This window comes from Dipodomys spectabilis, unplaced genomic scaffold (assembly GCF_019054845.1).
Source record: "Dipodomys spectabilis isolate Male_0828 unplaced genomic scaffold, ASM1905484v1 ptg000095l, whole genome shotgun sequence".
Classification (NCBI taxonomy): Eukaryota; Metazoa; Chordata; class Mammalia; order Rodentia; family Heteromyidae; genus Dipodomys; species Dipodomys spectabilis.
The window spans coordinates 29,688,806-29,977,163 of NW_024870772.1; the positions used below are offsets into that span (position 1 = coordinate 29,688,806).

The 288,358-nt window shown below is 37.9% G+C and overlaps 2 protein-coding genes, 1 non-coding gene and 2 pseudogenes across 9 annotated transcripts; 2 read left to right on the forward strand and 3 right to left on the reverse strand.

The window, feature by feature from the left end:
- Positions 1-28,036: 28,036 nt before the first annotated feature.
- Positions 28,037-38,772, reverse strand: Rnf6 (ring finger protein 6). Of its 3 annotated transcripts, none has more exons than XM_042685499.1 (5): positions 38,480-38,772; positions 37,683-37,765; positions 35,346-35,556; positions 33,788-33,883; positions 28,037-30,816 (listed from the first exon to the last, which is right to left on the reverse strand). In XM_042685499.1, the coding sequence occupies exons 3-5, from the start codon at positions 35,536-35,538 to the stop codon at positions 29,057-29,059; spliced, it is 2,049 nt and encodes a 682-aa protein (XP_042541433.1). In that variant the 5' UTR covers positions 35,539-35,556; positions 37,683-37,765; positions 38,480-38,772; the 3' UTR covers positions 28,037-29,056. The 3 variants fall into 3 exon arrangements, with proteins under 3 accessions (XP_042541433.1, XP_042541435.1, XP_042541434.1); XM_042685501.1 differs by lacking the exon at positions 38,480-38,772 and adding an exon at positions 38,227-38,275; XM_042685500.1 differs by lacking the exon at positions 38,480-38,772 and adding an exon at positions 38,053-38,203.
- A 13,595-nt stretch (positions 38,773-52,367) lies between these two features.
- On the reverse strand, positions 52,368-74,110 carry LOC122112653 (annotated as a pseudogene). Its single transcript, XR_006148247.1, has 2 exons — positions 74,030-74,110; positions 52,368-53,988 (listed from the first exon to the last, which is right to left on the reverse strand). The product of XR_006148247.1 is annotated as a catalase-like (transcript).
- Positions 74,111-74,822: 712 nt separating this feature from the next.
- Cdk8 (cyclin dependent kinase 8) lies at positions 74,823-188,537 on the forward strand. 4 transcript variants are annotated; one of them, XM_042685448.1, is made up of 13 exons: positions 74,823-74,960; positions 121,612-121,687; positions 127,070-127,180; positions 139,749-139,889; positions 169,331-169,388; positions 171,529-171,660; positions 176,812-176,955; positions 179,525-179,594; positions 180,335-180,407; positions 183,254-183,351; positions 184,060-184,138; positions 184,260-184,418; positions 187,247-188,537. In XM_042685448.1, exons 1-13 carry the CDS (start codon positions 74,833-74,835, stop codon positions 187,370-187,372), a joined length of 1,395 nt encoding a protein of 464 aa, XP_042541382.1. In that variant the 5' UTR covers positions 74,823-74,832; the 3' UTR covers positions 187,373-188,537. The 4 variants fall into 4 exon arrangements, with proteins under 4 accessions (XP_042541382.1, XP_042541383.1, XP_042541384.1 ...); XM_042685449.1 differs by having other exon boundaries at positions 184,263-184,418; XM_042685450.1 differs by having other exon boundaries at positions 176,842-176,955.
- On the forward strand, positions 115,653-116,244 carry LOC122112591 (annotated as a pseudogene).
- Positions 157,137-157,271, reverse strand: LOC122112976. Its single transcript, XR_006148346.1, has one exon. It is a non-coding gene; the product is annotated as a small nucleolar RNA SNORA48 (small nucleolar RNA).
- Positions 188,538-288,358: the final 99,821 nt, after the last annotated feature.

The window sequence follows — 288,358 nt, forward strand, 5'->3', positions numbered from 1 at the left end:
TAGCCTTGAGCTGAAGAGCTCAGGGACAGCCCCCAGGCCTAGAGTTCAGCCTCCACGACCAAACAAAAATCTCTGTTTAATAAAAAGTTGCCACCTTGGTAAATTACCTAGGAGGACCTACTGCCTACTTGCCTTAAAAAACAGTGGGGCTCCAGCCTGCAAGAGCCAGTGTACAACCAGAAAGGTAGTGGGAAATTTCACTAAGGTCAGACCTTAGGTTAAGCTTCTTTTACCAGTTTGTGCAGAAATGGCAGGTACCTCAGAAGCAGGTGTGACAATCTACGCGAGCCATCGGGAGACACTGCTGCTGCTGTCCAGCCCATCTCTTCTCATCTGGACATTCTTATTTAAATAAAGTTTAAAAATGGCCTGGCATCATCTGGAGGAGACTACATCATCATCCTGACCACCTCCACCATGGTCAAAGTGGACTGGATTCCTTCTTGCTTGACTCCATCCAACTGCAGCAGATTGCTGGTGAAAGACAGCTCTGGATCTGCCTAACCTAAGACTTTGATTGCAGGACATTCTTTTTGTGGGATATAGATTTGTAAATCATAACCTATCTGACATGGGAAAGAAGTGCAAAGTCCCCTGACTGTATGGGTACCAACTATATGGAGCCAACTTTTAACTGCTGGAGACTCCATAAATTACAGGAGTAAACAGCCTAGGCAATAATTCAGTTCTTTTACAGAGAAATCTTTCATGTACATAAGAAAAAAGGGGGAATGAAGTAAGGAGGTCAGGTCTGGCTGGCGCCATATTGGCCATATGGTGGATGGTAGGGTCTGGCATCTTGTCTTCAAGCTGGGGGAAGGACCCCTTCCCCCACATCACCTGCCTCCCAGGTAATGGGTGTGCCCTGACCCTTGGAGGCAGGGGCAGGCACTTGGCTGGTAGGTTACTGAATCTGTCAGTCCAGTGCCTGGGAATTTCCTAAAGATCTACCCCCTGTGCCAACATATTTTGGCCTGGACCAGCCTAGCCACCAGAACACCATACCACGTGTGTCTCTGTGGTCATGTCCTGTGTCCTGTCTCCTGGCTTGTCTCCAGTCATCATGGCATCCCAATTCAGCTCTCCCTTGGAGCTGAATTGGCTTGTCAGTATTGTTTTTGATATTCCTTTCCTCTTTAGCATGTTTCCTAGCTGTGTTATATGTATCTGTGTGCTGCAGGCCTTTGTAACAACTGGTAGCCTGCAGCCTGTTAACTGTCTAATAAAGACTCCAATGTTCCATATTTTTTAATGTGGCTTCTGGGATTATTTACCTTACAACAGAGTGTCTAGCTAGCAAATTTAAAGCCATGAGTTCAAACTCCAGTACTGTAAAAAGAAAGGAAAGGAAAAGAAAGAAAAAGAAAGGAAAGGATAGGATAGGAAAGGAAAGGAAAACGGGGTGGGAAGGGGAAACAAAGGAGGAGGCAACAATGCTTGATAAGAAATGTACTCATTACCTTGCCCATGTAATTGTAACCCCTCTGTATGGTATTTTCACAACAAAAAAGAAAAGAAACAAAGGAGTAGGAAAGACCATTGAAGCAAAGTCTCTGTTGGGACCTAATGGTGCACCCCAGAAGGACATCACTGAAGGCTGTCTCCCAGCTGCTCAAAAAGGAAGATGAAGACTTCACATAGAGCTCCCCTATGACCCAGCAATCCCACTTTTGGGCATTTACCCAAATGTTTACAAACAAGACCACACTAAAGCTACCAGCACAACTATGTTTATTGCAGCCTTATTTACCATAGCTAAGATATGGAACCAACCCAGATGCCCCTCAGTAGATGAATGGATCAAGAAAATGTGGTATAAAGTTGACATGTCCAAAACGAGCTTTACAACGTCTGTGGGGGGGGGGGGGGGCGGGGAAGGGGAGGTAAGGAGAAGGATTGGGATTGGGGGGGAGGGGGAGGCTGGGAAGGGATGTGAAGGGTAAACCAAAGGAGGAGGCTGCAATGCTTGGTAAGAAATGTACGCATTATCCTGCCCATGTAATTGTAACCCCTCTGTACAGTATGTTCACAAATAAAATTAAATTAAATTTAAAAAAAATAAAAAAATTAAAAAAAATAAAAATAAATTAAAAAAATAAAAAAATAATAATAATAAAAGAAAATGTGGTATATATACACAATGGAATTCTATGCCTCCATCAGAAAGAATGACATTTCCTCATTTGTTAGGAAATGGAAAGGCTTGGAAAAAATTATATTAAATGAAGTAAGCCAAGCCCAAAGAAACAGGTCCCATGATTTCTCTTATTTGCAATATCTAGTGTATGTCTGAGTCAAGCAGAAAAGGTCAGCTAATGTGATGTTAGGAAAAGGAACCCTTAGATATGTATTTAAATGTTTTTTTTCTTTCATGCATTTGTTTCTAACGCATTTATAAGATGATTTCTTTGTTGCTTTGTATGTCCCTCCCCCACAGTATAACCCCTGCTTTCACTATATTTGATGTCGTTATAATTTGTGGAGGAGATGGGGAAAAACAAGTCGTTTAAGGATACAGGTGGACCCGTTGCAACAATAAGAAGTACAAGTTGTCATGTCGAAAACGAACTTTACAACTTTGGTGGGGGGGGGGGGGGAGGATTGGTTGGGGGGGAGGGGGGGTGGCGGGAAGGGGGGCGGCAGGGAAGGGATGTGAAGGGTAAACAAAGGAGGAGGCTGCAATGCTTGATAAGAAATGTACTCATTATCTTGCTCATGTAATTGTAACTCCTCTGTACAATATGTTCACAAAAAAATTAAATTAAATTTTAAAAAAGAAATAAAAACACAATAAGAACTAATGTCCAAAAAAAAGGAGGATGAAGAGCCTGCTTCTATAGTCTGAAGGGGTTGTGGCAAGGTGTCTACATCAATCATAGCAGCCCTCTCATGCACCTGAAAGACTCGTTTTGTATCAATTGTGGCACAGTTTTCTGTTACCAGTGATGACGGTCCCTCATGCAAATAGAGGATTATGCTTGCAACATAGTTGATCCTGGCCAGGTTAGTTAGAGGAAGAAAATGGCTAGTGGGACACAGGTGAACATGGTGAGGAACAATCACCTTTCTTGTTCCCAGCATGCCTCATACAGGTAAGAAAGGTGCAAGGTGGAAGGCAAGCCCTCCCACTTCTGAGGAATCTAATCAGAAAGGAATTTCCTTACATGGGTTCCCAAACAAGGGAACCAATCAGAAATAGCTTTACAAATGGCAAAGCCAAGACAAGCCCTCCCACTTCTGCCCTTAAGCTCCAAGATGGTGGAGGTCCAATCAGAAGGGAGACACAATCAGAAAAGCCTCTGGCAGCATGTGGCCACCACATAACCAATCAAACCAAAGATACACTCGGAGGGCACTGGGGACAGAATATCTTGTGGGGCCTCTCTTTGGAGGGTCTATTCTCACTAACTCTTCTTTCTTCATTATTGCATTTAAATAAGTATATTCTGTTTATTTCAAATGCTTTTTTTTTTGGTTCTTTTTGGCAGAGAAAAAGAACTTCCCCTAGATGGTATCACAACAATCTCAAGTCCTCTGCTGAGCTACAAGCAGCAGGTTCGCCCTCAGGCCTGGGTAGAAATGGGTACAAGATCATCTAGAACCCAGCAAGGTGTGGTGTAAAGAAAAAAAAAAGTGGTGCAAGCGGTTTAATGAAGGTAGGGGCATGTTGGGTTCTGGCATGGGGACAGTCTGGTTGCCTGGCTGATCATCCTTCCCTCAACATAGCATAAACTGACATGTTGAATTGAAATTCTATTGTACTAAAGATAATTTATTTTATTTTATTTTATTTGTGGATACTAAAGATAATTTTTAAAACATATTTTAAAAGGGACAAACAAAAAAAAAATCCAGTCACAGAGACCTTGTGCCATCAAAATGTGTAATGTGATAATGCTGGTTCAAAGTACAAATCTGATTCCAGGCAGAGGTGAGGCACAGCCTACTCACCCATCCATATGGACTGAAACTCTAGCAAATCACATTAAGCAGGAGATCTAGCTGAGGTAGAGCCCCAGGGATAGAGTTTGACTTGATCACCTGTTAGTCCTGGCTGCATACACCAGATGACAGTCTGCAATCAGATGACAGCGCGGTATGTGCTGTTTTGTCCCTCTTTTAAGGCACTTCCATAAATCACTAGGTCTAGTGTGTCTGATAAATTCATGGATCCAGTGTTTCTGATATGATTTGATGAACTCGCTAATATAATTCTTTATTGGTACACATAAGTTATCAATTTGTGCCACAGTGTAGACTCTTCCTGTTTTGGCGCATACATTCAACATTCAACATGGAGTAGCTTAGGTTAAAATGATTGCTTTACAAAATGAGTGGGTCAGGCTAGGCACAGCCTTAAAGCTGCTGTTCTACACATCGTAGAGTAACCCAGAGCAGGCTGAACCCCGTCTTTTCAGCAAGCAAGCAATGGCAACATTTCTAGTATTCTGACAGACCTGGAGTTTTGTACTTGCTTTGAGTAAGACCAGAATGTGTGTGGCTTTGAGTGGCTAAAATTCCAGATGATTAGGTAAATGCCTTCTATAGGAGTTGTTAGTGAGGTGGTCACAGAGGCCAGAGTGTACAAGACAATGAAATCTGGGAGAACTTAACAGGTTGAGGGTCACTCACATGGCAGTTGGACTTTATACATACCAGTATAGCTCCACAGTGTCCTGGGCTCTCCACGCAGTACAGTGACCACAGCTCAGCATCAGGCCCACAGCAGAAACCAAAGAGCAGTCTTCCAAACAGTCTACCAGGGCTTGTGCATGCAACTTCCCCTGAACAAGTGAACACACATCTGTAAGGATCCTAATGCCGGAGACTTTTGATTGGACCTCTTGGGAGCCCTCTGCAGCTGGTCTGTTGTGTTGTTGTTTTCTGCTGCCCAGTTATTGGCTGTAGGATAGCAGAGTTGGTGTGGGGCACTGAAACCCCAGCCCTAGAGATGATGGGGAACTTCAGGGATTCACCCTATCCCTCTTCACCCACAGTCCACCCACCTATACTCTAATACTTCTCTAGATTCTACCAGCATGAATCAGGGACTGCAGCTCTCTCTGTGTTCTCCCTTTTTATGAGATCTCTGGCCCTGGCTGTGATGGGGGCATGTCCAGTCTTTTTATTGGGAAGCTGGTAGAAAATATGTGAAAGAGAAATGGCCTGGAAAATTAAAACAGCACAAGAAGAGGGAAAACATTTGGTGGTCAGGTAAGGATGATGGCCTTGGGAATCATATATCAGATCTAACCAAATATCCCATAGCTAGTGAGACTGTCAATCCACCAGGTATGGTATGCAATATAAATTTCACACCTGCTTTTAGAGATCTTAGATGCATTTCTGACCCTTTGAGTCACATACAACTCATCTGCCTTAACTGATGAGTTGATTAAAAAGACAATTTTCACCAAGTGTGTTGGCTCATACCTGTAATCTCCAAACAGCTTTTGTGAAGCAAAACGGGAAGATTAGAATTTAAAGCCAACCTAAGCTACACAAGGAGTTCAAGGTCCATCCACGTTATAAATTAAGTACATACATACATACATTCCCAAGTTCTTGAAACTTATTCAGTGCCTTTACAGGTGTGCTAATAGTTAAGTCACTTACCTACATACCTAAGGTAAGATGATTTCCAAGAAGTGGCAATGTCAGAATGCAAATAAATCTCTTAGACTCCAGGGACTGTACTGGGATCAAAATGCTAGATTCTTTTCTGAAATGGTTAGGCCCAGTTCTCATATAAGTCATTGTAGAATTAAGCACACCAAACCCAAGGAGTCAATAATACTTGAGTCTCTGAGCTTTAGTGCCCAGATAAGGATGAAATGAGTTTGGGCATGTTAAAGTCCCATCCCTAATCATCAGGATTTCTAAACAATATAACTGGTGGTTTGCAGGCTGCCATCTAGATCATCATAATTGTGTCTTCTGGATATGCATAGATGTGCCAGCCCCAAGGTGACAGGGCCTCATTTTTGCTGATACAAAACTGGATTTTGTGAAGCTAAATTGGATGGCACACACACAGGACAGACAAAATTCCGATGACAGCAAAGCAAGTGACTGTGACATTATCTCCCACAATTCTTCCGCTCCTCCTTTCATCCTTTCTGCAAAATTTCCTGAAAGGGAAAAAATTATCACTACCAGCAGCTTCCCCCACCCAGATGAAAAAAATTAAGACAAATCTTAATTTTCTTTAAGTAGCTAAAAGTTTCTGTAGTGATCCATTCCTTTACAGAACATTAAAATGTGTATACTAAAAACTCATGAATCATGGGATATCTAAGACTCAGCTCATGAAAATTTAATCAGCTGGTTAGAGATTTCAACAATTTAGGACCTGCTCGTCTTAATGAGTAAACTAAATTTTATAATTATTAACCTGCATTCTTTTCCTTACCTCAACTCACTTTTTACATGTAGGCTCAATCTTTTCAGTTTTATGTTACTGGTTTCACAAAAGCCAGAAAAACAGCTTTATAGTAACCAGAATGTTATTTAACTGTATATTGTTTATTTATTGTGAAGAATGGTGAAAAATGGTCAATAATTAGTTTGTATTCCTATATATATACATATATAGATATAGATATGTAGATATAGATATGAAAATTGCCAGCCACTCATGGTTCATGCCTATAATCCTAGATACTCAGGAGTCTGAGATTTGAGATAGTGGTTTTAAGCCAACCAAGACAGAAAAATCCATTAGGCTCTTATCTTCAATAAACTACCAAAAACAGCCATAAGTGGAACTGTGGCTCAAGTGGTAGAACACTAGCCTTGAGGAAAAAAGCTCAGGGACAGTACTAGGCCCTGGGTTCAAGCCCCTTAGGACTAGTACTAAAAATTAATTAATACAATAATTTTATTCACTAGAAAATGGATAGAAATTGAGATAGTGTTAATTAAAATAAGCCAGACTAAGAAAAACAAATATCTCTTGCTCTCCTTATATTCAGAATCTAGTCTTTTAAAATGATCACAGGACAGGTTCTGCTGGAATTGAGTATTAGTAGCACAAAAAGGGAAAGCAAAAGGAGAGGATAAGTGGGGTGAAAATATGGTTGAAGTACTTTATTCACAGTCATGAAACCTCTTAAAATTGCTTTAAAAGTAGGAAAGGAAAGAGAGAGTAATGGGTAAATTTGATCAAAGTAGATTATATACATATAAAAGAATATCAGAACTAAAACCCTTTGTATAACAAATGTACACCAATAAAAATGAAAAATAAAAATGAAAGGATGAAAGACATTCAGGTAAAACATGAAACTTTGAAATAAGCAGAGCAAAACATACACAGGCCTAGGCAATGACTTTCTGAATAGGACTCCAAAATATAAGGTAAATAAGAGCAAAAATAACAAATAGTATTGTACCAAATTAAAAAGTTTCTACATATCCAAAGTCACAATCAACAGAATGAAGACAGAGATCATGTAATCAAAAAAATTATTTGCCAAATATTCTTCCAATAGGAAAAGATAAAAAAAATTAATTGCAACAGCAAATAATATAATCAATAAATATGCAATAGAAGTGAACAGACCTTTTTCAAAGAAAGAAATTCAATTGGCCAGTACAGAAATTTTTTTAAATGTTCATTGCTGGTCACTGGTGGCTCACACTTGTAATCCTAGCTACTCAGGAAGCTAAGATTTGAGGATCAGGGTTCAAAGCTAACTCAGGCAAGAAAGTCATGGGACTTTTATCTCCAATTAACAGCGGGGGGGAAATAAAAAACCAGAGAGCTACACTTGAGGTGTAGCTCAAGTGGTAAAGTGATATTGGAGACAGCTCTCAGGACCTAAGCTTAAGCCCCAGGATCAGCATAAAAAACGAACAAACAAAAAGTTCAATATTCTTTGCCATTGAGGAAATGCAAGTCAAAAGTACACTGAGAGTTCTCTTTACCGCAATAAGAATGGCTATTAAAAAGAAAACAAATAACAAAAACTACTACCAAAGATCTAAGAGAAATGGACTCATTCACTATTTATGGTAATGTAAATTAGTCCATCCACTATTCAAATCAATATGGACATTCCTCAAAAAATTAAAAATATAGAACTTCCACGTGATCCAACTACTCCACCGCTGAGAATCTATCCTAAAGATTTGAAGTCAGCTTTCTATAAAAATACCTGTGTGGGGGCTGGGAAGGTGGCTCAGTGGTAGAGTGCTTGCCTTGCATGCATGAGGCCCTGGGTTCAACTCCTCAGTACCACATAAGCAGAAAAAGCAGGAAGTGGCACTGTGGTGGCTCAAGTGGTAGAGTGCTAGCTTTGAGCTGAAGAGCTGAGGGACAGCGCCCAGGCCCAGAGTTCAAGCCCCACGACCAACAAAAACAAACAAACAAACAAACTGTGTAACCTTGTTTATAATGGTGCCATTAAAATAGTCATATTAGATTTTTCATTTTTATTAAACAAAGGGTTTAAATCATGATATGTCTGCACATGCGTACAACAGATATTGACCAAATGTATTTCCTTCTACCCCCCAACTTACCCCACTTTTTTCTTGTCCTCCCATCTTCAGTTTTAAAGTACTTTTTTTTAAAGGTTTCATTATGTATTTCCATATATGTGTACAAAATACTTCAACAATACTCATACCTTTACCCTTTCTTTTTGACTCCCCCTTAATTCTAGTACCAGCACCAACAGTATTCCTGTCACTCACTTTAAAAGACAAATGGTATTTGTCTTAGTCTGATTCATTTCATTAACATGGTGATCTCTAATTCTGTTTACCTGCAAATGACATAATTTCATTATTTTAATTGCATAATAGTACTCCAATGGGTATATATGCCATATTCACTTTACTCTCTCATTAGTTGATGGGCATCTAGGCTCTTTCTATACTTAGGATAGTGTAAATAGTGCCGTGATAAATATAAGTATGTAGGTATCTACAATGTGTGTAGACTTACATTCTTTTATATTTATGCCCAGAAGAGGTACAGCAATATCATAATGTATTTCTAATCATTAACTATTATACTGATTTTTATAATGGCTATATAATTTACATTTCTACCATTGGTGTATAAGGCTCCCTTTCCCCCAACATTTCACCAACATTTATTGTTTTGCTTGTTGCTAGCCATTCTGCCAGGGATGACACACAATTTAAATGTTGTTTTAACTTACATTTCCCTTAATGCTAGAGAGATTAAAATTTATCTTCATGTATCTGATCATGTGCACTTCTTTTGAAAATTGTTCAACTTATTGGACCACTTACATTGTTTTCTTTTAGTGTTAAATTTTCTGTGTTTGTGAATTGGTCCTATTGCTTGGGCATTGTCCCTGGGCTTTTTGTGCTAGAGGCCAGTGCTCTACTCTTTAACCACAGCTCTACTTCCACATTTTGGGTGGTTACTTTCAGAAAGATTCTCATGGCTTTGTCAGTTTGAGGCTGGCTTTGAACCATGATCCTACTGTGAGCCAATGGCACCCATCCAACTTTTGATGTTTACATATTCTGGATATTAAAGTCTGATGAATAACAGACAAAGATTGTCTCTTAATCTATAGAACTTTTGATTCTGGTCATTTTCTTTGACATGTCAAAGCTTTATAATTTCATGCAATCATATTTTCCAACTATTGATTTTATAAGCAATTGTGGTTCTAGTCAGATCATTGTTACCTATGCCTATATCTTTAAGACCTTTTAGGTGTGCCTCTATTATCTTTGATCAATTTAGAGTTAATTTTTATACAGAGTGGAAACTAGGAGTCTACTTTCATTCATCCGTATGTACATTTTCAGTACAATTTCTTGAAGATGTCTACTATCTGTTGTATGTTTCTGGCCCCTTTCTCAAATACCAGATGGCTTATTTCTGGGTATTCTATTCCATTGGTCTACAGGTCCATTTTTTTTTATACCACTACCACACTGCTTTTGTTGCTGTGGCACTGTAGATTAATTTGAAATCCAGCATTGGGACACTTTGTGTTTCTCTTTTTGCTCAGGATTGCAATGACTGTTCAGTCTTGTGTGAATAATCCAATCTGATTGGTGTCCCAATAGCTATCACCATTGCTAATCAATGACATACTTACTATGTGTGACCAAACACAGACATAACATCAGAGATGGATATTAAATATCTCAGAAAGTCTGTTTATTATACAAGTTTACCCTGCCACCTACTTGAAGGCCTATGCAGACCTAGGCTTTGAAAAATTGAACGAAGGAGGCTAGGAATGTGGCTTAGTGTTAGAGTGCTCTCCTAGAATGCATGAAGCCCTGGGTTCAATTCCTCAATACCACATAAACAGAAAAGGTCAGAAGTGGCACTATGGCTCAAGTGGTAGAGTAAAGCCATGAGCAAAAGAAGCTCAGGGACGGCACCCATACCCTGAGTTCAAACCCCAGGACTGGCGGAAAAAAAAAAAAATTGAACTAGAGACTCAAAAAAATCCTGTTTCCTGACCCAACTGTCGTATGCTTCTTGGTTAATGCTCACATATGTGGTGTGTTATCCTCTTAAGATGAGGCATGCTACTTGGGAATTTAGGGTCCTTGGATATTTGTGTAAAGTGACTTTTTAAACTAAAAAGACTTCACAATCTTTTTTAAGACACATTTCCAGGCAGACAGACAGTTGGTTCCCACCGCTGTTTTTGTATTTATACCAAGCACAGGTGTATATGACTTGTCACTGACAATGGCAGAGCTACCTACTACTGCTGTCAGAGCCATTCGGAACCAGCAGGACTTACTGAACTCATTGGTCAAGGTAGTGAGGAACACAGACTAGCTCTCACTTATCTACTGGCAGAACAGGGTGGCATCTGGGTTACTGCCAACACTTTCTTCTGTGTCTTGGTAAAGATACCAAATATTGAACAGACACAGATGGAAAAGTTCTGGAAATATGTTCCTTGGCTGCTGACAACAAGACAACATAAAAGATTCTTTTTAAACTATCTTCCTTTCCTCTCTCTTTCTCCCTCTTTGACCTATTTAACCACTTCCACCCTGAGTCACTTGCATCTTCAGCCAGGCTTCTGCTTCAGGATGTCTGGCCACACTACTTGCAGTGAGTCTTCCTAAGCTGAGCTTAGGATATGTACTCTGGCAATGGCTCAGTGATGCTGCGCTGACATTGCCAGCCAAGAGGCCACATCAGTCTGAAGAGATAAACTTCCACTTCCAGATTCAGAGAGGTCAGAGGACCTATGGCCTGGACTCGCATTACTAAAGAGGGTATGTGGGTTGGAAGATGGCTGACCTAACTGTTCCCCTTCGTAGTTGCAGTTCTCAGGCTAACTGTAGAATATTCTGAAAATGCAGTTTTCTGAGGTAAGGAGGAACTTTTTGGAACAGCCCAAGCTTTAGCCCCATCTCTCCTAAACCATGATGTCTTACAATATCTGTATTTAGTGACTTCGGAGACCCTCAAGGTGACAATCCAGAGTGAAGTGTTTTCAGAGTCCTTCAAGTGCAGTAGGAGGTGGGAGAATTTATTGTATATACCATAAAATTAAGAAAAATGGGGGAAGAGGTGGGCTGAAGTTGGAGGGGTGAAAATATTGAAAGGGGTAACAGATCAGATTGCACTGTATACAGGAACTGCTTTTTTAAATGGCAAAAAATTCAATACATATCTTATAAAATTAAGAAAAGTGAGGGAGGGTTGAGGTGAAAATGTTGAAAGGGGTAACATTGATCAAGCATTCATAAACTCCTATGTACAACTACTTTAAGATAATAAGAATACTTTAAAAAAGCACACTCCCTTTACCCGTTACCCTTTAAAAAAGCACATTCCCTTTACCCATGCAGCTTTTTTGAGACTTGGGAGACCAGCTCAGCATACATCCTAGGCTTCTGTTGATTCTAACTAAAAGCAATAAATTTTCTTTGCCTCACTTGTTGTACAAGTATTCGGTTTTATTGGACCAGTACTGGGAATGCACATGATTGAAGTATGACTGCTGCAGTAGCTGGGTCTCCCCTGAGCCCCTGCAAAGTGTGGCAGCTGGTGTGTAAAAAGCTTCCAGCCAGATCTCAAAATTTGAGCAGAAAATGGTGAGGTGTTAAGGGATGTTCACCAGAATAAATAACTGATTCCCTGTTTGCCTCCTGCTAGTATATGGGATTTCTGCTTAATATATACAAAGGAATAACTTTGAGCATGTAACAAAAATTCTTCTATTTGCAACAGTCATGGTTGAAGCACATATGCTGTGAAATATGTCAGACACAGACAAGTGATACATGATCCCTCTTTAGGTGGGAAGTAAAAGAATCAAACTCATAAGCAGCAAGTAAAATGGTGGTTGCCAGTTGCTGGAAGGAAGGCGAAATAAAAAGATTTTTCTCCAGGGACATGAAGTTTTAGTTATGCAAATTAATAGGTTCTGGAGATCAAATTTATCGCATAATGATAATAGTTAATAATACTCTATAGTGTTCTTGAAATTTGCTGAAAGTAGATTTGAAGTACACATTTGTTACTCACAATCAGAGTAAGTTACTCCTATGGATGGAATATTTGTATGACCCCTAAAATTTATATGTTGAAATCTTGCTGCCTAATATGATAATATGAAAAGCTGGAGCATTGGTTGCTATTGAGTTATGAATGAGATCAGTGCCCTTTAAAGAGTCCCAAGAGAGAATCCTTACCTCTTCCACCATGTGACAAAACAGTGATAAAGCATCAGTCACGAACCAGAATGTGAGCCTTCTGAAGAGTGTCCTTGAAAATTGGATTTGCTAGAATCTCTGTAGACTTCTCAGTTTCCAGAACTGAAAGAATGTATTTCTGTTGCTTATAAGCTACATTGTTTCAGGTATTTTTGTTATAGCAGTCTCAATTCATTAACTTTAAGATGATGGATATGCAAATAAGCTTGACTGTGTTGAGTATTTCACAATGTATACAATATGAAAACATCAAGTCATATACTTTAATATGTACAATTTTTATTTGTCACCTCAATTTTATTACACTTCAATAAAGATAAGGGAAATTGTGAAAGCAAGTTGGAATCTAAACATTATTGTATTGTAGATAGTATCACTTATCACTACTGTATTTCTTAGTAATTGGTGGTGGTGTATGTTAGAGAGCATATGCTGAACATGTTTTAGAGGAAACCTATTTAAATGAGGTTTCTATAGCTTCTTTCAAAATATCTTGTCCCTATATAAAGATTATTCTTGACCCTGAACTTGATTGGATTGGGAGATACCTAAGAGATTACTGAAGCACATCTCTGGGTATATCTGTTAGAGAATTTCCAGAGAAAATGCACTAAAAATTGAAGTCAGGTTCTGAGTGAGGATACCAACCCATAAGCTATGGTTCTGGGTATGATAAAGTGGGAAGAATGAGAAACCTATTTGGCACAGGCTAGATGCACCCTTTGCTTCCTGGCCACCATGAAGTAAACCATGTCTGTCACATACTTCTATCATCATGATACTCTTCCTACTTTCAGGCCAATTCAATGTATCCAACTGACCTTACACACTTCCTCTCTATGTTTTATATAGAAACATATGAGGATATAAATATGGATATGTAAATATACCAAATGCTTAATAATTGTATTTAGGTAAAAGCTAGATGAGTGTTGGTATATGACTTTCAATTTTCTTGTAGATTCTAAAACAGAATGAGAGAGCAACAGATTCAATCTCCACACCTGCTATTCTGGGCCAAACGATTACCATTTCCCATTTGAGTTACTATAATAACTTCCCAATAGGTATCATTGTTTCTGACCTCACCTCATCCAGCTTATACTTCACACAGACTCAGAATGCTGTTATAAAGTGCACATCAGCTCTGTTTCAGAACCTTGCAGTAGTGTCCTGATTTGCTCCTTTGCATATGCTGTAGGACTCTCTGGCTCTATTACTTCTCTGCCTTTTCTACCTGTTTCTAGTACTTACCTCTGCCTCAGCCAGGAACTAAGGTTAATAAGGCTTTTACTTCAGGTATTTCCACCTCCTGTTCCTCTTTTTAGGAACAGTGTTCCCCCAGATTCTTCCTTGCCCCCTTCAGCTTTTATTTAAGAGAAGCCTTTCCCTAACTATTCTCTAATTTTGAGATTTATATTCTTCTAAATCCTGATATACGTTAGCCATACCAAAAATTTTAACTGTTTTACTTGAATTATCTGTACTACATCCTCCCTTTCTACTGCTTTCAATTGAATAGAGAACAAGGATATTTGTCTGTTTTATTCAGTGCTATAACTTCAGCAGTTCTGATCTGTGCTCCTGTTTAGTTGCTACTTAATAAATATGTATAATAATAAATGTATGAAGGAAAACAGCTGTCCAGTTTGTCTTCTGTCCATAAAGCCTCCTTTATTAAGAGATCCAAGCAAGCCCAAAGAGCTTGTAGTTATACCCTTCTTATCATTCTATATCTCTTCTTCCATCTATGAAAAACACAAAGAAGCAAACAAACAAAAGGACCATCATATATAGACACTATTTTTCTGACACAAAGGCCTTGGTTTTCTGACAGAAAGAGCTTTCACCTCTATTAATACCATTTCAAAAGCATGTAAATGGATTTGTGTTTGAGAAGCAGATGACCCACATAGTGATTTTCCTAACAATCAAATTCTGACTTTCAAGCTGGGTCCAGTAGTCATCCATATACCCATACACTGCAGTATATTAGAGACTTGCTAGCCATGTTCTATATGTCAATAAATACATGTTCATTATTTCAGAGCTCTTATGTCCATGTTATCTAACCTAAAAATGTTCTAAAGTATTTATTTATAGAAGTAACATTCCTGAACTTTCTTAAGCTTTTATATAACAAGTATATAGGTAATATTATATTAAATAAGAAATTCATTTCTCCTAAAGTCAGGAATGAGGTAAGACTCTCCACTCTTCCCACTCTTATTCAATATATTCTAGATTTCCTAGCCAGAGCACTAAGACAAGAGAAACAAATGAGTTTCAAATAGAAAAGGAAGATATCAAATTATTCCTATTTTCAGATGATACATTTAACAGATCCTATACTTAACAGACCCTACAGACTCCACAAAAATAATTGTAAAACTGATAAATATTTTCAACAAACATAAAAGGATATAAAATCAACATTCAAAAAATCAGTAGCTTTCTATGTATCAACTATGAACAGGTTGAAAAAAATAAGTAAAGCAATTCCACTCACAATAACCTCAGAAACAAAAATACCTAGGTATTAACTTTACCAAGGATGTGAAAGACCCCTAGAAGGAAAGACACAAAACCTCAAAGAAAGAAATTGAAGAAGTTACCAGAAGATGGAAGATTTCCCATGTTTATGGATTGACACAATATTGTAAAAATAGTCATACTCCCAACACAGTTTACAGAATAAATGCAATACTTATCGAAGTCCTAATGTCATTCTTCATAGAAATAGAAAACTAAATCCAAAAACTCACATGGAAGCATAAAAGACCCAAATGGCAAAATCAATTCTGATTAAAAAGAGCAACACTAAAAGTATCACAATACCAAATTTGAAATTATATCATGGAGCCATAATCACAAAATCTGCATGCTACTAACATAAAAACAGACTTAAAGGATAATAGAACAAAATAGAAGACTTGGGAATAAAACTATTATATCATCAATGTATCTCAATCAGGACTGTTTTATGCCAAACAAGTAACAGTTCCAGAGGCAGAAAGTGATTGTTGAGGAGAAGAAAGGATTATAGCAGGAAAGAAGGAAGGAAGGAAGACAAGTGAGCATACTCTATTATAGATAGCAGAGCACAAATTTGAGATTCCTGCCAATACCTAAAGGCACTTTTTTGGTTCAAGTCTACATTAAGATATTATCTAATAAAAATGGCTTATTTATGCAAAGAATTGCTTGTACTTTATACCTGAGACAAGCAAATATAGATTAAATGTACTTAGGTGCCTAAAATTGTAGTATTTCTACCCAAATTTTGGTTTCAGTTTCTGAAAGTCAGTTGACTGATAACCATTGTCTCTGCTGTTTACCTATCTATAAACTGCATTCATTCTATAAACTGGATTCATTCACCACTGAGGCCATAAAGAGATGCTACCTATGGAGGTAGATGGTCCTAAATAACAGGATGATAGAAGAGAGACTGATGCTATTGTGCCCCCATTCTGAGGGGGAGCCCTGTTTTCCCATATTTAGCAGTCTGACCAAACCAAAGAGCTTCTGGTTGTAAAGCTGGAGAGGCAGGGTCTATTTCTGGCACTGCCAGGTAACAGGAAAGTTATTTCTCTCTGTACTTAGTTTCTACCAAAATAAACATAATCCTTAAGTCAATCTGTGCTTTAGTTTGCTTAAATTTCTAAGTAAGCCATGAGAATAAAATCTCTTTGGGCAAAATGGAATGTCATAGAAAATTAAGATGATGTGTTCATTACTATTGGCTTATCCTGGGGAGACTATGAAAATCCTCCTTCCCTTCCAGATTGGGGTGGGAAATTATAATAAAATAAACAACAGATGATTTAGGGATTTATATTGCCTTTGAGTATACTGCTCTTCATGTGTCTAGGATCATAAAATTTTATGGCTATGTCAACTGAAAACCTAGAAGAACTATGACTCCACAAGAAGCACCAGAGATAAGATTAGCAGTGACACAAGGTAATTTCTGACTTTATATCTCAAAGCATCACCCCAACATTATATTAAAACCAAAATATAAATTAAAATTTTTAACAATTTCCAGAACTATGGAAAATCTAGAAGAAAGAGTTAATAAGCAATAATAAAAGTAATACGGTCCAGACAGAAAGGACAGTCAGAGAGACTGTCTTACAGTGGTAGATACTGTGAACAAACAGGAACAAAAGTACCTCAAGGCCAAGGCAAATGGCTTACAAATTGGATGTGAGTCAGTGATACAAGTCCTCTTATTAATTTCATTCAGAATTGGATCTAATACTAATAATGTTTTAAGAACCTATTATTACATATGCCAAGGATGTTTAGTGTATGCATGCATTATCTTATTAAAACTATGAGTTTAGGTGTATTGTCACATTTAAAATGAATGTACAAAGCTTCCAAGCCATTATGTGGCAAATGTGAAACTTGAGCTAACATCTTTCACCTACCCTGTGTTCTACTGTAAATTGTCTCAGCATCCTGCTCATAATAGAGCCTGGGCTGAAGTTCCAGGCTTTGATCAAGGGGCTTACAAACCTTTGAAGGACTCAAAAGAGAACGTGAGGCATAGGATAATTTAACCTGGTGAAGAGAAAGCTGAGATGTAATCCACAGCTATGTTAGTTTATCTGATTGAGATCAAGGAATAGAAAAGAGGTACAAGTAATATGGAAGAGCAAAGGAAAAAGAATAAAATTTAAATTGAGATTGTTTCTACAAAGACTGGTAAACATGCGTGCCAGCCATGAAGGCTCATGTACCATTTAAAAGACTCTGCTGTTGGGAATATAAAGAATTGCCAGATCTAATTGTGGCATCTTTGGATCTGCCTTGATGCTCAAGACCAAACATGCTTCTTTGTTCTAGTCAGTGACTGAACATGAAGATACCTTATAGTTGGGGAGCACTCTCTACCCTAGATCTTAGAATTTACTGCGGGCTGAAGCTTTATCTTATCCAAGCCTCTTTTCTTCTCTTTCTCCTTTAGAAGGTGCCAGATCTACAAGTTCATCTGGAGAGTCTTACCTACTTGTGTTCCCTCTACATCTCTCCTTCACATGCCACATTTCCCCAATAAATCCCCCTGTGTGAATTGTTCTGACTTGGGATCTGCTTCTCAGAAACCCAAAGGGACACAATATTGGGTGTATAGTGAAAAAGTAAGTCTTTGGTCTTTACAATCAGGCTTGGCAGTTAACCAAATGAGAGATATTAGTGTCCAAGAAAGTTGTACTTAGAAGACTGTCCATCTTCTCCTGAGCCTCAGTTTCTATGAGTCTGTAGCTAGTGCTTAATTACAACAGGTGGAATGTTCTTTATCTATTTTAGTACTTTAAGTACTAACTGAAACTTGCACTGCTCTGACTTTTGCTGTTAAACTTATTGCAGGTGTAGACATAGCAAATAGAGATAGCACAAGGCAATAGATAAACCTGAACCTACCAAAGCATATTTGGAGTATACCCAGAGAAGGATGAATAAGGATGAATCAGCCCAAGATTTATCAAAGCCCTACAGAGCAAGACAACCCACAGCTCAGAATATTAGTCCTAAATGTTAGAAGTGTTTCCTTTTACCAGGCCTTAAAAGGAAAAAAATAAGACATCTTTTGCAAACAGATGGTAAAGGTCCTCTTCTACTAGGGATACTGTGTAGAAGGAAAACATTGTTAAAGACACTATTAAATACTGTTAAATTACTGTCAGTATCAATGATAAGCCTTTACTCAAAGCACCTCTAATATTGTTTACTTTTTCTTTAAATACATGGAGATATTGGAGATGGGGAGAAGACTTATCTTTAATTGATAACTTTAGACCCTTCTTTAACGTGAAGGACTGCCAGCTAGATAACCAGACTATTTCCATGCTACCACCAGCTACCCTGAAACCAAAGTATAACTCCAGCTCCTGAAGGCACTGCTGCAGCCAACATCTTCCATCAGGCTTGTTTGAACTCAGCACCACAGGTGCTCTCTGAGCTTTTCCCCTCAATGCAGGCATGTCTTGAGCCCCAGCTCCACTTGCAGCTTTTTGCTAGTTAATTGTAGATAAGTGTCTCATGGGTTGCCTGAGCTGGCTTCAAACCTTGATCCTCAGATCTCAACCTCCTGAGTAGCTAGGATGACAGAGTCACCAATGCTTGGCACATCAGATGGTTTGCCATCACAAACCTCCATGCACTCTAGATGAGCCTGAAGCCACTCCCACCTTGGCTAGACAGGGATCCCTTCCCTGGTGACTCTGAAGAACACTTATTACTGATGTAAACACAATTCTTTAGGTTGCATAAAAGGCATTCATTGCTAAAGACAGGGATTGTTGTCATGACTAGTGTCGACAAAATCCTTCCTTTGCATGAAAAGACTTGCATAATTGGTGCCAACACCCTTGTCATACTACCTATCTAGCAATATAAGCAGCTTGTTCAACTCATTTGGAGAATGAGCTATATAAGAAAGCTGTTCAAGGTTCGAAATGCAGCAGTGCTACTCACGAAACACTATGTTGAAAATGAACTGTACAATTTGTGGGTGGGGATGGGAGGGAAAAACTGGGAGAGAGCAAGAGAAAGGGTGACATTATCCAAAAAGAAATGTACTCTTTGCCTGACTTATGTAACTGTAACCCCTCTGCACAGCACCTTTACAATAACAATAAAAATTAAATTTTAATTTTTAATTTTTAAAAAAGATGCTCTAGTATCAGAACAAATTGAAAAAAATAAAAGCTGTTCAGCTCATTTGGCTCAGTGGAGGACCCTTCCAATACTGTCCCCTGATGTTGCAGCAACAGGTCCAATAAAGACTTTTCTCAAATGGTCTTCATTGCCTTTTATATGTGTATGGGTGGGGAGGGAGGAAAAAGATAGCAGAGGGAAGGAGAGATACTGGCAATTGAACACAGGGTCTCATGCATACTAGGCAAGCACACTACCATTTAGCCATGCTCCCCCAGCCCTTCTGTATTTTTAGTTTTTGTTTGTCAGTCCTGGAGCTTGAACTCAGGCCCTAGGGATTGTCCTGGAGCTCTTCTGCTCAAGGCTAGCACTTTACCACTTTGAGCCACAGTTCCACTTCCAGTGTTCTGGGGATTAATTGAAGATAAGAGTGTCACAGACTTTCTTGCCTGGGCTGGCTTTGAACCATGATCCTCAAATCTCAGCCTCTTGAGTGGCTAGGACTACAGGTGTAAGCCACCAGCACCCAGCTATTTTCAGTTTTTCACTAAATGCCCCAACTCAAACTATTCATCTTGTCTTACATCCTTCTCCCAAGTAGCTATGATTGATTATAGGTATGAGACACTACACCCACTCATCTTCCTTTAACTACTTTTGATTTCATTAGTAGAGTAGCTGAGCTGATAACATGAAAGAAGGAAGAACCAGTGGTAGAGGCAAGAGCAGTGGTGACAGAAACATCAGCGACCAACTGGGACCTTCACAGTACCAGGAACAGAGCTTGTCATGGTGGCTAGTTAAGAGTCTGGCAGTGGAAGTGAAAGTAATATGTAGGGGAGGGAAGGAGTTGTCCTAAGAGTGAAATGAACATCAGTGACCAATTGAAGCAAGTAGCAAGAGGAGTGAAAACAACATCAGTACAGACAAGAGGTATTACATTAACTGCTATAATGGGCTATCAACCACACCAAGCCTGCCTCTGAAGCATGCTGCACCAGCTGTCAAAGGCCTCAAGACTTGATCGCTGAAGAACAGAAGCTTCAACACTAGAGGGCGCTGCACGCTCTCATACTCTGCCACTGCTAACTGGAGGAGCTTTTCCTTTTCTACCTCCATTTCTATAGGTAGAGAAGTCCCCACAGAGATGGTCTATCGCATCCTGACAAGATAAGAGCTTTGACATTTATACTTATAGGTAATAAAAGCATTAAAACAATGTGAGGGAAGGGATGGGGTAGGAAGAAAGGGTGAGAATGTTCAAAGGAGTGACATTGATCAAGAAGCACTGTATTTATAAACTTATTTGTTGAATGTCAACTTCTCTATACAACTACTTAAAGATAACTTTAAAAACATAATAAAAATACTTTTAACTTGTGTGCAGAAAGCATCCTGGTTTCCTGTTAAGGTAAAACTATAGATGTGAGCATATTTAGGTGTCTGTTCTGGTTCTTGTTTCTTACAGATCATCTCAGAATTTACATTTATGTATATCCGTTTTGGGAGTTTCAAAGCAGAGCACCAAATACATGAGCACTACTCTAGTTTTTTCTTTTTAAAATATGTATCTTAAGGCTTTATATAAATAAGGTAATCAATCTGCTTCACTCTTTTGTCAGAAAAATAACATGCTACCAACACCCTTTTAATTGGAACACACACACACACACACATCTTTGGATTGGACCTGCATCACCTCAGAGCATAAGGGTGAAATGAGAGAGTTTGCCTTCTGTTAAGGCACTTTCTGATTAGATCCCTCACTTAGGAGCCTGAGCAAGGAAGTTCCCTCACCTTGGACCACTCCTCCTCTCTCATCTTGGAGCATGAGGGCATGCTCCTGGCCTTTCCTAAGAGTATGTCAGTCTTGGAATCCACATAAATCCTGAAGGAAACAAGAAAAGTGATTTGTGCTGTGCCATTGTTTCCTACCATGTTAACCCTTGTCTCAGTCTCCATTTTCTTCCCATACCTTTCTGGCTGGGGTTAGCTGCTATCCTTCTACTATCTATCACAGAGAATGGACTTTTGAAGATTGAAGTCTTTTTGTTTGCTAAAAAATGTCTGCACATAGCTAATGGTGAGACACACTGAATATTAGGCTGACTGGGTTAACCTGCTTGACTAAGGTTACAGAAGTTACCAGGCTCCTCATTCACTTCTGCTCACCCAAGGTGGCAGACAGTCTTGTTGACTGCCCTCTCTCACTGCCTGGGGACTTAGCAGAGGGACAGACAAAAGTAAGGAGAGATATGCATGCCAAAGCTATCATTTGCCAGGCAATGGCCCTGAGGCAGAGATCCCAATGCTAGTGTAGCCACCATAGCAGGTAGCAAAGTGTGTGAATGACAACAGGCCCATTCAAAATTTGACAAAGATAAGCTTCAGAGAATGTAAGTACTTGCCTTCAAGATGAACTTTTGCTTTCCCCTATTAGTGCTGGTACTAAGGCTTGAACTCAGGGCCTTTGTACTCTTGTTCGGCTTTTTTGCTCAAGGCTGGTACGCTTCCACTTGAGACATAGCTCTCCTTCATGCTTTTTGCTGGTTAACTGGTGATATGAATTTTACAAACTTTTCTGTCTGGGCTGGCCTTGAAGCTTGATCCTCAGATTTTAGCTTCCTGCATAGCTAGGATTTGCAGGAATAAGCTACTGGCACCTACTGGCTAAGATAAGCTTTTAAAAATATTTCTTCATAGGTAAGAGGTAGTTAAGGAAAGGTTACAGGCAAGAATAAGGATTAATTCACAGCACTACCACTACCACCACAACAAAGCATGGAAAATATAGTAATATATATCAATTTATCCTTGGTCTGTTAAGTTGCAGGTCTGTTCAGTTTTTGTACTTTTGACTGCACTTGAATATTTTTATAATCTTGGGGATTATGTAAACTTGGTTGCTGTTCTGGGAGCTTGTTCTCCTGTTTCTTTAAAATATAAGCATATTATTTCTATAATAAATGCGTTCTGACTTACAAAATATTTACAGGCAAAGTAGTGAAAACTGTTTCTAAGCTGGGATTTATCTTATTCTGAAACCTCTGGGGATTTTCTTATTAAATATATCTTAAGTGAACTACTCTATCAGCCTTTGGGCTAAGGTGCTGACTTCAAAGAGTTCACAGCTCTTTGGAAAAGATAATAAAGTTGACGTCCACTGTTGGGAATATAGACTCTTTGTAATTTTTTTTTCATGAATCTCTTCCCACTTAAAATACCTTAAAAGTGCTGGAAGCCAGTGGCTCATGCCTATAATGCTAGCCACTTGAGAGCTTGAGATCTAAGGATCAAGATTCAAAGCCAGCTCAGTCAGGAAAGTCTTTTAGGTCCAATTAACCACCAAAAGAACAGAAGTGGTGCTGTGGCTCAAGTAGCAGAGTACCAGTATTCAAAAAAAGCTAAGGGACAGGCCCTAGGTTCAAGCTCCAGTAGTGGTACAAGAAAAGAAAAATATACAAATTATGTTTTATAATTGCACCAGTCTCAAGGCAAACAGAAGCTAGGTGGGATTTATCCTAGTTTTAAAAGAAATTTGAAATACTTTCATGGACTCTCAGTGTATTGTGGACACAATGCATTGTATCTAATGGAGAAGATTTACAGAAATAATATTTGAGGTAACAAAGGACATGCGAGAATTACTAGAAACACAAGAGAGGAAAAGACCATTTAGTGGGAGAACACATGGGTAGAGCCTTGTATTATGAAGGACAAGGTAAAGGCCTCAAGGGGGACCCTAAATAGCAAAAATGAGATTGAAAAAAGGTATTTAGAGGCTAAATAAAATGTGAAGAATCTATTTACTATTCTAAGAACCATGGAAACTTATGGAAACAGCAGATGAGTGACATGTCCAAATGTGCCTATAGAAAGATTGTATTGGAGTCACTGGAGGAAGAATGTGGAACTACTTTAGAGACAGTGGATGGCTGGGGGCATGGTTCAAGTGGTAGATTACCTGCCTAATATGCAGGAAGCCCTGAGTTCAAATTCTTGTACTGCCAAGAAGAGAGAAAGATAAGGTAAGAACTTATATGAGAAAAGTTTTTAAAAAAAATACCAGGCATAGTGGCGCATCCCTATAATCTCAACTACTTTGGGAGTTGAGATTGGGAGAATCATAGTTCAAGGCCAGTCAGAGAAAACATTAGTGAGCTCTGCTTCAATAAAAACAAGTCAGGCGGGGCTGGGAAGATGGCTCAGTGGTAGAGCGCTTGCCTTGCATGCCTGAGGCCCTGGGTTCGATTCCCCAGCACCACATAAGCAAAAAGAAAAAAGCCAGAAGTGGCGCTATGGCTCAGGTGATAGAGCACTAGCCTTGAGCTGAAGAGCTGAGGGACAGCGCCCAGGCCCAGAGTTCAGGCCCCACGACCGGAAAAAAAAAAAAAACAAATCAGGCATAGTTATTCGTGCCTGTAATTCCAGCTAGATAGAAGACATAGGTAGAAGGATCATAGTCCAAGTCCAGCCCAGGAAAAAAGTAGGACCTTTTCCAAAAAGTAACTAAAGCAAAAAAGGGGGGCTGGGAGCAGAGTTTAAGTGTTACAACACTTTCTAGTACCATTTTTTTCCTAAAAATAATTACAAGACACACACCAGGCACACTGGTGGCTCATGCCTATAATCCCAGCTACTCAGGAGACTGAGCTCTGAGGATCACAATTTGAAGCCAGACTTGGCAGGAAAGTCCATGAGACTCCCTTCTCCAATGAACTACCCAAAAGCTACAAGTAAAATAAGGTTCAAATGGCAAAACACTATTCTCCAGCAAAAAAAGCTCAAGGATAGTGCTCAGGCCCTGAGTTCAAGCCCCAGGACTGGCATGAATAAGGATGATGATTATAATACAAGACCCAAACGTAACTTTGAGAAGCTACTGTTTTAAGGACATTGTATTGTCAAAAAAAAGTTTTGTTACAGTCTAGTCAACAACATGGCAACTACTAAAGCAAACACTATGATCAAACTCTTCACTAGCATCCCCTCAAAACTCTGTGCACCACTGCTAACACTAGCACCATAAGTCCTCCCTCGAAGCCAACTAGATAGTCTGGCCAATTTACGTCTAAATAAATGGGTCAACTGAGAATACTTCTGAGATGTTATTGCTCATCCTGCTAGGCTTTCTCAACAATGGATGGTATATAATTGTAACCCCTCTGTACAGTATGTTCACAAATAAAATAAAAAACAATGGATGATATATATTCAGGACCAATATTGAATGTATGGTACTTCATTTCCTCTTTTGGTTGGGTATATTCGTTCCACTTCACTTGATTTGGAAGACAGAAGCTTCTTTTATTATTTATGTCATAAACTTTGGAATGGAGAAGAGTGGATTAATTAATTCAAAGTAATGGTTAAATCTAAACTAAGGATGAAGGAATGGATAGCAACCACAGAAGCCAGAATCACAGAAGCTCAACTGTGCCACTTTGTAAGACCGAAGCTATATGCCCTTTTAGATTCTCAGTGGGAAAGTGTGAATATTAGAAATTGTACAGTTTGGTTAGATAGGGATTAAGTAGAAACACATTAAGAATCAAATATATGAGGAGCAGTTTATATTTACTAAGCAGCCTATAGCTTCTATCTACAAACAATACCAGTTCCTTCTTTTTTTTTTTTTTTTGGTCAGTCATGGAGCTTGAAATCTGGGCCTGAGTGCTGTCCTTCAGCTCTTCAGCTCAATGCTAGTGCTCTATCATTGAGCCACAGGGCCACTTCTGGTTTTCTTGTGATTTCTTGGAAATAAGAGTCTCACAGTCTTTCCTTCCTGGGGGTGGCTTTGAACTACGATCCTCAGGTCTCAGCCTCCTGAGTAGCTACAGTTCCATTTTTTTATGATGATGACAAAAAAAGAGATATAGGGGCTACCTCAGTGTTTAGAGATTCAAATACTCAAAACTTTCTAAAAGTAATTATGTACCCCTAATATCACACACTCAATGAAAGGGACTCTCAAGCTGTCTCTAGATACTAAGTAAACAATGCCTACTGACACCCATCATCATGTCCTTGAAACACAATGTTCTTCTTAATTTTAGACAATCTGGTCTTCTACAAAATTATCTAACACAAAAAGGCAATTCTCTTATTTCCAATATTACCTAAAATTGAGGGAAGCAACTATTGCAAAGGAAATACCTGTTTCTATAAGTTTTCTCCTCCTCTGGCCAAATATTATTCAAATGGAGAGATAAAAGAAGATTAAAAACTCATTGGATGTTCTTGTCCAGAAATAGTTTGCCTGAAAATATACATCTCAGTTTAAGCCTGGTCTTGATACAGTATCTTCAGATGCCCCATTCTATTCTTGGTTCATTTCATAAGACAGAATCAGTAGAAGCCCTTCTCTCTTCTCTATTCATGAAACAGAATTATTTGCATGTAGAAATTGAGTTAATTCTGAAGACAGAACCAAGTTAAATTAGGGAAAGTTTTTTTAAGAGGTCTCACTATATGGCCCAGGCTGGCCTTGAACTTAGAATCTTCCTTCCTCAATCTCCTGAGTGCTAGAATTACAGGTGTGTACCAATATGTCTGACTTTTAAAAAGTTATCTTTTGGAATAAATTAGGCTGAAAATTTCCCAAGTATTCACCAGAAAGCACAAGCTTCAGAGGTGCTGTGATGCAGTCTCTAAATTCATGTCAATTACTATGTTAAGTAACAATAATACTTAAACATCTTATGACATCAAGCAGAGCAGCAAACTGGGTTTTTTGTTTCTTTTATTTTCCATTTCTTTTCTTTACTTGTTCTACTATTTTTCCCAATTGATTGGGCCAAGGGAAAGAAGAACTTCCGGAGGAACATTTCATATGATATATAATACTGCTACATCTATGTATAAAGATAGTAGAAATATATCACCAAATCTGTTAAATAATAGTTGGGGTAAATAGAGCAATAAAGAAAATTATCTAATTAAAATATATGTGTGAGTGAGATCTCAGTGAAACCCTTTGGTTAATACACTCCAGAAAAGAAAGAAGGAAGAAAAGAAGGAAGAAGGAAGAAGGAAGGAGGAAGAAGAGGCAGAAGAGGCAGAGGAGGCAGAGGAGACAGAGGAAAAGGAAGAAGAAGAAGAGGAGGAGGAAGAGGTGGAGGAGGAGGAGGAGGAAGAAGACGAAAAACAGGCTGTTAGGAGGTGGAGTACCAGTGGGGTGGGGGAGGTGAATGGAGAGGGTAAATGAAGATTAATATGGTCCAAATACTTTATATGCAGGTATGAAAATAAAACCACCAGTTGAAAAAGTTTCATGAAGGGAAGTAGTTGAGGCTGATGAGGTACATTGTATCAAACTGCTACAATGAAAGCCTCCCCATAACTAATGTATGGTATTAAAATGTTTAAAGAAAGAAGTGTTGGATTTAAGTCTCATTACACAAGAGACAAATGGTTAACACTGAGATACCTTGTAACTGGGATGTGTCAACAAATCCTCCTCCACTAGGTGGTTCTCTTCTCCTCCCTAAGTATTTTGCTCTCCCTCAGAAAACTAGAGACCAAATAATGTCATAAGGAAAAAAATAAAAGTACACCTTTATTTTTTTTCCTTCTAGTTTTGTTACTAGCATCCTAAAACTAGTAAGGACAATAATAAAACTGAATCAGTTATTTTACTACAATAGTTCCTTTATGTGTTTCTTTACTTTTCAATTTCTCTCCATTCCATGGTATTCTGTATGCTCTATTAGCCCAAATCTTCCTTAAATATGAAAAATCTAAATATTTGCCACTAAAATAATCATAATTTTTCTTTTACCTCAACGTTTGTAAGGTAAAATAAAAGTTCCTCAGTTTGCTAAGTGAAGTCTTTGAATCGGGCCTTAAAAATTAATCTTCTCAGTGTATGCCTCTTAATAACCTATATAAATTAACTCCAAAGTCTTAACTTCCACAAAAATCTTTCACTCCCTAACACTAAATGTACTCCCTAACACTAATTGGAAAGAAAAACTAAATGTGGAGATAGTTCTAAATCTCTCAGTCTGGCCCTGTGGTATTTTCAAGATTTTTCTCAAGCAATACCCTCTCTCCCTCTCCCTCACTCTCTCTCCCCTCTCTGTCTCTCTCTCTCTCTCTCTCACACACACACACAAAACTGTCATATTTTCACTAGCAAACAGGAAAGTAAAAATAATTTTTAATTTCTAAAAGCAAATAATGACTTCTCCATGAAGACAGGGCTTTTATTCATCACCCAAGGAGTCCTCAATATCTGCAGTATTATTTGCTACCTATTAAACAAATATTTTTAATAAAAGAGTATCTTTATTCTAAATAAAAATATTGCTGCTATATTGGTAATACATTATATGGATAATGAAAACCAAGCACAAACATTTTTTGAAATGTTCCATGGTTCCTTCATTTCACTAAATTTTAAGTTTCTTTTGAAATTTAAATGGATAAGGCTTCATGATGCTAAGTTCAAAAGTCATTAGTGATAATTTATCAAGTTCCTATTTTTCCAGATATAACATACAATCTTTGGCCCAGATGGTATAACTTTTCCATAGTCTTAAACATTAAGGCTCATGAAGACCCTTCTTATGAATTTCTTTGTGTTTCACAGGTCTTCAGGAACAAAATTGACTGTTATATTTTGACGGTAAATAAGGCAAAGTGAAGCAAAAGGAAAAAACAAATCACAATAAAATCTTTGTTATAATATTTATTGTTAGAAATGGATCTTTAATGCATACTTTGTGTTTATATAAATTCTACATTCTCTTAAAGCTTTGTCTTTTGTTTTCTTTGGAGTTTTTTTTTCTTTTGGCCTCCAAGTGAACTTAATACATTATCTATGTATTTGGTTCTTTATAGACTTTTTTTAGGTTGAAAAATTCATTTTGAGACACCATGCATATTATATATCTTACTTAATCCAAAGAATTGCTTGCACTTCCAAAAAGTCACAATAAGGCTGAACTTATAACCTTTATGTCCTAAATTTTCCATGTTCCATTTCTGAATAAAGAAATACTTATTCAGTATTATGTATGCTTGCTACCTAAAAACTCAGATTGTCAGAGACGCTTCAGTAAATTATCTCTAGCTTAAGATTATATCTTATTCTACTTTCTCTCAGAAATGACCTTGTCAACATTAAATGCTGTGCCATATGCAGTATTTTCCCAAAAGCTTAAATAAGAATCAAACTTGTACTTTCTAGACTGTATATTTAACCTTAAAATTATATATCTATATATACACATATAGTATGCTGCATGTTAAATTATCACTTCAAGTAACTTGAATATATTTAGCAAACATTCAGCGAAACATTCGTTCAGACTTAGACACCACTAAGCCTATGAAACTTGAAAATTCAAGTAAAGTCTGCAGAAATATTAAGAAAAAGAAGATTGATTTTTGAACTTACAGAATTGTGCAGATACAAAAGTGCTTAGCATGACAAAATTACCAAAATAAAAACATTTTGAAAGTTATTTGGTTCTAGCAATATTAACTACTATGTACTTTTGGATAATCGAACATTTGCATTTTAAATTTTATAGAAATGTTCTCTTTTTAACAAGTTAAAAAGGCACACAAAATATAGATCAAACTATAATGTTATTTTTCATCCTAGTTAACTCATCACAGATAACTCAACAAAAGAATGCTTGAATACTCAGCTGTACTAAAATACAGTATTTGAATAGAGCACATCACTTCATCCATTGTTTGCTACCCCTGATCCTAGAACAGGCTGCCGACAGACTGGACAAGTACAATTCTCTGAGAGCCATCGGTCAATACAGTGGATATGAAATTCATGCATACAAGGTAATTGCCTGAGTTTGTTTCCAGTTACATAGTCACTAATACAAACACTACAGATTTTACCTAATTCACTATCAATACCATTGTGCTCATAGTTCCGAGTTGAAAGATTGTCAATCTGCTCTTTGGTTAAACCACGTATTGGTTCATCATCACCCTCATTTAGTAAAAAGAAGTGAGCAAGGCGAAGAATAGGTAAGGTTCCAGTCTCAACTAAATTGTTTGAATTTTCCAACTGCCTGCTACCTCTGTTGTCACTGTTTCGAGCCAGTGGTTGGGTGGTCTCATTTTCACCTGACATTTCAGTGCTGCCTACTTGGCCTCGCCTATCTCGTGAGGAACCTACACTACGCTGGCTGCTGTCATGACCTGAACCTAAGTTGTTACTCAGTTCTGAGTGCATATCTGGCAAATACTGACCATTTCTCTGAATCTCTGACTCAGACTCAGCCTCCATTAGAGAACTTAGTTCTCCAAACCCAGTCATGATCTGCCTTAAAATTGACCGAAGAGCCACTGAGGATGGCTCAACAAGCTCATTCTCAGAAACCCTCCGAAGGGGCACTGTTATAGTGCTAACATAGGTTCGAATGCCTGACCGTTCCAAACGAGAAATAGTTCGGCGAAAACCTCCACTATTGCTTTCAACAGTGACTGTATTTTCTGCTAGCCCTACTCTAGATCGGGTTCTATTTGCAATACTATCCCGATCTCTATTTTCTCCAGGACGAATCCTTCTCACTTGAAGATCCAGTGTGATTGTTGGATGTCGTCGTATAGCAGCTAATGATCTGCTAGATTCTTCTCCTTCTTCTACTGTTATTCTTGACACAAGTCTTGAATTGGAGAATGGGGCATGTGTAGTACCTTGGCGTCCCCTATCCTGTTCTAAAAAAACCTGAGTTATACGTCTCCTCCTAATAGACCTTCTAATGGTTTGTTGCAAAGGTCTGCTTTCCCTTTGGGAATTGTAATCAACAGTGCCACTCTGCCTATGAATTGGTGAACGGCTTCGACTACTGAAAGTAGACCGTAATCTTATTGGCTCTAATCTTTGGTTTGTATTCCTCACTGTAACATTACTTCTAGCCCCATTTTCCCAAACATGTGCTGCTCCAAATCGCTGCCCCTCCCTCTGCCTGAGTTCACTACCTGATTGGTTTGTGTGAGTACTAAAATTAGTGCTAGGAGAACTAGTTCTAGGAATGTTAACTGCTCCCCCGATGCCATTTCTTGACCTTCCCAGTGTTGAGGATGATCCTTCAACCAAATTCTGCCCTCTTGAACCAAGCCTAGTCCTTGGACGATTAGGACGACTACCACTGGAATTCATTGAGGTTTGGCTTCTTGTTCGCCTAGCCACAGGACTAGTTGATCTTTGTTGCCTATTTCTAGTATGATCTCTGCTAATATCTGACAACGGAATGTCCATGTAATCTTCTCTAGGAACTTCAAATCCTCTATTCTCATGATTTATGTGGATTTCCAAACTAAACCGAAACTCTCCGCTATTTGGGTTTGCTCGACTCACAGCTCTCCAAGTTTGGTTCCCATTTTGTCCACTTCGTGTAGCATTTCCTGTGCGACGAAAGGTGTTCAACCATTCCATCAAAGAATCTTCATTTGAACTTTCACTCAGAATTTCTGAATCTGAAAGGCAAATTAAATCAACTGTAGGTCTATTTCTAAAATCTATCCTTAGATCTTTATTGAACACTTGTAAAACGACAACAACAGAATTTGTATTAAATAATGACTGTGTTTTTAATAAACAAAAAAAAGGTTAAAAGGGCTCAGGGGGATGTGTTTATAATCCTAGCTACCCAAGAGACAAAGCTTGGGAAAATTGCTGTTAGAGGGTAGCCTGGGCAAAGGTTAACAAGACCCTCTCCCTGCCCTCCCATCTTAATCAACAAGCCAGGCATGGTAATTTCCTTCTTGTGGTCCCATCTACTGGGAAGTTCAGGTAAGAAGACTGAGGTCTGAGACTGACCCCAGGACACTATTTAAAACAAAAAAACACTAAAGCAAAAAGGCTAGAGGCCTCAAGCGGAAGAACCCCTATCTAGCAAGCCCAAGGCTACAAATTCAAACCCCAGTAATACAAAAGTGACCAAAAATTGAACTTTCTAAATATATATACATATATAGTATAAACATATGGAATTATAAAACTTTAGATAGTATTTATGCAAAATTGTGGAGAAATCTACTTTCTTGCTTTATATCTGCTTGTTATTAACAAAATATTAAGACAAGTGAGAAATATATCCAATACCAAAATTTTACAATTGTAATTATTTCCCTCACATACTACAATAAAATACAATGGCAAAATTCATATCTGGAATCATTCCTTAGCAATTTTATCTTATATCTCAGGGCCTGCCAAAAACTGTTCATCTAAAGAAACCTAGCTTTATAGATAAAATATTAGAACCATATTAGCTGCCTTTATGTGAACTCAAGAGTTCTAGATGGCTTTATCCTTGTCTTTAAATAAGGGGTAACAATAGTAGCAATTTCATAGGGGCATTGTGAATATAAAATAAGACACTGAATATAAAATGATTAACACCTGACACATAGGTAGGAAGCATTCAATAAATATTCTCAACTTATTTTTTACATTCATTTTGAATGTGAACTTCATTGCTAAATCTCCAGCCTCAAGGTGGGCACCAATGGCTCACACTTGTAATCCTAGCTATCCAGAAGGCTGAGATTTGAGGGTTGAAAGCCACGTTGGGCAGACAAATTCAAAAGACTCATCTCCAATTAAGCAAAAGCTAGAAGTAGAGGTGAGGTTCAAATGGTAGAGCTCCAACCTTGAGCAAATAAAGCTAAGTAAGAGCAAAGGTCCTGAGTTCAAGCCCTAGTACTAGTGTATATACACACATACACACACACACACACACACACTCATAATTCCCAGCTTCTACAACAGTTGCAAGACTAGACTCACAATATTATGAAATAAACCACTTTATTAATCAATGTGTCCCAGATAAATTTTTCATTATGATAGAGCTACTATGCCAAGCTTAAATATTTCATTTGCAACCAGTGAGTTTAAAGTATAAAACTTAATGAAAAATATTTTGAGACAGACTTTGACTTTAAAAATGTGTTCTAATCAGAAGTACATATCAGATAAAATATTTTTTATTTCATTAAGATATTCCAATCTAGCTTTAAACATTTTTTTGTTTTTCTTCATAAATGTTGAAACTTGTTTTTCTTTTAATGTTGACGTTAAAGCTACTAATTCCTGCTGGTGCCAATAAAATAGTGACCTTAGCTAGATTCTAAAGAAAATAAGCTACTTGATGAGTACATTCTACAGTTAAACCTACTTAAAAGACCAACATGAGAGCTTTATAAATACAACTTGCATATCTGAACACAAATTAAAAATGGGTTAATATCTAATTTTCATTTTAGTTTGGAAAAATATGAGTTAAAGGCCAGTAAACATCATTCTTAATGCTACTCCATTAATTGATTAATTAGAATGTAGCGATGACAGTAAATATAGGCAAGTTAGCTCAATTCCCTCCTACTCTTCTTCTATTATAGATTACAAGCATGGCAAATGGACATGAAGACAACCTGGTCTAGGTACCAACAAATACCTAGCTGTGGATGTAACTAAGTATGATCATACAAATGATACTCTGGAACAGAAGTATCCCATAAACTGCTCTGCAATAGGGAAAATGTTCTATTTTTGTGCAGTCCAGTTACAGGTAATGTTAAGAAACTGAATGTAACTGGTATGACTGAGAAACTTCCTTATAAATTAATTAAAAAGTCACATTTGGCTAGTAGCTTCTTCACCAGATGGCTCAATTACAGACTCACTCTGCTAGTTAGGTAGATCCTAGGATTTGAGAAGCAAATTTGTCTGTCTTCCCTGAGCTGTTAGCATAGGAAAAAAACATTCTATTTTACTGAGCTATTGCATTTTGAAAATGTTCTGAATTCACTATAATTAGTATGATCATTTTGACATAATAGGTGAAATTACAAATAAATATATCTGGGATGGAAATAGAACTGATAAAAGGAACACTAAAATTAGGTTTTATTTCTAGCTTTATTGACTTCTATTACATTTTCTTATTTTAATTTTTGCAGAGCTGAGGACTAAACTTAGGGTCAGTGCTCTTCCACTGAGCTAAATTCCCATATTCCCAACCTTAATTCAAATTTTTTATAAAACTTTTTATATTATAGCTATATATTTAGTAAAACATCAAAAAGTCTTTAAAAGAAATAAAAACAGGTGTCCTGATTCAGTCTTTCTGTTTTGTTCTATATACAAATTTTTAGAAAGTAAGCCTAGTTAGAACACTGTAGAAAAGTAGTGTATACATTCTAAGATTAAATAGAACTGCTTATAATAGCTTAATTCTATACTATTTTATGTAATTCAAGCTTCTTGAAGGCAATTGGTGTATATGACGTTTTTTATTCATGTTTTTGTCCTATGCTGCCTATGACACATAAATATTACCTGAAAGCATCAAAACTAAATATACTACACAAAATACAGTATTTTCTTTACTTATCATTGTTCCAATCAAGCTTATTCTTTATGGAAAGGACTCCATAGTACCTCTATTATTTGTCCCATTTCTCAAGTCAGGCTGAGATGCTAGTTGTTCCTTCACTGTATCTAGCCGTTGTTGTAGTTCTTCTGATGTTATTTCTCCTGAAACAATGAAAGGTAGCTCATTTAACAATTTTAAATTACCAAGTTTTATGAGAACTCATGAAGACTAAAACTAATTTTTAGCAAACTATAGAAAACAATGTTATTATTTTCTTATGTTGTGCAAAGTGAACAATTAAAATATGTAACTGACACACATACATCAATTTGGTTGTGTCTCATATGCAATTGTATTAAAATTAAAATATGATTTGAGTAATTGGTAAAACACTGTTACCTCTTACATATAGGACCTATAAACAATAATTATGTGCATTTTTGTCAGGCTTAAAAAGAAATTAGGCTGTATATAATGACTTACACTTGGAATTCCAGATACTTGGGAAACAGAAACCAGGAGGGGTTCATGGTTCAAGGCCAGCCAAGGCAAAAAGTTAGCAAGACCTTCCCACACTCCACAAAAATTAGCCAACTGTGCAAGGTGGCACATGGATGTGTGCATATGTAAGAGGGTCTTGCTAAGACAGCCCAGGGCAAAAATGTTAAAACAAAAGGGCTGGTATATAGTTCAGGTGATAGAACAACTGCCTAGCAAGAATAGAGCTTGTGTTTAAAAAAATGTTTAAAGAGAATAAATAAATAAATAATAAATTAACAAGGGAAGCTGGGCCCCACTGGCTTCTGCCTGTAACCCTAACTACTCAGGAAGCTGAGATTTGAGAATCATGGTTTGAAGGAAGCTAGCCTGGGGAGGAAAGTCTGTAAAATTGTCTCCAATTAACCGTTGAAAAGCTGGAAGTGGAGCTTAAATAAATTTCTAAGAATATTACAGAGCACATTGAACTTTGGGGGCTATTACTTTACAGGTTAATGATTAACACCTCAAATGAGTTAGACTTGAGTTTAAAATATTTTACAAATAATATTTTGTTTAACTTTAGAGAACTGGAGCATTCAGGGTATAACTCAGTAAAAAAAAAAACAAACACTTGCTTGGGGGGGTGGGGAAAGGATGGGATGGGAAGGGGAAACAAAGGAGGAGGCTACAATGCTCAATAAGAAATGTACTCATTATCTTGCCCATGTAATTGTAACCCCTCTGTACAGTATTTTCACAATAAAAAATAAATTAAAAAAAACAAAAACCACTTGCCTAGCATTTCCTAGGTTCAATCCATAACAATGTAAAGCTGAAAGAAGAAGGGGTGAGGAGAGTGGTAGGAGAGAGGCTTGAATATATGTTCAAATACTTAACACTTACACATTAATGTCTTAGTTTGAAATTTGTTAGTTCACATAAACAGTATTCTCCTCATAAAATAGAGAAGTGAGCTAGTGACTTTTCAACTGTTATTTTGTAAAGTTTTTAAATTCACAAAAACAGTACCTATTTTGAGAGAGGAAAGTGGGGGGATGGGTAGTGGGGGAAGGTTGTCCTTACTTGAAATGCCTCTTTCCGATGATGAAAAAAAAGACAGACTGTCTTTCATGCATATCTTACCAGGGGTGCCTAAAAGATTATGGTCTCTCATTAGCCGATAATCTTCATCATTCAGTTCATTAATAAACTGATAATAGGCTTCTTCTCTGTGGAGACGCTCTTGCTGCCATCTTCTCTCATTTTCACGATGATTTTGGTCTTGAGATGAAGTTTCTTCACCACCACCATCAGATCTAGGTCTAGACTGATTCATACTGAGGCTCTGGGATTCCTATTCAAATAAATATCCACACATATACACACATATATGTAAATATGTATATAAGCCAAGGTATTATCATGGACTGCATATGACTTTGCATTTTAAAATTAGTATTTTAAAAATTGTGTGCCTTACTCAAATACTTCATTTGTCAAATCTTGCAGTGGGAGAACTTAAGATAATTTTTAAAAAATACCTTATAAAGGACAGAAAACAAATGGGCCTACTACTTTGCCTTGTGCCTAAAATCATTATTTAGCCAGGCAGAATTCAGCACAAAGGCTTCATATCTGAACCAAAGTGATTATTTCGCCCTCCTTCTTTGATACTCTGGTGAAACTTGTCTAAAAGTCATCACTCAAGTTTCAAATATTTGGGTACTTCATTTTAACACAGCAATCTTAGGCTTGAGTTATTCATGTTCTTAATAAGAAAGGGCCACTTCAGGGATAGGGGTGAGGTATAATTTATATTTATTTCCAGAAATGAAATGCTTCCAAAGTAAAGGTAATAAAGGTAGTATCATCACCACAATCTCACTGCACCTTCTTGAACAAAAAATAATTTACCTATTCTATCTTCTGAACAGACTCAGAGTTGATCTCTCCTTAAATCTCAACAGGAATGTTATGAAATCCTACAGGAAACAACAGGACACCTGCAGCTCTTAAGTTTGTGGGAGTACATCAAAACACTGTGCTTCTCCATATTGTGCTCTTCCCTCAGACTGGAATGGTTAGGTCCAGGGATTTGACTGCCAGTGAAACTTACTGACTTTGCCTAAGCAGATGCTATTTTTGGATTACATTTGAATGTCATTTCCCAAGAAGCTTATTTTCAATTTTTTTGACTGCTTTATTTTGTCAGTCCTGTGGTTTGAACTCAGATTTTCAAATTATAAAGAAAGAGAGAGAGAACCATTTGTCTCATAAGTATTTTAGATTTTTTTTCGGGGAGGGGGAGGAGGTAGGTCATGTCTTGAACTCTGGGCCTGGGTGCCATCCCAGAGCTCTTCAGCTCAAGCACTCTACCACTTGTGCCACAGCACTACTTCCTGTTTTCTAGTGGTTAATTGAAGATAAAAGAGTCTCAGGGACTCTCCTGCCCAGGGTTGGCTTTGAACCATGATCCTCAGATCTCAGCCTCCTGAATGAATAGCTAGGATTACAGGCATGAGCCACCGGCACCAGGCATATTTTAGATTTTTTTTGGGGGGGGTGTCCGGTCGTGGGGCCTGAACTCTGGACCTGGGCGCTGTCCCTCAGCTCTTCAGCTCAAGGATAGCGCTCTACCACTTGAGCCACAGCACCACTTCCGGCTTTTTTCTTTTTGCTTATGTGGTGCTGAGGAATCGAACCCAGGGCTTCATGCATGCAAGGCAAGCGCTCTACCATTGAGTCACCTTCCCAGCCCATATTTTAGAATTTTTTTAAGCACATCAATCTAATAAGTTACTAATATAGGAGTTTATCACACTTACATGAAGGCATTCTTTTAAAATCCAGATGCCCAGATCTCATTCCCAATCCATGGTCAAAATTTCCCAGGGTAGGGTTCAGGTCTCTCATTAATAGCTAATGGATGTATTCTGCTGAGGAAATAAACTATTCTTTGACAATCTTTTGGTGCGCTCACTAAGAGATATGTGTAACAATACAACACCTGAAAGAATGCAGTCTGGAGCACAAATGGCTAGGCTGCCAGGGAAGCAAATGTTGCAACTCTACCTCTGAAAATATGCCAGGTGTTTAATGCAAGCTGCTTTACAGAGAAGTTAGCCTAGGAGTCTAAACTACTGTAGGAGTAGGCAACTATCCAATTTCCGTGTATCTTAAATTACAAATTCAAGGTGTTTTTACTGTGGTTATTACACTGTCACTCTGAGTGAAAGATCGAGTAGCACTGTCCACTAAAATGCAAGTTAACATTATTTTAAACGCAAGATTTCCCATTTCTAGAACTGTCAGGCCCATAAATCAACAAGAGCATTATTTGGCGGTTATAAGATACTAAACAACTTACAAAATTGAAAACTGATATAAAAATCAGGACAGCCTAATACTAGAAAACCTGAAACTTGCTCCTCTGAGATATTATTTTTGTACAATTATCCACAATTAAATCCATGTGAATACCTTATTTTCCTTTCAACATGTCTTTAACATATGAAATCGTATCCATCCTTCAGTTGTTTGTGCCTTTTTTGAGAGCTGCCCATCTGAAGCAATAAAAAGAGAGCTGAATTATTCATGAAGTTGCTTCTTTGAAGGCCAGAGACTCCCAACTCTAATGCAAAGCCAACGAATATTCTCCAGTGGATTTTGTCATATGCTCACCTAGAAAATGTAAAAGAGTCCCCACACAATCCGGTCATGGAAATCACCCCCGCCCTCTCCAAGACCTTCTTTTCTCTTCTCGCACGACAAATTTAGGCCTTGCCTCTACACCGTCACTGCTCCTGGGATCAGGCCTCCTCTCTCAACGGCCTTCCTTCCTACCACATACCCATTCGGATGCTGCCAGGGTTAGGTTGATTCCACTTCGAAAACCCTTACTTTCTTGCCACCTCCGCCCTCCGTCCCGCTACTGGTTCTTTCCCTGGCCGTTGCGAAGGAAGCTCGCGCCTAAAGGACCGTCCCCACTACAACCAACAAACCAGGCTCCCGGGCCCCAACCAACCTCTCCCCCAACCGGGTCTCAAGTAACGCTTCCCAGAGCGACCTAGATTCCCACCGGGAAGCAGGTGACAGACGGTGCTTCCAAGCCAATCCCCAGCTACGGAAACTCATTTAGAGAGAAGTTAACCAATCAGAGAAAAGGTGGGTGGTTTTCCCCCCCAAGGGCGGCCTGCTTTCAGAGGCGTATCCAGGAAGTGGTGGTGGTTAGGACCCCGAGCGACCGGCACTCCCCTCCGCCCCCACCCCCGGCCCACCTCCACTGGAACCGTCCGACACGCCTCCGGCCCGGAAAAATACGAGGAGGCCGTGGGCGGTTGTCCTCTCCGCCCGCCGGAGGCTGTGGTGGGGCGGCCGGACAGGGTGTCCGCCGCGCCTTGAGGGGCCCGTGGTGTCCTTGAAGCGGGCCCTGCTGCAGTGTGGGGTCGCCGAGGGCGAGGGGAAGCTAGGCAGAAGAACGGCAGGTCCCGGACCGTAAGCTCCCTCCACCAGGCCGCGCGGAGGGAGGCCGCTGGGCTGCGGGGTCTGAAGCGCCAGGGTGGTGCGTCTGGAAACTGCCTCCGGCGGGAGCGGACGCCTGCGTTCCGCCCCCCGCCACGCCGCGGTCACGGGGCCCTCCTTTTCAAGTCCAGACCTCCGGGCCACTGATCGCGGGGCGGGCGGGGGCGGGGGCGGGGGGGGGGGGCAGCGCGCCATCTCAGAGACGCTGTGCTTTTTCCATGCTTGCAGAGTGCCAGCACCTGCACCTGTTTTGTGTCTTGGTGCGGTACAACAGTCGGTTCCTGTCTCTTAACTGTCCAGGTGTAGTGTGTTAATCAGCCTGGCCTTTTCGGCTAGCCAAGAGTTGGAAAGTCCAATAAATGGCTTCTAAGTGCTTTTTCTTTTCTTTGGCACGACCACAGTTCCAACTGAGATCACCCAGCGTGCTAAGCACGTCCTCAACCACTTGAGCCACTCTTGTGACTGTTTTGAGATAGTCTTGGTTTATGCCCAGGCTAGCCTGGAATGCGAGCCAATATTTGTATTTTCTAGAATAGCTAGGATGATAGGCACATACCACTGAGGCCAGCCATTATTTGAGATGGAATCCCATGAACTTTGCCTAGGCTGGCCTATTACTGTGATTCCCTGATCTCTGCCTCCCAAGAAGCTAGGATTAAAGGCTTGAGCCATATCTACCTGGCTTGTGGGGTTTGGGAGAAGAACTTTTTCTTTCTTTCTTTCTTTCTCTTTCTTTCTTCCTGTCTGTCTGTCTGTCTTTCTTTCTTTCTTTCTTTCTTTCTTTTTCTTCCTTTCTTTCTTAATTTCTCTTTCTTTCTTTCTCTCTCTTTTCTTCTTTCGCCTCCTTTCTCTCTCGATTTGCTGTTGAGAAAATAGCTTAAAACCCCTAACCATCTGTGGTTTGAGTTGTTTTCTAAGATTCATAGTTAAGTTCTTCACTTGGTCTCAATCGTCATCATCAGGCCCTGTTCTAACATAGATCCATTTCCTGACACTCTCACCATCTAAATGACTTAAGGTGCTCATAGTGATGTTATCACATTCCTTCCTTCTTTCATTGTTGCATTGACTATTTCCATCTTTATGCTGGATGCCTTTATAATAAGATGCACTATTTAGCATGAGTTGCCCTACCAGTATAATAGGGGTAAATCGTCAAATTTTTAATCAGCATATTGATGTCAATAATAAAAAGAAAATATGCATGTAGAGCACACTGCAAGGACTTCAATATTTCTCTGCTGTACATGCTGTGATGATCTTTTGGCACTCTTAAAATATTTGATGTTCCATATCAAGTTATAATAACTGATGCAATCATCAACCTTTTACCAAACTTCCTCTCTCAGGACTCAGCTCAAATCTTATTTTTTTATTTTCAGTACTTGAGTGTGAAATCAATGCTTGCTAGGTAGGCATTCTGCCCCTGAGGTATGAGCTATATTATGGTCCTCCTATTTTTCACTTCCCACAGTAGATAGCATAACAGGCACAAAGTATCACAGCTCTTTCTTGTTGAGACTTCTACTTTGGTTGGCTTGGAACCATGATCTACCAATCTCAGCCTCTCAAGTAGGTAGGACTATTGGTGTGAGCCCCAGGTGCCCAACTTGAAATACCATTTTTAAGGAAATTTTCCTGATACACCCTAGATGCTCACTTTAACCTCATCCAATATCAACACATAAAATGGATGGCCATTCTAAATGCTCCTATAACTCTTGTATAATTCAATTTCCTTGTATAATTCAATTTTTTTTCAGTACTAGGGATCAAACTGAAGGTGTCACTCATTCAAGCACTCTGCTTAGATCATATAAAATTTTTAGCATGAATTCCTCTATTTAATAGAGTGTGACTATGAACTAGAGCCAGTGATAACAGAGATACATGAAATGTCCTACTAAACAACGGCTGTGCCTTACATTTTTTTAGTGCTGGTCCTGGGGCTTTAAACCAGGTCCTGAGTACTGTCCCTGAACTTTTGTGCTCAAGGCTAGCACTCTACCACTTGAGCCACAGCTCTCTGCTTTTTCTGATAACTAATTGGCGGTGAAAGGCTTACAGACTTTCCTGCCCAGGCTAACTTCAAACCCCAATCCTTAGATCTCAGCCTCCTGAGAAGCTGGGATTTGGATTCATGGCCCACAGCACTCACTTAGCTTCTTCTCACAAGGCTAGTACTCTACTACCTGAGCCACAGTTCCACTTCTGACTTTTTGGTAAGTTAATTGGAGAAAAGAGTCTCACAGACTTTCCTGTCTGGGATGATCCGCAGATTTCAGTGTCCTAAGTAGCTAGGCTTACCTTACTTTTTAGTGGAAAAAGATAACCATTAAGCAAGTATTCTTAGTAGTTTTCTGTTCATTTTTCAGTCTTCCCTCACATAGAGCCTAAGCCCCTTAAATGTGAAGAAATAATTATATTCATTTTCTTTAGCCTTAGAACTTATCATGGCACTTGGAACAATGCTATCCTCCCCTTACTGCATGGCTGAGCAGAGAAAATTACAATTCTGTAGCAAACAGGATTAGTACATGTTAGTACTATGATCTTAGATATTGTGAATACAGGTCAGAGAAAAAAGCACGTATTATACATACAAATTCAAGCAGAAATCACTTTAAATATTGATATGTGTTTTAGAAGTAAAAATACTTTTTAAATGTTAAATGGAGAAGAAATGTGTATGTTCGAAGAGTTAAAAATTTAAAAAAACATGATCTTTTTTGTTTGTTTTTTGTAGGATTCAGGTTACTGGAAGCAGAGTTGGGATGAATGTAGGGAAGTAGATGTGATAGCCGGATAAAAGAGATAAATCATTCTGAGTATTTCCAAGTCACATAAAAAGTTAACGTTTCTTGTCTACACAATTTTAGTTTTTTTTGTTTGTTTGTTTTTGCCAACCTGAATTCTGGGCCTGGGTGCTGTCCCTCAGCTCTTCAGCTCCAGGCTAGCGCTCTACCACTGGAGCCACAGCACCACTTCCAGCTTTTTCTGCTTATGTGGTGCTGAGGAATCGAACCCAGGGCCTCATGCATGCAAGGCAAGCACTCTACCACTGAGCCACTTTCCCAGCCCCACAATTTTAGTTTTTAAGTGTCTCCCGTAATACCTTCTTGCTGGAAATTAAGTGCCTTGGTCTGAGGCAGGACTATATGAAATTCTGTGTCAATATATCAGACATTCTTTAAGTCCTTTAGTAGTAGAACTGGCTGAGGAAACGAGGGCCAGAATGGCAACCACATACTTGGAAAGCATGTCAAACCCAGTAATGACGAACTGTTCCTCTTTGCAGGTTAGAAGCTGCCTGATACAACTGATTTGCCACCCAGTGACTGTTTGGCCTTCTTGACAGTCCATTAACTCTCTGCTGTTGATGGGTCAGATGCTGAATAGCAACAGCAATTATAACAGCTTTGGTGTGAATTCAAACTATTGGACCTATGCAGTTTCCACCTCTGCCATGGATACTCTATCCACCAGCCTAATGTGTAAAAATTAGGGTGGCTTTGACAAACAGCCGTTGTCTGCAATGTGCTAACCTAGTCATTCTGCCTACTGATTGGTTAATGTTCTGCTATAATGGAAAGTCTTTGTGCCCTTATCACAGGTAAACCCATCTGCCTATTAGCCAGTCTTCCCCATATCTTTCAAAACTCCTGACCAACAATCTAGGCTAACATTTGTTGTTGTCCATGAATAATCATTTTCCTCTTCCTCCCCCTCCTCCTCCTCCCCTTCCTCCTCCTCCCTTCTTCCTCCTCCTCCTCCTCTTCTTTTCTCCTCCTCCTCCTCTTCCTCCTCCTCCTCCTCCTCCTCCTCCTCCTCCTCCTCCTCCTCCTCCTCCTCCTCCTTCTTCTTCTTCTTCTTTTCCTCTTCCCCCTCCCCTCCTCCTCCTCTTCTTTTTCTTGTCCTGGGGCTTGAACTCAGACCCTGGGCACTGCCCCTGAGCTTCTTTTGCACAAGGCTAGTGGTCTACCACTTGAGCACAGCTCTACTTCCAGAATTTTGGGTAGTTTTGAAGAGTTAAGAGTCTCACAGACTTTCTTGCCCAGGTTGGCTTTGAACTACAATCCTCAGACCACAGCCTCCTGAGTAACTAGGATTATAAGAGTGAGCCATCAGTGCCTGGCCCATGAATTCTTTTAAATGGGCCACTTGTATCTGCAAATGAAGTTGATGACTAAATCCACTGCCTATAGCTCTACAAACTGGGAGGATTACAGTAACATGTATTCTCACTTCGCACTCATCCCAAGCTGAGCTATCCATAACTCAAACATTAATGTTTGTTTCTTAACTCTAAGGCCACATATTTGAGCTGAGGCACTTATGCAGTAATGGTAGGTAGCATGTTACTCTCTGTAGCAGATGATGCATTTGTTCCAGAGCCCTGTGGTCTGTACTGTCCCTCACTAATTAGGGCTTGTCAATGTGATGTAAGTATCCCATTGTTTTTCTAATAACTTGGTATTCATAAAGTCAAAGTGGAAGGACTACTTGTATCCAGAGATCTACTTACTATGGTCCTGGGCTTTACTAAAAGCCAATCACTTTCTAAGTTATTAAAGCCAATAATTTACTAAAAGCCAATCGTTTCCAGTCCTGCCAAGCATTCTCCTTTTCTTCTTAGTGGTAGGAATGCAAGGTAAAAGAAATTGTCTTATACTTTGAAGAGGATGTTTCAGAATTCTTAAGCTCTTAAAAAACCCTTAGAAACTTCATTTATGTGTCAGACTCCTAGGTCTTGGAAGCTTTATTTCCTATTTTCTACAGTATATGAGTACTTGACAACTCTGGGTCTTGGGGTCTAACCAACATGAGCATCAATATAGCATACCAATGAAATATTCTGCTGGACATCCAGGTGATTTGAGGCCCTGTGGATTATTAAGACGGAGGTCAGAATAGTTAACATCATGTATATGCCATTGGGTACAAACTGCTTCTTACTTTCTTCCTGGTGAATATAGAAAGGAACACACCTTAAATCCCACTCCCACAAATGTGTACACCTGCGAAATTTTCAATTTTAACCTATTTTTTCTTTTTAACTTCTTTTGGATATATAACTTACACCCAAATTTGCCTATTTTTTTTTGTCAGTCATGGGACTTGAACTCTGGGCTTGGGCGCTATCCCTCAGCTCTTCAGCTCAAGGCTAGCGCACTACCACTTGAGCCAAGGTGCCACTTCTGGTTTTCTAGTGGTTTATTGGAGGACTTTCCTGACCAGGCTGGCTTTGAACTCTGATCCTCAGATCTCAGCCTCCTGAGTAGCTAGGATTACAGGTGTGAGCCACCGGTTCCCGGCTTGCCTAACTTTTAAGTATATCAATTGTCAGGTTTTTAAAGTGACATATTACCATCAATAAGGACATAGAACAATTTCAGCATCATAGGAAACCTCAAGTCATACTGTTAACCCAATCAGTGCCCTCCAGTATTAAACACTACAATCAGATATCATTATAGCTTATTTTTACATGATTTTGCACATCATAAAAATGTACTGACATAATACATAATGTATTCTTTCATGTCTTGATTCTTCCATTCAACATTATGTCTATTTTATTTTCATTGCTTATTTTTCATTTTGTTTATTGTCATTGTATAGAATTTCATTGTATTCCATAATTGCCAGTTATACTGTCATGGATATTTGGGATGTTTTCTGTTTAGATCTATTGTTGATAAGCTACTATAAATATCTCAAAAAATGTGGGTTAAAGGTAAAAAAAGGAACAAGAGCACATTTGCAAATCAATGGCTATATATATCTACCAAGGATGTATTAATGTGCTCTAATAAAGATACAGAATCAATCAATGCAGCTTCAAGAGACCTAACATTTTGGCTATGTTTGTAGTAGTCATACATCTAAATCCACCTAGATAACTTAAATAGGGTTATAATAAGGACTACTAGGCCTATATTCTTTATGTCTTTGAGAGTGGTATTGATGTTCCACTCTAGCCTGAAATACTGTTCTTGATCTACAATTTTAGTGGAAGAGAAGTTTGAGGACTTGGACTTGGACTTTCACATTGAAATAAACTTTGATCCATTGTCCAATACATCAATGTGATGAGGAATCTTTCAACTGCTAAGTATCTCCATTCTGTGGGGATATAATCATCAGTTGGGTGCACAAACTCAGTGGATTTTCTTTATATGAAGCTGGGCCAGAACTCCAGTTATTACCTGGCTCTTGTTCAGTCTTTGCTCATAAAAATTAAGCTTCACTTTTAATACATTGCTTCTGAATCTGGGAAATGATTCCAGATCTGGAAACTTGACAAGGGGTCATAAATTTCTATTTAGCTTTCTGCTAAATCATGATTTTTAATGGTCAGTTACTCTGCATTTATTTATATATATATTTATATATAAATATAAATATATAGTGCACAGTTCTTTCTGGTTACCCATCTGTCATATTCCTAGAAGCCCTGAATCCTATTAGTCTTCTAACCAAAGGTTGGGCCTCTTAGCTAACATTATGATCTGGCTTCCCATTACAGTAATTAAGTGGTACTAGTAGTTAAGTGCCTCTGATAAATAATTGCTCTCACCTAGATCCTGACATTCTAGAATGCTGTAGTCCCTTTACTACCAGGAAGCTTGGATCTATGACAGCATTTCTGATAATAATCATCTTCGATAATAATCAGCCTTAGCTGTAGAGGACAGCTTCATGGTGTTGCTAGAATCACTTTGACCTATAAATTTCATTCTGCCTTAGTGTGCTTAGGACTTCCTAAGAAATATAATCCCTGGTGTAGTTTCTGGTCATATCTGGAAATCCATTCTGACCTGTGTTTTCCTGAATGTTTTTATTGTTTGTTTTTGTTTTTTGTGCCAGTTCTAGGGCTTGAACCTATGAACTCAGGACCTGAGCACTGTCCCTGTGCTTTTTTAATCAAGGCTAATGTTCTATCAGGTTTTCCACAGCTACGCTTTTTTTTTTACTTTTACTTTTATTTTTATTATCTTTAAGTAGTTGTGCAGAGGAGTTACCACTTAACAAAGCTGTTTATGAATTAAAATACATCTTGATCAACATAATCCTTCAACATTCTTTCCCATCTCTCCACTACTCATCCCTTCCCTCACTCTTCTTAATTTTATAAGATATACACTTCTTGATTTTTGGTGGTTAATTGGAAACAATAGTCTCATGGACTTTCCTACCTGGGCTTTGAACTATGATCCTCAGATCATAGCCTCCTGAGTAGCTAGAATTAAAGACGTGAGCCACTGGCACCCATCTCTTGCTGAGAGTTTTGATCCTGTGTTAGTCTTCTATTTCTGTCACAAAATACCTGAGGTATTCAACTTATAAGAAGGAAAGACTAGTTTTGGCTCACTGTTTTAAATGTTTCATCCATGATAACTTGGACCTGTTTGTTGTCTTTGAGCACAGCATGGTGGGGAACACATGGCCGAGGAAACCGTTGACTTCATGGCAGCTGGAAGGCGAAGAAAGAGAAAGAAAGGAGCCAGGACGGCAATATCCCCTCCATGGCCACACCCCAATGACTGAATAACCTTCTGCTGTGCCTCATCCCCTAAAGATTCCATCACATCTCAATAGTACCTCACAAACGGATGGCTACACTTTTAATACATGTCCCTTGAGGGACATTTAAAATCTAACCTATAACCGATACTTTCCTCTCGGGCTGCCATAGTAATTCTGACTTCATTTAATGTATTTTTTTTTCCAACCTCCATAGCATCCTTTACAGAGGATTAATTCCTGTACTATTAATACACAGATTCATCTGTCAGTTGATCCCTAACCCAGCCTTATGTTCTGCCCACCTTGGTTCAGCGCTGTCATAATTCATTCCTAGACCTTGTCTCTCCTTTTGCTGATGTATGTTATCTAGGTTCAATAATGCATTTGCTTCCACTCAGCATAGCAAGTGCAACTACAACCAAGTCATAGCGAAATGTGACCCCAGTCCTTGTCTGGTATCGTAAATTTGGAAATGGAGGAATGAAAACATTGTCTTACAAAAGTTTTCTTCCGGGGCTGGGAAGGTGGCTCAGCGGTAGAGTGCTTGCCTCGCATGCATGTGGCCCTGGGTTCAAATACTCAGCACCACATAAACAGTAAAAAAAAAAAAGAGGCTGGAAGTGGCACTGTGGCTCAAGTGGTAGCATGCTAGTCTTCAGCTGAAGAGCTCAAGATACCCAGGTCTAGAGTTCAAGTCCTACGACTGACAAAAAAAAAAAAGTTTTCTTCCATCACCTTTATAATAAAAATTGTGTAAAGTTATCTTTATTTGAGACTTTGGCATCCCAAAGTATATTATTCCATTTTTTCTTTAATAAGATAGCTAAAATTCTCTAACTTTATTAATGCGGTTTATTTCTATCACAGACTTAAAGCCCAAGAGTAGATAGCATCCCATTCATTTTATCTCTGGTGAAGGACTAATGGTGACATGCCAACAGAGATGCATGTGGGTGAAAGATATCTGGAAACTGACAGAGATTCAGGGGTCAAGCTCAGGTTTTTATTTTTTAAAAATCACTCAAGAACTCACTTCAGGAAATCATTATTCCTTTCATAAAATAGCACCACCACCACCCACCCATGACGACGACTTTCCAGCTGGCCTCCTCTCTTAAAGGGCTCACCACTTCCCACATTGCCACACTGAAGACAAAGCTTCTAACACCACATAAATCCGAGGAATGAGCCATGTCTGAGAGATAGCACAATGAAAGGAAAGCATTATCTTCTAGCAAGGGAAGAAGACCATTTCTGCAGACCTATTGGCTTAAGGGAACATGTAGGTTCAAAGGCTGCATTTACTGCTACTGCTACCAGGGACCATTGCAATGCCATCATGATCCTCATGTCAGCTCTCCAGAATATGGTCCAACTCTTGTCTCCTGCATTTCTCTGTATACCAACTGTCTTGAGTTAAACTCCCTAGACTCAGAATCTGGTCAGTGATTGGATGACAGGAAAATATTCCAATGTAAAGGAAGGACATGGAAGGGGAAAGATAGAGCAAGAGTTTGGAAAGTCCAGCCTGAGTTTGAGCCTTTTATTTGGAAAATTTTACTCTACCAACCTTGGCCTGATTAATACTTTTGAGAGTCATCATTCTCTTTCAGATGATTCACTGACCTTGGCCTTGGCTGCATTTTCCTTCTGTGTGACTTTTAATGGCTGGCAATAAAATTGCCTTTCTATTTTTTACTTACTTGAGAAGAGGAAAGAAAAAAGAGTCCAAAAACAAACATGACACATATGTCTAAACACATACACACATAAACTCTCCAAATGATTATCATATATTCACAGCCCTACTCCAATATCCTTACTGTCCAATAGCCTAATGGTACTCAATTGTAGGTACACATTATAATTCTAAGCATCTATAAAAAAATATTGATGCATCCAGATTTAATTGGAGGTTTTAAAAAAACAACACTTAGATCATTCTAATGTGCAATTGGGATTAAGAACTATACTACACTAGGCTATGACATTCATATGACAAACCTCTAATACAATTCCTCTAGAAATATTTCCAGGGCCTGCCTCAGTATCTGCAGTAGGCACAAAATAAATACTGAATACATGATTTAAAGAGGTAAACTGACCAGTGTAATTTATCTCTGTTTATGGCAGGATCTGACATTTAGCACTATTAAATCACATAATAGTCAATCCAAGTTAGTTTTCCATTTCAATGATTAAAATTTTCTCCAGAAACATGATGCACAGAGAATCCTGTCTCAACTAGCTTCAGTAATATCACAGAAACTCCTTACCTTCCCTGGCTTTCACTTACCAAAAGTAGTTCTCTCTGTCCTGTGTGCAGTAAGTAGAGGCCAAGAGTTATCAGGTTGTACTCAGACTTACTTTAAAAAAAACAACTGCCTTGGCAAAGGAGTTAACGATTAAAGCATATCCATTGCACTAAAAAAGATGTCACAACAGGGTTGGACAAGTTCACATGAAGGTCAATGTCAGTTGAAATGTTTATAAGTATCTATCACATGGCAGATATCTTAGCTGATTCAGAGAAGCAAGTGGGACATGGCATATCACATGAGCTCAGAAAGTATTATCAATTGTTAGCAGAGTAGTCATGGAGCAAAGGGCAGAGAAGTTCACCAGTGCCACCAGGGCCCAGTCTTAAACATCTGGAAGAGACTAAAGTGAACCGGACTAGGAATAGGAAGAATAGGGTACAAAAACATATAAAGCTAGGGCTGGGAAGGTGGCTCAGTGGTAGAGCGCTTGCCTTGCCCTGGGTTTGATTCCTCAGCACCACATAAGCAAAAAGAAAAAAGCCGGAAGTGGCACTGTGGCTAAAGTGGTAGAATGCTAGCCTTGAGCTGAAGAGCTGAGGAACAGCACCCAGGCCCAGAGTTCAGACCCCACAAACGGACCCCCCAAAAAAACGAAAACAACAACAACAAAAAAAACATAAAGCTGGAAGTACAGAATTGGTAAATGGAAAAATCAAGGAGAAAAGAACAAAAATTATGTTGTACAGTTCAGCCAGTTACATCTAGGGCTGATGACATGGCTCAAGTGGTAGAGCATCTGCCTAGCTCTAAGGTCCTAAATTTAAAACATTATACTGTCAAGAACTGCTATTTGGTGTGTTATTTTTTGTGAATCCTCATCGCTTACTTCAGGAAAAGTGTCACTCATCAAAACTCCTTGGGGAATTATTACCATTATCATTAATATTAGACATAATTTCCTAAAAATTTAGTGTTTAGCACTAAACCCTTTAAGTACAACCTTTTAACCCTTAGAACAACCCTATCATCTTGGAAAATTCCTATTTAGAAAACTAAAGCCAAGTGATCTTGTGTAACTTGCACAGGATTCCACAAGTCAATTGAAAGCCTGATACATTACTCAATTTTGGATTTCAGGGTCAAAGAGCTCTGATCTGTATTTTCTTTCTTCCTATAGAACACTCTAGGTAGATAGTAGACAGATAGACAGATAGACAGATAGATAGATAGATAGACAGATAGATAGATAGATAGATAGATAGATAGATAGATAGATAGATAGATAGATAGATGATAGACTGATTTAATTGCTATAAAATTCAAACATTAAATGTCAAAACATACAAATTGCCAGGTGTGGTGACTTGTACTGTTAATCTTTACTATCCAGGAGGCTGAAACCTTAGTCTAAGGTCAGTCAGGGGTACATAATAAGTTCAAGGCCAGCCTAAGCTACATAGTGAGATGTTGTCTGAAAGAGATACTGACAGAGATAGAGATCTAAGTTTATAATTTCCTTAAAATAAAGCTACTATGCAAAAGTTCTCCATTTACACACAGAGCACTTCATAAATTATTTCTAATAGGAAGTGTTTTTAATTAGAACCAGTCTGTAAACTACTATAGCTTTCTAGGCAAGTACAAATATACAAATTTAATCTGTAGTGTATATAAATTATCAGTTGCCCAAATATAGTTTTTACTTTGAAGAATAAAGCATTAATACTATGAAGAAAGTACTGTGCGGGGGGGGGGGGGGGGGGGGGGGGGGGAGGGGGAGAATGAAGTAGAAGATGGAAAATAAAAGAAAGCAGGAAATAAAAAGAAAGCATTATTATTAAAATATAAAACATGCACACCTGAAATATCATGATAACATTGGTGTAATTACTATAAACTAAGAACTGATGACAGGAAAGAAAAACAGGCTCTGTTGGGTTGTGATATCAATCGAAAGGGTAGGGGGAATGGAGAGGGTAAATGAGGATGAATATGGTGTATGTAATTGTACAGAGGGGTTACAATTACATGGACAAGGTAATGAGTACATTTCTTATTAAGCAGTTGCCTCTTCTTTTGTTTCCCCTTCCTAACCCTTCCCATCTCCCTCCCACTCGCAAACCCCTCCCCCCAGTTTATTTCTACATATGAAATTTGAACAATAAACCCTGGTAAAATTCCTTTGGAAGTATTAAAGAGTTATGCCAAAGTGATCATCTGGTAAGTTTGATCGATACATTGTATACATTTATGGAAACATCACAATAGAAACCCCTTGTATAACTATATGCTAATAAAAATAAACAAAAATAGGTAAATTTTCTGAGAATCAACTGGAAACGGTGATCTGAACTATAAATTGGTTGTATAATCAAGGTCTATAAATTTCTTACTGCAATTAAAAAATCATTTTGTCAAGAAAGAAAAGAGACAGTATATGAATGACAGTTTCATGGTTTTTTCAAACTAGCCTATAGTTTGGTTTATATTTACTTTTTATTTCAATTGAGCCCCTACTGTGCTTTCCTTGTATGTATTTTTTACTCTTCATTTTTTCAGTTTTTCCTTTGTTATTTGCATGACTTTGAGCAAGTTACTAATGCCCTATATGCCTTGGTCTCCTTATCTATAAATTGAGCATAATCATAGTACCTGTGTACCTAATCCTGGGAACAAAATGACATATACATAAAACATTCAATAACTAAAAGCTCTTCCTGTTATTCTCATACTATAATAATTATGTCACAGGTTGGTGCATTCATCTGTTTTGTGTTGTCCAATATAATAGCTGATGATGAGTATTTAAAAGAAAAGTAGTTTGCTGCGTTCACATGTTTGGAGGCTGAATGTTCAATATGGAGTGGCCCACCTTGGCAGGATGTGATGGTTTGGATCTTGAATATCCTCTAGAGAGATATGAGCTAAAGACTTGGTTCTAGGATAGTATTATTGGGAGGCAGAAGATTAAGAGATAAGGCCTTGCAGGTAGTCCTTGGGTCATCGGAGGCATGCCTTCGGAGAAGATTATAAGATCTTCATCCTTTTTAAAATGCTTTTATTTCCTGACTATGTAAAGAGTAGTGTAGTTTGTCACACATACTTGTCATGATGTGCTGCTTTGTCATAGCAAACCAGTCATGGACTAGGGCCTTTAAATCTGAGACTAAATAAAACATGTTCCTTATAAGTCGAATATGTTGTGTACTTTGTTATAGTGATACAAAACTAACACAGAAAAAGAAAAAGAACCAGCCATAAACAGCAGAGTCTACACATATAAGTTGTCCTTGTTTTATAACAATCTGTTCTGAAAAACCAGTACATTCTGCTAGACCAGCAATAATACCATCTGAGAAAGGACAGTGCCTCTAGGACCTAATTACTTGTACCACATTCTACTTCTTAAACTTTCTTCCACTTCAATGTTATCAAATTGGGGACCAACTTCCCAGAACATAAATCTTTCTTTTTTCTTACATACAGATTATTTTATTGTAAAAATGGAGATGGATGCTGTTAGCATAAATGCAATTTCAAATGAGAAAAAAAATCTGATCATTACAAATAGAAATAAACATCAAACTATGTTGGTCTGAGTTTTTTTTTTTCCTGCAGACACTGATGGATACAGTGTTTTTCTTATAAGGACCTTAGAAAAATAAAAATTTTTGAATGGATCATTTTTATCTTTTTATATAATTTTTATATAATAGGCCATGAGGTGATAGGTAGACTTACTGATTTCACCTAGTTTTTTAATCAAATAAAATAATATCTGACTAGGAACTTTCCTACTAGTCATTTTAAATGAATAATCCAACCAACTTCTATGTGCAACTACGTGTTTCAGTTAAATGATCTGTAATCCCTAACCTTTATTTTTCCCCTAGGGAAACAGCATTAAAAGCCATTGCTGCATTATTGCTAGAGAAACCTGGATTATCATTTTAAAGACATTAGCTTTTGGGTGTGCATCTTAACACTGGAGAACCTTCCAACCAGCGGTGATCGGATGACAGGTGAAAGTTGGGCTTTTCCCAGGCAGGGCTCTGCCAGGGAGGAGGCCCAGAGCTCACAGTTAGATTTCTCCTTTGCAGCCAAGTGAGACCCGCCTATGTATAGGTGTGAATGGTGTTCTTAGACTTCTCAGTGTTGTACTTGTCCAAAAGAACCTGGATTCGGGCCCCATAGTCAGGGTGGACATCAGTGAAGTTCTTCACCACTTTCTTCTGGATGAAAAGTTGATGATCAGCAATGTTCTCACACAGGCACTTCCTCTCCTCTTCACTTAGCACTTTTGTATAGAAAGCCCTCACCTGAGTGACATTATCTTCGTTGGCACTGTTGAAGTGCTTCACATCCATAGAGCACTGGGTGTTGTGCTCCAGAACTGAGCACTGCTCCTGAGGAGCGCTGAAGCTGTTGGGGCAGTCATTTGGAGCACTACCCTGATTGTCATACATGCACATGGGGCCATCACGCTGGTAGTTGGTGACTCTAGCACGGTAGGGACAGCTCACAGGTATCTGAAAACAGTTGGGTTCCAGGCGGTGATGTGTCAGGATAGGAAAAAAGGCCACCCTGCAGCATTTTGTCAGGGCTGGGCTCAATTCCAGGTGGCACGTTGCTTGGATCAAATGCTATCTGCTCCACTACAGCAAAGTAATTAACTGGATTTCAGTTTAAGACCAGTTTGCCAACTGGGATAGGAGGGTAGTAATGGTGAGGCCAAATCTTGGTGAGATCAAATGGATTAAATGGAAAAGTTTCTGCCTGCTTAAAGGTCATAACCTGAATGTAGAAAGTCCAGGAGAGATAGTTGCCTTTAGCAATGGCATTGAAAAGATCTCGAAGGCCAGAGTCAGGATCTTCCTGGGAAAGTCTTGCTGCATCTTCAACAGAGAGGTTTTTAATGCCCTGGTCAGTCTTGTAATAGAATTTGCAGTAAATTGCCTCTCCATTGACATTAACCAGCTTGAAAGTATGTGATCCATGTCCATTCATGTGCCGAAGTCCATCTGGAATCCCTTGGTCACTGAACAAGAAAGAAACCTGATGCAAAGACTCAGCGCGTAGGCTCCAGAAATCCCAGACCATGTCAGGATCCTTCAGGTATGTCTGAGGATTTCTCTTCTGGCTATGAATGAAGGATGGAAACAAGATGGCATTCCTGATGAAGAAAATGGGGGTGTTATTTCCAACAAGATCCCAGTTCCCATCATCAGTATAAAACTTCAGTGCAAAGCCACGAGGGTCACAAACTGTCAGCTGAGCCAGACTCTCCAGCAACAGTTGAAAATCGAACAGCAATGGGAGTCTCTTCCCAATATGCTCAAACACCTTGGCCTTGTAGTATCTGGTGATGTCATGTGTGACCTCAAAGTAGCCAAAGGCACCTGCTCCTTTAGCATGCACGACTCTCTCAGGAATTCTGTATCGAAATGCATCATTTCATCAGTAAAAACCACATTCTGAACATAAATCTTTTTTTAATGTTTCTTAAGTCCAATTTTTGGTTGTTTTTGGTTAGGTTTTCTTTTTAAATTTTTAATTGCTATTATAAAAGTAATGTACATAAGGAACATTCAACTTTATAAGTCAGGTAATAAGTACATTTTTTTTGGACAATGATACCCTTCCTTTGCCTAGAAGGCGAATCTTAAGGGGACACACTCAAATATTCACATTATAGCTAATCTAGTGGGTTAACATCTTCCCCCCACCCCCCTACAAAACTTTTGAGGATGATGAGCCTGAAAACTATTTAGGATGTGTTCCTTGGAAAATAAGGGAGTGGTAGGATGGAACAAAGAAGGAAAAGAGCCAAAGCAAGGGTGCATTTTCCAACTTCACTGAGGCTCAGAGGGGAAACAGGAGACAGAGTTGTCCCAATCAGAGGTTAAGAGAGCTAAAGAATATTTTACCTGGACTGGGAAGGTGGCTGAGTGGTAGAGCACTTGCCTCGCATGCATGAGGCCCTGGGTTCCATTCATCAGTACCACATAAGCAAAAAGAAAAAAGCCAGAAGTGGCGTTGTGGTTCAAGTGGTAGAGCGCTAGCCTTGAGCTGAAGAGCTGAGGGACAGCGCCCAGGCCCAGAGTTCAGGCCCCATGACCGGACCCCAAAAAAAAAAAAAAAAAAAAAAATATATATATATATATATATATATATTACCCGTAGTCAAGTCATTTAGTTAAGATGGGACAGGCTTATTTCCCAGGTACTTAATCTCTGAGTGAGTGAGTGTGTGTGTGTGTGTGTGTGTGTGGTGAGTTCCAGAATCTTCAGAGCATTCCCACCAAAAAAAAAAAAAAAAAAGAAATCCAAGGAGGTAAGTCAGAGTACTAATGATGTCTGCTACAGTATTATCATCATCAACAACCATAAAACACACAAGTGGAACATTAGGTCATTAGACATTGGCAATTTATATGGAAAAACAGTTGTAAAATTTAGCTCCTGCCCTCTGTACCTTAGAATCCTACTAAAAAGCCAGGATAAACACACAAATATAAAAGTTGTATGCTAAGTACCAAACAAGTGCAAACAAAGAACATACTATTCATTATTAGGTGATAAAGAAAAGATTCTGCAAATACTGTTGGATTTGAAATCCAGTTGGATTTCAAAGAGTAGGTATAATTTAGAAAGAAGAAAAGAATTGTTGGTGGGGAATGCAATGGAATAATAACTGTTGTAGGGAATGCAATATTTGTTTTACTAAGTCAGATAGGTTCTCAACTCTGAATGCACATTAGACCCATCTGAGGACTTTGGACATCCCACTCCTTACTTCCAACCAGAACTCTTACATTAGGATTGCTGGTTTCAGATCCGACCATTTAACTATTTAATCCATTTTAAGTTAATAATTGTATATAGCATAAAACAAGGGTCCAATTTAATTATTTTTGTATGTGTATATGCAGTTTTCCAAGCACCATTTGTTGAAGAGAATTTCCTTTCCCTTTGTTTTTTTTCTTGGTGCCATTATCAGTTAGTTGACCTATGTGTGGGTTATTTCTGAGCTCTTTATTGTGTTTCATAGGTCTGTGTCTATACCCATCGTGCTAGTACCATACTGATTTTATTTCCAGAGCTTTGCAATATAGCTAATGTCAACTTTATTTTACTGCCTTCAGATTTATTCCTCTTCATTAAGATTTCTTTGGGCCTGCATAAGAACAATACAAACAGTGGTTTATCTTCTGTAATAGCTTATGAACCCAAGTGTCTTCACACAAAGTATCTCAAACACCATAATCAAATATTTATTAGCTTGCCAACCCCTATATCATCACTCAATCATCACCCCATTTTACCAAAACAATGGGAAACTACCAACAGAAAGTGCAAAGGAAATTGAAATCTGAGTAAATCCTGGACCCAGATGTGAACAAAGAAGGACTCAAGTGAGAGTAAAGAAGGAAAAAGTCTTAAGAATGGGTCCACTATGATAAGATTAGTTAATGAAAACAAAGAACAGATGCTTAAAAATTTGGAAGAATTCAAAGAAAATTACAACAAACACCAAGAGAATAGAACAAACCAGGGAAATCAAACAAACGAGATAGAAACAGCTGAATAAAATAAAGAAGGAAATACAGATATGAGAGAAGAATTCAATAAGGAGATGAAAACCTTGGGGAAAAAACAAAGTGAAATCCTGAGAATGAAGAGCTCAATTCCTCAACTAAAAACTCAATTGAAAATCTGGTTAATAGAATGGAAGAAGTTAAAATAAGGCTGCAAAGGTTGAAGATAAAACAGAGGTGTTGAATCAAAGAGCCAAAGATATAGAAAACAAATACGTATACAAAGAACAACAAGTTATTGGGCTCAATAAGAAAGAAAACAAATGAAAAATAAAGGCCCCGGGAACCTATTCAACACAAACAATTGCAGAAATCTTCCTCAAAAAAAAAGAAGAGTCTAATCCATGTGACAGAGGTATACAGAACTCCATATAAGCACATTAAGAATAGAAACAACCCAAGACACATCAATCTGAATAGCAAAGAAAGACTATTGAATGCTGACTAAGAAAGGAAACAAGTAACTTCCAATGTCAAACCCATTAGAATAATTGCAGATTTCTTAACAGAAACTAAAGGCAAGGAAGGCATGTAAAGATTGAATGTCTTTCCAGTGTTTTTTTCAAGACTGAATGTTGATTGAATTTTCATTCAAGCTCTGAATGACAATACTTGCCAGTCTAGACTGCTTTATCCAGCTAACTAGCTAATAAAATTGATGGAGAAATAAAAACCTTCAACAATAAACAAAAGCTAAAGGAATTTATTACTACTAAACAACCACCACAAAAGAGACTTAAGGGAATCCTACCTACAGAGGAAGAAAATTAATAGCAGAAAATGCCAGAAAGAATAAACTCTACTAGAAAAGTAGATCAGCAAAGCAAAAAAAGGGAAAAGACAAGTAACACAAAAACAACACAATGACAGCAAATACGGTACACCTCTAAATATTAATATTGAATATTCATGGTTTTAACTCTTCAATTAAAACATTCAACATAAAAAAACAAGATCTAGGATATGGGGGAGGGGACACAGAAATGGAAGGAAGGAAGGTGAATATGATACTCACTAGGCACTATGTTGAAAATGAACTATACAACTTGCAGGTGGGGATGGAGGGAAAAACAGAGTGACAGAAAGAGTGACATTGTCCAAAGAAAGAAATGTACATTTTACTTGACTTATGTAACCGTAACCCCTTTGTACTTTGTTTTTATAATAACAATAACAAGTTTAATTAAAATAATTTATACAGACTGGGCTCTAGTGGCTCCGTGTCTGTAATCCTAACTACTCAGGAAGCTGAAATCTGAGGATCATGGTTTGAGGCCAGCCCAGGCAGGAAAGTCTGATTATGATTCCCCATAAATTACTCAGAAAAAGTCAGAAGTGGTGCTGTAGCTCAAGTGGGAGAGCACTAGCCTTGAGTAAAGAAGGTCAGGGACAACACTCATGCCCTGAGTTTAAGCCCCAGGACCAGCAAAAACAAAACAACAACAAAACACAACAGTTTATAGAGAAAGAAAAGATCCAACAATTTGTTGTCTAAATGAAATATATTTCACTGACAAGGATGTTCACAGGATTAGGATTAATGAATGGAAAGATCTTTCAAATAAATGGACCCCAAAAGCAGACAAGAATAGCTATACTTACATATGATGAAATAGATGTCATGTTAAAAATCATTCAGAAAAGACAAGGTCATTACATATTTAAAAAAGAAAAAATTACAGTTACTAGCATATATTTATCAAATAGCAATATACTGAATTCATTAAGCAAACACTTCTGGACTTATACCTGCTGATAGACCTTGGCACAATAATACTGAGGGAATTTAACACCCCACTCTGAGCAAAAGATAGATCATTCAAACAAAAATTTAATTTAAAAAAACCCTTTGAATTAAATGGAATCATAGACTGAATGGACTTAATAGACATCTACAACATATTTAACCCAGTGACAGAAAAAAACACATTTTTCTCAGAATCTTAAGGAACTTTCTCCAAAATAAATCACCAGTCTAGGACATACAGCAAATCTAAGCAAATATAGGAAACTTAAATAATTCCTTGTATTCTACAGAGCATAGAGGAATTGAACAAGATCTCACAGCAAAGGATATTTCAGAAAATATTCAAGCACATAGATGGAACAACATGCTGTTGAATGACCTACGGATCATTGAAAAAATAAGGGGAGAAATGAAAAAGTTATGAAAAATGAAATAATGAAAATAAAAATGCATCCTGCCAGAATCTCTGGGAAACAGCAAAGAGAGTATTGAGAGGAAAATTTATAGCCATATGTGCCTATTTCCAAAAATCAGAAAGCACTCAGCCTTCTGATGCAATTAAAACTTCTGGAAAATAAGAGCAAACCCATTGCAAATAGATGGAAATAAATAGCAGAAATTAGGACAGAAATTAATGAATTGGAGGCTTAAATCTATAAAAAAAAAAAAAGTAAAACAAAAGTTGCTTCTTTGAAAAAGTAAATAACATTACTAAACTCTAAGGTAATTTTACAAAAAGAAAAAGGAGACTCAAATCAATAAAATGTAAGATAAAAAGAGGACTACTATGGCATACCAAAGAAATCAAAATGATCAGGACAGAATTTGTTTAAAGGCTACACTCAAATAAGCTAAAAAATTTTAAGTAATGAATACATTTTTTAAACTGAAGGTTATAAGCCATTTAAGCATACCTGTAACAAGGAATGAAATTGAAGAATCAATAAAATGTCTTCTAACAAACAAGTGCCCATGGCTTTATAGAAAATTCTACTAGAACTTCTAAGAAGGACTAATACCAATATTTCTCAAACTCTTCCATGAAATAGAAAAGAAGAAACACAACTGAAGCAAGCATTATACTCAATTCAAACCAGAGATGTAACAATGGAAAAAAGAAGTGATAGATATTAGAGAATTATAGACAAAACATTAACACAGAAGTTCTCAATAAATTCCTGAAACCAAATTCAACACATGTCAAAAAGATCATATACGATGATCAAGTTGCTATCATCTGAGGAATGATGATTCAACATATATAAATCAATTAAGGTATATGATATATCACATAAATAAAACTAAAATAAAAAAATCATGTGATCATCTCATTAAGTGCAGAAAAAAACCTTTGACACACACACATACACATATACATAACACACATATACTATGGAATATTATAGTCATAAAAAATGAAATGCCATTTTTAGGAAAATGAATGTAGTTGAAAGACATCATACTGAGTGAGGTTTAAAAAACAAAATATCATATGTTTTTATTCATATGTAGAAGCTAGATGTAAAAGACATATTAATGAACATGTACATATATATCAATTTGCATATATGTATATACAGATCTGTGCAGACATGTATATATGAATATATGGATATATGGGTAAACATAGAAGATGAATCTAACTAAGGTACTATTTAGAAGATGGGGAATGGGGAAAAGAAAAATAATAGAGGGTGAAAAAATTTTGAAAGGAATACAATTGAAATGCATTGCTTGTAAATATGAAAACTGCACAAAGACACCTGTTGAAATCATTTTGGGTAGGGGAAAAGGAGAAAAGAAAGGCAGGTACAGTGGTTGAGCAGGTGAGATTATTGGGAATATATTGTAAATATGTGCAGAAATATAACAATAAAATTACCCTATACTAATGTGACTTAATAAAAATAATAAATAGATAAATAAAAACAAATAAAAATCTACCTATAAAACGTGTGACTGGAACTTCGATAGAGATTGTATTGTAACTGTGGATCATTTTGGATAGCACAGACATTTTATTCTCCCAATTTAGAAACATACATATGTATGCACTTATTTATGATTTCATTTATATTTTATAGTTTTCAATGATCTTTCACCACTGAGTTTAAATTTATTACTAAGGATTTGATGCTATTATAAATAACATTTTTTTAATGTTGTACTGAGGGCCTTGCACATGCTAGGTAAGCACTCTACCGCCAGAACAATGCCCTTAACCCTTAAAATATTGTTTTAATTTTGTCTTTGTGATAGGATTTCATTAACTTTGCCCAGAATCATCTCAAATTCTCAGTCTTCCTGGCTCTATCATTTGGATAGCTTATTTGTAGGCACCTATCTGGCTTTAAGTGGAATTTTCTTAATTTTCCTTCCAGTTAGTATATAAACACAATTTATTTTATATGACAATTTTGTTGAAAGCAAGAAAATAGAGGGAAAATGTTCCTTGACATTGATCCTGGCACAGATAACAAAACCAAAAATAGATAAATGCAATTTTATTAATCTAAAAACTTCTATGCTGACAAAAGTTAATATCTGAAATATACAGAGAGAATTCCCACAATTCAAATCCAAATCAAGAAAGCAAATAAAAAACCAAATAACTTTTTTAAATGGACAAAAGATCTGAATAGAGTTTTTCGTTGTTGTTGTTTTCTGTGCTTTTTGTTTGTTTGTTTGTTTTTGCAAGAAGACGTAACAGGTGTGTGAAACTTGCTGACCATCACTAATCATCAGGGAAATGCAAATCAAAATCACAGGACAGGCATCAACATGGAAAGCACTGAAGATCAAGAATTGAAGAAGGCTTCAAAGAGCTTCAAGCTAAACTTACTGATACTCAACTAAAGGTAAAGCCTGTAGACATAAAGACTGTCAGCTCATTGGAACAAAAAAGAATGTCCAATATTACATACAGTTATTATGGTTTTGATAGTTGAGACTAACAGGTATTAAAATGTAGGAAGAGTGTTTTTCCTTAAACCTTCCTAGCACGGCCAGCTGTCAGAGAAAAAGAAAATAGCAGAAGGAAAAAAAAATAAAGAATTAGAATAGAAAACAATCCAATCGAGAACAGGGACTTTAAGGAAGACAAGGAGCACGTACAGAAAATGCTGGTGGCAGAAAGGCCATAGTCAGTGTCTGTAAGGAAAATCATCCTTCTGATTGCTCCAGTCCTGGCCCAGATGGAGGAAGTTAGGCAATGTGACAGCCTCCTGCATTTCCCTTTTACCTCCCCTAAAAAGACAAAAAAGAAAAGCAACAACAATAACAAAACAAAAAAATGTTTCCATTTCCTGGAACTAATTTCAATAAACAGTATTTTAAATGTTCAGAGGAGTTATTCCTTTGGGTTCTTCCCCAGAAATATCCTCCTTTAGTCTGACTGTGTGTGAATGCCTAGAGTCCTATATAAAAAGAAGCACTATTTTATTGACTAGGAAGTTGCTTATGAGAAACTGGTTGGGAACGATACTGAGACGTAGAAGAACTCAGTTTATGAAACATTTAGCTACTGGAGCTTATTATTTTTAATCTGGTTCAACATTTCTATTCAAATTACCTTAGAGTATTTTCATAAGTTAGAATTAAATAAATACAGGATCTAGTTTACTAGCCAAAGGAGTGTGAATTTTATGCTGCAGGGTCATTGAAGAGTTTTGAGTAGAGGAATGATGGAAGTAAAACATTTTAAAATTTAAACAGGATGCAGGGTTTCAGAGCAGGAAGGACAATATCTGTTAGAAATTGATCTTAGCTGGGTGGGAGAAGAGCTTTCTAATAGAATAAGTTCCAGAGGTTCTGGGCATGAGATGGCATAGAAACAAATAGCCTGGGGTATCAAATATCAGGTTGCTGCAGAGGTGACCTAACCATGTTTATATGTGATAGGAAGAAAGCTATGTGGCTCCCAGGAGAGACTGTGTTTGCATAAGAGCTAGCCAGAAGACTCCACTTTCTTGATGGTGGACTTGACCAGTACAGTACTACTAGACAGAAAGTGAAACAAACCAAAATAAGTCAGAGAAATTCATGAATTCTTGAAACTATGTCCTTGTAGAATATTTAACCTTTTGTGTAGTGAAATACAGTTTGAATTAAAAATATAGAAAGTAATATAATTATTTTTAAAAAAGATATTTATTAGAGGAATAAAACAAGTCCTGAATATAAAGAGGTAATTTTTTAATATTTGCAAACCATGAGAACAGAATTCATCATTAGCACACTTGAGAGCTCTCATTTGGGGATGTCTTTAACATACATACAATAAGAATGTCTTAGTGAAGAAAAAGAGAAACTATTTTTAATCTATTGCTTGTATTAGTTCAGCAAGCCTTACTTAGGATTTGTTTGATGAATTTGTCTTGCTGTGGATATTAAGGAGATTAAGGAGTGCAGACATTTATACTTTTAATTCTTTTTTGTACATTTTTATTGTAAAAATACTGTACAGAGGGGTTACAATTACATGAGCAAGGTAATGAGTACATTTCCTATCAAGCATTGTTGTCTCCTCCTTTGTTTTTCCCCTTCCATCCCTTCCCTTCCCACCTCCCCAACTCCTCCCTCCCAAACCTGTAGTTGTAAAGTTCCTTTTCAACATAGTGTCTTATACATTTCATTGTTACAATGGGTTAACCTGTATCCCTATTTAAGCATTTTGTTTGTTCCCTTCCCCTCCCCAAATTAGAGAAGTGTATATACAAGATGCAGGGCACCAGAATCAAAAACAGTGAAAACAGGGGTTATACTGTGGGGGAGGAACGTACAAAAAAACAAAAAAATCACATAGTACAAAGAAACATAGGTTCCATGTTATTTGCAATAACTAGTACACGTCTAGGACAAGCAGAAAAGGTCAAAAGCTATGTACATATGACCATATAAGAGGATGTTAAGCGAAATGAACCCCAAAATAGGGACACAATTTTTTTCTTTCTTGCTGTTGTTTCAAATGTATTTATAATGTACTATACTTCTAATTCTTTTGCAAAATATTAAATGGAAAAAATCAAACTGGTGTTATAATGCAAAGGGGAAATCCTGTCCTCATTTCACTTCTTATCCAACTTAAATGTCATGGTCTGTCATTTTTACTACTCTCCTGCCAATAATCCTAACCTCCCTTGCTCTATTTCCCTTTCATCATATCCAGCTGGCAGGGCCTCAGTCCTGGATGAATCCAACATCTGTCCTTTCCCAGCCTCCACCTGGACTGTTGAGCGCTAGTGATGAAAATCACACAACAGGGCAGATGGATATTGACAGAAATGCATGACTGCACCTGCAAATGGGCCCTACACTTTGGCTAGAAGTCTTGAAATGATTTACTGCCAGCTCTCTCTCTCTCATTCCACCCAAGAATTGTCTGAAACCTGTAGTCTTTTCAGATATGACATCATTGTTTTCTCTTCCCATTACTTCCCTTCCTTCACAGCAGGTGAACATTCTAATTTGCAAAGAAAATGATAACTATCTGAAAAAAATGCTTCAGTTTTAATCAGATCTCCAGATTTATGTGTATTGAACCCTGAGCTAGATTGAAAACCATGGCTATGATATCTTGTACTTCTTACTATCAAGAAGTAGTTAGGGGGCTGGAAAGGTGGCTCAGTGGTAGAGCGTTTGCCTTGCATGCGTGAGGCCCTGGGTTCAATTCCTCATCACCACATAAGCAAAAAGAAAAAAAAAGCTGTGGCTCAAGTGGTAGAGCACTAGCCTTGAGCTGAAGAGCTGAGGGACAGCGCCCAGGCCCCACGACTGGAACCCCCCCCCCCCCGCAAAAAAAAAAAAAAAAAGTAGTTACTGGGCTGGAAAGGTGGCTCAGTGATAGAATGCTTGCCTTGCATGCATGAGGCCCTGGGTTCAATTCCTTAGCACCACATAAACAGAAAGCCAATCTTAAACTGAAGTGCTGAGGGACAGCGCCCAGGTCCAGAGTGCAGGCCCCACAACCAATTTAAAAAAGAAAGAAGGAAAGAAAGAAAGTTGCTAATTCCTTGAATCTGAATTGATCTTGTGACTTACTTTAACCAACAGGATGTGGTGGAAGTGATATAAGTCCTATATTCACACCTATATTTCACCTTTGCCCTTTTATGTCATGCTCAGATGATAAGGAAGTGCGTTTGATTGCTGAATGAAGAAAGACCATGTACAAAGAGACACCCAGCTCTAAAGCCACAGACTTGTAAATGAGGTCATTTTAGACCATCTAGCTTTAGTCTAGCCATTTCTCCTATATAGGGTCATGACTAATGTCCAGAGATGCCAGCAGGACCACTTACTGGAATACAACCAACCTATGGAATCATAGGAAAGAATAAATCATTGTTGTTTTATACTTTGGGGTTATATTTTGGGGTCATTTGTATAACAGAAATTGATGTGAAAACAGTTGCTATACTTTTCTTCTTCCTGCTTGTTAAGGTTAGATGAGATGTATCTTCTGTTCAAGTTGAGCCTTCCATTATGCTCTGCAACTCTTTTATTTTGCTATTATTAGAAATATGGGCCTGGTACCAGTGGCTTATACTTGTATTCCTATCTACTCAGGAGGCCAAGATCTGAAGATCAGGGTTTTCTTTGTTGTTGTTGTTTTAAATATACTATGTGAAGTTATTTTTTTCTTGTGTCTTTTACATTTTTTCCCCTATGGTTTATCTCTAGTTGTCACTGTATTTTATTTTGGTACAAATGTATTGTATATACATTTTTCTGAATTAGGGAAGGGAAGGGGAACAACAAAATGGTAAGTCAAGGGACCAAGGGTGAACCAATGCAACAGACATACTCACAAGACAACATGTTGGAAATGAACTGTTTACAGCTTGGGGGAGGGGGTGGGGGGAGAGCATTGGAAGGGAGGGAAAGTGGGAGAATAATGAGGGAGCCAGCCCAAGCAGGAAAATCTGTGAGACTCTCTCTCTCTCTCTCTCTCTCTCTCTCTCACACACACACACACACACACACACACACACACACACAGAGCCATCAGTGAAGCTGTGGCTCAAGTGGCAAAGTGCCAGCCTTGAGCAAAAAGTTCAGGGGCAGTACCCAGGCCCTGAGCTCAAGCCTCAGTATGAGCACAAAAAAAGAAAAGGAAAAAAGAGACTAAATATCTCCCTTATATCTGGTTCCATTTAATTAAGAATAAAGAATCTCCACTTTTCCCTGATTAATATTTCCTTCTACCTCATATCCATCTCCAATGATAGCCTCTTCTTCAATGTTGAAGAATATTTTATAGGCCTTATCTTTCATCTGCCCTTCATAGCTAATGTTGTGAATGAAAACAATTAATAGTAAACATACACAGAACATTTTACCATGTGCTAGGCCTAATTCTCAATAGTTTACATATATTAACTCCCTTAACCTTCTCAATGACCTTATGGGGTATTTACTGATATTACACTTTTATCGATAAGAAAATTGAGTCACAGAAGATAAAGTAGCTTGACCTGTTAAGACAGAGGCATATCTGAATACTGAGGCCATCCATGCAAAATAGGTAGTTCTCTTAATTGCTCTGTTATAGATGGATCTACTCTCCATGTTTCTTACTCTAAACTCACTCTTCAATTGTTGCAGACTTTCTTCAACCTCCTCTTTCCCATCATAACACCAATGCTCTTGACAGTGTTAAACATCATCTATGTATTGATAACTTATGCATTCTTAATGGAGCACAAGTTGATTCTCCAAAAATCTGAAGATATTATGATGATTTGTCACCCTCCAAATTGCTACATAAAAACAGACATACAGATTATCTGTGCTTTAGCACTTCATGATGGTAGAAAATTGGGGAGAAAAAAAGGTAAAAATCTCCCTGAGGAAAAGAACTCTTGTCAGTAATGGAGTTTATACTCACAGTAGGCAGGAGTTCTACCACATGAACAATAATCCCAGCCATTTGTGCCCTTGTTATTTTTCTAATGGAGTCTCACTCTTTGCTCTTACTTGGTTGGACTAGCAATGCCTCCTATATAGTTTGAATGACAAGCATGCATCACTACATGCAGATTTTTATTAATTAAGATGGGGGAGTCTCATGAATTTTTTGCCAGGGATGGCTTCTGAAGTTTGCTATGCCCTGACAATGAAATCTAAGCACAAAGGGTCCTATAGGATATGGACCCAGTCTGCTTGCTTATCTTCTTCTCACATGACAGCTCACCTCTTATTCATAACACTGTTGTTACACAAGTTTGTGTGTGTGTGTGTGTGTGTGTCACACCCTTTCTAGTATTTCATTTTCAGTCAAAGGTTTTTGTATTCACTATGTGTCTGTCTGATCTACTTGGGTCACTCGGTTCTTTCATATTAGCAGGTTTTGTTCCTCAACACTGAAGTTTCAGCTTATACATAATTCTTTAGAAAGCCTTTATCCATCCACCAATCTAAAATAATTATCTACTGATCGCACTTTCTATCACATTGGTTAGTTTTATTTCCTTTATAAAATTTAGAGCTTCTCCCCTTTCCTGAAATCTTCTTTCCTCATCTTTCTGCCAAAGGAGATCCCATATTCTTTTATTTCCTTGTCCCTATAGCTACACTTGGTTGGGACAATCAATATAGATGTGATCCAGTTGGACAATTCTTAGGATTTTCAGAAGTAAAATGAAGAACTGATGTCAATTCTCATATGATAAAATTTCAGCGAAGTTAAGCAGTCCTGTTTCCAGTGGAGGAAATGAATTTACAAGAACCAATGATGCTCACATAAAAATTGAGAGAAAAGTAAATTTTAAAGAAGTGGTTTTGGTTCCACATGTTTCTGAGACCTATAGTCATAGATCATATAGGTTTAAGGTCTTTTACTCTAGATATTCAAAGAGTTCGTTGAGAAACTTTTGACACCAACATTTTCTCTGAAAAATGTAAAAGGTTTGAGTGTTCGTTGAACTTGCCCTTCTTGTGTCTAATTCAGTGCTCACATGTAGATGTACTGTATATGCTTTTTGATGAAAAAGATGCTGAACACGATACCTGCAGAGTGGGAAGTTAGAGATTCTCTATTGAAAGCATGCTTTGATACTAAGTAGGAAAACAGAATTCAGTTATATAAAAACAGGAAGCCAAAAACTATGAGAAGACGTACTTGAGCTTTTACATTAATATTATCATGAAGCACTAAGTCTTGCTGTATATTTACACATTCAGACGCAGGATATAAATTCACACATTAAAGGCAAGAGGTATTTTAAAATTACTATCTTTTTTTGTCTTGTTTGTCTATCTGTCTTTGGAGAGTGATGGAGGCACCGAAATGGTATGACAGAAGGTGAATAAATGCAGTGGTGGTACCCACTAGACAGTATGTTGAAAGTAAATTGAACAACCTATAAGCGAGGACAGGAGGAGGAAACTAGGAAGGGGTGAAAGAAGGGGTGACATTGTCAAAAAGAGATGTACTCATTGGCCTGTCTTATGAAATGGCAACCCTTCTGTACATCACCTTAATAATAACAATAAAAAATAAAAATACTGTCCCTTACTTTTGTTATATGTAAGGTTTATTTCAACCTTTATAGAAATCAATTAATGAAACAAATTCCGATCAAGTATAATTTTGCAAACTATGTGGTTGACACTATAGGTGCTACAAAAATGATCAAGGCAAAGACTCCATCATTAAACTTATTAATAGAATTCTTAAATTCATATACTGAATGACTAAAATATAAGGTAGCTGTGTTGTCTCTTAGCGTCTTATGATTAAAACAGTGATACCAGGGCTGGAGTAGAAGTTGGTCAACAAATTTGCAAGAAGCAGGAAAAGTTCATGATCAAGTTAAACATTTGACCTGTACCATGGATGATGGGAAAATGGCAAAGGTCAGATGATATGAGGAAGCTTTTCCATCCTCAAGAACAAGACAGAAAAAGGAAACTTTTAGATAAGTAGAAAGGCTTCAGTGAGAGGGGGTTGCAGTGAAATAAGTGTATTATTTTCCAAAGATACCTCTAATCATAGAAATTTGTTCTAAGAGACAGAATGATATGTTCATTTTCAGAAAATTTACTTGAAATGACAACAAAATATCCCTTCAGATAGTGCATTAGGCAGTTAAGATATGTAGCTCATTTTGGGGAAGCATGTTAACTCAAAGGATGTGAAGTTTAGAATTCAAGTAAAATCACGTAGTATGTAAAGAAGTCATAAGCATTATTTGGGTATTATTTGGAACATGGAATAGGGAAGTTTATAGTTCTACAATATGGTGAGAAGACATTACAGAGCAAAGAGATAGAAGACACTAGCATGATCTAGGATTGACAATCAAGTTAAAACGACAACTCCATGACTCTAACATGTTCAAAATGAAGTCCCAACTCCATCCCTGAATTTACAAGAAGTCCATTTAAAACATAATTTCTACTCCAGTTTTTAAAATACTAATGTATTTCATAAGCCCATCCTAGATTGTTGCTTTATGTCAGCAGGCCACTATTTTTCATGGATTATTTAGTCTTTGGTTTGCACTTCCTTTTTCCCTCCAAACAAGGACACAAGCTCCAGCAATAAAATCAGGTTAATAGCCTGAGGATCACAGCTGGAAATTCCCATAATGGAAAGGAAACATTTTAAAGTGAGTATTAGATATTACTTCTCCTAAAGCATTTGTTCCCCTGAAAGGGAACTAGAAACTATCCCTTTTTTAAGTACAGATAATACCACCATATTGATCCAACCTGGTGTCTAGACTTTTAATTAGCTTCAGAGAGAAAAGCAGACTTTTCCCTTCCCTAGTTAGGGGCAGTTTTCTTTCCTTCCTATAAGTACTCATAATCAGAAAACTCAGTTGCCTGAGGAAAAATTTATGATTTTATCCACAGAGCAGAATAAGCCTCCCAAACCATCCAATATATTTTTAAGAAAACATTAGATCTTGGGGGGGGGGAGGGGGGGAAGGAGAAGGATTTGGATTGGGGGGGAGGGGGGAGGCTGGGAAGGGATGTGAAGGATAAACCAAAGGAGGAGGCTGCAATGCTTGGTAAGAAATGTATGCATTATCCTGCCCATGTAATTGTAACCCCTCTGTACAGTATGTTCACAAATAAAATAAAATTAAATTAAAAAAAAAGAAAACATTAGATCTTTAGAATTCCAGAATGCTATGTGTAGGTGATATAGTAAGTAGGGCATGGACACCCCTATAGTGCTGGGTCAAGCTGAGTCCCATACTTCTTCACCACACTTAATCTAGGCATTGGAGTGATTTCTAAAGATCTATAAGTAAATACTTGGACAAAAAGATACATCTCTCAACAAATATTGAAAGTTATTTTTTTGTTGTTGTTTTTGTGTCAGTGCTGGGGCTTGAACTTAGGGCCTAGATACTGTCTCTGAACTAACCTTTTGCCCAAGGTTAGTTCTCTGTCACTTGAACCACAGCTCTATTGGAAGCTTTTGGAGGAGCTCACTGAAGACAAAAGTCTTGCAGATTTTCCTGCCTGGGCTGGCTTCAAAATGTGATCTGCAGATCTCAGCCTCCTGAGTAGTTAGTGTTAGTGAAATGAGCTCTGTTCCCATAGTTTAGTCCACTCCTTCCCTTCTTACAGCTTAGCATGCTCCCTTCCTAGACAACATTAGGCCCATCTAAGTAAAGGAAGTAAAATAATCAGCCTCCAGCCCCCTTTACCTTGGGATGGCACTTTTCTGGGGCAGCTACCACCATATAAGACAACAAGAGCCCCTTAGAGTTATCTTCAGGTCTAGGCAGTTGCAGGACTCCTTATCTACTATTTGGACAGCAGCCATAAATCCTAGTCGGCCATGATGAAGCCCCTGGCCCACACATCCACACCAGGGTCTCTGCCTCCTTGCCCTTTCTAGCCCCTCCTAAACCCCCCAGGTTATACAGATCACCTCAGACAATAGCTGGTTCTTCTTCTCAATTCTCTCTTGTGAGAGGGAGTCTTGCTGGGCCCCTTTCCCAGCAATAAACCTTTCTTTGTTCTCTGTACCTGGATGTCTGTGTGGTTCTCTGGTAAAGTCTAATAATCTTTTATTTAAGCTTTCAGTTAGTATTACAGGCATAAGCCACTAGTGTCTGGCTTGAAATAATTTAATTTTAATAACTGGAAGTGGAGATAAGGCTCAAATGGTACGATATCAAACTTAAACAAAAAAGCCAAGGGAGAACATGAGTTCCTGAGTTCAAGCTCCACTACTAGCACAAAATAAATACATACACACACACACACACACACACACACACACACACACACATTTATTTTCAGGAAGTACATATTCTAAATTGATATTTAGAAAAATGTAATTAAATTTGTTTTTATATATGTTTATTTCCCTTCAAAAGCATGTCCCAGTAACCTAACTTGTCCCACTAGGCCCCATCTTTTAAGGGTTCTACTAGTTTCTAATAGTACCTTCAACTGGAGACAAAGCCTTTAACATGGCAGCTTTTGACAGACACTCATACACACACACACACACACACACACACACCATGAGCAATACCAACCTTGCTCATTATACTGAGACATGCTCATTATACTGAGAGAAAACATATTTGTCAGAGATGACCTGTTCCACAGACAACACATGTGACACGAGCTGGATGAAGTTACTTTGATCCCCACTAACTCATACTGTTTTATCACCTGCTCCCTGCTCCTCCTCCCTTCTTCAGACCCAAATACTAGTGGTGAAAGACTTGTGGAGTCTAGGAAGTAGAGAACAAGAAGGTAAGATAAAAGGTAACAGGCAAACATTTTCTTAATAGAGACCCGGAAACACAACAAATCAAAGAAAGACTGGACAAATGGGATTGCATGAAATTGCAGAGCTTCTGCATGGCAAAGGACATAGCTAGCAAGATCAATAGAAAGCCCACGAATTGGGAGAAGATCTTCACTAGCCATACTATGGACAAGGGTCTCATAGCTAAAATATACCTGGAACTCAAAAAATTAAATCCCCCAACAACAAATCCTCAAAGAAACAACTGCCCAATAAATAAGTGGGTTAAAGACTTAAAGAGAAACTTCTCTGAAGAGGAAAGAAGGATGGTCAATAGACACATGAAGAAATGCTCAACCTCCCTAGCCATAAAAGAAATGCAAATCAAAGCAACATTGAGATACCACCTCACACCAGTTAGAATGGCTATAATCAAGAACTCTAACAACAACAGATGCTGGAGGGGATGTGGACAGAAGGGAACCATACTGCATTGTTGGTGGGAGTGTAAACTTGTTCAACCACTTTGGAAAGTAGTATGGAGGTTCCTCAAAAAACTCCACATAGAGCTCCCCTATGACCCAGCAATCCTACTTTTGGGCATTTACCCAAATGATCACAAACAAGATCATATTAAAGCTACCAGCACAACTATGTTTAATGCAGCATTATTTACCATAGCTAAAATATGGAACCAACCCAGATGCCCCTCAATAGATGAATGGATCAAGAAAATGTGGTATATAAACTACCTCCATCAGAAACAATGACATTGCCCCATTTGTTAATAAATGGGAAGACTTGGAAAAAATTATATAAGTGAAGTAAGCCAGGCCCAAAGAAACATAGGTCCCATGGTTTCCCTTATTTTTAGTAATTAGTATATGTCTGTGACAAGCAGAAACGGTCAGATAAGTTGATGTTAGGCGAAATGAACCCCAAGATAAGGACTCAAATGGTTCTTTTTTCTTGCTATTGTTTCTAACATATTTATATGGTGATTTTTTTTGTTGCTTTGTATGTCCCTCCCCCCCACAGTATAACCCCTGCTTTCACTGTATTTGATGTTGGTATCATTTGGGGAGGGAAAGGGAAAAAACAAATTGTTTAAATATGGATACAGGTGGACCCATCGCAACAATGAAAGGTACAAGATGCTATGTCAAAAACCGAACTTTACAATTTTGGCTGGGGGGTGGTAATAATGGGAGGGCACACAGGGATGGTATGGGGAAACAAAGGAGGAGGCAACAATGCTTGATTTAAGAAATGTACTCATTACCTTGCTCATGTAATTATAACCCCTCTGTATGGTATTTTCACAATAAAAAGCTTAATAATAATAATTTTAAAAAGGTAACTGGGAATGAAGGAGGCCTAAATGAGGATGGGGGTGTGTTATTTATTTCTTTGATTTAAAGTGGAATAAATAGGAACACCACTAAAGCTTTCTTTTTTTTTTTTTCTTGGTGGTCATGGGGCTTGAACTCTGGGCCTGAACGCTGTCCCTCAGTTCTTCAGCTCAAGGCTAGCGCTCTACCATTTGAGCTAATGCACCACTTCCAGTTTCCTGAGTGGCTTATTGGAGATAAGAGTCTCATGAACTGCCTGGGCTGGCTTTGAACTGAGATCCTCAGATCTCAGCCTCCTGAGTAGCTAGGCTTACAGGCATGAGCCACTGGCGCCCATTAAGTCTTCCTTTCTTATAGTAACAACTAGTCAGCCTCATCTTGAATCTAGGAGGTGTGTGATTGTTGGAAAAGAACTTTGGAAAGAAGTTTGGGTTGCCACCCCTGTCTACTAGAAAGCTAACATCATTAGACCTCAAGTAGCAAACAAGTTCATTAGCAAAACGAGTACACTTTTACTTAGAGTAGTGCAAACATTAAGGAATTGATCTAGTTGGGAGTTCAATAGATGCAATTGCTCTCAGCCCAGTGCCAGGAACTCATGCCAATACTCCTAGTTATTTAGGAGGCTGAGATCTGAGGATTACAGTTCAAAGCCAGCCCAGGAAGGAGAGTCTCTAAGACTCTTATCTCCAATTAACTTCCAAAAAGCTAGATGTGGAGCTGTGGCTCAAGTGGCAGAGCACTAGCCTTGAGTAAAAAAGCTCAGAGATAACACTAAAGCCCCAAGTTCAAGCTCCAGGACATGGCACAAAAGACAAAAATCACAGTGCATGCACCAAGGAGCTAGTATCCAGCCCAAAAGGTAATTCTTTCACTAAGTAAAGGGAAAGTTTTGTAGTGTATCACCTAATTTACTGAATGTAAACAAATGATATCCCATTTTGTACTTACTCTAATCTAAGGCCTTTCCTAACTTCATTTTACTAAGATAAATTCCTGAGACTTCCAGGATACACAGCTAATAAATAGTAAAGTAGGACTCAGACCAAAGCCTATCTAAACAGTCAGTATACTTAAACACTAAATAAAATTATACTAGGTAGAAACAATATAAATCAGTGAAGTCCCTAGTTTTCTCTAAGGAAATGTACATATAAAACATTTGAGAATTTCATAAATTGGCATCATCATTACCATCATAATTATCATTTTAGTTGTATTATCTCTACATGAATACTTTTGTTGTAATATGTTCATTTATTAATTTCATAAATGTTTAATAAGCATCATAATCAAGTTAGGATCTATCTTGTGAAAGATGAAAACTTGACTTCTATGAGAGTTTATAATGTTTCAAGGGGGAAAATTGAGTACTACAATGTAAGTGTGTGTGTGTGTGTGTGTGTGTGTGTGTGTGTGTGTGTGTGTGTGTGTGTGTGAAGTGTCAGGGGGAGTTTTAAGCAAGAAAGGTCATATTCCCTTTAGAGAACGGGGGAGTTTTGGCAGAACTGGTAATAGATAGAAACCAAAACTTAAAAGTAGACACACGAAAGAGATGAAACATAATAAGACTAGTCTTCCTCCATTAAGGTGTCTTAACTTTATTAATTATTTGCTATGGATTTAGATCCATTACTATAATCTCAGGTAAAAATTAGTATCCTTATAGGCAGAAGTGCAGCAATCTGTATTAAAAATATCCCCTCCACTGAACAAGTAGCTCAAGAGTAATAATGTTTAGGAATGATTCACTTTTACTGTTGTCTGTAATGTATGGGGGTATACTGATATCACTGTACAGACCTTATTAGACTGTGCATGCCAAGAGCACGCCAATGGATATCCCAAGGTCTATTTACAAATACATATACTTTTCCAATAAAAATGCCTTTTAAAATCTGGAGTTTGGAAGTGGCGCAAAATGTGATTCTAATATAAACTCACATGTAAATAGCTTTGATCAAGTGTACACGACCTAAATCAGACTAGCTCGCTACCACAGCCGGGAAGAGAAAAAAAAAAATAATCCCTAAGGATCCGAAACTCAAAGCCACGTGGACTACTAATCCCAAGATGCAACGCTCCACATACCCATCGCGCGGGGTGGAGCGTGGCTAGACGGCAATGGCGAGAGCCGGGCATTCTGGGCATTGTAGTTTGAGGCTCCGTCATCGATGGGGCGGGTTCACGTGGTGTGTTTGGCGGCAGCTTCAGGCAGAGGCTCCCCGGCTGCCTTCGCGCGGCCCTTGGGGTGCGGACGCCAGCGGAGGTGGTCAGCCAGCCACTTTAGGAGCCGGCTTAGAGGGAGGGCCGGAGGCGAGTCCGGGGCTTCGCGACGTTTTTGCGACAGCCGCGGCCGTGTTCCGCGAGTGCCTTCCCTCCTCCTCTCCGTGAGGAGGCACCGGCTGTTGTGCGGCGCTGCCTTTCTGTGGAGTGTATGGGAGAGCGAGCGAGTGAGTGAGTGTGAGCGTGCGTGTGAGGAGTGTGAGGCGAGAGTGAGCCCGCGGGAGGAAGAGAGCCCGCCGGGGCCGCTCCCGCCGCCGTGGGAGCAGGACGCGCGGCCGGAGGGAGCAGTGGAGCCGGCGCCCGGGGAGCCGGCGGGGACCTGGGCCGAGACACCGCTCCCCACCCCCAGCCCTCGCCTCCCGGCTCGCCCGCGCCCGGGGAGCCTCTCCGCGCTCCTCCGGCCGGCATCTGCCCCGCCGCCCCGCTGGATGTCCCCGGCGCTCTCCTGGGGCCTCCTCCCGCGCCTGCCGCCACAGTCGGGCTGGTGCCGCGGCCGGCGGGTGTAGAGCGGGCGGCTTCCCGGGGGCAGCGGCTGCCCGTGCTTCCCCGGTCCCCACCCCGGCCCCCCGGCCCCCCGACCCAGCTCTCCGGCTTCGGAGGCTGTGACAATGGACTATGACTTTAAAGTGAAGCTGAGCAGCGAGCGGGAGCGGGTCGAGGACCTGTTTGAATACGAGGGCTGCAAAGTTGGCCGAGGCACTTACGGTCACGTCTACAAAGCCAAGAGGAAAGATGGGTGAGTGTGTGTGTGTGTCTGGGCCGGGTGTCCGCGCCGAGCGACGCTTCGGCGGGGCAGGTAGCCCGGCCCCTCGGCCGCCCGGCCGCCCGGCAGCCCGGCGCGGAGAGCGCGCCGCGGGGGTGCCGGGCTCCCACTTCCTCCAAGCCCGCGTCGGTCCCCGCCAGCCACCCAGGTTCGGGGAGGAAGTGGTGACCCCGGGACCCAGACCGATCCGAGATCCTGCGCGCTGCGGCTGGCTCTGCAGGGACGGCAGGCAGGCAGATGAACCTCTACGCTTTACCCCTCTGGTCTCCAGATTCGACGTTTCAGTACTGGATTAAAAACAAATTAGCTCTAAAACGCCAGCCCGAGAAGATCTTTGAGTCATTTTATGATAGTAACCTTTCTCGGGGGTCGGTGGCGGGGGGGGGGGGGGGGGGGGATTTCCTTACTCGACTCAGGAGTGACATTCATCAGTCTGGAAGGGAAGCTGAGATCCTTTTCCCTCACCAGTTTTTGATCAGTTTATTATCAAATTAGGATTTTTTTTTTTTGGTCAGGAAAGAAAGAAGCGAGTGAGTGTGGTTCTGGAGAGTTCCTCATAGTCATCATCCGTAACATAAACGTAGCAGTTGCTATTTAGATACCATTAGCTGTGAGTTTTTACATAGAACAATGGGGGTTTGGTGCAGGGTGGGTAGTGAGAACAAGCAAGTGACAAATGGGGGCTATACTGTTCAGACCGTTTCCCCAAAATTTAGTAGCTGCCAATAAACTTTAAATCTTTTTTTTTTGTTAAATATTCTCCCCTAGAAATTAAATCTGACTGGTAATGCTCCCAATTCAGTTTCTTAGCAAGCAGTCAGGTGAAGTGTTCATTTTTCCTTTGTCAGTAGATGAATGTATTGTAATATTGACAAAAGAGAAGGCAATTCTTAGTTGAGGAGGAAATATATTTTATTAACTTCTTGATTTCCTCTTGTCCAAATAGATGTAATCTGTCACCTTTGACTATAAAAATTATTGGAAAGATAAGGTCATAGCTTATTATATAATCTTTGAATTTTATTAGAACCAAAGTAGCTTTACTTGAGTGTTCTGTTCCTTTGGTTGGCTGCTGTTTTGATGTTTAAAATAATTACTGGTTCTTATGCACGTTACATAGGAGAGTATGTTCAGAACTGCATTAGTACTAAAAAAATGAAACCATAGAGCTGAAGTAGGCTCCCTTGTGTGTGTGTGGGTCATATTTATAAATACTTTAGTATTCTGGAAAGGAAGTGTATGTTTATTCAACATTTTTTTCGTAGGCTTACTGAAATATATTTCTAAATGGGCAGTAGGAGAAAATAATATAGAATATTACAGTAGGTTTATGCAGAAGTAAAGCTATACAGATACCAGCAAAAGGTAGGGATTTGAAAACTTGATACTTTGGGTGCGGCATGTATTTAAAAGTACTTTTAGCAGAATGGATAGTCTGGTGACATTTGAGAAATCAGTGTCTGGATTTATTGCTGATTCTGTTGTTTAATTTAACTTCTTATTGAAGTTTTACTCTGTAATGACATGGATTTAAAAATTGTCCCTACTTTAACTTATTATATAGTATTTTTCAAAAGGCTTAAATTTTAGACATATTCACAAAATCTCCTGTGAGATTAGGCCTTTTACTATGTTTGACCAGTCTGTCCTCTGTTTATAAAATTAAGTGACTTTATATTTAATCTCCTTGAAAGAAGCAACTTTTCCTAAACCATCAGTTTAAGCTAATGAAATGTGAATATTTAACTTTTCATGTTTTTGTAATTTACAATGTGTATTCACAAGAGATAGTTTAAAACACATTTTATGTCTTGATTAGGTTTTAATTTAAACAATAATTTCAGAAGTATACAAATTAAAAATAGTTGTATGTATAATGTGTACTTCTTAGTCATTTGTGATGTTGCAAATTAATACTGCATTTTAAAATTTTTATTTGTAATCCTTTGGGCTTATTTTTCCAGGAATCTTTAATGATTCTGTTTATATGATGAACTTTTTTTTGTAATGGCTGAAATGTCAAGAGAGTTTTAACATTACTTAAAACAGTTTATGTATTCCACAGGGAAATATTTTTTAGTTTGGCTTTTTTATAACCTCACTCTGGTAAAATACTGAATTGTGTTTTTGAGGTTCTTTTGGTCTTATGTCAGTGAAATGTAATTTAATGCATTTTAGTCCTGGTAAAATAAAGTTTGTGGCAGTTTAATCTTTTATAATAAGATGACCAAATAATTTGCTTCTCCTATTGATTTACTTTCAAATTAAATTACATATTCTGCAACTGAAATTTCATAAGTACTTTAGGATTTTGGATTTTGACAGTAACACTTTCAAAGAGAATTCTAAAATTTACAGAAGATTAAAATATAAGTAAGTTTTGTTTGGACATGTTTAACTATTAAAATGAGTACATGTAAATGACATCCATTCAGTTGTCTGGTTAGCATACAACATGAATAATTGGCAAAAGACTAGATCAGAGGAATTAGCTTCTTAAATTACTAAGTTTTAGGAAGTAAAGTAGCTTGATAGATCCTTTTTCTTTCACTTAATAAATTAGTACCACTACCCTACTAGTACACAACATTTAGAAAAAGTCAGCACAAGAAGGATGAAATACCTTATTTGAGGCATTATTATTTACATAGAAAAAAAGCTTCTTGTAATTGCATATCTTCAGATTTTAATAGAGTTAAAATAAATGTACAATACATTATGGAATTAATTATTCTCACTGTCACCACAAATGGTGGTCTTTATGTTTCAGTGTAGAAATATATGCAGCGGGCTTTTATTTTCTTAAGTCACCTTACCTCCTTTTTGCAGAATATAGAAAACCAAGTATAAGAAGTATAAGAAGACATAAAATTTATTTTTTAATTCTAGAGTCAGTATAGGCACTGCACATTTGTAAAATTTAAAAAGTCAATTTGCTTTCAACTAATTGTTGCTAATAAAAAAGGTCAGTTTGACTGTGCTATATATATATCATATATAAATACATTAATACATAATAGTATATTTAATAAATACATAATATGTATTCTAGGCTATATATTTATATAATTATATGTTATATACATAAAACCTGTGATACTAGAATTTAGGAAGCTGAGATAGGAATATCAAGAGTTATAGACTGGTCTCAGAAACAAAACCAAACAAAAGAAAATTATAATAGTTTTTCAAAAAAGAAAGAAAATAAATGATTTCTTAATATGTTATATTGTTTGTTCAAAAGACCCAGTGTTATATAGAATGGGATGTGTGTGTGTGTGTGTGTTTGTGTGAGGGTAGAGTGGTGGGGGACTGACAGCAGGAGGTTAGTTAGAAACAGAAAACATTCTTTAGGACATTTTTTGTAGAAAACCCTGAGATAGTTTACAGTGATAATGATAGTAACTACATTATTGAATAGATACTATGTCTATGCAAAACATTTGATGTTTATCATTTATTTAATTCTCACAAGAATAATGAAGTTTTCTTATTTTTGTTTCTAGGCGAGGAAACCGAGGCTTAGAAAGGTTAAGCAGCTTTTTATTGATGGCTATTTGGACCCGTGTCAGTTAGATATTCAGGGCTACCTTGGACGTATTTTACTCTCAAAGCCTGTGCTCTTAACCAACAAACCTATACACATAAAGCATGCAGCTATTATTTTCAGTCACCTGGTGTATTTTTTCTGCCCATTTCTGATTAGCCTTATTTATTTATCTATCTATTTTTTTCTTTATTTTTGGTGTGTTTCAGTCCCGGGACTTGAACTCTGGGCCTGGGCACTGTTCCAGAGCTTTCGTGCTTAAAGGTAGTGTACTCTACCTCTTTGAGCCAGAGGGGCAGATGGCTCACACCTGTAATCCTAGCTGTTCAGGAGGCTGAGATCTGAGGCTTAGGGTTCAAAGCCAGCCCTGGCAAGAAAGTTCATGAGATTCTTTTTTTTTTTTTTAAACAATTTTTTTTTTTATTTTTTTTATTTTTTTTTGGGTCCAGTCGTGGGGCCTGAACTCTGGGCCTGGGCACTGTCCCTCAGCTCTTCAGCTCAAGGCTAGTGCTCTACCAACTTGAGCCACAGCTCCACCTCCGGCTTTTTACTTTTTGTTTTGTTTACTTATGTGTTGCTGAGGAATCGAACCCAGGGCCTCAGGCATGCAAGGCAAGCGCTCTACCACTGAGCCAACTTCCCAGCCCACAGTTCATGAGATTCTTATCTCCAGTTAAGCACCAACAAAACCTGGAAGTGGGGCTGTAGCTCAAGTGGTAGAGTGCTAGCCTTGATCACAAAAGCTCTGGGACAGTGCCTAGACCTTGAGTTCAGGCTCTAGAATTGGCACAACAAAACCAGTGAGTTACATGAACGTTTCTATATGTGTATCTCCAGACATATTTACTTACACATAGATTTGTATGTGTAAGTAAATGTGTATGTTTGTGTGTAGAGAACCTCACAATGAAAGGCATGTTAGACATGCATGTTAGACATGCATGTTAGACAAGGAAGTTATCTAGTTAAAAGACTCACCCCTTTAATCCTGTCTACTTGGGAGGCTGAAATTTGAGGATCAACCCCAGGCAGGAAACTTCTTGAGACTCTTATTTCCAATAGACTACTCAAAAAAGTTGGAAGTGGCACTTGGATCAAGTGGGTGGAATGTTTTTGAGCAAAAGAAGCTCAGGGATAGCACCCAGGCCCAAAGTTCAAGCCCTGGGACTGCCCCATTTCCTCCCTCCCCCCCCCCAAAAAAAAAAAAAAAGAATTCTAAGAGATCTAGATCTGGGTTTCAGTTCAGAGTCTTCTTCCTATTTAGCAGTATGACCTTGGATAAATAACTTGCCTTTATAAACCATGGTTTCTCTATTTTAAGGGCAAAGTTTCACTGGACCATTTTTTAAGAGTCATTCCTATTATGGTTTATATATTACATAAAATGTAATGTATTTGCAAGATTAGGCAACAAAAGTTCTACTTTAGACAGTGATACACATCATCTTCTTTTAGCCTCATGCTTTAACACTGGTTCTTATCAACTGCCAGGAAATTAGGTAACTCCTAAAGCATCATCAGCTACTTAACATTTCTTATACTACCTTGGTATTGGCCTACTATATTAATGTGAACCATTCATTTGGTTCACAGGCTCTTTGGATCCATTCTGCATTGGAGATTTGATTCAATTCTAATTCCTTATAATCACAACTTGCTTAGAATCTTTTATTTTTCCAAAGGAGTAATAGGAGAATAGGAGTAATAGGTGTAAGTCAGAATCCTGCCACCTTTCACCCCTCTGTACTGAACCCTGTATATAAGTTCATTAAAAAAATTCTTGTTTACATAACATGGCAAAGGTAACGTGTAATACATTACTTTCTGTTACTGGACAATTTATAAGTGCAGTAAAGGAGTATTATAACCTTCAGAAGTGTGATGAGAAGGGATAAACACTGAAAGGGATAGGCAGTATTTACTGTACACATCTTAAATGCTTGTATTTGACAATATCTTAGATATTCATTGCATTCAGATTCACTCTTTAGGCCATTTTGAGGTTACAAGCTTAGATCTTTCTCTTTTTTTTTTTTTTTGTAGCAAGACCTGGCAAATGAATTCTTTTGGGATTTGTTCATGTGAGTTATTATTTTTACTGTCTTCCAACATTTGAAAAAATTTATTCAGCAAATACTTATTGGACATTTCTGTGTGCTAAGCACTGTCCAAGGTATTAAGAAGATAAAAATTAATAAGCTATTCTGATATTTAAGAGAAAATATCTACTTGGGAAACAAACTTAAGATTGTTGCAATTCCATGAGCAGTATAGTAATGTAAGATAATATTGGAGTGCAGAGAAGAAAGCATCAGACGCTTTAGGGTTTTGAGGAAAATCCTCTCAAACTTGGTAACATTTGATCTATTTTAGAAAACAGGACTTCTCATCAGAAAAGGATGCCAAGATGAATAAGAAAAAAGAGATGCTTTTTACTGTTTTCTGTAGAACCCAGTGAGTTAAGTGGACTTGAACATTTTCTTCCCATGTCTTTTCTCCTCCCTTATTTTCTCTTGGCATTGTCTTTTGAGCTCTTGCTGCATGTGAGTGATAGTATGTGCATGCACTATAAATGTTCCATAGCACTCACTGGACATGATGAAGTCTGTTGAAACTTAACAATAAGAATACATTTATCAGCGTCTACCACAAACACCTTAAAATTGTGTATATATGTGTGTATGTGCATGCACACTGTGTGCATGTGTCTTTCCATCACACTGATGGAAGTAGATTCTGAAATTCAGAACTCTTCTCATAATAAGTCTGTCATGGCACAACTTTAGATTGTGGCTGTGGATAGCAAGTGATTCTACTTTGGCTGAGCTCACCTCCATATGGAATAGGGAACCCGAATTTCCTATGTTGCTTAAGTGATGATGGTAACAAATTGGAGAGGGAAAGAAGTTTCTACCACAGTTAAAAGTTTAGGAAATAATGGAATTCTCTTTTTTGGAGCTCTGAGTATATGGAGAGATGAGAGTTAGAGACAAGGCTTCTGGAATGTTCTTATTTCATTGAGGAAAATAGAAATAATGAAAAAATGTAATAAATTCTAGATGCTTTACAGACATAGTCACTTTGAAAAAAAATGAATTCAGAAATCTGATTTTCAGACATTTGAAATATGATACATTTGTTAGTTGGGAACTATATATGCCAAATCATTATTGATAAACATTTCTATGGCTGGTATCATTTTTCTTGTGCCTTTTACCACTTAATCCAGTTCTCATTGTTGCTTTACTTGTATTTTTCTGTTCTTTAGCTATGACTAGAAAAAGAATATCCTGTTTTTTCCTCCTTTGGAACAATCTATAGATTTTTTTTCCCTTTACACTTGCTCAGGGAGGCTTTGGTTTCCTCTTGTTACTTAGAAGTCATTGTATCTTTTATCTCCTTACATATCTTTTGTCACTAAAAGGTGGTTTTCCTATTATTCCACCTTAATGTTTGAAGACCTTTTGGTATCATAATTTTTAATATTCTTTTAGTATAATTACCAAAAGTCTAAAAATCAGTCCTGCTATATAGTAAGGTGCCTTTACTGAGCTCAGTGTTCTTCAGATACCTTAAAGTAGAAAATAAGTGCTGAAAGATCCCTTATTAAAACCGAATTATGGATTGGAGGTGCGACTTAGCAGTAGAACACCTGTTTAGCAAGGGTAAGGCCTTTAGATCACAACCCTAGTAATGCCAAAAAAGAAAAAAAGATGAAAATGATTGAGATATGTTATATATTATAAAATATTGTCAACTTAAATATTTAAGTTGCTTTTTAGTATTTTCACAAGGCTGTTTAATGCTGCTTAATTCCATATATTTTCATCATCTCCCAGAAACAAAACAAAACAAACAGGCCCCCCCCCCCACCCCCATGAATACATTTACAGTCACTGTCCAGCCACTAATAACCATTAATTAATTTGCCTGATCTGGACATTTCATATAAATTGTATCATACAATATGTAGCCTTTAAAATTATCTTTAAGTAGTTGTACAAGGAATTGCCATTTAACAATGCAGTTTATGAATACAGTGCATCTTATTGTCACTTTTAATATATATGTAGCCTTTTGTGTTTCTCTTTACGTTAGTGTAATGTTTCCAAGACTTATCTTTTTATTACACTTACCATTATTTCATATACTTTTATGTTGCATTGTATGAATATACAATTTTTTGTTTTGCATGCATCTGTTAGATTTTAGAATTGTTTCTGCCTTTGAGCTATTATGAATAATGCTACAAACACTCATGGATAAGTTACTTCAGATACATGTTTTCAGTTGTCTTGGTTATATACCTGAGAGTGTTATTTCTGTGTCATATCCAAAACACATAGAACCAGTTTTATACTGACTTTATACTGATTGTGGTTTTAGACACAATCTTTTTGTTCTTTGTGAACAATACTTCAGTACCCTTATTCTAGGACAGTGCTCATACCATAAAATTATCTCAGTGATTCTGAAATACAAATTTATATAATTATACCTCCTCTATCAAATCAGACCACTCTGACCACTATCTCAGGCAGCACCTGGTTGGAACGTTTTTTTTCCCTCAGCTGAAATAGCCTCTACTATTTAAATCTCAAATATCCTAACTACTTTGTCTTAACATGCAACTCTTTTTTTTTTTTTTTTTTGGTCGGCCGTGGGGCTTGAACTCTGGGCCTGGGCGCTGTCCTTCAGCTCTTCAGCTCAAGGCAAGCGCTCTACCACTTGAGCTACAGCGCCACTTCCGGTTTTCTGGTGGTTTATTGGAGATAGGAGTCTCAAGGTCTCTCCTGCCTGGGCTGGCTTTGAACCGCGATCCTCAGATCTCAGCCTCCTGAGTAGCTAGGATTACAGGCGTGAGCCACCAGCGCCCGGCTTAACATGCAACTCTTAATATTCCCTTTTAATCATAAGCTCACCAAACATAGTTTGTCCTTCATTGATATATTATCTAATTACCTCCAAGAATATGTGGTTAATGTTTATATGTGTTTTGGGTCTTTCTGGTAAATGTTTATTGGTTAGAGATTATAGATTTCCCTTGGGACAGTGATGGTGCTCCCCTAGTTCCAAATAGTGATAGATATTCATATTTTTTAGAGGTGTATCTAAAAATCATATTTGAAAAGTCTTTCTTCTAATCTTGCTGAAATTAAGAACTTGAGGCATGTTTAAGAGAATAGGAATGAAAACACCAAGGGAAACAAAGTTGGATAGGCTGGTATTATCAGCAAACATTAATTGCTGAGATTAATTTTTAATTTTTTTTTGTTAATTGCTGAGTCCAAGTTTTTGAGACTCGAGTTACTATAAAGTATAATGTATTTTTGAAATATATATATATTTCCTTTTTTATTGTGAAAATACTGTACAGAGGGGTTACAATTACATTTGAAAGATATTTTACAAATAAATCTTAAATTGGAATCAAGCTTGTAATTTTTTTGGCTTGAAATTTTTTAACTTCTGCAAATACTGGAAATAGAAAAATGAATTCTGCAGGATTCACAAATCTTTCAGTTTTCACTAACAGATTTATCAGTGCCTAAGCATTTATAATGTGATGAACATTCACCACAATATATATGCTGAAATAGAAAACAAAGATATAAAAATATTACTTATTAACAGCATTATTACAATGTATTTTCTTTAATATTCCAAACTGTATTTTATCACTTCAAAAGCATCTCCATTATAATGGAAATTACACAACTTTAAAAATCTGGAAAAACTTTTAAGCAATCTGGAAAGCACTTAGCAAAGTTTTAAGTCTACATACTGGATTATACTCCAGTATAAATTTTCACTTTAGGAGAAAGTGACTGTAAACACTTAAACAAAAAAACCATGATACTGATCATCTTTCTTCTGAACTGTAATGTTCCTGCAGTTGGGTCAAGCCTGTATTTCTAAAATTAATGAAAATAGAATCTCTGAACCATATTTGGCATTTAATTTGCTTTAATCTCTTTGGTTTATACGATATAATTGCTTCATATTCGTTATATGAATAAAGGATTGTTTACTACATACTCAGTTACCCATCTTTTAGAGAAGCTTTTTAAAATACATATCTTTATTATAGCTAATGAATTCCAACACCTCATCATCTTATGAAAAGGAATTTTTTTTGTTTCTTTTAGATATTATTAGATTTTATCCTTAAAAATATAAGGAATAAATATATGACAACTATGTTCCAAGAAATTAAAGAACATGAAAATTGTTCCTTGAATGTGTACAGTTTGCAATGACTTTTTTCCATTTTTTTAAAATTATTAATTTTTTTATTGTGAAAATACCCCACAGAAGGGTTACAATTACATGAGCAAGGTAATGAGTACATTTCTTATCAAGCATTGTTGCCTCCTCTTTTGTTTCTCCATACCATCCTACCCTCCCATCCCCCATTCCCATCCTCACTCCCCCCCCCCCCCCGCCCCTCCCCAAAGTTGTAAAGTTCGTTTTTTGACATAGCATCTTGTACCTTTCATTGTTGCAATGGGTTCACCTGTATCCATATTTAAACAATTTGTTTTTTCCCTTCCCCTTCCCAAATGATACCAACATCAAATACAGTGAAAACAGGGGTTATACCGTGGGGGACATACAAAGCAACAACAACAAAAAATCACCTTATAAATATGTCAGAAACAATAAGAAGAAAGAAAAAACATTTGAGTCCTTATCTTGGGGTTTATTTCGCCTAACAACAACTTATCTGACCTTTTCTGCTTGTCTCAGACATATACTAGTTATTGCAAATAAGGGAAACCATGGGGACCTATGTTTCTTTGGGCCTGGCTTACTTCACTTATATAATTTTTTCCGATTTCCTAACAAATGGGGCAATGTCATTCTTTCTGATATATATCTCACATTTTCTTGATCCATTCATCTACTGAGGGGCATCTGGGTTGGTTCCATATTTTAGCTATGGTAAAGAATGCTGCAATAAACATAGTTTGCTAGTAGCTTTAATATGGTCTTGTTTGTGATCATTTGGGTAAATGCCCAAAAGTGGGATTGCTGGGTCATAGGGGAGCTCTATGTGAAGTCTTTTGTGGAACCTTCATACTACTTTCCAAAGTGGTTGAACAAGTTTACACTCCCACCAAGAATGCAGTAGGGTTCCCTTCTATCCACATCCCCTCCAGCCTCTATTGTTGTTAGGGTTCTTGATTATGGCCATTCTAACTGGGGTGAGGTGGTATCTCAGTGTTGTTTTGAGTTGCATGAAAAGGAATTTTTTAAATCACAGTATAGGATCTTCATTGGATCCCATATACCTGAATTTATAGAAAACTAAAAGAATGAAAAGGAAACATGTCAAGCAATGTTATTATTGTTTCTATTAAATAAGGCATATTTTGAGGAAGATATAGAATAAATATTAAAGTATTATTTTTATAATTATAAGGCTTATAATCATATGAAAAATCATATGAAAAATTAAGCTCATACAGAGCTTTATGAAAAGAAAATCCCTTTAAGCAAACTCTCCCGGTGCTTAATCATGTAACTCTTTTTATAAAACTTCAGTTTATTCATAATTTCCAAGAAAATGTCAAGCAAAGAACAATTATACTTCTAATTTGTTTTGTGATGTTGACTTTCTGATTATTCTTTTAAATGTAAAATTATATAATTTAAATATTTGGTTTTTCAATTTGGTTTTAACTCTAGTTCCTTTTGTACATTTGTGTCCTTACAGTTTATTTGATAGCTGTTTACCAGATGTCTGTTATGCTGAGTTTTGTTTATGTGCCACTTGTAGGTGATGCATTGTTGAATAGTCCTTCCTCTGTCTTTTTAGGGCTTACATACTTTCACAGGTGTGTAAATAAATAGGTAATTAGAATATATAGGTGATGTATTGTTGAATAGGCCATCCTCTAGCTCTTAGAGAACTTATACACTTTCACAGGTGTGTCAATAGGTAATTAGAATATAGTAGGATAAAAGTTGCAAAAAGGAAAATTATAGATTATCATGAGATTACCTAATCTCTTGGGGTCTCAAGAATGATATTTCAGTTTTGACTTGAGATATAATTAGAAGTTAATACAAGTGAATGTTCAGTAACTAAGAAGGTATTGCAATTAGGCTACAGAGAAGGCTTCAGCTCTGGCTCCACAATTTATTCCTGCCCTTCCTCCTTCCCTCCCTCCCTCCCTCCCTCCCTCCCTTCCTTCCTTCCTTCCTTTCTTCCTTCCCACTCTTTAAGGCTAACCATTGCCTGTGGTTTCCTGTGTGTTTGCATATAGAAGCATGTATGTACAATGGTAGGTTTTATGATTTACCTTAATATTTTATTCATATGCCTTAATATTTTATACATATGCAAAAATTTAGATACTCTGTTCCTTTTTTCAGTTTGTATGTTTTAGTAGTCCATATGTTAGCACATGCAATTGATTTCATCAGCTCATTATACTGTATTGTGGAGATATTGTTGTATATTGGTCCTTGTTTTTGGTTTCTTATGCTATTAAAGACTGTCCTACATGTCCTTTTCATCTGCCTTTGTGTATAACATCCTCTGAAATGGAGATGGAAGCTTCACAGACTCCCAAGGTTCTCCATGGGAATATTTGTGTTGGGTGAAACATCACTGGCAAGGAGCAAATTTCCATCAAGGAAGAAAGAATTCTTAATATTAACAGGGAGGTTTATTTTTCCTGTATTAAAGTTCTAAAGTCTGATCACTATGCCCAAGTACAAGCTGATATTTCAGTCCCAGCTTAGCACTTAAGACTGGTGAAGTAAAGGTCAACGTCACTGGAGTTTAATGGGCTTAGACTTCAGGCTCTTTGAGGTACTTCCTATGTCTTCAGAAGGTTGTACCAATTTACTCACATCAAAACCTTACAATCAAACTTACCTAGAAAGAAGAAATAGGAATAGATAAAATAATATTAAGTCATGGTGTTATCATTGTGAAATCAGAATTGTTTATAGATGATTCTTTTGCATATTTTTGCATTGCAGGTATCTTGCTTCTCTTGCTTCTCATGGTCCTGAGTATTTTAAATTACAATTGGCCTGGGTACCAGTGGCTCATGCTTGTAATCCCTACTGCTCAGAAGTCTGAGATTTGAGGATCACAGTTTGAAGCCAGCCCAGACAGACAATTCTGTGAGATACTTATCTCCAGTTAACCAGCAAAAAGCCAGGAGTAGAGGTTGACTCATAGAGAGCTAGCCTTGAGTAAAAAAGCTGAGCAAAATTTGAAGGCCCTGAGTTCAAGCCATGATACCAGCAAACACATGTACACATACATACAGAGCCATGTGTGTACACATACAAAGCCACTGGGTATTAAAACTGTAGTCATTTCATTATTTTTACAACTTATCATGTACTTTTACTCCAAATCTCTTATTTACTGTTGCTTGGCTTTGGTGCTCTTATTCTACTCATAACCAATATTCCTCCTGGTTTTTTTTTTTTTGTGTTGTTGTTGTTGTTTATTTTTTTCTTCATCTCTCCCCTTGTGGTCTTGTTTTTGATTCAGACTGATTTTGGTTTTGGCCTTGTTCCTTATCTCCTCAGTTTTATTTACTTCTGGCTTCCTCTTTAGAATAGGAACCTGAGCTCCTCTGCTGCTGGTAGAATTGCTTAACTTTGTGTGCTTAGCAGAGGTAATCATTCCTGGGAGGTAAGGAGATTTATGATTGTCTGTAGTATTTGTGAGTATTCATGATTTCAAAAAATTTTCCAAAAATTTTAAGTACTGCTATGCTAAACAAACTTCTTTCATTATAGAAATAATTGCTGTTCATTAGAAGTTGGAAAGTACTTCTTATAGTTTGGAAGCTGATGAAATACACATTTTTATTTGAAAACCTATTTTAGTTATAAACGAGTTCAGTTCTTCTTGAGAGCTTAAACCAGATATCCTGGAGCATAAGGTCACTATTTTCTTGTTTTAGGTGACTTCTGCATTTCTCTGTGTTTGTGACATGAAGTAGATTTGTTAAGCATTCAAGTAGAAAGCAACATAAGGAAATCTATCAAAGAAACCATACTTCTCATACTTCTTTCATTACTTTTCTTTCCTCTTTTTAGCTGGGATTACTCATTTCTAAAAGGTAAGTCAGCCTGATGAGGTTTTCAGAGTAATAAAAATGCTAATCAGGGGCTTGATGTGTAACTTCAAATTTCCTTGTCATCTGAGTTTGTTGGTAACATTCTCTGAAGTGGAGATGAAGCTTCACAAGTTTACAGATCCTGCATGAGAATATTTGTGGTAGGTGATATCACTAGCAAGGAACAAGTTTCCATCCTGTTGACTTTATCAACAGGTAGCATTAGCCAAGCAAACTTAAGGCTCTGAGTTCAAATCCAAGTACCAGCAAAAACCAACAACAACAAAAAACTAGTCACAAATACTTTTAAAAGTTTTTTTAAAATATCATACATTGTCTTTGCCTGTTTCTATTGTACTTTGTAACTGACACTGAATTTAGTAAGCTTTCTAGTTTTCACATTATAATTACATTTTTCCTTAGTGAAATTCTGTATTATAATTATCTTGAAAAAGTTCTGGAATGTAAAATAACATTTCCATTAGTTGTTTTTTTTTAAGGGATTTGAAAAGGTAGGGGATTAACTGTTATTTCATGGAAAACTATTAGAAATACTTTCCAAGAAATGTGAATTTATTGTTCATAAAGCTTCTGTTAGAGCTTTCTTGATGTATACTTCACACTCTGCAGTTTACCTTGAAAGAATACTGTTTGATTGCTAGAAAGTATTTTGTTTATCAGTAGGTCTCATGTAATATTTAGAACATACTACTAAAATTATTTTTGTTGTTGTTCTTTATCTGAATTGTAGATTTATCTGGTCTTCTTGTATTGCATTTATTAAATATATAAACTGAGTCTACATATATATACATGTATATATATGTATTTAGTTAACTATTTGTTGTGGAATTTGAAAAATCTACAAGTAGATATAATATAGTAAATTCCTGTTAGCCCACGTGTGTCTCACAGTCATACATTTTCTACACTTTCCTTTCTAGGCTATTTAATTTTTAAATCCTCATGAATCCTAACAACATTTAGCCTCTCTGAGCATTTCAGGTTTCTTGTCTGTAAAACTCAATCACAGTTCCTTTCTATAATGTCCTAAGGTGGGGCTGGGAAGGTGGCTCAGTGGTAGAGCGCTTGCCATGCATGCATGAGGCCCTGGGTTTGATTCCTCAGCACCACATAAGCAGAAAAAGCTGGAAGTGGTGCTGTGGCTCAAGTGGTAGGACGCTGGCCTTGAGCTGAAGAGCTGAGGGACAGCACTCAGGCCCAGAGTTCAGGCCCCACAACTGGACCCAAAAAAGCCTAGGTTATAATGTCCTAAGGTTCATATAAAATTCATATAAAATATATTTTCAAATTCTCAGAAGGCCATCTATTGCGTACATGTAATATATTTATTACATTAATTTATTATAGTTATTTAATAAATTTATAATATAAATTATTAAATTAATAAATGATATAGTATATTTATTAATCTTATTCAGTCATTAGTGTACTTATTTCTCCATTAATGAATTGTTAATTCATGCTGTTCAAGAAAGGCTTAAGCTGTTTATTAGTAGATAATTTTCCTAAATATGTTTATAGATGCTAACATATAGTTGTTTCTGTTACAGTGTCAGAAATTTCTTTACTATGGAAAGTCTCTTGTGAAAAGAGTAGGTAGGGGGAACCACAAGTTTTGTGGTTCATGTAATAATTTCATTGTTCTTTTAACTGTAAGCTAAAAACAATTCATTGACAAAATTTAGCAAAAGCAAACCAAATGCTGCTTTCTTTTTCACATACTCAGAAGATTCTTAACTTTCCCTATCACCTTTGTCCTTGACTATGTAGTTTTGTTTGCAAAAATGTTTGAAACTGTCAATAGTAACGACAAGAATAAATATATACTTTAATGAATAAAGCAGTTTTATTCCAGATTTGTATCCCAAACATTAAAATAATGCAGTTATGTGTGGCTAGCTGCAAGCAACTATTTTTCCTATTTATGCTGTGCTGATTCCATTTGGTATTAAAACACTTTCATGTGCTGATTTTTCTTCCCATAATTAACTGTGATGTTATAAGCTACATTAGGATGTAAAAACAGTAGCTCTAAGAGTCTTGCTTATATTTGCACATACAGGTTTAGTAGTAAGTACAGTAAATATTTGCTGATTACAAATGGCCAGATGACCCATTTCAACAATTGAAACTTATTATTGAGACTTGTTGCTTTAGTTTGACTCCATAAAATGTACTTACTGGATATTGATAAAATAGCAAATGTACTCTTCCTATAAAATATAATTATAGTGCTGTTATTTATGACAAATTATTAACATTATTTGAAAACAAGAACTAGGACAAATGAGAGGAAAGCAAAATGATTGAGGTAAAGGGACTGCAGTTTATAAACTAACAGAGTTTGTATTTATTATTTATTTTTGGTTCCGGTCGTGGGGCCTGAACTCTGGGCCTGGGCCTGGGCGCTGTCCCTCAGCTCTTCAGCTCAAGGCTAGCGCTCTACCACTTGAGCCACAGCCCACTTCCGGCTTTTTTCTTTTTGCTTATGTCGTGCTGGGAATCGAACCCAGGGCCTCAGGCATGCAAGGCAAACGCTCTTACCACTGAGCCACCTTCCCAGCCCCGAGAGTTTGTGTTTTTTAGTTTGGGAATTTAAGGCTTACATTTGGAGTATGGAAAACTGTAATCATATAGATTTAAATTAGACTTGCAATAAATCTCAGTTGGGAGATGTTGCTTCTGCTTTTCTTAATCTTAATAAGAAGGTAGGGTACAAGATATCCAGTACTTTATTTTAAACTAACAATTTACATAAAAGGTATGTTCATAAATAAATATTTAGGTATATTCTTAATTACTAAATGGAAATAAGGTATTTTAGGGTTTTATCTTTAATCTTCTAAAGAAGCCTATGGGTGCTTTTTCACTTTGCCCTTAATGTGGAAGAGGGACAAAACTTTGTGACTCAAGATGTAGCTTTATATTTAATAATTAGAAACAAGAAGTCACATGTTAACACTGTAATATATGGAGTAACTTTTTAACAGTTAAAAATCCAAACACTGAATGCAAAGTGGAGATAGTGCTCTTTTGAATGGTTTCTTTCTACAAATGGAATATGTTAAATGAAACATAGATGGTGGTGTTGTAGAAAAATATTGGATGTTTGGACTAAATAATTTTTATGTCCTACCAGTTCTGAGATTTTTCTGATATGACTCCAGGAAATAATTAGCTGTACAGTAGGTAGAAGTGATGCTAGAACCTGGAGATGGTTATTTTAGTTTTTAAATGTTGATGAACCACAAACTTTCTAGCTTCCCTCTGTCGAGATAGAGTATAAAGTACTTTCTTGCCTGGGCTATGATTTTTCCCAATTTCTGCTTCCCATGTTGCTTAGGATACAGGTACACATCACTGAGCCCAGGTATGGGGAAGTAGGTCTTAGGCATCTTCTAAACTTTTCTCTGTGCACTGACCTTGAACTATGATCCCTGTTCTCAGCCCCCTCAAAAAGCTAGGATAACAGGCATATGCTACACACTGTAATACACACATGTATACACACAGTATTTAAAGTTATTTTTTTGTTCGCAAAGAAGCAATGTTAGATTTATTTTTAAAGATTTTTAAAAAAATGAATTTATTTTGAAAAGCATAGATAGAAGTTTATTAATACCCAAAGGCTATAATAAGATAGCAACTCTCACTACTTTTCATCTAGGACTAAATGCAAGAGAGGAGTTGTTAATTATTCCCTTGTTTCTGATTTGAGTAGATGAATTGACAGTGCCATTAACTGTCAGGGTAAGAGTTGGAAGAATGTGATGTTGTATGGAACAATTATCTTAATTTTTTGTCTAATTGAGTTATTTAGGCTTTAAAATATTTTGTCCTCGGGCTGGGAAGGTGGCCCAGTGGTAGAGCACTTGCCTTGCATGCATGAGACCCTGGGTTCGATTCCTAAGCACCACATAAGCAAAAAGAAAAAAGCTGGAAGTGGTGCTGTGGCTCAAGTGGTAGAGCACTAGCCTTGAGCTGAAAAGCTGAAGGACAGTGCCCAGGCCCAAAGTTCAGGCCCCATGACTGGACCCAAAAAAACAGAACAAGAAAAAATATTTTGTCCTCTACTGACATCTTCAAACAAATGTAAGAGTTGACTAGAAGAAGTTTTTATTGACTAGATTTGGGACAATTTGAGCATCAAAAGGAATATAAGAGGTGGGTGCTGGTGGCTCATGCCTTTAATTCTCAGGAAGCTGAGATCTGGGGATCACAGTTCAGAGTCAGCTTGACAGGGGTGTCCGTGCTCTTATCTCCAGCTAACCATCAGAAAACCAGAAGTGGATTGTGACTCCAAGTGGTAGAGCACAAGCCTTGAAGGGAAAGTGTCCATGCTCTGAGTTCAAGTCCCATGATCTACCAAAAGAAAAAGAAGAAGGATTATAATGGCTTGTGATGTAGCTCAGCAGTTTTGTGCTAGCCTAGTAAGCATGAGACACTGAGTTCAAGCTCCAACATGGGAAGAACAAATTGCTGAATCCTGATGGTTCGTAACCTAATATTAGCTACTCAGGAGGCTCAGAGGTGGAGGATTGTGTTTTGAGGCCAGCCTGGACGGAAAAATTTGCTAGACTCCCATCTTGAGTGTCACCAACAAAAAAGCAGGACTGTAAATATGGTTATATTGGTAGAGTGCCAGCCTACCAAGCATGAAGCCCTAAGTTCATACTTCATATTGCCAAAAAAGTTTGTGTGTGTATTTGTACATAAGTATGTATACGTAAATGTCATTTAAACAAATGCATACAGTAAAATAGAAAAAAGTGTGTCTAGGTTGTTTATGAATGCTAGTTGATAAATGTAGAAAGAATGAGAATGCGAAAAACTTTTGTAACTCCCTGTGTAATTCAGGCCAGAATCATCAATAGATATTAAATCCACTGGGCAAAAGATTCTTGACAAATAAAAACATTTATGTGGTATTACATATCACCTCATGAATTGTTTGTTAATTATATAATGTAAGAGGCCACCTAAAAGATGCTTTTGTTGTGCCTCTTTGATCCGAACTATTGGGTTTCAAAATAGTAATCATTTTTAGCTGTAGAAAAGATTCATTGATAAGCATCTCTGTGAAAGGCAAACTATTCCTCAAGCAGGCAGTGCTTTCTTTTTATCATCTTAAACTGGGTAACTTGTTTCTACCCTGTCCCAAGGGTAAAATGATAATTTCTCCAAAGTTGTTCTAGGGACAGATCAAGCTATTGGTCACCCAGGCCACACTGTGACTTTGGACTGTTTTAACTATGCATATCTTTCTCAGCCCAGGCCCCAACTCTCTCTGTTTAACCTGAAGTCAATGATTAGGGTTTATCTTGGAAGATGACTGATAGTGTACTGAAATTCTATCTTCCCATAGCTGCCATGTAATAAATACATTTTCCCTGACCTTCACCATGTCTCTTTCTTTGGTATATAGGGGTGAGTGGCCTGACCTAACTTGGAACTCCTGGACTTTGATCCAGGGGTCTAAAAACCAGGTTTCAAAAGGGAAAACATGTGTGTGTATAATGGAGAGATCCACCTTAACTAAATGATCAATCACAAATAGTTGAATAGGTCATCAGTTTTGTCTTCTAATGTGAAATAGTAAGAACTAAAAATGTCTAGGATTCTTGAAAAAAGAAAAATGCTTTACTTAAATCTAATTATCAAGGAACAATCAGACAAATTTACAATGTGTGCTATTCCTAAAGAAAGTCAATATGATAGTGGAGATAGTGGTGAATTTAATTTAAAAAAAAAAACCTCCAAAACTAAGGCATATTTAGATTGAATGCATAGATCCTGGGTTTAACTATGGAAATATATGAAGACATTTTTGTAGCAGTAGGGGATATTAGAGTATGAGCTGCACATGAGATGAATTTATGAGAATGTTATTTTTTGGAAGAATATGTCAGTGATACTTTGCTTATGCAAATTATTCTCACAAGATGTATACTGAAATATTAGGTGTGAAGTAGTTTATTGTCTACAAATTATTTTCAGGTGGTACCAAAAAAAAGATGTGGTAAAATGTTAACAGTTTAGAATAGATATAAAGTATATAGATGCTTACACATCCTTCAGGTTTTCTTTGTTTGAACATTTCCAAATATTATATATAATTTTTGTCAGTCATGGGCTTGAACTCTGGGCCTGGGCTCTGTCCCTGAGAGCCACAGTACCACTTCCGGTTTTCTAGTGGTTTATTGGAGAGGAGAGTCTCATGGACTTTATTGCCTGTGCTGAACCGTGATCCTGAGATCTCAGCCTCCTGGATAGCTGGGATTATAGGTGTGAACCACCAGTGCCCAGCCAAATATTATATCTTTTGTAACTATGATTTCTTTTTTCATTTTTTTCTTTTGGCAGTACTGGGGTTTGAATATAAGGCCTAATGTTCTTAGAGCTTTCTTGCTTAGGTACTGCTACCACTTGAACCACACCTCTTGTCCAGTTTTTTGCTGGGTAATTGGAGAAGGAGTCTCTTGAACTTTTCTGCCAGGCTGCCTTCAGATTACGATCCCCCAGATATCAACCTCCTAAGTAGTTGGGATTATATATGTGAGCTACTGGCAGCTGGCTGAGAACATGATTTTTAATGACTGCATGGTATAACCATAAGGCTGTATATGATTCATTAAATAAACTTTATGCTGAGAATACTTGAGAATTATTTTATAAATGGTGGCTCAAGACCCTTAAATAAGCTCTCAAATACTCATAAATTCTTTTTGTTGTTGTTGTTGTTATGGGGCTTGAATTTAGGGCCTGGGTATTGTTCCTGAGCTCTTCTGCTCAAGGCTAGCACTCTACTAGTTTGAGTCATAGTGCCACTTTTGGGATTTTCCTTCCTGGACTGGCTTTGAGCTGAGATCCTTAGATCTCAGCGTCCTGAGTAGCAAGGATTATAAGCATAAATTTTTAAGTTGCAAGAAAAGTAACTGGCTGGCTCCTTAGAGCCTTATAGTGTCCATGAAACCTAATCTTCAGTCTCTCCTGAAACTGAACTGATAACAAAGATTTAGATATAATGGGGTAGAAGAACTGGTGATGGTACAGGTCTAGGTTTCACAATATTAAGTAGCTCATTGTGACTCTCATTAAGATAGATGGTAGTATTTCCTATCTATGACTGAAGCTATTTTGGAGATGTATAATTTTACTTTAAGTGTGTTTTTAGTTTTCTTTCACTGATAACTAATGAATTATGGATACCTTTTCATATGATTGATAGTTACATAAATATTTTTAAAAATATTTGAAATACCTATTCAAGTCTTTCTCCTTTTTTTTTACTTGTATTTTCTGATATGTAGAAATTCCTGTTTGTTGAATCCCTTCTCCCCTTTAAAAGTAGTGTTGGGTATTGAACTCAGGACCTCCTGAATACTAGGCATTTCCTCTACCACTGAGCTCTACTTAAAGACACTTTTTTTTAGTTGTGAAAATACTGTACAGAGGGGTTACAATTACATGGGCAAGATAATGAGTACATTTCTTATCAAGCATTGTAGCCTCCTCCTTTGTTTCCCCTTCCCATCCCTTCCCAGCCTCCCCCTACCCCCCACCGAATCCTCCCCCCCACCAAAGTTGTAAAGTTCGTTTTTGACATGACAACTTGTACTTCTCATTGTTGCAACGGGTCCACCTGTATCCTTATTTAAACTACTTGTTTTTCCCTCCACAGATTATATCGACATCAAATACAGTGAAAGCAGGGGTTATACTGTGGGGGAGGGACATACAAAGTAGCAAAGAAATAATCTTATAAATGCGTTAGAAACAAATGCATGAAAGACAAAAAACATTTAAATACATATCTTAGGGTTCATTTTCCTAACATCACCTTATCTGACCTTTTTTTACTTTTTTTTTTTTTCAATTGCAGTTTTCTGTCATTCATTACATGGCTTGTGCTTTTAACCCTTAATTTGTTGTCTGGACAAACAGATTTTTAATTTTACCCCAGTTTTATTTAATACTTCTTTTATGAATAGCATTTTTTCTTTTAAGAAATTGTTACCTACCTCAATACTGTTTTTCACATTTAGACTTATAGTCCATTTGGATTGAGTTTTTTTTTCTCCATAGTGGAGGGATTGAACTCAGGTCATTGTATGTGCTAGACAAGAGCTCTGCCATTGAATTACACCCTAGTTCTGGGATTTATTTCTGCTTATTATTTTAGATAGAGGTCAAACTTCATTGTACTTGAAGTACAACTTGATGTATACCTAAACTCTACAATTCATGGCAAAACAAAGGCAATGTTTTTGAATCTACAATGCTCAGCTTTTAGAGATGTTTAAAATGATTTGATTACATTGAAATTAAATATAGCATATATAATGTTTGATGGATTACATATAATGTTTATACATGAATATACATGCTCACATGTAAGAAGTGCTTAAAAACTGCTTTTTACTGAAGCTCAGTGACTTCTTATTTAGGCCCATGAGTTGACTGGGTGGGAGCTGGATAATGCCTAAGCTTCCCAGTGTCCTCCATTTTTCAACCTTTGCCCTTTGCTTTGAGCTGTGTTCTATTGTAGTTACAGCCCTCTTGGAAGTCTGAAAGTAGACCTGCCCAGACAGCAATAATTCATTGTAACAAGGCCATCTACCAATACTGAATTGGCAGAACATTTCTCAAACCATTTCTGGCCACACCTGTGACTTATTACTGTTTTAATTATGCTTACCTTCTCATCTCTTGCCCCAAGTACTAGACAGGGGATATAAGCATATAGCTCATGTCTATATTCTGAAAATGGCTGAAGATGTACTGAAGTATACCTCCCTGTGGCTGCTAGGTAATAAATCACTTTTTATTTTTCCTTTACCATGTCTCTGTATCTGGTGTATAGGAGTGAGTGGCTGGACTTGATGTGTGCTAAAAGTGCCCCCCCCCCCCCCGTCTTTCTCCCCTCCCTCTCTCTCTTTTTCCCACTATCTTTCCCCTTCCCTCCTTCTTTCCCTCCCTCTTTTTCTCTCTTCCTCTCTTTCCCACCCTCCCTCTCTCCTTTTCCTCCCTCTCCCAAAATACACATACACACACACACACACACACACACACACACACACACACACACACTTATATAAAAGACTTACTGTTATGCCTGGCCATATCATTCAATAGAGTATTAAAAATAAAATTATAACTGCTCAGGATTGTTAAAATATTTTTTATTAAGATTAAGTGATTACATAAATTATTCCACAGTATTGTAGGATAGTGATACTTAAAGTCACAAGCATATTTTAACCTTTACAAGGCAAATTGCCATTATCTTGGTCTATAAAGTTTGTGAATTCTAAAGCTTTGACAGTACAACTATTTCTTCCACGTTCGTGATATGTACATTTCTTTCCTTTTGCTTAGTGTTAGCTGTTCCCTCTTTCCCGCTCCATCCTTCTGTCCCATTGCTGTCCTTGAGTTGCTTGTCATTTTATCAGTGAACTGCTCAGAATTTTTAAAAAGTCAAAACTGTGTTCCAGCTTGAAAAAGTACAGTAGCAGCTATGCTCCAGTGGCTGAAGCCTGTAATCCTAGCTACTAAGGAGGCTGAGATCTGAGGATCATGATTCCAAGCCATTTGGACAAGAAAGTCCATGCACAAGAACTGGAAGTAGAATTGTGCTCAAGTGTTAGAGCTCTAGCTCTGAGCAGTAAAACTCAGGAATGGTGCCCAGGCACTGATTTCAAGTCCCAAGACTGGCATTAAAAAAGAAAAAAGTAAAATATCACTGTAGAGTTTAAAATAATAATTAAAAACTCAGCATTTTTTTGCCTTATACTTGACTAAGGGGAAAACATTTTTAAATCTTAAACATTTTTAATTTTCAGGGTCATCTGTTGGTTCCAAAAAATAGATTATAAAGGATTTAGTTTACACTTTGTATCATACTCATGTGTGCAGGCTTCCTCCCCCCATACTCATAGGATTGATTATCCTGTTGTAGAATTTGATTTCTAGCTCTCCATTTTTGTGGATTGATTAGCTTTCTGAGAAAGAATGTATTACATTTTTTTTCACTTTACATGTTTCAAAAAACTGTTAGTTGAGGTCACAGATTCAATAGACTTATATTGTTTATATAAACAGACAAAAATAAGGAAGAAAAAAGTTGTGGGTAATAGCTATGTACCTTTTAAAAAATCAGTTTGAAAAGTAAAATATATGTGGGTACATGAATGACTGAAACACTGAAGACATTTACTTCTCTGTTGAATCTAAACAGTTGAAGGAAGTTCCTCTTGATTTGTACATTGAGTCACTAGGAACCCAGGTGATTCTACCTAAAGTTTTGTTATCAGAAACAACTACAGCATGGCTTAGGAGCTTTTCAGAAAAAGAAAATTTCAGCCCAGCCCAGCCCTACTGAATCAGAATCTGCATTTAACAAGACTTTGAGTCATTCATGAGTATGTTAAGGACTCTAGAATGTTCCAGTTAGCGCTATGCTGTTTCATCACTTTGTGTTCATAATCTGTAGCCAAGGAAAAAGGAAGGGGGGTGTGAAGATTTCTTTTAAAGGCATAAACTAGAAGGTGTTCGCATCACTTTTTTTTTTTTAATAATTCATTGTTCAGAAGCTTGTCATAAAGTTGCATACATTGAGTTATGAAAGAAGCAGGAAAATGTAGTACATTTGGCCCTCCATGTTTGTTGATTGAATATGTTTGGTAAAAGAAGTGCCCTTGTACTGAACATGTACAGATTTTTTTTTCTTATTCCTTAAAGAATACCGCACAACATCTTTTACAGTATATTGGATATTTCAAATAATCCTGAGATGATTTGATGTATGCAGGAAAATGTGCAAAAGTTTTGTGCAAATATTGTGCCATTTTATATAAAGGGCTTGAACATCTGTGCATTTTGATATCTTTTGGGTCTTGGAACAAAACTCCTGTGGATACTGAAGGGGAATTCTAGTAGGTGATTAGTGCTTAGCTCTACTTGGAGGGGCTCTGTTACTATAAAAGGAAGAGGAAGAGGATGGAAAGAGGAAAACTAGCATTGATGCTGCTTTGGGTGCAATTCTAGGTTGGATCTTTTCACCCCTCTTCATTTTTTCCTTGTGCTTGTATTGGGGCTTGAACTCAGGGCTTGGTGCCTACCTTTAGTTTTTTTTTTTTTTTGCTCAAGGCTGGTACTCTGTCACTTGAGCCATAGCTCCACTTCTGGCTTCTTTTCTTTCTTTTTTTCCTAATTGAAGATAAGAGTCTTACAGACCACTGTATTTAGATATCAGCCTCCTGAATTGCTAGAATCACAGGCCTGAGCCACCCATGGATGCCTGGCAGAAAGGGTTGATTTTTTTTTAAGCCATAGAATATTGAATATATTGTTAGATTGGCTTTTAATTTCAGTGTTGTTGAAAACTCTGATGCCAGGCATATTCCTGATCATATTCCTGCATATTCCTGTTTTTCTTCCTGAAAGCTTGTGATATTTATTTCTGTGCTTGGTATAGTTCACTTAACATAATTTCCTCCAGGTTTATCCATGTTACTATACATGATAAGATTTCTTTTTTTTTGGGGGGGGGGGGGTCCGGTCATGGGGCCTGAACTCTGGGCCTGGGCGCTGTCCCTCAGCTCTTCAGCTCAAGGCTAGCACTCTACCACTTGAGTTACAACACCACGTCCAGCTTTTTTCTTATGTGGTGCTGAGGAATCGAACCCAGGGCCTTGAGCATGCAAGGCAAGTTCTCTACCACTGAGCCACCTTCCCAGCCCCATGATAAGATTTCTTGTGTGTGTGTATTGTCACTCCTGGGGCTTGAACTCAGGCCTAGTTATTGTTTCTGAGCTTTTTTTGCTCAAGGCTAGTGCTCTACCATTTGAACCATAGCTCTACTTCTGTGTTTTTGCTGCTTAATTGGAGATGAGTGACAGACCACCCAGTCTGGCTTTGAGCTTCTATTCTCAACCCTTAGTCTCCTGTGTAGCTGGAATTACAGGTGAATCACTGATGCCAGGCAGGATTTCTTTTCTTTTCTTTTTCTTTTTTTTTTTTAAGGTCAAATCTTGTGTGTGTGTGTGTGTGTGTGTGTGTAATTTGCAAATATGTTTGATCACTTTATCTGTTGGCAGACAATTTGATTCTGTGTCTTGACTGTCACTAAACATGAAGTGCATTTATCTCCGACACACTGGTTTCATTTCCTTTGGATATATGCTTAGTACTGGTATTATTGGATCATATGATGATTCTATTTGTAGTTTTTTGAGGAACATTCGTACCATTTTTCATAATGGCTCTTGTAAATTTCCAGCAACAATGTATGGGTTTCCCTTTCTGCATTCTTAACAGCATTTGTTACTTTTCTCTTTTATATAATAGTGTGACTAGGATGATATCTTAATGTGCTTTAATTTGTACTTTTCTGATGATTAGTGATACTGTATACATTATTAGTATCATTATGAGACATGGTTTCAGTATGAAATCCAGACTGACTTCAAATTGATGGTCCTTCTGCCTCAGCATCTCCAATGCTGGGATTTCGGGTATATGCCACCACACTTGGCAATATGCAGCATTTTTTTAATGTATCAATCATTCACATATAATTTGAGAATGTGTATTTAGGTCATTTGCCTGTGATACAGATGTTTTTTTGGTTTTTGTTTGTTTGTTTTTTGCCAGTCCTGGGGCTTGAACTCAGGGCCTGGGCACTATCCCTGAGCTGCTTTTGCTGAAGGCTAGCACTCTACCACTTGAACCACAGAGCCACTTCTGGCTTTTTCAATTTATGTGGTACTGAGTAATCGAACCCTGGGTTTCATGCATGCTAGGCAAGCACTCTTCCACTAAGCCACATTGCTGTCATCCGACAGAGCTGAGGTATAGTGAAACTTCCCTTTAAGTATAGGAGCTCTTCACTTAGGGTTCTTGACTTTGATCACAGAATAAGAATTTGTGGACACGTCACAATGGCAAGAAAACTTGGCAGAGCTTTATTAAATAAACAAGCAAGGAAACAGACAAACGGGACAAAAAAGCAAACAGAAGGGCAGGGGCACACTCTAGCAGAGAGTGGGTGCTCTCATAGGGACACAAAGACACAGACACAGACAAAGAGACACCAAGAGAGACACACAGCTCCTTGGACTATTGGGTATTTTTAGGGTAAAGGGTAAAGTTATGCAAAGCTAGGTGCTTTGTCTTTGCTTTAACTACATCTGGTGTTATTCTCTGAATTTCCAGGTAAAAATGCATCCTGCCATAAAACAGATACTTATCCTTGAAACAAGGACACATCCTGCCATCTGCATTTTGGGGACATCCTTGTCAGGCAGTTGTGTATCCTTGGGTGAGAAATGCATCCCTCAGGAAAGAATGCATTCAGTTGTTCTTTGAAGCAAAGATAGCATTTCTAAGTTTTTAGATACCATATTTCTGAGTTGCCTGCACCAGGCCTCAGTTTCCATGAGTCATCCTGCTTCTTTTTCCCCAAAATGATTTTTGTTCCCTTAATCTTAAGGGAAGTACTTGAAGGAATATCTCCTGTATTTGCTATTAGCTGACCATACCTCATTTTCCTTAGTCTATCTAGCTCCATTCCCAGTCCCTATATAGTTGTTTTAAATGTTTGCTTCATCTTGGAAGACTGTCTTGTTTCTTGTAAGTTATTTTCCTTGTTGGAAGGTTCCCTTACATGTGATAATTCTCAGAAATTTTATTAATACTTAATAAAACACTAGTGCATTGAGTGATTTAACTTTACTGGCAGATCTTTGCTTATAGGGAGATTAAATAGGAAACTAAGAGTAAATCTCCTAGATAGTAAATCTAAATTCTGTTATCTGTAAATCTTTTCATTTGGGTTTTCACAAAAGATGACCAATACATCTTATGAATAAAGCAAAACCTAGCTTATTGTAGGGGGGCTTTGTGTCTTTACAGAATCGTAGTATTTTCTCAGCGAGAGACAGGCAAAAGAAGGATATTGATGAGGTTTGGGGATTGAATTTAATGTATTTCTTTTCATGTAGTGGCCTGATTGAGATAGGCAGAATCATGATACCAGGGAAAGGCTTTAAATCAGTATAGAATCTTAGATAAGCTTATTTGTATATTGTATTGGTCAGAGGGTGATGAGTAGCCTTTTCCAGGTAGGTACATTTTGGACGTTTCCTGAATCAAATAAGCTTACTTGCAACTTTCTTGGTAGACAAGGGTTCTTGGAATAGTAGTAATGTTAAGCTGAATAGTAAAGCCTAAATGTTAATATAGATATTATATGGTGGCATATGGTTTTGGTTCTCCATCCACTACCCTCTCAAAAATTAGCATCTGGGAATATGACCCAACTAGTTGTTTATCACTGTCAAGTTTCATTATAGATAACAAACCAGGGAAGGGAAAAAGGAGGTGATCATTCCAGCTTGTGTAAGTATCATGGTTTTTTTGCCTTTTGCTACTGGTTAGTTACTGGACTATTTTGGAAAGCAGCTACATAGCAGCATTTGTGCTCTGAGTACACACAGTATATACAAATAACTAAGGATTATGTTTAGAACCTGTACTCTACTTCTAAGCCAGGAGTCACAAAATTAAGCAAAACAACAAGTTTCACCTCTCCCAGAGAGCCAGTAAAATCAAATGTATTGTTATTGGCAAAATTACCCAGTTCTATGGCTTATTTTAGCTTTTGCCTGTAATCTTTAATAAAGATACCTGAAATATATTAGATAGCAGTTTAAAGAGTTTTAAGCACATCTTCCCCTTCCCCTACTATCTAAAGTGGCACATTCTAAACTACTATCTACCTACCAGTCTTACGTAACCTCTTGGATCTTTTTGGATTTGTTTGTATTATCTAGTTTCTTTGCTGTTCTCTAAACTTTAGCACTTAGAATTCTCCTTACTTTCTTGGCCTCTTGTAAAACTGGAAGTGAAGAAGCTTGCTGTGAGAAGAAAGCAATTCAAAGCCCTTTAAGTGGTTAGGAAATTTGATTCTCAAATTGTTTCTGAGCTGGCTGGAAAACTGATGAGTCAGAAAGGTTTCTTGGTGATTTTCAGGAACTGTTCTAAAGGGAGTTGTTGGTTTATCAGGATTAAAAAAGAATCCCCAATCATCTTGCAAGTAGTAGCCAATAGACTTATGCCACAAATGTAATTGCTTTTATGCCACAAATTTAATACTAAGATCCATCTAGTGGTCTGTTAAGAGCAAACACCTGTATTGGGGTTGTCCAAGAGTATTGTAAAATGATGTCTGTCACTTACTAAGAGTCATCTGGTACCAGATAATGAAATTTTAGAATTAGTTATCATTAGATATCTTTAAATCTGAAGTGCATAGGTTTGAATTCAAGTGGTCTGTTTCTGTTGTTTTAGGTCTGAGAAACAGCTTGCAAATATATAACTCTTATTCTCTAGTCCTCTTTTGAGGTCTCTTTTAATGACAAGTTACAAAAGCTAGTTCCTATGAAAGAGCCACATGTATTGTTTCCGGTGAAGATAAGAACCACCTTTGCTATGAATGACATATTTGTCAATTAAAAAAATGCTTAACAATTGAGTCCGGTTACTAGGGAAACATTTATTAATTACAAGGAACTAGTAGAACCAGGAGAGGCTTGAAAACTCCTGAAGGAAAATGTATATGAGGCTGTCAGGTAAGATCATATGTGATTTTAATCAGATATTTAGGCTCATACCACAGAGTGGCCAAAAATGGAAAAAAACCTATAGTATTAAGAAAAGAAGCTTTTGAAGTAACATAGCTAAAAAGATAGCCTTAGGAAAAAAATAGAGAGCTAGGAAAGAGAACAGAAAAAAAAGCAAAGCGTAGTCGTCACTAACCTTGGTTTGCAGTTCTGTAGTTCAAGCTCTGTCTTTCCAAAGACATGCTTCTAGAAAATTCCATAGAATCTTCAGCAGAGATCTCTGGTTGGGACAATCTTTTTTTTTTTTTTTTTTTTTTTTTTTGCTGATCCTGGGTTCTGGGCCTGGGCGCTGTCCCTCAGCTCTTCAGCTCAAGGCCAGCGTCCTACCACTTGAGCCACAGCACCACTTCCAGCTTTTTCTGCTTATGTGGTGCTAAGGAATCAAACCCAGGGCCTCATGCATGCAAGGCAAGCACTCTACCACTGAACCACCTTCCCAGCCCCTGGTTGGGACAATCTTTCTATGATTCAGACCTTTTAAGATGAGAGACATAGGCTCAAAGAATTTCACTGCAAATAGTAAATGGTATGTAAGGCTCGAAGATTGCCTTGGTGTTTTCCAAAATAACAGGACTCAAAGGAGTTAGGATGATCATGAAGACTACTTTTACCTGCTTTTCATGTTATTTATTTGTTTGGATTGCTCTAGACAGAGTGGCTTATAAATAAAATATAAGCTGATTTCTAACATTTTTGAATGCTGTAATTCTGAGATCAGTGTGCGACGTGGTTGAATTCTAGTGAAGTCCTTCTTGGGATTGCAAACTGTTTCATTCTGTATCTTCCCATAGTAGAAAGGCCAAAAGAGCTTGGGGTGGTCTCTTACTCTGGGGTACCTAATTTCATTCATTATTGTTCTTAAGCTCCACAACATATCACATTGAGCATTATGATTTCAGCAGTTCTGTGATTCATACATGATTTGAATGTGTACATCAAGGATCCATGTGTTTAAATTCATTTTCCATTGTGAGGCTTTTCAAAGGTAGAAATTTAGCTAGCTATGATATTTAGAGTTGGGATTTTGGAGGTGGTTAGGATTCTATAAAATTTTAAGGGTAGAACCAGTATGACTTAATACTAATGGCATCATAAAACAGGAAGAGAGACTAGAAGACACACACTGTCTTTTGCTTTGATTCCTTGCACTGCTTTGAGACTGGCAACCAAAAAGACCATCACCACATGTACATCCTTGAACCTCCAGAAGTTTGGACTAAATAAACTTGAACTTCCAGAACTGTGTACTAAATAAAGTTATCTTCTTTACAAAGTTACCCAGCTTCAAGTGTTTTATTTGTAACACAGAACAGACTCTGTGAAACAGGGTATACAGACATTCAGTATAACAACATATATCCTTGCAGACAATATTTAGCCATGTCTGCTCACATTCTGTCAAATCTGTATTTTTTTTTTTTTTGGGTCCGGTCGTGGGGCCTGAACTCTGGGCCTGGGCGCTGTCCCTCAGCTTTTCAGCTCAAGGCTAGCGCTCTACCACTTGAGCCACAATGCCACTATCGGCTTTTTCCTTTTTGCTTATGTGGCGCTGAGGAATCGAACCCAGGGCCTCAGGCATGCAAGGCAAGTGCTCTACCACTGAGCCACCTTCCCAGCCCCAAATCTGTAATTTAAAATAATAATCCCAGGTGTATGGCCTGGCCTACTAGCTCATAAGTTGGGAATGACTGAGCTTATCTTTGACTGTGAGTCATTACCTTAGATCACAGAAGTTCTAAATTCTCTACCATTATTTTTTTTTACTCTACTACTTTCAATAATAGAATTCAGAATTCTTTTTGTTCTTAATTATTGGAAGTGATAGGGATTTAAGTTTCTGAGTAAGCACTAGGACTTTGCAAAGCTCTTAGTAACAGTTTGAGCAAATTGATGTTCCTTGGAATGAGGTTAGTAAATAAAAAATTGAGTACTTCCCCCCCCACCCCCTTTCCGTTTCTCTTTGTGAGAGTCTTGCTATGTTACTGAGACTGGCCTCTTGATCCTCCTGACTCAGCCTCCAACTGATGGGGTTATAGGCATTCTGTGCAACTCCTAGTGAATAAGGTTTTTATTGTTTGAGTTGTTCATTTCCAACGAGGAAAACCTTACGTCTGACTTAAGAATTAGCACACAGCAAACAGAATATGTTCAAAATACACTGCAGGGGAGCAATTGAATGAAAACCATTACGTAGTGTTCAAAGAGATTTGAGGTTTAAGACTCTTGTCTGTGCTCCAATTTTCACTGTCTCAGAAAAGGATTATTCTTGAAATGAGAAATAGATCATCACACCCTAAGCAATTTTAGTTGTTTTTCTATTAGATTAATGTTTATAGACATTACCTACGTTTGTCTTCACCAGAATATGTAATTCATGCAGCTAATTTTTTAGATTTTATTTCAGGACCACTGATGCCACAAAGAGACTATACAGACATAGTTAGTGGCTAACTATGATTATTTACATCCATATTTTTTTTTTTTTTGGTCTGGTCGTGGGGCCTGAACTCTGGGCCTAGGCACTGTCCCTCAGCTCTTCAGCTCAAGGCTAGCGCTCTACCACCTGAACCACAGCGCCACTTCTGGCTTTTTTTTTTTTTTTTTTTACTTTTTGCTTATATGGTGCTGAGGAATCGAACCCAGGGCCTCATGCATGCAAGGCAAGCGTTCTACCACTGAGCCACCTTCCCAGCCCCTACATCCATATTTTTAAGTGCCAAGTACATTAACCTTTTCATCTCTAGCTAACTAATTAACTGGCTAGTGTTGGTGAATGAACTGACTTCATCTGAGTTTAATATATCTCTTGTTGCAAGGGGTCTCATTCTAGGTGTGAGTTGAGACCTATTTGAGCATATCCTGGCTCATATTTTCTGGTTTCATTTTTGAAATATGATATGTTGTTAACAACCAAGAAAATCTGAATTTTCTAGAGAAGTGTGTGGGGCATAGTTTACGAAGATGGGTTTCTACCTTTTCAGGGAATAGAGATGTAACAGGGATGAGCAGAGTTTCAAAGGGCTGTATAGTAAATGTTTTAGAACATGTACTCTACTTGTAGTATATACCTTTTTGTATATATTATATAACTAAAATAGTCCATGTTGTAAATACCTTTCTTTAAAATCACTTTTTAAAAATATTTAAAAAATTAATTTATTGGCAGCCCATGGGTTGAATTTGGATTATATATGAAGTATTCCACCAGTAAGTAGAAATGTTATGGGTAACATAAACATCGTCTTTGCTGATCATGTTTTTTTTCATTGATCAACAAAGATTGTAGCCAGGCGCTGGTGGCTCACACCTGTAATCCTAGCTACTCAGGAGGCTGGTATTTGAGGATTGCGGTTCAAAGCTAGCCTAGGCAGGAATGTCCATGAGACTCTTTTCTTATTTTGGTGGGCCATGGGGCTTGAACTCTGGGCCTGGCACTGTCCCTGAGCTCTTCAGCTCAAGGTGCCACTTCTGGTTTTCTGGAGGTTTATTGGAGATAAAGAGTCTCACACACAACAGAGATTGTACAGCATGAATGAATTAGCAGTTTAAAGAATACCATTAGACCAAGCCAATAGAAACAAGTGACTCTCTTAGAAAACATTAGGTAATCCTTTGTCACTGTGTCAAGAAAGCTATACCAACCTTTTGATGCTTGATTCCCATGAAGTAAAGTCAGAACACCTCGGGCTTGCGCAAATCTCTCATGGATAAATAGTATAAAAATATATGATAATTAGATGAGCTTAGTAAAGAAAGTTGCTGAACTTGCTGAGGCTAAAATTACAAAAAGTGCTGTTTCTTTTAGATTCCTGGGAAAAAGGTTTGGTTGACAACTTGGTTAAATCCTTTAACAATCATTCATTAGTCTGTTCAGAGCAAAAGATATTTAGGATTAACCATGAGTTTCTGTGTAATTTCCAAGATTTTAAATTTTACTTTGGAAGTTTTTTCTTCTTAAAGTTTTTTATTTTATTTTGTTGTAAAAGTGCTGTACAAAGTTACATAAATAAGTTAGTGAGTACATTTCTTGTCGAACACTGTTATCCACTCCTTTGTTTTTCTCCCACTGTCCCTCTCCCCAGAGTTGTAAAGCTCATTTCCAATATAGTGTCTCGTGAATATCATTGTTACATTGGGTGACCCTTTGTTCTGTTTCACCATTTTGTTATTCCCTTTTCTTCTCCAGATCAGATAAACGTATATATAACATGCAGGGTACCAGAATAAAAACTACTAAGGATAAATCAAAGGGAAAAATAAAAAATAAAATTAAAAAAAGAACTTGATACAGTCATTGACGATAACAAGATAAACAACAAAAAGACCTTTCATTTCTGTCTTGGAGTTCATTTCAACTAGCATCATTTTATAGGTCATATATACATATGACCATATAAAGGTGTTGTCTGTTATTGGTCCTGAACAAACCATAAAATAAACCCATAAATTTGGGTTCTTTCCATTGTGCATTTAGTTCTTTCACATATATACTTCTGTGTATAAACATACCCAAACACATATACATATAATTGGCTTTTTTTTTTTTTTTTTTTTGATGCCAGAGCTGTGGCTTGACTTCAAGGCCTTAAACTCTGGGCTTGTGGCTTGTCTTATTCACAGCTGGCATTTTACCACTTGAGCCACACCTCTAACCAGCATTATGCTCGTTAATTGGAAATAGAGTCTCATAAACTTTATTGCCTGGGCTGCCTTCCAGCCACCATGATCTTCTGATTCTAATCTCCTTAATAGCTGGAATTACAGGGATGAGCCACTGGTACTTGGCTCTAATTTCATTGTATATGTATACTACATTGTCCTTATCCAGTCATTGGTTGTTGGGCTGGGCTGTCTGGTTATTGTAAATAGTGTTGCTATAAACATTAGTGTGTAGGTATTTTTCCTTTTTTATTTTATGCAAATATACTTTATACATACATGCATATTGTGTTTCTTGTCTGTGTGCACATGTTTATCTTGGGATTTTACACTTTTTTCTACAACCTTTTTTTTAAAAAAACTAAATTATAGCATATAATTGTACATGTTTGTCTTGTAGTTTCAGTATGTTTTTTGTTTTTTGCAAACATCATGCATAGTAGGCAATTTCTGTATTATGTCTTTTTAAAAAAATGTTCTTGTAAAGTGATATGCAGAGGGATTACAGTTATATAAGTAAGGTAGTGAGTACATTTCTTTTTGAACAGTGTTAACCCTCTCCCTCATTTTCTCCCATTTCTCCTCCCCTGACTCCCCTCTCCCCCAAGTCATAGTTCCTTTCTTTTTCTCCTTCCTTCCTTCCTTCCTTCCTTCCTTCCTTCCTTCCTTCCTTCCTTCCTTCCTTCCTTCCTTCCTTCCTTCCTTCCTTTCTTCTTTTTTTCTTTCTTTTTGGGGTCATGGGGCTTGAATTCTGGGCCTGGACGCTGTCCCTGAGCTCTTCAGCTCAAGACAAGTGCTCTATCTCTTGAGCCACAGAGCCACTTCCGGTTTTCTAGTGGTCTATTGGAGAGCAGAGTCTCATGGACTTTCTGCCCAGGCTGGCTTTGAACCATGATCCTCAGATCTCAGCCTCCTGAGTAGCTAGGATTATGGGCGTGAGCCACTGGCGCCCAGCAAGTTCCTTTCTTTTATTTGAAAGTTTTAAATTGCCATTTCAGTATCTTCATTGACATCTGAATTACCCAGATATATATTTCTCTTCATTGTTTAACAGTTTATTTCACTATTGCTTGAGAACATACTCATTATGATTTCAATTTCTATAAATTTGTTAAACTTCCTTTTGTGATTGGACAATTTCTTTTTGCTTTTAGATGTTTTAAAAAGCATGTGTATCTGTAATATTGAGTGATTTGTGTATGCCTGTGCATGTGTGTGCATGTGTGAATGTGTGTGTGTGTGTGTGTGTGTGTGTGTGTGTGTGTGCGTGCGTGCACATCAGTTTTTGGGCTTGAACTCAGGGCTTGGACTCTACCCTTGAACTTTTGTACTCAAGTCTGGCACTCCAGCATATGAGCATAGCTCCACTTCCAGCTTTTTGGTGGTTAATTGGACATAAGAGTCTCATGGACTTTCTTCCCCATGATGGCTTTGAACTGCAATCCTTATCAGCCTCCTGGGTAGCTAGGATTACAAGCATGAGTATTTATTTGAGCAGTTGAGCTCTTCACTTTCAGGATTTCAATTTGATTTTTTCCCCCCCAAGGTTTCTATCTCTTTATTAAATTCTCATATCCTACAGCGCCTTCTTTATTTCATTCAGATCTCAGCTTCCTGAGTAGCTAGGATCCTGACTTGAGTAATTTTTTTTTGACTATAGGAAGAGTTTAGTCATTATTTCTTCAAATAGTCTCCCTCTTCTTCTCCTTCTGAACTCCACAAAAATCTTGATTTTTTTTTGTGACTTTGTTCACTTTTCTTTTTTTTTTTTTGGTCGGTTGTGAGGCCTGAACTCTGGGCCTGGGTGCTATCCCTCAGCTCTTCAGCTCAAGCCAAGCACTCTACCACTTGAGCCACAAGCACCACTTCCAGCTTTTTCTGCTTATGTGGTGCTGAGGAATCGAACCCAGGGCCTCATGTATGCAAGGCAAGCACTCTACCACTGAGCCACCTTCCCAGCCCCAAGTAATGTTTTTATATGTATTTATTCAGATAGATAGATTAGATAGATAGATAGATAGATGGTTTTAGATATCTATATATGGTCCATAAAAGTCTGAATTGTTTATTTTCATTTTTCCTTCACTTTAACTCTCTCCCTAAGTGATATTACTCACTTGTAAGCTTCAAATACCATTTCTGTTCTGTGTACTCTCAAATGTACATTGCTAGCCCAGATACCTGTTCTGAACTTCAACCTACTTATACAGTTCTCTACTCTTTTTCAATGCCCTATCTATCATCATCTGCTTTCTATGTATATATTTGATTTTCTCTAGATATGAGTAAAATTTACAGTATATGTGAGCTATAGGCTCTTCCCCAGTTAAATATTTTTATATTGTTAATAATTGTTAATGCATATTAGTTGTATATATTAGTGAGTTACACACTGACATTTCTATGACTATATATATATATATATATTTGCTTATTAATATGATGGAGAAAGTTTTATCTCTTCCTGAAAATGAAATGGCTTTGTTCTTCATAATATTTCACTGTGTGTTCTTTATTCTTTATTAACTACTACCGAGGTTTATTCTATAGCAAGGCAATTGTGAAGTACTGCTACAATAAACATGGGAATCTGGTGCCTTGAGTACACTTCATTTTTTTCATGGTTACACCAGAAATAGTATATATTTTAGTTCTAATTTTGATTGAGGAACCTCTATAATACTGATTTTCATGACAATTATCTTAATTTACATAGCACATATAAGGATGTTAAGTGTGCCCTTTATCCTGGCTACAAGGATAATCAGTAGTATTTGTTGTTAGTTTCCTTTATGTTTGCTGTTCTGATAGGGATGAGATGGTATTTTAATGTAATTTTGATTTAAATTTTACTGGTGCTAAGTTCCTTGAACATTTTTTTTTATTGATTATTCTTCACTTTGGATATGTGTCTATTCGGATCACTTGAACAACTATCGACTGGAATACTTGTCCTTTTGTTGTTAAAATTTAAAATTTTTCCCCCAATAAAATTTTTTTAAGTTTTTAATTTTAAAAATACATTCTGGATATTAATCCTACTACATGTAGGCTGTTTCTTCACTTGGTTGGTTGTTTCCTTTGCTGTGCAAAAGCTTTGTAATTTCATATGTCATTCCTGAAATTGTTCCCTGTTCACTTGAATGGTTTTCTCTGGCTTTCTGTAGCAGCTTTAGAGTTTGAGGTCTTAAAGTTTTAGATTCATTTTGAATGAGAGATAGAGGTTGAAAGATAGAGTCTAGTGTCAATATACCAAATGTAGATATCCAGTTTTTCCAACACCCTTTGTTAAAGAGGCCAGCTCTGTTCCAAAGTGTGTCTTTTGGCATGTATGATGAAAATTTAGTTGGCTATGGATATGTGGATTTATTCTGTGTCCTCTATTCCATTGGTCTACATGTGTGTTTTAAAAGTCAATAAATGTTGTTTTTAGTACTACAGCTCCGTAGTATAGTTTGAGATCAGGTATTGTGGTATCTTCATCATTGACTCTTATTATGATTGGTTTGGCTGTTTGGGCTCTTTTGTGCTTCTCTATGAATTGCAGGATTTTCTTTTCTAGCTTTGATAGGGATTGCATTGGCTCTTCAGACAGCTTTCAGTAATATGGCCATTTTAGCTATATTAATTCTCTCTATCTATGGATATAGGATTTTTTTTCTAGTGTCTTCTGATTGTTCAAAACTTTATAATTTTTGTGGTAGTGAAATCTTTCCTGTTCTTGATTAATTTTATTATGTGTGTGTGTGTGTGTGTGTGTGTGTGTGTGTGTGTGTGTGTGTGTTTCATATTTTGAAGCTTTCAGGTTTTTTTTTCTGTTTTGTTATTGTTTTATTTCTGTCTCTGTATACTTCTGAGTTTTTCTTGCTGTTCTCTAGTTTCATTCCATTATGATTTGGTAAGATACAAAAATTATTTTGATAGTTATTAAGACTTTGATTATAGTGCAGATAATGAGGCTTGAACTTGGGCCTCAACATTGTTGCTTGTTCCATTGAGTTATACTGTCATTTCTACCTTTTTGCTGGCCTAGCTACTCTGAAGGCTGAGATCTGAGGGTCGCAATTCAAAGCCAGCCCAGGCAGGAAAGTCTGTGAGACTCTTACCTCTAATAAACCACTCAGAAAACTGGAAGTGGCACTGTGGCTCAAGCGGTAATTGGCTTGAGCTGAAGAGCTGAGGGACAGCGCCCAGGCCCAGAGTTCAGGCCCCATGACGGACCAAAAAAAGAAGAAAAGTGAACAAAATCTAAGGTACCCATGGGCAATCAAAATTTTGTGGAGTTCAGAAGGAGGAGAGGGAGAGTATTTGAAGAAATAATGACTAAACTCTTCCTATAGTCAATGAAAGACAAGAATGTAAAGATGTAAGAAGCTGAATGAAATCCAAGTAAGACAAACTCAAAGAAACCACTATAACAGGGCCAGGTATGCCACATCTATAATCCCAGCTGCTCGGGATGAAGACTTCAATATTTCATTGTGAGGCCCACTTAGGCAAAAGTTAAGGAGACACTATCTCAAAAACAAGCCAAGCATGGTGACACATGCCACTAGCATCTTTGGATGTAGAAGTAGCAAGATGACCAAGACCAGCCTGGGCTGAAAAGCCAACTAATAAAGTTTAAGGATTGAGGATGTAGTTTACATAGTAGAGCTCCTGTTTAACAAGCAGAAGGCTCCAAGTTCGGTACCCAGAAACACACATACAAATACACAAAGAGATTCACACACTAAGGTATGTTATAATTAAACTGCTTTATTTTGTTTCCTTGAGACAGGGTCTTACTATAGGGTCTACTTTAAGTCTACAAATATATACAGAATACAGTACAGCATCATACTCATTTTTATGAGGTACACATGAGACAGCATTGTAGTCTCATTAGATTATAAAAGGTAAATATACAAATTATATACTCTATGTTGAAATGGAATTTGCAATTAATGAGTCAAACAGGAAATCCCATTACATTTTGGAAAGTGGTCAACTAATTTTTGTTTTGTTTTGTCAGTCATGGGGCCTGAACTCTGGGCCTGGGCGCTGTCCCTCAGCTCTTCAGTTCATAGCAAGCGCTCTACTACTTGAGCCACAATGTGACTTCCGGCTTTTTCTGCTTATGTGGTGCCAAAGAATTGAATCCAGGGCCTCATGCATGCAAGGCAAGCACTCTACCACTGAGCTACCTACCCAGCCCAAGGTCAACTAATTTTTTTAAACTTCTATTAGCTATCAGTAGGGAAATTAGAAATAGAATTGAAATAAAGTGAAAACAACACACTAAAATTTATTAGATGCAGCAAAAGCAATAGTAGAATATAGGAAAAAACCAACAATCTAACCTTAGAATATAAGGTTGTTGAAAAAGAACAAACTAATTCCAAAAGCTAATAGAACAGAGGAAAAATGGAAGATTAGAGATCAATGAAATAGAGAATGATAACAATCCGTCAACTCAAAAGTAGCTTTTAAACTTAATTGATGAGAGAACATTCAGATTGATAAAACTCAGAATTAAAATAGGGACATTACTACTGAATCTATAGAGGGTGTGGGGGAGATTATGAGAGCACTGTTAAAAAAAATACATGTTAAATATGAAGGCCAAATCAGTAAGAAATAGACTGCAGAGACGGATCAGTAATCTCTTGATTAATAAACACATCTTGATCCGATGGCTTTCTTGATGAAATGAAAGAATTAACGCTAGTATTTTTTTTAAACCTTTTTCTAAACATTAAAACAGTTAAAGCTTAAGGAACTTTATGAATCCCACATTACCCTGATACCAAAATCAGATATATATGAGGAAAATTATAAACCAATATCTGTCATGATCATATTTCACAAAAAAATTCAGCAGCATATTAACAAGAAATACAGTATTCCATCACTAAATAACTTATTTAAGTGAGTTTCTTATCACTTAAATCATAGACTACTGGGATAATTTAACATATGAAAATGGGTCAGCAGTGCATTAACTGAAGGAATAAAATACTCCAGCCTAATGGAAGCAGAAACATTTTTTTTTGCCAAAATTGATCACCCTTTCACAAAAATCTTCTACTCACTACAACCTCAGTTTTACATAGGCCGTTCAGAAAAATGCATGGTAAATAGTAAATATCATCCTTAGTGCCAAAAACTGGAAGCTAGTAGCAGAAACACGATAAAGATGTCTGCTTTCATCACTTCAGTTCGTATTTCATTTTAGATGTTATAGCAAAAGCAGTTCAGCAAGAGAAAGACAAAAAAACCCAACTAGGAAAAAAGAAGTAGAATGATCTGTGTTTTGGTGTTATATGTAGAAAAGTAAAGATTCTACACACATTTAAAAATTGGTTCACACTAGTACACTCAGCACAGCAGCAAAATCAACTCTCAAAAATTAATTGTATTTCCATACATTAACCAAGAAGAGTCTGAAAAGCAAATTATGAAAACAGTACCATTTGCAAAAGGAGAGGCAAAAGATGGTTCCTACAGACTGCAAAACACGGGAAAAAACATTCATAGAAACGTTCTAGGGCCGGAATCCAGTGCTGGCGGCCATCCCGCCCGCCGTCCTCCGCCCGCCGTCCTCCTCCCGCCGTCCTCCTCCCGCGGTCGTGAGGGAGGCCGCAGCTCGGCCGCAGCGGAGCTGCGTTACAGAATGTCTTAAGGTGACAGCGTTGGAGAGTCTGTCCGTGGGGAACCATCAGTGGTGTACAGATTTTTCACGCGTCTTGGACAGATTTACCAGTCCTGCTGGACAAGTCCACGCCTTATACAGCTGCTCGGTGGGTCGTGACGCTTGGCCTGAGTTTTGTCCACATGATTAGAGTTTACCTGTTACAGGGTTGGTACATTGTGACCTACGCCTTGGGAATCTACCACCTAAATCTCTTCACTGCGTTCCTTTCTCCCAAAGTGGATCCTTCCTTAATGGAAGATTCAGATGATGGTCCTTCATTACCAACCAAACAGAATGAGGAATTTCGTCCCTTCATTAGAAGGCTTCCAGAGTTTAAGTTTTGGCACGCGGCTACCAAGGGCATCCTCGTGGCTACGGTGTGTACCTTCTTCGAGGCATTCAACGTCCCAGTGTTCTGGCCAATCCTGGTGATGTTCTTCATCATGCTTTTCTGTATCACAGTGAAGAGGCAAATAAAGCACATGATTAAATACCGGTACATACCGTTCACACACGGAAAGAGGAGGTACAAAGGGAAGGATTGGACGTGAGCAAGATGTTTGCTAGTTAGATGCTGTACAGGGATCTGTCATGTGTGCAAATGCGGTTTTGAGCCACTGTAACAATGCCTTTTTCTTCATATAAAGTAGTTGATTACGAGGGAGTTGAATTTTCTTTTTAAAAGGAGCCTCAATGATTTGTAATTGAAATATCAGGTTCTTGAAGAAACTGGCAAATGCCAAAAAAAAAAAAAAAAGACATTCTATGTCCATTTATTGGAGTTTTGATATTGCTAAAATGTTATAGTAGCCAAAGTAACTTACAAATTCAATGCAGTATCAATAGTCAAATGTCATTTTTTTCAGAAATAGAAAAGCCCATCCTGAAATTTATGTGAAATGTCTACGGACCCCAAATAGTCACAAGTCTTCAAGTGAGCATGCTCAATAAATGTTATCACCATCTTCTGGAACACCACTTCTGACTTTCTGCCAAGATACCCCAGCAATTGAATATTCACTTTAGAGAAATGGCCTTTTTGGTATTATGAAACATTGAAGGCAAACATATAATTCTGACTGTGGGAAATTAAAATTCTCAAATATAAAAGCTAATATTACAGATGTAAACTGCTTTAATCTGACATGATCCTGCTTTCTGAAAACTTCTTGACGGCTGCTCTCATTCAGCTCCTAACCACTGCTGGAAATTTTGCATCATTTCCTATTCTGTGAGGCCACATCCTTTTTGATTAAGATATTACATATTTTTCTAAATACCTTAATTTTATCCTATTGATGAGTGATGGCAATGAGTAGAAGGAAACAGAAAGCAAGTCAGGCTTCTTCTTGCCAGTTTTCCACTCATATGAAACTCTGCTCCTGGATCTGGAGCTATTAGTAGGCAGCCCATGTGAGTTTGTCATTCCATGTTTTCATTCCTTATTATTATTTTGAAAATAGTGACATTTATAGTGATATTGTTTATTAGTTGACTAGCCATTGATAATAGCTTCCTAAATAGTTTGAAGCTGGAGTCTAATTAGACTTAATTTTGTGTCTTATGCTATTAAACATCCTTGTTCTTAAATTGAAATTTGGGTACATTTTACACTGTTTTGGCATTTGTTACATTTAACTATCCTCCTACTATAATACATTCTCCAGAATTTTATTAGGGAGAGTTTCTATTCAGATTACTGTGAGGTATTCCAGAAGGAGGAGAGCAAGTACTTTGTAAGGTATAGGCTTGAAATAAGTAGTAATAGAGAGATTAAGGGAATTAGAGCATCTCTGGATTGGGTGCTAAGAAGAAGTGAGTTCAGTTTTATAAATCTGGATCCTAGGAGCAGGAGGTTCAAAGCAGACTTGAGACTTTGGTGCTCTGATATAGCCTTGGGCAAAACTTTATTTTCTGTTGGCCTTGCTATTGGCCTTTCTATAAGAGATATCACAATCTGATTACCAGTAAGAGTCGTTTTCACTTTCTCAGTCCTTTTTTTTTTTTGAGTCAAATTCAGCTGTTTAGATCATTTTTTCCCTCTATGGAATTCTAATCTTTTCCATTGTTAGAATTCCTTTATCAGAAGATTATTCATAGAACCATTGTTGGACAGATCTCTCTGTATTTTTTTGTTGGTTTGGTAGGTTTAGTTAATTGGATCATCTGAAGCAAAAATAACTGCATATTTAAGATTGGAGATTGCATTTGCGCATCATAACACTGGCAAATGTGAAGAGGCAGTTAACAGAGTTTGTAGTCAGCTTCTAAGCCAACAATGTAGTACCCTTACTGGTTTTGGTATCAACAGAAACTTTCTCATCATGGGGGCTATCTGCCTTCTTTATTACTTTTATATTAATTAGTAATTAAGGAACCTAGAGAAAGTTGAATTGAAGTCAAAAGAAAATGGCTACAATATCAACTCTTCAGTGAGCAAATTGTATCTACATGTGTTAGGTTTACTCAGGAATGGTTAGGGACCCATAAAACAATTATTCTATGAGTATTATATCAAAATCATAAAAGGTAATAAATGTCTTAATAGTTCTTAAATTTAAAGTAGGAAAATAGCTTGGAATTTAAAAAATAATAGCATGCACCCAAAACATAATCTTTGACTTTGGCCGTTTAGATCTTGTTCCATGGATCACAGGTAGAAACTGTCTCTTTGATATACTGCTTAACCCAGCGGTCTTAGGTACAAACCGAATCTTGCTCTAAGGTCATCTAGAAGATTCTTAAGAATTGGCTTGAGGTCTCTGACTGGGACAGTCTTCCAGGAAATTTGACAGTGTGTAGTACTGGTATAATTAGGAGCCATTGACTCCCAAGGAGTTTCACTATTGTATAGTTCAAAACAGCATATGGCAAAGTTAATTCTATGTAGTGTTCAAATTCAGTCTTTCTAATGATGTTTTATAATAACCAATCTCTTACCCTCAGAGCATATGTATAAGTAACTAGCAAGAGAAGATTGCTTTTTCCATCTGTGCTATGTCTTAAATTCTGGAAAAATAAAATGTTAACTAGAATCATTAAAATGGAAAAGAATGGATCCTTTCTTGACCTATAATAATACACAATTGATTTATGAAGATTCAGTCATGGGACTTTAAAAAACAAAAACAGCCTTGGCCTTTCTGTCCTGAGCTGATTGTCCTTGGTTGACATGGAATTTGAAACCTGCAGACCTGAAAACAAATAAATGTGAAACAGTAATTGTATTAGTTTTTGTATAAGAACATGTCTACTTTTTCACTTATTAAACACTCATTCATACAATGTTTGTATATAATGACTTAGTGGAACCATTGAAGTCATTTAAAAGTTTCTTCTACCATAATTTTAACAGAATTTTTGGAGGCAGAGAGGTTTTATAGGAGTGTTCAGTACAATGTTTTATCAAAACTATTCAAATTTTTAGCTACTTTAATATAGCTATTTTATATTTGTACATTGTTACTATAATCTCTTAAAGGCAAGGTCATGGTTCACCTACTCCTTTTTTGTTTCACCAAACGCAATTGCCTTCAAATTTACGTATTATTATTTTTAATGTAATGTGTTAGTTTTCTGTTTCTATAATAGATCACCTGAGTTAAATCAACTTGTTGAACAAAAGGCTTACTTTGGCTTACAGTTTCAGAAGTTTCTGCTGATGACTTGTAATAATATTTTGGGTCTGTGGCTTCATATTGTAGGAACACATGGCAGAGCAACTTGTTCACTCTAGATAAAAGGGACAAGAAGAGGTCAGAGTTCTCAGGGCACACCCCCTCAATGACTGGAAAACTTTCCTTTAGGCCCCACTTTTTTTTTTTTTTCCAAAATCTTTATTGTGATTAAGTGGTTACATAATTTCCCAAATTTCACAGTATTGTGGGATAGTGATGCTTAGTTAAAGTCACAAACACATACTAACTTTCATGGGGCAAATTGTCTATCATAGTCTATAACATTTATGAGTTCTAGGAGCTTTGTGATACAGTTATTTCTTCCACATTGGGTGATAATGTACATTTCTTCTGTGTTGCATAGCATAAGCTGTTCCCTCTTTCTCACTTGTTCCCTCCCTCCCATCGCTGCCATTGAGTTACCTAGTTCATTTTGGTCAATGTCCAGTGCAGCTGATGGGTCCCGCTGTTGTATGTTTTTCCCTGATTCCCTCTAGTTCTGTGTCGTCCTCCTGGTTTCCCTCTGGTGTGCATATATATACACCATATATGTGATCAGCAGCATGGGGTTATTTGGTAGTGATTCAACTAGATGAGTGGAAGTCCTTTGTTTCTTAAGTCTTGTTAATTTTATCGTGTCACCCAACATTTTGGATTTAACATCCACTTATCAGGGAGACCATGTGCCATTTGTCTCTTTGCTCTTGGCTTACTTCGCTCAACATGATTTCTTCTAGCTCCATCCATTTCCCTGCAAATGCCATTATTTTGTCCTTTCTAATGGCTGCATAATATTCCATTGTGTATAGATACCATAATTTTTGGATCCATTCATCTGTGGTGGGACATCTGGGTTTCCATATCCTGGCTATTTGTGAACAGTGCTGCAATAAACATGGAGGTTCATGTGTCCTTGTATACTGGTTCCTGTTGTTCAGGATAGATGCCTAGAAGTGGTCTGGGTCATAAGGGAGGTCAATATTTAGCTTTCTGAGGACCCTCCAGACTGCCTTCCAAAGTGACTGTATAAGTGTACATTCCCACCAGCAGTGTAATAGGGTTCCTCTTTCTCTGCATCCCCTCCGGCATTTGTCGTTGGCTGACTTGAGGATGTGGGCCATTCTGACTGGGGTAAGGTGGTATCTCAGGGTTGTCGTTATTTACATTTTCTTCACAACCAGTGATGGTGAACATTTCCTCATGTGTTTCTTTGCCATTTTTATCTCTTCTTCAGAGAAGTCCCTCTTTAGTTCCCTTGCCCATTTAGTAATTGGTTTGTTAGGTTTGGGAGGGATTAAGTTTCTTGAGTTCCCTGTATATACTGGATATTAACCCCTTGTCTGATATATTGCTGGTAAATATTTTCCCCCAGTTAGTTGGTTGTCTTTCTAGCTTGGTTGCTATAGCTTTAGCTGTGCAGAAGCTTCTTATTTTAAGGTAGTCCCATTTGACAAGTCTCTCTCCAATTTGTTGTGACCCTAGGACTCTGTTCAGGAAGTTCCTTAGGCCTCACTTCTTAAAGGTTCCACTACATCCCAATAGCTTCATAGGCTGAGGATCAAGATTCATGATTCATGAATCTCTGGGGAATATTTTAACAACCAAGTTGTAATTTTTGTCATACTTGTTTGTTTTAAATAGACACTATTCACTCCTATTTGAGGATAAGTAGTGTAAAAAACCTCCTTATAAATATTTCTTGCTATTCCTAAACTCATTTGTTCTTAGTCTTGTCTCCAGTAGCCATTTCTTTTGTGCTTGTTTCAATAATATTAAACCATTTGTTGCTACTTTGATGTTCTCAGATCATAGCATGCCCCAGTACATACTAGGATTTCCATGCCCCTGTAGATACTAGGTATGTGCTATTTCTATTTTGTATAATAATTGTATAAAGAAGTTTCACTGTAGTATTTCCATACATGCATACATCATATTTTGATTAAATTTATCTCCTCTATTACTCTTAGAAGTATTACAGAAGTTGTGTATCTGACTCAATCTCACAAGTAATGTGGAACATTAGACAAATCTTTTGAGACGCTTCTGTGTCCTTTTGAGCTAATCTCTTTGTAGGCTATCTTCCTTCATTAAATAATAGCACTGACTTAGAGTACCTAAATTTTTTTTCTGTATGATATTTTGTGGTTTTATGAAAAATTAGAATATATTTGGTAGCTTTTTAAAAACGGTTTATTTTTATATATCTTTATTAAAGTGCACATAAGCATAGATTTATATGGATATTACTTACTTTACAGGAAGGATGATAAAGATTATGCTTTGAAACAAATAGAAGGAACTGGGATCTCTATGTCGGCATGTAGAGAAATAGCAGTAAGTAAAAATACTTTCTATTATCATTATTACCAGATGCCTTGTGAGTGTTAGTTATATACGTCTTTATATTATATTGCCATATTAATTGATACTGATGAATATTTTAATACCAGATATTTATAAAAAGTATATTTAAGAAGCAATGATGGCATGTAACTCAAAAAGTATAAATTCATTTGTTTGGGCAAAATTAATTTTAGTTGTTTATATGAATATATATGTACAGTTTACAATAAATGTAGTAGTTGCATTTCTAGTTTTTATGTAAAAGATAAAATTCATATTTCCATTTCAATAGAATAGGAATAATTCACTACTTAGGTCAAATTAAAATGAGATTCTGTTACCTGATTTTATTTTTACTTGCTCATTAGAGGGTACAGTTTTCTCAACAGTATTTTATAGTTTTTAATGTGATGATTTTGCACAGTTTTTGCACTTTTTGTTATATTTGTTTTCTTACACTAAAGTGGAATTATTTAAAAAATTTTACTATTTTATTTTTATTTAAAAATTTTTACTTTTCTTGACTTTTCTCAGAAATAGAATTTATTTTCTATATTATTTGTGTATTGTATAGTATATCCTGATGCATCTTTAAGTTTATTATTAGTTTTTTTGGTGGTTTTGTATATAAATGATATGTCATTTATAAATACAATAGTTTTTATTTATCCTTATACTTTTTGTTTCTTTTACTTTCATTAAGTAATATTAACTGATTTATATAAAGTTAAATAGTGGTAAAAGTAAACATGTTTGAATTATTCCCCATTTAGGGAAGGGTGTTTTCAATATTGCCATTCAGTATAATGTTGGCTTCTCAGATGCTACCACTCAAATGTAGGAAATTTTAGTTAATTTCTGTTTCCTAAAACCCTTTTTCATAAGTAGTATTGACTTTTTATGACATACTTTTTTCTATACATATTTACAGGTATGTTTTTCTGTATAACATTCTTAAATCAGTACACTGCATTCATTTTTAATGTTTATTAACTTTTGCATTCCTAAAAGTTTCTACATTTGGAGTTGTGTGAAGTGAATCTCACCTGTAATCCTAGCCAGTAGGGAAGCAGAGATGAAGAGGATTGTAGTTAAAGGCTAGCCTGGGTGAAAAATTCAGGATACTCTTATTTCAGCCAGTAAAAGCTAAGCATGGTAGCTGTGTACCTGTTATCCCAGATACATAGGAAGAATAAATAGGAGAATCAAAGGTTAGGCTAGCCAGAGCATAAAAATGAGACTGTATCTGAAAAATAACTAAAGCAAAAAGAGCTAAAGGAATGCCTCAGATTATGTTAAGAGTTTCTGCCTAATAAGAGCAAGGCCTTGAATATAGAAACCAGTACCTGCTCCAAGTAAAATTCATATAATTTTATGCTCATTTCTTTTAACTTGTTTAATTTGTTAGCACAATGTTGTTTATAATATTCCTTTGCTATCTTTTTTTTTTTACTATCTTTTCTTACGTGTAGATTCTATACTGATATTTTTCTATGCTTGCTCATTTTTATTTATTTCATTGATTTCCATTCTGTTATTTCTTTATTTCTTACTTTGGGTTTATTTTTCTTTGTAAAGTAGAACATTAGTTGGGCACCTTGTAACCCTAGCTACTCAGGAAGCTGAGATTTGTGGATTGTCGTTCAAAGCCAGACCGGTCAGGAAAGTCTGTGACTCTTTAACTATCAATTAACCACCAAAAATCTGGAATTGAAGTGATAAAGTGCTAGCCTTGAGCTAAAAAGCTAGGTCCAAGACACACACACACACACACACACACACACACACACACACACACACACGACACACACGACACACACACACACGACACACACACACACACACACACACACACACACACACACGAACCATAGTACATTCAATTTTAGATTTTTTTCCAACATAAGCCTCTATAAATTTCCTTCTACCCTATGATATACCTACATTCCACAGATCTTACTATGTACACTTTCAATTATCATTTAGTATTCCATTTTCTCTTATCCGTATATAACATAGAAATGTATTGATTAATTTTTAAATATCTGAGGCTTCTTTAGGTAAATGATTGTTGTTTAGTATTAATTTATTTTCATTATGGTCAAGGAAAAGAGACTATTTTAGGAAATACTTTGAAATATTGGTAAAATGATACAATATTGGTAAAGTGATGGAATTCTTTACTTAAGTAATTCAGAAGGGGAGGAGTAGATATTAATATAGATACATAAAATTGAGTGAATAGTGGTACATTTGTGGATTTTGTATTACAAAAGAGGAATTCTCGTCTTTTCTAGCAAATTTTACTAGACTTCATGTTCTTTATTAAGTTTTCCTGAGAGAAGACTCTGGGCCCACCATCTACATCTTTTATTCCCATGATCAAAACCCATTTGGTTCTTTTGTAGGGATTTTTTAAAGCTGATGACTCATACCTATAATCCTAAATACTTAGGAGGATGAGTCAAGGTCAAAGCCAATCCAGGCAGTAAAGTGCGTGAGACTCTTATCTTCAGTTATAGCAAATACTGGAAGTAGAGCGTGGCTCAAGTTGTAGATGGCCAGTGTTGAGTGAAAAAACTCAAGGACAGTGCCCAGGCCCTGATTTCCCAGCCCCAGTACTGGCACCAAAAGTGGAGGGAAGAAGAAGAAATTTGGTTCCTAGGAATGTAATTTGAGTGAATTATACTCTCTAAAACCACTAGGCCTTTGAAACAAGGGTAAATATACAAATATTTAACAGGCTAATTCATGATTAAATGAGATAATATGTGCTATATGTTTAGTACCATACTTGGCAGTACTAGAGATTGAACTCAAGGTCTCATGCTTGCTAGGCAAGCCCTCTAATACTTAAGCTATACCCCTAGTCCTGCTGAATTTTATTTTAAATATAGAAACAAAACTTCATATTGGAGAAATTCGAGAGACATCTTAATGTATAATGTGTAGGTTTCTGATAATTGGATCTTTCATTAAAGTGTGTGTATATTATAATTTATATCCTGACATTTTCCAGAAAGGATTTGAAATAGCTGTCTAACTTTGGAGTATGTTTCAATTTTGATGTAGTAGAAACACTGAACTAGAATTAAGACAACCTTAACGTCTGTTTTCTCTTTCCCACTAATCTGGAAGATTGTGAGAGTGACTCCTGAGGTAGGACTTGAGGGTCACTCAGTACTATTTTCCTCGTTTGTTAAATAGTAAATGATTAGTTTCAAATATTGGACTGTAGGTTCCTGAGGATAGGCATAGAAGTTTCAAAGCTTCATAAGCTTATTTATATAACCTAAATTTAATCTTGCTCTTGAAGGTAATAATTATCACTCCTTTCAGTACAATGTTAACATTATGATTATATTGAGTCTTGTTTTGGTGGCAGAATTCTTATAAATGACACCGAAATTTTAAATTCTAAAATTTTTAAGTTCTTGGCTTTCTTACGTGCTAACCTGAATTTGGAAGACAGCTTGTCTGTTTTAAACTGATAAATACATACTATTATCTTTCCTGATGAGCCTTTCCTAACAATTGCTATTTTCGGTTCTGCTCAGCAGGACTAAGTGTGCTTTTTAATGAGACGGATTATTTTATGGCTATTTTGATTATCATTAGGAGATAAAAGATTTTAAATAAAAGAACATCCTTTTAGGAGATGAAATGCTAGGCCCATCAGAATATTCCATTTGGATGCTTTTATCTATGTAAATTTTTTCTTATCATATTAGAAAGGTTACAGAATTTTAATCAATTTTGTTATGTAATTTAAATGCCTAAAATTTAGTAATATATTTGAGTTGAATTTTACTTATCTGATATGTAGTGATTGCAGTTAATTAACACTTTAATATTTTTAAATGACTGTAAGCCTCAGATTTGTCTTATATTTGTTTTGTGATATCAAAACAGTAACTCAGAATATGAGAAAATCTTTCGAGATCATAACTGATAATATTTAGATCATAAAAATAGCTGCCACTCAACAGCAAAATAACCTGATTTAAAAATGGGCAAAGAACTTGAAGACCCTTCTCTCCAGGAAGCTATACAAGTGGCCAGTTACCATATGAGGAAAAAAATATTTTTAGTTGATAGGGAAATAGAAGACCAAAATTTGGTATTACTTCTTACCCATTAGCATTAGAGTGACTTTTCCCCCCGTTGGTGCTTGAACCTCAGGTTCAAGAAGCTGTCCTTGAACTTTTTTGTTCAAATCTAGCACTTTATGATTTGAGCCATAGTTAATTGGAGATAAATTGCTAATCCTCAGATCTCAGCCTCCTGAGTATCTAGAAGTACAAGCATGAGCCTTTAGTGCCCAGCTTTAGAGTGACTTTTAAAAGACAGGAATCAGAGGAAGATTTGGGTCTGGTGATACGTGCCTGTAATTCTAGCACTTGGGAGGTTTGGGTAGGAGTATTGAGTCTTTGAGACTACACTGTGCTACGAGATTGTCTCAAAAACAGGAGCAACAAAAAAGGGCAAGTAGTGTTGGCAGGGATATGGATAAACCAGAATTATGTTATACATGGGAAAGTTAAATAATGCAGCTGCTAAAAACAAGTTTGGTGATTTCTCACAAAGTTCAACATAGAACAGTCATCCAGTAGAGACTCAAACAAGCATTATTTATAGAAGCATTATTCACAATAATCAAAAGGTTATAATAACTGTACTGTCTGTCCATTTAGGTGAACAGACACCAAGAACAGTATTAAGGGAGTCCACTGATGTTTGTTTAGAATAGTCAATTCTTAGAGATAGGGAGTAGAATTAGAGATAGCTAAAGGCTAGAGGAAGAGAGTAACTGGATTATGGTTTAATGGGTACAGAATTTCTGCTTGGGTTGGTGAAAAAAATTTAAATAGTAGTGATGGTTGTATGACACTGAATAAGTTTAAAACCATGAACTTGTTCACTCAAAATTATTAAAATATAATTTTTATGTCGTATTACCACAATAAGAAAATAAAGCAAAATAGCCAGCCAAGCAATAGCAACCAGATAGATTTATTTGGCCATTCTTTTTCAGTATTCTTTTCCCTACATCTTTTTCATTTGTCACTGAACCACAAGGATAGGTATTTCAATAGTATGCTTATTTAGTAAGTGTTTAATATTGGTTACCACTGATTTTGTGTGTTTTTAGAATTAAAAATAGTATGGGTTTATTTGGTGGAATGGCTGTTCTTTGATATGGAATCTGTCTTTATTGCTCAGGGTGTCCTCGAACTCCTAGCTTTAAGCAATCTTTCTGCCTCAGCTTCCCAAGTAGTTGTGACTATAAGTATGTACCACCACACTTACCTTGGTGATTTTTCAATATTCTTGTGGTTAAAAAAAAAATAATGTATCTCCTTTATTTTGTAGTTACTTCGAGAGCTTAAGCATCCAAATGTCATCTCTCTTCAAAAAGTGTTTCTTTCTCATGCTGACCGGAAAGTGTGGCTTCTATTTGACTATGCTGAACATGACCTCTGGGTAAGGTGAATTGCTTCTAGACAGACTATTGGTTTCAGTTAGGTAGATTTAAGAGTTATTAAAAACAATACAGAGTTTATCCTGTGAAGATTTACATTTATACAAGTCACCTCATAGAAGGTAGTTGCTTAAGTACTAGGGCTAGAATATTTTCTTGGGTATGACAGGTTAAGTATCCTTTGTCCAAAGTGTTTGGGACCAGAAGAGTTTCCAATTTTGTATTTTTTTTTCCTCCAGATTTGGAGATACTTAAGTTGGTGACTATATTTGGAGATGTTTGGGTTGATGAATGTGTCATAAAATGGGTAGTAGTGATTGATGTACAACATAGAATATGTTTAATGCCATGAACTTGGTTGCATAAAATTGTTAAAACAATAATTTAACAATTGTGGTATAATATGTGTGTGTATGCATATATATCAACAATAAAAAGCAAAGTAGCCTGCCATACAACAAACATAAAAGTATTTCATTATGTAATGAAATACAATTCCCAAGGTATTTCATTATGTAATAAATTCCCAGAGTCCGGAGGATGGGAGTTGGACTCAAATCTAAACAGAAAATTGATTTGTTTACATTTCATATATACCTTAGACACATAGTTCAAAGTTAATTTTGTGTGACATATAGAATAATTTTATGCATGAAACAAAGGTTTATAGTGTGGAATATGCCAATTGTGACATCATGTTGGTCCCAAAAGTATAATACGTTTTTTTATTTATTTTGAAATTTTTTATTAATAAGTTTTTTACTGTGAAAATACGGTACAGAGGGGTTACAATTACATGAACAAGGAAATGAGTACATTTCTTATCAAGCATTGTTGCCTCCTCCTTTGTTTCCCCTTACCATCCCTGCCCTACCATCCCCTTTTTCTCCTTCCTCCCCTGCCAAAGTTGTAAAGTTCATTTTTTGACATAAGGTCTTGTACGTCTCATTGTTGCAATGGGTCCACCTGTATCCATATTTAAACAATTTGTTTTTTCCCTTCCCCTCCCCAAATGATGCCAACATCAAATACAGTGAAAACAGGTTATACCGTGGGGGAGGAACATACAAAGCAACAAAGAGATTATCTTATAAAAATGTAGAACCAATAGCAAGAAAGAAAAACCATTTGAGTCCTTATCTTGGGGTTCATTTCGCCTAACATCAACTTGTTTGACCTTTTCTGCTTGTCTCAGACATATACTAGTTATTGCAAATAAGGGAAACCATGGGACCTATGTTTCTTTGGGCCTGGCTTACTTCACTTAATATAATTTTTTCCAAGTCTTTCGATTTCCTAACAAATGGGGCAATGTCATTCTTTCTGATGGAGGCATAGAATTCCATTGTGTATATATACCACATTTTCTTGATCCATTCATCTACTGAGGGGCATCTGGGTTGGTACCATATCTTAGCTATGGTAAATACTGCTGTAATAAACATGGTTGTGCTGGTAGCTTTAGTATGGTTTTGTTTGTGATCATTTGGGTATTACTTTATTTCATTTTCCATTTTTCCATCTCCTAAGTATTACCTTAGATTCATGTTCTCTGTTTATCCACATATATACATACATAAATGTATTTGTGTATGTACATGTATATGGGTATGTATACATTGTAGTTCAAACTTCCTCATATGAATGAAAACTCATATTTTGAGAGGTTTTTAGCTTGGCTTATCCTCAAATTGCATCAATTTTCCAGTAAACGATATCATTACATTTTTTAAAATGGCTATGATGATTGTACAGCACTGAATACACTTAATGCCATGAACTTGTTTACTTAAAAATTGTTCAAGTGACCATGTTTGTGACTCATGCTCTAATACTAGCTATTGAGGAAGCTGAGATTTGAGGATTGTAATTCAAAGCCAGATCAGGCAGTTAGACTCTTATCTCCAATTCACTACCAAAAAGCCAGAAATGGAGCTGTGGCTTATGTAGTAGAGCCAGTGGCATTGAACAAAAAAGATCCAGGAACAGTTCAAGCCCTGAGTTGAAGCCCCAGGAATGAGCCCCCTTCCCCCAAAAAAGAAAATTGTTAAATGGAATTTTTATGTCATATTACTACCATTTTTTTAAAAAGCAGTCAGCAAAACCATCACAAACTATAGGTTTGCTTGGTTATTCATTTTGAGTGTCTTTCCCCAAAACATGGAGATAGATAGGCATCTCAATTGGGAGTGTGCTATAAGTGTTTAATATTGGTTATTACTGGTTTTATATGTTCTTAGAATTACAAACAATGTGGGTTTATTTGGTGGGCTGAATGGCGGCTATTGTGAATATAATTGTTTTTCTGATTTGTTTCTCATCCTGTTCGTTGTTATGATACAGAAAAGGCATTGACTTTTGAGTATTGATTTTTGTTGTATTCCACTACCATTTTATTTTTTAGTTCTAGACACTGTTCAGTAATTCTTGTACTGTAGTGAATAAAAGTAGGAAGAGTGGATATCCTGTACTTGCTTCTGACTTTAAGGAAAATGGTTTTAGTTTTTCTCCATTTAATATAATGTTAGCTATAGTTTGTCTTATATAGCTTTTATGAAGTATAGGTTTATTGTGTTTAGTTTCTTCAGAGATTGAATGATAAAAATATGTTTAATTTTGTCAAAGGTTTTTTTTTCTGCTTTGATTAAGATCATGTGGATTTTCTTCTCAGTCCTGTTTGTGTGATACATTTATTGATTTATGTATGTTGAGTCATGCTTGCATTCCTTGAAGAAAGCAATTTGATCTTGGTATATTAGCTTTATAATGTTGGATTCTGTTTTTAATAATTGTATTGAGAAAGTTTGCTTAATGCTCAGTGAAATTGCTCTATAATTCTCTTTTTTTTATTGCTACATCTCTGACTAGTTTTAAGTGAGTATAATGATTGCATCATTGAATGATTCCAGTAATGTTTCCCCCACACCACACACACACACCTTTTTTTTCTGTTTCACGAAGGAACTTAAGGACTGTTAGTGTTAGTTCTTTGAAGGTCTGGTAAAATTTTGCCATGAATCTATCCTGCCCTGGGCCTCAATTTCATAAATTGTTTTATAGATCTGTGTATTTGGTTTATAATTGCTTCATTAGTTTTGATGGATCATCTGTAACTAAAAATTTATCCATTTCTTCTAGATTTTCCAGCTTACTTGAGTGGAGATTTTAAAAGTCTCAAGGTCTCAAAGTCCTTTTGACTGATGAGGAGAATGTGTCTTGTGCTACGGGTGAACTACTTTGTAGATGTCTGTTAATTCCATTTGGTCTGTGGTGTTATTTAACTCTGAGGCTTCTTTCTTGGTTTTTCACTTGGATGACCTATTTATTATGATTTCAGTATTGATGTCCCCCACTATTATTGTACTGGGTTGATGTCCCCCACTATTATTGTACTGGGTGTATGAGTGCTTTTGTCTCTTTAGTGAACCTAAATATGCTGATATTTGTGCATATGTATTGACAACAGTGAATTTCTCTTTAAGGATTTTTCTTTTTATTAATATGAAAGTAACTTGTCTCTTCTCTTTTGAAGCTTTCAATATGTTCCCCCCTATATATTTAGTATTTTTCTTTTTGTATGTCTAGAAGTATTTCTCTTCTAATATTGTCTGTTTGGAGTTCTATAAGCTTCTTGTCACATAGATGTCACTCTTCGCAAAGTTGAGGAACATTTCTCCACGTCTTTAGTTTTTACTTTTTCTTCCTGTCCATCCTCAACTTGTAGGTTTGATCTTTTAACAATATCCAAATGTTTCTAAGAACCCTTGTTATTCCCTATGTGGTTTTACAGTGATTGTTATAATTCCTTTATCTTCAGTTTCTGATAACTTGTTTTCAACTTCTGCTGCATTGCCTAAACTTTTGATTGAGTATTTGGAGCAGTTAAACTTTTCTTTCTTTCTTTTTTTTTTTTTTTTGTCAGTTGTGGAGCTTGAACTCTGGGCCTGGGCACTGTCCCTGCACTCTTCAGCTTAAGGCGAGTGCTCTGCTGCTTGAGCCACAGCGCCACTTCCGGTTTTCTAGTGGTTTATTGGAGATACGAGTCTCATGGACTTTCCTGCGCAGGCTGGCTTTGAACCGATCTCAGCCTTCTGAGTAGCTAGGATGATAGGCATGAGCCACTGGCGCCCGGCTGCAATTAAGCTTTTCATTTTCACCATTTCAGTTTGAAATATTTTGCATTGGTTTTGTTCATTTCTTGTATTCTCTTGTGTCCTTGATTTCTCTTGTTGTTTGTGTACTTTCTCTTGTTGTTAGCTTGAATCCTGTTTGTATCTATATACTTTTTAAAAAACATCCTTTATTTCATTAACCATTCTTATTCTTGTTTTATTGAACTCATGTTTGGACTTTTTTCTTCACTCTCATTTAAGTCCTTTAAATGTAACATGTTCCATTATTTTGTTAAAGAATTTATTATCTTTCTTTGGGAATTACATATCTGGATTTACAGTTTATTGATGTTCAATCTACTGTATAGATTTTAGGTACTGGTTTCTTGTAGCTTTGTTAGGATAGGATGAAAACTGTGTGTATTGATCGGCATGTTAGATTTTGGTTGACAATCTATTTCAGGGACTCTTCCCCACCCAAACTGAGGAAGCTTGGTTTTACAGGCTCTTTTATGTATAAACCACAAACTTGTGTTTTCAAGTGTATACCAGTCACTGCTATTCCTCCAATGGATAAATGATTGATGTTGTAGCTTCATGCTCTTGAAAGACTTTCCTCAACCAGGGTGGTAGTCGGAAAGCAAAAGAGGGGATTATAGTCCTATTGGATTACTACATGTTTAACTATACAGGGTGGGATACAGTAAGAGCAAAGCTAATGGGAAAGGCTGGTTGGAAAGTGGACTAAAATACATAGAAATTTCTTTTAATATTTTGTTGGGTTAAGGAGTGGGCCACATGAAGTAAGAAGACTTAAGTAGGTGTATAAGTACAAAGAGATTCATGGGTACACAAAAATTAGGTATCTGTATAGACTAACTAGTGAAAAATAGCATGAGATAATAAAAAGGTCTCAAATTTGAACAGCTGTTACCAGTCAGTAATCAGTCTCAGACCTGTAGAAATCTAGTAACTAAATTAGAATTAGTAACTAATTCTAATTCTTTTGTGGTGGTTTTGAATAAATCAGGAACCTACACAGGTACTGTATTGTACAAGGGCTTATACAGTAGAGTACAAAAATTTAACAAATTGCAGTGTTCTCAAAATTTTCAGTGTCTGTTCCAGACAAGCCATCAATTTATCAAACCACGAAAAACTTCCTGACAGAAAATTTACACTGAGTTTCATATAAATATTAATATTCAAATCAATCATATACAGAGTTGTTTCTTTATTTTTACAACTAAATTGAAAACAAGAAAGCAAGTAAGAAATAGAAGGAGAAACTCAAACAGTGCTTCTCAGTTTCATTGACCAGGAGCATCAAAAGCCTTTGGAAGCCTGTTAAAAATCAGTATTAGATCCTATTGTAAAAAAACTGCATGTCATGGTATATTGTGCCATTAATGTGTTCCACATATGTGAATATTCCTGTTTCAGTAAGATTTGGATCCACGTTCATGAATGACATGTCGATTTAAATTACTTTGGTTGGTTCTAGTCTCTGCTATTGGGTGCCTTATTTGATGGTGTGCTAGTCCTTGTGAATTATTATGTTATTGTGTTTCTATAAATATTTATGAACTTTGTTCTGAAAAAAAAATCAGTATTCTTTTGATCTTACCTAGTGATTCTGACCTTGTGGATGGAGCCCAGGAACCTACATAGTCTCTACATCTCAATGTGACTCTGAGTGGTGCTGTGGCTCAAGCGGTAGGGCGCTCACCTTGAACTGAAGAGTGCAGGGACAGTGCCCAAGCCCAGAGTTCAAGCCCCACGACCGACCAAAAAAAAAAAAAAAAAAGAAAAGAAAAATTTTTCAAACCCCACGACCAACAAAAAAAAAAAAAAAAAAGATGAATCAATGTGACTCTGATTCTGCAGGCAGGTTGACAGTCACTCACTATTCAAGGGTGATTTCTCAATTAACATTAAGCTTTCTTAATACTTCCAACAATGCTTGTCAAAGTGTATCTTAGCAAATTTATTAGGATTGGGGATTGGGTCAGGCGTATCTACTTATGTCTCCCTAAGTGGACTCAATTCCAAAAGAACATAACTTGTTCTATCTATTCTGTACTTCAGTGCCCCGAGGATTCCTCCTGTGTGTGTGTGTGTGTGTGCACGTGCGTGTGCGCGCGTGCGCCCTGGGGTTTGAACTCAGAGCCTGGGTACTATCCTTGAGTTTTTGTGCTTAAGGCTAGTCTCTTAACTACTTGAGTTACAGCTCCACTTCCAGCTTTTTGGTGGTTAATTGAAGGTAAGAGTCTCAGAGTTTCCTACCTGGGCTGTTTTAGCTGTGATCTTAAGATCTCATCCTCCTGAGTAGCTAGGATCACAGGTGTGAGCCACTGACACCTGGCCAGTATTTTTGAAATAACTAATTATAAACAGATCTTACTCAAATTTATGGTTGAATTTATTAATTACATTCAAAAAATCTACAGAGCTGCATTTTCCAAACAGCTTTTCTTGTGGAGGTAATGGTTACTTTATGGCTCCCCATGCTCCTACATTATGTCAGGCTCCCCATGTAACATAGAACCTATTTATAGAAGTAAAAGATATTTTTGTTTTACATGAGAAAATCAAATAATTATGTCTTTTACATAATTTTTTTTAAAAAAAACCTCCAAAAACTAGACACCACCAGTGCTGAAGGAGAAAAGAGAAAAAAGAAAGAAAGCAAACAAATAAAATATAGTAAACCAAAAGCATAAAAACAAATGATTTTCAGGTAATTTAGTTGCTAGGCATGAGTTGGGTAATTAGGAAGAGTTCAGGGAACAGAATATGAGTAAGATGTAGGGAAAATATAAATGTGGAAGGGCTGTGCACAGGGGATGAAGCTATGATTTGAAAGAGAACACAAAAAGACAATGAGATTCAAAAGCAAAATATGAGTTTAGTTGGGAAAGGATAACAGGTAATGTTAGAATGTAGAAGTTAAAAGTTAAATTGCCTTTATCTGATTTACAGAACAGATAAAAACATTCAGTTAAACAAATTATAACCCTCAAAACAGGGCTGGGAAGGTGGCTCAGTGGTAAGAGTGCTTGCCTTGCATTCATGAGGCCCTGGGTTCAATTCCTCAGCACCACATAAGTAGAAAAAGCTGGAAGTGGCGCTGTGGCTCAAGTGGTAGAGCACTAGTCTTGAGCTAAAGAGCTGAGGGACAGTGCCCAGGCCCAGAGTCCAAGCCCCATGACCAACAACAACAACAAAAATCCCTCAAAACAATTGAACCAAAATCAAAAGATAGTCTTATATACAACAGATAAGAATTACTTTATTATTCTTTATGTCAATACATGTACATTTTTATTTAGACTTACTTGAGGATGTAAAAATATTCTTTAGGTCTGGGTTTAGGGGATTTACTTCTTCCAGATCTCACCTGAGAAATGGATCTTTGGACTTTCACACTGATTGCTCTAAAACAGCAGGCAGTCCAAAGCTGCTAAGCTACATAGAGTGTAAAGTTTGTCTTTATTTAATGGTGGGCTGTGCCAGATGTTTTATGAGCTTCTGTAGTCTAGCGATATGGCCCCATGTGTGTGCTATATTTTTGAGAAAGTGCAGTTTTTTCTAGTGTGGTACTTACCAGTTACTACCAGGTCCCTTTGCTCAGTTGTTCAGTGGGAATTCCCAATCCTCTGTCTCAGTACAGAAGCTCACCACTGGCTTCTGCATACTCAGCCTTCAGGACTGCAGTGTACCTTCCTGCAGCTTACTTTTTTGTTGTTGTTGTTTTTGTTTTTTATTTTCTACTTCTGGCCTCCCATTTGACCTCTCTTTACATGTCTCTTATAACTGATAGATATCCAAGTTTTAATTAACTGAAGGATGTCCTGTGGTTGTTAAGCAGTGATTATTTCTTGACCTTAGACTTCCAAAGAAACTTCCTCAAGGTAAAGAAGGGCAGCTGTGTCACTCAGGAATAAGAAGGTCATGAAGAATGTCTTAGTTCTCCCACTGTCCAGTTTCTCACATCAGATTAGTCCCAGCTTTCAACTCCCTGCTGGCAGTAAGTCTTTCAGGTTGTATTTACTTTTCCTTTTAGCTGAATTTGGTCCCTTGGTGGGACCATCTGTTTTTACCTGTTATTGCAAACTTTAGATTCTTCTCCCCAGCCAGGAGATCTGGATACTGGTACAGGACACTTGTTGCTTTCTTTTGTTATGTTTGCATTTCTATAAATTCTTGGGTCTTCTTGAATACTTTGTAGTTTATCTTTTCTTCCACTCTTCCTCTTCGGAATCTGGTCACAGTGTGTGACTACATTTTTCTCATTTACAAAGTAAAAATGGAAGTCGCTATTTTAAACCTGCTATCCTGCTCCTTTTCAGTATTACTTTTTGATCCTGACAGTTGGACCTTTGATATCAATCAAAACAAGACTCTGAAAAATGTCAACAACTATAAGATACAGTTTCATAGTTTTTTTTTAATTAAAGTAACCATAAGTAACATTTCCTTTTATTGTATAGTATAATGGGATTTAAAATGAGAAGGTAGTATACTTACATAGGAAGATGAATGTGTTATAAAATTCTAGACTGTGATATAATAGTTGTATCTGTTGTCATGATACCAGGCAAGTCTCTTAATGATGGTGAAGCTGTGGTTTTTTTCCATTTGTAAAATGTAATACTTTGTCTTTTTGAATAGGGCTTTTCTCAGAATAATTTTTGTAGTTGGAAAGTTTTGTAGACAAATAGTATAAATATAAGAAACTAAAAAATGTAGGAAGCTATTTCTAATCCAAGTATCATTCACAAATGATATCTGATGTTGTAATGTACTTTTCAGTTACTAAAGTATCAGCAGCCGTAATAGAATGTTTTATTATTTGAATTGGTTTACTGTTGCAGAGGAAAAAATTCGTATGGATAAAAGCCTTCCCACAAATGAAATTAATGTGCAAATAGATTCTAATGTTTCCTGTGGTTTTTAGATATTTTTTTGTCTGGCCTATGATAAGAACATTTTTAGGAATTCAAACCCAAAATCAAAGCCATAACAACTATTTGGGTTAGCTAACATAATGATTAAAAAATATTACAAAGTAAAGATTTTAATATCTTGTCCAAATAGTTGAAATACAAACACTACTATGTTACATTAATTTATTAGTATTTATTTTACTCCCATAAACTATCTTATTTCAGTGTTTTACAGTTCTACAGTTCATATATTGGCACAGCTAAACTTTTATTAAGTTAAAGAAAAAACAATGCAATGATCATAATGTTATGAAATTTTCAAAAGTTTTCAAGACATTATTGTTATTTAGCCTGGGGCCTTTAAGCACAAATATGAAAGTCTTTTTAAATAAACTAGTGCAGATACCAGCACAACTTTCAAAGTAAAAAATTCACTTCTGAATATAGTTTTCCAAATTGTTGCTCTCATTTGAAGCATTTGCCTCCTATAGATGATTTTAATTGTAACAGATATTTGGAACTGAAACTTACCTGAATTTTATATGCTTTGAGATTTGTAAGAATTATTTTTACTTACCCATTTTCTTGACTTATTGGTCATAGAGTCACATTCTTTTATCTGTTTTATGAAACTATTGTCCATGGTTTGTGGTTGTTATAAATTCTTTTTTTTTCCTTTTCTTTTCTTTTTTTTTTTTTTGGTGGGGAAGAGGCATTAACTTGTCTAACAAGTACTTGCCTAAAAAGTGAAATCCACTGATTCAGACTCCAATGTTGCCAAAAGTAAAAACATAAAAATGAAAAAAGAAGCTAGGCACCAGTGATCTCAAGGACAGTGATCTCCAGGCCCTGCATTCAAGCTCCAGGACTGACAACAAATAGATAAATAAAATAAATAAATAGAAAATTTTGAAGATATTTTTATTTTAAAAGAAATACATCAAACAAATAGGGCTACTGTTAGGAAAATATTTGCTAAATCAGGTGGCCAATATTGAATTACACCCTCTCTATATTGACTCTAGCACAGAATACAATCATAAAATCCAAAATTAAAACAAATTTTGTCTAAAACATTTATAATAAGCCATCTTAGAGCACAGGAAATAAATAATGCATTTAATATGACTTCTAACAGGATAATGTTTAATATTAGTTTTATATATAGGTTTAGTGATTTTATTTTGGCAAACTATATTGCACATACGGTTTTTGCACTATCTTTTTGCATAGATACCTTTGGCTTTATTGCCAAAGAGTGTTTTTCTTGTTTTCATAACATGATAATTCCATTTATTATAACATACACTTTTATTTCATTTTCTCTTTAAATTTTCTATGTTAAAATGAATTTCCTGGGTAACAAAGTAGTTGCAAGGAAAGAATTATTGTAGAGTCAGTTGGATGTAGGTGAGATTTCACAGAATGCAAACCATGTATATCTTACATAGCTCTGGAATAGAAAGAAAATGAAGATAAGAAATTTACCATTATAGTTGTTTTTGTTATATGTTTTGATGGTACTGGGATTGGAATTCAGGATCTTGCACGTGATAGGTAGATGTTTTACTACTTGAGTCAATCCTCCTCTTTAGTCCTTTTGGATTTTTGTTAATTTAGCAATTGGATCTCACATTTATACCTGGACTAGCCTGGATAGTAACCATCGTATGTATTTATGCTTCCTGCTTAGCTGGGATGATAGGTACATACAACTGTGCCCAGCTTTTTATTTGGTTGACTTGGAGGTTTTATAAATTTTGTTTTTACCCAAGTTGACTTCAAACAGCAATTCCTCTTAAGAAGTTTCCAAGAAGCTACAATTATACATTGAGTTACCTAGGTGTTTTTTTTTTTTTTTTTTACACTTTATTATATTTTGCCTTGTTTTATTTTGTGTATGTGCGTGTGTGTTTGTGTTTTCAATACTCTAATGAAAGTATAATCTGAAGAAATGTGTAATCTTCCCCATACAAGAATTTTTATTTTGTTCTTTCTAATGAAATTCTTCTTAGTGTGTGTGTACTCTACAGTCTAGTAGTTTTGTTGTGGTTAACAGACTTGATTATAATATATTCTAGGACAAGTTAAAAAAATTCTAAATTATTGGGTCACTGCAGCTGTTTTGTTACCTATTAAATATCTTGAAGAAAAAGACTGAAAAGAGCCTGGTGTGGTGGCTCATGCCTGTAATCCTGGTGTGCTAGGAGCATGCTTGAAGTGTTAAAATGCTTGCCTAACAAGTGTGACACCCTGATGCAAACCCTAGTACTGGCATAAGTAAAAAAATAAGTAGAGGAAAACCTTGAGAAGAAAAAATAAAGTAGCATAATATTGCTATTAAAATATAAATTGGGTTGGGAAGGTGGCCCAGTGGTAGAATGCTTGCCTTGCATGCATGAGGCCCTGGGTTCGATTCCTTAGCACCACATAAACAGAAAATGTTGGAAGTGGTGCTGTGGCTCAAGTGGTAGAGCGCTAGCCTTGAGCTGAAGAGCTAACAGCGCCCCAGCCTAGAGTTCAGGCCCCACAACCGACAAAAATAATAATAATAATATATAAATTTATTATGTGCACTGACTAATACACTTTACTTCCTCAGTAGATATTTTCTACAATTTTTTCCCTTAGAAAATCTCCTTCATTGATTTTTGAGTGGTTTATTTTTTACTTATGTGACATTCTATGAAGGAAAATGTTAATCTATATTGTTAAATATATCTTGTTTTTTATTTTCATTAATTTCAAGAATATACATAATATACGCTTTATAAATATTGGTCAAGTCTGCTCAGTTCAGTATTTGGTGTCAGATATATATAATAGGCATAATATACAAGGCATAGTTGACTTTGATTTCACTGAAGGTTAAGAGTGTTTTAATTAAAATGCAGAAGCCTGTCAGGAAAGTTTGAAACTTTTAACATTTTTATATACACTTATTTCTAAAGTAATTTAAAAAAGTAATGTACTTGGTTTTATCAAATGTATAGTAATAGCATAGAGAAAGCTTTGATAAATGATACCAATTTATATTTTATTTGAACCTTTAACATTTCTAAATATACCAGATGTATTGGTCATTTTACTTGTTAACGTTTCTTTGTGTGTATGTATATTTTATGGAAATATTTTCTGTGCCATAATAGGTATCACAACTATGCTGTCTGTTAGCCAGCCAGAAGTATCTCTTTAACTTTGTTCCTTTTTTTCCTTTCCATTTAAATGTTAGAGAATAAAAAATGATTCTGTTCCTGAAAATTCAAGTATACTCCAAAAGTAACTAAACTTACATAGTTTAATAGTTGTATAGTTTAATAGTTTTCCTGTGTCTTTATTTTCACCTTTTATTTTCCAAATAAGGTTATTCAGAACAATGAAATTACATTACCTTTGGGGATCCTTGCAAGTTTTTGTGTGTGTGTGTGTGTGTTTCCTGTTAAGAATATTCAGAGTATCTAGATTATCTTTCTTCTTTTTTAAGATTCTGGAAATATTTTCTCTTTCAGCATATAATCAAGTTTCACAGAGCCTCTAAAGCAAACAAGAAGCCAGTTCAGTTGCCTCGGGGAATGGTGAAGTCACTATTGTATCAGATCCTAGATGGAATTCACTACCTGCATGCTAACTGGGTGTTGCACAGGGATTTGGTAAGTTGATCTATACCTCTGTTCACCTAGAAAAATGAATTTATTTTTGTATGTTTTCCTATTTGTCTGTAGGCATCAGTACTATAAGTAGGTCTACAGACCTTATGTAGTGAGTTTTGAGTTCTATAATCTTAAACATGGCATATTATTATGCCTTTTATATAATGTACCCCGTGTACTAGCTGGTCACTACTGCAAGGTGAAAGAAGACATATTTGTTTTCCTAAGCTTTGTTTTCCTTTCTAGTTCATAAAAGAAGCATTGGCTTATTTAAAATTTGCTATTAGGTGCCAGAAAACTATTAGAAGTTAATGTTTATAAATAACTTGAAAATAACTTTGGCACCTACTGCATACTAACAAGGTAGAAAAGGAAAATATTAATTTAATCTGCTTATTTTTAAAATGTAGTTTTATTAGTAACAGCCTGTTAGCCAATAAGCCTTTGCTAATATAATTGAAATGTTCTATTAAGAATTTTGCCATGTTCAGATACATTCTATTTTAAAAAATTTTAGAGACTTTAGAAATTGGTTTTGTTACTTTTAAATGACAAAATAGTATGACTGCGATTGCTTGCTTATTGCATAATTACGTTGTGCTTTTATGATTTTCTTTGTTAAGTTAGTAACTACAATGATGTTTATAGCATCATTTGTACTTTAAAAAGATTAGATACACTATGCCAGGACTAACAACAATCTTGCCTCTAACCACATGTGCACATAGAAAAATCCCAGAGACTTGCAGGGGAGCTGATCTGAGCCACATAAGTTGTTCCAGTTACACAGTTTCTACCTCTAATCTAGTTTCCATGAGTCTCCTTGACATGAATGTAATAGTAGTTATCTTACTTCTAGTCTTCATACCTATAAAGCATATAGATTAGGACTAGTAATAGCAGAAATTTGGATGAATCATTTTTATTTTCAATCAAAGTAGAATATTTTACCTACAAACAGTAGATTTACAAAATACAGAAGACAAATATTTTGGCATTTTATGAAGCTGAAAATAAATTTAAGTGTTGAGAGTCATGTTAAGTAAACCATTTTTACTTTTGAGCTACAGCTTTTTTATGACTTGTAAAAAAATAAAAGCCCAAGGATAGGGATGGAAAATGGGAGAGAATGAAGGAAGGGGTACCATTCACCAAGAAGCATTATACTTACAACTTGTCTTACTGAATTATACACTCCTTGTTATAACTAAATAATAATAATAGTAGAGAGAGAAAAGGTCTGGGATATAGCTCAGTGCCAAAGCTTTTGCCTAGCAAGTTTGATTCCTGCCACCCAAAAAGAAAAGACAAAAAGTAAAGTAAAGAAAAGTAAAGTTTAAAAAAAAATTCCAAACAATTCTTGGTGCTCACTTGGATACCACTTAGGAAATGAACTGGATATTTTGTGGGTGGGGACGGAGGGAAAAACTGGTAGAGAGCAACGCAAGGGGAAACATGGTTCAATAAGAATTGTCCTCATTACTCATTACATGATTCATGTAACTGTAGCCCTCTGTAAAAAAAAAAAAGGAAAAAATTAAATTAAAAAAATTCAGCAATGGGAAAAAAAGTTAAAAACCTCTGTAGCTAATAAAGGACATCCTCTCCCCTCAACACATTCATTCAGTTGTGCTAAGATACCTCTTTGTTTTCTTTTTATGTAATTTTTTTCATTTAAAAGATACTTATGGTTAATCAGTAAAAATAGACTATTTTTTCTCTTTCGATGAAGCTCTTTATATTGGTATAGCTCACATTTTCTTTGAAATTGAGATAATAGAGAATAGATCATTGTAGAAGTTTCTTTTAGAGGTTGAGACCTTCTGGAATATAAGAGCACTTCAAATATAGGTAACAAAAATCCATTGTCTCTGGATGATTTTTAAAAAATAATAAAAGCATACTAAAAATTACTACTTTTTGTCATCATTCTATGTTGGCAATTCTGAAACATGTTCTTTAGTGAAGAAGCATCCCTTCCCATACCACTATTCCTCTTTATGTGCCATGCAATCTGACTAATTCTCTATCTGAACCATTTTCTGAATGATCATATAATGTTTATTCAAGGGTAGCACTCTACCATTTGAGCCACGGGTCCACTTCTAGCTTTTTGGTAGTTAATTGGTGATAAGAATCTCATGGACTTTGCTGCCGAGGATTGGATATCAACCAAGATCCTCAAATCTCTGCCTCTTAAGTAGCTAGGATTACAGGCCTGAGCCACCAGAACGTGGCTTGTTTTTGTTTTTTATGAAGGTATTGGGGCTTGACCTCAAGAGTCTGAGCATTGTCCTTTAGGTTTTTTTTTTTTTTTTTTGCTCAAGGCTGGTGTTCTACCACTTGAGCCACAGCTACAATACCAGCTTTTTGGTGCCAAGAATTTGTCTCTAAAGGAAAGACTCATTTTTAACAAAATGTGAACGTCTTTCTGCCAGCTAAATGTTACACTTAAGAGTTTTATATTACATAGTTTTTTTTAAAACTATATATAATACTAATACATGTAGGAATATGATATTTACTTTCAGGAACATTGTTTAAGATCTATGTAAGTTTTAAAATTTATCTTCTCAAATATTATTTGAGATGAAAGTTACCCAATCAGAACAAATAATTTTTTGTTGTTGTTATTGTTGGTCCTGGGGCTTGAACTCTGGGCCTGTGCACTTTCCCTGTGATCTTTAGCTCAAGGCAAGTGCTCTACTGCTTGAGCCACAGCACCACTTCTGGTTTCCTAGTGGTTTATTGGAGCTAAGAGTCTCGTGGAGTTTCCTGTCCTGGCTGGCTTTGAGCCATGATCCTTAGATCTCAGCCTCCTGAGTAGCTAGGATTATAGGTAACTATTACCATCAAATAGTGTTTGTTAGTCTTGGCGGGAAATAGAAATTCATTAATTCTGGAAACATTTTTAGCCCAGAATGGTAATAAGGGCGTATATATGGGTATTTTCTTGTTTGATTAGCTTTATACTTCCCTTTTTCTTCTTTTATTTCTGTCCTTGGGCATGAAAAATAGTTTGACTAATAGTCTGCCCTTGTATCATTGTTCTCTAAAGAAACAGAACCAACTGAATATGTCTAGTTAGAGATAAAGCAACTTATTTTAAGAAACTGCCTCATACCATTTTTGGGGATTTAGTTAATCCAAGACCCACAGAGTAGACTCCTGCTAGAGACCCAGGTAAGAGCTTAAATCCAAAGTTCAAGTCCAAAATCTTCTGGTAGAATTCCTTTTAATTATAGAAAGTCAGTCTTTGTTAGGTCCTTCAATTGATTGTATGAGGCCTGCTCACACTAAACAGGTATATTAGTCAACTTAGAAATATTATAATAAAATACATGAGACCTTTAACTTCTTAAGCAAAAAAGGCTTATGATTTGGGAGCCTCCAGTCCATGACTGATTGGCCTTACCACTTTGAGCCTCTGATGGAAGAGGCATCAGATATCAGTGACAGCTAATGAATGGTAGATTAAAATCTGTATACCACAATCTGGGGAGCAAAAGAGGAACAAGATAAGGATATGCTAGCTTCCCAACCTTCATAGGCCTATCTTCAATGATCTAATGACTTTCCATTACTCCCTCACTCTTAAAATTGCCACTACCTCTCTCAAAGTTCTATACTTGGGTTGATCATTTAACATACAGACTTCTGGGTTTGAAATAGCAGGAGACCAATCTTTTATACTCAAAGTCCACTGATTTAAACATAAATTTTGTTCATATGTAGCTGCACAAAAATAACCAGAATATTTTATCAACGTCTAGATGCTGTGGCTCAGCCAAGCTAATACATAAAATAAATCAGAAGCAATGAAATATCTGGAATTAGTTGTTTCAGTGTGTCTCCCCTCCTTGCCTGCTTATTAATAGCAATAGTTGGGTTAAATCATACTAGAGATTTTTACCTAGTAATTATTGGAAATTCAATGGGTACCATTTGTGAAAATATAAATGTGTTTATCTCTTTTTCACTTTTAATGGGAATGTAAATTCGTACAGATGTTCTAGAAGATTATTACAATTCCTCAAAAAATTAAACAAATTACTGTGTTACAACACAAAAGAATACACACTCAAAAGAATTCAAGCCGGATTTCAAAGTGATATATGCCCACTCTTATTCATAGAAGCATGATTCAACAATAGCAAAGAGGTAAAAGCAACCCTAATGTCCATTGATGAATGAGTAAAATATGTTTTGTGTATACAATGAAATATAAGCCTTAAAGGAAGAAAATTCTGATGTACCTACAATGTCAGTGAGCCTTGAAAACATTAAGCTAATTGAAATAATAAGCCTATCTAATGAGAAGACAAAAACTGTAAGATTTTATTTTCATAATATGCTTGAAATAGTCATGATCATAGAGACAAAGTACAGTGGTTGTCAGGGCTGTATGGAGGAAACAATGGGAAGCTATTTAGTGGCTATGGAGTTTTAGTTTCATAAGATGAATTATGAAGATGGATGAATGATTGTACAACATTATGAATGTAATTAATACCACTGAACTGTACATTTAAATAGTTAAGATGGTAAATTTATATCATGCATATTTTACCACACTACATTGGGGTAAAATATGTTTAAGTGATCCAAAGAAAGATTTGAAATCTGTTAGCCTGTGTTGTTTTTTCTGAGCATAGTTAAATAAAAAGACAGACCCTGCCAGGCACCAGTAGCTCACAACTGCAATCCTAGCTATTCAAGAGGCTGAGATCTGAGGATCCTGGTTGTAAGCCAGCTTGGGCAGGAAAGTCCCTGGGACATTTGTCTCAAATTAATTACCAAAAAGCTAGAAATAGAGCTTGGGCTCAAGCAATAGAGCATTAGACTTGAGCAAAAAAGCTCAGGGACCAGGGTGCAAGCCCGAAACCCCCAGGACTACACTCCCTCCCCTGCAAAAAAGATAGAAAGCTTTGAAGTTGTGTGTTAACACTTTCTGTGAAGCAGCCCAGGTTTGATTTAGCAGTGATGTCTTGATATCTTAAAAAATGTGGTTTTCTTGGGTAGAATTGAAACATGGCAAGGCCATGAAAGGATTTTTATTAACACTCCTGGTGACCATTTTGAGAACAACCAAACCAAACCAGTTCATTTCAATCTCAGCAATTATCTGGCCTCTTTAACAGAAATAACTTTTAAAAACCTTTTCAGATTTTGGAGTGATTTTCTCATGTAATTGTGAAGTGTTTCAAAGTCAGTTAATTTTTTTTGGGGGGGGGGGTTCGGTCATGGGGCCTGAACTCTGGGCCTGGGTGCTGTCCCTCAGCTCTTCAGCTCAAGGCTAGGGCTCTACCACTTGAGCCACAGTGCCACTTCCGGCTTTTTTCTTTTTGCTTATGTGGTGCTGAGGAATCGAACCCAGGGCCTCATGCATTCAAAGCAAGTGCTCTACCACTGAGCCACCTTCCCAGCCCCTCAGTTAATTTTTTTCAGGTAAAATTCTATGGTAAATTAAAATTTTGAAACATGTTGTCAAGTATGGTAGTTATGAATTCCAATAAAAACTAATTCTGTAGTCTATTTTAGATTTTTTTCTTTCCCTCTGTCATTGCAGCTACCTCTTGAGTTTGCCTTGTCTGCCTAAATCTCCTCTTCACTTTCACCGTCATATTTCAAATTCTTTTCATCTTTTTGGGGGCTAGCTTCGAGTCATGATCCTCAGATCTTAGCCTTCTGAGTAGCTAGGGTTATAGGCATGAGCCACAAGCATTCAGCTCTTCATAGTTTAAAGCCCATACTTCTTTCAAGTAAGCCCTTCCTTAGTTATACTGGAAGTAAGAATGTTTTCATCTAAAATCTTACATAACACTTTGAGCTCCCCCAGGAAATTTAACTTGCTTTGGTAATATGTTCTATACTTCATTATAAGCTCCAGGAGGCAAAGACTGTGGCTTAATATATATTTGAATTCCATCCAGTACCTTACACTAATGCCCAGTCTGAGCATATAATTTTGCTTGTTTGTTGAATGAATGAAGTTAATCACTCATAACAGGAGATAATGTGACTTTCAAAGTTTTTTTGTATAGGTTATTTTCGAGTTCTCTTTTGTATCTGCAGATATATATATATATATATGTATATCTACACAAACATATCATTGCATTTCTTCTTTTTATAGCCCTTTTATATCTGATATGATTTACTTCAGTTATTTGGTATACAAAGTCATTTCTTTTCCATTTATACAGCACTTAAATCCTTTCAAGCAATAAATACCTTCTTACTGCCTAAAATAATTCAGTTCTTTTCTGTTCAGTTTGTATCATTCAATTAATAATAATGATCTACTGATCTCTTTGATCATACTTTACCTAGTATTTTTGTTCCATCCACCAAGTGAAACTTAATTTGCTTTACCTTTTCCCATCTGTGTTGTCCTTTATCTTTCCCATTTTTAAAGTTTAATCTTAAAAGTTGAAACATTGCCATCATAGTTAGCATACATCCTTTACTTGGAACAAAAGAATCTTAAGGTCCTTTTTTTTTTTTATTGTGAAAATACTGTAGAGAGGGGTTACAATTACATGGACAAGATAATGAGTACATTTCTTATCAAGCATTATAGCCTCCTCCTTTATTTCCCCTTCCCATCCTCCCCCTACCCCCTCACCAAATCCTCCCCCCCACCAAAGTTGTAAAGTTCGTTTTGAACATAACAACTTGTACATCTCATTGTTGCAATGCGTCCACCTGTATCCCTATTTAAACGATTTGTTTTTCCCCTTCCTCTCCACGAATTATGCTGACATCAAATACAGTGAAAGCAGAGCTTATACCGTGGGGGGGGGGGGGGGGGACATACATTAAGCTCCTATTTGTATAAATTATTTTTTAATTGCAGTGCCTGTCTTCTTTAAAACGTAGGAGCTGCTCTGAATTTTCAGCTTCCTTATTTAACTCATACAATACGTATTTCTGACCAAGTTCATTACTGGTCATAGTATATTTTAATTTTCAGATCAGAGTTACTAATTTTCCAAAGTATCTTCTCTTATACTTTCTAATTCTATTATTTGTCATATTTTGGGTTTTTTTAAATATAGTTCATATTTAAAGTCTACATGTTAGAGATATTTGGATTTGTTTTCTTTTTTCTTTTTGATTTCTTTTCTTTTTTTTTTTTATTGTGAAAATACCATATAGAGGGGTTATATTACATGGGCAAGATGATGAGTACAATTCTTATCAAACATTTGTTACCTCCTCCTTTGTTTCCCCTTCCCATCCCTTCTCATCCCCCTCCCCTGCCAAAGTTGTAAAGTTCATTTTTCAACATAACGATTTGTACATCTCATTGTTGCAGTGGGTCCAATCCCTATTTAAACGATTTGTTTTTTCCCTTCCCCTCCACAAATTATACCAACATCAAATAAAGTGAAAGCAGGGGTTATATAGTGGGGGAGGGACATATAAAGCAACGAAGAAATAATCTTATAAATATGTTAGAAATAATTGCATGAAAGCAAAAACATTTGAATACTTACCTTGGGTTCATTTCACCTAACATCAACTTGTCTGACCTTTTCTGCTTGTCTCAGATATATACTAGTTATTGCAAATAAGGGAAACCATGGGACCTAAGTTTCTTTAGGCCTGGCTTACTTCACTTAATATAATTTTTTCCAAGTCTTTCCATTTCCTAACAAATGGGGCAATGCCATTCTTTCTGATGGAGGCATAGAATTCCATTGTGTATATATACCACATTTTCTTGATCCATTCATCTACTGAGGGGCATCTGGGTTGGTTCCATATCTTAGTTATGGTAAATTGATTTGTTTTCTAAGAAGGTTATTTACAAGTCTAATAATAGTTACATGATTGGCTTATTAGTAATTAATTTTTGCTATCAATATTAGCCAGTCTCTTCTGGATATACTCCTGTCATACTCAGAAACAATATGGTAGCAGTCAGTTAAAATCAACTGCCACAGTATTTATCAAGTTCTTAATACAGTTATCAATGTGTTTTTAAAATAGCTGATATCAAAATTTTATTTGAATGATTTCCTTAATGGCTTTATAACAGTGGTAATTACTTGGAAGTAAGGCATATAGGATTGTTTTTGATCTTGTATTTAATGGTGTTTAACATTATGTAACTGTATATATGTATAGATATATTTAGACATATAGTTACATTATTATAACCTTTTTCACATACTTTTGAGGATTTTCCCCCAAGTGAATTAACAAGATTATATATGAAAATTGGAGAGTTTGAGAATATTCACCTGTTGTAGCTACCTCAACCAATTCTTAATAGTTTTTTTTAAATGTTATAATGAAAATTTATAGAAGGAAGTTTTTAGAGATTCCTTGAGTAGTACAAAATGTGGAATGGACCAGTACACCCCTACATAAGCATATTTAAAACAGTATACCCCTACATAAGCATATTTAAATGATTCTAGCGTTTTCAGAGTTTAATCCTATAGTACTACTGCCCTATAGATTATTTTAATTATATTGGCTAGCTTGAAATCAGTTAGTTGTCCTTTAGTTGTCCTCTGTGAAGGATTTATTGGTTTCCTAGCAATCATTAAGTAATATCAAAATCTCAGAGTAAGCCCTGGACCCAAACTCAGTTTCTTGTGAACGCACATTATCAATATGTATTGATGATAGCATGATGAATTATTGAGGCGGTTTGAGTATGTTTCTCTTTTGAGAGTTTGGCAAAGTGATAACTTGATTTTTAGTTTTGCTTGCTAATACTAATATTTGTTCATGGCGAGGTGGTATTTTGTCTTTGTTTGGAGTTCTTTTTTATTGTTTGACCTTATCACTAATAAATAGAGAAGCAAAGAGTTTAAGTGACAACTGATAAAATTGTAGCAAACCTGGAAACTGGATTTAGGATTTCCTCCCCAATCAGTTTTGAACTTCAGATTGAAGGTGTTCTAGTTAAGAAATCAGAAAGAAAAAACAGCTTTTGCACTTTTTTTGTTTTGTTTTTTGTTTCTTAAATGAAATAGGACAGAATGCATTATCACTTCTAAGGGCAGTTGTTTCATGAATTTTTGTCTCGCTTGTATATATTGTCATGTGATAAAATATTTTGTCCCTATGGGCTTAAAGGATTTGAAAGCCACTGTACTAGAGTAATAGTTTACAGCAGATATTTGAGAGTTAGGAAAAAGCATCAAGGAGAAAACAGTCAAATCTTTGAAAATAGTTTATTTGAAATATTAGTACTTTAACACTTTATGCAATTACCTTGACTCTAGCAAATAAAGTCATTTAGAATGCCAGTAGTTTTTTAGAGAGTAAATTTTCTAAATAGGGTTTATTAAATATGGGTGGTAACGTATGCATAGTTTTATACTTAATATACATTATTATCGCTCTTAGGGGAAAAATTGTTTCCATCTAGACCAGAAAACGGAGAAAAATGTTCATGTAGTCTGTTAACCTTCACACATAAAATATTCAGTGTGGTTTAGTGTGTATTAGGTTGGAAAAGAAAAATTGTTAGTGCTAGGCACTTGTGGCTTACACCGGTCATCCTAACTACTGGATCTGGAGGATAAAGGTTTGAGGCCAGCCCAAGAAGAAAAGTTTTCTAGGTTCTATTTCTGAAATAACTAACCAAAACCAGGACTAGAGCCATGGCTCAAGTGGTAGAGTGTCATTCTAGCAAGCATAGGGCTTAGAGTTGAAATCAACATCAGGAGGAACAAAAATAATAATTAGTACTTAAAACAAAAATCAAATCTATACTATCTATCTATAATCTATCTATCTCTATCCATTTGTCTGTCTAGCCTGTAAACTCTTAGACAAAAAAAGGATCCTTATTCTGGAAGAACTATGCACCAAATAGGTGTGGAGCAGTGGTGAGGAAAGAGTTTGTCTACTAGATCTGTTGTATCTTGTGGCTCTTCCTGAAAGTGTTTGTCAGCAGTATGTTAAACATGCTTCTTTAAACAGTGTTTTTTGGGAAGTAAGATGTTTTGCAATTGTCAGTTTTAATCATTGTTTATTATTTGAGACTTGCTTCTTTGGAAAGTCCAGGGATTTATTCTGATTTTTTAACTGGGTAGCAAGTATACCATAAGATTGCATCCATGAAATTCAGGCTTGAGGATAAAACATAGATTTAGTAATAACTGAGGCTTGCATTAATTTTAGTATGACATTATGAGTATTGTTTGTTCTAGAGTATGTTTATTTAAATGACCCACAGGGCAAATTTTTCCCTATAAATATGAACATTGATTTTAAAGAAGACTTTGGGCTTCTTGATAAATGATTTTTTTTTTTTTTTGGTCGGTCGTGGGGCTTGAACTCTAGGCCTGGGTGCTGTCCCTCAGCTCCTCAGTTCAAGGCTAGTGCTCTACAGCTTGAGCCACAGTGTCACTTCTGATATTCAGGTGGTTTATCGGAGATAAGAGTCTGATGATGCCAGTGCCAGGCACTAGTGGCTTATGCCTGTAATCCTAGTTACTCAGGAGGCTGAGATCTGAGGATCACTGTTCAAAGCCAGCCCGGGCAGGAAAGTCCCTGAGACTGTTATCTCCAATAAACCACCAGAAACCTGGAAGTGGCGCTGTGGCTCAAGTCGTAGAGTACTAGCCTTGAGCTGAATTGCTGAGGGATAGCACCCAGATCCAGAGTTCAAGCCCCATGACTGACAAGACAAAAAAAAGTCTCACAGACTTTCCTGGCTTTGAACTGTGATCCTCAGATCTCAGCTTCCTGAGTAACTAGGATTACAAGTAGTTGGGTATTGTTGCCCAGCTATTCTCCATTTTTATTATGTGATATTATATAATTTATACAGTTATTCCTGTGATTATAAATAAGTTTTAATTATCCATAATAATATTTCCAAAATGAAGACACATGTGAGAAGGTTTTACAGACTATGAAGTCATATTATTAGAGAAAAGATTCACTGGTTTCAGTCTTCATGTGGTACCAACTATATTTTATTTACTATGATGTAAAAGTACATGTCTGAATCTCATCTTAGCAGAAGAGAAGTAAATTGTAGTCTGACTATCAAGAAATGATTTCCCTAAAGAGAGTTTTTAAATTCTTTAAATTGTACTGTGAAAAAGCACTGGAGGTTCTTGCTTCAGCAGCACATACAATGTAATAATACAGAAAGTAATTTGGTCCCAATGCAAGGATAACACATAAATTCATGAAGCTTTCTATATTTTGAGATATTTGAAGAAAAAAAGGTATTGGAAAAATAATAATTGTGCCTGACTTTAGTAATAGAGGCAAGTCTTTGTATTATCCAGACTTCTGAAGATTTGCAAAAGTAACTTAATCTTCAAAAGATAGAATATTTTTAGCTGGGTGCTAGTGGATCACACCTGTAATCCTAGTTACTGAGAAGGCTGAGGTCTGAGGATCACTGTTCAAAGCCAGCTCAGGCAGGAAAGTCCAAGAGACTCTTATCTCCAGAAAACAGAAGTGCTGTGGCTCAAGTGATAGAGCACTAGCCTTAAGCTGAAGAGCTGAGGGAAAGCACCCAGGCCCAGAGTTCAAGCCCTACAACCAACCAGAAAAAAGAAAAAAAGAATAGGAAACATTTCTCTTATTTCAGTTAAAATTGTTATCTAAACCTCATTTCAACCCAGAGCTATGTAAATCTTTCATTAAGTCTTTTCTTCAATTGGACAATATTATCTCTACTAGACACAAGTAAATAAGAAATGATTAACTGAGGGAAAAAATAATTCTTCCTTAGGCTTAGAAATATGTACAGTTATCACAAAATCACAAAAATTAAGAAACTACAAAAAATTTGCAAATATTGTTTGAATTAGCAGATAGGATTTTTTAAGATTTAATAAAACTAGAAGTTCTCAGTTATAATTAAAATTCATGGCAGTAATTATTGAAAAAAATGATTATTAAAGCTTTTTACTTTTACTTTCCCTTTACACAATAATCACTTTGTTACAATAACCTGTGCCATTTTTATTATTTAATTTGTCTAACTAGCCTCTGTATTTTTATATTGTAAATAAAAAAATGTATATAATCCAAAGATCTCCAATGTACTAAAATAAATATATTTGTGTGTGGGTGCACGTGTGTTCAGGTGTGTATGCGTACTAGACCTGGGGCTTGAATGCTGAGCCTGGGTGCTGTCCTTGAGCCTTATTACTCAAAGCTAGCAATCTACCACTTGAGCCACAGCTCTACTTCTGGCTTTTAGGGTGTTAAATTGGAAATAAGAGTCTCATGACTTCTTGCCAGGGCTGATTCAGCCTCCTCATAGCTAGGATTACAGGTCTGCGCCACTGGTACCCATCTCGAATATCTTTTTTTTTTTGTCGGTCATGGGGCCTGAACTCTGGGCCTGGGTGCTGTCCCTCAGCTCTTCAGCTCAAGGCTAGGTCTTTACCACTTGAGCCACTGCACCACTTCCAGTTTTTTCTGCTTGTGTGGTGCTGAGGAATCGAACCCAGGTCCTCATGCGTGCAAGGCAAGCACTCTACCACTGGGCAACCTTCCCAGCCCCTTACAATTTTTAATTTATAGTTTCCTCAGATGACAAATGCATGTGTACTTCAAGTGCAGTTTTAAGATTCTAATTCCTAGAAATCATTATAGAAACATCTTATATCCTTTGAAATAAAGGCTAGTTTTATCTTCCTTGATTTCCTATACTGATAGAACTTAAAGTGGAAGACATCTTATTTAGATTTGATGGTAGTTCTTGGAATATCTTCAGCAAATAACAATGCCTAAAAATTTTCACTATGGCTACTTTTCTGTCTTGTGATAGTACACTTATTGTTATACAGCTATAGTCTTTTAGAAGATAGAGTTCAAAATTGTAATCTGTAGCACTCATCATTTGAGCCTGGTCTTTTATTGGTCTTTCATTCTTTTCTCATCTGATTAATACCATATAGCTGGTAAAATCAGGTATCGGTTGGGTCTTTATTTTAAAGACAGGAGTAATCTAAATATAAGGAAATGTAGGTGAAAAGTAGAGAAAGGTATAAATAACAAATGGAAAAATTCTAAGAAGAAAAAAAGATTGCATATGGTAGAGAGCAATACAGAACCTTGGATTTTGTCACCTCAGGAAAAATTAAACTGTTATTATAGTGGGCCTGAGCTTTGTTATTATGTAACTTTGGGTTTAACCTTTCAAGGTTTTTTTTTTTATTTTGGGGTATGTGTGTGTGTTGATGAGGATCAGACCCAGAACCTTGGGTGTAGACAGGCGTTCTACCACTTAGCTACATCTATAACCCTTAAATAATATAGTAGGGTGAGGGTGGTAGTTGCCATATTGGGGATGAAACCCAGGGCCTTAAACATCCTACGCAAGTAGTCAGCCACTGAGCTACTGTCTGCAACTGAGATTATTCACATCTATAAAATGGAATCTGACCTATATATTGTAATATAATTAAGTTTTATGCAATTTAGTATCATAGCACATAATGTTCTATAAGTACATTTCACTTCTCTATCACATTACCCTTAGGGGTATAAGTACCCTAAGAGCAGAAACTTTTATCTATTCCATTTTCTAATATATCATCACTATTTAGAATATCACATATTGCATATTGGGTCCATCATAAATACTGAATTTGGGCACAGTGATTCACACCTGTAATCCCACCTATAAAGATTAGGAGGATTGTGGTTCAAAGCCACAATGTTATCAAGACCCATCTCTAAATAAAATAAGCCAGGTTGGTGGCTTATACCTGTAATTACAGATACTATGGAGGCCACGAGGTAGAAGAATCAAGATCCAAGGTCAGTCTGGGCAAAAACTTGATATCCTCTGAAAAAAAGTAGAAAGAAAAAAAGGGTGTGGCTTATGTGGAGAGTCTTCATTGAGCAATATAAGGCCCAGAATTTAAAATCCAGTACCATAAAAAATATATATATATATATATATATATATATATATATATATATATATATATATATATATAAACAAACCACTTGGGGTCAGTAAATGGATTTTTGTTAGCACTACCTTCAAAATACCTTATCGCAACAGTTAGACCTTTCTGTATTTCACTTTTAAATATGAAAGAATTGGTTGTTGGTGCTAAACTGTAATGGTTACTGTTAGAACAAGCTTTGAGAAGATTTTGGAGTTCTCCTAGCTGTTTCCATAGATCATCTCAAATAAATAGTGCCAATTAAGAGAGATTCCAATTTCTTAGTTGCTGGGACATGTTCCCTCCCCGCCCTCCCCCCCACCAAGTGGACAGGAATGAGCATTATAATTATGTAGACTCACCTTGTTCATTTCATTAAGCTCCTCGATTATCTAACTACAAACACCTGACTTCACATTCTATGTAGGTGAACTTCTTGGACTGGTCAGTGAGCACATTATCCTTATCAGGTTTTATATGTTATTCTTTTTTCCTAAAAAGATATGAATTTTCTTTTATACCTCTAAAAGTATCAACAATGTAAGATTATCTATTCTTTGAAGACTTAAAGCATCTGTGAACCAAAACCATTTGAACTTGTTCCATTTTATGACAAATATAAATATGTTTGTTTCTCCAACAGTTAGTCATCCTGTTTAGTTTTTCTTTTTTTTCCCAGTCGTAGGGACTGAACTCTGGGCCTGGGTGCTGTGCCTCAGCTCTTCAGCTCAAGGCTAGCCCTCTACCACTTGAGCCACAGCACCACTTCAGCCTTTTCTGCTTATGTGGTGCTGAGGAATCGAACTCAGGGCCTCATGCATATAAGACAAACACTCTACCACTGAGCCACCTTCCCAGCCCCAAGTTTTTCTATCTTTTATAGAGCCAATTAGGGTAATTTGTATTCATTTTAAAAATGCTTAATCCAAGTTTTTATAAAAAAGCCAGATAGGTTACTAATACTTAGGAAATCAAATCATTATCCATTCTTAACTTCATTGTACAAGAGGTAATATTCTTCTGATGTTTGGTTTCACGTTTCATTTTTTGGTATAGGTTCTTCGTGTAAGCTAGGCTAACCTGGAACTCCCTAGAACTCCCTATATTCCAGGCTGGTCTCCATTTGGAGATCCTAAGTCTCTCAAGTGCTAGAATTACAGATATGTACCATGTTAAGTGGCACTGATGTCTTTTACCAATCAAGAAACACAATTTCTATAGTATACCAATCATAAAAAATCATTTTTAGGCTAATATACTCATGACAACAAAACAAGACAAAGGCAATATAAAATAGATTACTGACTAATCTCATTTATGAATATATATGTAATAAAATATTACCAGAGTATATCCAACAGTGACTAAAGGAAGAAAATATGACTAAATCACACTAAAGCAAGTATAGTTCAACATTCAAAACAAAATAAAACATAATTGAAAACATAATTTGCTGTGTTATCAGATTATAAAGTCAAAGTATGCAGAAAAAGCATATACTAAAAGACATTCTTAAATTTGAAACAAAGAAACATCTTCAACTTGATTTTTAACCAAAACTTAGAAAAAAAATCTTACATAAAACAAACTTAAAGCCAACCATGGTGATACACACCTGTAACTCCTGTACTGGTGAAGCAAAGGCAAGAAGATTAAAATCCAAAGGCAGTGAGCTGTATAAGAAGACCATGCCAGGAGAGGATGTGGTGTGATATGTGGTATGGTGTGAAACCTAAGAATTCTTACTGAAGACAAAATAATGGTTTCTATAACCACCACTGTATTAGTGAAAAGATCCTAGTTCTTAAAAATGCATATAATGGAATCCAATCTTTACTTTTAATTTTACTATTTAATTACTTTAAACTTCAGTATTTTAGAATACCTACTGAAAAGTATTGTATATTGACAGCTGCACAAATTCCACATTAATAGATTAGAATACAATAAAACTGGAAAACTTGTTTATAAAGTATAAATAAATGTGTTAACTACTAGATATTGTCAGTTAAAAATATATTAAGTAAAATTGCTTGAAAGAATAAGAGTAGGGCTGGGAAGGTGGCTTGGTTGTAGAGTGCTTACCTTGCATGCATGAGGCTCTGGGTCCGATTCCTTAGCACCACATAAGCAGAAAAAGCCAGAAGTGGCACTGTGGGTCAAGTGGTTAGCGTGCTAGCCTTAGGCTGAAGAGCTGATAGCACCCAGACCAGAGTACAGGCCTGTTGAAAGTCATATTCTATTATGAGATTTATTTTTCCAAGTCATGTAAGTAGGCAGAAATATATAGCTTCAAACTACCTACTTGAAAGGCACATTAAAACATTTGAAAAATAATAGGAGAAATAATGATAGAATCCTATCAATTGTTAGGAAAACATTATAAATAACCATCAGACCACAAATGACATACAAAGATAATTGACTGTACATAAATATATACTTTGTGTGTAAAAATGTTTTTAAGATCTAGTTTCACTAGTTAAGTAATGTGGTAATGTTTGAATGATGCCATTTTGTTCAATTAGGTAGCAATGTCAGTATTTGACAACATTCTGATCATGTAACTCAGTTAAGAGTGGATTCTGGAACCAAACACCATGTATTTGAGTTTTAGCTCCATTACTTACCAGCCATAATGAAATGGCAACTGTGAGCCAACTCAGTTCAGCTGAAGCCTTTCTGGTTTTAGTTATCTGTATTAATAACAACACCCCTTAGAAAGTTATTGTGAGGAATAGTCTGTATAGAAGCCTTGGAACATTTAACATTAAGTCATCATTGTCAACTGTCACTTCTCTACTTAATAACGCTGGAGTGAAATTTCATTTAAAATCAAAGGGGACATTTTATCTGTAAACTGGACCTTGCCTCATCTGGCAGCAGTATTTCCTGCCATTATAACCCTGTGAGTTATGCTGTAGCCACAGAAGCCTTCTTGAATAAAGCAAACTATTACCCACTTCAGAAATTGCTTGTTTTCCCTTCTACCTGAAAAGTTTCCCTGCCTGAACCCACTTCATACAACATCTTAGATTAAATGACACCTCTGAGATGCCTGCCTTCTCTCACGACCCTCCCAAGCAGTACTCCTGTTCTCTCTAATGAAGTTCTTGAAAAATAACTAGCATTTATTAGCTCATAGTTATTGAAAACTACAAATTAGTATCTAGCTTTTCTTTGTGATAGTGACCACATCTGTTTTGCAACTCATTTTCCTATGCCCAGACCTGATACATAATGTTTCCACTGCATTGAATGAATGAACACTAACTGCGTTGATGTAAAAGGAGAACCTCTAGAAAGTAAGAATTATCAAGAACTTTAAAAAATACTTTTTTTTTACATGTGTGTCCAAGGCATGAACCAGGCAAAGGCACAGATCAAAAGCCATGCTGGTATAAACATGGGATTGTTTTGCCCCTGGCTGATACAAGATGAGCACCATGAAGTTGATGCCACTTTGCCCAGAACAGGGAGAATATTATTCCTTTTGATCTAGCCATCTTTTAAATAACTCTCTTGAGAAATTATTTAAAAAATGAAAAAAGGCTATCCAGAATTAATGATGATAGTAAATGGAAAAGCATTTACTTGTCTAGAAACTAAGAAATTATTGAGCAAAATATGACACGTAAACTATTGTGTCATATAAATTATGGTAAGCTTATATAATGTTGTTAAAATGAATAAGTAAGAAAGGCAATCACCAAATAGTAAAAATAAAATGCCATCTAGAAGTAAAATTAAAGAAAATACACCTTAAAATGAAGCTTTTAAAGCTGGATAAGTGTTTATGTACTTAATTGTATTGGAAAAAAAACAAGTTTTCTTCAAAAACATATATTTACATATACTAGAAGAAAAATGTTTATGTGTTTGAATCTAGTCTTCCACTCTTGATCCAGCACTGACATTTGCTTGAGTATAAGGTCTCTTTTCCTATCCCAGCTTGTACCTGGGCTTGATCTACTTACATTAGGAGTGGCTAGGACAACAGGTATATGCCATGACTTCCAGCTCTTTATTAAGAAGAGATCTTGAGAACTTTTTTCTGTCTGGATGGTCCTGAATCTTCAGTCCCAACAATCTCAGCCTCACAAGTAGCTAGTAGTACAAGTACATGCATAAACCAGGAACTCCCAGCAAGTATATATTTTTAAAATTACAAGAATTTATTATATGATAAATCAGCAGTTATTGCTCAGAGAGAAGGGTATGACTATTGTCAGTAGAGAAAAAATTTTTGGTGATACTGGGTTATTTTAACTTAAGAACCTTGCACTTGCACTTTCTATGTAAGTAGTCTACACTTGAGCTACATCCCTAACCCTTTCTGTTTTAGTTATTTTTTGAACAGGTTTCATGTTATTGCCTAGGCAATCCTAGATCAGAGTTTTTGTATTTATTTCCCACATAACTAGGATGACAGGCCCATTCCACTACACCCAGCTTATTGGTTGAGATATATGGGGTATTATGAACTTCTTGCTCAGTCAGGCTCTGAATTGTTGTCCTCCTAATCTCTGTCTCCTGAGTAGCTAAGATTTCAGGTATGAGCTACTGCGCCCTGCTGGGTGAAGACTTTGTGTACCTATAATTTTTTAACTGTTATTTACATTTTAAATTATACTAAATCCTGCATGGATTGCAATGTGTAAAAGGTATACGAGGAAATTAACATGTTTAGTTCAGCTAGGGTTAAATTCCAGTTCAAGAATTGGTAACTATCACTAAAGATATAATAAATAGGATGTATATAAATATACTAGAAGAATACCCTCACAGCCTGAAATGTAAAATTTGCAAGAGAAAAGTAACATGTTAGAAAAGTGGCAAAAGTAATTTAATATATTTTTACTATCTAGAATATAGAGAATTAAGAGCATGTAAGCTTAATAATTATAGTCTTTAAAAGAAAACCTACAAAATGTATTATATAGTGTTTAAAAGATCTTGACATTAAGATATTAAACTTTAGTGTCAAACTTTTGAAAAGCATGGAATGTTAAAATGTAAGCTAAAAAGATATGTATTGCATTTGGTTTTGCAGATTGGTTTTATATATTTTGTAAACATTTTAAAACATTTACATAATGTAAAATAAGATAAAGTAAATGTTGCTTGAGCTGATCTCTGCACTAGTGATACAAAATATTAAATATGATATAATATTATAAATACAATAATAATACATTATTTATATGAAAGATGTTGAATTTACCAATTTTTATACTTCAGTTTTTTAGGAAGAAATCTTTATTTTTTAATTAAAAAGGAAACCTTTAAAATATTTATAGTCTACCTGACAGATTGATTTCTTGGAAGTTATAATAGGCATATACAAAAATGTTTGTTATGACATATTTTCATTAGCTAAGAAGAATCTAATTGTTTAATATGAGATAAATTATATAATTTGGTGATACCGTGAAAAATTTCATAAATTTCATATCAGAATAGTAATTCCCATATTAAAAAGAATCCTGAAGTAGGGTATGATGGCTCATGTCTATAGTCCTGCCTGTTCTGGAAGTGAATTTAGGAAGATGTCTGTTTGCAGCCAGGCAGCACAAAAGTTAATAGGACCTTATGTCAAAAAACAAAAGAGATGGGCATGGAGGCTAACGCTTGTAATCCTAGCTACTCTAGAAGCTGATATTTGAGGGTCATGGTTCAAAGCCAGCCTGGGCCAGAAAGTCTGTGATACTCTTATCTCCAGTTAATTACCAAAAAAGCTGGAAGTGGCTATGTGATGCTCTAATGGTAGAATGCTAACATTGAGCAGAAGGAGCTCAGGGACAGGACCAGGCCCAAAGTTCAAGCCCTACAATCAGCAAAACAAACAAACAAAAACCAAGTAAGATATATTTCCATATGTTTGTAATCCCAGTTACTCAGAAGGTGGAAGCAGCAAGCTAGTGGTCCAGGGCCACGCTGCACAAAAGCAAAACTCCATTTAAAAAATAAACTAAGAGCAAATTTACTGGGGGCATTGTCAAGTCGTGCAAGGCCTTGAGTTCTACTCTAGTAGCAGCAACAGGAAAAAAAATTATTATTATATAATACTCAATGTAAAAAGCTGCAAGCACTTTGTCAAAGTAGCAGGGTATAAAATTAACCCTCAAAAATCAGTGGCTTTTCTTTATGCCAACAATGAGAAAAGTGTGGCTGAAATTAGGAAAGTGACTCCATTTGTAATAGCCCGACAAAAAATAAAATACCTAGGAATTAACCAAAGAAGTGAAGGACCTCTATGATGAAAACTTTAAAAACTTGAAAAAGGAAATCAAAACAGAACTTAGAAAATGGCAAAAACTTCCAAGCTCCTGGATTGGAAAGATCAACATCGTGAAAATGGCTATACTTCCCAAGGCTATCTACAAATTCAATGCGATACCTATCAAAATTCCAACCTCATTTTTCAAGGAAATAGAAGAGGCAATCCAAAAATTGATATGGAACAATAAAAGACCCCGAATAGCAAAAACAATCCTCAACAGAAAGAACAGTGCTGGAGGAATATCAATACCAAATTTCAAACTCTACTATAAAGCCATAGTAATCAAAACAGCTTGGTACTGGCATAAGAACAGACCTCAGGACCAATGGAATAGAATTGAAAACTCAGAATTGAATCTCCAGACCTATAGCCATCTAATCTTCGATAAAGGAGCTAAAAAAAAAATAGAATGGATGAAAGACAGCCTCTTCAGTAAATGGTGCTGGCAAAATTGGTTAACTATTTGTAGAAAACTAAAACTAGATCCTTATATATCACCCTGCACCAGAATCAACTCCAAATGGATCAAAGACCTCGGAGTCAAAGCAGACACTCTGAAAACATTACAGGATGGAATAGGAGAAACTCTCGGGTCTCCTTGGCACAGGCTAAAATTTTAATAGAGACCCAGAAACACAACAAATCAAAGAAAGGTTGGACAAATGGGATTGCATGAAGTTGCCGAGCTTCTGCATGGCAAAGGAAGGACATAGCTAGCAAGATCAATAGAAAGCCCACGGATTGGGAGAAGATCTTCACTAGCCATACAACAGACAAGGGTCTCATATCTTAAATATACCTAGAACTCAAAAAATTAAATCCCCCAACAACAAATCTTCAAAGAAACAACTGCCCAATAAAGAAGGGCTAAAGACTTAAAGAGAAACTTCTCTGAAGAGGAAAGAAGGATGGCCAATAGACACATGAAGAAATGCCATAAAAGAAATGCAAATCAAAAGAACATTGAGATACCACCTCACCCCAGTTAGAATGGCTATAATCAAGAACTCTAATAACAACAGATGCTGGAGGGGATGTGGACAGAAGGGAACCTTACTGCATTGTTGGTGGGAGTGTAAACTTGTTCAACCACTTTGGAAAGCAGTATGGAGGTTCCTCAAAAGACTCCACATAGAGCTCCCCCTATGACCCAGCAATCCCACTTTTGGGCATTTACCCAAATGTTTACAAACAAGACCACACTAAAGCTACCAGCACAACTATGTTTACAGCCTTATTTACCATAGCTAAGATATGGAACTAACCCAGATGCCCATCAGTAGATGAATGGATCAAGAAAATGTGGTATATATACAAAATGGAATTCTATGCCTCCATCAGAAAGAATGATATTACCCCATTTGTTAGGAAATGGAAACACTTGGAAAACATTATATTAAGTGAAGTAAGCCAGGCTCAAAGAAACATGGGTGCCATGGTTTCCATTATTTGCAATAACTAGTATATGTCTGAGTCAAGCAGAAAAGGTCAGATAAGTTGATGTTAGGGAAATGAACCCTAAGATATATATTCAAACGTTTTTTTTTTCCTCTCAAGGGATTGTTTCTAACACATTTATAAGATTATTTCTTTGTTACTTTGTCCCTCCCTCACAGTAAAATCCCTGCTTTCACTATATTTGATGTCGGTATAATTTGTGGAGGGAAAGGGGAAAAACAAATTGTTTAAATAGGGATACAGGGGGCTGGGAAGGTGGCTCAGTGGTAGAGCGCTTGCCTTGCATGCCTGAAGCCATGGGTTCGATTCCTCAGCACCACATAAGCAAAAAGAAAAAAGCCAGAAGTGGCACTGTGGCTCAAGTGGTAGAGCGCTAGCCTTGAGCTAAAGAGCTGAGGGACAGCGCCCAGGCCCAGAGTTCAGGCCCCACGACTGGACCCCAGAAAAAAATAAAATAAAATAAATAGGGATACAGTTTGAACCATTGCAACAATGAGATGTACAAATAGTTATGTCGAAAACCAACTTTACAACTTTGGTGGGGGGGGGGGGGAGAAGGAGGAGGATGAGGGAGGCAGGAAGGATTGGGGGGGGGCCAGGGGGAGGATGGGAAGGGGAAACAAAGGAAGAGGCTACAAGGCTTGATAAGAAATGTACTCATTATCTTGCCCATGTAATTGTAACCCCTCTGTACAGTATTTTCACAATAAAAAAAAAAGCTGCAAGCAATATATTTAATTTTATACAGAGGGAAAAAGATATATTCTAAATATTTAAAGTAGCTACCTGTTAGGTTAGATATTATAGACGATTTATTTGCATTGTACTTTGCATGTATTATTTACTGAGCATGTATTATTTTTAAAACTTAGAAAACAGCTGGGCATCGGTGGCTCATGTCTGTAATCCTAGCTACTCAGGAGGCTGAGATCTGAGGATCAGGGTTCAAAGCCAGCCAGGGCAGGAAAGTCTGTGAGACTCTTACCTCCAATAAGCCATCAGAAAACCAGGAGTGGCGCTGTGGCTCAAGTAGTAGAACACTAGCCTTGAACTGAAGAGCTGAGCGATATCACCCAGGCCCAGAGTTCAAGACCCATAATTGACAAAATAAAAAAACAAAAAAAAAAGCACCTTAGAAAACAGAACAAAGTCTAGTTTTAGAACAGTAATTCTGAGGTGATACTAGTTTGTTAATTTTACTTTTAAGATCCTTTTTCATATTAAGTAATTCATTTTTTATTATCTTTAAGTTTGTACAAAGGAGTTGCTATTTCAAAAAGCAGTTTATGAATACAATACATCTTGATCATCATCCCAAGGAAATTACCTGGGTATGTGTCAGAGTGTTGGGAGTGGGAGAGATATAATTCATCAAGTAATATCAGTGGAGCATTATTAGATTTAGTTCCAAAAATTCAGGCCTGGGATGGTATACCTGGTAATGGAAACTTAGTACAGTTAATAAAAGTGACAAGGAAATAATACTTGGAAAGACCGAATGCAGACGCATATTATTGTTTATTGTTGTAACTGCTTAATATGTAAATAAAGTTCGTATTTGTAATGATTTTTCACTAATAACCATAATGTTTTCTAAATTAGGTTAAACATATTAATAAATAGAGCAAGAACCACTTGGAAAATCAAAAGTTTGTTTATATTTTGTCTGCTCTTTAATGTTTTTCTTTATATGTACTTGGGTCTTCTTAATTTTCAGATTTCCAGTCTATAAGCTTTTGCTTATTTCTTCTTTTTTTTAATTGTGAGAATATCGCACAGAGGAGTTACAATTACATGGGCAAGATAACGAGTACATTTCCTATCAAGCATTGTTGCCTCCTCTTTGTTTCCCCTTCCCATCCCTTCCCATACTCCCCCCTCCCCCCACCTGATCCTCCCCCTACCTGATCCTCCCCGCCCTCCCCCCACCAAAATTGTAAAGTTCGTTTTTCGACATAATGACTTGTACATCTCATTGTTGCAATGGGTCCACCTGTATCTCTAGTTAAACGATTTGTTTTTTTCCTTCCCCTCCACAAATTATACCAACATCAAATACAGTGAAAGCATGGGTTATACCGTGGGGGAGGGACATACAAAGCAACATAGAAATCATCTTATAAATATATTAGAAACAATTTCATGAAAGGAAAAAAAAAACAAAAACATTTGAGTACTTATCTTGGGGTTCATTCTCCTAACATCAAATTATCTGACCTTTTCTGCTTGACTCAGAAAGCCCACAGATTGGGAAAAGATCTTCACTAGCCATACAACAGACAAGGGTCTCATATCTTAAATATACCTGGAACTCAAAAAATTAAAACCCCCAAAAACAAATCTTCTAAGAAACAACTGCCCAATAAATAAGTGGGCTAACGACTTAAAGAGAAACTTCTCTGAAGAGGAAAGAAGGATGGCCAATAGACACATGAAGAAATGCTCAACCTTTCTAGCCATAAAAGAAATGCAAATCAAAAGAACATTGAGATACCACCTCACCCCAGTTAGAATGGCTATAATCAAGAACTCTAATAACAACAGATGCTGGAGGGGATGTGGACTGAAGGGAACCTTACTACATTGTTGGTGGGAGTGTAAACTTGTTCAACCACTTTGGAAAGCTGTATGGAGGTTCCTCAAAAGATTCCACATAGTGCTCCCCTATGAACCAGCAATCCCACTTTTGGGTAAGACCATACTACAGCTACCAGCACAACTATGTTTATTGCAGCATTATTTACCATAGCTAAGATATGGAACCAACCCAGATGCCCCTCAGTAGATGAATGGATCAAGAAAATGTGGTATATATACACAATGGAATTCTTTGCTTTTGGTTGTTTCTAACTAGACTCTTTAGTAGATTTTGCTTAAACTGTGTTATAACTTTATTAAAGACAATGCATTTGCTTTGAAAAAATTGTTTTCATGAAATTAAAAAAATACATATTGATGTGTACACATATTATTAGGAACAAATGAGTTATGTCTGTGCTTAAAACATTTGAAAGTATTTTATGACTGTTGTGCTACTTCTGTTGTATGTATCCATGTTCGCTAGTTAATGACGTGAATATTGCCAGTGCTGGTCTCTACAACAATGAATTAATGATTTTTGCATTAGTGAAAATAAGTTAATTTCCTATTAGTTTCTTAGAGCATGTGTGCTATACTTCAGTTGTCTGAAATTAGACAGTTTTTGAATTTTTTAAATTTCAATTTTAAACAATTTTTAGATACCAGTTTTAAACAAATAATTTATGGAAGTTATAGAAATATCAGTCACATTCGTGTTCTTATCATGAAGTAGACAGAATTGGCTAAAAATTCTCTAATGCTTTGTTGTTTTCACATTGAAATGAAAGACAAGAGACAATTGGAGGCTAATAATTTCTGTTTTGACTTAAAGGTCTTCAGATATAATACCAGTAAAATGTATAGTACTATAAGTAGAATTTGACAGTCTTGGAGAAAAAGCAAAAAAATAAAACCCAAAACAGAACAACAACAAAAAAACCTATTATAAAACTGTATTGTGTTCACACTCACTGGATTTCTGGGTTTTTGTCTTATGACCCAACTCTTTAAAGACTTCATTAAAATAACTTTTATTAATTAGGAAATTAATTTAAGATTTCTGTTGAAGCTAATAGAGATTTTGACATATAAAATGTCAGAATTAGTTCTTTTAGTATGTAATTTAGTCTGGATTGAGCCTTGTTACTATAAAGATATGAAAAATGAAATACACAAAATTCCAAAACATTTTTGTGTATATATGTTGCCATACTGAAGTTTGAACTAACAACTTCCGTTTGCTAGGCAAGCACTTTACAGCTTGAGCCATTCCTTTATACCTTTTTACTGCTGGTCATTTTTGAGATAGGGTCTCAACTTTTTGCCTTGATTGTCAAGGATAAGGATCATCCTATTTATACTTCCACCATAGCTAGTATAACAGGTATGTGCCACCACACCCCAGCATTTTCTATTGAGATGAGATCTCATAAACCTCTTTTTTTTTTTTTTTAACCCAGGGTATCCTGGAAGAACAGTCCTCCATGTCTTGCCTCCTGCATAGTTGGAATGATGGACATGTACTGCCCTGACCAACATTGGTTTAAATGGCTCTTAAGAAGCCCTATGATGAGCTGACTTCTAATCGTGACCCTCAAACTTGATCCTCCTGATCTCCAATTCCCAAGTAGTTTAGGATTACAAGAGTGAGCCACCAGTACCCAGCCCAACTGTAAAACTTTTTGAGTGCCCACATGAGACCACTAGTGTGGACAAGTTCACACTATGAAACCTTGTTTCTTACTCAAGAGTTCTTACAAATACTGTGTAAGATTTCCTGTTAAGATTAAATCCCATTTTCAAAATAACTCTTTATAAGTGTCATATACACGTATACCAATGACCAGTAGAAATTCAAAATCTGAAAGATGGTTCCAAGCAGTAGGATAAAGGATAACTTGGGCAAAATGATCTCATCTTTAAGTATCTAGAATGCTCACTATCAGATTGTATTATTTACAGTGTTTAAGAATTCATTTTTATGCTGAATAATCTAGAAGAGCTGATAATGGAGTTTTATGTGTCCCCTTTTTTTCATAGACAGATATATATAGAGAATCAACCTTTTCTGTTGATTGAAAATCTTCATACTATTAGTAAATTTATGAAGATCCCATTTCATCCTAGAATAAAGTACATCCAGTTCATTCTCTACTTCTGTACCAATGTCAGATAGTTGTGATAATGGTCAGCTTGATCTTAATCTTCCTTCTTCATTCAGTTCCCTCTACAGTCATTTTTGCATGAGAGCTGTCTCCTAAAATGATGCTAGAATATCAGTACAGTCTTCCCAGCATGACAAACCTGGAGAAAAGAAAGCTTCTACAAAAATGTACAAAAATGGTTATCGTCAATACAAGCATTTGCTTTAGGAAATATCAATGAAGAATTTTTTGTTTGTTTGTCAGTCGTGGGGCCTGAACTCAGGGCCTGGGCACTGTCCCTCAGCTCTTCAGCTCAAGGCTAGCGCTCTACCACTTGAGCCACAGCACCACTTCCAGCCTTTTCTGCTTATGTGGTGCTGAGGAACCGAACCCAGGGCCTCATGCATGCAACACAAGCACTCTACCACTGAGCCACCTTCCCAGCCCCTCAGTGAAGGTTTTGTTTAAGTTCTATTTGGATTTTTTATGGGGATAGAGTAAAGGGAAGCACAACAACAGTAAAGATGAAAAGCCAACATTGTAAGATAAGACCAGTCTTTTAATTAGTCAGTTATATATTCCTTTATAAGCAATAAAAGAAAGACACCAATAGCTTCAAACATTCATGCATTGTGGATTCATATTGTTGTCTAGCAGGAAGTAATGCATGTTCTATAACCATTTCTGTGGATACGTAACTATATTTGAGGAATCCACCATGCTGTTAGAGTACTTTTAGATCATGCTAGACTTCTGATCCTTCATTGCAACAAATAACATTTAAATGGAGAATATGTCTCCTCTTAAGGTCACCAGAAAAGTTCTATATGTTCTTTCAAGGTTATTTTATTGGATAGCATGTAGAAGATCAGAGATTATTTACTAAACGTTATGGTTACAAATAGATGTTTTATACAGTTCTTGGAAGTTTTTGCTTATAAATCCTGCCACTGAACTCTGTATAACATAGCAACTTTTAAAAGAGAATACTGTTTCAATAATTTTTTTAATTTTTTAATTTTTCATTGTGATTAAGTGATTACATAAATTTCACAAATTTCATAGTAGTGAGATAGTGATACTTAGTTAAAATTGCAAACATATTCTAACCTTCATGGGGCAAATTGTCATTATTGTGGTCTCTAACGCTTGTGAATTCTATGAGCTTTGACAGTATAGGTATTTCTTCCACATGGGTTATTTCTTTTGCTTAGTGTTAGCTATTCCCTCTATCCTTCTCATTACCTCCCTTCCATTGCTGCCCTTGAGTTGGTTAGTTCGTTTGTCTCAATAAAAGTTTTAAGTTCTTAAATGATTATTCATCAAATCTTTGGAAGCCTTCCTCTGTACCAAGCAACAGAAACAGACTGATATCTCTGATATCTCAGATATCTAGCTTTGTTTGGGAGTAGACTGGACCCAAGAGAAAGCAGAGACTAACCTTTGATGATTGATTAACACAGTACACAAAAGCAATTCTGTCTATTCCAGGCAGCACCTGCATATATCTCACTGAGAATATTGTTTGTTCTCTGCCTACCTTCTGGCACTTAGCCAACTATCCCATTGGGTAGTGTGTAGTAATGACAGACTCTAGAATCTCTTCTTTAAATAAATCATTATTATAGCAATACACATTAACTCAAAAATTTGCTACACGGCTGGGGAGATGGCTCAGTGGTAGAGTGCTTGCCTTGCATGCATGAGGCCCTGGGTTCAATTCCTCATCACCACATAGGCAGAAAAAGCCAGAAGTGGCACCATGGCTCTAGTGGTAGAGCGCTAGCCTTGAGCTGGAGACCTGAGGGACAGTGCCCAAGCCCAGAGTTCAGGCCCCACGACTGACCAAAAAAAAAAAAAAATTGCTACATAAAATTACCTTCAGAATGATATAGTAGAAAAGAGCACTAAGCTATTCAGAGATACCGTGTATTGTACCACTTCCCTAGTCTTAATGAGTATACCTTCTGAAAATCATTTAAACTCAGGTGATAGATTTCCTCACTTTAAACATTGTAAGAATTTTTAACCTCTAAAACTCTTATCTTACCATTCCAGCAATATCTTTTTGTTTCATCTGGTTATAATCATTTGGATCTTTGGTAGTTGGCACACTAGTAGACATAGTAATGTATAGGAACCATAGCTAAATATTGTTGTTGGGGAAGCCTATGGAGTAGTAACCACCCTTTATCAAAATCTTTAATTTGATTTTAAAGTTGTTTTGATCAATATTTGAAGAAGCATTCTAATCGAGTTTCACCTTTATTTAGGAGACTGGTAGAATTAAAATCAAATCAATAGCAGGATAACAGGTTAAGATTTGAAGAGCAAGCCAGCTGCTTCTTCCTTCCCTTCTCACACCAACTTGATCCTGCTCGTCCCCTTTCTTCTTCCTCGAAGAGGATAACTCTTACATGCTATGCTAGTGGGTACAGCTCTTAACAAACTGAGTGACAGTTAATCTGGTATGTTTTTTAGAATTTTTGAAAGTAAAATACTACTTCAGTAAGCCTCTCTTATTAAATTTTAGCTTTCTTTTTAATTTAAAAATAAAAGCCTCAAAGCTTCCTATCAGGAAAAAATCCTATTATATCTTGCTAACTTGTTTAGAAAGGATTTTATTAAATTTCTCTGTATTTAAACACACATACTTCATGGTTTCCAAAGGAGGGTTATCATATGACTCCGTGCCATAGGTTAATTTACTACTTTTTTCTAAATGGTGTTCACAGATTTATTTTTCCTAAAAGTCACAGAGCCTTCTATGTTGAAAGAGTACAAGGAACCTCAGCATTGTAAATCTCATATCAGGAGTTTCACAGTTTTGAAAATAGACTGATGAGAGGGACAAGGAAAGCTTTAACTCTGGAGAAAAATGCCACCATATTTGGGCCTTCGTGAAATTTGCATATTGTTTTTCATAGACACACAGCTTTTTGGTGACCTTTTGTGTTTGGTTTTAATTTTTGAGGTTTTTTTTTTTAAAGGTAGATTTATGTTATATTGGCATATTGTCTATTTAAAAGAAACTACTACTGTCTACTGAAAAAAAACACTATTTTGTTTCCACAGAAACCTGCTAATATTTTAGTTATGGGTGAAGGTCCTGAGCGAGGAAGAGTAAAAATTGGTATGTTATATCTTTGATAAGTCACAGTGTAGCACTCTTTTAAAACTTTTGCAGGCAGCCATATCACTTCTAGTTTTTGCTATAATAATATGCATATATTCATTTAGTTTCATATGATCCAAACCATTTTAAAGTCTGTATGTAAAAGTAAAATATGTTTCACTCTCTTGAGAGGTGTCAGACATTTCTTAAGAGACTAAAATGTTCTAATTCTATAACAAGCTGTGCAAGTTTCTTACAGACCTCTGCCTTTATTAAACACTATCTGTGGAGGTGAATGGCTTCTATTCTAGTTAAGGGCCAGCCTCATTTTGAGTTATAAGAGCACATAACATGCTGATTAGTCTACCATCAGTCCAGTTCACTTCATCTAGATTAGATGAGAACATGCCTCTTTTGATCTTGTCTAGATGAGGAGTTATAAACTCTAAGGGAAACCATGAAACCAGTATAGAACCCAAGTTCTAACCTGACTGTCTTGTAGTAGTCCTTTGCCTGAGGGCGAGAAAACATATTTAATAGGTGTTTTGTACCTTGACATGTTTTCACATAGCTCATGTTTCTTGTATATCAAAGCAATATTTTACCTGACGACTTCTGGTCACATAATCTATAAGGGTAGCTCTAAGTTTATCTTAAGTGGTCATTTATTTTACTGCCATTTTGTTAAGTTATGTTTGTCACATATTTAGTTTTGTGTGTGGGTTGAAAATGTAATTAATTCTGTTAATTAAAAACAACACAATTGCGAGTATATAACGAAGTTTAGAGTAATTTCTGGTTGAAAGATTTAGTATGAATAGAAGGCATCAGTTAATCTATTTCACCAACAAAGAAAAGCCTGGGTGTTCTTAACCCTTCTCCCTGTCCTTTATAAATCCCCCCAAATCTCACTTTTCATTTCTAATTAGACCTTTGAACTGTTCTCTTATGATACAAACTTGGCAAGTTTTTAGTTGTAAGAACATTTGATGTACTTCAAGGTACTCCACGCTGTTGACCTTTTTGATAAGGCACTGTCAGATCTCATCTTGGTGCCATGGAATGCTTAAGTCCATACATAGATGGGCTTTTAAAGGATTCTGAACATTGTTATTAGGTGGCATCAAATGCAGTTAGAAGCTCAAGATATGAGGAGAAGCCAAACTCAAGAATATTTATAGATGTATTCCTTATTGTATGATGTGGGGAAATTTTATATAATATCTTTAAAATGATCTGGTTTGGAATTTCACTTCTATGTGTGGTGCATATTTTGTCAGCAGGTTTCAGTGTCTTCATGTATTCACATTTAAGAAGCATTTAATAAACCAGTGTTTATTAATCTGACCCTTGGTTTAATTATCTGCTAAACTTTGGGTTTTTTTTTCCCTGTGTAATTAATTTGGTTAGAGCAGAATCTACTTCATTAAAAATACTCAATTTACTCAACGATGAATGAATCTTGACATTTCTAAATAGATACTGTGAATAGTAATCAACATGTATTAGGCAAAAGCTATGTAATGACAATGCATGTGATAATATTAGGGGTAAAAAGCTGAAAAAACATTACATCTTCAGCTACCTCTGAGGTTTGAGTTCTTCTTGAACCTCTATTTCCTTACCTTAAAAAGGCTATGATTTTAATACTCTCTAAAGTCTTTTCCAGCTTTTTAAAAAAAATACTCTGATCTTTAAAATTAAGTTAGTGAAATTCAACCCAAATAAGTAGGAAAAATAGTATTTAAGTACTGTGTAGTCAACATCTGATTATACCAGTGAATACCTATTCAGTACCTGATGCAAATAATGAGAAGCCTTACTCTAAACAGTATGTGAAGACAATACACAGTAAAAATGCAGCTCATCACCACCCCTAATCCCAATGGTGATATGACAATGGAAAGAAACCTCAAAGGGTTATCCTTGGCTCTGGTAGCAGATCTTATCTATAACTCAGTTGAAGAACTAGGTGACTGTAGTTCAGAGAGACTGAAGATCTCAAGCCTGTTGTATAGTTAGACTTCTAAAAAGGGTAAGATGCACTTACTCTCAAGATTTTGTCACATTCATATCTTTCTAAATAAAATGGTAAAATTAGACTTAGATTTCTAAAAATTTATTTACTTAGTTGTTTATTATTATTACTATTTTACAGCTGATATGGGCTTTGCTCGATTATTTAATTCACCTTTGAAGCCTTTAGCAGACTTGGATCCAGTGGTTGTAACATTCTGGTACCGAGCCCCAGAACTGCTTCTTGGAGCAAGACATTATACCAAAGCAATTGGTGAGTAGTAGAGCTAACTAAATTCTATGACTTTTTTAAAAGTTTCTGTAAAAGATACATATTACTATATATTCTAAAATTAAGTCATTTAACAAATTATAAAAGATCAAAAGCTAACCCAAAATTCCCCTACTTAGAAATGAATCCTATCATTAGCATTAGGAACATTTCACACATCCCTACAGAGAAAGATATGCAAAAATGTTTAATATATAATACTATACATTTTGTTTTAAGAAAAAGGTTTATACTTAATTTTACTTGTCAAGAGAATTAAACAGATAAATTCTTGTACAAATGTTTGTTTCACCCAAAGAAATATTAGCTTCTAAGACATTCTAGAAAATTACATGAGAAAGATGATGAAAATTTTTTTTAGGAGTTTAGGACATTTTAATCTGATTCTCCATTTTCAATGGTATTGCTTATCTCCCTATTATAAAGAATTAGGAAATTAATACTCTTAGGCTTCTCCCTACCATTTTCTCAATTTATAAGCTATATTAGTAATATCATTAGTCATCATCTTCATCACTTTGTTAATGTTTACTTTGTTTTGCTGTGTGCTAACCATAATTCTCACTAATTTTTACTTGTTTGTACTTGTGGTAGACAATTAGTAACTCATTGTAAAATATAACTACCACAGTCCTTTTACCTACTGCTTCACTATTAATGACATCTTTATTGTACTTCACTTGATTTGATTGAACTTTATTATTAATTAGTTTTTTTTTTTTCCTACATTTGCTTTGCCTCTCTATTCCCCGTTAGTGTCTAATTCTATCATGGGGTCTTCTGTTCTGATTGGTTGAACTCAGGCCTAAAATACCATCTCATTCCAAAATTTCCCTTATTTATTTGGGTTGGGTCTCTTGCTTTCTGAATCCCATGGTTTCATCTCTTATTTTGCTATTATTTCTTCTCATGTAACTTTCTATGGAAGGATATCTAGAGATAATTTTCTAATTCTTACATTTCCGAAAATGGCCTTTATCATACATAATAGTTCAAAAATAATAGGTATAAAATCACATTTCCTCAGAAATTTAATGAAACTCCTTCGGTCTTTTAGCATCAGTATTGAAGTTTCTTGACAGTCTTGTTCTCAATCACTGATGGCTTACATGGATGTTTTTCCTTTCTGAAAACAAGTAGGATTTCCCATCTCCACAAGTGATTTGCCCATCACTTGTTGGGCACATTCAATCTGAAGTTTATATCCTGTGTCTTTGGAAATTTCTCTTGTGTATTCCTTTGATTTCCTCTACAATGTTTTCTGGTCTTCTTTTCTTAAATTTAGTATAGTCAGATGTTGGAAGTCTTGGATTGGTTCTTTATGCCATGTTTTTCTTCTCATATTTTTCTGTCTCTTTTCTAGGAACTCCTTATCTGATTATTGCTATTTCATGGCATCTTCTATTGATTTATGGAAAGAAAATCTCAAATATCTGTGAGGACAGTGATAACAATGCTTGTTTGTAATTTATACTATACAGGAATAATTGCCTATGTTATCTTTGTAGGCTTTCTTTTCATTTGTGTGTCTTGATCATGTTTCAATGTGGCAAATGTTTTTTTTTTTAACTATTTGTTGAAGCTCTGTCTCTTTATTTAAGAATCAGGTAACCATCTACCCTTTCCTCTTCCCCTAAAAAAAATCCACTTGAAGACTATGTCTTTAGATGATGGGGTATGTAGATTGGTGACAATACCTTCGAATTGTTCAACAGGGAACACCATCCTAGGGGAAATCCCAAAAAGCCACAAAGCAAGTCTTTGCTCTACGGCCCAAGTCTTCAGCAAAGACTGACAAGTCTTACCTGTAAAATGTTCATAATCTAGTTGAGAAGATAGCGCAAATATGTGCATAAACAACTTGTCTTTGAAAAATACACATAGTAAATACCCTAGTATGAGTTGTGGTCTTAGCTCTGTCACTCGGGGGAGTGTATTCAAAGTCTTTTAGCATTGTTTTTGAAAAATGAGAATTTAACCAGAGTCAGCTCGTAAATCTCCTTTTTTTGGGGGGTGGGGGTTGGTCATGGGGCTTGAACTCTGGGCCTAGGCACCGTCCCTCAGCTCTTCATCTCAAGGCAAGCACTCTACCACTTGAGCCACAGTGCTACTTTAGTTTTCTGGTGGTTTATTGGAGATAAGAGTCTCTTAGACTTCCCTGCCTGGGCTGGCTTTGAACTGCAATTGTCAGATGTCAGCCTCCTGAGTAGCTAGGGTTACAGGCATGAGCCACTTGCTCCAGGTACTTAGATCTCCTTTAACCTAGATATCTATGGTTTTAGATAGAAACATCTGCTTTCTGCATGAGGAAATTTGCAAAGTAAACTGACTTGGTTACAAAAAAAATTAAAGCTAAGATCATTGCTATTTCTTAACCAATGATGAGTCCTATTCTCACCCTACCCACCCCTGCTGACTATGTACACCTATTTGGCCAAGATCACTTTTGGGGAACACTTCTAAGAGAATTCACAAACATACCATTTTAATATAAGTTTTAAAAATAAGAATAGTATAAAATGAAACTTCTTCCTTAACTCCAGTATCTGCCAAACAAGCCATCTCCTCCCATTACCTACTTAGGTAACCTGAAGGTTTGTTTAATAAAGCATTTAGCAAATTCCCCACATTATTATTAAAGCTTCATGCTAAGATTTTTCTAGCATTTTAGCTTCTCTGATAACTTTAGTGTGAGCAGCTAATAGAAGAACTTTTATAGTTAAACGTGCGTATAATTGGTTAAATGCATTTAAGCATTACTTTCAATAACATTATTAACAAAGGTTAAATCTGTTACTGAAATTTGGTAGTTTAATAAAGAGAAAAGGCAGTCTGGATTCATGAGTTGAAGTTGTTTTTACCCTCTACTGCAGGTTATATTGCTGTGGCCATGTATTCAGCTGTAAAAGCTGAATCATTAAACCAGAAAGGAAACAATAGTCAGTATAACATAATCCCATACTCAAACTTTAATTCTGTTTTGAGTACTTAGCCCTTTGCTTTTGTTTAATTGACTTTGAGAAGTGTGAAGGAACTATGTAGTCAGTCTGGAATTATCCCCAAAGTAGTCTCAAGTTCTCCTAAAGTGGAATTTTAAGCTTAGGTCCATCCTGAAATGTTTGCTGAATATGTGACTTTCTGCTAAATAAAACTACACTGTAAAATAGTAAAAATGAGAATTAGCTTCCTCTTATCAAGATAAAAACTTGCAATTAGAATACATACTTATTAAAATAGTTTAACAGATTTTCTTCTTGCCAATTTGTGTATAATTGTTTAGTTTCTTAGGAGTTAGACAGGTAGATAAGACTTTTCCATGAATTTTACACAATCTGAAAAATATAGGTAAGGTAAGAAGGAGAGAGTACTTATAAAGAACTAGGGACTTACCAGCTTGATCAGCTAATAAAATTCATTATTTATATATGGATCCAAAATTTGAAACGAGAAGAGTGGTAACTTTATAAAGGTAAGACCTAATAAAAGATGTAAAAAAGAGGTTATCGGGAGGCTTTGAGCAAGATTCAATAAACTAATTTTTCCTACTTAACTGAGTTTATTTTAAAAGCAGTATAGCTTTAATGATAACTAAACCACTTCCCTTCAATTTTGTTTGCACAGTACATTCTCTTCTTTGGAATTCTTCTCAATCAGCCAGATGAATTGTCTGCCTTGGGTGTGCTATAAGTAGTTGTAAACATATAAAACAAGTTATCATATGTTATTAAAATACTGCTCGGCTCACCTGTCTGGCCATTAATTAAGATTGCCAAGGATCAGAGTTAAATTAGGTAGATAAGGAAAAAGAACAATAAAAAATAATTTATCCTTTTCATTTCTTGATTAGGCTTTTTTTCATGTTGGATATTGGTTCTCTGTGAAAAAGTGATCTAATTTAAAAATCCTTTTCTTATAGTTGGAGTGTTAACTTTATATGTAAATATATGCTTAACTTGTTACTCAAAGTACATAAAATTTTGCATTAAATGAAATATATATATTCTAGTTGTGGACTTCAGGAATTTTCATTTAAAAATAACATTTTTCTCACTTCTTACTTAAATGACAGTTACTAATATAACTGAATAATATATTTTAATATAGTCATTTAAAAGTTTGCATTGTTTTTGTATGTTTATCATAGGTATTATTTAGATTAGTAAGAAATTGCTTATTGAGTGTCTGCTGTGTGCATATTATAATGAGTGTGGTTCCCGGGAAGTGATACCCATTGGTAGATTTGTTAAGAGTAGAAGTTGAAATGCTTTTGGTGTTAAGTTCTCAATTGATGTATAGATTAATAGTTAATTTTTAGTACAAATTCGATACAGATAAAAGTAAACCTGTTTCTTGTGAATAAAGGAAATTTAAGTTATTGTAGACAGAGAAATATACCGCCTATTGTAAGCCTTCATACTATTTTTAAAAGGTAATGTTTTACTTTCTCATTCTAATTATTAAGTACTTTAAAGTTGCAAAAGCAGGTACTGCTATAGCTATAAGAAAACACTTTGGAAAAAAAAAACTGTTAAAGTAGAAATACTGCTTCAGGTCAAGCATTGTCTTTCTTGTTGGAGTTAGCTCCTTGCTATTTAATACCAACATGAAAGGATAATTGCAAGATTTTACAAATTAGCAAGTAAATATACAAGGTAAAGAAAACTGTTTTGCAGTAAGAATTGTGCTGGTTGTTTCTGGCAGGTGCCCAATTTCAGATGTTGTTTGGGTTTTCTGTTTATTTTTTTATTTAGTTTTATTTATTTGTGGTTCCTAAGCTCCATGTACAGTCTTAATGTATATCCATAGGTTAAATAATGTTTGAGGCAGTCCAGCTAATGAATTTGATCAGTTTTAGAATAAACCAATGGGTAGAAATGAGATAGGAGAGGAATGAAAAACTTGGATGAGTAGATAGGAGTATATATTAAATAACAATGTTCCATGCTACTAGTGATTATACTTGCTTAGGAATTAATATGACTTATTAGGGAAGAAAAGAAAGAAAAAAACATTCCCCATCAAAATAAAAATGCATTTTCTTTTGGAAAGAACCACTTTATTTTCCTCCTTTCTTTTTTCTTTTTTCCTTTTTTTCTTTTCTTTCCTTTTTTTTTTTTTCTTTTTCTTTTAAAGATATTTGGGCTATAGGGTGTATATTTGCAGAACTACTAACGTCAGAACCAATATTTCACTGTCGACAAGAGGACATCAAAACTAGTAATCCTTATCACCATGACCAGCTGGACAGAATATTCAATGTAATGGGATTTCCTGCAGGTACACATTATGTTTTGTTTTTGTTTTTAAATCACTGTTGTTTGAATTTAGATATTTTCATTGGAAAGGTGTATCTTTTTGGCCAATGAAAGCTACTTTTACTCAATTCGTGGTTTTTATGACTTGTATTTATCAAAGATTTGTAAACATAGCAAAATTTATAGGATTCACATATTAGCATGAAAATATTTATTGGTTTCCTGAACTTAAGAAGTGTTCTTTTGTTTCATTTGGTTTGATTTTTTTTTGTTGTTTTCTTGTTTGATATTTGAAGTAAAATATTTACAATAACTATACTTAAAAAAGATAACTTTCACTTGATAGTATAAACTATAAAATCAGTAATAAAATTTTTTTCTGTCAGCACATTTCATTCTGCCATTATTTGGCATTTGAATACAATTTTTGAACATTGTCTATGTGAAGCACTGTACAGAATCTCATTATATTGAATAATAGCACTTCTACTCTCTAACCTTTGTCAAGCAGAACATTCTTTGAAGTGTTTAGGTAAAACAAGCAGAGTATGAGTGAAAGTCACAGTACTCAGTGAGGAGTTAGCTTGCTGTGTTAAAACGGAATATTTGCCATTACATCCCTCCAACCATGTCCTAACCCTAGTTATTACTTCAGAATGGTAGTTCCTCAATCACTGAAAACTGCCCAGAGCTTCAAAATAGTGAAAATAATAATTCCAACTAGTCAATAGAAATTATTTCTTATTAGGAATATTTCTCAGCCACTGTGACTCAGGACTAATATAAAATATCTGAGTTTTGTTTTATTTTCTTGTTTTTGTGGGGTTTTTTTGTTTTTTGTTTTTGCCAGTCCTGGGGCTTGAGCTCCATGCCTGGGTGCTGTCCCTGATCTTTTAAGCTCAAGCACTCTACCACTTGATTTACAGCTCCACTTCCAACATTTTTAAGTAGTTTTTAAATCGAGATAAGAGTCTCATGGACTTTCCTGCTCAAGCTGGCTTTGAATGGCAATCCTCAGATCTCAGCCTCCTGAGTAGCTAGGATTACAGGCATGAGCGCCACCAGCTCCTGTCATATCTTGGAGTTTTAATTCCATGTTACCCTCTTTGAACACTAATTATCAGTAAATAAAATAAAAATAAATACCCAGACATCAACCTTTCTCCAAAGTTGGTTAATAGTTTGGGGAAAACCACTTTGTTGTATTGAGAATTTTATTTATGTTAATGAAACTTACCATGCACCAGACATTGTCTTGAGTAAAATATATTGATATAACATAGGCGTGATTCTTGCCCACTTAAGAGTTTACATTGCCCTGTATAAGTAGAACTTGAAAAATATGTGTTATTTGAGCAAGTAGAGGAATACCCTTTCCCCCCTGCTTCTGAATTTGTCTACTATTTCTGAGTTCCACAGAGAAAGTGACATGGGAGTGATGAGGGCTCCTATCAGGAATGATTCTTAATGAGGGTTGAACAGTTTGGGTAAGCTGAGCTTAAAATACACTGAAAAGCAAACACCAGAATGTGAAGCTACAATAAATTCTTGAGAAATGATTTATGATTTATGTTCTGTTTTAGAAAAATTAGTATGACACTGTGTATGTGAAAATCAATTAAAGAGAGCCAAATGAAGCCGGAAAAACAGCTGCTCACTGAATTAGTACTGCAGCCATAAAGTACTATTATGATGGAGACTACAGAACAAATACATAATTTTTATGTGTGTAATTGAGGGAAGACTAACAGATTACTTTACAATTTCTACCTTGGGAAATTGGCAAAGTAGATAAATCAAAGCAAAAAAGATACTTGAAGAAAAAATTCTAGTTGGGAGCCTAAGTTTATAGTCTATACTATGTGATATATGTGGAGGACTTTTAGAAAATGTTTTTACTAGTAGTAAGTTCACAGTCAGGCAAACTTCTAAGGTCATTGAAAAGCCAAAGGTGATATTAAGCTGCTAGTTCAAGGCCATGCACCTAGTAGATTCTTGCTAACAGCCCACTGACAGTGATGATGGAGAAGATGAGTTAGCTAACATGTATTGTTGGATAAAGTCTAATGCCAGCAAAACTGACTAAAACTGTTGTTATTAGTGTATTTCATTTCACCCTGTTCTACTGCAGTCATTACTGCTTCTTGATTGTTAGTGTAAAGAAATATGCAGGTGAAAGGAAGGCTATCTTATAAAGAAGTATCTTAAAGCCACTAAGAGGAAAGACTTTCCATTTCTTACTGAAGATACTGGTTGCTGACTTAGCCAAGAAATCTGCTGGAAAAGGGAAAACAGGTAGTTTTATTAGTAGAATTAGGAATGTTTAATCATCAGAATATTTATGATTTATTTCCTTTCAGTGATAAAATTGAGGCAGCTTATAGTAAAACAAAAAAGTAAGCAGTTTAAAATTAAATAGGAATATAAAGTGATAATTGTATTTACTGTTCTTAAGCTGTAGATGAGCATTTATTTGAAATTTGGGCTTTCATTAATAGATAAAAGTAATGAAATTAATGTAGTAATCTTTGTTAAAAATTCTTGAGAATAGGAACTTAGGCAACATAAAAATTTATCCATGTATTTCACAGATAAAGATTGGGAAGATATAAAAAAGATGCCTGAACATTCAACATTAATGAAAGATTTCAGAAGAAATACGTAAGTTGGAAAGAAAATGGACCTTTGTTGATTTTAAGTTTTCCAGAATACTTAGTATAGAATTGAATCTTCTACATAATAGAGTACTCAACATAAGATTACTCTGATAAGTAATTTTACTTACAACTCAGATAGTTTCCATGATGACAGTCATTTCTTAAGCTGCTTAATTGATGATGTAGAGAAGGTAACTAATTCTAGTAGCTGATTTGAATAAGAAAAAAAATCAGTTCTTTCCATATTTATTCATTTCTGAAGCTAGACAATGATGAAAAATACCAGGTGAAGAAATAAACTAAACGTACTTTGCTAATAGACACTTGACTACCCACCTAGGTCATATAATAATTTAAGCAAATTTTAATAAGAGAAGAAATATTTCACTTACTGACAATGTAAGGCTAGAGTTAGGAGAGTCCAGTTTGACCTATCACAGATATGTTTCAAGTTCACTGAGTAAGGCTAAGTTAAACTTTTGACTAGATAGGATTTAATTGCTAAAATATAATTCATGTAGAGAATTAAAAGGGGGTTATTCATGAAATTGTTTTACATGTAATCATTGATGTCTATTCAAAAGTAACTAATGTGGATATTGAAATATAAAACTGAGTTAATTCTACTCTATGCTGATGCAGTGTGTGTGTGTGTGTGTGTATGTGTTACCAGTTATTTTGGGGGAACACATTAAGCCAAATCTAATATAGATATTTAGATATTTCATAGTATTTCTCTTTCAGGTATACCAACTGCAGCCTTATCAAGTATATGGAAAAACATAAAGTTAAACCAGATAGTAAAGCATTCCACTTGGTAAGCATTAGATAATGGTATTAAAAAAATTGGATTTCCCCTAATCCACAAGTTTAAGGCTTTATTGGTCAGTATAATTACTTAGCATTGGCAGAGTACTTTATTTATTTATTTATTTTGGCAGAGTAATGATGCAGAGATCTTGATGCATACTAATAAAGGCATCAAAGTATGTGTTTTCTCAAACTTACATCATAGCTCAGTAGACTGTTCAGTTATTTGTTTTTGTTTGTTTGATTGTTTTTTTGGGGTCCAGTCATGGGGCCTGAACTCTGGGCCTGGGCACTGTCCCTCAGCTCTTCAGCTCAAGGCTAGCGCTCTACCACTTGAGCCACAGCACCACTTCCGGCTTTTTTCTTTTTGCTTATGTGGTGCTGAGGAATCGAACCCAGGGCCTCATGCATGGAAGGCAAGCGTTCTACCACTGAGCTACCTTGCCAGCCCCCCTGTTCAGTTATTTGTTAAATGTACTAATTGTAACAAATGTGTCAACATTCATTGGTTTTTCATTAGTCATTTTAAAAATTCAAAATATTCAGAAAACAATCCCACAAATCAGAAACAAGCATAACCATCACTACACCACATCCTAAGCCCTATGTTTCAATTCTTAAAGGATTCTTTATTTAATTTATTTTTTTGTGCCAGTCCTGGGACTTGAACACAGGGCCTGGGCACTATCCCTGAGCTTCTTTTTGCTTGAGGCCAGCACTCTACCACTTGAGCCATGAAGCCACTCCCGCCTTTTCCGTTTATGTGGTACTGAGGAAGCAAATCCAGGGCTTCATGCATACGAGACATACACTACCACTATGCCATTGCTTATGAAAGAAGTTTTTAACTCCCAAGATACCACTATAAACTTGAATAGAAATCCTTTAGTGACAGTACACATTATTTCCTTTTTCTGGAAGACTGTGACAGAATATTTATCAACATGTAATGGAGAAATAACGTAGAATCTAGGTCATTTGAATCTAAAGGAATCGATGCAGTAATAAAAATAATAAGGTCATGATGAGATTTACTCAATTTGTTTAAGATTCCTATTTAAAATGTTTTGTAGTTTTATGTTTAAAAATATTTATGCTGGGTGCCAGTGGCTCATGCCTGTAGTCCTAGCTAGCTACTCAGGAGGCTGAAATCTGGGGATCATGGTTCAAAGCCAGCCCAGACAGGAAAGTCTGTGAAATTCTTATCTCCAGTAAACCACTAAAAAACCAGAAGAGGCACTGTGGCTCAAGCGCTCGCCTTGAGCTGAAGAGCCCAGGCCTCAGAGTTCAAGCCCTAAAACCAATGAAAGAAAAGGATTTATGATAGAAAAATGGGTTTGGGGAAGCAAATTATGTTTGTTTCAGTTAAAATTCGTTTAATCCTTATTTTCAGTTACTCTTTGACTTTAGAAGGATTAAACTTTCATTTATAGTGACCAAATCATTTGACAAACATTATTCTTTTTCTTTTTTTCTCTATTGCTTTTGCTTCTTCTCTCTTAATATTACATATTTACTAATTGGTCAGCAGTTTAAAAAGCAATGTTTAATCTGTCATGTTACCACCCAAGGTAACTTATAACAGTATTTATAACAGAACCCAAATTGGACGGTTAAATTAAATCTTAAAAGATTTATTCTCAAAATATTGACTAAAAGTAATGATTTAAGGGTGACTACTTATATGTCTACTAATTCTTTGCCACTAATAATCTGAGATAGCTCTTGTTGCCGTTATCTATGAGCTTCAAGAGAGATATGCATTCCTTGCAGCTTACATGTTTGTTTTAGTGTGGTTTTACTTCACTTTTCTTTGGTTGTTTTGTTTCTATTTTGTTTTGTTTTTGTACACTCAGGGCCATATGCATGTAGACAGTCACTCTGCCATTGAGCCAGACCTACTTACTTTTACTGGGGTGACCTGTCTTAATCGTTGATGACCTCATGTAGTCCTAAAAGCTCTTTATTTTAATGCCATTAAAACTGTTGAGCATTTAAAGCAGAAAATCGAAGCTTTTACTCTCAACTCTAAAAATAAAATTATGTCCCTACTGAAATATTGGATCACTAAAATGAAATGTTAGTCTCACCATTTTATCTGTATTTTAAAACATTTTGTCTCTTTATTCTCTACAATGTGTCATGTCCCATTAAGTCTCAATGTGTCTTTAGTTCATTGGTTTTTAAATAATGTATGGTTCAACAGCACAGGTATCACCTCAGAACTTGCTGCCAGTGCAGGTTCATGGGCACCTAACTAGAACTGTCTGTCACAAGCTCTGGGATCAGGCTTAGATGTTCAAGCAAGTCTGATTTTCGAACAAGGTGATTTTGCTGTACACTGAAGTCTGAAAACACTGCATTAGATCAAAGGATATAAACCAAGACAACACAGCCTACATAACATTAGAATCAAGCATTTTAGTGCCATCTACTAGTTGCTGTTTCAACTAAAAATACAGAATTTCCAAGTTAGTGTGATAGTCTGTATTTAATCTAGTTATGCAGTAGTAAGTTAAAAACACTTAAGTGATGGACTGCATATTATTTAAACTAGTATTTTCTGTCCAGTATAATAGCCACAGATTTAACTCAGTTTTACTTAATTTGGATCTAAATTTATATAGCTGTGTGTGGCTAGTGTATCATCTGTTTACAAGCTTTTTTTCTCAGAAAAATAATTAAAAACTAAGAAATTTAGTCTTGTTTTAAATTGGGTAAAGCAATTTAAATTATTAAGGGAGAAAGATAATTTAAAGTCAAAATGTAAGTATAGTTAATATTTGTATGAGAATCAAGTGATATAATACTGGAATTAATATGATGTAAATTACTGCTGATTTATGGTTTCAGCTTCAGAAATTGCTTACTATGGACCCAATAAAGCGAATTACCTCAGAACAGGCTATGCAGGATCCCTACTTCTTAGAAGACCCACTTCCTACATCAGAGTAAGTGATCAGTTTAATACGCCAGCATGATGCATTTTGGAATGTCCTTTTCTTAGTTGTCACTCTTAAGTTATTGTTATTCTTACATGGTAACCCAGAGATTTTTTTATGACAAGAAAAATTGAGGCCCCTGATTGAAGTGTCACTTAGGGACTTTACAGTTAGGAGGCATTTTTGTTCATCTCGTGCTTTGTGAAATGTTGATTGCGTTCATTTCATCAGTAATTTAGTTAGGCAGTGCCAGGTTGATTATGAATGTTATAGCTCCTTCAGAATCACTAAGATTGCTTGCTGTCTGCAGTTACAGTTGTATATTCTAAAATGCCATTCCCAAATAAATGTGTTTCCTTTACTCGCTTTTGTTTTAAATGTAAAACTGAAGCTAAAACAAAAATTGTCCTTAAGTAGTGATATACATTTCACTTGGACTCTGCATTTTGGTTGTAATAAAAGAGCACAATGCTAAGATAAAAGAAAAGTTTTGACTCATAGTAAATGAATATTGATTATCTTCCTACAAAATAAAGCCTTCAAGTGGTCTGTTATTAGTGTCACTGCTTAAAAAGGATGATTGTTTCACACTTACGTTTAAGTGCTCATATTGCTTATATGGAGACTGAGTCTCCATATTTTAAATGAATGCTACCTAAGTAATCGAAGTATCAATTAATATTCCAGAAATTATTTTTCTTTTTTTCTTGTGGTCAGTGTTTTTGCCGGTTGTCAAATCCCTTACCCAAAAAGAGAATTTTTAACAGAGGAAGAACCAGATGACAAAGGAGACAAAGTAAGTATTAAAGTACAATTGGCAGTGTCTTGTTCTTGACAGCCCAAATGACGTTTTTTGCTGTGGTTGCGTTTTGTTCTGCTTCTGAGTTGAACTTTGTTTTTCTCTTTAACCAATTGAGAAGAACCAGCAGCAGCAGCAGGGCAATAACCACACTAATGGAACGGGCCACCCAGGGAACCAAGACAGCAGCCACACACAGGGACCCCCATTGAAAAAAGTGAGAGTTGTTCCTCCTACCACTACCTCAGGTGGACTAATCATGACCTCAGACTATCAGGTATTTCAAGTTTGTTTTGAATTGACTTGCCATGTTGGTGTTTGCAGAAGGGCTTATGACATTGGGAAATGAGATGTAATTGAGAAACACTGACCTCAGTGAACTTGGGAAAATACAGGGAATGTTACTGACATTGAAGAGCTCTTGCAGTTTAATAGTAGGAAGGGGTCAAGACTTTGAACCAAAACAGAATCAGAATTTATGCCATTTATTTAATCTGTGATTTGTAATAAGTAAAAGAACATCTCCTGACATTTAATTTCTTTTCATCTATAAAATGAGACTAGTAAAACCTAAGTTTCTATCAGCCTAGACCTGAGATGGCTAAGCACTTAGCTTATACTAGAGGATTACAGTAGTAGGTTATTTCAAAACAGTGCCATAGTGATTAAGAACATAGGCTTTCACATCCCAGTTTTGCCACTTACTCTTCTATAGTAAATGATCCTGTGTCCTCATTATAGAGTAGGGGAAGTTGGAGTAAGGATTAAATGGAATGATGAATGCTTGAGTATAATGGCTAGCCTGACATAACCCTTAACAGATGATAGCAATGTTTTTTTTATTACTGTTATCATCATTAAAATTCTTAGTAGTATTCATAGTATACTGTAAATATCTAAGTGCTAGTGGTGCTGGTGATACTGTAACAACTGTTGGTTTGTTATTCTAAGGATGAAATGTACATGGCTTCCTTTGATCAACATAAGTCATGAGAGGTTGTATATTATTGACATTTCATGAAATTGAGGCTTACAGAGTTTAATAACTTTTTCAAGATCACTGATGAAATATAGTGGTAAATTGGACTCAGGCTTAGATCTGATCACAGAGGCTGCTTCTAGGATTGTGTATGGATCCTGTCGAGTGACATTTTCAGGTTTTTTGTGGAAAGACTTATTTGGAAAATTGGATACTATTTCCCTTTCTCTTCTGCTCATTCTTACATTTCTCAATTAAACTGTTTCACTGTAAAAAGGATACTGAAAATGTGACCAATTAGGGATTACTTACCTACAAAAAAAGGCATAGGTTTTATGAAACCAACTGGTTAGGTTTATTATCTGTGGCTAAAAGAAAGATCCATCCTCTGAAACATGGACATCCTTGTGTGTTTGAGTTGTGGCTCTTTATTATTATGTAAACAAAAAGCACTTGGGAATAGACATCTTTAAGGGACATTCCAGCATCTTTTCCCCATTCGTTCAGAAGGAGATAACCTTCCTTCTTAGCTGAAGGGTGTACTCAGACTAAACACAACCCTGTATGCTTCTGTGAGCTAGAAAATGGTGCTACTTTGTAGGTGTTATTGCTGCTGTTGATTTAGAGTAGTGATTTTTTACTCTTAACAAGTCTGCTCTTCCTAAAAGTGATTTTAGAAAGTCTTGTAAAATTATATGACTAAATGAATTTGCATCAAAAGAGAAGCAGTAAATTGTGATTAATTTGTTAGAGTATTTGTTTTGGTATTAATAGACCTTGAGGAGCAAAAAAAAAGACATAATTTCAAAATTAGAACACTCCATTTCACTGTTTCCCTCTTGCCTGATTTAGAATTGAAAATACCACTCATCTCACTTTTCAGTAGTGATATTTTTCCTTTTCTATGTAACATTGAAGAAGAAAATAAGAATCAGTAGTTTAAAGGGCATTAATTTTGTGTGTATGTGTGTGCTAGTACTGAGACTTAAATTCTGGGCCTTGACTTTTGCTTGGCTTTTTTTTTTTTTTTTTTACTCAAGACCAGAGTACTACCACTTGAGTCTTACCTTCAGTTCCTATAAATATTTTAGTATAAAAGAAATTGAACCCAGGGGCCAATGGCTCACACCTGTAATTTTAACTATTCAGGGAACTGATCTGAGGATGACAGTTTGAAGATAGTCTGGGCAAGAAAGTCCATGAAATCTTATCTCCAGTTAACCACTAAAAAGCTGGAAGTGGGTCTGTGGCCCAAGCGGAAAGAGTGCTAGCCTTGAGCAACAAAACAAAACAAAATAAAACTAGCCTTGAACAACAATTACAAACAGCTCAAGGATAACAACCAGGCCCTGAGTTCAAGCCCTAGGACTGACGCACCTACATACATGCACACTAACGAAAAAGAAAGAAATTGATGCTCTGGTAACTTTTCTTGTGTCAAGTTCATTTTCATTCTTTATTCATATATGAGTTCTGGTGAGGGTCTATTAAATAAATGAGCCTGTAAATTAAATTTCCTAATAAATACATTGTATAAGCATCTCAAATTATTTAATAAGTAGGCTTAAAAGGGGGACTATTGCAGTAGAATAAAATTATTTGTATAGCACAGTAATAATACCTTAGCTTTTTAATGAAATACTTTTTGTAGGAGACAGAACTCAAAGTTTTATCTTGATTTACTTGAGAATGTGGTACTTCTGACTCCCTAAAGAAAAGCTGTTGTTAAAAGATTTGGGTTTGGGCTGGGAAAGTGGCTCAGTGGTACAGCGCTTGCCTTGCATGCATGAGGCCCTGGGTTCGATTCTTCAGCACCACATAAACAAACAAAAAAAAAGCTGGAAGTGGCTCAAGTGGTAGAGTGCTAGCCTTGAGCTGAAGAGCTGAGGGACAGCGCCCAGGCCCAGAGTTCAGGCCCCAAGACTGGACCCCCCCTCCCCGACCAAAAAAAAAGGTTTGGGTTTTGTTTGTCTTGTCATTTTAATTCTAAAGGCAGTATCTAGTACAGACTTTTAAATCTTACTTCCTTGAAATAGGAAAGTCCTACCCCATTCAGCATGGGTGTCTTGGGACCAGGCTACTCCTTGAAGTATCTGAGTCACATTTTGCCCTCATCTCTTTTCCAGCGTTCCAATCCACATGCTGCCTATCCTAACCCTGGACCAAGCACATCACAGCCCCAGAGCAGCATGGGATACTCAGCTACCTCCCAGCAGCCTCCACAGTACTCACATCAGACACATCGGTACTGAGCTGCCTCAGAACCTTGTCAATGCACTGTTGCTAATGCTGCAGGGCTGACTGTGCAGCTCTCCGAGGGAACCTGGTATGGGCCATGAGAATGTACTGTACAACCACATCTTCAAAATGTCCAGTAGCCAAGTTCCACCACTTTTCACAGATTGGGATAGTGGCTTCCAAGTTGTACCTATTTTGGAGTTAGACTTGAAAAGAAAGTGCTAGCACAGTTTGTGTTGTGGATTTGCTACTTCCATAGTTTACTTGACATGGTTCAGACTGACCAATGCATTTTTTCAGTGACAGTCTGTAGCAGTTGAAGCTGTGAAATGTGCTAGGGGCAAGCATTTGTTGTTGTATGTGGTGACTTCTTTCAGTGTAACAACATTATCTGACCAATAATACACAGACACAAAGTTTAACTGGTACTTGAAACATACAGTTTATGTTAACTCAACAAAATAACGAAGACTCAAAATGAGATTATTTTGGTACACCTTTCTTTTTAGTGTCTTATCAATGGGTTGATTCATTTTCTACTTTTAATCAGTGTTTATTGACAAGAATTTTGCTTGGATTTTTTGTTTTTAAGTACAAAAAGCCACATAGGTTTTCCAGAAAGGTTTCAAAACTCCCAAAGATTAATTTCCAACTTTTAAGTTTGTTTTATATTTTCAATCTATGACTTGACTGGTATTAAAGCTGCTATTTGATAGTAATTAAAAATGTTGTCATTGATATAAACCTGTTTGGTTCAGCAAACAAACTAAAATGATTGTCATAGACAGTGTTTTATTTTTTCCTGTTGGTGTTGCTGATTTGTGAGCATGCTTTAAAATGAGAAAAGCATGAATGGTGACTTCCTTCAAAAAGGTGCGGCATCCAGTTCAGATACTTTGTCCTGATTTTAAAGCTGGTTGGTGTAGTGCTATTAAAATTTTGTTCAGTTAATTTTCTTTTTAAAAACTTGTTCGCACGTTGTTTAGGATGCCCTTACTTCAGCAAAGGAGGAGGAATAGGAGAGCCTTAGAATTTTTGAGGAAAAAAAAAACCTATAACATACAATGTACTGTATCAAACTATTTTACATGAATGACACAAGTATTCTGAATAAAAAAATAATTGAACATTGTTAAAAACAAGGTGTTATGTAATAAATTTATTTTTCATAAATCAAAATATGGAGTCAGCTGTATTTTATATGTACCAAGGACTTTTTTGTTTTAATAACTGGCCTGAATAAATCTCTTCCATTGATCATTATGTTCTACCCATATAATGGAGTAATGATGAGATTCATTTCTATTCACTTAGGGCTCTGATATAAGATACAATGGAAAGATACTCCAATTCATTGTCTGGAATAATAGCTAACCTATTCTGGAAAGGATTTGGCTTTTGCCCCAATAATTTTCTCCTGTAGTATAAAATACAGATAATTTTTAAAAAACAAACACTTTTCTCAAAATCTTAGCTCATTCATCTAAAAGCATTTTAAAACATTTGAAGAACTTCAGAATCTCAATACTGATGGGCCCAACTATAAGGATTAAGAATCATTTTTAGAGCTGGGTGCCAATGGCTCACACCTGTAATCCTAGCTACTCAGGAGGCTGAGATCTGAGGATTGCGGTTCAAAGACAGCTGGGGCAGGAAAGTCTGTGAGACTCTATAATCTTCAATTAACCACTAGAAAACCAGAAGTGGCACTGTGGCTCAATAGGTAGTGTTCTAGCCTTGAGCAGAAGAGCTGAGGGACAGCACCCAGGCCCAGAGCTTAAGCCCCATGACTGACCAAAAAATAAAAATAATTTTAAAAATTAAAAAGAATCATTTTTAGGCATTGAATATGTGTTCTTATTAGATGTCTACCCATCCCAGTTCACTGCATAAATCTGATGATGGAGTACATTGAATAGAAATACGACTTTTTTTAAAAAAAACAAACTCCTTCAGTTGGTTCTGGAGCATCATTCTGAAGAATATATGTAGGAAACACAGTTCTTAAGACTACTTAAGAAGCTGATCTCCTTGGGCACTTCAGTAAATCTACTGATAGTCCATCTTCTCTTCCAACTTGTATTTCCCAAACCAAAATCCATTACATAATAAGTTCCTCACTAAATGTCTTCTGTATACAAATCCACTCTGAGTAATTCAAATTTCTTAACATTGCCATATCATCCAACCTACTTGCTCCTTGAGCTCCAAACTTCCTCTAGTTAACTGCATCTGTGACAAACAATACCCATGTGTTTATTCTTACCAGCATTCTCTACCCCGTTCTCTAGCTTTATTTTGTTCTGCACAGCACTTGACACCTAACCAGTGATATCCTTTGTCAGCTTTCTTTTTCTTCCCTAGCGAATGGGAGTTCCTGAGAGAATGGGTCTAGTTCTTAGAACTTCCTTACTTCTATCCACACTTCTTCCCCAGGTGATCTCATCTAGGCTTGTAATTTTGATGGGCTGGTGATTCCTAGATTTGTAATCCAGACCAGACCTGCCTATCATATCTGACTCATGATATCCTGAGTCCACCTCACCCAGACTTGCCATTCCAGACTGGCTACCATGTCTGTGTGTGGGCACTCATCCTGCCAGAGGTCCAGGCCATGCAGCATCTTAACATACTCCTCTTATCCATTCTACATATGCCCCAGATGTAACACCTGCCCACTCCCTTTAAAATACAGACTAGGTCCTGATTTGCAGTATTTGAGTTTGATGATGTGAAGCCATAGCATTCATTAGAAACTGAATTTGGAATTTCAAGTTTGGGTCTTTTCTCCAAATACTGCTGGGATAGCCTAGGGAAGGAATGACTTAAGGAAAAAAAAAATCCAAGTCAGGTGCCAGTGATTCACGCCTATAATCCTAGTTACTCTGGAGACTGAGATCTGATGATCACAGTTCAAAGCCAGCCGGAGACTCATTTCCAATAAACTGTGAAAAAGCTGAGAGTAGATCTGTGGCTTAGGTGGTAGAGCACTAGCCTTGAGCAAAAAATTCTCAGCTTAATGTGTTATCAAATGCTTCTCAATGTACCATCAAGATAAACCCATATTAAGTGGAAAATATTTTCAACACACATAACCTATTGAACATTTAGTAGCAGCACACTGAAATACCCTTCAGTGGTGAAATGCCCACGATTTCTTCTTGTGCTCACATAAGAACATTCTCTTTCCCCATGTCTCTGCTATGCAACACATAGCAGTAGCAAACAAGCCTGGACTTTTTCCCCTCTAGAAGAACAACACCAGTAGGGCAGCATTCTTTTATCAGAGTTCTATCATCCTTACAATAGTGTTCATATTCATAGCAAATGAGTGAGCAGCTTTCTATTTGGATGTCAAATAGTATTTCAAACTGAACATAACCATGAAATTAAGTTATATTTTGCTCCACATCTAAGTTCTCCCAGAACCAGGGACAGTTGATCATACAAGAATTGTTAACATGGAAATTAGGTCGCATTTTCTAAAATAGTTCAATCCACTTGTAATAACCCCTGCTTCCTCAACTATAGAGCCCATATTCAGTGTTCTTACAAAAACCAAACAACTTGAGGATCATGGTGCTAACCAAATTTTTTGCTTAAAACAAGTTTGGGTTCTCATTAGCCTCTGGAAAGACAGACATTACTCCTCACTTAATAGTGATTACTTAAATGTTACATTGACTTTGCAGAACAGTAAATGAGATAGCTGAAATCTACTTTGCTCACCAAACTTAGATGTCTCTTTAAAAATTACACAACTTGGTGCCAGTGGCTCACAGCTGTAATCCTAACTATTCAGGAGGCTGAGATCTAAGGATTGATGTTTGAAGGCGACCTGGGCTGGAAAAGTCTAGGAGAATCATCTCCAATCAGCCAGCAAAAATCTGAAGTGGAACTACATGGCTCAAGTGGTACAGTGTCAGTCTTGAGCAAAAAAGCTAAGGGACAGCACCCAGTCTGTGAGTTCAAGCCTCGGTACCAGAACCACAAAAATAACAAAAAAGCACATGACCTCCCTTTTTCTGTGAAAAGAATTCTGCAGTAAAATATAATGTATACATTTAGGAGGAAAAAGTACAGTTACCATTGCACAAAAAGAATATGACTTGTAAATTTGGGGCAGTTACAACATAGGCTTGCTAATACCTTGGCAATGTGAAGGATAAATGAAAGCAGCTATGGTCAGGCTCATAACTTCTGATGGATGAGATTTGGCCAATAACTATCTCATAAACTGAACACAGTACAGATCACTTGATACCTCAAGGCATAATTTCCAAAAGATATGATAAACTCATTCTGGGTGATTTTATTCATCTACATAGACAATCATCAGAAGAAAGAAGGGTCAGTCTAATGAGCAAACAGGCCTTAAAATCAAATGAAGGTAAGAGATGTCTGTTAAATTACTCATGGCATTATATTTGTCAGAACTGACAAGTTAGGAGATTTCAGAGAGCAAACACTAGGAGAGGGCCTTATGGGAACTCCTTAGACTTTGAAAGGACTTAGGTTGATCCCTCATTCTTTGTCCCGTTCCATTTGTTGCATGAGTTACGCACTGTCTTGTGCATTGTAGCTACAAGCAGAGAATGAGGACTAGTTTCCTGTCAACTGTATTTGTGACAGATGACAAAACAGTTAAGCAACAGAATAAAGTAATATCCAACATAAAAATCTGAAGAAGCTGGGCACCAGTGGCTCATGCCTGTAATCCTAGCTACTTAGGAAGCTGAGATCTGAGGATCACGGTTCGAAGGCAGCCTGGGCAGGAGAGTCAGTGAGTCTCTTATCTCCAGTAAACCACTAGAAAGCCAGAAGTGGCCCTGTGGCTCAAGCAGTAGAGCGCTTGCCTTGAGGTGAAGAGCTGAGGGACAGCGCCCGAGCCCCATGAGTTCAGGCTCCATGACCAAAAAAAAAAAAATCTATGAAGAAATCAAAGAGAATGAGGGCCAGTTTTAAGAAAGATGATCAAGAGTCCAAAAAGTATTTGAGACTTGAGAAGTATAAATGGAATATGAAATATTTGAGAGATGTGAGTGAGATGTGAGCAGAAGTGTTTTGCTCACAGGAGAAAACCAACTGTAAAGAGCCTCCTGTAGAACTAGCCTTTTTGTATTCATGAAAAGGAATGTAGGGTATTTATGCCAGAAGAAACGGATCAAGGGGCCAGCACTGGTGGCTCATGCTTACACTCTAGCTACTCAAGAGGCTGAGATCCAGAGGATCCTGGTTCTTCCTAAGCTATCCTGGGCAGAAAAATCCTAAAGACTCCATTTCCAAAACAATCAGTAAAAAGCTGGGCTAAAGCACAGTAAAAGTGGTAGAACCCCAGCTGAGCAAGACAGTACAGAGCTATGAGTTCAAATCCGAGTACTGCCAGAAATGAATCAAGTATAGATGTGAGATAAGTTAGAGAAATACACAGGAAGAGCACTGTCTTACATCGAAGCTAACTTGGGAACCTTGAGATGAGAGAACATTAAGAGATTAGGGAGATGCCACACCAGTGGCAGAATACGTGAGTGGTTTAGGTGACATGAACATCAGCCATAAAACTGCCTTATCAGCTGTCCAAAATCCTGCCAAGCAAAATAACTATGAGTGTGTGCACGTGTGCAGGTCCTGTTCCTGAGCATTTTAGCTAAAGGCTAAAACTCCATCACTTGAGCCACAGCTCCACTTTTGGCTTTTTTTTTTTTGGGTGTAATTGGAGAAAAGAGTCTCATGGACTTTCCTTCCCAGGCTGGTATGAAGCTATGATCCTCAGATCTCTGCCTCCAGAGTAGCTAGGATTTATAGGCATGAGCCTCTGACACACAACTAAAGAACAAATACTTGTATGTTTTTAATACTAATGGGGCTTGAACTCATGGCTTCTTACTCTTACTCAAGACTGATATTCTTACCATTTGAGCTACACCTGTACTTCTGGCTTCTTGCAGGTTATTGGAGATTAGAATCTCATGGATTTGTCTACCTGAGATGTCTTGGAACCTGGATCCTCAGATCTCAGTCTCTTGTGTAGCTAGGATTACAGGTGTGAGCCACCAGCACCCAGCCATAGAGCAAAAGAACTTTTAATTTCCCTTGTTTGTCTTTTGTCCATGCTGTTAATCTTCCTGACTTCCCTGACTCCTATTGTTACCATTTTATCAGCTAGTGATCCCCTTTAAGAATAAACAGGGGCGGGCTGGGAAGATGGCTCAGTGGTAAAGCGCTTGCCTTGCATGCCTGAGGCCCTGGGTTCGATTCCTCAGTGCCACATAAAGCAAAATGAAAAAAAAAAGCCGGAGTGGCGCTGTGGCTCAAGTGGTAGAGTGTTAGCCTTGAGCTGAAGAGCTGAGGGACAGCGCCCAGGCCCAGAGTTCAGGCCCCACGACCGGATCCCCCCCCCCCCCAAAAAAAAGAATAAACGGGCCAGACATGATGACTCCTGCCTGTAATATCACCTATTGGGGCATAAGAGATTGGGAGAGTTGTGGTTTGAGGCCAGCCTGGACTAGTAAGACCCCCACGTCCAAACAACAAGCCTTGCATCTGTGTTCCCAGCAGCAAGGGAGGCATAGGTAGGAGAATCACAGACTAAGCCAGCCCTGGACAAAAATGCAAGATAAATGAAGTAAATAAGTAAACATTACACAGTGACCCAAGTGTACACAAATGTATTAACAAATATGGTAGATTTGGGGGAGAACTCGAATGTTTTAATTCCTTAGAAAGGCTAACAATACAATAAAACAAACACCAGGAAATGGGTACTTGAAGCGGGGCAGGGTCGGGGGTGGAAGGGACAGTGTAAAGGGAAAAGGTAGACCAAACTAGAGGAAGGAGGGGAAAAAGCTGTCAAAATTCAATGAATAGTGGCACTTAGTCCCAAAGTGGTAGAACACTAGCCTTGAGCAAAAAGCTCAGGGACAGCACCTAGCTCCTGAGTTCAAGTCCCATGACTGATCAAAAAAAAAAAAACAATCAATGCACATTCAATGCATATCCTAAAAATTAGGATAATTGCAGGACAGGGTGACTTGGGGGGGGAGGATGAAAAAGAATAATGAAAGGGGTAACATTAATCAAGAGGCATTTTATTCATGAACTGCTTTGTTAAATAGTCCTTTGTGCTTGAGGAATACGTGTGTGTGTGTGTGTGTGTGTGTGTGTGTGTGTGTGTGTACTATCCAACAAAATAAGCAAAAAATGGGGCAGGGGGGAGACAGTGACTTGTGCTGGAGTATCTACCTAGCAATTACAAGACTCTGAATTCATATTCTATAGGGCCAAAACAAATGAGAATAGTCATCCCATACCCTTAATCCATCAATGGCCTTACCTCACACTTAAAGTACAAATTTCTCTACACTGTATAACATGCCAGTTTCTTGGTTTCTGAGCATTCTACCACTGATGATTTTATTGCAATTACTTTAGCATACTTGATCTCCCTTGAAAATGTCAGAAGCATTCCTGTCCCCTGGTGTTGGCCTGTTGAGCCTTCTGCCCCAATCTCCTCTAGTCTCTCAAATGCCAGTTCCAATGTGTAGGTCTGTTCAAATGCTAGCTTAGGGAAAGCCGTCCCTAACGACCTTTCCTGCAGTCACAGTATATCTGCTTTTTCCGACTTCATTTTCCTTTAGAACAATGATCACTTCGTAGGATTTTTGTATTTGTGCTTTTATTGTTTGTGAGTTTGGTTTTTGGATTTGTCCCCAGTGAATGCATTCTTTCCACTCATTCAAACCACCTAGCACAGTTTGGCATATGGTATACAAAGGCATATATTTCATATATCATATATGAATATATATTATTATTCAGTAAGCCTTCTGTATCTGAACTGAAGAGAACTGGCCTGAAATAATCCTTATCTTATTTCTGATTGTGGTGTAATAGAACTGATTCTATTTACTTTGTTAAATTTTAAAATTCTAAAGATACGTTTCTATCTATTTACCAAAGTTTTCTTTGAACACAGGAAGATCAGAGAAAGTGCCCTCCCAATGTTTGAGATACTAAACTGAACTCACTAAATAAATGAATAAATAAATGGAATTCACACTGGAAAGGAAGAAATAACATTACTTCTATTACAGACAAAAGGTATGTGGAAAATTCCATAACATTTACAGAAAAAGGATGAGAACAATTATCCTGCAAGACTACTGGATGCAAGGTAAATAAAAACAAAAAAATCACATTTCTATGAAGTCTAATGAATACTGATTAAGAATTGAAAAAAATTAAGGATAAATTACAATAGTAAGAACAAGAAACAAAAATTCCTGAAGTACTTATTGCAAAACTTAAAATATGTATACAAGCTGTTTTCCAGAAACTACGAAACACTGATGAAAGCAATTAAAGAATAAGTATCTATAGGAAATTACACTATTTTCATGGATTGTTGATAGACTCAATATTGTTAAAATTTCAGCTCTCTCACACTAGTTTACAAACTTAACATTGTGGCCTTTAGAATTCCATGAGATTGGAAGTGGCGCTGTAGCTCAAGTGGTAGAGCACTAGCCTTGAGCTGAAGACCTGAGGGGCAGCACTTAGGCCCAGAGGTCAAGCCCCATGACCAACCAAAAAAAAAAAAAATTCAAGCCCATACTTGACAAAAAAAAAAAATCAGAATTCCATGAGATTATCTGATAGAATTAATAAATCTTTCTACTACTTATGTGGAAAAGCAAAGAACTAGAATAAAGTAGTATAGGATGTACTGCCTATTTTTTATCATTAATATATACAATATTTGTTAATTAAAAGTAAGTATATTTAAGCCCAGTGCCAGTGACTTACGATTCTAATACCTACTTACTCGAGAGGTTGAGATCTGAGGAGGGTCTAGGTTCTGAGCCAACTTGAGTAGACAAATCAGAGATACTCATCTCCAGTTAACTAGCAAAACACACATACACACACACACACATACACACACACACAGAAACAACCAGAAGTGGAGCCATGGCTTAAGTGGTAGAACACTGACACTGGTGTAAAGGCCAACAGATCATGAAACCTTGAATCCAAGCCCTAATGCACACACGGTGACTCATGCATGTTATTCTACCTACTTAGGAGGTTGTAATCTGAGGATCATGGTTCAAAGCCAGCCCTGGCAGGCAAGTGCATGAGACTCTTACCTCCAATTAACTGACACAAAAAGCTGGCAGTGGAGCTGGGCTCTAGTGGTAGAGTACTAGCCTTGAGCACAAAAAGCTCAAGATAGCATCCAGGCCCTGAGTTTAAGCCTCAGGATTGGCAAAAAAAAAAAAAAAAAAGTACAAGGCTGTACTCCAAGTCAGTGTAAATGCAGGGTGAGCAAGTGACTTTTGGCAATTTTGTACCTTGAAAGTATCACAACAGCTAGGATTATTTCCAGGTGCTTGAGAGAGCTGAGGAATGACCATTGGGGTGTTAAAGTACATAACTTCAGAGCTAAGTTATAGGACTGTTGTTGTTTCCAAACCCTATTTAGGAGTAAAGACCACCACCTGCCTCTTCCTGTTTCTTCACATTTATCTGGACCTCCAGAAAAATGTTAATTGACATGCTAATTTCCCTCTCTTAAGAGAAACAATATGGCTGTTAATGAGCCACATGACTGTTTAATCATTTAGTATTTGATTCAGTTATGTGTGTCTCCAGACTTCTCAAATAAGTTAAGTTCCTTGATTGTTTAAAGATAGAGACTGATGGACTTCAGTTCTGTCTGATCACAGTCTTAACAGATTGTCGATGAATATCCATACTAGGTAAATACCAAATTTAATACAATGGCTCTCAAAGAATATCCGCTTTATGAAAAGTGCATAGCTGTCCCTAGATGGGATGAATTTTGTGCAGAGTATTACCTATTCAGTAACATTTTTGAAAAGCCAAAAAAGTGAACCTTAGTAGAATTGAAAAAGAAAGTGAAATGAAGATTATTGAGTTCAGAGATAACTTTATTTCAGGCCAGGAATTATCTTGGATCTAAACTAGTGTTCTACTTATGCTCACGTAAATTTGTCAAATTAATTCATAAGAGGTTAGGAAAAATTTAACTTGGTCATGAAGGCTAACTTACCTGTTCAAGAGATCTGCTTGGCTTCTGATGAGGGCCTATCTCAGCTTCAAGTCATTGCAGACAGCAGCAAGACAAGCATGCAGTGGGAACATACAGGAGCAAGTAAGGAGGTAGGGTTGCCAGGCCTGCTTTATGAGAAATGTCTCTCAAGATAACTAACCCACTCTCATGTGTATGATATCTATCTCTTCATGAAGGTGAAGCTCCCATGATCTTCCCATGACCTAGATCCAATCACATCTTAATGCTCCCACCACCTCTCAACATTGTTATATTGGGAACCAAGTTCTCCAACACATGAATTTGGGGGCACAAACCATCTTCAGAGCACAATACTCTGCCAGGTTATATTGGGATCCCTGCTTCCAAATTCACTCAGACTCTTTATCTTGCTGCCACTGCGGTGATGACTAATTCTACCTAGGCTCTGACTAGGTTCAGGCAGGTGCATTGGCCCTTAGCCCATGATAAATATGTGTACTAGTCTTACAGTGTCACTACTATATCCTGGTGGGGATGTCTGTAAAAATCCATTCTGAAGTCAGCAGTGCACCATCAGGATATGACAGGGAGCTGATTTACAGATGCACCATTGACCAATGAAGTGAAGAAAACACTGAGGAGATAACAGTGCAACAGAGAACCAGAATAATTGCAATATACTAAACCTGTTAACTTCTTTGTTTACTTTTTTTAATACACACACACATATCCATCCCATTTGGTAACTGATATTATCACCACAAACTAACATTTCAAGGTCATTTGAACCTAGATATATGAGACAAAATACAAGGACACTAGTTAAGCTTGAATTTTAGTTAAAATAAATTTAGCATATTCTTTTTAATTTAAAAATTTTCTCTATTTTAAATTTTATTAAGTAGTTGTGCAAATAAGTTACAATTCTGTAAGCCAGGTAATGAGCACAACACACCTTAATCAATGTCACCTCTTTTGTTATACTCCCCCAACAGCTTTTGCCCTCCCATGCCTACACTTTTTAGTATATTAATATCTTAAGTATAACAGAAAGCGTAATTCAAGTGTTGTTTATTTGAAATTCAGAGTTAACAGGTCACTGTCCGGGGGTTGTTTTGTTTTGTTTTTTTTCTGAGGGGGGGAGAGGGAGGTTGTGCTGGTCTAGGGGCTTGAACTCAGGCCCTCAATGCTGTCCCTGAGCTTTTTTGCTCAAGGCTAGTGCTCTATCATTTGTGCCACTGTTCCTCTTCAGAGATTTTGGTGGTTAATTGGAGATAAGAGTCTCATAGGCTTTTTTGCCCTGGTTGGCATTTTGGTTGGCTTTGAACCACCATCCTCAGATCTCACCCTCCTGAGTAGCTAAGATTACAGGTGTGAATCACTGGTTTTGTTTTTTTTTGTTTGTTTGTTTGTCTGTTTATCTTGTTTTTGATCAGTTATGGGGCTTGAACACAGCCTGGGCATTGTGCTTGAGTTCTTCAGCTTAAGGCGAGTGCTCTAACACTTGAGCCACAGCACCATTTCAGGTTTTCTACTGCTTAATTGGAGATGAGTCTCATGGACTTTCCTGGAAGGGGAGGGGGTGCTGGCTTTGAACTGCAGTCCTCAGCTATCAGCCTACAGAGTAGAATTACAGGTGTGATCTGCTGGCTCCAGCTACCACTGGTATTTTTAATGGCCAGTTGTCACAATCTTAGACACATTTTTCTCAAGCAAACTGTGTAAGATATAACTTTCCAGAAACATCCTTAGTAATGCCTCATGGACTGAGGCATGTGTAGTCATCTCCACCATCACTTTACTCCTTACAATGGAATAGCGTAGCATTATAGAATATAGTTCCAAGCATTGTTCCTCATGGGAGGTAGAAAGTAACTAAAAAACCAGGCATTGGCCTGGCTCCCATGGTTCAGTCCTGTAATCCTAGCTACTCAGGAGGCTGAGATATGAGGATCCTGGTTTGAAGCCAGCTGGGGCAGAAAAGTCCCCATGAGACTCTTAATTAACTGTCGGGTCTTGGTCTGTCCCACGAAAGATGGACGGGGTCTGAGGAAAGGTAAGTGCATGGCTCCCCTGTTCCCCAGCCTTCCTTAACCCAGGAGACAATCAGATGCAGCGGGAGTCAAGTCAAGCAGGAACTCGTTTATTAACGCACAGCAAGCACTTTTTAAAGCAAAAGACCACGTGGCATGGGGAGGGCATGGGGAGGAAAAGGAACCAACCAATCACTGCAAAGGTCACACCCTATCATGCACCTAAGCTTCCATGAGCTGTTTATGCACTGAACGTAAATAAATTGGGCTCTACCCATTCAACTCCCTCTCAGTGCCATCTTTGCAGCCCACGTGCCCCCACAGATTCCCCCCTTTTTGTTTTAATGGCAGACCCTTTTCCCCTCCTCTGTAAAGGTTATTTTAACAGGATTACATTGGTAAGAATAGCACTGACTATGCAGGGGGTTCAAGGCAAGTCTGGGGGACAAGATTCCCCAGACAAGGATAGGGAGGGCCCTTGTGCATGATCCAAGAGCCCGTCCCAGTTACCTCACATCCCCACCTAGCACAGTAATAAACATCATCCCCACTACAGTTAGAAATGTCCGAAGCAGTTCAATTAATTCCTGGGCATATATAAAAGTCAGTATCTCCTAAGGTCATCCTCTTCAGAATATGGGAGCAGCCTGGGTATTGGGAGTTCCACACCTGCGGCACGGTGCATCCTCGTGGGCCCCCACACTCAGGCCGTTCTACTATAGTCCAGAAAAACAAGGAAAATTTAAAACAAACTCTGCAGACATAGCAAAGCAATCCCGGGAACCTGGTGTCTTTTAAGTAAGCCAGTTTGTAAGTGCCTTTAAGCTAGCACAGGGGTCAAGATGACCTTTGAGCTTTACTGTCAGCTCCCAACACCCTGTCTTTGTTTAAAGAAGTGAACCTGCCTGTCTTAGGTTGAGTGGATTGCCTTGTCTGCCTTACCTGTCATTGGGAACTTCTTCAGAGTGAAGCTGAAGGCCCTGTCTTAGGTTGGTCAGACTGACACCCCCTCTTACCCGTCTCTGGCTACAGTCCCTCTCAGGGGAAATTCATTCACTTGGAGCTTGATCTTATGTAACTGCCTGGCTAAACTCATAAGAGTTTTGCAGTACACATATAATGCAAGGAAGGCATAGAAAAACCATCAGCAAAAGCATTACCAGGCCAAGCAATGTCATTAGCAGTCCTTTAACATTAATCAGGGATGGGATAGCATTCTTTGCCACTTCAGAGTCCAGAGGTGGTCTTGTTCTAATCCGGCTATTTGCCTGTGGGGTTGAAAAAGATCTAAAGACAAGTTATTATGGTTAACATTCTGTGTTAGTGCCATAGCAGCTGCCACTGCGGAGGCAGGTAATGAAATAAAGACCAAAATACCAAGTTTTAGACATATTTACAGGAAACATATGGATTCAGTAATGCCTCTATACAAGCAATTAGTAAAAGAACAATTAGAGCAGGTAACATTAAAATAATTAGCTAAACACAAGCCTCGGCCACCATAGCCATTTTTCTTTCCTTGTTAGTTAGTTTATCCTTGGCCATCCTCCTGTATAGAGGAAATGGGTAAAAACTTAAGGTTCCTGGCAGGGATCCAAATGGGGGCTCTCTCCCAATATGGGAAAAATGCATCCAAATCCCCTGCCCATAGTAACTAGGGGGTCAGATCCTCTCCATTGTTGTGTCAGGGGGGTCCTTCCTCCTGACTTTCACTTGGGGCTTAGGGTTTAGTTGTCCCCAGTGCTTTTGAAATCTGGATTCAGTTGCCCCTTTTGAAAAATTTAAAATGTTAATGGTAAACAAAGCTATCTATAACTGTATAGGGGGGCTAACTCACCTTTTTTGTTTTAGTAATTGTTCCTTAAGACATTGGTGATTTCTTTCTATAATTTCTTGGCCTTGGGGATTATAGGGAATTCCTGTTCCTGCATCACCAATATTCTTATTTATTTATTTTGTCAGTTGTGGGGCTTGAACTCTGGGCCTGGGCACTATCCCTCAGTTCTTCACCTCAAGGCTAGCACTCTACCACTTGAGCCACAGTGCCACTTCCGGCTTTTTTTGTTTTTTTCTGCTTATGTGGTGCTGAGGAATCAAACTCAGGGCCTTATGCATGCAAGGCAAGTGCTCTACCACTGAGCCACATTCCCAGCCCTTTCCTGCACCTGGGGCAGGGTGTAGAGGGTGGTTTGGGCACCCTGGACTGGTTGGTGGGGGATTGTTGTGAACAATCCCCCTTAAGTGCCCCTCCTGCCCGCATTTAAAACAGGTCCCTCTCCCTGATGGTCTTGGGGTTCCTTGGCCCTGGGCTGCCAGCGCCTGGGTACTAGCCTCAATCATTGCAGATGTCTGAGCCTGAAAAGCTAGAGCTAGTGATTGGGACTGGTGCTGTTGTGTTCCCACATCCTGCGAGGCCACCACCCATCTGCTCAGGGAACTCTCTCTCAATCCCGAGCAGGCTGTGCGGTGGTCTGCATTCATCCCTTCCCAGACCAGGAGCTTTACAAACTGATCTTAGAAGTCCCCTGCCGGCAGCTTGCAGTTGATACTCTGTTGGACTCAGTCTATAAACTCAGGTAGAGGCTCACCAGGTTTTTGCTTCACTCCTGCTATGGGGGACTCAGTGGACCCATCATCCAGTTTGTACCACGCAGCAAGTCCTGCCTGCCTCACCTGGTCACAGTATGGGCCAGGTATTGCGGCCTGTTGGACGCCAGTGGAGTACCCTTCCCCCGTCCCTGTTAACATGGCATAAGTAATAGGTATCATGGGTTGAGCCTGCCTGTTACTCTCCGCTCACACTCTGCATTCCTCCTTAAAGAAAGTATACCATTTAATAAACTGAGAACTGGTGGGGATGGCTTTGGCCACATCCAGCCAGTCCTTATCACATGGGTGATAAGCAATGTCCTGTAATAGGGTCTGGGCCCAAGGAGAGTTCGGGCCATCCTCCGCCACCACCTTGTGGAGCTCTTTAAGATCCTTAGCTTCCCATGCCATTCCAAGGGTCTGTTAGCTCCTCATGTCAGATTGACTGGAAAAGCTTGGGGAAGTGAATCCTGTGGCCTAGGGTCCGGGCTCCTGGGTGGCAGTTCCCTTAAAGGGCAGGCCTCTGAGTAGGTTACTCCCCCAGCCCTCGGCCCCTCCATGGAAGGTCGATAGGGGTCCAGGTCTTGCAGGTCCTTCTCGTAGGTCGCGTAGGGTGCCATACCTCCCCCCCCCAAAAAATTGGGGGAATAGTGAGGGGGCCTAGGACCATCAGGGGACCCGAGTCAGAAGGGGTAACTTTCACCCTCGTTTTGACTTCCACTGTGCATGTTTCCGTGCGTTCTCAGTCAAATTTGACCCATTCTTTTTCCTTCTCACTTCCCAAGTCCTCCTTCACTCCCTCTAGGCTTAATGTTGCCTCCTCCTTCTTCTGTGAGATAGCATTACCCATACTAAGGGTTTCACTTACCCTGAGAGACTGCTTAGCCTCAGCCAATATATTTTCCTTTTGTGCCCCACGTTGGGCACCAGATGTTCTTCGTCCGTGGGTCTGAGATAAGGTAAAAAATGTGTTGCTCGCCTGTTTCCCAGCCTCCCTTAACCCGGGAGACAATTAGATGCCTCCCTTAGCCCAGGAGACAATCAGACGCAGTGGGGAGTCAAGTCAAGCAGGTACTCATTTATTAACACACAGCAAGCACTTTTTAAAGCAAAAGACCGTGGCATGGGGAGGAAAAGGAACCAACCAATCACTGCAGAGGTCACACCCTATCATGCACCTAAGCTTCCATGAGCTGTTTATGCACTGAATGTAAACAAATCAGGCTCTGCCCACTCAACTCCCTCTCAGCACCATTTTGCTGCCCCGTGCCCCACAATTAATCACTCAAAAACTGGTAATGGAGCTGTAGTTCATTTGGTAGAGCCCTAGCCTTAAGCACAAAGAGGCTCACAGACAGCACCTAGGCCCTGAGTTCAAGCCCCACAACCAACAACCAACAACCAAAAACAGGCATTAGTGGCTCACTCTGGTTATCATAGTTACTCAGGAGGTTGAGATCTAAGAATCACAGTTTGAAGCCAGCCTCAGCAGACAAATCCGTGAGACTCTTACCTCTAATTAGTAAGCAAAAAGCCAAAAGTTGTGCTGTGGCTCAAGTGGTAGATCACCAGCCTTGAGTGAAAAGTTAAGCCTCAGTACAGGCAACACACACACACACACACACACACACACACACACACACAGAGGAATAAAGAGAAAAGGGGAAAGGAAGAATGAGGGGGGAGAAGGAGAAAAGAAAAGAAGAAAGCAAAAAGAGAGAGAGAAAGGAAACAATCACCCTCCATATCTGCATCCATGAATGTAACCAACTAAGTATTCTTTTAGAATCTGTGGAAAACTTTACTTGTGGTTGGTCCTTCAATAATACAACATAACAAGTTTTTACATTGCTTTGGTAAGTTATCTAGAGATGGCTTGAGTATGCAAGAGAACATGTGTACATACTATGTAAGTGCTGAGACATTTGATGAAAGAGCCTTGAAAATGTACAGACATTGCTATCTGTGAGGGATGTGGAGTCAATACCCTCTAAAATGATGGACAACTGTTAATAAATATTATATATCTAATTTAATATATATATATATTAAGGCAGGTACGGATTGCTCATGCCTGTAATCCTAGCTACTCAGGAGGCTGAGATCTGAGGATCATGCCAGCCCAAGCAGGAAAGTTCATGAGACTCTTATCTCTAATAAACTACTCAGAAAAAGTCAGAAGTGCTGCTGTGGCAAGAGGTAGAGAATTAGGCCCTAAGTTCAAGCCCCAAGACTGGCAAAAAAAAAAACAAACAAAAAACCCCCAAAACAAAACAAAAAACCAACAACAATAAAAAACCTAAAACATAAAAACAGATTCACAATTCTCTGATACTAATTAACACAGGTTTGGACTAAATGAATGCTTATTTTCTTTTCACATTTATTTTCCTGGTTCTTTCAGGATATTCTCATTTTTCAAAGGCAAAAATCATCTGTTATAAGACCATCTTGACTACACAGATTGCTGGTATTTCCTGGACCATATGTACCAGGGAGGCCATTTAAATGACAAAATGTGCCATTCATTTTAATCCTATTGACTATCGTTGGAAAAAATAAACTCTCCAGGACTGATTTTTTTTCCACCAAATAGACACTTTTTGTCATTTATTCTTAGATATCAGAACTTGCATACTTCATTTTCCCCTTCTGTTTCATTTAGAAAGTGTAATTCAATTTACCCAATAGTTCAGAATCTTTGTAGAGTGTCACCTCTTTAATAACTTATCCTGTCATTTTATTAAGTTAGGGGGAAAAAATAACCATTTGCCATTCTGTATCCCATTTTGGAATCCATGAAAAAGTATGCAGTTCCTTTGTAGCTCTCTGAATATCCCCAGTTAATATCAAATTGTGCCCAGCTTGAAGCATTTCCTGTGATTCACAAAATCATTTTTATTCTGTCACTCAGGGTAAAAATTGGAAATAAAGTGATAAAACTTGGAAGTAATGTGATAAAACCTCTCTGGGAAGCAGATGCAGAGTCTGAGATTTGGTGAATTTAAGATTTTGCCCAGATGTGTCAAAAATATCCAGTCTTTTAAAATTCAGTGGTTTGTTCTCTCTCGCCACCCCTCTCATTTTTCTCCTATAACTGAAAAAACAGCTTCACTTACTGGCCACTGACACCACTGGTTCTGAAGAAAATTAGGCACTGCCTTTGAAGCTGATGCAGAAGGGAGGGTCAACAAATTTCTTTGCACGCTGGCTTAAAAGGAATTTCTCCCAACACATTCCAATCTCCAAAGAACATCCCTGCTTTCCTTTCAGTACAGCCCTTTCAAGCCAAACTCACTCCTGTCAGGGCTGATGGCCCAACATTGACATTAACCAGAGCCCTGTCTTCATAGGCAAAGGAATTTTATGCCTGCTAAGCTACAAGGTTTCAATGAAAGAATTTTTAAAGACAAATTTAGTAAACAGTATTTCCTTTTTTGTTTATTTTCCTATCTCTCTGTCTCATCAAGTAACTACCAAACCAATTTGAAAAAAAAGCTTTACAATTAATCCTTTCCCCCTTCTCCCCCCCCCCCCCCCCAAGGTAATTTATACTGACTAGTGACACATGGTTTAGAGTCAGATGAAACATGGTTAGCTCCTTGATTAGGGAGAAATGTCCTGGAAGAGGTGGCTTGGGATTGTGTTTTGACCTGAACTGATCTGGGACAGAGTTGAGACTCTAGAGTCCAGGGAGGGTGAGGAATACCAGCTGCAAACAACACCCTGGGAGGTGACTTCCCAGGCCAAAGCTAGCATCTTTACAGAGCCTCTTCACCCATCTGCCTGGGTAAACCAAGCCTTGGACAGCATTGGAGAGGGAGGGGACCCAAAGACCCACAACATAACCCTTTGTGCTGCTGTTTCCTCTTCTACCCACAATCCTTTGTGAGCTTCCCAAGTGCATAAACCAGGTACCATGGCTGGCAAAGATGCTTCACCTCATGTATAAATTAAACTAAGAAAATTAATCTAGAAAGCTAATGCTTAAAGCTACAGTTTCTCAAGGGGCATTTTTCTTTTCTTTTCTTTTCTTTTTTTTTGTTGGTCGTGGGGCTTGAACTCTGGGCTTGGGTACTAACCCTCAGCTCTTCAGATCAAGGTGAGCACTCTACCGCTTGAGCCACAGAGCCACTTCCTGTTTTCTAGTGGTTTATTGGATATAAGAGTCTCATGGACTTTCCTGCCCAGGCTGGCTTTGAACCGTGACCCTCAGATCTCAGCCTCCTGAGTAGCTAGGATTACAGGTGTGAGCCACCGGCGCCCGTCAATTTTTCTTTTCTACTAGATAAAACTCAAAAGGATATGAGACAGGAGGTAGGGAGAAGAATGTGTTTATTTTACATAGATTTGTATTGCTTTTACTCTTCCCAGAGGAAGTTCCTTATTTATTTATTTACTTACTTATGCCAGTCATGAACTCAAGGCTTGGGTGCTGTCCCTAAACTTTTCTGTTCAAAGTGAGCACACTATCAGTTGAGCCATGACTCCACTTCCAGCTTTTTGCTAGTTAATTGGAGCTAAGAGTCTCAAGGACTTTCCTGTCTGGGCTGGCTTCAAACTACAATCTTCAGATCTCAGCCTCCTGCATAGCTAGGATTAATCATTGGCCTGGTTATTTTTATTTATTTTTCAGATTAAATCCAGAATTTAATGGCAGGGAAACTGCACATGAAACAATCCTTAGCCATTTTAATTATTGACTTGATTTTAAAAGCACTGAATTTTTCTTTTTTTTCTAATTTTACAACCCCATCTCTAACATTCTTAAATGTATTGCGAAAAATTATTTTTGTTGATATTGTATACCTCTAGTTTATATCCTTCCCAAAGAATATAAACTCTTATTAGCATGTGCTACTCATATAAAGGGGTTCATTTTATTGTAATATTTCTATACATACATGTTTTGATCATATTCACCTCTCTATTACTTTTTCTTGTCCTCTGTCTTTTACCTTCCATTGTGCCTTTTTTCTTTTTCTTTCTTACTTTTCTTTTTGGCTCAAGACTGATGCTTTACCACTTGAGCCACACCTTCACTCTCTTTTTCCGGTACTTTTAAATGGGTTTCATTATGCTATTTTCACACATGAATGCAATGTACCTTGTCGTACTCACCCCTCCTCCTCCTTTCCTTTCCCCTCCTTCTCCAGCTAGTTACCCCCCAAATAGTCCCTTTTTTACATTCATGTTATGGATTTTTGTTTTATTTTTTTTGTTGGTCATAAGGCTTGATCTCAGGATCTGGGCACTGTCCCTGAGCAATTTTTCTCAAGGTTAGCACTCTACCACTTTGAGCCATAGCTCCACTTTCAAGTTTTGAGTGGTTTCATTATTCTATTTTTTTTTTTTTTTGGCAGTTGTGGGGCTTGAACTCTGGGCCTGGGTGCTGTCTCTCAGCTCTTCAGCTCAAGGCGAGCGCTCTACCACTTGAGCTACAGTGCCACTTCCTACTTTTGAGTGGTTAATTGGAGATAAGAGTCTCACAAGAACTTTTTTGCCGGGTCTGGCTTTGAACTGCAATCCTCAGATTTCAGCCTCCTGAGTAGCTAGGATTACAGGTGTTTGTCACTAGTGCCTAACTATGTTAGGTTTTTTTTTTAGATTATAGATTCCACATATGAGAAATAATCTCCAGTTCTCCATTTTCTTTACAAATGGTCTATTTTATTCTTGCTTATATCTGAATAATAATGCATCGTGTACATACAGTATCAATTCATGGGTTGATAGCCACTTAAGCTATTTCTATTGCTTGGCTATTTGTGAGTAGTATTGCAGTAAATATGGTTTTGCACTTATTTCTTGTGTATGCCAACTTACACTCCTGTAGAACTCTGTCCTGAAGTGGTACTGTGGAAACATGTGGTATTTCTAGTTTTTTAGAGGAACCTATTGACCACAGTGCTTGCACTGACTTACATTTCTACCAACTGTATATAAGGGTCCCTTTTCCTTTACATTCTTGCCAGTATTTGTTGATATTTATTTTCTTAGTGAAACCATTTTGTGTAACAGATATGAGTATGGCTACTCCTTTTTGCCTTCAACTTTCACTTGTTTGGTAGTTCTTTGACAACATTCTTATAATTTTAACCTGTCTCTGCCTGTGAGGTATGTTTCTTGTGACAACAAGTGGTTGAACCTTGCTTATTAATCCAATTCACCCCACATAAATGTAGGGTGAAAACTGACAGGTTTTCTGTGTTTTTTCAGCTGGTTTCTAGGTTGATTTAAGCAAATTTTTTCTCTTTCATCCTTATTTATCTTATTATTTTGCTGGTTTGATGGGTGAACATGTTTTATTCTTTCCCAAGTCTTTTTTTAAATCTATTCCTCTCAAGAGGAATTTATTCTTTCCTGAGCTCTAATTTTTGTGATAGACTTCCTTCTTCCTCTGTGTGTACAATTTTTTCAGCTCCCTTTTGCAGTGCTGACGTAGTGATCAGGAATTGCTTTAGCTTCTGCTTATCTTGAAAGGTCTTTATTTATCCATCAATTTTAAAGAAAATGTCAGATGCAGTAATCTTGCTTGTCAGTTACTTCTTTCAGAGCTTAAAGTTTATACTTTTTGACTTTTAGGGTTTTCTGCTGAGAATTCTGGGGTAATTCTTTTTCCTTTGCTTTTGTAAGTAAGTTGGCATTTTTCTCCTTACTTTGCTCTCCAGTTTTAGCATATTAGATACAATATGGAATATAGACATTCTTTTCTGGTCATGTCTATTTGGAGTTATATTAGCTTCCTGTACTTGGATGTCTGTATCTTTCCCACAATTAGAGAAATTTTCTGTTAATTTCATTGAATACTTTTTTTTAATGAGTTTACTTTGTATTTCATCATCAAGGATTCTAGGTTTGGTTTCTTGATCATATCTCATAGTTCCTGAACATGTGATCAGCTTGGGTTTTTTTAAAACATATTTTATTTTATTATTTTATTTTTGAGGCCAGCTGGGGCTTAAACTCAGAACGTGAGCATTGTCTGTTAGCTTTTTCACTCAAAATTGGCACTCTACCACTTGAGCTATGCTCCACTTCCAGCTTTTTGGTATTAACTGGAGATAAGAGTCTTACAGATTTTTCTGTCCTGGCTGGATACAAACCATGATCCTCATATCTTAGCCTCCTGAGTAGTTAAAATTACAGGTGTGAGGCACTGGCATCTGCTTTTTTAAAAAAAAAATACTGATTTCCTGGGGTTGGGAAGGTGGTTCAGTAGTACAACGCTTGCCTTGCATGCATGAGGCCCTGGGTTCGATTCCTCAGCACCACATAAGCAAAAAGAAGAAAAGCCAGAAGTGGCGCTGTGGCTCAAGTGGTAGAGTGCTAGCCTTGAGCTGAAGAGCTGAGGGACAGCACCCAGGCCCAGAGTTCAGTCCCCATGACCGGATCCCCCCCCCAAAATACTGATTTCCTTGTTATTTCTAAACTGTGTTAATGACTTGCTTATCTAGGTCTTGAATTTATTTCTTTATTTCATTTACCATTTATTTTAAACCTCTTTTTGAGATCAATGATCATTGTAAAAATTAAGCTATTGAATTCTTTGTCCAGGGTTTCAGCCATTACAATATCTTTGGTTTTGGTGTTGAAGTTTTATAAGCTTTTGGAAGGCCTTTCTTTTTCACCTTACTTGTGTTTCTCTGTTCCATTTTATGTATCTATTGGGTTGGCTATTTTACTATCAGACAGGAGAGAAAGCAGACTGCAACAGTGAATTTAATAATTTACCAATAAATCAGCTACCTTAATATAGTAAAAGTTACAAACACCAATTATCTCCTTGATATAGAAAAAAAGGAACTAGGATATGCTAGAAGATTAAAAATTCTAAGTAAGGGTATTTATAATTAATTTAGAAAAGGAGGAATGGAGACAGGAAAAGAGAAAAAGCAAGATGTGAAATAAGGGAAAAGTATATGATATGAAAGTATTAGAAATCACAGTGAGAGAAAATACTAAACTCCATATCAGGATAAAACAGAAAAGAAGATAAAAACAGTAACAACTGAAAAAAGAAAGAAAAAGAGAAAGAATAAGACAAAAAAATCAGTATTTCTTTCTTGTTGAAGAGAATACCCTTCCCCTGGAGCTTTTATTGTTGTTGTCATTTGCTTTTTAGGTTTAAACTGGTCATACTAGAGGGGATGGTCTGGTTTAGAAATGTAGCTCAGTTAGCAGACCGCCACTCAGCACTTGCCAGATCTTGAGCACAATCCCCAACACAGCAAGCAGAGAGAAAAATCCTATTTGTAAGATGGGCTCTGGGTTGGTAAGGAAATTATGGTAATTCTTTCATTGCTCAGGTTCCTCCTGCCATCTTGTTAGCCACTTTCCATTCATCTCACTACAAGTTACACCCAATGCCAAGAGCAGTGCTGTGTCTGCTGTAAGTTCTCAGCATTAAACACTTCCAAGCACAGTGAACTACCTTTCCTAACAGCATCTTAAAATACACAATCAAGAACACAACTTCCCCTCACTTATGGAGCACCACACAGCCATACACATTTCCCCATGATTCTAGAATCTGTGATTCAAGCTGAAGTTAACATGAGACTAAATTTGTCCTTTGTATCAAGAAGCCTAAAGACTCTGAGCAATGCTGGAGACCAGTATTATCTTCCTCCTAAATTTTTCCTATTTATCTCTGTCATCTCTCAGGTGCCAGTGTTGAAGGGCCTGTCTTACAGGATATTGCACTAGTCTTGCTTATGTCAAGAGCAGGTTACTGACAATGTGATGTGCCAATAGTCCAGTTCCTTGTGTGAAATTTTCAGACCTCATTTCCTTAAGTAAGCTAGCCTGTGAATTCCATAAAGACTAAAGGTAAGCCTTACCATTTACCAAGCAACATTCAATACCCTTAGATCTGTACACCAAATGAAAAGCCAAAATGAAGGGAAGAAAAAAGATTTATAACATGACATGGGCATGCCATGGGAAAAACAGCATTTCAGAAAATGTCCAGCCATCTTGTAACATGATTCGTAGGTTTTAAATAGACAGAGCACTAGGGAAGGGACAGAGAGGTATGTTCAATTATGAAAACTTCTTGGTTAAAAATATGGCTGGCTTACCATTATCTCCATTTTTTCCTGGGTCCTGGAGAAGTTGTTATCACTTGAGTGGAACAATCTGGTAACAGTAAGATGGATCCACCTGCTCTAGGTTGAAACATCATCTTTAATTGTAATTATCTGGGAGGTGGCCAGTCTCAAAACACTCTGTTGTTCTTTACCAGTAGTTTGGGTTCTTTGTCATAAAGATATTATTGATTAGGCCTGTCTTTCCTGAACTTTGAGGTAACTACAAAATGAACAGCTCTCAGCCAAGACATATATGTCAAGCATGTCTTCTGTTTTTAGTTAAGTCATGTGCCCAAGTAAGTAGTGATTCTTCAGCAAAAGAAGCTTTGAAGTACCTCTTACACTAGGACACAGATATGATCTTAATTCCTGTTTTCCAGATGACAGTCCTGGTGCCGAAGATGCAGGGCTCCCAGGTAGAGCCAGGCCCCTCTGCTTCTTAATAAGTTGTGTGCTCCATCAGGTTGATAGAGGGAAGAAAGAGGAAGAATTGGGAGCAGCAGTCTTGAGTCAAAACTTGATATTGAGGATGTAGGATTAGAGAGGCCACAAAAATCCAGGGGCTTTGGTGTGAACCTTCACACTGGAAGCCTGTCCCACTTCTGGATTTTCAAATCATGCAATTTACAAAGTCTTTACTCTGAATCATTTTAATTAAAAAGTTTTTTTTTACAAGTTGCAACAAAAGTATAGTGTTCTTCACCTGCCATTATCTCTTCTATTTATTCATTAGTTATAAATACACTTCCTCTTTCCAGAATAATATTTTTGTGTGTGCTGGTCTTGGAGCTTGAACCGAGGGCCTGGATGCTGTCCTAGAACATCTTGCTTAAGGCTAGTATGCTATACTTCAACCCCTCCACATTTGACTTTTTTTTTTGATGGTTAATTGGAGATGAGAGCCTCAGACTTTCTTTTATATATATATATATATATTTTATTGTAAAGATACTGTACAAAGGGGTTACAGTTACATGAATAAGGTAATTTCCTATTAAGCATTATTACCGCTCCTTTGTTTTTGCCCTACCATCCCTTCCCTCCCAACCTCCCGAACTTCTCCCTCGCCCACCCCCCAAGCTGTAAAGTTCATTTTCAACATAGTGTCTTGTACATCTCATTGTTACAATGGGTCAACCTGTATCTTTATTTCAGCATTTTATTATTTCCCTTTCCCTCCCCAAATTAGAAAAATGTATATACAAGATGCAGGGCACCTACATCAAATACAGTGAAAACAGGGGTTATTCCATGGGGGAAGAACATACAAAAGAAACAAAAAAAATCATACAGTACATTATAAGTACATTAAAAACAACAGCAACAAAGATAAAACCTCTGTGTCCCTATCGTGGGGTTCATTTCCCTTAGCATCATCTTATATGATCATTTGTACATAGCTTTTGACCTTTTCTGCTTGTCCTAGACAAGTTAGTTATTGCAAATAAGGGAAACCATGGGACCTTTGTTTGTTTGGGCCTGGCTTACTTCACTTAATATAATTTTTTTCAAATCTTTGAATTTCCTAACAAATGTGGTGGTGTCATTCTTTCTGATGGAGGTATAGGATTCCAGTGTGTGTGTGTGTGTGTGTGTTTGTGTACACACAATTTTCTTGATCCATTCATCTACTGAGGGGCATCTGGGTTGCTTCCATAGCTTAGCTATGGTAAATAATGCTGCAATAAACATAGTTGTGCTGGTAGCTTTAGTGTGGCCTTGTTTGTGATCATTTGGGTAAATGCCCAAAAGTGGGATTGCTGGGTCATAGGGGAGTTCTATGTGGAGTCTTTTGAGGAACCTCCATGCTGCTTTCCAACAATATATTAGGGTTCCCTTTTGGCCACATCCCCTCCAGCATCTGTTGTTATTAGAGTTCTTGATTATAGCCATTCTAACTGGGGTGAGGTGTTTTGATTTGCATTTCTTTTTTTTTTTTTTATTATTATTTTTTTAAATTTAATTTAATTTTATTTGAGAACATACTGTACAGAGGGGTTACAATTACATGGGCAGGATAATGCATACATTTCTTACCAAGCATTGCAGCCTCCTCCTTTGTTTACCCTTCACCTCCCTTCCCAGCCTCCCCCCTCCCTCCCACCCAATCATACCCTCCCACCCCCCTCCCCACCGACATTGTAAAGCTGGTTTTGACATGACATTTTGTACTTCTCATTGTTGCAACAGGTCCACCTGAATCCTTAAACGACTTGTTTGTCCCCATCTCCTCCACATGTTATACTGACATCAAATATAGTGAAAGCGGGGGTTACACTGTGGGGGAGGGACATACAAAGTAACAAAGAAATAATCTTATAAATGCGTTAGAAACACATGCATGAAAGAAACAAAAACATTAAAATACATATTTGAGGTTTCGTTTTCCTAACATCACATTATCTGACTTTTTCCGCTTGACTCATACCTATACTAGATATTGCAAATAAGGGAAACCATGGGACCTATGTTTCTTTGGGCCTGGCTTACTTCACTTAATATAATTTTTTCTAAGCCTTTCCATTTCCTAACAAATGGGGAAATGTCATTCTTTCTGATGGAGGCATAGAATTCCATTGTGTATATATACCACATCTTCTTGATCCATTCATCTACTGAGGGGCATCTGGGTTGGTTCCATGTCTTAGCTATGGTAAATAATGCTGCAATAAACATAGTTGTGCTGGTAGCTTTAGTGTGGCCTTGTTTGTGATCATTTGGGTAAATGCCCAAAAGTGGGATTGCTGGGTCATTGGGGAGCTCTATGTGGAGTCTTTTGAGGAACCTCCATACTGCTTTCCAAAGTGGTTGAACAAGTTTACATTCCCACCAACAATGAAGTAAGGTTCCTTTCTGTCCACATCCCCTCCAGCATCTGTTGTTGTTAGAGTTCTTGATTTTTGCTGTTGCATTTCTTTTATGGCTAGAGAAGTAGAGCATTTCTTCATGTGTCTGTTGGCCATTTTTATTTCCTCTTCAGAGAAGAGAGAGTCTCAGACTTTCTTACCCAGGCTGATTTTGAACCACAATCCTCAGATTGAATCCTCCTGAGTAACTAGAATTATAGGCATGAGCCTCTGGCACCCAGCTCAGTGTCATATTTTCAGTGAAATTTGAATTGATACTTATTATATACCTGTTGAAAATTATACTCCATCAATAGATAGACTGCAATGACTGGACATGTACGCACATGCTCCCAATTGTGTGTGGTCCTCTTTTCATCTTTGAATATCTACATTTATTTTATGTCCCTAAGAGTTTATGAAAAGGCTCCCACTCTACATGGAAACAGAAGCAACATTTATTTCTTGGTGGTGCATTCCAAGCATACTCTCTGTTTGCAAAGCCCTCTTAACACTCATTTCTGAGCTCATTTATTTATTTAAGAACTGCACAATTCCAGCCTTGTCCCTTGGATGGGAAAAGATTCTACCACATTCAGACACTGATGGCTGGTTTAGAAATGCTTTGCCTCAATGCAAGCCAACGTCTCTTCTGCATCCTTGATTATATCTAAATGATGCTCTTATCCTTAGATAAGAAGCATCATTCAGTCTACCAGGAAGCACTTGATTTATTTACTAGCCCCAGGGACAGGAAGAAGCAGAAATCTAAAGGATAGTTACACAGCCAGGTGAGCCTTCATTGAGCTTTGGCTTGGGAGAAAATGGTTTTTAAATGCTGAAAGGATTTGGTGTTGTGCCAATCTCTTCACTAAAGAACTGTTTTAGCCTGCCTGGAAAAATTGGATGCACAATAAAGAAAGGATGCAGAACACTTCCAAAGGGGATACCTGAAGCAGCTGTCATGGTCCTGGCTACAGGAATGAGTCCTGAGAGGATAGAAGGGCATTGCTTCTTGTATATATGACCTGAAGATTATAGATCCAGGAGGGTTAGCATTCACCTGGCTCTCAGGTGGAGAACATGTGGCTCTTTAATTTAGGAAGGATGTGTGTGTGTGTGTGTGTGTGTGTGGGTCTGTGTGGGTCTGTGTGTCTGTGTGTGTCTGTGTGTTTACTGTGTGGCTTAGATTCTTTTTCTTTTTTTTTTTAATTTTTCTTTTTGTCAGTCATAGGGCTTGAACTCAGGGCCTGGGTGTTGCCTCTGAGCTCTTTCACTGAAGGTTAGCACTCTACCACTTTGCACCACAGCACCACTTCCAGTTTTCTGGTGGTTATTTGGAGGTAAGAGTCTCAAAGACTTTCCTTCCCGGTCTAGCCACAAACCATATCCTCAGATCTCAACGTTCTGAGTAGCTAGGATTACAGGTGTAAGCCACTGGTACCCTAGATTATTTTCTTAAGAAACAGCCAGTAAATTTCGCGCCAGCACCAGGTGTCTTCAGGGAAGACAGACATCTTGATGGATTCTTAATAAGGGGTACGATGACCCTGGTCTATCAACTCCTGTGATGCCTGTGATGCTAGCTTGGGCATGAAACTGTGTAACACTAAGCCTTCCTATTAGCTGAGGATCCCAAAAGACAAGTCTAGACACAGCTGTGAAATTAGTGTACTAGGCCTCCTGTCAAAGCTTCATTCATTCACCAAAACATATGTGCCTGACAACATGTTAGGTTCCAGTGTTGGGCAGGTTATGGAGACTGGGCTGTGTGGTAAGCCTGAATTATAGTTGGGACATGTTACCTGAGTCCATTTGGTGGTACTATAACGAAGTACCTAAAGGTGGGTACTCCATAAGAAAAAGGTGTTTATCTCTCACACAGTCCTGAAAGTCTAACAAATAGGACCAATGCCCTGGTGATGGTTACATCACATGTGTGAACAAGGAGCCCAGAGACAAGGAATGAGCAAGATCACACTTTTGATGGGAACTTTTCCATTCCTACAAACCTGACTCCTTCCTGTGACACAGCATTAATCATTACCAAGGATGAAGTCGCACCTCTTAAAGGGCCTACCGTAACACTGCCACACTGAGGACCATACTTCTAGCACGTGGCTTTTTAGGAGGTGTGCCACATTCAACCCATAACCTATACAAAACTAACTTCTGATTCAAAATCATGTTTTGACCCCCCTCTCTCTGTGCCAGTACTGGGGCTTGAAGTCAGGGCATTCAAGTCTGGTACACTACCACTTGAGCCACAGCTCCATTTTCAGCTTTTTGCTGGTTAATTAAAGATAAGAGTCTCACAGACATTCCTAGTCAATCTGACTTCAAACCTGAACCCTCAGATCTTAACCTCCTGAGTATCTTGATTACAGATCTGAGCCATTGGTGCTATGCCATGTTTTGGCATTTCCTTGTGTGTGTGTGCTGGTCCTGGGGCTTGAACTCAGGGCCTGGGTGCTGTCTTTAAGCTTTTGTGCTCAAAATTATCACCCTACCATTTAAGCCACAGCTCCAGTTCCTACTTTTTTTTTTTGGTGGTGAACTGAAGATGAGAGTCTCGTGGACTTTTCCTGCCCAGGCTGGCTTTGAACTGCAATTCTCAGATCTCAGCCTCCTGAGTAGCTAGGATTACAAACACAAGCCACTGGTACCAGGTGTCATCTCTTAAAGTGAAAACTTATATAATTCATTCTTTTATATTTCAAGGACAACACTGGGAGCTTAAAAGTTAGGGCTAACCTTAGTGTAAATGGATTAAGCTTCTGACACTCGTCAGAAGAGCTCTGTAGATTGGAAAGGGACAGGGCAGTGGGTAGCCCTGGGAGCTTCCCTAGGCTTCAACTACACTTCCTAATTTCCTCAGTATCAGTCTCTGCCATTGAGTGGGCCCTACAATGTCTAGCTGAGGCTAGAGTCTATCTAACATCTACGGATGAAAGAAAGTAGAGAGTCCTGGAGGAAATTATACATTCCCTGTGACAATCACTGGAGAAGAGACAATGATGAACACGAGGCTCTACTGGCGGTGATGGTGTGACTGAGCACCATTCCTTCAAGTGAGTACACTGACCTGATAGCGCTGCCTGCTCCCCCTGCATGAGGAGCCTCCACTTCAGGCTTTCCAAAATCATTTCAAAATCCAATCACACATTCATTCCCAGGGGAAACTGATAAGAAAAAAAGATGTCAAACATGGCGGCACACGCCTATAATCACAACAATCGGGAAGTGGAGGCTGAAGCAGAATTGTGAATCCAAAACTAACCGGAACTGCTATGTGTATTGAGATCCTAAGGAGGAAGAGGAGGTAGAAGAGGAAAGAAACAAAAGAAAGAAAAAAGAGGAAGAGAAAGGAGTAGAAGGAGGTGGAGGAGGTGAGATATTCTTTATTCAATCTTAAAATTATGTTCTATTCCAAGACTACATACCCACAGTCCTCCAGGAATTAATATGCTCCTCTGAATGTTGTAATTATTTTGTGACAGGCTTAATTATATTGTAATATATCTGTGTAGGCATGATAAATATGCTAATTTGTGAAACTGTGAACATTTAAAATATGTCAATGTTTTTTAGACTGCTTTTTTGGCATTTCTTAATCTAAAAAAAATATACTATATAATTAAGAAGAAAGAATTACAGTGCTGGCCTTTTAGAACCTCAGAAAGCAAGCTTGCCTGGCTGTTCTCCCCCTGCCCCCCCCCCCCAGGCCCAGCATTTTTACTACTCAAAGCATGGTCCCTGCACCACTGCACCCACTTCACCTGGAGCACACCTCAGAATCAATCTTTCAACAAAATCACTGAATGATTTTCAAGCACTTAGAGAATTTGTGATGCTCTGCTGTAGGAAACACAAGAAGGAAATGAGCCACCTATAGAGTAAGCCTGATGATGGCACCCTGTTCTCTGATCTCTGATTGCCTGTGTTAGGCACCATTATTAGCACAGCTGTACTTGAGTGTGCTTCTCTTTTTACTGTGCTAGGGCTTAAGGAGTGAGTATCCTGTGTTTCAGTCTACCAAGACTTCTTTGGCCTTTCCTTTTTCTTTTTTTTCTTTTGGTATTAGGGCTTGAACTTGGAGCTTGGATACCATCCCTGAGTTTTTCTGTTCAAGGTTGGTGCTCTACCACTTGAACCATAGCTCCACTTCTGGCTTTTGGGTGGTTAATTGGAGACAAAAGTCTCATATATGTTTCCTATCCAGGCTGGCTTCAAACCACAATCCTCAGATCTCAGCCTTTTGAGTTTGCAAGGGTAAGGCTTCTTGACGAGTTTGAAGATCATAGAGAAACAGAATCCAAGTTCTCCCTTGACCCCATTTGTCATCTGCCTTCCCAGCATGTGCCTGACTGCAAAGAAGGCCAACAGACCAGGGAGAGGCTGAGCCTTACCGGTCATTTATCTGAGAGTGTGTGCATTGCCATCTAAGCCTGATTTCTTTTTTTTTTTTAATATTTTTTTGTAAAAATACTGTACAGAGGGGTTACAGTTACATGAGTAAGGTAATGAGTACATTTCCTATTGAGCATTGTTACCTCCTCCTTTGTTTTTCCCCTACCATCCCTACCCTCCCAACCTCTCCAACTCCTCCCTTCCCCCAAAAAAGTTGTAAAGTTCATTTTCAACATACTGTCTTGTACATCTCATTATTACAATGGGTCAACCTGTATCTCTAAGCCTGATTTCCGTATGACATAATCATCAAGGAACAAATAGGATCTGGTTCTGTTAGAGCAGGCTGAGATTGGATTGACTTCATTCAGTCAGTAGTTTTTCATTGAACACCTGGTATCAGAGTCTACAAGGTATACTTCAGAACTAAAACCAGTCCACTACCCATTTTTGTAAAGCCTTCAAACTTTTTATTTGATGATGGAGAATGCAAACAATCCTACTTAATCATAATATCTTCCCTCACTTCTCCCAATCCCCAGCATTTTATTCTTCTCATTAGCAGATTGTATGTTTAAAAAATGTACTCCGAGGTTCTGGGTATAGAAATCCAAAGTAGCAAAGCAAAGAAATCATCCTTCGACTTTCCCATCCCCCTGAGTGCATGCATTCACACATGCATACACACATCGCCAATCAAAATGTCCCAAGGAGGGTTGAAGAGACCATAAAAGAATCTTCCAGGGCTGGGAAGGTGGCTCAGTGGTAGAGCGCTTGGCTTGCATGCCAGAGGCCCTGGGCTCGATTCCTCAGCACCACATAAGCAAAAAGAAAAAAGCCGGAAGTGGCGCTGTGGCTCAAGTGGTAGAGTGCTGGCCTTGAGCTGAAGAGCTGAGGGACAGCGCCCAGGCCCCAGAGTTCAGGCCCCACGACCGGACCCAAAAAAAAAAAAAAAAAAAGAATCTTCCACAACACAGTAGGAAAAAGAGGGGAAAACCACAAAGGATAAATGGTGAGATCAGATGGCTTGAGGCATCAGAAGATAAGAAAAAAGAAGAAAGCTGAGGGTTTTTTTCCTTTTCCTGTTCCTTTTTCTTTTTCCTCTGTCTGTCTGTCTGTCTGTCTGTCTGTCTGTCTGTCTGTCTGTCCCATGGATTTTCTTGGTTTCAAACTATGATTCTCAGATCTCAGCTTCCTGGGTAGCTAGGATTACAGGTGTGAGCTACTAGCACTCAGAAAGCTGAGGTGTTCTTGCTGGCCACATAACAGAACCCACCTGTTCTGCAGGGGCATTAGCATTTCTTGCACTGAGTCATTCTCACAAAAAGTGAGATGCAGCCTTATACCCTTTCCAAGAAGTGGAATGCCTTTTGAAAGGAGCCATCACTATGTGACTCAAACGTAAGACCTGAAATTATAAATTACCAGGAGAAAGTTCTACAGAAAAGCTCTACAATACTGATTCTGGCTTTTCATTGGCAGTAATCATTCAGCCATGGCACCAAAAGCATAAGCAATAAAAACAGAAAGACAATATCAAACTAAAAGCATACTGCACAGCAAAGGAAACAACAGAATGAGGAAGACAGCATGGGACTATATTTGCAAACTATGCATTTGATAAGAAGTTTATATTCAAAATACATAAAGAACTCAAACAACCAAATGGTAAGAAAACAGATAAACTGAGCAAAGACACTGAAGGCATATTTTTCAAAAGAAGATATGATCAACAGGTATACAGAAAACTGCTCAATTACCAGACACTAATTACCAGACAAATGCAAATGAAAACCACAATGAGGCATGACTTCACATCGGTTGGAATGGTTATCATAAAAAAAAAAACAACCCACAGAGAACATGTATAACTGGTAACTCAGGCCTGTAATCCTAGTTACTCAGGAGGCTAAGATCTGAGGCTCGTGGTTCAAAGCTAGCCCTGGCAGAAAAAAAATCTGTAAGATTCTTATCTCCAATTAACTAGCAAAAAGCCAGAAATGGAGGTGTTACTCAAGTGGCAGAGACAGAGAGAGAGAGAGACAGAGACAGAGACAGATAGAGACAGACACAGAGACAGAGAGACAGGCAGCAGACAGGCAGACAGATAGAGTGTGTCTTGTTGAGGATGTGCAAAAAAAACCCCAGAACCCTTGTATAATGTTGGTGGAAACATAAATTAGTACAACTATTGAGAAAACAATATTAAAAAATTGGAAAGAAATGAATCCCCCTGACTGCTGACTATATATCCAAAGAAAGCTAATCAGTATGTCAACAAGTTCTCTGCACTATTCTGTTTAGTGTGGTATTTAGAGTAGCCAAGATAGCACATCGATTTCAATGTCCATCATTGATAAATGGATAAAGACAATCTGATCATATACTGCCTTAGAAAGGGAAGGAAACCCTGTGACAACAAAGATGTCATGGGGAACATTACATTATCTGAAATAAGCCAAGCAGAGAAAGGTAAGTGCTGTCTGATCTCACTCGTAGGTGGGGTGTGTGGAGAGTCAGGCTCTTACTCTCCTACAGAGAATATAAAACAGCGATACTCAAATCCTAAGCTGAGACCTTTGTCATTTGTGAGAGGATTCAAAATTTCATCATCTAGACAGGAGGAATCAGTTCAAGACACCTATTTCACATTATGATTGGAATACTTGGAAATGACTAAGGGAATAGGTTTCCAGTATTCTCACCATAGAAATGAAATATTTTTGAGACAATGCATTTGATGATGGAAGGGTTGTAACATTGATCAAGATGCACTGTATTTATGATTGTTTCAATAATAACTCCTTTTATACAACTGCTTACAGGTAATAAAAAATAAGTAAAAAAGGGGGAAAAGTGTCATAAGTATATACAAGTCCTACTTGTCAATTAAAAATTCAATGAATGTATACTTTAAGCTGGCTCCAGGGCCTCTCACAGGGCAAAGATGCTCAGGGGAAAGCTCCCATAATGCACTTGATAGAAGTTGAGGGCAAGGTTGAAAGTACTAGAAAAGTTCCAGGCAATAGAGCAGAAGCCAGGCCCCCAGCAGGAATCTTTCTGACTTCAGAGATGAATGCAGACTGGAGGAAAAGGCAGGGGCCAGCAGTCCAGTTAGGAGCAGAGAATGGGCCAGTGGAAGTGGACTTGCTATCGGAAGAGGCAAAGGACAGAAAGCTGTCAAAACAGTTCTAAATAAGGCTCTTAAGATTTGGAGGAGGTACATTACCTGATTGTGTAACTGTACAGAGAGTTCAATTCAATGAAATGGAGTAGTGAATAAAAAATAGACTCCCACCAGGTGCTTAAGGCTCACACCTGTAATCCTAGCTACTTAGGAGGCTAAGATCTGAGCATCAAGGTTCAAAGTCAGCCCAGGCAGGGAAGTCTCTGACACTCTTATCTCCATTTAACCACATAAAGGCCAGAAGTGAAGATGTGGCTCAAGTAGAGTACCAGCCTTGAGCAGAAAAGGCTAAGGAATAGCATCTTGGCACTAATTTCAAGACCAAGTACCAGCATGTGCGTACTCACACACACAAATTACACTCACATGTATATAGCCAATTTGATTGTTTTTTCACAAAGTTGCCAAGCCAAGACAATTTAATGGAAAATCTTTTTAACAACATGCAACAAATCTAAATAAAAGAGCAACTACAGAACTACTAAAAGAAAACATAGGAGAAAAAATTCTTAATGAGTAGCTCAGTCTCCAACAATAGGCTTTCTCCTCAAGATGGTTTTGGCTATAAATGTCTGAGACATGTGTGCGAAGAGACTGAGAACTCTGAGCTCTAGATCGTAGGACTATGGAGCTGACACTTGGTTTCATGAGGTGGGACTCAAAGTTCTGCGCCCAGGTCCAAGTGATTGTTTGATTCTCCCAGATTCCTCCCTCCCACAAAATTGTTTACAGCTGAGTAGGATCTGGTCCCTGCGAGTCTGGGAGCCTGGATGCCTGATTTCTTCAGCTGTCCTGATCCAGTGCATATCTCAGTGCTCCTTTTGTATCCTCACTCACCAATGTACTTAGGGAACACCACGAAGTATGGGTGTTCACTTCCATGCTGTCCAACCCATAGGTAGCAGAGCTTATTGGGGCTAGTAACAGCTCTGAGTACTCAAAGAAAAGAGGCTTCTAAAATAAATGCATTTCCTAACAAATGGGGCGGTGTCATTTTTTCTGATGGAGGCATAGAATTCCAATATATATATATATATATAGATACACACACACCACATTTTCTTGATCCATTCATCTACTGAGGGGCATCTGGGTTGGTTCCATATCTTAGCTAAGGTAAATAATGCTGCAATAAACATAGTTGTGCTGGTAGCTTTAGTATGGTCTTGTTTGTGATAATTCAGGTAAATGTCCAAAAGTGGGATTGCTGGGTCATAGGGGAGCTCTATGTGGAGTCTTTTGAGGAACCTCCATACTGCTTTCCAAAGTGGTTGAACAAATTTACACTCCCACCAACAATGCAATAGGGTTCCCTTCTGTCCAAATCCCCTCCAGCATCTGTTGTTATTAGAGTTCTTGATTTTAGCCATTCTAACTGGGGTGAGGTGGAATCTCAATGTTGTTTTGATTTGCATTTCTTTTATGGCTAGAGAGGTTGAACATTTCTTCATGTGTCTATTGGCAATTCTTATTTCCTCTTCAGAGAAGTTTCTCTTTAAGTCTTTAGCCCACTTATTTAGCAAAATGAACTCTAAGATAGGGACACAAGTGGTTTTTTCTTTCTTGCTATTGTTTATAACATATTTATAATGTACCATGTGATTTTTTTTTGTTGCTTTGTATGTTCCTCCCCCACAATATAACCCATGCTTTCATGGTATTTGATGTTGGTCTAATTTTGGAAGGGGAAGGGAAAAAACAAAATGCTTAAACAGGGGTACAGGTTGACTCATTGTAACAATGAGATATACAAGACACTATGTTGAAAAACGAACTTTACAATTTAGGCGGGGGTGGGGGGGGGGGTGGGGGGAGGGGGGCAGCAGGGGTGGGAGATGTAGTTGTGGAGGTGAGAGGGAAGGGATGGTAGGGGAAAAACAAAGGAGGAGGTAACAATGCTTGATAGGAAATGTACTCATTACCTTACTCATGTAACTGTAACCCCTCTGTACAGTATTTTTACAATAAAAAAACATATAAAAAAAATGCAGCCCTGAAGCTGACAACTGTCTTTTGATCAACTGGACCTCAACCTGCATACAGCACCAGTCTGAACAGTGTTGGTTGGTGCTATTAGGGAAGTTTGTTTTCCTCTTTCTGAATAGTACATGGGATGGGACTCTCAAGATGGGTGATCACTATGAAAGAACTCTGAATCAAAGTAAAAGAGAGCCAGGCACCAGTGGCTCACACCTGTAATTCTAGCTACTCTATGGGCTGAGATCTGAGAATTGTGGTTTCAAGCTTGTCAAGGCAGGAAAGTCCACGAGTCTCTTATTTCAAATTAATACCCAAAGTAGAACTTTAGAGTGTGCTACCCTTGAGCACAAAAGCTCAGGGACAGCACCCAAGCCCTGAGTTCAAGGCTGGGGTGTAGTGCACATGTACGTGCGCAAGCGCATGCATCTTGCATATACATTTATCTAATTTGGAGAGGGGAAGAGGAATAACAAAACGCTGAAACAAGGACACAGGATGACTCATTGTAACATTGATACAAGACACTATGTTGGAAATGAACTTTACAACTTGGGTGGTGGGGAGGAGTAGGGAAGATGGGAGAGGGGAGAAAAACAAAAGAAGGGGTAACAATGCTCAACAAGGAATGTACTTATTACTCATGTAACTGTAACCCCTCTGTACAACATCTTTACAATCAAATAAAAATTTAAAAATAATATAAATCAGCAAGTTACTTTCAACAATAATGATAAATGTAAATGGCTTTAACTCTCCAATTCAAAGAAACAGACTGGATGACTAATATTTTTAAGAAAAACAAGATCCAACTACTTTTGTCTACAAGAGATATACCTCAAATGGCAAAGATAAGAAGAGCAAAAGAGAAAGGATAGAAAAATGATAAACCAAGCTAGAGGAAATCTAAAGCAAGCAGGAGCAACAGTACTTATATTTGACAAATTAATCAAGCCAAAGTTATTTAGGAGAGATAAAGAAGGTCACTATGTTAATAAAAGGACAATTCACCAAGAAAATATAAGGGCCGATAAGCCTAACTTCTCAGGAGGCTGAGATCTATGGGATCAAAGTTTGAAAGAAACCTAGACAGAAAAGTCCATCAGATTCCATCTCCAAAATAGTCAGCAAAACCCAAATGGTAGAGCTCCTGCTGTGAGCAAGCAAGCTAAGTGAGAATGAGGAGCCCTGAGTTCTAGTTATAATATTTGCCAAGAAAAAAACCTATCTATCTATCCTATCTATCTATCTATCATCTCTATCATCTCCCTCTTCTTTCTCTGACTATAAATGTATATGCCAATGTTGGTGAGCTTAATTTCATTTCTAAAAAAAACACTAATAAATATAAAGGAATAAACAGATCTAGATATAATAATGGTTGATTTTGATATCTCCTTTCATCAATAGATGGCTGATCCAAACAAAAAAGTACCAAAGTTGCCTTAGAATTAAACTATACTATGCATCAATGGAATTAACAGATGCCTACAGAAAATTCCATCTCATGGCTCTGGAATACTTATTGTATAGAATATGTATTAGCATAGATCATATTTTGTAATTATGGGACTTGTTTCAATATGGATCATATTTTGGGCCACAAAGCAAGTCTTAACAAATACAAAAAAGAGGTCAAACAATTTCCTTTACCTTAACAGATTATAATGGTATAAAATTAATGGCAAAAGACCTACAAAACACTACAAGATTGAACAAGATATTTGTGAATAATCAGCGGGATATTGAAAAATTGAGAAGGAAAATTGAAAAGTCCTAGAATCAAATGAAAATGCAACTTACAAGATCTTGAGATAGAAGCTAAAAGTTTATAGCTATGATTGCCTACTTAACACATCAGAGATATGTCAAATAAACAACCTTATGATGCACTTGGAGCTCTTAGACAATAAGAACAAGCAAAACACCAGATCAGTAGACAGAAATTATAAAGATCAGGTCAGAGATTAGTAAAATGAAGATTAAAAGAACAATACAAAGAATCAATGAAGCAGAGCTGGTTCTTTGAATGATCAACAAGACAAACTGAAAGAAAGCTAAAGAAGGCCCAAATGAACAAATTTAGAAGCTATATCTCAACATAATGAAGATTATAATGTGATAAACTTACAGTCAAAACTGTACTAAATGGGGAAATGAAAAGCAATTGTTCTAAAATCAGGAATGAGGAAAAGATTCCTCCTCTCATCTCTCAATTAACATAGTATTTTGATTCCTACCCTGGCAAAGCAGGAGAAAGAAACAAAATACATAATAATAAAAGATAAATAATAAAGGATATTAAAGGCAAATTATCCCTACTGGGGTTGGAGGCATGGGTCAGTTGGTAAAGCATAAGTGTCAGGTACCAAGTTAGAGTCTCAGACTCAGAAAAAAAAGTATTCCTACTTGGAGAAGATATGATCCTATAGCTAATCAGTACTTCCAACAAAGTAACCAAAAACAAAATTAGCAGATAGAACCAGACATTTTTCTATATATCAGTAAAAAACATGCTGAGGAAAAAAATCAGGAAAAACAATGTCATACACAAAAGTCTCAAAAAAGTAAAATATTTAGGAATAAACTTTATTAAGGAAGTGAAAGTGCTGCACAATGAAAACTCGAAAAAAATGAAGAAAGAAATTTTAAAAGACATGAAAGATTGAAAGGCACCTCATGTCCATGAAGGGACAGAATTAACACCATAAAAATGACTATATTGTTGAAAGCACTCGTTAGCTTCAGCAAATTTCCCATTAAAATTCCAATGACTTTTCCCCAGAAGTAGAAACATCAATACTGAAATCATGTGGAGCCACATATTGGTGGCTTACACTGGTAATCTTAGTTACTTGGGAAGCTGAGCATGGGAAGACTGCAATGAGAAACAAACTTAGGCAGTAAAGTTCATGAGACTCCCTCCTCCTCTTCTCAGACAAAGATACATGCTCGTTACTTCAGCTTTGTGGCATGTGAAATTGAGAGATCGTGGTTGCAGGCCAGCCCAGGCAGAAAAGTCCAGAAGACTCAATTTTGACCAAGACTCCCAAATAGGAGTCATGGTACACACATCATACCAGCTATGGTAGGAAGTGAAAAATAGGAGGATTGTGGTCCAGTCACAAGCCTGTGCAGGAAGTGAGACTATATAAAAAATAACCAGCACAAAAAGGGCTAGAGTTAAGAAGTAGAGGACCTGCCTAGCAAGCATGAGGTCCTCAGTTCAATCTCTAGTACCACACACACACACACACACACACACACACAGTGTCATGTGAAAACACAAAGGAGTTGAGTGGCCAAAGCAAATCTATGCAAAAAGAGCAATGGTATTATGATACCTAATTTTATTTCAAATTACACTGCAAAACAATAATGCTGGTGCAAAAATAGACACAAAAACAAATGGAATAGAATACAGGACCCAGAAATAAACCTGCACAGCTATAGGCATCTGATTTTTTACAAAGGTGTCAAAATACATACATTGGAGGAACGACAGGCTCTTCAATGAATGGTGTTGGGAAAATGATATTCACATATACAAGACTAAAATTACTGTGTCCTACTGTGATCCGGCTGATCTCAGCCTCTCTATCTCTCATCATGTACAAAAATCAACTTAAAAATAGATCAAAGAATGTAAGACGGGAGACTTTGAAGCTACCATGGGAAAACACTTGAAGATATAGGAATAAGTAATGATCAGGACTCCATTAGTTCAGAAAATAAGGACAATAATTGAAAAAACAGAATGTCATCAAGTTGAAAAGCTTCTGTACAGCAAAGGAAACAATTACCAGGAATCAAGGGACAATCTGCAGAATGGGAGAAAATCTTTTCCAGTTATTCATCTGGCCAAGGATTACATCCAGGATAGAGAAAGAGCTCAAAAAATTATACAAGATCTGGGCACCAGTGGCTCACACCTGTAATCCTAGCTACTCAGGATGCTGCAATCTGAGGATCACGGTTCAAAGCCAGCCAGGGCAGGAAAGTACATAAGACTCTTATCTCCAATAAACCACTCAGAAAACCGGAAGTGGCACTGTGGCTCAAGTAGTAGAGTGCTCGCCTTGAGCTAAAGAGCTGAGGGACAGCGCCCAGGCCCAGAGTTCAAGCCCCACAACCAGAAAAATAAAATTAAACAAGAGAAGTAATTCAATCAGTGAATGGTCAAATAAGATGAACACAGTTCTCACTAGAAGTATAAATTGTCAATACATACATGAAGTGATATTCAGCATTCTTGGCCACCAAAGAAATGTGAAGCAAAATGGCGGTAAAACTTATCACCTAGAAAACAAATCAATAAGTGTTGGCAAGGTTGGGGGGATGCAGAGATGAGAAAGGGTTATTTTTATATTAATACTATAAATATACATAGTGCACCCACTACCAAAATTAGTATGGAAGTAGCTAGAATCACAATATGACCCTGTTATACCAGTCTTTGACATGTATCTGAAGGAATGCAAAGCAGCATACAATAGCAGTACTTCATTGTAACATTATTCATAATAGCCAAGCTATGGAAACAGCCTAAGTGGGTATCAACTTGTGAATGTAAAAATCAAACATGATAGATAGATAGATAGATAATAGATAAATATATATATGTGTGTATACACATACACACAAATAAGTATTATTCAGCAATAAACAAGAGTAAAATGTTATTTTCAGGAAAATTGACTAAAGAGGACATCATCATATTAAGTGAAATAGAAAGCTGTGGCTGAACACTTCCAGAGTTTTGAGAAAAGAAAGTTGGAACAATCATTGCAAGATAATTGAGAAGCGAATCTATGGTTGTCGGGGCATTAAGGGTTGAACACATATCTGTAGAGTCAACTAAAATTAGTGTGTGAATTTTCTACATTAAGATTGAACAGCATATATATAAGCAATCAGGAATCACTGGACTGAACTAAGATTTGGAAGTAGTGGGAGGATGTGGCAGAAATGCAAAATAATAAGAGCAGTTATAAATTTATTATTAGAGCAGACAGAATGAGAATATCAGGCATGGAACCAGATGGAGGAAAAGCAGAGCCATCATGGTAGGATTAGTGAGAGAAAAGCCAGAGTTCAGGGGTCTAGGGGATCTCCACTATGTGATGTGTGGGGTGGCAGATGGTTATGGCTAAGAGTGGGCTACTCAAGTACGGGACTTCAGAAAGAAGACAGCTTGGGGTGATTCAATGATCCAAAGTGTGGCCATGGGATTTAGAAACTGGTGTGAAGGAAAAGGAAGGTCCTGGTGCCCCATCTACAATGCTTCATGAGTCTTTCCCAGGGTAATGTGGATAGGAAAGAGGATCGTGCATAAGCAAAGTCCTCATGGATGGACAAGGGGCTGACATGAAGGTCAGTAGATGTCAGCCATACGTGTGGTAAGTATGGTTTGGACAGCAAAGAAGTTTGTACAGATGGTAGCAGAGCAATCGTCTGAAAGAAGCACTAGAGATCAAGGATGCTGAAAATGGGGTCTGTACTTGGGATAGTAGGTGGAGGCACCTGGCCAGGTTTCTGGTAAGGCCAAGGGAAGATGGAAGGAAAGGTAGGAAATCAACAGGCACAACCTCTGGGAAATTACAGAGAAGAAAATACAGCATAGTCAAGACATGTAAACACATGGTAAGGCCCATGTTGGCTGGTGACTTCAGAGGACATGGAGAAGAGGGGCTTGTTGGCCTTCAGATTCTGTGCTCTGCCAGGATGTGGAGTTTTGCCAATACCTGGAAAAAGGAAGAACTGGAGATTTTATTTTTTGTTGGTCGTGGGGCCTAAACTCTGGGTCTGGGGGCACTGTCCCTCAGCTCTTCAGCTCAAGGCTAGTGCTCTACCACTTGAGCCACAGTGCCACTTCCGGCTTTTTCTGCTTATGTGGTGCTAAGTAATCAAAGCCAGGGCCTCATGCATGCAAGGCAAGCACCCTACTGCTGAGCCACCTTCCCAGCCCCAGAACTAGAGATTTTTATACTAGGATTATGCCTAGAACACATTCCTGCCTGGGAGGTTGAGACAATTTCTTTTTTTTTTTTTTAATTGTGAAAATACTGTACAGAGGGGTTACAATTACATGGGCAAGATAATGAGTACATTGCCTTCTCCTTTGTTTCCCCTTCCTATCCCTTTCCATCCCCTGCCCCCAGCCAAAGTTGTAAAGTTCGTTTTTCAACATAACGACTTGTACTTCTTGTTGTTGCAATGGGTCCACCTGTATCCCTATTTAAATGATTTGTTTTTTCCCTTCCCCTCCACAAATTATACCAACATCACATACAGTGAAAGCAGGGGTTATATCGTGGAGGAGGGACATACAAAGCAACAAAGAAACCATCTTAAAAATATGTTAGAAACAATCACATGAAAAACAAACCATTTGAATACTTATCTTGGGGTGCATTTCACCTAACATCAACTTATCTGACCTTTTCTGCTTGTCGGTTGAGAGCAATTTCTGTAGACATCTATCAACCTCTTGGTTGAATCAGCAGTTATTGAAAAAGATTTTACCTGCAGACATTTAGTTTTGTTTTGTTTTTGAAGAGCAAAGATTGTATTTCCTTCATAAATATTTAACAGAGTCAAAATATAGGGGTGAGCACAGCCTGGTGCTGGATGGGAAAGACTGGGAGACTCCATCTCCAATTACCCAGCAAAATGCCAGACTGAAGGCATGGCTCAAGTGGTAGAGTGTCATCCATAAGCAAGGAAGCCAAGCAAGAGCATGAGACACTAAGTTCAAGTCGAGAGCTTCAGAGCAGGAAGGACTCTGGGGTTGCATTCACTCCTTGTATGCATTTCTCTGAGAAGGGACAGAGACATCTTTGCTGTTGTACTTCCCCAGGCTTGTCTGGCTCTCTTATCCTTCCCACACATGCTCAGCTCGCTCTTCTTGGAAGAAATCATCCCTGTATCTGTTTGTCTGGCTCCTACTCATTTTTCAAGTCTTATTGAGAGCCAAACTTCTTGTGAAGCTCTTTTTGGCTCTCCTAAGCATATTTATGGGTTCCTTCTGCTACATTCCTACTATACTCTCTTGTATTTTTCTTGAAGTACTATTGTAGAAGTTACAATCTTTTTTGTCCAAGTGATTGTTTGACATAAGCATCACCATTTTTAAGGGTTGCTACCATTTAATTACACCACAGCCTGATATAAAATTGGCTGGGAGCATGGCTCAAGTGGTAGAATTCCAGCTGAGAAAGAATTATTTCTCTGGCAAGTTTCTGTTTTGGTCATGTGTCCTGGTTTTGGTTGATTGGTTGGGTACACTTTTGACTCCTTTCAAACTAGCAAGTCATGCAAGATGGTTAAGCTAAGTTATGGCCAATCAGAACACAGGGATAAAACCTAAGTAGACTGCTCACCCAAAATACTTGCATACTTGGCTTCTTGTCAGTAGCACACCTTTCTGAAGAAGTAATTTTTGCTTTGCCAAATTCCTCTTGAGGTGGCATTGCTATTCCTATGTGACACCCCAATATCCAAAGATATTTCCAACAATTTCAGGAATTGTTCTAGACCTTTCTGACACCCAGGGGGTCCTGTGGAGTGTCCTGTTGAGGCAGCCTCTAGGTGGAGCTAAACCAGTGCTCTCTCCTTGACAACAACCAGAAATTGAAAGCTAATTAGTAACAGGATCCGAGTGGGTATCATAATAACCAGGTAACCTCATGCATGGGGTCAAAGCAGGAAAAAATCAGGTTGTAAGTACTGCTTTGGTGGTTGGGACTTTTTTAAAGGGATGAGTGTATGTGACTGAAACGTGTCCTAGAAACAAACAGAACACAGAGTCCTCACTCCATGTTTTCATTCTCCCACTAGGGAAGAAGAAAGTTTTAGGTTGTACAAGACAATTCCACTAGTGAGGCTTGAGTACAAAAGGGTGCACAAGAAATTTCCAATGGGTGGGGGGAATTTGAGTACACAGAGAAATGAACAGAAATCGCTGAAAATAGGAAATAAACATTCTAGGTTTAGGGAAACCAAGAAAAATGGAGCTAAGAAGACACCCTTTGACATTACCCGCCCCCATTGTTGATTAGGGAGAATGTCGAAGAAAAGGTCTATTTGAGAGTACTTGAAGATGACTTCATTTTTCAGTTCAACTGTTTTGTGCTTTACATACCCAAATGATAAACCTCTGTGTGTGTGTGTGTGTGTGTGTGTGTATGTATGTGTAAATATCTTCAGGATGTCTCATTATTTTTGTGTCATTTTAAAAAATTTTATTGAAAAGGTTATGTACAGAGGCATTGCAGTTATATAAGGGGATGAGAACATTTCTTGTCAAACATTGTTACCTCCTCCCCTCTTACTCTTAATATATAAAAGTTGGTCATCTTATCTCAATCTAACCAAAATACAGGCATTCAGGTTATAACTGAGGTTCAAGCTGAAGAAAAAAGGAACAGTTTTAAACTGCAAAAAGACCTTGGAATTGTTTTTTTTCCCATGTATTGGTCTTAACAAATGTGTTTGTTATTGCATGGAAAAAGTTAAAGATTGCTTTCCCTTTGGATACAGGGAGTGTTTTAGAGATTGTAAAGCTAATTCAAAATACAAATTTTTAAAAGAGGAGGAAAAAATTGAGCAAGTAGGAATGATATGGGTGGGTATGAGGACCAAATTTTTGGAATAGAAACTGGCTAATAAAGATTGTTCATGACAGCCAGTGGAGGGGCAGGGGAGCAAATAGGAATAAAGGAAAGAATAACTAACAGTCTCAATCCAGCCAGTGTGTGTGAGTGTGTGTGTGTGTGTGTGTGTGTGTGTGTGTGTGTGTGTGTGTGTGCATGTACCATTCTTAGGGCTTGAACTCAGAGCCCGGTCACTGTCTCTGAGCATTCTTGTTTAAGGCTAGTACTCTACTACTTGAGCCACAGCTCCATTTTTGGCTTTTTGGCGGTTACTTAGGTATAAGAGTCTCACAGGAATGTCTCACAGACATTCCTGTCCAGCCTGGCTTTGAACCTCAACCCTCAAATCTCAGCCTCCTGAGTAGCTAGCCTAAGCCATCAGCTCCAAACTTCAAATTCTTACTTGTAAGGCCAATGTCAGATTCTGTTAAGCATGTTTATCTGGATGCCAGACCAAAATCAGTCTAGACCTATAAGAAACTCCCTTTAAGACATGTGATAATTTTGTGGATGGTTCTTCCCAGGTAATTGAGTAACTGAATAGATGGGAACCACCTGATGATGGTTGAATCAGGCCAGCTACTTAAAACTTAGTCATCTTAAATCTGACAAGATTATCAAGCAAGGTCGAAAGGAAAAATACTGTCAATACGGAGTTTATCATTTAAGCCCTGGAAAGTTGCCTAAAGGACTACATGCTTGGTCTTTACTCTGCTTTCTCTCAAGTTGAGATGCCTTTGGACTCAAACCCCCTCCTTTTTTGAGTTTCCTGCTCAATCTCACCACACTGGAGATGCATATCCTGACAAAAACCTGGAAGAAAGAGAAACTCAGTTCTACCTGGGAAGGAACATCTAAGTCCTGCTTGCAACTGAGATAGCTCTTCCAATGGCTGAGCAAGTTTGGACTCATTAGCCAGGAGTCAAGGTCCCTCCAGCTTCCTAGCAGAAGAATCAATGGATGGTAGTCCCACACCCTAACCCTACGGAACAGACTCTTAATAATTTGTAAAGACTTCTAGAGAGGTGGTGCAAGCTACAGATAGAGGGCTCCCCAAATTGGTCATAAATATCACGAAGGCTCAAGACACACAGGTGGTAGTTTGATGCTTGTCAGATTCTGCCTTGTGAAGCCGAACTGTACTCACTAATCCCTGTAAGGTGACCATCATTGTCTCTTAGGCCTAGATAGACCCTGGAGTTGGTCCTGTGATTTATGCAATTGGTGCCTCAGTCTTGGGAACTGACATTTGGATAGATTCAGAATTCCAGTCATAACTCCTCCACACCCCATCAGATCCTTTTATGAACCATAATGGAAGTAAGAGATTTGAGACAGATCATAGAAATAGAGACTGGATATTGGGAGACTAAAGGCTGGATGGAACAGATGAAATATTGTGTCCATGCATTAAACAAAAGCAGTTGTTATGCTTGTGTGGCAGGGAGATTGGAGGCTCAAGTGGTCCCATTCACACAGGTTTGGCCCTTAGACTCCAGGACGTGAAGTGCATCATATCTATCAGGAATGCACAGACTGAGGAAACTCACCTTGTAAGACCCTGAAGCTGCTGTGCCTGTTAGTTAAAGGTCTAAAGCAAAAGCCCCTATAACTGTTCTACTCTTTTCCCTGAGGCCAACTCTAACTCTTGCTTCTCTAAGTAGGGGGAACAGTTGGTATTTCTGGGAAACTTGTCCGAATGGAGTGAGGGCTGATCTTTTGAGGAGATACCCATTCACTTAGTACTAACCATAGCCAGGGAAGGTGTCTGGTGGCCTTGCAGAGGATAGGTAAGGTTGGGGACCTTACCTGCCAACTGGAGTGGAACCTGTGCTTTGGTCCAACTGATATCCCTTTCACCCTGGTGTTTCATTGCATTGACCAGTCTCCAAACAAACACCATACACTGGGTAAAGAAAGACCATGCCCCTAGAAGGTCATTCAGCCTCTGTGTGTGTGTGTGTGTGTGTGTGTGTGTGTGTGCATGCGTGCATGTGTGTATAGTGTGTATATATATATATATATATATATATATATATATGTATGTATATGTCTCTATTAAAAGATCTTAAGAGGACTGATCACTCTGGCAAAGGACTCAACTGAAAACTCCAGGTAGATGACCCAAATAACTTAATGGAACAACGGTTTGGAAACTGGAATCATGGTGTCTTTGTTTATTTCTTTAGTAATCATTTTCTGAGTAATGACTATGGTTGGTGTTTTTATTTCTTGACTAAGAAGCCTTGTTCAGAGATTGAAATTGCCCTCACCAAATACCTATTTTTTAATCAAAATATCCTCTGATTGGATACTTCTGAATAGCAAAGTCAGTGCTGACTACCGTTAGATTTTTTTTTTATTAAAGTGGTTGCTTGACATAAGCACTGCCATTTTTAAGGGTAGCCATTATCTTCGAAGAAGCTATTTTAATTAAGCTGCACCTGTTATAAAATTACTTTTCTAGGGACTGGAGGCATGACACAAAGGCAGAGCATCAGCTGAGTAGGATTTTGGTTGGTTGCTCAAATACACTTTTGATAACTTTCAAACCAATTATGCAAGATAGTGAACCTAAGTTGGGACCAATCAGAACATAGCGCAGTGATGGGAATAAAACTGGGTGGACTAACTACCCAGCATACTTGCTTTCTTTGCTTTGCTAAGCTTATTCTGAGTTAGTGCCTTTATTCCTATGTGACACCCCAACATCCTGGTTAATTTCCAATGATATTATTACAGTAGAATTGCTTGCCTGTTTCTTAAATGGACTACAGACATTTTAAGGTAAAGGGCAGCATCAAGTCATTTTATATTATATCCATGGCTCCTAGAACAATGACAGGAACATTGTTGGTTCTAAATTACTGTTTGAATAGGTAAGTAAATGAATGAATGAGAAAACAACAAAATGAGTGCAGACACACTTTGGACTCAGCCTGGGGATCATATCTTTATTTGCCCTGAATCAAATTCTCAATTTATAATCTATAGAAAGGCCATAATAATTAGAAAAACTATCAGGAAGTGAGTCTGTCCTGTCCCATAGTTGGCCAGAGGGTGCATCATAGCCATAGTGTTACTTCTAAAGTCTCCTAAGTCTGTTGGTGTGGAGGGAGCATCTGGAGGAGAAATACAGGCTCTTCCTTGAGAGAACTGCATCGTTTTAAAAATAGTTTTAGCAAGGATTTATTTTAGTATAATAGAGAAGAGATAGAAAAAAGCGAGAAAAAAGCGAGACATTTCCTGCTCCTAATGCAGGAAATAGAAGTTAAAGACTAAAATTGGCAGCTGTTATCTATTGCCTTTATTCTTTCCAAGATGGGAGAATACATGTGATCATGATCCATAGCAATCCCCAGCCCATAGGCAACAGTTCTGGGTGATGAAGATGGGTGCTGCTTATTCTTCTAAAATATTCATCTAATTTGTTTCTAACACATTTATAAGATTATTTCTTTGTTGCTTTGTATGTCCCCCCCCACACAGTATAACCCCTGCTTTCACTATATTTGATGTCGATATAATTTGTGGAGTAGAAGGGGAAAAACAAGTCATTTAAGGATACAGGTGGACCTGTTGCAACAATGAGAAATACAAGTTGTCATGTCGAAAATGAACTTTACAACTTTGGTGGGGGAGAGGGGAGGATTGGGGGGGGGGGGTAGGGGAAGGCTGAGAAGGGATGGGAAGGGGAAACAAAGGAGGAGTCTGCAATGCTTGATAAGAAATGTACTCATTATCTGCCCATGTAATTGTAACCCCTCTGTACAGTATGTTCACAATAAAAATAAATAAGTAAATGAAAAACCTTAAAAAAAAAAAAATAAAATAAAATAAAATATTCATCTATTAACAACAACAACAACAACAGGCAACCACAGGGTGCTAGCAGCTCTTGCTTGTAATCCTAGCTACTCAGGAGGCTGACATTTGAAGATCAAGGCTCATTGTAATCCCAGGCAGGAAAGTTTGTGAGACTCTTATCTCCAACTAACTGCCAAAAGGCCAGAGTAGAGGTATGTATGGCTCAAGTGCTCAAGTGGTAGAGTGCCAGTCTTGAATAAAAAAAGCTGGGTCCTGAGTTCAAGACCCAGCACCAGCACATATACACATACAAAGAAAAATGGTTTAGCAATATGTAAGAAGTCTTGTGATTTTCATTGTATATGGAATTTAGAATAATAATTTTGATTGATTAATTAATAGTAACACTATCAAGCTCTACTTATTACAAGTAGGAATATATTTACACTAATTTAGACATCACCAGTTCAGTAAAGTTTTTCCTAAGCTTGCCATTTTAGAATGCTTAATGCAACACAAATATATTTAACATGCACAGAGCCAGCAAAAATTAGCATTTCAATTACACAGTTATCACACATAATATTAACTTAGTTTTGCCGGGCGCTGGTGGCTCACGCCTGTAATCCTAGCTACTCAGGAGGCTGAGATCTGAGGATTGCCGTTCAAAGCCAGCCCGGGCAGGAGAGACCGTGAGACTCCTATCTCCAATAAACCACCAGAAAACCGGAAGTGGTGCTGTAGCTCAAGTGGTAGAGCGCTTGCCTTGAGCTGAAGAGCTGAGGGACAGTGCCCAAGCCCAGAGTTCAGGCCCCACGACCGACCAAAAAAAAAAATATTAACTTAGTTTTTGCTTTTATTAAAATTTATGATCTTTGGCTAGATAAAACATTAATATAAAATAATGCCACAGCTGGGCGATGGTGGCTCACGCCTGTAATCCTAGCTACTCAGGAGGCTGAGATTTGAGGATTGCGCTTCAAAGCCAGCCCAGGCAGGAAAGCCTGTGAGACTCTAATCTCCAAAAAAAAACATCAGAAAACAGGAAGTGGCACTGTGGCTCAAGTGGTGGAACGTTAGCCTTGAGCTGAAGAGCTGAGGGATAGTGCCCAGGCCCAGAGATCAGGCCCCACACCAAAACAAACAAACAAATAAAGCCACAAGTCAAGACTTTAGATTTGTCACAAGTTAGGGGGGAAAATGCAAGTGAACTTAAATATGAACCCAAATAGACATGTGTGTGTGTGTGTGTGTGTGTGTGTGTGTGTGTGTGCACGTGCACGCTCGCTAGTACTAGAACTGAAGGCTTTGTGCTCTTGCTTAGCTTTTTGGTTCAAGGCTGGCCGACTCTACCCCTTATGCCACACTTCCACTTCTAGGTGTTTTTGTTGTTGTTGTTTGTTTGACTTTTACTGGATAAGTGGGAATAAGAGTTTCACAGACTTGTCTGCTCAGGCTGGCTTCAAAACCCAAATTCTCAGATTTCAGTCTCCTGAGTAGCTAGGATTACATATGTGGGTCACTGGCACTTGGCCATACACTGGCTTTCGATTGCAAATGTATCTCAAACATGCAGTGTCCATTTAGTTTAGTGCATATTGTATAAAGAGAGCACTTGCTGAGCATTTTGCCAGCTGATCATTTACCCAGTAAATGTTTGCATAGTACTTGTTAGGCTTAGACATGTATTCCATGTATTTAGTAAGAATTCTAAATTAGTTAGGACTCTGTTTCCTAAATAGGTAGAGGCCTGGTAAAATTAGCAGAAAACAAGTTTTATCTTGATTAAAATAATCTTCCTTGAAGTTTTTTTTCTTTTGTAAATGTTACTAAGAGCAAAATGTATAATTGGATATTGTGATGTCAGTGCATTAAATCTTGACCCTTAAATTTTTGGTAACTTTCAAATTATCACCAATTTAATCACATACGTAAGCCTTTCCTAACCTCCCTCTTACGTACACCTGACAAACTACTCATTCACTCTGTACAACTTTTATCTGGGAAGGTGGCTGAGTGGTAAAGTGCTTGCCTTGCATGCGTGAGACCCTGGGTTCAATTCCTCAGTACCACATAAGTAGAAAAAGCCAGAAGTGGCACTGTGGCTCAAGTGGTAGAGTGCTCCCCTTGAGCTGAAGAGCTCAGGGGCAGTGCCCAGGCCCAGAGTTCAAGCCCAGGACTGGCCAAAAAAAAAAAAGACCCATAACTTTTATCTGAACTTCCTTATATTTGTCCTGTCCTGGATTTGGTTTTTGTTGTCATTTGGTTTGATTTTTCATTTTGAAGCAAGCATAAGGACAAACCTTACTCTACCCAATCCTTTATCCAAAATCATTCTTTTAACTTTCTTCTCCAGCAGCACATCATCCTAACTTCCTACTCCTCTTGTAAGCGATTCTTCTTTTCTGTCCACTTCTTTTAACTAACTTGAAATAATTTTTATGAAAAGTTTGAATTTAGAAAAGAACTTTTTCAGTACTTGACATTATTTTAATGAAAATCAAGAAAGGAAACAATCTCAAATTATTTTTTACCTAATTATAAAAATACATTTGTTTCCAAAATAATTAAAATACTTCTTCCCTAATAAGAAAGTGGACATTTTGATAAGACTGAGAGAAAATAGAATTTCCATAACTTTTAGTTAAGACATGAGTGACTCTTTGAAGTTCCACCAACACTGTTTACTATGAAAGAGACCAAAGGAAGTCAGACAGAAAACAGTACCCTATCATCTCTCAAAATCAATCTTTTAGCCATGTCAAAAGATACCCAAGGGTTTTCATAGAATGTTAGGAGTTGGCCAGTTGGGGGTTGAATAGTGGGAACCCTTGGGCATCTTTAGTCCTTAGGGACTGCTGTTTTAGAGGAGGATGCCCCCTATTTTCTCAGGGAGAGAGACAGTTCTTTCTCTAGCATGTTCCCTCATAGAAGAGGTAGCATGTCCCTGTGTATTGTGGTCCCTGTGTAGCGTATTTAGTTTTTCAGTGCTCTGGTTCTCCACATTTGAACATTTTCAACTGCTGCTTAAAATTTTCCTGGATTATTTGAAGCTATTCTTTAGAGGAGAATTTCCCATCCACAGTCAATATGACCTTGCTTTTAAATAATTAGGTTTGCTTCTCTGCCTGTAACTGACCTCTCTTCATTTTTAAAAATTAAATCATTTAAAAAAATTAAATCAAAAGTCAAATTCACTAATTTGTGAAGTGGGGTACTTGGATCTATTTTTTTTTCTGTAGCTTATGATGGATAGCAGGCACTGGATGGCTAATAAAAGATATTCCCAGAAGTATGTTTTCTCAGGGTCTCTTTTAATCTTCCTAGAAATAGGTTAGGATTTGCATTTTCTCCATGAGTGAGATCCCTTAATTTATCATAATTGACAGCTTTGTACATTGGTTGATTCATTCCTTCAGTTAAGCAATTGATCACACAATTTTTAAATTTTTACATTGACATATCCAACTCAATAGTTTCAATTTGGTTTATCATTAGGAGTTGGCAGCATTTCCATTGGCTTATTTTTTATACCTGACAAGAACCTCATCAGCATAAACCAGACCTACTGTCCAAATGCTATACTTCTTTTCACAAGTTAACAAACTGAGAATAGAACATTTAAGTGCTTCTACGTTAGGTCAAAGTATTAGCTAGAGCCTTAAAACCATCTATGATATTTCTAGGGTCCTTAGAAAATCATCTAAGTTTTTCTTTGCAATATATTTCTGTTATCAAGAAAAACTGTACATGGAAAATTTGAGATCATTGCATTTTATAAAATAAATCTAGCTGGAGAATGATATTAAAATCAAGGCTCTCATATACAGGCCACACTTTTCCATTATCTAATTTACATTAAAGCTATATTGTATTGCAATAATAAATTATTTTTCATTTACTCTTTCTTCTTTAAAGTCCCAATTTTTAAAAATGTCCCTTTAATGTCTAATTGCCAGGATTACCAGCAACAATTTCCATCTTCACTTTCTCTGTGCCTCAAGAGAAAAATAGAAAGATAAAGAAAAGAAATAGGCACATAGTTGCCATGATTTTTGATGGAATGAGAAAGTCCTCTCTTTATGAGTTGCTTTATTGTGAACCCTTAATCTAGTGTTCTTAAAGATGGATATCTCCTTAAAGGAGTCTCCTGACAGAGTAAAGGCTAATAAACATGCAATGACCTCATGGGAAGGCTTCCCACCTCATTATTACGTCTTCCTAACCCTGTCACTGAGGCCTTCTGATTTCCTGTCCAGCTAGGGAGTGCAGCTGTGTATACAGCTTTAAAACAAAGACTCCTGGGAAATCTCACAATTTTGTGTTTGTTGCTAATTACCAAAACAGAATCCAATTTTTTTAATCAAATTTAAAATCAGACACAAATGATCCAAATACCAGTTACATTGGAAATTATTTAAGGCCCAATTTTGGAGCATCTTAATGTTATGTTTGACCATACATTACTGTTAAAGGCAATTAAATCCTTTCTCTTAATTCCCCCCTCAAATTTTTCTAGGATCAAAGAGAGCAGATTTTAGTTTATAATGGCCCCAGGATATCAAAACAGAGATAAAGATTTATCCACTGGATTAGCTAAACCTTTTCAAGTGAATTTAGAGAGCCTTGTTTTAGGTGCTGAGCTGGCAACTCCCCTGGACAAAGAATACAGCAGTAATTAGTTTTTCAGTAATTACTTAGAAGAGCTTGGTTTCTAAAGGTCAAACCTGCAAGTTAGGCAAGAAGAGAAAGATCAAGCCTGTTGTACTGAAAAGGAGTATGTCTCCATTGACACTGGTGGGTAACTGTCTATCCTAGGAAGCATGTAAAAGACAGAAGGGAGTAAATTACAGGAAAGAGATATCTCATAATAACAAAAATGCAAATGCATTATGAAACTTCAGGAGGGGGAAATGACCTTTCTGCCTGTTAGCTTAGTGGCATAACATGGGGTAGGGAGAGTTCAATTTTATGTAGATGGGGCATTTGTAGGAGACCAGGAGAAATTCAGACAGGAAAATTCCAACCTCCTCTCTATTCCCTCCATCTGGCGATTGCTACCCAGGTGCATGCATTAGTGTCTGACTGCTAGGGTGTGGGGTGACTCCAAAGAGGTTTTTTTTTGTTTGTTTTCATGGTCCTGGTCCTGGGGCTTGAACTCAGGGCTTGGGCACTGTCTCTAAGCTCTTTTTTGTGCAGGGCTAGCACTGGCTTTTTTTGGTGATTAATTGGAGATAAAAGGCTCATGGACTTCGCTGCCTGGGCTAGCTTCAAACTGTCATCCTCAGATCTCAGCCTCCTGCATAGCTAGGATTATAGACATGAGCCACCAGTGCCTGGCTTGAGTGAGTTCATTTTGGGAATGGGAGAGTGGAGGGAGTAGGTCCATAACCCTGACTACATGGTGCTTGGCCCTGAGAGGGGAGACACTGGGATATAGAAGCAGCCCCAGTCCTTAGCCACATGCTATTTAGAGTTTCAGTTTACTATGGTTTCAGTCCCAGGACCTTACTTGGAAGATTGAGAAAACTGGGTGGTGCAATGGAATGGTGGAACAGAATTTCCTTTTCCTCCCTCACTTTCTCCTCATCCATCTTGCCTCTGTTAACCTCTCTCAAAAGGACTGTTTTGGAGAGGACAGAAAACTTTCACCATGCCTAGCAGACTTACAGAAAGAAAAAGTGCCAAGACAAAACACTTTCCATACCTTGTGACATTCAACTCCTGGCTCAGGCTTCCTCGTTTCTTTCACCAAAGGGTGGATGGGGAGTTTCCTTCTGCTTCCGTCTCCACACAAAATCCCAGGCCACTAAGATCCACTCAGGGTGCCTCACACAAAGGAAATTCTCACAATGTGCAAGTTTTAGCCAGGATTTATTTTAGTATAACAAGGTTAAAATAGGAAGAAATTGAAAGAGAGAAGTATTTCTCTCCTAGTCCCCATACAGGAAATGGAAGTTATTTTTTTTCTATATTTTTATTGTTGTTTATAAAGGTGATGTACAGAAGAGTTACAGTTACATGAATCAGATGAAGAGTATATTTCTTTTTGGACAATGTCACCCCTTCTCTCCTTCTCTCCCACTTGAGCTATTTTTTAAAAAATCTCATTGTTTTACTTCTCCCTGGTTGCCTCGTTGTTCCTCAAAGTCTATTAATTCTTTATTCCGTCATTTTCTCTGAAGTATCTCTCAGATTCTATCTTTCCTATTCTTTTTATCTCTATTACTACTTTTTTGGTTTGTTTGGGGTTTTTCTGCCTTTGAACTGTGCCAAAAGTCTCCTAATAACTTTCTTGACCCCAATCTCTACTCTATTGCACAGTATTATGACAGCTCTCCTCTGAGCAAGGATTTGCAATGAACCCCTAGTACATTTTGCTTCAAGTCTAAATTACTGACTGTAATGGTCAAGTCCTTCCATCAGTGGGCACCACATTAGCTAGCTAGCTCACTTTTGTACAGCTGCGTTGTTCTTTCCATTTCTTTCCCAACTTCTATCCTGACTTCTTCCTAATTAGAATATTTTTTTTCTACTTATCTTCAGCAACTAATCTCGAACCCTTCTGAGTTTAGCTGAAAGCTAGTCTTTTCCCTTTAGCTTTCTTTGGCAAATCCCATACATGGTCTCTTACTGTTGTTGTTGTTTTTTTTCCCTCATTGCTTTGATTTCTTCCTGTACTTTGAAATTTGCTTTGGACTTAATTTCTACTACTTAGAGCTATTATGTCTTCAATTCTTTTGGCACAAAATGCTTGTTTCAGACCCGCAATGTTTTTGTCCCAAGAGACACAGGACACACACACACACACATACACACACACACACACACATTGTATAAGGCTGACTATGGCCTTCAAACATACCAGGCCCTAACTCCTCAAACATTTGTCACCTTAGATAGAAAAAAAAAAAACTATCTTTACAGATGATGCAAAGCTTAAACTCTTGATATGAATGTGTACCTAAATCGCCTATGTGGGCCCCAAATATCATCACAAGTGAAACTGTAAGAAAGATGGAGAGTTATCATACATACAAAGAGGAGGAGACAATGTGATCACAGAGATAGAGGTTGGTGGGATGTGGCCACAAGCCAAAGCATGACAACCATGTTTAACCCAACCCACAATTCTCTGCTAGATACCTTGAGGGCATTCATCCTTGCCAACTCCTTGATTTCAACCCAAATGGAACTGATTTCATACTTATTACTTCCAGAATAATCAGATAGTCTGTGTTTTTAAAAATAATCAAATATAAGGTACTTTGTTCTGAAGACATAGGAAACAACTTTCATTTTAATAATCACTAAACTAAACTAAAGATTACAGGAGAAGTTTAGTCATAAATTCAATATAGACCCTACAAAATTAAGAAAACTGGGGGGATGAGTGGGTTTGGGAGGGATGAGAGAGAACGATGAAGGGACATTGATCAAGGTGCATTGTGTTCATAAACTGCTTTGTCGAATGGCAACTCCTTTGTACAACTACCTAAAGATAATAAAAATATATTCTTTAAAAAGAGAAACTTAAGGGAGATTTACCTTCACCTGTATTTATCCCGGATATTTGTAGTGGTGCCTGTATTTCAGGACTGATGCAAAGACCATGGCAGTCTGCAGGCCCTGCACCATAGGGACCAGCATCCCATGCTTCCACCGTTGCTATTTTTCTTAAACAATGTAATTACTACCTTGAAGTCAAATGACCCTAGTCATCTTTTCTTACAGGTAGGCAAAGAGACTTAGGTTTAGAAAACAAAACAAAAAAACAAAAAATCCACTTGTCCAAAGTTACACACAACTTCATTTGTAAAATGAGGCTTTGGGCTCTGGTGTGTAAAAGTGTCTTTCTGTAGTTTGTCTCTTCATTCAGCTTTATTGAGCTTTGGTATTTCAGTCAATTCTACTATCTTAGCTAGTGTTTAATAAAAAAGTGTGGTTTTGCAGCTAGGTGAATTCTAGGTTCAAATCCCTGCTTGACTACTTACGAACTGCTGCCGTTTGAAAGTCACTCAACTTTTTTGTTTGCTTTTGATTGTATGTCTCAACAGGATCATCCTACCTCACTCTCCTGAGTTCTAGGCCTACACACTTGTAATATGACTCTAAAATACTTTACTTATTGTGTGCACCGTTATCGGGGCTTGAACTGAAGGCCTGGGCACTGTCCCTTAGCTTGTTTGCTCAAGGCTGGGGCTCTGCCACTTGAGACATAATTTCACTTGGTTAATTGGAGATAAGAGCCTTTCAGATTTTTGTGCCTGGGATGGGCTCAAACTGTGATTCTCAGATCTCAGTCTCCTGAGTACCTAGGATTATATGTGTGAGCCATCGGCCCCTGAAACATTTTACTTTTTTGTCCAAGTGTCAAGTTCATTGGATATAAAATAGGGATAATAGTAGTGATGGTATAAGTAATAGCACTGCTCCATAAACAATGTGATCATTTAAGCAAAGCTCTCCTTACATTGCGTCACATTGAATAACATCTCAGTATATCTTAATCACTAATTTTGTTGTTGCTTTTTCAATAGGTTCAGAAATTCCCTTACTATCTAAATATATTCAAATCCTGAGGAACTGATCTGTACTTCTAAGGCTGAATTATTAGTTCCTGATTCGCTTGCCAGGTAGACCCTCTACCTTGAGACTCTTCTACTTCTTCCCTAGGAATAATGCCAGGAACATGCCGAGAAATTCTCATTGTCTACCTCACATTTTTTTGAGCATTCTGATAGGATGATTATTTCTCCTTCTGCAATGTTGTTTTAGCTTCTTTACATAGAAGGTCCCATTTCCAACCTAATTCACATTGAGCAGTGGCAGTGAAAGTCTTCCTCATATAAAACTTCAATCAAAAAAAGAAAGAAAGAAAAGAAAAGAAAAGAAAAATAGGCTGGGCATAGGTGGCTCACACCTGTAATCCTAGCTACTCAGGAGGCTGAAATCTGAGGGTTGTGATTCAAAGCCAGCCTGGGAGACTTATCTCCAATAAACCACCAGAAAACTGGAAGAGGCGCTGTGGCTCAAGTGGTAGAGTTCCAGCCTTGAGCTGAAGAGGTCAGGGACAGTGCCCAGGCCTAGAGTTCAAGCCCTATGACTGACAAAATAAAGAAAAGAAAAGAAAAATAGGACAATTTTTTTGTTTTGTTTTGTTTTTTTTAGCCCAAGATTTACTTTGGGGGTTACAATATCTACTCTTATTTACTGACAACACTGTTTATCATCTAAAGAAAGAAAAATAGGTTTTTATTTGGGATTGGGAGGCAGATGGTATATAGATTTGCAAAGAATCCCCAACTGGAAATCTCAGCAGCAGAGAGCCTAATTGTTACTCAAAGGCGCTATTGAAGCAAAGGGCATGGAATCCAGTGTCCTCAGCTACCCTTCAAATGTCTTTCCTAAGGTATTTTTGACTGGGAGAAGGTTTTGCATTCCTGACATTTGCAAAGGAACCTGTAGAACTTCTGCCTTAAGTATTAGACCAGCTGGTGGCTCTCTCCTACAATCAGCTCTGAAATGCTGTGAAATTCCTCTGTTTCTAGCAGCTTCAAGAAGAACTCAGAAATATGAATGCATTATTACAGAACATTTTACACCAAATTCATTCTCTGCCTCAGAGTGGACCAAACATAATATTTTTGGTTTTCTCTTTCCTTCTCTCTCATCCTTTTCAATACTTTCTTTTTTAATTTTTTTTATTGTAACTATAAAGATTATGTACAAAGGGGTTACAATTAAGTAAGTCAAGTAAAGAGTACAATTGTTTTTGGACAATGTCATTTCTTCCCTCACTCTCTCCTAGTTTTTCCCTCCCATCCCCACCCACAAGTTGTACAGTTCATTTTCAAGACAGTGTTCAATGAGTACCATTGCTGCATGTGTCCCTCCTCAAGCAGAACAACAACAACAACAAAAAGAGCAATAAAGAAAAAAAAAAACCTCGTTTCCATTTCCTGGAGTTCATTTTAATAAATATTATTTTGTATGATTCGATGCATATAGTCATTGTGCCTTTCTATTCCTATTCTAAGAGTATCTTCTTTGGGTCTTAATGTGTGTGAATGCCTAGAGACCTGTATAATTGATTTTATCCAAGTGTATTTTAGATCTAGCTTCTGCAAATGAGAGAAAACATGTGGTATATTTCTCTCTGAGTTTGGCTTACCTCACTTAACATGGTTTGTTCTAGGCCCATCAGCTTCCCAGCAAATGACACGATATTATTCTTTTGCATGGCTGTGTAAAATTCCATTTGGTGTACGTACAACATTTTGGGACCTACTTATCTATTGTAGAGCATCTGGCTTTTCCCATAATTTGGCTATTGAGAATAGTTCAGCAACGAACATGGATGTGCAAGTGTCTTTACTGTATCCTGGCTTGTGATGTCCTGGCCTAGATGCCCACAAGTGGTATGGCTGGGTCAGAGGGAAGATTTTTGTTTAGACTGCTGTCCAGAGGGGTTGCAATAATTTGCATTGACACCAACAGTGCAATTGGATTCCTCTTCCCACATCCTTGCCAACATATGTTGTTCGAATTCACAATGTTGTCCAACTACCTGGGGTGAGATGGAATCTCAGAGTTGTTTTGATTTGTATTTCCTTTATGGCCAGAAATGATGAATATTTCCCCATGTGTTTCTTTGCCTTCCTTACTTCTTTTTCTGAACCTGTACTTTCTTTTCTTATATTTCTGAGCCTATGTAAAACACTGTAATAAAACTGACTATGATGATTTAATATTGAGGAGATTATATTTTTACTATAACTGCTTCTAAAATTTTAAAAATTCTGAAAGGCAAGGAAACTATCATAGCAGTCTCAGAAAACAGAAAAATTTCAGATATCTTATTACAGAAAAGGAATTTCACACCTAAAATCCTAGCTAATTAGGAAGCTGAGCTCTGAGGATCATGATTCAAAGGAAGCCAGGGAGCAAAGTCGATGAGATACTTATCTTCAGATAAACACCAAGTGGAGCTATGGTTCAAGTGATGGAGTGCCATCCTTGAGTGAGAAAGCTAAGGAACAGTGCCTAAGCCTTGAGTTCAAACCCCAGTACCAGCCTAAGAAAGTATGAAAGAAAGCAAGAGATTCTGGAGGGAAGGGAAAAAAACAAATCGTTTAAATAGGGATACAGGTGGATCCATTGCAACAATGAGATGTACAAGTCCTTATGTGGAAAAACGAACTTTACAACTTTGGTGGGGGGTAGGGGGAGGATGGGAAGGGATGGGAAGGGGAAACAAAGGAGGAGACTACAATGCTTGATAAGAAATGTACTCATTATCTTGCCCATGTAATTGTAACCCCTCTGTACAGTATTTTCACAATAAAAAAAGAAAGAAAGCAAGAGAAAAGAAGGAAGGAAGGGAGGGAGAAGAAGAAAGGAAGGAAGGAGGGAAGGAAGGAATGAAGGAAGGAAGGAAGGAAGGAAGGAAAGAAGAAAGGAAGGAAGGAAGGAAGAGAAAGAATTTCAAGTATGTTCTTAGGGTTATAGTCCCCCAGAAAGAAGTTTCAAATATGAGTCTCCCATTCTGGTGACTTTAAGTATCTCTATTCAGATTGTTCATTTTCTCCTATGTAAGAAGATACAGAGTATATTGTACTTTGGGGTCACGTGTTGTCAAGCTCTTAATGTGTTCTTTTATCCAGTTCTTCTCATTTTGTGGTAGTTAGATTTCTGTTACTGTAAAAAAAAAATGTCTAAGATAATGATAAAGCAGGAAATGTCACTTTGGCTCACAGATTTGAAAGATTCAGCCATGACCTCTTGGCCCCGTTGCTTTAGGCCTGTGACAAATCAATATGTCATGGCAGAAGCATGTGGCAGAAGAGCAAGATGCTCACCTCATGGTGACCAGCAAATAATGAGAGAGAGAAAAAAGAGAGAGAAAGAGAGAGGGGGGAGGAGACCATGACCTTAATGATCTAAGACCTCCCACTAGGCTCCACCTCTTAAAGCTCTCTGTCACCCACTAATAGCACCAAGATAAGATGCAATCTCACACCTGGTTATACTTAATATTCTCCCCTAGTTTACAATGCAAGACTCTCAATTACATAACCCCGTCTTATCCCCGAGTAGTACCTATCACATCGAGCGTTCATCTGTGTCCAGGACTTGGTTCATGTTGTTCCCTCAGTTGAAGACACCTCATTTCCTTTCTACCTATTAAATATCAAAGCCAAGTGCAAATTCCCCCTCTCCCATAAACCATGATCTGTAAATAATTGCATCTTTCAACTCAGAATGTTTTCTGTATTATGTATTTTGTTTGCATATGTGTGCAGACAGTAGGGTATAAGCTCAGCTAAGGCTTTTATGCTCTAGCTTGGCTTTTTTTTTTTTCATAAGGCTGGTACTCTACCAACTGAGTCACACCTCCACTTTCAGCTTTTTGCTTGTTGATTAGATATATTTGTTCAGGTTTGTTTCAAACCATGATCCTCAGATCTCAGCCTTCTGAATAGCTAGGATTACAGGTTTGAGTCATTAGTGCCTGCCTAAATTCAAAATACTTTATGACATGCCTTGCATCTCAGCAGTCTGGGGACAAAGAGAGGAAGATGAATGTTTGTTAGGTCCATTATCTCATTTAAGGTTTTTATTAGCTTCTTCAATGTTTCTGTAACTCTGAATGGTGAATGATGTTAAATCTTGCTAAGGAAGAGGAAACAGCAGCTCAAAGTGGCCAGTGAGGTTGAATTCTAATGGCAGCCTGTCTGACTTTTCATCTGCTTTGACCACACCATCCTATCTCTTAATTCCTCTCAGGATGATGGTCTCTGGGAATGAAGATCCTGTTTCCCATCTTTGTGCATCTCTAAACTCTTGGTGCAGACTTGGCCCATAGCTGGTACTCAGAGCACACTGAGGACCAACCAAGGGATGGATAGATCCAGCCATTCAGTGCTCATTGTTGATCCTCATCTGTGCCAAGGATTGCAGCTGTGCGTTTGAGTCACACATGCTATTAATATCTCAGCACCCATTCATATTTCCCTGATTTCTGTGCCCCTTGCTTTCTGTGTCCTACTTCTGTACCTCTCGTAGACTGGCAAGTCTTGGAGGAGGCAGAGATTAAATCTGTACTACTCCTTGTCCAGATAGGAGCAGAACAATCAACAAAAACATTTCTGGGGTTATACCGTGGGAGAGGGACATACAAAGCAACAAAAATCATGTGGTACCTTATGAATATGTTAGAAGCAATAGCAAACAAGAAAAAACCACTGGGTCCTTATCTTGGGGTTCATTTTGCTTAACATCATCTTAGCTGACCTTTTCTGCTTGTCTCAGACATATACTAGTAACCCCTGTTTTCACTGTATTTGATGTTGGTATATTTGTGGAGGGGAAGGGAAAAAACAAATCCTTTAAATAGGGACACAGGTGGACCCATTGCAACAATGAGATGTACAAGACACTATGTCAAAAAATGAACTTTACAATGTAAGAGGGGAGTGTAGTTGTGGAGATGGGAGGGAAGGGATGGTAGGGGAAAAACAAAAGAGGAGACAACAATGCTTGATAAGAAATGTACTCATGACCTTACTCATATAACTCTAACCCCTCCTCTGTACAGTATTCTCACAACGAAAATCTTATTTAAAAAAACATTTCTTGGGCTGAAATCAAGCTCTTCTCCAGGATCAATTTGTGTTGTTCCTTGGACAAGTCAGCTTGCATTTCCCTACCTCATGTTAAGTGTTCCAAACTACTTGTACAATGCCCCTGTTATATCATCTGTTAGGAAAATTGTTCTGGAGACCCCCAACATTCTTGGACTCATTCTCCTCTCTTCACTCTACCCACTCACTCAGGCAGCTTGTCCAGGACCCTTATTCTGCCTGGGCTTAAAGTTGTCCTGAAAACCAGCTCCCTGTCCTGTGCCCTTCCCCCCAAAGCATATCTGCCCTCTGTCTCTGTTAGATCCACTGAACTAAATGTGCCAACTTACCAGGTCTGTACAAAGGTTCCTGGAGTTACTTGTTCATCCCTTGCTTTTTCCTTGCATAAAGCAATGTCTTAGGGAAGCAACTTAATTGAAAGAGTAACTGTAATCGGCCACCAGTGTGAAAGCAGTTTAAAAAAGGAGGCTCTGACATTGGGGGATGGCCTAAAACCACCTGTATGACTGGCCCTATGTTCTTTGCGCTCTCTCTCTCTCTCTCCTTCTCTCTCTCTCTCTGTTTCTCTGTCTCTGTCTCTCTTCCTCCCTTCCTCCCTTCCTCCCTCCCTCCCTTCCCCCTCCCCCCTTTCCCTTGTTGATTTGTAGCCAGGAAGAGCCATGCTGTCACTGGGGATCCTGTTAACCATCTGCTATGCAACATGACTCATCAACAGGCAGGGCTGATGAAAATGGTAACAAACACAAACCCCTGAAGAATAGGGGTGATGTATGTCCCAAGGTCATGGGCACTTCCCTGGCTTCAGGAGTAGCTGTCAAAGCAGGTCCAGGGGCCTCACAAACAAGCTGGGACAGAGTTTCTACTCCTTCAACTCCTTGTCTATCACTAATGCCTTGTAACAGAATGCCATACTGTTGGATCCTCATGTCACTGCCACACTTCTGTGGAAGTTGGGAGGGGAGGGAATTCAACATTGTCTGCTGACTATGAGGCCTTGCCAAGACCAACAGTGTGTAGGGGTGGGGAGGGAGCCTACACTCTCATTGTCATACGGATGGTAAACTAACTGGTCCCTACACATGCCTCTGACTCCCTTGGCATGCTAACTTTGATATTAGAAAATGCTTGTTTTGCCTCCAAATTCTGCACAAATCCTATCAGGGCCCTGGCTTTTATGGTGGATGCATTTCGTGGGCATTGATGGTTCCAAGCAGCTGTAGTGGGATTTCTGAGCTCTGAATGCGCATTCATTTCCATGAAGTGCTCCAGGGACATCTGAGCTTCTTGGAAGCTCCTCTGCCCATCCTCTGTCCAATTCAGTATGTAGATTGTCATCGCTATTACTGTAACACTTCTGGGCTCATTTTGTTTAAAAGGTTGTCTCTTTTAATCCAGTGTTAATGAGATGTGTTCTAGTTTATCTGCATATATTTTTCTGTATCTCATCACGAGATGAAATTAACACTAGGAAGTAAAATTGCTGTACGGTGACTATAATGATGATGATTATTGGTCTGTTTTGAAATGTGGAGAATGTTTCATTTTTGTCAAGGTGATATATTGAAAAAGAAGATGCATGCTCCTGATGGAAAAGTTAGGAATTACTAGTAAACATCAGAAATGGTAGGTAGATGCATACATTCATGCACACTTTTATAAATACACGAACAGATAGATATTCGATAGATAATGTCTAATTTTATACATACAAAGTATTTTATATATATATGTATATATATATATATATATATATATATAGAGAGAGAGAGAGAGAGAGAGAGAGAGAGATGTTCAAGTCCTCAATGATGGGAATTGAAACTTTTTCTTTAAAGAGAAGGAAACTGAGGCCTGACACTGAGATAGAGGGCAAGCTGACCTCCCAAACAAGTTGAGGTCTGAACTGCAAAATCAGACACAGCTGTGTCGGCTCCCGGCCAACCACTGATTTACTTAGGGTCTCTCCAGAAAGTACATGTTCACAGCTGTTGGCAGGCATCTTGAAGAGGCAGGCCATGGCCAAGGGTATGCTCACAAGATAAGGCCATGCTAGTATCTCAGAGAATTTACCCAAAACACTCTGGAAATTCAGCCTTTGGAAAGACCTGTCTGGAGTACTCTACCTTCCAGTTGTTACACAAGCAGAAAAGAATCCACAGGAGCAATAATATTTTTTTTTGTCAGTCTTGGAGCTTGAACTCGGGGTCTGGGCACTGTCCCTGGTAGGCTAGCGCTCTACCACTTGACTTTTTTTTGTTTATGTGGTAACGAGGAATCCAGAACAGGGCTTCATGCATGCAAGGCAAGCACTCTACTACTAAGCCACGTTCCCAGCCCAGTGACAACATCTTTAAGTCCATAGAATAGTTGACTTTAGATTGAAGGATGGAGAGCTCTAAACCTTACTCTTACCAACTCTGCGACATTCTGGAATCACTCTTATGAAAAGCATAGACACAATTTCCACTTTTGAGGTCAAATAATCTAATATACTTGCTCTCAGATACCAGTCTCAAGACAGCTGCACCAAACAATTTGCCAAGAGTTCAGTTTCTTCTCTTGTACTATAAATTTACTTGTAGTACAACTGGAATAGGTCCTAAAATCTGATTTTTACCCTTACTTTTGACATAGATTTTTAAAGTTTTTTTGGTACTTCAATCCTGATCCATAGACAATGAAAGCCTCCCTCCTCCCCCGCCATCCCCCTCCCCAACCCCACAAGATGATGTTGGCAAATTTGATCAATGTGACTTAAACAGAGTTTGTTCAACCTAGAATTAAATAATTCTCTGTGGTGCAGTGGTAGAGACCCTTTTCTACTTTGGCGTTGAATAATTAGTGTTCTTCAGCCACCTACAAAGTCACCTAGTCATACTTTCACACGCAGCATTTTCTACATGGCTCAATTACGGCATTTATCAAAGCATAATTACTTCTTTACAAAGCTGTCTCACAAGGCTATTTCTCATAGCTAGGCAAGAGCCATGCTTTATTCATTTTTGTCATTTACATATCTGGCATAGCATGGTAAGTGTGGGGCACATGTAGTATGGATCATTCTGCTTGTCACCTTTCCTATAATTTGCCTATGGAGGTTAATATCAAGAATATTTTGAGGCCTGGGAATACAGTCCAGTGGTAGAGTGTTTGTCTGCCTAGCATATTCTTTCTCTCTCTCTCTCTCTTTCTCTGTCTCTCTCTCCTCATTCTCTCTTGCACTCACCTTCTCACTCTCTTTTGTACTAGTAATGACTGGGGCTTGAACTCAGGGCCTTGTGCTCTTGCTGGGCTTTTCTATTCAAGGCTAGCACTCTACCGATCGAGTCAAACCTCCGCTTTCAGATTTGCTGATCCACTGGACATAAAGTCTCACAAGCTTTTCTGCCCAGACTGATTTGAAACCAGGATCCTCACATCTTAGCCTCCTAAGTAGGTAGGATGACTGGTGTAAGCTAGCAGAACCTGGTATCAGCCATGTCTCTCTTATAGGTCACTCCACTTCAGCACTACAACACTGAAGATCAGACATCCAAAACATGAACCTACAGGGGACAAACTGCATCGTAATCATAATAGTACTGAAGTTCACATTTAGTTATCCGTTTTCTCCAATCTGCTTCTTTGAATATCCACAAGGACTTTTGCCTCTAAACATTCTCTCAGAATTCTTAGAGATTCCGATCCGTGATCCTATAACTCCAGTAAGCCTCTAGTTCTTCCAAGAGATTTGGCTCTCTCTTTCCCCTTCCTAGACCATTCTTTCCTATTACTCAGGACTCAATAGAAGCCTGTAGCTAAGACTGGAAGAAGCTGAGAACACCTTGGGAGCTCCATACCTCACCTGGCTGGCCAGGTGAGGACAAGCAGACACCATAAGTGGCATTCAGAGTGCTTCCCACTGAGGACTCCTGGATAACTATAGAGAAGAGGCTTTCACAAAGTCAGAGAGATCAGATGTCCTGCCAAGTATAGAAGAGGGGAGGAGGAGAAGGAACAGGCTTGATGTGATTGGCCTTTCTTCCTTCAGGAGCATCTCAGAGCTAATTGATACCATTATTTAAGTCTTACTCCCTTTCTGATATTGAGGTAATTTTCATGGATAGAACAGACCAAAATACTAGTAGTTCTGTCTGCTTGCACCAAGATCTCTGTTACTATCAGACCACCTGCCAAGCACAGCTTCAAAGCTTCCAGGTCTTGAACTACTTGAATCTTATCTGAAAACTTGCACTATCTTGTCTATATAGCCTCAGATACATGTCTCTGCTTCTGTCTTAGGCTTTCGTCTAACAAGGAGTCTTTGAACACTTTCTCTGTACAGACACTGGGATAACTAGGGAATAGCACTGAATAAAACAAAAAATAGGGTTTCTTTTTGGTTGTTATACTAAGAGACAGACAATAAATAAGACAAATAAGTTCAATAACTTGTTGGAAAGCAGAAACTGCTGTGGGGAACAAAGCAGGGAAGGAGACTAGGGGCTAGAATGAAGGATGGGAGAGTTGAGATTTAAAGCCTGTGGCATCACCTCTATGCTGATAGAGAAGATAAGCACACCATGTAGTACTTGGGGAAAGTGTTTTGGACAGGAGGTTCACATGCAGCACAATCTACCTGCTTGCTTAAGGAGGCCAGAACAACTACTAGAATGAAGATTTAAAATCTGCCCTACTAACATTTGTATTCAGCAGAGAATCTTCCTTCTCTGAGTCAGAACAGATTACCCTGAATCAGTGCAGAAATGTTATCAGGAGCTGAGGAAAGAAGTGGCCAGAGGTATTGTCCCACACTAGATTATGAATTCCCAGGGCTTGATTGTTCATGGATTCTATGTGTCATGACTGAATACTTATTATACAGCCCATGCAGGAATGGTCCTCTCCTAACATCATGTGCCTGGGGATGCCAAGAACACAAGCAATTGTTCTGGAAGAGGAAATGAGATGTGAGAGACACCCAGAGATGTCCAGTATAGGAGGCTTTTGGTGGGAAAGGATTACAAAGCACATCTTGAAGAATGTTCAGGACAAAGCAGGGTGAGCAATGAGCAGTGAGGTAGGGGATACTCATTGGGGGATTACGCTGGAGATGAGCTCATTGCTCTCAAAGAGAGCTAGACTCCCTTGTGTGTACAGGTAACTTTTTGTTTTGTTTTTTAATTTGTCTTATTTTCATTATATTCCTCCCAGCTCTATTGAGCTATAACTGACAAGTGAAAATCAAATATATTGAAAGCATACAACATGGTTATTTGATAATATAGTAGCACATTATGTATTATATATTGTAATAACACATTCATCTCATGTAGCTATATGTGCATGGTTGTGTGTCCTGAGATGCCCATAAGGATTAAAAAAAATCTGTGCTGGCTCTAGGGCTTGAACTCATGGCCTGGGCACTGCCCCTGAAGCTTTTCTTGCTCAAGGACTGCACTCTACCATTTGAACCACTGCTCCATTTCTGGCTTTTTGATAGTTTACTGGAGATAAGTATCTCACAGACTTTCCTTCCCAGTCTGGCTTTGAATCTCAATCCTCAGATTTCAGCCCAGAGTAGCTGGGATTACAGGCATGAGCCACTGGTGCCCAGTCCCATAAGGGAATTTTAAATCCTGACTTTAGAAATCCATTTTTCTGCTTTCCATTTCATTCTTGGCTAAATTGTGTACTGTTGAGGTTACTAATACTTTAGATAAATGAGTCAGTGTTTGGGTCCCAGGAATATTATTTTAGTTTTCTTATGGAGGTATTTGGGGGAGCAGGGGCCACATTCATGTCAACTGGTCTCCCGGGAGTTCTGGAGCAGAATCCTTTGCTCAGCCCTGCACAGAGGGCAGCAATGTTCTCCCCTTGCCTGTCAAGAAACAAACACCAACAACCTGCCCATTTCCCTCTGGAGCAAGCTCATTGTTTCTGGCTGAAGAAGAATGTGGCTAGCAGGGCCAACAGGGAGGAGGGCTGTGCTGGGCATGGCTCCTGGCAGATTCATTGCTCTGTAAAAGACACAGCAGTGCCAAACATGGATTACACAGGTCCCAAGTGCCCCACAGAAGACTCGTGCTTGCCAGGCTGCACACCCTTGGTCACTCCCTGTGCGACAATGACCTTATCCTCAGTGGGACTGTGGCTCCTTCACAACATTGCTGACACTTGTCCAGGTTGCTGTGGAAACTGTTGAGACACTGCTGTCAAAACCAGACCCTTTGGATTATAAAAACAAATAAAATCGACAGGGACAAGCATCTGTTTTCATGGTCCCCACAGTTCTAAGGCAAAGAGGCCTGGAAAGGACATTGTCCAATCATGTGTTGGACAATGAGAAATACACAGGGGATAGGAAGAGAAGGGAAAGGTCATAGAGACAAGAATAATCTGGCATCAGGAAGAATCTATGTTTCTGATCTGGCAACTTCTGGGCATACATCCAAAATAAGGAAAGTCTATGTCTAACAGCTGACAGCACACTATCCACAACAGCCAAGACATGAAGTAAATCTAAGTGTCCATCAACAGATGAATGGATAAAGAAAATATGAGACATATGGGGCTGGGAAGGTGGCTCAGTGGTAGAGCGCTTGCCTTGCATGCCTGAGGCCCTGGGTTCGATTCCTCAGCACCACATAAGAAAAAAGAAAAAGGCCGGAAGTGGCACTGTGGCCCAAGTGGTAGAGCACTAGCCTTGAGCTGGAGAACTGAGGGACAGTGCCCAGGCCCAGAGTTCAGGCCCTACGACCAGACCCCCCTCCCCCCAAAAAGAAAATATGGGACATATACAAATGAAATACCATTCAGCCTTTAAAGAAAGGCAATCTTTCCAGGCACCGGTGGCTCACATCTGTAATCCTAGCTACCCAGGAGCCTGAGATCCGAGAATTGCTGTACAAAGCCAGCTCTGGCAGGAACATCTGTGAGACTCTTATTTCCAATACCACCAGAAGACTGGAAGTGGTGCTGTGGCTCAAGTGGTAGAGTGCTAGTCTTAAGCTGAAGAGCTCAAGGACAGCACCCAGGTACAAAGTTCAAGATCCCCAACTCGGGTTGGGGATGGGGAGAGGAAGGAAATCTTGTCATTTGAGACAATGGATAAACCAAGAAGATAACTATGCTAGGTGGAATAAGCCACACTTAGAAGACAAATACCATACCATATGCGGAAGCTAAAAGTCAAACTCAGAAACAGAAGATTAGAGTGGAAGATTGGGAAGGGTGAAGGATGGGAGAGACAGTGTTGGTAAAGGATGTGACATTTTAGCTGAACAGAATAAATCAGTTAAGAAATCTGCTGTGCAACATGATGACTGTAACTAGTAGGGAGGTATCATATTTTTGAAAACTACTAATAGTAGTTTTTGGTTTTATTTTTGTTTTGTAATGATCCTGGGGCTTGAATTCTAGGCCTGGGCACATGTTCCTTAGGTTCTTATTTCAAACCTGGCTCTCTACCACTTGAGCCACAGCTCTACTTCCAGCTTTTTGGTAGTTAGTTGGAGATAAGAATTTCACAGACTTTTCTGTCTAGGCTGACTTCGAACTTTGATCTTCAAAGCTCAGCTAAATGACAGACATGAGCTATGGATGTCCAACTCAAGAGTAGGTTTTCAAGTATTCTTTTGTCACAAAGAAATGGACATGAGGTACTGCTTAAGTTAATTCACTCAATGAGCCATGTCAAATGATATATATTTCAACTGTAACATGTGGTATATGGTAAAAAGAATATTTTTACAGCAGGCACCGGTAGTTCGCACCTATAACCCTGGCTACCAGGAGACTGAGATCTGAGGATCACTATTTGAAGCCAGCCTGAGCAAGAGAGTCTGTGAGACTCCTATCTCCAATTAACCACCAAAATGAGAAAAAAAAGATGTAAGCAGAGCTGTGGCTCAAGTGGTAGAGCACTAGCCTTGAGTAAAAAAGCTGAAGGATAGCACCCAGGCCCTGAGTTCAAGCCCCAGGATCAGCACCAAAAAAAGGAAAAAGAAAAAGAATTTTTTACAATATAAATGAATCTGACAAATGCAAGGGAGTTAGGGGTGAGAATACAGTCAAGAATTTCTTAAAAATACCACAAAATTTTAAAAAGTAAGGGAAGGGGTGGTTGATTGAAGGAGGAGTTGACAATGATCAAGATGCATTGTATTCATAAACTGCTTTGTTAAATGGCACCTCCTTTGTATAAATACTTAAAATTATTAAACAAAACTGAGTTGCTGCATGCACTGGTCATCCCTTGTTATACCACACCATCTGAATCTTTCAGGGTTATCACTGGAGCTAGCTGAGCACATATATGGTCAAGTTCTGGGTCTAGCATCCATCACCTGACTAGCATCCATTAAATGGTAGCCAGCTAAGGGGCAGAAAGGAAACAGTGTTTCTGCGAATACTACTGTGCCTGAATGCATGTATTTTGTATTCTTATTTGAATTCAGCTCTCAGAAACTTGGTAAACACAAGGCCTCTCTGCTTCTTCCCAAGAGATGGCTGCTTCTCTGAATGGCTCATCCCCTGACATTCAATCTAATTGCTGCCTTTTTGCCTCACCTGCAGTGATCCACATTACACAAGAGCTCTGCCCGGTAAACACCTTTAATCTTTGTCACTATGGTTTCCTCTGTGTATTCCTGTTCATGCACCAACATGAGAGGTTTTAAAAGCACTTTAGTAATACATAATCTTTGTAGAAAATTAGATAATACAGATAAGCAACTAGCAGAAATATAATTAGACTTACTCCAAATCTTTCCACTCAGAGACAATTGATTCCAGGCTTTCCTTCATGTAAATATATTTGTATGTATGCTTTATAAGCAAATTTGTTCAATAGTATGTCACCCACTAAATTGTCTTTTCAGCTCATTTATGCTGACCATTCATGCAAATAAGTAAAAACAGGACTTTTAATTTATGGCATCATCTAAAATGTCTCTGTAGCATGGTGTAGTGACTTATACCTGTATACCTAGCTACTCAGGGTGCTGAGACCTAAGGATTGTGATTCAAAGCTACCTGGACAGAAAAGTCTATGAGGCTTATCTTTAATTAACCAGAAAAAGCTAGAAGTGATGCTTTGGTCAAGTGGTAGAAATCTAGCCTTCAGAGGGAAAAGTGAGGGACAACATCCAGGCCCTGAATTCAAGCCACTATATTGGCATTAAAAAAATAAAGTAAAATATTCCTGTACTTACTTGGAACTAGTACAGTGGCTTGAACTTAGAGCCAAGTGTTCTTGCTCAGTTTGCTTGCCCTCTACCACTTTAGCTACTCTTCCAGTCTGTCATTTTTCTGGTTAATTGGTAATGGAGTCTCACTGACATTCCTGCCCAGGCTGGTCCCCTGTTCTCAGCCTCCCGAGTAACTCGGTTACAGGCATGAGCCACTGGTGCCCAGCTTTCTGAAGTACTCTTTTACAATGATAAATGTGCAATACCAAATATTTAGGAAAGTTATTTTGGTTTTTTGCTGCTATGAATAACATTGAAGCAATGAAGAACCTTATGCACTTATCCAATCCACCTGTTTCTTAAAAGAAATTTTAGGAGTAGAATTTTATAAAAACTTTGTATCTCTTTAAGACTTGTAATACATATTTCCAAATGGTTCGATTTACAATCTCTCTAATCTGAAAACATGGGATATTTTCTTTATATCCAAGCCAACATTGGATATTATTATTCTTACTCTGCATTCTAAACCAATATATGGAAAAAAGAAACCATCCCTGTAATGTTTTCCATACCTGATTACTAATGAGATGTATCCTTTCTGATACTTATTAACTATCTATACAAATAGATATTTTATTAAATGCTTTTTAAAAAAATACTGTTCTGAGCTATTTTTCCAGTAGGGTGTTTCTTGTTCTTTGTTGGTCTGATGTTTTTTATCCAAACTAGAATTAACTAAGAGAGATATCCTGGTGGAACTGTGATTCAAAGCCAGCTGAGGCAAGAAAGTCCTTGGGACTCTTATCCCCAGATAACCATATAAAAACTGGAAGTAGAGTTGTGGCTCAAAGTGGTAGAGTGCTAGCTTTGAGCACAAATGCTCAGGGACAAGCCATGAGTTCAAGCCCCCTAACTGACAACAACAACAACAACAATAATAATCTTTAAAGCTGAATAATATTCTAAGTATGTATGCACTACATCTTGTCTCCCTACTCATCTGCTAATGGAATACTCCCTAGCTTAAGAAGCAATATACACAGGATTCACTGGAACTGAGTTAAATTGCAGACCTAGAACCCTGCAGAAAACATTTTTGTTGTTGCTGTTGGTCATGGGGCTTGATCTCAGATCCTGGGCACTGACCCTGAGGTTTTTCACTCAGGTTTGCGTTCTACCACTTTGAGCCACAGAACCACTTTCAGTGTTCTGGTAGTTAATTGGAGATCAGAGTCTCAATGGACTTTCCTGCCCTAGCTGGCTCTGAACTGTGATCCTCAGATCTCAGCCCCCTAAGTAGCTAGGATTACAGGCGTGAGCCACCAACACCTGGTGGAAACTTTTTTAAAATGGAAATTCTCTATTTTTTCCTTTTTGAAACTTCTGCTTTCTCCATCTGACTTAGCAGGTCCTAGTGTATCTGCCTTCCTCTGTCTGTGGCCATGATCCTGACCGGCCCCAGTCCTGGTTCCCTACAGTTTACTTCCCTAGGACTGTTGGTATCTGCTTCCTGTATTTGACTTCTCTCACTTGAAGTGAGGATTCTGAGACTTAAAGCCTATATTCTGTAGTCTTTCATTCACTATTTGTTGAATGTGTATGACGCCCTGTTCTTTCTAAGCCTGGGGTATACAGCAGAGCAAATGAGAGGCAAAAAATTTCATGTTCTTCATTTCTTAAATTTCTTTATTTTCTGTTTTCTGACAGTTCTACCTATAGCACCGGTGGAACAGTGTGAACATTCCTCTTTATCACCCCTTACCCTGGCTAATTCTCCAGAAGGTCTTCCTGTATCTAATTTAGTCCCAAAGGCAGAGCTGTTACAAATTTGTTTTTCTTGGCTTACCTGTTCCTGACAAGTTTCTGCTTTAGATCACTTATTACTTGGGCATATAAAGATTTCTCCCCCATTTACAACCAGTTAAGAGTTTAAATTTCAAAACAAAAACGTTGTTTTCCATGTAAACCACTGTGGATATAGGTAAAGGTTGAGAGAGTGTGCATCACAACATTAACTAGAATAGAAAAAATATAGAAGGGCTGGGAAAGTAGTTCAGTGGTAGTGTTTCACATGCATGAGGCCCTGAGTTTGATTCCTCAGCACCACAAAAGCAGAAAAAGCCAGAAGTGGTGCTGTGGCTCAAGTGGTAGAGTGCTCACCTTGAGCTGAAGAGCTGAGGGACAGCTCAAGAGTTCAAGCCCCATGACCAACCAAAAAAACAAAAAAGAAAGAAATGTATAGAGGATATATTTTGGCAGTAGTCATGCAAATGAGGCTATGGAATATTGGTTCATTATGAAATGTTATGATATATTGTTGATGAGAATTTAAAGGTAATACATATAGGATGATTGTCATTTTTGTAAACAAATCCAAGTTGCCATCCATTTATATCCATAGAAAGAGAGGAACCCCCACAGTGAGCGATAAATAACACATATTAACAGGACCCCAGCTCCAATATAAGGAGAATTGTAGCAGAGATTTATTTTCTCATATTTTTTCTGGTCTACGTTTTCTGCAATACTCATGAATAAGTTTTTGCTGTAGTTGTTTTGTGCTAGTCCCGAGACTAGAACTCGGGTCTTCTCATTCTTGCTTAACTTTTTCACTCAAGGTTGGTACTTGACCACTTGAACCACAGCTCACTGCCAGCTTTATGATGGTTAACTGACGATAAGAGTCTTTCAGACTTCTTTTGCTTGGGTTGGCTTCAGACCATGATCCTCAGATCTCAGGTTTCTAAGAAGCTTGGATTACATGTGTGAGCCACCAGTGCCTAGCATCATGTATGTTTTGTAATAAGAAATGAAACATGAAACCAGGCACCTGTGGCTCATGCTTGTAATCTTAGTTACTCAGGAGGCTGAGATCTGAGGACCGCAGTTCAAAGCCAGCCTGGGCAGGACTGTCCCTGAGACTCTTATCTCCAATAAACCACTAGAAAACTGGAAGTGGCGCTATGGCTTAAGTGGTAGAGTGCTTTCCTTGAGCTGAAGAGCTGAGGAATAGCACCCAGGCCCAGAGTTCAAGCCCCATGACCAACAAAAGAAAGAAAGAAAGAAAGAAAGGAAGGAAGGAAGGAAGGAAAGGAAGGAAGGAAGGAAAGGAAGGAAAGAAAAGAAGGAAGAAAGAAAGAAATGAAACATGATTTTTAAACTAAAATTTTCTTTTTTTGATGGTACTCAAGGCCTCTTGCTGGCTAAGCATGTACTCAATCATTTGAACCACAACTCTAACCTTCTTATTAAAAATGTTTTCATTGTAAAAAATACTCTACAGAGGGGTTACAGTTACATGAGTAAGGTAATGAGTACATTTCCTATCGAGCATTGTTACCTCCATTGTTTTCCCCCTACCATCCCTTCCCTCCCCACTTCCCCAACCCCTCCCTGCCACAAAGTTGTAAAGTGCCTTTTCAACATAGTGTCTTGTACATCTCATTGTTACAATGGGTCAACCTGTATCCTTATTTAAGCATTTTGTTATTTCCCTTCTCCTCACCAAATTAGAAAAATGTATATACAAGACACAGGGCACCGGAATCAAATGTAGTGAAAACAGGGGTTATACCGTGGGGGAAGAACATACCAAAGAAACAAAAAAAAATCACATAGTAGATTATAAATATGGTAAAAACAATAGCAAGATTGAAAAAACCACTTGTGTCCCTATCTTGTGTTCATTTTGCTAAATAAGTGAGCTAAAGATGTAAAGAGAAACTTCAGAAGAAAGAAGAATGGCCAATAGACACATGAAGAAATGCCCAACCTCTCTAGCCATAAAAGAAATGCAAATCAAAACAACATTGAGATACCTCCCCCCTCCCCCCCCGCCCCCCCCCCCCCCCCCCCCCCGTTAGAATGGCTATAATCAAGAAATCTAGTAACAACAGATGCTGGAGGGGATGTGGCCAAAAGGGAACCCTACAGCATTGTTGGGAGTATAAACTTGTTCAACCACTTTGGAAAGCAGTATGGAGGTTCCCCAAAAGACTCCACATAGAGCTCCCCTGTGACTCAGCAATCCCACTTTTGGGCATTTACCAAAATGATCACAAACAAGACCATACTAAAGCTATCAGCACAACTATGTTTATTGCAGCATTATTTACCATAGCTAAGATATGGAACCAACCCAGATGCCCCTCAGTAGATGGATGGATCAAGAAAATGTGGTATATATACACAATGGAATTCTATGCCTCCATCAGAAAGAATGGCATTGTCCCACTTGTTAGGAAATGGAAAGACTTGGAAAAATTATATTAAGTGAAGTAAACCAGGCCCAAAGAAACATAGGTCCCATGGTTTCCCTTATTTGTAATAACTAGTGTAAGTCTAGGACAAGCAGAAAACGTCAAAAGCTATGTACATATGACCGTGTAAGATGGTGTTGATTATTTTTGAGTTAGGGTTGCCTTTGTGCATGGGCTTGCCTGGCCATGACACAAGGTATGACAGACACATGCAATAGTGCCCAAGCTTGGTACTTCCTTCATAGATTGGATAACAGATGCATATCTTTGGCTGAAATAGTCTCATGAACTTCTTTTTTCCCAGCCTGGCCTTGAACCACAGTTCCCTGATCTCCCAATTAGCTAGGAATATAAGCTAAAGTCACCATACTCAGCTGAAATTAAAATATTCAATGAATAGAAACATAGTCTAAAATGATCATGTCCTGTCTGTCTATCCCTTAGTGAAGAAGAAAGATGATTTTAGGGCAGATAGGCAGGGGAAATGCCCATTTTGTATCAGTGGTGCACTGCACTGTCAGGGAAGCTCTAAAAAAAATATCCAAGATTCTGACATTTCATATGAGTTTGGGCTTTCGCTGGATCAGATTATAGTCAACCAGAAAGCAGGCCCCTCTTTCATAGATAAGACACAAGTTTAAAGAATACCTGCTCAAGCCAGGCACTAGTGGCTCATGCCTGTAATCCTAGCTAACTCAGGAGGCCAAGATTTGAAGATTGCAGTTCAAAGCCAGCCCAGGGAGGAAAGTTGGTGAGACTCCTATTTCCAATTAACTACCAGAAAACCATAAGTGGCACTGTGGGTCAAGTGGTAAGTGGTAGAGCACTTGCCTTGAACTGAAGAGCTCAGGGACACTGCCCAGGCCCAGAGTTCAAGCCTCATGATCAAAAAAAAAAACAAAAAAAAAACCCTGCTCAATAGTAAACTAGCTGCTTAAGTGCTTAATCATAGGAAAAGCAGCTCCTGAATGGTGATTAGTCCGATAGGGATGCTATAACAAAATGCCACACCTGGAAAGTCCTAAACAACAGAAACCATTGTCTCATAGTTTTTGAGGCTGGACGTTAATCAAGGTGTCAGCAGGTTTGTGTGTTTGCTTTTTCTGTACTCCCAGTTTACCAATTACCTCCTTATCTCCATGTAGGGATCTCACTGTGTGGTATAATCTCCTTTTATAAGGAAAAAATTAGGGCCCACACGCCACAGAGCCTCATTTGACCTTAACTCTTTCAAGTCCCTATAAACAAATGCAGTCACATTATGAAAAGATGTGGTTAAGGGATTCAATACATGCACTTTGTGGGTGTATTGGGGAGAGCACAAGTCAGCTTGTGACAGTGGCATTTCTACTTCTGCAGTGAAAAAAAGCCCTCAGGCAAACATGGAAGGAGAAAGCTACCCTTTCCATCTGTTTTCCTCACATTACATGCATTTCTCCTTCTATCCACCAGAGGGAGAACTTCTAAAGAGCTTTTTAAAAAATTCTTGAGTCCCAGGGTTTTTTTGTTAGCCCTGATTTTTAACTGTGACAGCCCACTTTCTCTTCTAAATAAGAAGAAAAAAATAGAACTAGATAGCACTTTGATCGTATCAGTCCAAGTCTCTTTCTTAAAAAGTTCAGGATCTTGCACTAATAGCTTCTCAATACTGGATTCTAATGTCTTGAATCCAGGAAAAGTCCACCTGTAAATATGCTCACATACAAAACCCTCGACCTTAACAATGATGTTTGGGAGTGAGTATTCTTTGCTGTAGGGGACTATCCTGTGCATTACAGGGTGTCAATGAGCCTCATTTTGGTATGTCCAGTAAATGTTAGTAGCATACCACCTTGTCAAATGTCCCTTAGGGAATAACCACTCACCCCCCCCCCCCCCCTGCTCTGTTAGGGGATCTCTGAGATACAAAAATTGAATTGATTGCAGCTCACAGCCATGGCTCACAATCCCAGTCCCTTGCCACAGGCTTCCATCTGTATAATGGATGCACTGCTTCTGCCCACCTAGCAGGGGCATTCTGAGGCATCTCTAGATGGGACAGCATTGTAAACACAGCAGTCTCTGTCCAGTGGTCCCAGATTGATCTACTTTATTCACAGCCTCCTTTTCGCCAGTGTGATGAGAGCTGTCCTTCACTGAAGGGCTCCTGTGTGCAGTAACACTTGACATAGATGAGCACAATGAATGCTCAGCTACGCTGGGGGTGGACTATGACAGACTCTGGTGGACAAGTGAGGCACATGGACTTCAAAAAGCCAGGCCACGGTCACAGGTAAGTTCCAGCACACCTCTGACCTGCTGTTTGAGCATCTCTTCTACATCCAGGTTAGTTAAGTACGATCTGCCTCATCAGCTGCTTTGTGTAATTTACTTAATTGAATGCCAGGCTGCACAGGACAGGAATCATTTTCTGGAAGGCTCTGAGGATCCACCAACACAATGATGCTGATAGCTGGCCTCCGTGGTTGACTCAGCATTCTCTTTTCTCCGTGCTGGAGAAGTTGACACTTTAATTTTTAAAAAATAATTAGTGAGTTAGGACGCCTGTGTCTTTTGTCCCCGTTATGAAGAGGGTTGTTGTTGTCTTCCCTACTGCTTAGCTACATTGACAGACACGCTCCAGATCCTGGCCAGTAGGCATTCACAAGGATAACACTGCTATATGGCATTACTGTTGTGACTTTCTTATTTTTCAGTGGTTAAAATGGAGTTGACCTTTAACGTTTTATACTTGTGTGCTCATCTCTTTATTACTTGGAATTCATAAGGTCTGAAACACACGCAGAGAAGCTATGTACCAGATGAAACTGACAATAGGCCAGAAATCAGCAGGTGAAAGAGACCAAATACGGCTTCCATGGGGAAAAAAAGACAGCTGATATTCAGCTCAGTATCTGAGACCAGTGAGCCTGTATGGTAGAGATAAAAGAGGAATAGAAAACAGCCACCAGTTTCCATTACACCCATGTGGCAGGGGTTGTACAATGTCTCCAAGTGAACCACACAGTGCCTAACACTGCAAGCCTGACTTATTTATGGATTTATTACAGAAAGTTTGAGCAACACATGGTAAGTAAGTAAGTGCATATCAAAGGCAGGGTACTTACAGTTTGTACTTACAAACTGACATGTTGAATTGAAACCCCTTTGTACAACTATTTAAAGATAATTTTTAAAAATAAATAAAATTAAAAAAAGAAGTTTCCAAAACAAAACACATGTCGATTATGCAGATTGATTGATGTGGAGAAAGTCTCAGTCAGTCCTATGTTATGACCAGTTGTGTTCGAATTGTTGTATGATCTGCTGAGTGCTTTCCTGACACTAATTTTGTGAAAATATACCCCCCAAAAGCAAAGGTAAGTGACAAAGGAAAAATCTGAGATTTGTTGAGCAGTTTGTCTTTAGCAAAAGATGAGAGGCATTATGGGAAAAAATAAGTCCAACATCCCTCTGTACAGTATAGGATTCTATGTATAGTGAGCATGCTCAGCTTTTCCTCAGCGCAGGTCTCCTTGGAACTACATACTTGTGGATACTAAGGGTCTAATATACACAGTGAATACTCCTGCAATGAGTATTCTCTTCTTAATTATCTATCTTTCTCCTCTTTCCTTGACCTCACAAGTGTTGTCCACCATACTTGTGTGCCTGTCGAGATACACTTGTCATACTTCATCTTCCCGTGGTGAGGCGGGGAAGCATGTCACAGGGAAAGGGTATCATTTCTAGCATGGGCTCTGGGACTTGAGGCAGACAAATAAGAGGCACTACTTAGCTGGGTGCCAGTCACTCACATCTATAATGCTAGCAAATCAGGAGGCTGAGATCTGAGGATCATGGTTCCAAGCCAGCCCCAGCAGGAAAGTCTGTGAGACTCTTATTTCCAACTGACTACTAAGAATCAGGAAGTGGAGCTGAGGCTCAACTGGTAGAGCACTAGACTTGAGCACAAAAGCTCAGGGAGAGCACCCAGACCCTGAGTTCAAACCCTAGGACTGGAGAAAAAGAAAAAGAAGAGGCACCATTTGTTAAAGACAGGGCTCCCAGACCTCACCAACACTTCAGAAAGAACATTGAGAACAGGGCAGGCTGTCCAAGGGTGGCTGCCTGCCGGAAATCCTTCACCATCAGGTGGCTCTTCCTTAATTGATCTGAGTAGTCCCCACCATTGGCTTTAAAATTATTACCTTCTTATTTTCCACCACCTTAACTTTAAGAACTTTATTGTCTTATAGTATTTGAAAACATTTACTCAATTGACATGCAAGCTTTCTTATTTTATTTCTTATTTTAATTCTTTAAAAATTTCTGCTCAGGCAGTGGCTCAAGTGGTAGAGTGCTCACCTTGAGCTGAAAAGCTGAGGGACAACACCCAGGCTCAGAGTTCAAGCCCTATGACCAACAAAAAAAACCAAAAACAACAACAAAAAAATCTACAAAAAATTCTGATCATTGTTTCATAATTTCATTCCTTTTTGTTTTTGTTTTGGTGCTGGTGCTGGTGCTGGTGCTGGGGTTTGAACTCAAGGCCTTGACACTGTCCCTGAGCTTGTTTGCTCGGTGCTAGCACTCTACAACTTGAGTCACAGCTCTACTTCTAGCTTTTTGAAAGTTAATTGGAGATAATAGTCTCATGGACTTTTCTGCCCAGTCTGGCTTTGAACTGCACTCCTCAGATTTCAGCTTCCTAAGTAAGAGGAATAACCGTTGGAGGCACCAGTACCCAGCCAATTGCATTCATTTTTAATTGTCTTAATTTTCTTCCCACTACTGTTTAGAATTTTTCATTCTATTTATATTTGTCTTAACTTTTATCTTTACATGTTCTCATTTTTTCTGTGACTTATCAATCATTTCAGCTGCTCAAAGCAAATATTCTTTTATTATCCACAGTTTAAGCTTTCCATATTTTAGTACATTTTTAATCCAAAGTTTATGTTCCATATGTTGTTGACTGTTCTTCTTATATTTGTCCTTAATCTGTTTGGCTCTCTCTTTTTATTGTTCCTTTCTACCTTCTTAGTTTCAGAGAAGATCTGCTTTATTTTTTAGCTCCAGTTTATAAATAACAAGCATAGCCTGGTATGGTGGTACATACCTGTAATCCCAGCTATTTGAGAGGTGGAAGGAGAAGGAATTTGAGGTCAGCCCAGGCAAAGTGATGGACATTCCAGCACCCATACACAAACATAAATACAAAAGAATTGGGGCCATGGCTAAAGAGTTAGAGTGCTTAGCTAGCAAGTACAAGGCCTTATGCTCAATACCCAGTGCAGAAGAAAATACATTAAAAATAGATAATAGGTATGATGTATGTGTGTTAAGCATAAGAAATCTTGGGAAGGAAACACAGCCAGAGAGGTGCCAGTATGAACATCATTGCTCTCATGAAACTGCCTCTCTTGCTCCAAGACAGCTTCTGTATCTTAAAATTAAACTTACCACATCTCAGTGTAGCTGATTTATAAGAAACGGAGCTAGTTATCTTTTCCAAGGATGCTAATCAGCTCTCCATTATTGTTAAAAATAATCAACAAAATCATCTTTAGAAAAGTTTATTTGGGCTCACAGTTTTGGAGATTCCGGTCCCTGATCAGTTGGCCTCATTGCATTTTGGATCTGTGGTGAGGTAGCACTCCGTGGCAGTAGTGCATGGTGGAGAAATGCCTTTCACCTCATGGCCAGGAAGCAAAAGCCAGAGGACTAGTCCCAGGTCCCACAGTCTCTTTCAAGGGAGCAACCCAGAGACCTTAGAATCTCTTAAAAAGCCCACTTCTTATGGATTCTGCAACCTTCCAAAAATTCTACCCTAGCAACTAATCTTTTACCACATAGACCTTTTGAGGTTACCCAAGATCCAAGCCCTAGACTAACCATGATGCCTGTAATCCAAGCTATTAGCAGGTAAAGACGGGATGATCAAGGGCTAAGGCCAGCCTGGGCAAAAACTCAAGACGTTATTTGAGGAAAACTCTAAAAACAAAAACAAAAAACAAAACAAGTGCTATAGTATAAGGCCTTGAGTCTAAGCCCCAGTACTTTATTTTTTTTTTTAATTAAAAAATTTTTTTTTGCTCTGGTCCTGTGGCTTGAACTGAGGTGCCTGGGCACTGTTCCTGAACTTTTTTGCTCAAAGCTAGCACTCTATCACTTGAGCCACAGTGTCACTTCTGACTGTTTTGGTAGATCATTAGCAATAAAAATCTTATGGACTTTTCTGCTCAGGCTGCCTTCGAATTTTGATCTTCAAATATCAGCCCCCGGATTAGCTATTCTGACATGGCTAAGCCCAGTACTTTAAAAACATACATCAAGGGCTGGGAAGGTGGCTCAGTGGTAGAGAGCTTGCCTTGCATGCATGAGGCCCTGGGTTCGATTCCTCAGCACCACATAAGCAAAAAGAAAAAAGCCAGAAGTGGTGCTGTGGCTCAAGTGGTAGAGTGCTTGCCTTGAGCTGAAGAGCTGAGGGACAGCGCCCAGGCCCAGAGTTCAAGCCCCATAACTGGACCCCTCCCCCCAAAAAAACCATACATCAATTCAGCTTGAACATATGGCCATACAAAATGATACTAATTGACATGAACTCCAAGACATGGAAACAACAGGTCTTTTTTCTTTAGATGTCAACCTTGTTGTCGCCAGTGTACTGGATCTATTTCTTTCTTCTTATTTTATTTCAGTTTTCTTTTTCCATTGGTTTATCCCTGCCAATCACTGTCTTTGATTCTGGTACCCTCCATCTTGTATATTCATTTATCTGATTGGGAGAAGGGAAGGGAAAGAGAAAAATGCTGAAAGAAGTACAAAAGATGACCCACTGCAACAATGATACTCACAGGACACTATGTTGGAAATGAACTTTACAACTTAATAGGCAGGGGAAGTGTGGAGAGGGAAGGGATAGTGGGAGAAAAACAATAGAGTAGGTAACAATACTCAACCAGAAATGCATCTTACTCATGTAAATGTAACCCCTCTGTAAGCATCTTTACAATAAAATAATTTTTATTGTTATTATAAAGGTGATGTACAGTGGGGTCACAGTTACCTCATTTAATTTTTTTGAGCCACAGCACCCACTTCTGGCTTTTTCTGTGTATGTGGTACATGTGGACCTCATGCACGCAAGGCAAGCACTCTATCACTGAGCCACCTTCCCAGCCCTAAAATAAAATTTAAAACAATAAAAATGGGGCTGGGAAGGTGGCTCAGTGGTAGAGCGCTCACCTTGCATGCATGAGGCCCTGGGTTCGATTCCTCAGCACCACATAAGCCAAAAGAAAAAAGCCGGAAGTGGTGCTGTGGCTCAAGTGGTAGAGCGCTAGCCTTGAGCTTTAGAGCTGAGGGACAGCGCCCAGGCCCAAAGTTCAGGTCCCACGACTGGACCCAAAAAAAAACAACAATAAAAATTAAAAAAAAAAAGACATACATCAAGCTGTAGCACCAGGCAATGACAATTTACTTGGGCAGGTAGCACATTTGAATCAATCCATGTAACCAATACCCATTAAATACTGCTTCTAGCATTACCTGCTGCCGTGACATTCATGTCTATTCTGGTGATGGGAAGGCCAAATGAGCTTCTAGTATTTGTAGAAACTACCAAGGAAACTGAGCAGAACATGAAGGTGTTGGCTGAATAAAGTCAGGAGCAGGAGGCCTTGGTGAACTTTTCAAGAAGGCGGAGTCCTCTGATCCTTTATTTATTTCTGAAGATGGGCTTGAGTCTCTGATGGTCACATAGTTATATCTGGGAACAGGGAGGTTTGAAGCAGAATGCCTTGAGGACTTGTCCAAGAACTTTAAAGTTCATGTTTATATGATTAGTTTTCACCACCATTGGGTTGGGGGTTTAACTCAATGCTAGGGTATTGACCCTTAGCTTTTCATTAAAGGATGGAACTCTACCATGTAAGCTTCTGCTATTTGGCTGGGTTAATTGGAGATAAGAATCTCATGGATTTTCCTGCCTGGGCTGGCTTTGAACTGGCTTAAATATCAGCTCCTGAGTAGCTAAGATTACATGCATGAGCCACTGGTATCTGGCTTTTTTGCTGCTATTTTCTCATGTTTATTTTTCTGCTGGGTGTTTGTTTTGGATTTATAAGATTATGGAAATAAAAAATTTCTGGAAAATTCCATTCACAAAGGACTGTCAGAATGGTGCACCATGTATGTAATGATCACTTCTCCTTGTGCAGCATGAACAAATGGAAGTTGTATCCAAATATGCAAAAGAAATCATTGTTACTACCTGTAATGATCAGTTCTTGAGTTAGTCATGTAAATGGCTCCTGTTTCCTGGACAGGGGGACAGGACCTGTTCCATCCCCTCCCTTCATGGGGAGCAGAAGGAAAGGCAAGGCTGTCTTGCAAAAATAAGGAGTGATGAGACCTCCAAAGGTTTTCTCTCAGGAAAATTGGGTGGTCAAGGTGAAGAAGTAAGTTATGGAGATATAAAATACACTGGGGGGGCTGAAAAGGTGGCTCAGTGGTAGAGTGCTTGCCTTGTATGCATAAGGTCCTGGGTTCGATTCCTCAGTACCACATTAGCAGAAAAAAATACACTGGGACAGGATAAATTATATAGGACTCTCCATATTTGCACACGGTGAGACGAAAGGAGGATACTCTTGGGAGGAACACTAAGGCAAAATGTCTCTGTGCCTTTGATCATAAAAAATAATATTCATTAAAATGAACTCCAGGAGATGGAAACAAGAGGGCATTTTTCTTTTCTTTTCTTTTTGTCTTGTTTATCTGTCTTCGGGAAGGGAAGGGGCATACAGAAATGAAGGGACAAAGGGTGAACAAATGTAGCAGTGGTACTCAATAGACACTATGTTGAAAATTGACTATACAACTTGTGGGTGGGGACGGGAGGGAAAAAATAGAAGAGAGTGAAGGAAGAGGTGACAGTGTCCAAAAAGAAATGTACTAATTACCTGATTTATAAAACTATAATATGTTTGTATATCACCTTTATAATAATTTTTTTTTGTCAGTTGTGGGGCTTGAACTCTGGGCCTGGGCGCTGTCCCTCAGCTCCTCAGCTCAAGGCAAGCACTCTTCCATTTGAGCCGTAGTGCCACTTCTGGCTTTTTCTGCTTATGTGGTGCTGAGGAATCAAACCCAGGGCCTCATGCATGCAAGGCAAGCGCTCTACCACTGAGCCACCTTCCCAACCCCACAATAATTTTTTTTTTTAAGAAATAATCTATGGAAGTATCCTAACTACTTAGCAAACTCCTTGGGAGAGTGAGCATCCTGGCTCATCTTGTCATCTCCACCTGCTGACCATGAACAGCTAGTCTAGCAAGGTTAAGGATACCTCCCCTGGGCAGGGTACCGCAATTTCACCTACAGACCATTGGTCCAACTATGAGCCTACAAAGGGGCAACTTGAGCATCCTACAGTGTAAACTAGTCAAGGTGAAACCTAAGTCATCTAGGTTACTATAGCCTCAGTAGATGGCTGGTCTAGGGAATCTTGCATTGTCTCCTTTCCTAGTAAAAATAATAAGCCAAGGCTGACTGCCCCATGGTATATGTTGAGATTTGAGTGAAAGGGGTGTCTACCGCCCCCAGCTGGCGGTACAGTTAAATGCCTGTAGACTTCAGGGAGGCTGATAAGGCTGGGGAGGGAGGGAGTTATCAGAGATGGCCTGGGAGGAGGGGAAGAGAAGAAGAGAGGGGGTGGCTGGTCAGCTGGGAGGGGTTGGAGTGATCCACTACACCCCAGAGGGCCCCCAGTGAACTAAAAAAGGTGCATTTACCCCTTTCCAGGGTCTAAGATATAACTGATGGGACAAGCCTCTCAACTAGGGACTCATGCAGCGCTTGACTTTTAGAAGATCCCAGGAACTAAGTCTTCCTCCACGGGAGGAGCGTACAGGGAGGGTGCTGAGGCAGGGCTGTGGGGTCCTTTCTGCCATGGATAGGGATCTGCTTCTCCTGTCTGGGCCAGTTGAGTCTTCCTGGAGTGGGTTCTTCTTAGGTTTGCCAGGGGGAAATCACATGGGGATCTCCCTCTTGCTTCAACATTCGCATAGATGAAGACCAGAATCCTCTGTCGGCTTCTCAAGAATGCATGGAGCCTTGTGAGGAAAGAGCCCACTGGGTCTGAAATGGTCTCGCCTCCTCTGCGGGGCACCCCACCTGCCACATGGGTTCCTAATTATCTATTTGCAGTTAAGTCTTATCATATGTATGCTTGCCTAAGTGAATTCAACTGTCGATGCTCAAAGAAGACTTTAAATATAATGCAAGATAAACAAAGTGTGTTACTCTGCCAGCCATTCCCCACAATAAACATATCAAGAGGGTGAATCTGCCAACTTCTGCATCCAGTTCTGAGCCTCTCTATGCTGTAAACCTCTTGCACACTGGTGCTTAAAGCCACAATACGTCTTTTGTTGTGCAACATGACCTCAAAATACAAGCCAAGCTAAGTGTTTCCTCTGTGTTCAGCTACAGAGACAGCCATCTGCTCTGATCCCAAGGAAAGCTGGCTGTGTGGTATTTACAGAGAGTTTCAGCTGCCAACTTCCCACCTCCCTGAGGGATTTCCTCCACCCCCAAGGGTAACTCTGGTTATATTTGATTTTCGCCTTACTGTTGATTTGAGAATCTAACCACTGTCTTACATGTAACTCTACTCTGTGGCTCTCTTCTGACTAAGCTGGGAGCTTCCTCACATCTATTCCGTATTTCTACCTCCAGCACATGCCCAGTATGCAGTAGCCGTACTGCCAAAAATGTATGGAGAGGCCAGGGGATAACCAAGGATGGGCTCCTGGTGGACCTTGCTCAGTCCCCTAAGCCAGGGTGGATAATTTGGTATATGATAAGACAATTTATTTATTTGTTGAACACTTCTCATAGGTTGCCCACAGCCACCTATCTGCCTTGATCGTTTGTATGGCCTGGACATGATATTATAAACATCCAAATGGAGCCAGCCACTGGTTGATCACACTTTTAATCATAGCTACTCAGGAAGCTGAGATCTGAGGATCAGAGATTTGAAGCCAGCCTTCAAGGGGAATGGGGAGGGGGGGTGGGAGGTAATGAGACTCTTATCTCCAATTAGACATCCAGATACCAGAAGTAGAGCTGTGTCTGATTGGTAGAGTGACAGCCCTGAGCAAAAAAGCCACGTGAGAGCTCGAGGCCCTAGTTCAAGCCCCAGTACAACATGAATTAATTAAGTAATTAAAATCCAAATGGCCCTTGGCAAAAAATTAAGTCTCTACGCCTTTAAGTAAGGGGTGATTTGATTTACTTCAGATACCAGTAAAAGTGGTACAACTCCTATCTACGCTCTTTGCACTCTATCATCTAATATTTCTTTAGAGAGTTTATCTGACAATTTTCTCCTGTTGGCAAAATCCGAACAGTTGACATCTACATGGATAGTGGTATGCTTTAAACTCTTGTTTTCTTTCTTTTTTTAAAAGGCTTCAACTCGGGGTTTGAGCACACTGTCACTGAATTTTTTTGCTCAAGACTAGCAATCTACCACTTGAGCTCGTGAATCACAGTTCCACTTTTGGCTTTTTTTGGTAGAGAAGAGTCTCATGAACTTTCCTTCCTGGGCTGGGTTCAAACCACGAGCTTCAGATCTCAGCCTCCTGAGTAGCTAGGATTACTGGCACGAGCCACAGGGACCTTTTATAAGAACTGTCTATAGTTATAAGAACTTGCCTTTTATAAGAACTGTAGCCTGGTATATGGTAAGTGCTCAGTAAAAGCAGAATGAATCAGCAGATCCTGCTTCTAGTCCACAAGGTCACTACCCAGGACAGTCTTCAGCTGAATTCCCATAAACACAATGCAACAGTTACTTTTGAATTTGTTCTTTCCTCTCCAGATTTGGGTTCTTCCCAGCAGAAGCTCTTGGGGAGCTACAATCATGATAACAATGGTTTTTGTCTCTTATCTACATAGTCCATAATAAATATAGATCTCTAAAGATCTGAATGTTAAGACCATGGTAAGCCCAGAGCCTCTCCCTAGGTACCCTTGATGTGGACTGGGAACTTTTTATTCTAACAGCAATGGCTTCTAGAGATTGTTAGGTTAATATCAATAGAAACCACTTTGTCCACATTGAACTTTAATGTTTGGCCAGTATGACCCATCATCTAACTCCATCTGCCCAGTCCAGTATTTTCTAAACTTGAATGGAATCACTTAAAGTGACTTTAAAAAATACTAGTCTCTGTGTCTTAAATCAAGTTTTAAATCAAATGGTCTGTAGCAGGGTCCAGCCTTTAATGTACTGTAAAAGTTCCTGGGGAAATTCTACTTTACCTGGAGACTTTAGGCTGCCATTTTCTGAAAGACTGAATCTGTCTTTTTCTGTTTTCTGTTGCTATATCACAATACCACAGATGGGTAATATATACACAATACGAGTTTGTTTTGGCTGCCAGTTCTGGAAAATCCACAGCACTGGCTTCTGGTGAAGGCCTTCTTACTTCATCATCTAATGGATAAAGACAGAAGAGCAAGAGAGGTCAAGAAAGAAAGAACACAGAGGTCAAACTTGTGTTTCTAAAACCCCATACCCATCACTCCCATAGTAATTACCTCTTCTTATGTCCCACCACTCAAAGTTGTTATAGTGGGATGATGTTTCTAATGCATGAGTTTTAGGGGACACACTCAAATCATAGCAGCAGCATCCTATTTTTCCCTTCCCATTCCAAAAGTTTGCCCACCAAGAAAGCAGTATTTTATTTCTCTTTTGATACCAGTATTGGGGCTTACCAGTATTGGGGCTTGAACTCAAGGCCTCACACATCTTGCTTGGCTGTTTGCTTGAACCTAGTACTCTACCACTTGAGCTACATCTCTACTTCCAGCTTTTTGCTGGTTCATTGGAGGTAAGAGTCTCAGGGACTTTTCTTCCAATGTTTGACTTCCAACCATGATTCTCAGATCTCAGCCTCTGTAGTGGTTAGCACTACAAGTATGAGTCACTAACCCCAGTCTACTCATCTTCTAACACCACAGTGCCACCAACACTCACATGCACGTGTTGGTTCCACCCTGTCACCAGCTGGAAGTCCTAATTTTCACTCCAGTTCTTGTATCATCTGTTTCTCCTACACTGAATCACTCTCATCAGTATTCTCACCATATTGTGCCTTAAGATTTCTTGCCTATTGATACATCATTTGCAGAGAAATGGCTGGAGGGGCTGGAAATGTGGTAGAGTGCTTGCCTAGCATGCACGAAGCCCTGGGTTTGATTCCTCAGTACCTCATAAACAGAAAAAGCTGGAAGTGGTAGAGCGCTAGCCCTTAAGCACAGAGAGAGGCTCAGGGACAGAGCCCAGGCCCTGACTTCAAGCCCCAGGACTGGCAAAAAAAAAATGGATGGACTTGGAAAAAAATTATCTTAAGTCAAGCCCAGAAAGACCAGGAATGCATATTTTCTTTCATATATGGAAGTTAGCTCTAACTTATGAAAACATATACAAACATACACAAGGTTAAATATATACACATATATACAAATGTATTAAGTAATGTGTTAAATGTGTTAAATAAAGTATGCAAGGGAGAATTCTAGTGGTATAACTCCTTTGAACAACTAACTTATGGTCTAACAAAATGAATCCCAGGAAGCTGGAACTTTGAGGTGTCAGGGGGTGTGGTTAAGGGAAGGGGACTAGAGAATGGAGAGAAGAACGGTGGAAGAATGCAGTCCAGCCATAATAGTGAATGGACATCATGAAAATGAAAACAGGTAACTTGAGGGGGTTGAGTGAGGTTGAGAGAGATAGGGGAAAATGGTGGATGCATTGTACTCACAAACTGACATGTTGAATTCAACTCCCCTTGTACAATGACTTAAAGATAGCAAATTACTTAATTAATGAATCAAATCTTGCCTTAAACCCTTCCACAGTGTGGGGTTTGCTCTCAGTGCTTTATAGTAGTAGGCAGTCACTCTACTAACAGCCATCTGTCCTCTAAGGAAGCAACTGTACTCTTCTACTTCTTCAATCAATTTTTTTAATCTATTACATTGAACAAAGTCAATGTGCTTGTCAAACAAAGTCACCAGCAACCTTTTTTTCCTGGCCATTTTCAACCCACCTGTGTGTGTGTGTGTGTGTGTGTGTGTGTGTGTGTGTGTGTGTGTGTGTGTGTGTGTGTGTGCTTATGTGTTTGTGTTTCTTGGGCCTTGAACTCTGGGTCTGGACTTTTGAGCTTTTGTGCTCAAGGTTAGGACTCTACCACTTGAATTTCAGTTCCACTTCTCAATTTTTGATGGTTATATAGAAATAGGAATCTCACAGATTTTCCTGCGTGGGCTGGCTTTGAACTACATCCTCAGATCTCAGCTTTTTGAGTAGCTAAGATTATAGGTATGAGCTACCAAGGCCCCTGTTCTACACATATCTTTTTGGCCACTGAGGATTTCTAGGTTCCACATTCATTTTCCATTTGCCTCAACTTGATCTCAACCTCTTACCTGGAATCTCTTTTATTTGAACAGGCTCAGTGTTGGCTCCATTCTCTTCTCTTCATCGCCATTACATTTTAGGGGATCCTGCACACTCTGGAGATTTCAACGCTGTTATTCACTGAGTTATACAGTGTGATAGCCCAGCCACACACTGCTGCTGAACACTTGAAATGAGGCTGGTCCACACAGAGATGTGCTGCTCAGTGTAAATATATACCAGATTTTGATGGTTTAATATGGCCGGTGCTGGTGGCTTATATTTTAGCAATTCAGGATTCATCAGCCATCCAGGGCAGAAAAGTGAGACTCTTATTTCCAAATAACCACCCAAAAGCCAAAAGTAGAGGTATTGATTTGAGTAGTAGAGTGCTGGTCTTGTACAAAAAAACCAAGTGAGTGTGTGAGACCCTGAGTTTAAGCTACAATCCTAGCACGCGCATGCACACGCATGCACACGTGCACACACACACACACTCACACATACACAAAGGTTTAATACAGGAAACAAAGTAAAATGTTAATATTGTTGTATTGATTGATATGATAAAATTTTGGAATCATTGTGATATGTGCAATATGTTAAAATTGAGATTATCTTTTTTGAACAAAAATTCAAATGATCTAGTTGGCTTGGGTATTATTTTTCTTAGATAGAAAGTTGCTTTTACATTTCCAATTACATCATTTTTTTTCTCTAATGTTTTTAGCGGCATCTTAATCAGGGTCCACAGAGAAATAAAATCAGTAAAATCTGCACACATATATAAGGTTAGAAATTTGCCATAGGGAATTCACAAGAGGGATTGACTACCGGGTCAGGCAAGTCTGAAATTTACAGTGAAAGTGGGGAGGCGGGAGACCCAGGAGAGAACCAATGTTTCAGCTCAAGTCCAAACAGACTGCTGGCAAATTCTCTTCTTCCTAAAGTCTGTTTTCTCTTAAGCTCTCTCATTGATTAGATGAGGCCATTTACATAGAGTGGTATACTTTTTAAAAAAAACTAACCAATTTAAATGTTAATCAAAAGATTGACCTTCATAGCAATATTCAGACGGGTATAATCAAATATCTGGGCACCATGACCCAGCCAAGTTTTTTCTAATTAATTTTTAACATTTATTTATTTATTTATTTGCTACCAGTTCTGGTACTTGAGCTGGGCACTGTCCCTGAGCTTCTTTTGCTCAAGGCTAGCACTCTACCACTTTGAGCCACAGTGCCACTTCCAGCTTTTTCTGTTTATGTGGTACCGAGGAATTGAACCCAGGGCTTCATGTATGCAAGACAAGCACTCTACCACTAAGCCACATTGCCAGCCTAATTAATTTATTTTTTGTGTTGTTGAGGTTGAGACCTAGGCCTTTGTGCATGCTAGGCAAGTGCTCTACTACTGAGCTAAAGCCTCAGCCCTGGCCCAACCAAAAAGTACTCCAGAAGTGGTATGTCCCATTTGGCATATCCACTTGGGCATCTAGTAGCCATCAGAAACTTCATGTGTTACACAAAAAATTCTCCTGCTCTTGTCCCCAAACCTGTTCTTTACTGTATAATATTCCTGTATTAGTCTGTTTTCTGTTGCTATAATGAAATTCCCCAATGAAAGTACTTTATATAGAAAAAAAAAGCTTATTTAGCCTACAGGCTGAAAGTCCAAGAGCTGGAAGCCCTTTCAGTTCAGCCTCAGGTAAGGGCCTCATGACAGAGGGCATCAAAATGGTAGACATGCATGCAGAGTACTCACATGGAGAAAAAGGAGTCCAGAGAGATTCAAGGGACAGGCTTGCTCTTTTGGAATAACTTACAGCAGGAGCTAAGTAGGGTCCCACAAGAACTACATTAATATCTTCCGAGGGTGATGCACCCAATGATCTAACCAGCTTCCACTAGCCCCACTGTCTAAATAGGCTTAAAAAGAGAAGGAAGCAGCACATATTTTAAATGAGTTTGGGGAAATGGTAGTATAGTTTTAATGGTAGAGCACCAATCTTAAGCCAAAAAGCCCAAGTGAGAGTGCAAGGCCCTGAGTTCAAGTCCTAGTATCAGCAACATTAATGAATAAATGAATGAATGAATTTGAGCTTCACAGTCTGTGAATGGAATTGCAGATGCCACTTTAGGGCAAAAGGGCTAGAGACAGATAACATAGGAGCCAAAGGCAGAAACAATAAGGATATATTGATCACTAGACTGACCATAACACAACCTTTCTGTGAGGATCCTGAGAGAGATTTAGAGTCATGCATGGCTTCAGAATAAAGCTTATTGTGTGCTGAAACCAGGCAGACATTCCCATTGGCACCTGCTTATGTTTAGCAGTTTCCTGAGTCACAAGGTTTGATTGGTCCATAATCTCTTCCTTTTATTGAGAATTCTTGTGCCAGGAGCTGCGAAGTGCTTTCCTGACCTTTGCTTCTTTAATCCTTTCTGCTTCTCTGTGAGGTTTTCAGGATGAAGAACCTTGAAGCACACAGAGATGAATAACTTGTCCTCAGCTACGCAGACAAAATGACAAGATGTAAGACTGCAATAAGAATGTGTCTAATTTAAAATCAGTTGGTCTTAACCACTGCTCTATGCAATCTGGAAACCTCCAGACTGTATTTTGATGAGTGTGAGACTGAAGAGAATTTCAATCAAGGCAACAGAAAATAAGCAACCATGGCCATTGCAGGCTTCTGTCTAATTCCTTTCATGCTTCACCTCTAGAGTGCACCCTCCATGTGATTCCTAGGAGATAAACACTGTTCTGCATGATGTCAAAAGCTGTTTTTAATATATGGCTCAAAATCATGTCAAATAGCCAGGTACTGGTGGCTCACACCTGTAATCCTAGCTACTCAGGAGACTGAGATCTAAGGATCACAGTTCAAAGCCAGCCCAGGCAGGAAAGTCCATGAGACACTTATCTCCAATTAACTACAAGAAAACCAGAAGTGGCTCTGTGGCTCAGGAGGTAGAGCATTTGTCTTGAGCTGAAGAGCTCAGGGACAATGCCCAGGCCCAGAGTTCAAGCCCCATGACTGACCCCCCCCCAAAAAAAATCATGTCAAATAAAGTAAATTTGATACAATGGAAGGAAGATCCCATCCTTCTCTGTGGCCATAGGGATGGTTTATGTAGTAGTGATGGTTTGCAATCTACATGACCATTGCTTATCCTCTCAGACCAATGCTCTATATTTTGTCCATATAAACAATCCTGTACCCTTCCTGTGTTTTCTTTGATCCGTTGTGGCTGGAACAGGAAACAGGCGTGACTCTCAAATATGTGAGGCAAGCTTGGTGAAGAGCGTATTCACAAAGATTTGGGCAGGGTTGAGAGACCAATAGGATGAAGATATCGAGGTTGTATATCTTAGCTGCCCTTGGAAGAACAAGAGCAGAGGGATGCTTTCCAAAACTTGGAGAGAGCAGCTGTTGGCAAACCTGCCTGACGTGAGTCAGGGCCTATTGAGGACGGGGAAGGGGATATGCATTCAAATTTCACTTCCTTCGTAACTTTGAACCCTACCAGTGTTCCCAATGCCAACAGAACAAGACAGTCTGATATTGTTTATAGGACACAGAGTAAGAGAGAGGAAGACAAGAAAATGTCTTTGTATGGGATGAATAGAAGAGATTAGCATAAGTCCCTATTGCCCAAAAGATAAAATAAAATGGAAATAATAACAGCAAGAACAAGAGGGGGAAAAACCTTAAATAATTAGATAAAGTAATCTATTAAAAAAACAAAAAGCGGGCTGGGAAGGTGGCTCAGTGGTAGAGCGCTTGCCTTGCATGCATGAGGCCCTGGGTTTGATTCCTTAGCACCACATAAGCAAAAAGAAAAAAGCCGGAAGTGGTACTGTGGCTCAAATGGTAGAGTGCTAGCCTTGAGCTGAGGGACAGCGCCCAGGCCCAGAGTTCAGGTCCCACGACCAGACCCCCCCCCCCCAAAAAAACCCCCAAAACAAAACAAAACAACAACAACAAAAAACCCTAAAAGGAACACATTGAAAAAATCACAAGTTGACAGGGCTTTTGAGCAAAAATTAGCCCCAAATCCATTGGATTTGACTTGCTGTACATTTTATATTCATATGAATTTACTACTGGAGTTAAATATTGACTTACTGTGTTTCTTGAACGATTCAAAGATCCCATGACAATGGCCCAACAGCCAGAGCTGAGGGTCTACCGCCCTCTGGAGGACAGACATAGATGTGCATCTTCTAGGGCACCATGCTTCCTGCCCACCCACTTGATAATCAATTAACTGCACAGCCCCAGTAGGCAGCTCTGACTCAACACCAACAGAAGCTGATGCAACTGAATAGGAATGTTAATTAATAGACTTTTGGCAACCAACACCAAGACAGAAACTGGATAGGGCTTTCTGAATTGCAAAAGTCAGTATACTGTAAAAATAAATGTAAACTGCTTCCAGTTTCTGAAAAGATACCTAGAGGGAGGGCAGATCAACTTCTTTTTCTCCTAAGACTTTTGATGTCACATCAAAAGTCAACCCAAAAAATGTTCAGCCAAGAGTTTAGGGAGTGGTGGCAGAAGAAATGGTTTGGCCATTCAGACAGCCTATCATTTTGTTAATAAGGCCTTTGTGCTGTTCAGAACTCTTTAATGGCTCTCCATTGCTGCTCAAATAATAGTTCTCAACAGGGGATAATTTTGTCCCTCAGAGGATATTGTGCATGTCTGGAGACATTTTTCATTTTCTGACAGAGAGGGGTTACTGTCATGCTGTGGGCATGAGCCAGGGGGTGCTGTCAAACATCCTACAGATTCCTGTCATAACAACCAAGAATTATCCAGTCCTGGATGCCAGTAGAACCCAAACTAAGACACCTCATTCTAGAATTGAGCCTCCATTCTTTCATTCGGATGCCATGTAGTCGAAGCTGAGTTTGTGTCCATAATGATTGAGGAAGGAAAAAAACATTGAAAGATAGAGACAGACAGGATTCCCACACAGGTGTGACTGCGGGGCAGTGCTGGCATTGCCTATGAATTTTATCAGGCAAATTTCATGGGGTTTCCTCTGATTGGTAAATAACATTTAGTGAGCTTTCCTCTGATTGCTAGATTACCTTTCATGGGCTTTCCTCTGACTGGTGAATTTCTTCTTCTTCTTCTTTTTTTTTCATGAAGAGTTTTGGTGCCAAGGATTAAGTTCCCAACCTATATCCTCATTCTTTTGTCCTTACTTAACAGCCTTTATTTCCTCATTCTTCTCTGGTCACTTGCCCCATTGTTGTTGCTGGGAAAATTTTTGTCAGCTTATCGTGCTGTAGGCCATGAAATCCCTGACTACTCGTTTTTGTTTTATTTCTTTGTTTTTGTTGTTGTTGGTTCTCATTCTTTTCTAGCCCCTAGCAGTGTATAGGCCTGTTTTGTTGTTGTCAACTCTATGTTCAAGTTCACCAGTGTCTGCCCATGTCAATCATTTCCTCTGATACACCCACCCATCCCAACTCACACTCCATGTTTTTTCATCCACCCTTTTTCATACTCTCCTATGTTCTGGCTTTTGTGGATGCTGCTCCTTCTGCCTGGGCATGAACATCTTCACCTTCTTCACTTTGAGACAATCTGTAGTCTTAAGATCATCTTACATATCTTTTGATTTCCTTCAGGGAACCTTGTCTTCAGGGGCTCCCAGGGTCCCCTCAACAACCTGAGGGGATAAGGAACTAAAGCTCAACTATTGTATCCCCATTCCTATACCATTCCTACTATTGGGTGACCCCCCCCCCCCACACATCCTCATCTTGGTCTTCCAATAGGTTAAAGAACTACAGTTCAAGCTCAGCAAGAAGCTTCAGTTTTGCCTCCAAAATAACCAGCATGAATCAGATAGCTCCTGGGAGAAAGTGAATGCATTTTCAAGCTCACTTACTGGCAAGAGCTGGCGCCAATGAGCCCTTGCAATTCCACTTCTCTTGAGCACACATTTGGTTTATAGGTTGGTCTGATTTGGTTTGGAAAACCAAGAACAAACACATTCAAGTAATGACTAGGAAGCTTCAGTCAGCATGGATTCACAGCAGTCCTCATTCTACATACTCGTTAAGAAATCCATCGACCCTTACGTTTCTAGACAGAGTAATTTCAGACACTTCCTGTCTCCAAGAAGTCATTGCAAATATTGAATTCCAATAGTATGTGAAACTGTGGCTGGCAGCCAATAAACGATGTTTTAAACTCCAACCTTCACTTGATAGTCCAGTAATTTGTGACTAACGTAACAGGCAGGAGAATTCATTGAACTCTGAAGGCCAAGCCTTTCTCTTGGATGGCAGGAGCTGAGCAAGAATTGTTGGCCCCCAAGGAGCCACTCTGAGAATTAAAGTTGCATCCATTCCTTCAAACTATGCCCACCATAGAATATTGTTTTTTCCAGGCTTGTAAGTGCAACAAGGGGAAAAATAAACTCACATTTGCCTTCTCTAACTGGGAAACAAGTGCCATTTCTACACCTGATGGAGAGAGGTAGGAGTGGCAAGAAGCTAGTGCCAGCCATCTCTGGCCTCCACCTAGTGCCAGACCTCAGGCCCTCAGGAGATGAGAAAGCCCATCTGCCTGCCTAGCATGGGCTCACTATAATGTGTTCCCCAGGTAGCTTGTATTTCCTCTCTGCTGGGGATTTGTAATGTCTGTCCAATGTAAGAGAATCTCAAAAGCATGGGGCCTTAGGGAATGAAAGGGCCTCTGGCTGCAAATAACAGCAGAATAAAACTTCCTGGCTTTTGCTGACAGATGTTCTCTGGGGAAAGACACCCCTTCCCCCCTCCTAGAGTAACTATACCTCAGCAGAGTCTTTTAGCACTCTGATGGTACCATGCAATAAAGAAGTATAGAAGTGACTGTTCTGTTATAACGAGATTAAATGTGACTCCCTGTCTGGGGAAGATTGTAGCAGCAATATTCTTTCCCTTGGTAACTGGTCTGCTCTGCTAGATGAAGCTTGATCTCTAGAATTCAGTCCACCCTTCAATTAGTACTAGGTTTTACAGAACTACAGGATGTTGGTCTCAAGAGGAATCTGGAGGTCACATAATCTGATGCTTTCATAAAATGTGTTTCACACATGATGCACCCTCAAATTCAGAGGGCCTTAGTGATTTCTTCCAAGGTCATAACAGGTGGGGAAGTTAAAAGGAAAAAGGTTCTTAATTTCTCAGTCAAACTTATTATCCTCATACCATGCCATGTCCCAACATTGCCAGAAGAATAGAGCGTCTCTCACACACACACACACACACACACACACACACAGTGGTGTACAAGCAAAAGGCCCAGCCCAAGTGGCAAAAGACCTAGGCTGCATCCTCTCTTAGTTATTGACTTTGAGGCATTCAACCAATGATTTCACCTCTCCACATCTTATCTTTAAGGCAGGGACCATCCTATGTCCCTGCCTGGGCCTCTGTGAGAGAGTATGAATGAGTATGCATGGCACACAATAAGCACTGTATAGATGTTAGCAAAAACTGAGAATACGTGCTTTGTACACATACATTTAGTGCCTTGTTAACATACAAGAAAAGAAATAAATGACTATATATTTAGTATCCAATCCCAATTTGCATCTATGCTTTCTGTTAAGAAGATACAGCAAAGATAATGAGTTGCCTGCTGTAAATGACACAGCATGTCCCTTGAAAGCACACGCTGTCCCTCAGAGGCAGTTCAGTGGCCGTTTGGCAAAGGACTCATCTCTAGTTTGCTTCTCCATGTTGGTTCTCCTTGCCCCAGCAGCTAAGCAGAAGCAAATGTCCACAGCTCCTTAGGACATCTGGTCATAGCTGATATCATGAGCCCACAGACATGGATGTGAACAGGTAGGGTTGCAGGTGTGATAGGACGGCCCTTCTGAGGCACTTCACTTGAAGGCCAGGGCTCAGCGCAGTCTTATGGGATTCCTGACTCATTCTGTGACTAAACACACACATCCTCTTCTAGAAGATGCCCAAATAGATACCTGATGTGGGCTGATGTTCCTGGGAACTGTGGACTCAGAGTGGTAGGTAGGGAAGGCCTGGGGAGGGCTGCTTCCATAGAGACCAGAAGTCACTCACCCAGGGAGAAGGAAACTGGCAAATAGGGTCAGCTATGGTCATCTTCAGAAGTGGATGGTGGCCACCCATTACCAGGATTAGAGGAGAGATAGGAAATACCCAGTGTTGCACACAGGTACCCTACAGGGGAGAATTTTGCGTATTTTGCCTTTCTTTTCTCCTAAATCAAAAGACAGGAAAAATCCAAAAGACAATGTTCCAGATTACAAACCGCACTGAAACATGGTCTCCAAGTTAGGAGGTACTCTGGATTTTCTGACAACTGAGGTAGGATAGGAAAAGTCCAGCTCTGATACTTCTTTGGGAGCTCAGTGAACAACAGCTTAACCCCCGGAACTGTGACACATAGCCTTTTCCTCTTGTTATGGCAAATACTTGCCAAGGGAACAGTGCTCAAAATCCTAAGAGGTTTGAGGCTGTTAGTCATCCCCAGATGAGCAGCTACATAGGAAAAATAGGCAAATAGCTTCCCATTCTTAGAGAAAGAAACTGCCTTAAGTCTAGTCCCCAGTCAGGATCATGGGGCATTCATCCATTGGCCATTGAATAACAAAATGCTGAAACAAGGACACAGGATGACCCATTGCAACAATGATACCCAGAAGACATTATATTGGAAATGAACTTTACAACTTTGGGGGCAGGGAGGAGTGAGGAGGGAAGGGATAGTGGGAAAACAACAAAGGAGGGGGTAACAATGCTCGACCAACAATGTACTCATTACCTTACACGTTTAACTGTAACCCCTCTGTACGGCATCTGTACAACAAAATAAAAAAGAAATCCTCAATGAATTGTAAACCATGCCTGATGGTGGAATTAGGGCTATGTCTCTTTCTTGAGACAGCATGGCTTTTTCCATTGAACGCTTTGGTGGAAGGCAGTGTGCTTGCTCTTTTAAAATTGTTATCTCCATGGGGCTGGGAAGGTGGCTCAGTGGTAGAGTGCTTGTGCTGCATGCTTGAGGCCCTGGGTTCGATTCCTCAGCACCACATAAGCAGAAAAAAATCTGAAGTGGCACTGTGGCTCAAGTGGTAGAGCGCTAGCCTTGAGTTCAGGCCCCACGACCGACAAAAAACATATATATATAAAAATAAAATAAAATAATTATCTCCGAATAGTTCTGCAGAGGGGTTTCAGTGTAACTTGTCCATGTAAGTGTACAATTCATCTTTATCAGTGTTGTCAGCCCTTCCATCATTCTCCTACCCCTGCCAAATCTATCCCTCCTCCACCTGTCTCCTAAAGTTTCTGAATTCTGATATTGTCTATAGGTCCATTTCTCCACCAGGGAAAGAATAAAGAGGCAGATGAGCAGTGACATGAAACAGAGCAGCACGTTTATTGAAAGCCTAGGTATTGACCTTCTAGGGAGAGGGGGCCCCAGAGCCAGGAGTCCATTGCAGTCTTCTCAGAGAGCAGTTGTTAGTCTTGGAAGGCAGTTTGATTGTGTGGGGGATGCTCCTTTTATTTCCTCCCCTGAATGACCTTGCTCTTGAGAGCTTTGTGCTGATTGCCTGATGGTTTGCACTCATACTACCCTGGCTCTTTTTGTTGGTTCCCATCTTAGGGCACTAGTACTGAAGTAAATCCAATTAGTCATGTCTGCTCATACACCAAGCACCACATGGCCACTAATGTAGGATTCTGAGGGGGACCTCAGGGCTTTATGGGAAGAAGTGCCATTCTGAGCAGGAACCAGAGGCACTATGGGAACAAGAAGTGCCATGATGAACCACATGTTGTCTGCCACTTGTTATGTGTGCTATTTTCAATTCCTATTTACTGAAGTTCTGTTTCCCACAGTCCCATTTCCACATATGCACATTGAGTATTATGGCTCCATTATTCCTCTCACCATTTGTTCGCTACTCCTTCTCTTTGGACCCCATTTCTCTTGGACAAAAGAAGTGTTTGGGTTTATTAGTACTGATTTTGTCAAATTATATGTTAATTGTTTAAAAGAATGATGGAAGCTCACCCCTGCCTCTATTATACTTTAGTCAGTTTAATTGTGTATATACACATGTGGCTTCGTGTGTATTCTCATATGTTTTCATTTTAGACCTAACGTCTACATATGAGAGGAAGCATGCACTTTTTGTCTTTCTAAGCCTGAATGAGGTCCATGTCATTTTCCTGAGATTGACATAACGTTATTCTTCCTGATAGATGAATAAAATTCCATTGTGTGTGTGTGTGTGTGTGTGTGTGTGTGTGTGTATGACATATTTTCTTATTCTGCTTTTTGGCTATTGAGCATCTAGGCTATTTCTATAACTTGGCTTTTGTGAATAATGCTGCAATGGCCAAGGTGTGCAAGTGCTTATATCCTAACTTTCAGTCTTCTGGATAAATAGTGAGGAGTGGTATTGCTGGATTATAGAGTAGTTCTATTTTTAGTTCTTATGAGGAACTCTCCGTACTTTCTTCCATAGTGGTTGTACTAATACACATTTCCATCAACAGCTCTTCCCTCACACACACATTTTCACCAGTTCATATTCTTGATGATGGCCATTCTGACAGGAGTGAGATGGAATCCCAATGTTGTTTTGATTTACACTTGCTTTATAGCCAGGGATGTTGAGCATTTCTCTATGTATTTATTGGTCATATGCACTTCTTCTTTAGAAAAGTATCCACTTAGATCCTCTGCCCATTTATTAATTGAGTTACTGATCTGCTGAGGATTTTGTTTTTTTGAGTCTT

Excerpts from the sequence above, each read along its gene's own strand:
- Rnf6 (XM_042685499.1), bottom strand. The coding sequence starts at position 35,538 with ATGAATCAGTCTAGACCTAGATCTGATGGTGGTGGTGAAGAAACTTCA. Across the intron at positions 33,884-35,345 it reads TAATCTTTTAGGCACCCCTG|GAGAAATAACATCAGAAGAA; the intron begins GTAAGATATGCA and ends TCATTGTTTCAG. Across the intron at positions 30,817-33,787 it reads AAATGGGACAAATAATAGAG|ATTCAGAAATTCTGAGTGAA; the intron begins GTACTATGGAGT and ends TTTGCCTTTCAG.
- Cdk8 (XM_042685448.1), top strand. The coding sequence starts at position 74,833 with ATGGACTATGACTTTAAAGTGAAGCTGAGCAGCGAGCGGGAGCGGGTC. Across the intron at positions 139,890-169,330 it reads GGGTGTTGCACAGGGATTTG|AAACCTGCTAATATTTTAGT; the intron begins GTAAGTTGATCT and ends TTGTTTCCACAG. Across the intron at positions 183,352-184,059 it reads GACCCACTTCCTACATCAGA|TGTTTTTGCCGGTTGTCAAA; the intron begins GTAAGTGATCAG and ends TCTTGTGGTCAG.